This window comes from Podarcis raffonei, chromosome 8 (assembly GCF_027172205.1).
Source record: "Podarcis raffonei isolate rPodRaf1 chromosome 8, rPodRaf1.pri, whole genome shotgun sequence".
NCBI classification, from domain to species: Eukaryota; Metazoa; Chordata; class Lepidosauria; order Squamata; family Lacertidae; genus Podarcis; species Podarcis raffonei.
Genome location: NC_070609.1, coordinates 20,394,204 through 20,633,278, shown reverse-complemented (window position 1 = coordinate 20,633,278; position 239,075 = coordinate 20,394,204). Strand labels below are relative to the sequence as shown.

At 44.5% G+C, this 239,075-nt stretch overlaps 4 protein-coding genes across 8 annotated transcripts; 2 read left to right on the top strand and 2 right to left on the bottom strand.

The window, feature by feature from the left end:
* The first annotated feature begins 83,301 nt into the window (after positions 1 to 83,301).
* HTR1D (5-hydroxytryptamine receptor 1D) lies at positions 83,302 to 96,875 on the top strand. Of its 2 annotated transcripts, XM_053398430.1 has the most exons (4): positions 83,302 to 83,916; positions 92,159 to 92,200; positions 92,707 to 92,832; positions 95,308 to 96,875. In XM_053398430.1, the coding sequence occupies exon 4, from the start codon at positions 95,485 to 95,487 to the stop codon at positions 96,574 to 96,576; it is 1,092 nt and encodes a 363-aa protein (XP_053254405.1). In that variant the 5' UTR covers positions 83,302 to 83,916; positions 92,159 to 92,200; positions 92,707 to 92,832; positions 95,308 to 95,484; the 3' UTR covers positions 96,577 to 96,875. The 2 variants fall into 2 exon arrangements, with proteins under 2 accessions (XP_053254405.1, XP_053254406.1); XM_053398431.1 differs by lacking the exon at positions 92,159 to 92,200.
* Positions 96,876 to 106,091: 9,216 nt separating this feature from the next.
* Positions 106,092 to 176,597, top strand: LUZP1 (leucine zipper protein 1). 4 transcript variants are annotated; one of them, XM_053398426.1, is made up of 4 exons: positions 106,092 to 106,205; positions 157,265 to 160,545; positions 173,176 to 173,374; positions 174,778 to 176,597. In XM_053398426.1, the coding sequence occupies exons 2-3, from the start codon at positions 157,384 to 157,386 to the stop codon at positions 173,356 to 173,358; spliced, it is 3,345 nt and encodes a 1,114-aa protein (XP_053254401.1). In that variant the 5' UTR covers positions 106,092 to 106,205; positions 157,265 to 157,383; the 3' UTR covers positions 173,359 to 173,374; positions 174,778 to 176,597. The 4 variants fall into 4 exon arrangements, with proteins under 4 accessions (XP_053254401.1, XP_053254399.1, XP_053254402.1 ...); XM_053398424.1 differs by lacking the exon at positions 106,092 to 106,205 and adding an exon at positions 111,176 to 111,503; XM_053398427.1 differs by lacking the exon at positions 106,092 to 106,205 and adding an exon at positions 127,807 to 127,912.
* Positions 176,598 to 181,090: 4,493 nt separating this feature from the next.
* KDM1A (lysine demethylase 1A) lies at positions 181,091 to 218,739 on the bottom strand. Its single transcript, XM_053398429.1, has 20 exons — positions 218,365 to 218,739; positions 214,290 to 214,455; positions 204,680 to 204,739; positions 197,640 to 197,773; positions 196,408 to 196,486; positions 195,582 to 195,674; positions 194,505 to 194,611; positions 192,435 to 192,516; positions 191,818 to 191,912; positions 191,398 to 191,540; positions 190,208 to 190,298; positions 189,609 to 189,743; positions 188,752 to 188,825; positions 187,355 to 187,466; positions 186,119 to 186,251; positions 185,035 to 185,222; positions 184,266 to 184,380; positions 183,416 to 183,543; positions 182,579 to 182,725; positions 181,091 to 181,665 (listed from the first exon to the last, which is right to left on the bottom strand). Exons 1-20 carry the CDS (start codon positions 218,722 to 218,724, stop codon positions 181,480 to 181,482), a joined length of 2,628 nt encoding a protein of 875 aa, XP_053254404.1. The 5' UTR covers positions 218,725 to 218,739; the 3' UTR covers positions 181,091 to 181,479.
* A 2,335-nt stretch (positions 218,740 to 221,074) lies between these two features.
* Positions 221,075 to 233,277, bottom strand: ZMPSTE24 (zinc metallopeptidase STE24). Its single transcript, XM_053398423.1, has 10 exons — positions 233,031 to 233,277; positions 230,703 to 230,849; positions 228,355 to 228,441; positions 227,453 to 227,569; positions 226,931 to 227,083; positions 226,111 to 226,252; positions 224,600 to 224,787; positions 223,390 to 223,494; positions 222,270 to 222,413; positions 221,075 to 221,931 (listed from the first exon to the last, which is right to left on the bottom strand). The coding sequence occupies exons 1-10, from the start codon at positions 233,151 to 233,153 to the stop codon at positions 221,707 to 221,709; spliced, it is 1,431 nt and encodes a 476-aa protein (XP_053254398.1). The 5' UTR covers positions 233,154 to 233,277; the 3' UTR covers positions 221,075 to 221,706.
* Between the last annotated feature and the right edge of the window lie 5,798 nt (positions 233,278 to 239,075).

Genomic DNA, 239,075 nt, shown 5'->3' with positions numbered 1-239,075 from the left:
GCCAGAGTTTTGGTACTTCGGAAACCTATATCAAAAGATTTCTACAAATTCCTAATTACATAGATCTAGCATTGCATTGCAAGCCAGATTATACTTCAGAGTTACCCACTTAACAGAACCATTCCCATTTATGAAGGAAAATGTCTAAAATTTCTAGAGGTATAGTAATTGTTCTAGGCTTACAGTTCCTTCAGTAAGGTTTGTTTTTTCTAGCTGAAGATAGCAATCTTCAATTGTTTAACTGTTTTAAAGAATTTTTTTCTGTTAAAATCCAAACGTATTAGAGGTATTAAGCTTAATAATCGGCTATATGAATGACCATCATTTATCAAAGCCTGATTATATTTTCACCTTGTCTGCATTTGTATGCCATTATTTGAACCTCATTTGCATTTTGAACATTAAATAACATGCTTGTAATAAGGCTATTATGAGCAAAGCAAAGAAATGTATGAAAATATTTTGATAAAAGGAGTCCAAGGGGATTCTTGGAGTCCTTAGCAAGCAAATCTTGGAACTTCAGTAGGGCTTTTTTTGCCTGGCCAAAGCATGAATTGGGTTCTTGCAACTCCTAAAATACGAGCCAGATTTTTCAAACCTTGCACATAATCCTTTGGTTTAGATTGAAATATTTGAGTGAACGAGTATTTCGTGAAATACTGAAAGTGGGCACAAATAGATTTTCTGTGGTTAAAAATGAAAGCTTGAAGCCACTAAAGTTCTGTGGGCATTATAAGATGAGAACTCTGGGCTGTATTTCCCATTTCTCTGAAAATGGGAGCTTCTGTTAACTTGGGGCTAAAATAAAAACTGCTTTGCTTGATGAATTTAATAACAAAATCCTATAAAGTACAAACTTGCTCACCATGGTGCACATGTTTAACTTTTGCAGCTGTTGGAATAGGGGGAAAACCCCCTCAGTAGAAATGGGCTATTAATGCCTCTGATCTTCATTACACAATGAAGTTATATCATGATAAGTATCTGGGTATTGGTTAGAAACTGCCAAAAAAACTTTTTTTTTCTTGTTTAATTTTCTTCTGGAGAAATATATTTTTAACACCTTGTAAGGCCGTTACCAGAAGCTCTGAATGACAGTTCGGAATGTATTGCATTACATTTTCTGATGTTATCCAGAAATCTGCAAACGTAACTTCTATTTTAACTCCTTCCTTTTATTACCTGACTATCAGGGAAGCGTGGTTGAGGCTGCCCTGACCTGACATGTCACGATGTCGACTTGCTAGGTGGGGTTCGCAGGGGACAGTAACCATTGGAGTTATCGGTAAGAGAACTTCCTTTCTCATTTTTCTCGAAATAACATGAAACGGCTGGCTTTCTTCTGGGTGGCGGGAGGATTGTGCTATTTGCCTTCTCTCTCTCTCTTACTAAACTATTAATTGTTTTGGGTTTCTTGTTCAAAAAAGCCCTTCATTCTAGTAGAGGAGTTGACTGTCTGTGGGAGGTGAGTATGTAGGTTTTCTGGAGTTCATAGGTTTGAATTATATGGGAAGAATATTGTTGAAGGTGTAAAAAAACATGGTTAGAAAAGCAGTTCATAAGAGTCATAGACCCAAAAGTGCTTTCTGCTTGTGGCAGGACAGTTCTGCATCTCACACTAGAACAGTTTAGTGAGGAAAATGAAACAATTTCCAGATACATTAGGATGTATCCAGTGCAAGTCTTGCTCAGAGTAGGCTCATTGAAATTAATGAACATCACTAAGTTAGGGCCATTAATTTCAGAACTGCTATTGGATCTACCTGCTGTAACACTGCATGAACTCCTGCAAGCACTATTGGGTATTTTCCTTCTGCTCACAGTTCTTTGGAGCCAAAGCATAGTTACTTGAACAAAAGAGGTTTGGAGCTTTGTTTATTGAATTCTGGTCCATCGTGCTACATGACAAATGCCCCCCCCAAAAAAGGGCACTTGTATAGTTACATTAAAAATTAAATAAGAAAATTAACTTCCAGAACCCAGACTTATCAGTCCAATAAAAACACTTTCAACAAACCCAGCAGTCTTATATTTGTTTCTTACGAAACGAGTTCCCCCCATTTAAGTGACTCAAGAGATGTTCAAACCACATGACTGTACTAGAATTTGATGGGCCTTTCTGGGTGGCTGTTCTTTCTGCTGCTAAAGAGTGCAAAATAGTCTCTGCACATGATACCTTGCTTATCTGATGGAAACATGTTCAAGGTTTTTGACACATTTCATTTTAACATTTTATTAATTTTGAGTAGGCAGTACCTCCCATAATTTCCTGTTTGGGAATGAAACTGGCAAACCACCTTTCTTTTCTTTTTTTGAAAAATGGGAAAATTTCAAAAGCAGTTTGTGATATGGCATGGTAGTGTGCTCTTAAAAATAAATAAATAACATCTGGGTACACACAAGTCCCTGGACACTCTCAACTAGCTCTTTCGATTGGTTTGATGAAAATATAATCTGATTTCAAGGTAACAAGAGTGACAAACTTTCTCAGTGCCTGCAGACCTATTGGAGCCAAGTTTTTGGTTAGGAAGAACGATCTCTCGGTTCCCTAAGAAGAATTTTGGTTTCATCACCAGACTTTAGTGGAAACTTGACCCTTCACAGCATTGCCGTAGTTCATTCTTCCCCAGTCTGGTACCCTCCAGTTGTTTTGTACTATAGCTGCCATCAGCTGTGGTCTGTATGGTTGTGCTTTGTGGGGATGATGGGAGTTGTAGTCCCAAAACATATGGAGGATGCTAGATGAGGGAAGGCTGCCACAGTTAAATCTAGAATGCTAATCCAGTTTGAGGCGGAAATGGCCAGATTTCTAGCAGCCAGAAATGGGGAACAGGATGTTTCCCAGAGGGTTGGATGCAAAGAGAGACGTTTTATACCGGAGTTCATATCAGTGCTCTTATCTCAATCACCACGTTCTCTTTTGGCAACTCATGCTTTCAAGGAGCTGTATTTTGAACATGACACAGGTCGGCTTAGAAAGAGAAGCAACCTCCACATTAACAAGCTGTTTTTGAATTCAGATAAACTGAAGCTTTGCTGTAGAGTGTTTAACAATCACATATTCTCTTGACTACTTCATTTTAGCTTACTTCATAAAACCTTAAATGAATTATCTAAACATGCCAATAAATTTTCTTTGCCTTCCTTTGTTTTGGCACAGTTAACCGTTTTCCCCCCTACCAGCTTGAACCTATTTCATCCTTGCCTTCCTAGGTTCCCCAATTTCTACTATATGTTTGTGATTTCTCAGTGTAAAGGGGATTTTACCTATATTTCTGCTTAATCCTGGAGTTCCTGGGTTCCTCTAGCTGTACTAAATTTTAGAGGAGTGTGTATAAACGAAATACCTTCTTTCTAGTCATTGGCAAAAAACTTCTAAATTGGACAGAAAGGATCCAGTCTTTCTGCTAAGAAAATTGCTTAGGATATAGCCAAACCAAGTTTTACTCTCCTTAAATGTCTTGTACCACATCCTTCCTGGGAATCTTCAAGGGCCCTTCAGAACTACTACAAATTCTCATTCAACAGTGGCATATATTCCAATGAGAGGTGGTGGACTCTCCTTCCTTGGAGGTTTTTAAGCAGAGGTTGGATGGCCACCTGTGTATATTATTTAGTTGAGATTTCTGCACTGCAGGGGGTTAGACTAGATGATCCTCGGGATCCCTTCCAGCTCTACAATTCTATGATTCTAAGAGTTCCCACAGACTTTAGACCAAGGCAGGATTTACCAAAGTGGCACTCTCCATTCTTGGACTACAATTCCCATCACCTGTGGCTGTTTGCCATGCTGGCTTAGGTTGGTGGGAATTTGAACCCAGCTGACTGAAGGGGATCTCATTGGAGAGGTCTGGACTAAGACTAGCTCTCATCCTGAACAAAAGTTGTTGTTTTTAATGGAAACAAATATGCAAGTACAGGTGACTTACACGGGGGTTATGTTCCAGGCCCCCTGCGTGCATAAGTGAAATCACGTAAAGTGGGGAGCGCCCTCTAAACTCCCTGTCTGCCACTCTCTCTTCAATCCATTCCAAAATACTGTATCCAAAAATATCTACAACTAGATATTGCCGGGGCCGGCAGGAGGCTGGAGGGCGTGCGGTAAAAGGGCTGCTGCGCTACCTTGTGTGTCAGCTGATAGTTGGGGGGGCTGAGCAGCCTAAACAAAGCCCTGCTGCACCTCCGGTCTCTTTGGGTCTTCCTCCACCTTCACTGACATCTTCTTTGGGCTTCGGAGTGGGTCTCCTTGCAAACCATGAGGACTCTTATCACTCCCGCCATTTCCAGGTATGAATTGAATTAATGAATTATTTCCTGGTGTTGTGCATATACATGGTTGTGCGTGAGAAAATCACTTGTGAGTGGGGGGGGGACGCCTATCAGTGAAATCCAAACGTTCTATACAAGTAATATCCAAATTTCTCATAAAATTGCAGGGTGACTTTGCTCTTTCGAATGCTTCAATCTTCTTATCCCCCCTCACTTTCTCTCAAATGTAACTACTTATCTTTGCCACTTCTGTAGTTTTACAATATCTTAGCTAACCAGTGCTTCAGAGCAGGTGGGTTCCGTACATTGTTGGCTTGACACCAGTATTTTTGCAGTAATTAAAACATCATGTTTTAATGATGATATTCCAGTACTAATCTTATAACCAAGCATAACAAACAGTAGATCATGAGGAGCTGCCAGAAAGATCTCCACCACATACTACAATTCCTCTCTCTTTCTGTCTCTCTCTCTCTGTATATATATATAATCCATTTAATCAGGTGGGGTAAGAAACCGTTGAATGGTATTTTGTAACATTTCTCCTTAAGCTTAACAAGGAAAAAAAGGGTTTTAACTGAAATCATAAACTCTTTCAGTGGAAATAAGTGTACTGATAAATGTGTGTATTTATGTATAAATTGCATATAGATAACTCCTCATTTCTAAACAGTTAATAAAACAACAAAATATGAATGAAATAAAAGGGGCAGGGGAGGGGAGTAAGATCTTCATAAAGACTCTGATGTGGGTAACTGCATTTAAAGGGGCGTGAGCTGTGTTAGGAAGTAGCGTGTTTGTGAGCTACACAGTCCTGAATACAGGAGCAGAGTGGAAGTTTGGTTAGCTGAGAGAAGAGGAACATCTCTGCAGTTGACTGCAGCAGATCTTTTTGGAATGGCCCTGCTTCCATAAAAACATGCAAAAGCTCTGGTTGGCTTGTATTCCTAATTGCACAGTATGTCAACTTTTAGTAGAATTATTTGAGCCAATTTTCTTGACAAAACCTTGCTAACTTTATAGGGTTGTTTAGAGCATTGCCTTCACATTTTATTTTTTAGTATCCAGTGACAAGTCACTTCCTCCTTGTTAAATCTAACCTTGCGGGAGCTGATCCATCCATCAAACGTTGAATTCCACTGGTATAGCTACATTACATGGCACGCTTTCTAGTAACAACTAGTTTTTGTCAATTGAGATGTGTTTGTAGAACAAGTTTCAGCTGCTGAAGAACTTGCAGAGAACATCGTAACTCCTGGTGTCCAGCTGGTCAAAGGTGCTGTCAGTTTTCAAGAGGAAGAGATCACAGAGCAAAGGCGTGTGTGTACTGGAAATCGAAAGGTAAAAAATTAAATAAAAAGCCACCATAAAGGCTTCGTACTGAATTGGAACGTGGGTTTAAATGGGGAGAATTGCTGTACATATAAAAGGTACCATTTTCCTTGGACTGAACCTTTTTGACTGAGGGTTTTATCCACACTTTTGCAGGCTCCCTGTGCCTAGAAACCATGAGTCCAAGCGGTTTTCTGTTTGTCCCACCACTTTCCCAAGGGAAGCCTACTCTCTAGTGCTAAATCGGAGCAAACATCAAATCAGTTCTAAAGAATGAGTATTCCTGGAGGGAAGTGGTGAGACAAGTGGATGAGCTCTGGGGACAAATATACTGTCAACAGAACCAGGGCAGATTTAACTTTGACTGGACTTTGAAGGAATCCATTTGGGAATGTTAGCCTAGTTCTGGCTAGATGGCAAACTTCTCTTCCTTGTAGTCTTTTCATAACTCAAGGCTGGCATGCAAAATAAGAGAGTATGAAGTTACTTTGTACAATCAGTCCTTTGGTCCATTTAGCCCAGTACTGTCTATTCCCTGGTTGATGTGCAGAAAGCCTCCTGGAACAACAAGGGGTTATACTTCCACTGCCCCAGGGTCATGTGTTCTGGATAGAGATAGCTTTTTTTACTGGATGTGGAAGCATTTAATGAATGCATATCATACACTTTGCCCAGCTGTCAAGAACTACACTGAGGCCTTCTGGATTCTAATGTTTTGAAAGACCAATGGGATACTTTTTGTTTGTGTAATAGTTTTTATTAACTTTCAATACAATAAAAGCTACATTATCACATTACCAAATTACAATCCAATTAGAAAGAAGAAGAGAAAAACCAATTATTCAGACACCAAATTAATCAATACTTTTTGCTAAATATATGCTAGCTGACAAGTATTCTCAATGACTTGCCTCTGTTGAACCTACTGCTAAGTGAAATCCACCCTCTAGCTAGCAGAACTAATCTTAAGTCATGATGCGGCCTGGAAAAAATTGCCCAATTTGTGCCACAAACTACTGGTGTCTTTGCGGTAGAGCACTTGTTTTCCACGAAGAAGTTCTCTAATCCCTTTCATCTGGAGGTCACAGGAGTAGTTGCTGGAAACCGCAGGAAGGGAGAGTGTTCTTGTGCTCAGGTCCTTGTGGGCTTCCCACAGACATCTGGTTGGCCACTATGAGAACAGGACACTGGACTAGATGTGCCAGTGGCTCTTCTTGTGTTCTTGTCCCTAGCCAAAAGGATCTGTGAGACTGAAAAGTGCACTCACGCATGCACACACCTGTGACTCAGCCAATCAGTTTAGACCTATAGTGGGAAAAGTTTGCCCTCCCTTCCCAGACACTCTTGGGATTACATCTCCCATCAGCCCAGCAAACTTAGCCAGGAGTCAGGGATGATGGGAGTTGTAGTCCACCAACAGCTGAGAGCCAAAGGTTCCCTGTAAACTACTGAGCGTGCTAGCTCAGTGGTCGTAACATTGTAGAAGGTGACTTCATGTGCTCTTCATATGTTCAAGCATCAGCCTGGAATTTATGAGCATTTTATGGTTAATGGTTAAAGTAAATAATCATTATTGCTTCCTGTTTCTCCATTAGGTATATTTCCCCCAAATATTTGACATCTGGAAGAGCTACATTTTACAGCAGGGCTGTTCTGTTAGTACCGTTAAAACTCTGACTGCAATTTAAAGAGTTTGGCTCATGCAGTGTGCTTGCAGTATTCTGGTGGAATTTTTTTATTTCTTCAGTAAGTTTCAAAAGCAGTTTGCCACAAGGCATGGAAAGCTGCTGTTTGAGGGAAATTGGAACCTTTTCAGCTTAGGCCACTGGCTTTACTGCTCATTGGATTCTGGCCAAAGTAATCCACTCTTAGCTCTTATTAGTAGTTACAGTGTTGTGGAAAATAAAAAACGGGCTAGTAATATTTTTTGCATGTGAGGTGCCCTGTGTTCAGGACTTAGATTATTAAAAAAAGAAATTAAGGACAAAGACCTCAACATACCAGCAAATGCTGGTGCATCTGCATTTAATTCCAGGTCCTGTCATTGATTTGAAGGTGCACCTAAGGTTTCCCCCCCCCCATGCAAAAGTAAGTACCTTCTCAGATTTCCCTTCCATTTAATCTAAACCAGCGTCCTAGAACGTCTGTCCTCCTGAGCCTCTAAGGTAAGAGCTGTTCTCCCTCCCTTAATAATAATATACTTATCCTGCCATCTGTATTACTGGAAGGGGGGAGAGAAGGGGTGAATGCAAAATCCCTATTTTTGTACTCTCCACAAAGACAGCTCAAGCCCACATATGAAGATGGTACAGGCAGCTTACATTATTAATGAAATTTATATATTCATCGCTAAGTATTAAGAACATAAAATTCAGCAAGCAGCTTAAGCTCTAAATAAAAAAAACTGCAATGAGCCGCTCAATCCTGGAAGAATAAGCACATGAGAATAGCACCAGGATAAGAAGAAATAAACAATCAGAATATAACAGGTACCCAAAGTAGGGTCCTGCAGATGTGGCTTTCAACTCTGTGCCAATTGGCTATGTTGACTGGAGCAAGATGGGAGTCCCAACAACATCTGGAGGGCACCGCAATGACTGATCCTGAACTAGTGCAGTGGACACTGGTTCAAGCGTACTTCAGATTCCCACATTCAGTAGCAAGTTTTCACTTAGCATGAATGAATCGTTCCTTTAAAGAGGCTCATGCCCTTCTCCCTGGAAGTATTTCAACTCAAGCAACCTGTAAAGCAGGGATAAGGAACATGTGGCCCTCCAGATATTGCTGAAATGCCCATCAGCCCCAGCCAGTGTAACCCAATGGTCAAGGATGATGGGAGTTGTAGTCCAGCAACAGCTGGAAGGCCACAGGTTTCCCATACATGCTGTAAATAGCTCTCTTCCAGTGGTTGAATGGGCAACAAAACCGCAGGTAAGTGCAAAGTGTTGCATATTCAGTTTTTAAAATCCTGAGTAGCTCTAAATATAAATGAAAGTTGCTGTGACTATCAAGAAGGAAGATCTTGAGGTTGCGATGGAGAACTCGCTTAGAACCATCCTCGTGTTTGGAAGGGGATTGGAAATAACATGACAAGTATAATGCTACTGTATAAATATATGGTGAGGCTATACTTGGAATAGAAAGCAAAACTGGCAGAGGTAACAGTAGGTGACTTGGGAGTAAGTCAAGCTAGTTCAGCAGGGATTGCTAACAGATAAATTGGCACAGAATTGCAGCCTAAGGATTCAGATCACTTTCTCTATGAGAAAAGGCAAACTTCATTTACAGCTTTTTTTGGTTGGGGGTGGGGAATGACAGGTACAATAAGAAGCTATACAATTATGAGATATAATATAAGAACTCAAGGCTCATTCAATGAAGTTGATTGGCAGTAGCCTCTGGACTGACAAAAGAAGGTATTCTTTCACATACTGCATAATTTCGTAACTTGCTACCATGAGATGTTAGTTACTTATAAAGGAAGGAAGAACGTGGAGACTTTGCCAGAGGCTGCTCTGTTGGAGCCAACAGACTTCTCTCACTTGCTCAAGGGCTGAATCTGACTCCCTAAGGCAGAAAATCAGGAGTCAGCTAACCAGTTTTCGGTGTGGCAGAAAGGTATGTAAAACCAAAGAACAAAAGGCAACAAGGGGTATGCTTGCAGGAGTGTCAACCTGGCCCTGGGGCCGTGGGTGCCATGCAGTGTGCATGGCCCTGGCACCAAAATTTGAGGGTACCCGGCCCCTTCATGGGGAATTTTGTGGGTGCTCAGGCACCCAGGGCTCCAGGACTTGGCACATATATATGCTTGTGAATGGGTTCTGAAATGGATGGATTTGGTGGCATCACAACCCATGTGCTTTAGAGCCAATCAGAAGAGCTGCTTTTGCTTATTTAAAAACATACATATGCCTTTATAATTCAGAAGATTCTCAAGGCAGCCTACAACATGACTAATGAGCCTATTCCATGCTTATTATAGACTGTTCTTTGTACTGAGCAAAAAAAACAAACAAACTGGTAGCAGGTCATATAAATAACTATTATTGAGCATTCTGCTTTATGCTGGCTGGCTGTCTATTTAAACTGGAGCAAGATGAAACTGTACAAAGCATCCATTATTTAGGGGGGGGAATAGTTGTACCAGAAGAAAGATGAATATTCTGGAGTCTGTTTCTAGTCCATCTAAATTATGAACGTTTGCTGCAGATTGAAAAACAATAATAGGCACAGCCTCATCTACAGTACTTTGTGCTTTCTGAAGGTTCTAATAAGCGATGCTCGATCAAAAGAGTTCTACTTTAAATAGTTGCATTTTCTTTTTGCCTATGGACATTTTCCCAGACGTGCCAGGTGCCTTTTGTATAACTGCTTTGTCCAATTGGGATTTAAGTGCTTCCTTAACTTTTAGTGATTGACCCAGTTTCTTAATCCACAGCATAGCTTACTGTGTCTTGTTTCATTTACCTTATGGACCAGTGCTGAACAGTGGCCAAAGAGTTCATCAGTAAAGTAAGAGCAAACCTAACACGGAAGCTTAACTAGTTGAAGGTTGTGATTTATTTATCTTTAAAGAAGCCAGAGGCTGCATTGTCTGCTATTGGTTCCTATTCCCCTACATGGTGTACCCACTTACCTCTTCCAACTAACTTTTTTAAACCTCAGCTGAGAGACTTGCTTGTGGTATCCATAGCAACTAATCTCTAATCAACTGACTCCATTACAGTGGTACCTCGAGTTACAAATGCCTCAGGTTACAAACACTTCAGGTTACAAACTCCACTAACCTGGAAGAGTTACCTCGAGTTGAGAACTTTGCCCCAGGATGAGAACGGAAATCATGTGCTGGAACAGTTTCAGGTTAAGAACAGACCTCTGGAATGAATTAACTTCGTAACTAGAGGTACCACTGTATAGGGGAAAGCAAGACCATCACATTTCTAAAATTAGTATCTATGTTCTTTTGTAATCAGATAGACATGATAGAGAGAACAAGAATTTATAGCTTTATATGATGTCTGATCAGACATGCGTGAAACACGGGCAGCTTGTATGGCTTGGAGAGAGGCTCCCCCCTCTAAAAAAAACAGTAATTGTGTTATATAGCACTTCATACTTAAGTAGAGGCTATATGGAAAACAAACCTTGTTAGACATTTCAGGTTTTCCTGAGCATCTGAAGGATCTTTGGAATTAAGTTCACTGACGCCATACTAATGTGAAAAGAAAGTGCAACATTCCATTGTTGTTTAAAATACTACTAATATTTTTTTAATGGCGAAGCATTAAAGATATTACTTGGAAAATCCCAGATTTTATACACTGAAGTTGGCCCACTATGAAGCTGGTTTAAATATTCTTTTCTTTTGGGATTCCTCCACCATTGCCACCATTTCTTATGTGGACACAAATTATGAACGTTCTGTTTTCTTCAACTTTCCTAACCTGTCTGGAAAACGGCTAGAATTTAATCAGTAAATAACTAGTAGAATTAAAGTAACAAATTAAAAGTAGTTAACTCTCTCGTTTCCTTAGAGTGGCATGTATAGTTGAATAAAGACCACAGATCAGGTTTGTTTGTATAATTGCAGCTATAATGAAAATTTCTTGCTTATGCTGTGAAACCCTGAAATTTCAGAAGTGTCAAATGAGGAAGACAGAAAGGTCCCTTTGGGGATACTATGCTGCTATGATTCCTGTGATTCTGGAATGATGACACCACCCAGACCCGGGAAGACAAAAGGGGTGAGTTAGTTACTGGGTTGACTTCTCGGTGGGTGGAAGACACCCATCCCAAATAGGCGAAGTAAGTGTTGGCAGGACCCCAAAGAACCAACGCAAAATGCATACCCGGGACAACCCTGATTCTTGGCTTTTGAGTACACATCTGATGTCAAGGGTTATAGGGTATTGGCCAAGGCTTGTCAGGGGCCCACTGCCAGCTCCCCCAAGTGAGTAATGACAAGAGCAAGGAGGAGGAGGAGCTGCCTCTGCTCACATGCACAAATTGTACAAATACAATTTACGCATCACATCATTTACCCACAACTGAAGGGTGCCTAGCATCATGGATGTGATCCTGGGAGTCCCTGGATGTGAATATTGGGGGCCCCTGCGTAGCTTAGGCTAGGATTCTCTCCCTGACTTGCTCATGTTTTATAGGCAGCGTTGTCATAATGAATTTCTACTCACCCTCAGTCTTAGGTGATGTGCTCCCAAAAGACAAATTATATGCTATTTTTCTGAAGGCGCACATCAGAAAAATGAGGTGTGCATCCTAGAACAGTTGGAGAAGGTTGTACATCATTAGCCCAGTTCAGGTGCTCTTAGTCTCCCAGTTACCGTCACATGGACCAAGTAGGTAGGTTAGTGCTCCCGGTTTCTGACAGTGCATTCCCTGCTCCCTCTTCCCCCCAATCCTGTGCTGTGGAGGGTGGTGTTACACCTAAGAGGTAGGTGGCTGGGTGAATGAAGGCCTGCTGTTCCTACTGCAATGGTAATTATGTTGGTAGCAATGCCTGAATAAGGCTTCTGTGAAAATAAGAATTGGTTGCAATAAAAGTATCCATTTCTGAATCACTTCAAAATTGGGCATTGCTGAGTATTAACCACCCTTTTAAACATAGGTCGTTAGGCTCACTTGTTTAAGAAGTGAAAGCAGGCATCTTGTTTTATTTTATTTTTTTGAAGAATACAGGGTATTTTAATACAAGGATGGGTGGTGCAAAAAACAAATTTACATAGGACAGATTGCCTTGAAAGATACGACAACTTCCAATTGGGTTGCGGAGTTACTTCAAAGTGCAAGATGGGTATAGTACCTCCAGCAAAGAAGTAAGAATTAACTGCGGGAAATAAATTTATATTTTGTGTTTCATTTGCCTGCCTAACTGTGTAATTGGCTTGTTTTCCTTAAATAAACACTTTTCCGAAGTGAGTGTGTTGTGGTCTTTTCCGAGAGTCTGCTTGTTCCTGCTCAGAGAACTTTACAAAGATACACGATGCAGTTCTGTTGCTGGAGATCAATAAGTTTGGTGTGGGAGACTGGGAAAAGGTGCACATAAAACACTCAGCCCTTGGAGGAAGAACGGGATAGAAGTGAAATGCATGTCATGCTTTCTGTTGTTGGCATTCCCTTATTAACCAATGGGAGGATAGAAAATTCTGCTTGCATTTTGGGGGCTGGCTGGTGGATGCAGGGACAGCTGCTCAGAGATATGCTCTGACGTGCAGAAGAGGGGGCAGGGGGTGCTCTGTTGTTAGTGCCATTGGAAGCCCCCCCACAAAGGAAAATAAAAGTGCTTCAGGCAGATGTTTGTGTGCTCAGGAAGTGGGTCTTAACATTTTGGGTTTCATTTCATCATTGGCTCAACTTGGCATCCCAGAAGTGGACAAAGGCTACTTAAGGCTCTGTATAAAAGCTGAGGCTCAAAAGTGATGCAAAGCAGCCTTGTGTGCTTAAAGTGTCTATTTAAACAGCATTTTTTAACAAGTTGATGCACATTGGTTTAATTAACACATCAATTACTTTGCATGTGTTTTATCATAACCGCTTGTCCACACGATACTGCATTAGTTGTGCAGCTAGTTTGATTCCCCTTTCCTTTTTCATTTTCATAGAGAGTACTTCAAGAGCTTTGAATGAATAAGCATAATAAATTCACACTTGTGTCAGAAGAAACTTGAGTGGGGCAGCTTTCTGTCTCTTTCCACATACAGGGAGAGGTATATGGAAATGGTAGCTCATTCATCTTAACGTAGTCTACTTGAGTGGCAGCCCTTATCCAAACAGTTTAATTTCCAATAAGGTAATGGAAACAGTACCATTTTGCTCAAGGTAGATTGGAATTAAATTTGATTTCCTCCGAGGAATATTTGTCAGCACTGCACTGCAGAGAAACAGGATGATTATTTCCAGTCTTCTGTTAAAGATATTTCTTTCTTTTTTACAATGCTGATGATTCTTTTTTAAAATTGGAGTCCCATTTAAAGAAAGGTTATCGAAATACTGTTTCTTATATGGCTGGCGTTTTTATAAAGCTATAACCAAACACTAAAAACCTCATAGGGGAATGAACTGATTTGTTTTCATTTAAAGTGGAAGTGCAAAATGGGAATGGATTTGGTTATTGTAAGAGTAGGGCAACAGAGTGTGTTTAAACAGTGTTTAAAGGCTGGTTAATGGTATAAAATACTGGAGAGGAAGAAGTTTGTTTATTTTTTAAAGGAGAGCTTGTTTGGAAGAAATGCCTTCAACAACACTTTTGGTAGAGGATTGAATACTAACTTGTTCACAAGGCTATGGGTAAGTGAAACAAATTTTCAGTTAACACAATTTACACCAAGCACAGGGCAAAATTACCTGTTGGGTCTCCTTTTAAGTTCCAAACTTAGATTTGCCTGAGATGTGGAGTGACAAAAAGTGCAGTAGAGAATAATAAGTTCTTAAAATTTATTGCAGGTTGTCCTGGAACTCTGCTGCAGGTTGTTTTCGTTTTAAATTTTTGATTATTCATAAATAAAGGATAAAAAGTATGGAATAAATAAACACAACAAACTACAATTGAACATTGCAGCTGCAGTCTTCTTGTATGCTTTGTGCAGGTTGCCAAAAGTGGCAACTGCTGTAGTTTTTAGTCAACAGGGGTGAATAATAGGAAGTCACAATGAGTGAAAAATTCAAACTGTCCCTATTTCTCCTCCATACTTGGAGCAGAGTAGTTCCACATACAGGCCAGGGAAGGTTATGTTGACGCTGCTTCAGCAGTAAGGCCTGCAAGTACACACTTAGAGTGCATATGAAGGATGTTGTAATAAGTTTATCATTGGTCTCTGGTTGTACAGCACATTTTTGTTACAAGTGTATATTTCTGGGGAATGTTTCCTTGGTACAATTGATGGCAGACTGGACTTCTTGCTTTACTCTGCTGTAACCAGCTACCCAACTTTACACACAAACAGATAACAAGGTGTATGTGGGAGTGCATCAAACGTAGTAACAGAAAAGAGAAAACCGAAGCTGGTTTAAAGTGCAAAGGGAATCGCTGGGCCAGCTGAATTGGTTAAAAGGGGGTGGGAATTTGCTTAGTAATTCAGTTGCATAATCCCTTTGACCCACTAGATGGCACCACAGTTCTAGTTAAATGCCGCTTAGTCTCCTGAAGGTAAGTTTGACTTTTCATAACATCGATTCACATTGTTGATTTGCTACCTTTTCAGCCATTCAGCTGCATTCCTGCAGTTCATGGATTGGAGCATTTGTTGAGGAAAAGCGAAAAGCCATTGGCTGTTTAAAGATGAGCATTCTACCATTGTTGATAAAGTTGTCCTTTGTACTTAAAAGACGGCAGCTAACACAGCTGTTAAGCTTCTACGCACTACTTGCCAAACTCTTCCCTAAATAATAGCTGCTCAGAAAGGGAATGGGGTAAAGGCAAAGGTGTACTTCATCATAGAATCTCCATCATGTAATTGTAGAGTTGGAAGGGACCCTGAGGATCATCTAGTCCAACCCCTTGTAATGCAGGAATATTGAACTGTCCCATAGGGGGATCAAACCTGCAACCTTGGCATTATCAGCACCAGTCTGACCAACTGAGCTATTTAGGTTTATCCTCATTTCCTACCCAGCAGACTCTTACAGAGAGTTAACCTACATGACTTGAGACCGCTGTACCCCAGATAGCAAATGGACTCAGCACATCTTTCAGTGTGTGGTGAAAACTGGCTTCGTGATATCTTCTTTCTAGAGAAGTACTTTGCCTGCTTAGACAAGGAAGTTCAAAGCCTTACGCTGCAAAAAAAAAAAAAAAGCCATTGACTTCCAAATCATTTCTTTGCCGCTTTGGTTCCCTTAAATTGTCTTGCACAAAACAGGCCTTGAACACATCATGCCGTCTGAAATGTTGGTGTAACTGCAAACAGGAAAAATCTTATGCCCTCTAATGCAGCGGTGGGGAAAACCTTCAGCTTCACAGTTTCTGGAATAGACCCACCATCTTTCCCGATTGTGGCCATGGTATCAGACGGGAGCTGTGGACTGCTGACCTCATCCCAAGAGCCACAGCTTCCCTATCTCTTAACCTTTCACAGATAAAAATGGGGACGTGATTATAACACCCTTACAGCCACCAAGGATTGTGGCTGAAGGGGACTCCTCCATTACTCATCAGAAATATGCCATGTAGAAAGCAGAGAAGATTCCCCCTGTTGCTCCAGGGGGCAGGACTAGAACAGGTGAAAATTGCATGGAGGCAGATTTTGGCTACAGGTTGGGAGATGCTTCCTATACAGTGAGAGCTGCTTGACAGTGGAATGGAGACTGTCTTGAGATGGTGAGATCTCCTTTGCTGGAGATGCTTCAGCAGAAGTTGGGTGGCTGCAGGATTCCTATGTTGTCGAAGGGCTGAACTATATAATATAATAATAATAATTTATTATTTGTACCCCGCCCATCTGGCTGGATTTCCCCAGCCACTCTGGGTGGCTTCCACAAAGACCAAAAATACACTAAGATGTCACACATTAAAAACTTCCCTGAACAGGGCTGCCTTCAGATGTCTTCTAAATGTCAGGAATTGTTTATCTCTTTAACATCTGATGGGAGGGCGTTCTAGAGGGTGGGCGCCACTACCAAGAAGGCCCTCTGCCTGGTTCCCTGTAGCTTTGTTTCTCGTAATGAGGGAACTGCCAGAAGGCCCTTGGCGCTGGACCTCAGCGTCCGGGCAGAACGATGGGGGTGGAGACGCTCCTTCAGGTATACTGGACCAAGGCTGTTTAGGGCTTTAAAGGTCAGCACCAACACTTTGAATTGTGCTTGGAAACATACTAAGTGACTGTCAAGAGTCTCTTCATTCTGTAGGGTTCTGTATTTCTTTTAGAATAACCTGCCCACCACTGTTTCAAAGGGTTGCATTTTTATGTTTCAAGATTTGGAAAAAGAATGGCCCCACGTAATTTATTATTGTCTACTGTTCAGAATCAGCCTTGCTTCCCTCTCAAATGGTAGACTGTAATATAGGGCACCTTAATGTGCAGGTATATGGTTTTTCATCAATGATGAGGAACCTCAGGCCTGGGGGTGGGGGCTACATGAAGTCCTCTAGATCTCTTTCTGACCCCCTGCACTCTTCCCCAGGCCACACACACACCTCGTTGACCCTGCTTTCTGCCCTTCTCAAATAGTTTTGCCAGGTTAGAATGTTTCCTTGACCCTGAAGGGTGACAATGCAAGCCTGGTTGGAGTGTGTGTGTTTAAAAACCTCTAACTCTTCCTGGCTGGAATACAGCCTACTGGACAAAGGTAAGGGTCGAATTAATTGCTCTGCCCGCCACTAGTGTGCAGCCCCCTGGAAATTTGCTACAAGGAAATACAGCCCTTGGATTGAAAAAGACTTGATCCTGGTCTACACAGATGTATATTAGCTGCAACACACATCCCTCTTCCCCTTTCTAGAGACCTAGAGGAAGGAGCTAGACTCAAGAAGAAGCACCTCAAGCAATCTGTATTGGTGAAAGTTGTATTGAGGCATTCCTTGAAAGGCAGAAATAGGGACTTGAAATGTACGGAGAATCAGAAAGTAAAAACTCCCTGATAAATGGAGGCAGTTTGAGCATGTGGACACAATGGGGCCAATGAAAGAAAAATACGACTGCGCTATGGCATCCTTTCAAGAAAGATGCTATCTTCTTTCCCTTATCTCCTCCCCCCCCCATCCCTTCTGCTCTACAAAAATAGACCAAAGTTCTGTAGCATCCATTAAGAAGGGAGCAAATGCAGAATTGGTAGAAAGCCAGCCTATTTAACAGGGTTTGCTTAACAGCATTCGCTGGTTTTTATGTGGGCACTGGATCTCTGGAGGTTCTGCGGCAGCGGACTTTGCAAAATTAGGAATATATATATATATGCCCTGTATAAGTGGGTAAGAGATTTGGCATGGTGCCAAACTTGCCTGATCCTGTCTTCTGCAGCATGTGTTGTGGGTCAAGTGATTTGCTGAGGCTGATTCCTGGTAGGCTTTCATTCAGACTGCATTTGAGGATTCTACAGCAGTTTGGGTCTCACCTTCCTTATTTTTAGCCTACTATGTTCATCTTAAAAGAAGAGCCCGTTCCAGCATAACGCTGTACGTGTGATTTCTTCCTTCTTTAGTATATTAATCTTCGTGCCCACAATGTACATGCTTTGCTCACTGTGAGCGTAAGCCATGCAGATGAATCCCCAAATTAAGCTGGTGATGTGTTCACAGGAACAAAGGCAAATTACAGAGAGTTCTCCTTTAAAAGGTTATTTGGAATGAAGTCTTCTAAAAGAACGCCTTATTACTATCCTATTTTTATAAAAAAAGTATTAATGCATTTGATTAATAATCCAACACAGGCAGACACCTTTTGAAACCTTTGTGTGTGTTTCTCCTTAAAATGCAACTGTTGAGCAGAACGTTTTATTCTGAAGTTCAGAGAACACTAACCACCAAAAACTTGTCAATCGGATCTATTGGTTTTTCAAAAGTGTCTGTCTGCATTCAGACTTTTACGTTGCAGCAATGCGAACTATAATCTTGAAGGATTCTAAGGATTTGATCTAGTTTTTGCTGCTATTAGAAAGATCAGGGATGAGACGCAGTTGGACTAAAACTCACATCGTTCCTGACCTTGATGGCTTGGGCTGATGGGAGTTGTAGTCCAACAACATCTGAAATGCCACAGGTCCCTACTCTTGGAACAGTCAAGATTATTGTGTTGGTAGTACCTGGATATTTCTCTTAATTTCAGGCACTGCTCGCTTATATCCCACTGTTTTCAAGTGGGAATCAAAATTCTGTATTACGGTGGATATTGTGTGCAGAATTTGGCAGGGCTGAGTATGTTGGCATATCTCTATACATACAATGTCTAGATCTTTTGGTTCCTTATAGGAAATGTTCATATAGTTGAAAAGTTGTATGAGACTGTAACATAGAACTCAATATCTGAACAGCAGAATGCTGGTTGCCCTTTTAAGTATCAAGAATCTGGAATTTGCTTGAATTGTAGTTTCTCTTTCAGCTTTGCGTAAGCAACCCCAAATGAAACAAATAAATGAATATATAAATAGCAAAGTAGGCTTTCAGTACACTAGATAGTGAATTGTCCTATGGTGATAGGTGCTGCACTTAAAGAGCGCTGCAGGATCAGGCCAGAAGTCTTCCTGTTCCAGCATCCTGTTTCACACTCTAGCTAGTCGGATGCTTTTAGAATGGCAAGAGGGAGATAACCTCTGCCACTGATAGCCAGAGCCCCTGAAAGCTGGTAAGGTAAAGTAAAGGGACACCTGACCTTTAGGTCCAGTCATGACCGACTCTGGGGTTGCGGTGCTCATCTCACTTTATTGGCCGAGGGAGCCAGCGTACAGCTTCCGAGTCATGTGGCCAGCATGACTAAGCCGCTTCTGGCGAACCAGAGCAGCGCACGGAAACGCCATTTACCTTCCCGCCGGAGCGGTACCTATTTATCTACTTGCACTTTGACGTGCTTTCGAACTGCTAGGTTGGCAGGAGCAGGGACTGAGCGATGGGAGCTCACCCTGTCGCGGGGATTTGAACCGCCGACCTTCTGATCAGCAAGTCCTAGGCTCTGTGGTTTAACCCACAGCACCACCCGCGTCCCTGAAAGCTGGTACATTTGGGCAAATGGGGCAGTGCTCCGCCAACCTCAAGCCTACCTCCAGTCTTAAAAATGTTTATTTATAAAAAGTATTTGTGTACTGCTATTCACACAGACTCACACACACAAACAAAAGCAGTTTACAACAAACATCCCAGAACTAGGATATTTCCTGGGAAAAATAAATGAATGATTCTGAGACACCTATACTTAAAAGAAATATTGTTTAACAGAAACTGGAGAAGATCATGCTGGGCACATGACCCGGAAGCTGTACGCTGGCTCCCTTGGCCAATAAAGCGAGAGGAGCGCCGCAACCCCAAAGTTGGTCATGACTGGACCTAATGGTCAGGGGTCCCTTTACCTTTAGGATATTTCCTAGAAGGATATTTTCTTAACTGATGGCTTACACTTGGTGGCATGAAGCATGAAACAGAAGGTGCTGGCTGAATATCTACAGGCAGAGCATTCTCCAGGACTGGGCTGATGATACGAAAGACTCATTTTCTTGTTGCTGTCAGATGAGCCTTGCCAACTTAGAGAATGACTACTGGTGGTCCTGCAGACGATATCGGTGACTTGAGATAGGAGATAAGGATTTAAGTGGTCCCACAAAGTACCCTGGACATACAACCACTCAGAGCACGTGTTGAGAGTCTAGGTGGTGCTGGACTCCAGCCCAGTAGGGCCAATTAGGGACAATGGGGGTTGTGGCCTGGCAACGTCTGAAGGAAGAAGAAGAAGAAGAAGAAGAGTTTGGATTTGATATCCCGCCTTTCACTCCCTTTAAGGAGTCTCAAAGCGGCTAACATTCTCCTTTCCCTTCCTCCCCCACAACAAACACTCTGTGAGGTGAGTGGGGTTGAGAGACTTCAGAGAAGTGTGACTGGCCCAAGGTCACCCAGCAGCTGCATGTGGAGGAGCGGGGAAGCAAACCCAGCTCACCAGATTACGAGTCTACCGCTCTTAACCACTACACCACACTGGCTCTCTGGTTCCCTACATCTGCGTCACGGGGTGGGGGGGCTCCCTGTAATTGGCTCTGGCTCCACCTATTGTTGATCTCTCTAACTTCCCGCCCACCAGCACTAATGACCACTAGCTGCTACTATTCAGAGCTGTGCTGCCTGATGAATAGTTTCCGAGCGAGACTTTTGGCGGCCTGCTCAAGGGTGAAGAGGCCATCTGGTGGTACCTAATCATCACGGTGATTAGAGGTTCCCTTCTTGGTATGCAAATAAATGTTTAGACAAGAGTACAAGTGACTCTTGAGATCACTGCCGGGGTATTCTAATGAGCCCATAGGAGCAGAAAGCTTTGAAAGCTCATTTGCACACTCAGTTCTAAACGCTCATCCTTGACATTCACCTCTGCGTGACTATTCTCTGCACCGGAGCATGTTGAAACAGGGCTGAATATTAATGTTGGAGTTTCAGGCAAATCCCAACTCCTGTCCTATTTTCAACGCTGTAACCTGCAAACTAAACCTGAAACAGGGCCAAGCAACCTAAATTTTGGTTTCATGCGGCGCGCTGACGGCGTACAATGTGAAGGTGCTTTCACGCATGGTAAATATAAGAGCCCCTAGGTAATCCAATTAAGGCTCCAACTAGTTGGAATCTTGTTTGCAGCACTGGCTTGGCAGTGGAAGTCCTCTGTTTGACATCAGTATGGAGTATTCAGATATACTGACTTTGAATAGGGAGGTTCTATATAGCATTTTTTACTAATCCTCAGCATCGCCGAGTAGGGTTGGGAGAACACCTTTTCTAAAACCTTGGAGAGCTGCACCCAAGAGCCAGTGTGGTGTAGTGGTTAAGAGCGGTAGTCTCGTAATCTGGTGAACCGGGTTCGCTTCCCCGCTCCTCCACATGCAGCTGCTGGGTGACCTTGGGCCAGTCACACTTCTCTGAAGTCTCTCAGCCCCACTCACCTCACAGAGTGTTTGTTGTGGGGGAGGAAGGGAAAGGAGAATGTTAGCCGCTTTGAGACTCCTTCAGGTAGTGATAAAGCAAGATATCAAATCCAAATCCAAACCCACGTCAGTAGCGGTAGTACAGAGCTATATGAAACAAAGGCCTGCCTAAAGCATAAACTTAGAACTCCTCCCTTCCTGTTAGTTTCCTCCTTTTTCTTCCTAGCTTTCAGAAGTGGGCTTTTCCCTTCCTTTCTGTGTCGTTTCAGAATGACTAAAAGAGGCAATTCTTTATTTCATAAAAGTAGATTTACCGTATTTTTCGCACCATAGGACGCACTTTTTCCCTCCTAAAAAGCAAGGGAAAATGTGTGTGCGTCCTATGGAGCGAATGCAGGCTTTCGCTGAAGCCTGGAAAGTGAGAGGGGTCGGTGCGCACCGACCCCTCTCGCTCTCCAGGCTTCAGGAAGCTATCCGCTAGCCGTGGGAGACCCAGCTCTCCCACGGCTAGTGGAGCGCTGCATTAATCCCGAAGCTTGGGGCGTGCGGAGCTCAGTGCGCCCCAAGCTTCTGGGTGCCGGCAAGGTCTCCACTAGCCGTCTAAACCTTGCCGGCACCCAGAAGCTTGGGGCGCGCTGAGCTCCGCAGCCCCAAGCTTCGGGATTAGCGCTCCGCTAGCCGTGTCTAGGCTGCGGATAGCAGCCTGCTTCCCGGAGCGTCGGGCGCCCTGAAAGCAGAGCGCCCGGCGCTTCGGGAACACATCCACAGCCTAGGCAACCCTGCGGGAGATCCCGCAGGGATGTCTAGGCTGCGGATAGCAGCCTGCCACCCGGCGGGCGGGGCGCCCTGAAACAGAGCGCCCCTCACGCCGGGCATACATCCGCAGCGTGGGGAGCCCTGCAGGAGTTCCCCGCAAGGCTCCCCAAGCTGCGGATAGCAGCCTGCCGCCCTGTGGGCGGGGCGCCCTGAATCAGAGCGCCCCTCGCGCCGGGCAGACATCCGCAGCGTGGGGAGCCCTGCAGGAGTTCCCCGCAAGGCTCCCCAAGCTGCGGATAGCAGCCTGCCGCCCGGCGGGCGGGGCGCCCTGAAGCAGAGCGCCCCGCGCGCCAGGCAGACATCAGCCAGCCCCACAAGCTCGGGGGACAGCAGGGAGGCGCAGCGCCACTATCCCGCTGTTCCTCGACCTGGTTCGGTTTCCCTGACCTGCTTTTGGGGGGGAAATAAAGGGAAAATTTTTTCCCTTTATTTCCCCCCCAAAAAACTAGGTGCGCCCTACGGTCCGGTGCGTCCAATCGTGCGAAAAATACGGTACTCCCTGCTGCCCCCTACACCAGTTGTATGACGTGGGGAATAAATTCCTTTCATTTGTTTTCCAGACTAGTGGCTGGCTGTATTGGGCAGTTCTACTAATTTTTTATTTTAGCACATCTCTGCATGCTTATTTGATAGCAGCCCCATTAAGACCAGTGAGGCTTACTTCTGAGCAGACCTACAAAGGATTGGGAATTCTAATCTGTGGCAGCCACAGTGAAAAATTGATACAGGATGGCCTTTATGCTGTATTAGTTAATCCAGAATACAGTGGTACCTCAGGTTAAGTACTTAATTCGTTCTGGAGGTCCATTCTTCACCTGAAACTGTTCTTAACCTGAAGCACCACTTTAGCTAATGGGGCCTCCTGCTGTCGCCGCGCCGCTGGAGCACGATTTCTGTTCTCATCCTGAAGCAAAGTTCTTAAGCCGAGGTAATATTTCTGGGTTAGCGGAGTCTGTAACCTAAAGCGTATGTAACCTGAAGCGTATGTAACCTGAGGTACCACTGTACATTTGTCTCTGGCTCCACCCATCATCAACTCTGGCCCCGCCTACCCTTGGCATGCCCCTCCCCTGGTAGAATAATTCCGGGGAAATTCAGTCCTCAACAGGGAAAAGGGGGGTCTTCATACCTTTTATATTATTATTATTATTATTATTATTATTATTACACATTCCTGATGATTTTCACTCATGATTTTATTGTGGCAGTTACACATGATCTCATTTTCAATACTGTTTGCATCTGCAAGCACATGTCTGATGTGCCACATCATTTCCAATCAGTGCATTTCTTGTAACTTCCTGATGAAAGCCTGACAATTTTTACACCACCAGTATTCCAGTTCATTTCATTTTTACATGTTTTTGGTCTCGTTTTTGAGAGGAGCACTGCAGATCAACTGATAAAGTGGAGTCATATGTGAATGGCCCAGTATAACTCCACCACTCTTGTGCTATTATTGTGTCAAGGACATGTTGCAAGGTATACCTGCCCCCTCTCCAAAAATTAAACGATCCAAGGTTGCCCATTAATTGTCCTTTCCTTTCCTTTCTTTTTAGCAAGCATGCAACTCAACCAAAAAGATAACCACCTCTTAACTGGTCTCATTTTAAATAGCACTTTCATATTATGCTATACTTTGCCCTACAACCCTGCCAGATTGAGTGACTTCTTGTGCGTCCTCTGTGTCCTTCAGAGCAGGTTGCGATTGCTGCACGAGGCTGGATGTGTCTTTAATGTGAAATGTATGTGCCCCCCAACTCTGCTTTTCTCTGCCCTGAATTTGTCTCCGCTCGTCTCAGGGACTTGCAACAACATTTCCTACCCAAAAGGAGCCACCTCTGGACGGGCAATCTGTTGCCATAGGAATGTGACTGTCCACAGCTCTGCAAAAATGAATCAATAAAGCCTTTGACTGACAGCCCAAGAGATGCAGCTGACAGGCGGGAGTTGCGAATGAGCTCGCTGTTGTGCCCTTGAGAGAAAGTTTGAAGAGTTGGAGGGAGACCAAGCTTGGGACTCTGAAAAGAGGAGGCTGCAGCAAAATGTCCAGGGAAGGGCCATGGGCCAGTGGTACGGAGCATGCATTACGTGCAGGAAGGCCCCAGGTGTCATGGAGGATAAAGATCTCAGTGGCCACTAGTCATGATCAGGAATGGGTGAATATGTCAATTTCAGTTTCTCATTTTCCCAGCCTTAAGTGTGGTTCTCCACAATTCCACATAATGAAAATGCATGAAAATTCTCTTAATGTACACATTTTTGCAAGGAATTCCCCTTAATAGAATGCATTTTCACTCAAGCATGCACTTATATACACACTTTAACTTGGCATATGTATTTTTGTACACATTTCTTGGCTGGAGAACCACATTGCAAAATTCTGAGGCATGCAAATTCTTCAGGATGGCTGTGTTTCAGTTCACATATTTTGGAAAGTGCTAATTAGATAAGTTCACCCATAAATGCAAACCGGATTTCTCCCCCATCCCTAGCTGTGATGGCTTATGTGGCCTCCAGGATCAGAGGCTATAGGCACCAGAAGGTGGAGAATAAAATACTTATGGGTACAGTGCAGGGAGCAGGGGTGGTTATAATTAATCTAGGGCTCACCAATGTGCTGGGCGCACATGTGCCAGCAGAACAAAAACCTTCATATGAGTAGTCTAATATGTTAGTTAGTTAATTTTTACTGATTCATTCTAACTAGGTAAAGGTAAAGGGACCCCTGACCATTAGGTCCAGTCATGGCCGACTCTGGAGTTGCGGCGCGCGTCTCGCTTTATTGGCTGAGGGAGCCGGCATACAGCTTCCGGGTCATGTGGCCAGCATGACTAAGCCGCTTCTGGCGAACCAGAGCAGCACATGGAAACGCCGTTTACCTTCCTGTCGGAGCGGTACATATTTATTTACTTGTACTTTGACATGCTTTCGAACTGCTAGGTTGGCAGGAGCAGGGACCAAGCAATGGGAGCTCACCCCGTCTAACTAACTAACAAATACAGTGGTGCCTCGGGTTACAAACACCTCGGGTTACAAACACTTCGGGTTACAGACTCCGCTAACCCGGAAGTAGTACCTCAGGTTAAGAACTTTACCTCAGGATGAGAACAGAAATCAAATGCTCGCGGCAGCGGTAGGCCCCATTAGCTAAAGTGATACCTCAGGTTAAGAACGGTTTCAGGTTAAGAACGGACCTCCGGAACAAATTAAGTTCGTAATCAGAGGTACTACTGTAAACAAATGGGTTGCCAGGTCCAGACTGGGGGAATTTTGTTCAGCTCTTGAGCCCTTCTAGGCAATCTCCCAAGGGCTGCGTATCTGTGATAGGTGGGGCCAGAGGCAAAAGTGGGCAGAACAATGTGAATTTTACCTTTGTACAGTAGGCTACTTTCTATACACACTCACACACCCCTATTTGTCTTCTTTCTGTACAAGCAAAAGGCATGATCTTAGTTCAAGGACACATTCCAGCCAGGCATAAACACTCGGTCTGGGTGTGAAGCAGGGCCGGTGAGGGGTGTGGCCTGTGGATAAGGGGTGTGGCCTGTGGAATGTTCCAAGAGCCAGAAAGGGAAGGCTGGAAGGCTGTATTCAGCTCCTGGCCTTGATGTGGGAAAACCCACTGACTGCAATCATCAACATTTGCCACGGCAGATCTGTGGGGGGGGGGGAACCACATTGGTTTAGCACCCACAATATAACAGGACCTCTCTTTCGCTTGGTCATTTTCAAGTCCTCCTGAAGCAGAAGCATAAATACTCATAACACAGCATTTCTTGGGCTCTTTCATTCTGGTTTTGTTTTCTCCTTTCTCAAAAGAAAAAGAAGAAAAAGGATTCAAGTGCCCTTAATCTGTCCTTCCTTCTGAGTTGTAAGGACAGGATCCATATCATTAAAGGCTTTGCTTTCCTACTGAAGGAACACGGTTAGTTTATTGTCTGTTCCAGGCACTTCATTACTTGAAATGTCTCACCCCACAAATGCAATCTACCACTCCTTGAAAAAGCTGGTTCCACTGCATTAAATCCGACAACGAGGACAACGCTGCAGTCATAAATTTATCCCGGAGCCACTCGGTTCAAAGAAAGTTATTCAAATACCCATTTTCTCCAATTTGTACAAGAACAATGAGGTGTGGAATAGGCAGGGCACTTAGCTGCAAGGGTGTTTTGAGAAGGACACAGCTCGGCTGGTAGCGCATCTGCTTTGCATGCAGAAAGACCCAGGTTCAACTCCTGACACGTCAAGTGGGCCTGGGGAAGTCTCCGCCTGAAACCCTGAAGAAACGCTGCCAGTCAGAATGGACAATACTGAGCTAGACAGACCGGTGGCCTCATTTAATAATAATAATAATAATAGTAATAATTTTTATTTATACCCCCCCTCCCCAGCCAAGGCCGGGCTCAGGGCGGCTAACAAGCAATAATAAAAACAAATTGAATGAATACAACTTAAAAACAAAATTAAAATACAACATTATGTAGCCTTTTTAGCCTCGGGTGAGAAGAGCTTTGCGCCCGGGACGGGGAAATGGGACTCAACAGACACTCAAGGAATAGTTTCAGAGAAAATGCTTTATTTCTACCATCCGGGGTGGTAGAAGGAGCAAGTGTGATAGAGTCACAAACAAGCACGAGTTCACAGCCATTTGCACAGAGCATATATTCCCTTCCAGTTCCCTCCCCTTTCTCCTCCTCTTCAGGAGTCCTGCCCCATGATGAGTTTCCTGAGCATGAACAGAAAACTCCTGTCTTGGGACTCTTTTGGACTCTCGGCGCCCTTCCCAGGAAAGGGGGTTGAGAAGCCAAGGAGTTTCAGAGTGTCCAAGATGTGTTACAACCAAATGAGATAAGAGTCAGTTCCCAGGCTTGCTTTGACAGAGCCTATTCATTAGCCTTTTTTGAAGCTCTCTCGTACTGATAAAAGTAATGGTTTGCCTATGCAACAGCATCTAGTGAGAAAAGCAGAGGAAAACTTTAGCTGTGGATTTTTAGAATAGAGAAAAGGAATTTTGGACAGTTTTGAGGCCTCAATTAAAATATTGAAACCTCATCGCAGGAGGAGAAAGGAAAAGAAAAAAGAAAGAGAGGGAGGGAATCAAATTGACTCCAAGCTAAAGGCCAGATTCTGCAGATCCTGCAGGGCCCTGGTCTCATGAGGCAAAGCATTCCACCAGGCCGGAGCCAGAGTTGAAAAGGCCCTGGGCTCTGGTTGAAGCTAATCTAACTTCCTTAGGGCCCGGGACCACTAGGGTGTTGCTATCTGTTGAATAGTGGGTAGACATGGCAGACGACACAGCGATTTCTCCAAAGCAGCTCTTTATTTTGTAAGCTGGAACAGAACTGAACAGCAAACAGCTCAGCCGGCCTGCTTTTATAGGCAGCCGGCTGTCAACATTGTAGCAACAACAACCCAGGGTTTCCCGCCTAAAATAACTGACGTGGACCTGAGTGAAAACTATCTACAGTATCCCCCTGCTGGCCCAGGGTGAGAACTTCAGTACATAACACTATCTATGGACCTTGAGGCTCTCCGTGGGGCGTACTGGGAGAGGCCTCCCGTAGGTACGAGGGTCCTAGGCTGTGAAGGGCTTTAAAGGTCAAAACCGGCACCTTAAATCTGACCCTGTACTCCACCGGGAGCCAGTGCAGCTTAGTGCAAGGCAGCTTCTTTTGCTGTTGTGGCTGGATGGTTTACTAGTCAGAGCTGTTGTTTGCGGTGCTAGCCCAGGTAAAGAGATCATACCTAGAAAAAGAAAAATTAGGAGAAGGCGTGCCATAGCTCTGTGGTCAAATATAAGCTTTGCATGGGTGGAGGCAGCAATGATTCTGTTGAAAGCTGCAGGAAGGGCTATTGCTCTTCTGCTCAAATCCTGCTTACAGGTTTCCCACAGGCATCTTGCTTGGTCACTGTGGGATTTGGGTGCTGGACTTGATCCAGCAGCCAGGCACTCCTTTTGTTCTTATGGAGACACACTGACAGTAGGCAGTACAAAGTCAGGTAGATCAGTGGTCTGACTTGCTATAAGGCAGCTTCCTATGTTCCTTCTATGCCAGCTAGGGATTTGGGAGTAGTTTTTAAGCAGGTTGCTAACTCTCTGCTTCAGTTCTCCAGCTAGTTCAGTATTGTCAACAATGAGTGCCAGTGGCTTTCCAGGGTACCAATGGGAGGACATTCCCAGTCTCACCTGAAGACGTCAGGAATTGAACCCGGGACCTTCTGCATGCAAACCAGATGCTCTGCCACCTTTCCCTTTCTTTCTGGGTTTGAAGAAAAATAGATTTGGTTTTTCTGTCTCAATTCTGAGCCTAACCCAGGGAGGTGACGCCATTGCTTTGAATGGTCAAACAGTGAACCTCTCTCTCTCTCTCTCTCTCTCTCACACACACACACACACAAACAAACACACCACTTAATTAAGTCATACCTCGGGTTAAATATGCTTCAGGTTGAGCGTTTTCAGGTTATGCTCTGCGGCGACCCAGACATAACAGAGCACATTACTTCCGGGTTTCGCCGCTCGCGCATGTGCAGATGCTCAAAATGATGTCATGCGCATGCACGGAAGCAGCGAAACGTGACCCGCGCACACGCAGATGCGCATTTGCGTGTTATGTTCTACTCAGGATGCGAACGGGGCTCTGGAACGGATCCCATTCGCATCCAGAGGTACTACCGTATCTTAAATTGAAATAAATATATTGTTGCACACCAGCCCAATCTCTGAGCAGTGAAAGATTCCAAGGATTCCAGGCACTTACCCAGGGTTCAGTATCCTCGGAATGAGGAACAGCGGAGACTTGTGGTGTTTTTATGATATATGGCTTATTTACACGCATATATAACCTGAGCCTATGATGGAGGGGCTCACAGCATTAACACCCCATAAGGTCCTGCTTCTCCCATAGCCACAGCCTTGGATTCAAGCAGAAATCAAGCATATCTCTCCCTCTCAGGCTTCTGCCTACCTCTTCCTTCCGGCCCAATTCACACACACAACCTCCTGGTCCTTGTCCGCCTCACCAACAGCCCTCTGGCACAGAGCCACTTCCTTTGTTACTCTAAGACCCATACTTAGGGGGACATTAACACACCAAGAAGCTGGCCTGGCCATTCCAGAAATTGGATCTTTGCTGATTCCAGGAATTTGAAGGGACTCAGGCATATGGCCTAGCCTCCGCTCCCCGCCCAAAAAACCCTCACAACAATATGATCAATCAAACGGTAACCGGCTGGCTACCATGCCTGTTGGCTTGGGCTATTCCTTATCAACAGTCGTAACCAAGGCAGTGACGTTTCTAACTTATGAGAAACTGGAATAATCTTTGCTGTGGTTTGTGCCCCTTGTTCCCACACAGATCTGCCCACATCCTCCATAAAGCTGTTAGGATGTTTTTTCTTGATGCTGACTGATGATAGCCAGAAGTGTATTAATGCAGCTCTCTGACGCCCTCCACTAAAGGCAGTTTAAGCTTTCTGCAATTGGCATCTCAAAGAGAACTCAAAATAGGTTTCTTCAAATAATATAATTGTCTGAGTTACACAAGTGCTTCTGTGAGAACATTTCTTTTCCATGCTGAAAATTTCGACACCTTAATTGGTTGCCAGTCACCAGGACAGCCATTTGTGCCCAATGAACTGCGGATCGGCATTCAGCCGAAAGGATGGGCTCTGAGGGATCCCACAGCTGTAGGAGCAGACTAATCACACCTGCTGCTTTAGGGACCCCACTGAGATGACATTCCTTTTTTATTACAATAGCTAAACAAAATAGATACTGCCACCTGCTGGCAGATAAAGAAAGAGGAACAAAAACACTGCAATTCAGTTTGGTGCCACCCATTTTAATCTTACCTTGGTTGTTTAAGGGTGTCTCTAGACCATATTTGCAAACCTGGTGCCCTACGGCTCTTTTGGATCACAATTCCCATAAGACCTAGCCAGCATAGTATGTAGGAGGAATTCAAACAGGGAACTTTAGGTTTGTAACTGAAGTGCTCTGCTGCCCTAGCACAACAAATCCACTATATAAAAACCCCCTGACTTTTTGCTGTTAGGAAAGTGATGAGGAAATGCACAAAAAAGTGTGAAATAAACAAATGATTAACAGGAAGATGTGCAAATGATCCACAGACAAATCATGATGGCTGCAAAGGGAATGTTCACTGTCATACAATGACCCTGTAAATAAATCACAACAATATTTCTAACAAAGACCATACATACCTCTGCATAAGCTTTGTGTAAACGAATCAGGATGAATGCTGAATAAACAGGTCATCTTGAGGAACCCTAAAACAGGCATGGGAAGCCTGTGATCCTCCAGGTGATTCAAATCTTATCAGCCCTGGCCATTGTATAGCCAGTGCTCATGGATGATGGGAGTTGTAGTCCAGCAGTATCTGGAGGGCCACAGGTTCCTATAGTGTTGTATAATTAATATATATCCTGCCTTTTTCCCTGACAAGGACTCTCACACACAAATATGAGATCTATTAAAACATACACATTGTTGTTGTTTAGTTGTTTAGTCGTGTCCGACTCTTCGTGACCCCATGGACCAGAGCACACAAGGCACTCCTGTCTTCCACTGCCTCCCACAGTTTGGTCAAACTCATGCTGGTAGCTTCAAGAACACTGTCCAACCATCTCGTCCTCTCATCCCCTTCTCCTTGTGCCCTCCATCTTTCCCAACATCAGGGTCTTTTCCAGGGAGTCTTCTCTTCTCATGAGGTGGCCAAAGTATTGGAAAGGGCATATTTGCATATGCTAACACACACACACACACACACACACACACACACACACACACACTGTTTAGGACCAATGACTACCACTTAAATAGAAATACAGTACATCTTACCACAGTGGGCTAGCTTTGTGTCTGTCACCAGAGCTGCGGAACTGGTGTCCTATCAGATATTACTGGACTACAACTCCCATCAACCCTGACTGTTGGCTATGCTGGCTGGTAGGAGAGCTGGAGTCCATCAACGCGTGGAAGATGACTGGTCTCCACCCCTGCCACAAATGATGGCCTATTGTGATGCTCCAGTGCATATATTCATAAATCTTAGGGATCTTTTGATGGCTCGTGTCACCTGAAACCACTCAAATGCTGTTCATGCGTGTGGTTTTCTCTGCCTGCATACCAATGCTCTACTACGTGGACTAACTATATTCCAAAAGTTTGTTTTCCAAAAAACTCACAATTTGGGGCTTACAAAATTGCCACTACAGCCTGATTTAAATAAATCTGCAACCCAGAGTACCTTCTTCTCAGCCAACTCTACACCCAGATGTCTCTACCTCCAAGCCCTTCTCACAAGCCATTTCCCCATATAACACCACCTGTCTCTCTGCTACACAATTAGTTAAGGTTCAATAAGAAGCATGACTGATTCAGTGCATGAAAACAGTCGGATAGGATAATTTGAGGTGCTCTTCTTGACTGTCTTCCTCCTGAGCAATTAATGTTTCAATGAATAACATGACAGCTGTGACACCTGAATGCAACACATCCCACCTGACTGTGCATTTAAATACCTGGTAAGACTTTTTAAGCAGGGCAACCATATACATCTTCACGCTGGTGTAAATCTAAGCTCAGCGGCACTTCCTCCCTAGTAACTTGAGAGTAAACCCCACTGATCTCAGTGCAGTCTCAGCAGTGGCGGTTGGTGCCCACTGTGACTTGTGGGGTGGAAAGCAGGGGCCCAAACAGCAGGTGGACCCAATGATGCACCATACAAGGAGAAGATAGCAACCCTTACATGTGGCCTCCAACGATTATGCAAAATGGAGAAAACATTCTCCAGTGTCCTGGTGCTCAGTGACTGATTTTTGCTCTCTTTCCCCAGAGCTCATATCACCTTGGTAAGTGCCTCATTTTGCTCCTTTTTGCCAGGACTGAGCTCAGATCCTAAGTTAGAAGCAGAAGTGTTGTGGGGTGATTTTAGACTTCACTGGTCTTTTGGGGCTTCATCTTTAGAGTGTATAATCACCATCAAGAGGTGCTCAGTCAGCCCTTCTGTGTTGGCTTTTTTTGGGGAGGGGACCTCCTGCTCATTTTTCTGAATGGATCTTTGGGCTTTTCCCCTAAAGTCCTGCTCTGATGGCACCGGTGCTTAGAAGGAAACTCAGCCTGGCTTTTCATCATACTTTCCTAAGACTCTGTTTCATCTTTTTCATTTCCTTCTGAAGAAAGAGGAAGATGCACTCATCTCCACAGAGAGATTAGATATGACTTTATTAGATGCTGCCAGAGCATGATTTCTAAAGGAAGAGTGAACAATGCCCAGCTATCGGGGCCAAGACCACTGCTTCGATCACAGGGTTGCCAACTTTTCAACTAGCCCCTGCAGCTATGCCTTTTAACTGTGGCCATGATGGCAAGATGCAGTGTGCATAATAATAATAATAATAATAATAATAATAATAATAATAATAATTTATTTGTACCCCGCCCATGTGGCGGGGTTTCCCCAGCCACTCTGGGCACCTTCCAACAGAGATTAAAAATAAATTAAAACATTAGTCATTTAAAACTTCCCTAAACAGTGCAGGAATTATCAGGTAATCTTGCTTACTTAGCTCCATGCAGTAAAAAATCTCACCCACTCACATTTGAAGATAAAACCTCCCTATCTTGTCCTGTTAATGGTGCAGCTTTCAGGGGCCAATTAAAAAGTTGACAACCCTGCTTTATTTCTCCCCCCGCCCCACAAAAAAAATATGATTTTTTTGTATACAATCACTACATCAAGCTACAAAGAACAAGATCAGTGCAGAAGATTAAAGCTCAGGGACCCACAACCCTCTTGAAATATCACAGCTCTGAAGCTTTAAGATTGAATCTCCTGAAGACAGGCAAGGAGTCTTCTATCTGGTGGCATAGGAAGTGGGGTGCGGTGGGTGCAGAAATTGGCATTATCTGGAAATCAGCTTTTCAAGGCCCACGCTTCCAGGCTCTGTTCTGCAGCTTCAGCAGCACTGTGAGCAAGGTTTTTTATCAGCCAGAACTTACCGAAACTCAGTTTCAGCCCCTCTCAGGTGGGCGCCATTGCCATTAGAAGAGAACAAGGGAGGCGTTCATGATGAGTTCTGGCACCTCTTCTTCTAGAAAAATAGCCCTGACTGTGAGACATTTACTTGGCCCTCTGTCTCATCTTTCTCCTTTTGTGCTTCAGCCTGCGTATTCGCTTCTTTCGCCACTTACCTCTCATGCTGTGGTTGGTTGCCCGGCTGGTCTCAGTCCCTGAGAACAGACAGCGAGGCTGTGGTCAGATGGCGACGGATAGACTTGCCAGCCACCACACAGCAGCTGTGGCCCAAGATGGTGGTGGCTGCACTTGGGTATGTTTAGCTTGGAGAAGAGAAAACTGAGAAGTGATATGATAGCCACCTTCAAATATCTGAAGGGCTGTCAAACGGATGATGGAGCAAGCTTGTTTTCTGCTGCTCTAGTAGGCAAGGACCCAAAATAGTAGATTTGGATGACAAGAAAGGAGATTCTGAGTAAATAATTGGGAAGAACTTCCTGGTGGTAAGAGCTGTTTGACCATGGAAGGGACTACCTCATAAGGTGACGGATTCTCCTTCAATGGAGGGTTTTAAACAGAGGTTGGAGGACCATCTGCCAGGGATTATTTAGCTGTGATTCCTGCATTGCAGGTGGTTGGACGAGATGATCCTTAGGGGTATCTTCAAACCCAACACTCCCATGATTCTGTCCAATCCTATTTTATGGATCCCCAGTTGTCTCGACTGGATTGTAGCAACGCAAGGGGCAAAACTGTCTCTTGCTTGGAGAAGCAGGAAAGAGACTCACAGGTTGTGTCTGCTCCATCTCCCCCATACAAATCTTCTCTGATATCCCACAGGGTACCCATTTGCCTCTCAGCTGCCTCCTCTGCAAAAGAAACTTATCCACAAAGCAGATTCCCTGCTGCTGTTCCTTCCTTGAGAACAAACTATTCCCCTTTTGACTGACAAAAGCGCTTTGATTGTCTTCGCTGTCAGCCGTCTCCTCTTTGAGCTCGCACAGTGCCTCGTATGTAGGATGGAAGTGTTCCCTTCATCTTGTGCCGAATAGGGCCAAGGTTACCAGTTTTAATCATCTCTTCCTCTTCATCCACATGGCATAAAAGAGATCCCATTGAGTGAACCACGGGGCTTGGCAGATAGCTCCACTTCATCCTGGATGACTCTAGCTAGGTAGGTGGGGGAAAGCCACAAACAGGAACAGCTGGGACAAAAAAAGGCAAGGAGGAAATCAAGGCATGCAGGATCACACCGTTCTCCAGGAAGCGTTTTGTGTCTGTTATGTACTGAGTTGAATAGGATCCAAAATGCAGCAGTCTGATTGGTCCTAGAACAATAGGATCCAAAATGCAGCAGTCTGATTGGTCCTAGAACAATAGGATTCAGAACGCAGCAGTCTGATTGGTCCTAGAACAATGCAGCAGTATGACTGGTCTGCCAGAGCCACCCAATCCAGCTCCAGATGGAAGTGAATCCACAACTTGATTGGCCTACAGGAGAATTCCGGAAGTAGCCAATCACGTGGGGCCCATTTTGTAAATAATGTATATAAAGCAGACATTTCGTGGGAACTTCCATTCCTCCTCACTACTATGAGCTGAATAAAGAGCATGAAATCCACACTTGACTCCGAGTATATTTCAGTGTCACTTGAAAGTGGTTATGCATCACTTGAGGACTGGGCCTACCAATAGGCAGAGTGAGGTAGCAGATGTTGTGGGAGCAGGGAAGTGTGGTGAGATGAAGATAATAGAATCGTAATATCATAACCATAGAGTGACCCGATCTAGTTCAGCCCCCTGCAATGAAGGAATCTCAACACCCGGTCCTCCATCCAATTTGAAACCATACTGGACCCTGCTTAGCTTTGCAAATGTGCTAGCAATGAAGGCCCGAGCTGCGTAGGCCATTCAGCTTGCCCTGCACTGCCTTAGCTAGCCTGTTAGGTATGGTGGGGAATGCTACCCTGAAACAAGTGTTGAACTGACATTCACCTGCTGGTCTGGTCAGTTTCTGTCTGTGCAATGGAAGGGACGCCATTTTGTCCTTCATGGGAACCAGCAAAACACCTCGAGCTGACCTTGGCAACCAGCAAAATTGGCAAAGCCTTGGAGTAAAAGTTTCTGCCGCTTGGCATGTGGAACGTCTGGCCACCTTGTTAACAGCAATGGGAATATATCCATCCCAAAATGCCCAGCACAGAAACTGAGATGCTGGGTCAGACCAAAGGGTCATATACTGTCTCCTACAGTGACCTGTCAGAGACCACATGAGAATGCCACAAGCAGGCATGATAGTGATATAGCCATCTTTAGTTACCGTATCTGTTTGCAGCATCAGGTATACTGTCTTTGAATATGGAAGCTGCATCAATAATGGTCTCAATTTTTTAAGAGCCAGTCCTTCTAGAGCCAAACTGGCACTGACTGTATACAAGAGGAAGGTGTTAGCATGGTCAGGGAAACTCTGAAGTTTGCAAAAGTATGAAATATCTTTAGGGGAACCCCCTAAATAAGTAGGAAAGGCTAAGCAAATTAATAAAATAAATCTGCACTATTTGTGGGCAGCGAAATAGGGGTGGGGCTGTTTTGCCAAATATTTTTGCAGGGAGGTAGGAAATTTTCCCAACTGTTTTTCTCCAAAAACGCTCTTCTGATAAATTTCGTCTCACTCCGTGTTGAATGAATCTCTATTATTAGATCATACTGGTGGTTGAACGAAGCAAAGAACTAATAAGAGGGGACTGGAAGTGGCCAAGCAGCAATATTAAAATAATATTGAACAACAATATTAAAATTGGATCCTGATGGGGACTAAGCCCAATAGTTCCTGCAACAATATTAAAATAACAGTAAACGATATTGCAATTGGATCTTCAGTTGCTCCCAAAATTGATGGATGGGGAAATTGGGGAGACCATTTATCTGAGTGTCCTCCAGGAACACTCTGGGAAGAATTGAAATTCTCCAGCAGTTCAAGAAGTAATCTCTTGAATATTCTAAAAAAATAAAAAAAAATTGAAGATTTTTTTTTTATTTCAGGGGAGGACATTTGAAAAAAGGGCGTATTCAAAAAATTGTTAGAAAGTTGTTTTCTGTTAATTTTTTCCTCAGTCCTTGCTGGAGGTGAAGGAAGAGGAATCAAAATGGCCTGAGGACTACTGGACATATTCAGTGGGCATAGAATGAGGACTGAGTGCTGGGAGAAATAAACGGAAAACTGGGAGGAAGGGAGCGAATCAAGTATCCTGTGCTGGCTGGGAAGCTGGGAGCAGCAACCCAATACATCTAGAGGGCTTCAGGTTGGCAAAAGCCAGTTGAATCCTTCATCTAAGAGAGTGGGCCATCGCCAAATCTTGAGGCAATGGAAATCCATCAATTATGCATTGCAGGAAGAAACACTTCTGTCCCAGACCTGCTGCCAACCTATCAATTTCGCAGAGTGACCCCAGGTTCTGGTGTGCTTGAGAGAGAATTATTGCCCTCTCCATATTGTACACAATGTTTTTAATGCCAATCAAAGCCAAAGTACAACAGAACTGTGAAACTGGAGGAGACCGGGGAGGCCTTCAGGTTTTCCCTATCTTCTTATGCCAGGAAGTAAAATTTAATAATTCCCATAACTGCTACCCACAGATACACGGAATAATTTGTTTGGTTTTTTTTTAAAAAAAACCTTCCTTTCCTCTCAGAAATTGCTTATTGTGTCACCCACGCCTGCTAACATCACCTTGCATCCTTCTCTCCCGTGTATTCTTTTGTCGAGAGATCTGCTTTTAACTCTGAAAGCTTTGATGGCTTTGTTTTTGAGAAGCCAAATAATGCACAATGGTGGGGAGGGGGAAGAGTAGGCACAAACAACTGAGGGCCGGCCCTACTGTTAGGCAGGAAGGAAGCTTGAAGCCCTGACAATTGCCACCTGACATCGTTGCGACGTCAAGGGGGACGTGTGGTGGCGGGGAAGGACTGCACTGTAAGGAGATATAGGGAGTGCAGCCTATATAAGGCACAGGAGGGGCAGAGCAATCCACCCACTCCCCACACACTGGGATGTGGGGTGTGTGAATTGAGTGGATGTGCCCCTCTACTCAGTGTGATACAAGAGGTCTGGTAGAAACCTGTTCTGGGGTGGAGGCTGAGCCAGCCCAGGATTCTCTAGATCAGGGGCAGGCCCCGGGGGCCTTATGCAGCCCAATCGCCTTCTCAATCTGGCCCGTGGACGGTCTGGGAATCATTGTGTTTTTACATGAGTAGAATGTGTCCTCTTATTTAAAATGAATCTCTGGGTTATTTGTGGGGCATAGGAATTTGTTCATTTCCCCCCCTCCAAAATATAGTCCGGCCCACCACATGGTCTGAGGGATGGTGGACCAGCCCACAGCTGAAAAAGGTTGGTGATCCCTGCTCTAGATCCCAAGCCAGTCTCACAAATATTGCTGGCTGGCATCGGGCCCGTTTCTGGACCACACTGGAGCAAGTGCAGAGATCAGGCTAAATCATCCTCCACACACACACAAGCCTTCTGTGGCAGCCACCATGAGTGGCCAGGCTGTGGATGTGACAATGGCTCTGAAAATCCTCATGTTGGGTACGTGGCAGGTTAGGATTGCTACATAACCCTGGAACTCAGTGGAACTGGGGACCCAGGGGAGTTGTGAACCGCCTTGAGAGCTCCAGGTATAGGGCGGTGTATAAGTTGAATAAATAATAGAATAAAAATAATAATTTACTTTTGAGTAGAGGATCCCACTGCTAATGGATCCCTCACCACCACCTAATGTATTTTATTTTGTTTTTGTAAACCAGGTTGCATAATAGACCGACAGGCAGGCAGGTAGGCAGATGTTTCATTTTACTATATGGTCAATTTGGCTTGTAGAAACAGTTTATACTACAGAAGTGTTTCCATTGCTGTTTTGTTTCATTGCTGTCCGCTGTGGGGTGGGGGTTTGTTTTGTTTTTTTGGGGTTTTTTTGTGGTGATGTTGATGGTTTTAATGAAACTTTACTAAGCTCCCTTGAATGCTGTGTATTGTGGCAGAAAGGTGGGTGGCATACGAAGCTTTCAAGCAACTGAAATACATGTGTGCGCATTAGACGAGATGCACCCACCCACATAACACTTGCAGCTTCAACTTCTTGGGACCCAGGGGAAGGGGGGAGAGAGAGACATGGCTGGTTATAGGTCAGCCTTACCAGACACCCAAAGAAGTCCATGCTCAAGCTGGGAAGGGGGCACTGCCAGCCCTCTGGCCTGGTTCATTTTTATTTACCTTTACAGTGCTACCTCGGGTTAAGAACTTAATTCGTTCTGGAGGTCCGTTCTTAACCTGAAACCGTTCTTAACCTGAGGTACCACTTTAGCTAATGGGGCCTCCTGCTGCCGCCGCGCGATTTCTGTTCTCATCCTGAAGCAAAGTTCTTAACCCGAGGTACTATTTCTGGGTTAGCAGAGTCTGTAACCTGAAGCGTCTGTAACCCGTGGTACCACTGTATTTCTTTATCAGAAGGTTTCAAGGCAAGTGCTCTTGCAAGGTGGTTGCTCAAGACCATACCGTAAAGCATTTATAAAACCAACAATTTCAATCCTAGATTCACCCTTTTAAACAGGGGCGAGCAACCTTTTTTTTTTCCTGCCAAGAGCTGCATTTTCTCCAGGAGGGTGTAATTTTCAGTGCAGGGAGGGAGCATGCAGGCGAGTGGAGCTGAAGTTTAGCAGTGGGCAGGACCAGAGCAAAGAGTGAATGGGGCCACCCCTTATCTCCCTCTGCCACCCACTTTTCTTTCTCTCCCTTTGTTGTTGTTGTTTTTTTACACCCCTTCTGTCTCCTTCCCTGCTCTACTTCCTCACCCAGCAAACCTCCTGAGGATGATAAGCTTTAAGGTAAGTTTTGCCAGAGGTCTGATAACTTTTAAAATTAAGCAGTGGGCCCACCCCACTAAAAATGAGACAGTAAGACACAGCAAGTTCAGAAAGTGACTGAAATAAAAACTTCTTTTGGAACGTTTCTTAGAGTCACAAACGAAGGGGCTATGCACAGTTCATGGCGTAAAAATGGGGCCAACACTGGAAAGACCCAAACCTTGCTAGCCAGGGGCTTAATCTCTCTTACTGACTGGGTTTGTTTGTTTTTCTGCTGGGGAGTTTGTTTCTCAACCTGTGGGTCCCCAGATGTTGTTGGACTACAACTCCCATCATCCCTGAGCTCTGGCCTTGCTCACTAGGGGTGATGGGAGTTGTAGCTCAACAACATATGGGGACCCGCAGGTTGAGAAAGGCTGTTAGAGAGTGATGCATGATATCTGGATTGCAGCTCTACTGACACCTGTTGATGCTGCCGCAAACGGTCTCCCCCCCCATAGCAGCGCTGCAGGAGCAGGTTGATAGACACCCCCATTGTTCAAGCATTTGTCGCTCCGATTCTTTCCCCATCTATTCAAGGTTATGCTTTTCTAATGGCTGTCATTGTCACAGCATTTGAACACCTTCCAACAAGTAATCTGACATCTGCATGTGTTCCTCATTCTTTCTCACTCTTTCATAAATCTCTGGCAAAAAAACCAAACCCGAACCCTGAGTGCAGTGTGTGTTTTCTTTAGAGTTACCTTTGGAGCAGGAGTGGGAGCGGGGTTGGTGGAAATTCTTAGCAAAGTCAGGATATATCTATATAAAGTATGTTTTGCTTATAGCTGAAGACAGCAATACATCTTGGGCTTTTTTCTATACCTTGCAATGTCAGCCTCAGCGAATGAGTGATGCCATTCCATATTTTGCAGGGGTGTTTGAAAACTGTAAGCCAGGGCTCTTACTTGTTTGTTTAAAAACACAGGTTCCTAGTCCTCATGTTGGGGAAAGACTTTAGGATCCAGAGAGTTGGGGTTCCATTTTTGCCTGACTTCTAGTCGTATTTTCCTAGAGATCATATTCTCCAGCTCCAACTCACTCCTTTTTTTTTTTTTTTGTACTTTCCTAGCCACACAATTCTTTGCTAAAAAAAATTATAGGTGCAGGTGAAGAGGCAGCAACAGCAAGGAGGAGAAAAAAAAACACAGGTCCAGGGTTGGGCAGTGGGCATCCTCCTTTGGTGTGGCCTTTGGCAGTTGCCCAACAATGTCAACCTTTGTTGCTGGGCACAATGCATGATCTCTGAACGGCATCTGGGTGACTTTGAGCTAGAACACAGGAAGCAGCTCTTTACTGAGTGAGATCATTGGTCCATCTAAATCAATATTGTTTGTGGCTCTCCAGGAATATAGGCAAGGTTCTCTCCCAGCCACACCAGGAGGATCAAATTTCGGATCTTTGTGCTCCTATCTTGGACCAGCCATGACAGTCGCACACAAACCACTAACATGTTCCTCAAGCAACTGTAAAGGGTTAAACAAAGTTTAGGGGGTAGAATGGAGAAGACCACACTTTGCATTGCCTAGTTACCATGGCAAACACCCACTGTGAGCACAGTTTTAAAAGCTTTTCTGCTCTTTTAGTAATGTAGAGAACAAGGGGGAAAGTAGGAGAGCACTGAGACTCTTTAAGAATTCACTAAGGCTTTCAGTTAATAACATTATCATTCCCTCTAGAAATGAAATAACCTGAAATTCAGAGCGTCAAGGTAATACTCGCCATCCTTGGGGGATGTCTGAAAACTAAAGGCAGGATGGACAGAGAAGCAGCAGCAAATGTGGGCCATTTTAACAAGCGATTACCTCTCTGCATTTCCCACATTAGTGATTCAGAGGTAAAATCATGATTGGTTTGGAATGCATATCCGTGTTTATAATGAGTCTCTCTGTTACAGTTGTTCTCGCATGAACAGGACAAGCGATGTGTTCATTAGACTGAGGCCACAATCCTATTCATGCTTTCTTTGGTGTAAACCCCACTGTCCTCTGTTGGAATGTTCATGAAAGTAAAAAACCACTGTATGCTTAGCCTGCAGAGCTGCAACCCTGAACCTAAGGACCTAGTGGGTGACTTCCAGTGGATCAGGGTACTCAATATATGCTACTTAGAATTTAGTCATTCATTTTTGTGTTTGAAATACTTATATTCCACCTTGCACACCTGTAGAAAATCTAAGTGGGCTAAACAATCATCGTTTAGAATAGGGGTTGGCAAGGTCTACCTCGCCTGGGCCGGTTCACTCCAGCGGAGATCCCTCTGTGGGCCGGATCGTGCGCACACCCACAATTTCCAGCTTCTGTGTTTGCGCAGACGCAATTTCTGGCCTCTGCATAGGCGTGATTTCCAGTGTCTGCACATGTGCAGACGCGATTTCTGGCACCACAGAAGCAAGTCACTGCGCCGCACCGGTTTAGCGCAGCGGGCGGGGACTCACTAAGCGGGCGGCTCAGTTTGGGGGCGGTTAAACAATCCCTGTGGGCTGCTTGTGGCCCATGGGTCTTAGGTTGCCGACTCCTGGCTTAGAATAAGTAGTTTCTTTTATGGTCTTTAAATAAACCAACAGCAGAAACAGATTGGCAACAACAGAAGGCCTTTGCTGGGCATTAAGCTATGCAGTCACCAAAATGCCCTCCTAAAGAGCCATATCTTCTCTTTAAAGGTAAAGGGACCCTTGACCATTAGGTCCAGTCGTGACTGTCTCTGGGGTTGCGGCGCTCATCTCGCTTTTTTGGCCGAGGGAGCCAGTGTTTGTCCGCAGACAGCTTCCGGGTCATGTGGCCAGCATGACTAAGCTGCTTCTGGCGAACCAGAGCAGCACACGCAAACGCTGTTTACCTTCCCGCCGGAGCAGTACCTATTTATCTACTTGCACTTTGACGTGCTTTTGAACTGCTAGGTTAGCAGGAGCAGGGACCGAGCGATGGGAGCTCACTCCATCACGGGGATTCGAACCACCGACCTTCTGATTGGCAAGTCCTAGGCTCTGTGGTTTAACCCACAGTGCCACCCATCTGGGGAGAGGCCAGGACCAAGCTTTGCATATTGGTCCTGAGTTCAGACCCTGGCATCTCTCATTAAAAGGATTGTGTGAGAGGTGATGGGTCACATTCTCAAACCAGGGTAGCTAATCTGGGCCAACTAAAATTTATTCCAGGGGCCATGTTCACCCTTTTATAGTCTAGCAGAAACTGAATGCTGGTAATAGGTGCTCATTTTCTCCTGGGTGGTTTTAGCCTATTATCCTCCTTTGTGTGGCAAATGACCTTTAAGCTCTTTAAGTATTTTCAGAAGCATGTGAGATGATTTGAAGGGTGATGTGTTTGAGAGAATGAGCTGCGTAAGTGAAATAAGGGATGAGCCAGTGTGGAGGAGGTGTGATAGGAATGAGGACCGATGAGGAGAGATTGGGACTGAGCGATGGAAACACAAACTGTGCCAAACTGTCACTCACGCAATGCCCCCTTGAATCCACTGAGCCCCCTTTGCAACTTTAATGGATGAGACCATTGCATATCGCTCGCTGAGCCTTTAATTAATGTTCTTGCAAGATCGAACGAATTTATCACTAGTTCCATCTTCAAGCGCAGGACAGCCCTTCTAAAGACTCACATAACAAGAGGAACTGAAATATTTTTAACCCTGATTTGTGCGTGGGAGTGTTTCCTCAAAGAGGATTGCAAAATAAAACCATAAAGATAGTCACAGTGTGATGTAGCTGGGACTAGAACCTGGCAGACCAGAATTCAAATCCCCACTTGGGTCATGAAGCTCACTGGATGACCTTGGACCAATCACGGCCTCTCAGCCTAACCTACCTCACAGGGTTGTTGTGAGGGTAAAATGGGGAGAAGGAGAACTCTGTACACCACCTTGAGCTCCTTGGAGCACAGATTAAAATAAACCAAGTAAAAGAAGTGCAAAACAGAGTTGTACTTAAAACAGTGCAAAACAGTGTGACACCAATGGAAAACAAAGATAAAATGACTGATGGGTGGGGAGGAGAATTGAGCATCCTTTTAAAAACAGAAAAGGGGGGTGCTTTTTGAACCTCTCCAAAGAGAGAGAATTTCACATTTGTGATGCCACCACCAAAAAGGCCCTCTCTGAAGATCTTTCCAAATGATGGGCAAGAGAGAAGGGATTCTGACACTGATCTCAAGGCCTTAGGGCAGATATGGGTGAAGGTGGTCCTTGAGATAACCTGGTCCAAAGCCAGGCCAGCAAGTAAAATCCTCCATGGCCAATGTAGATTCCTATCAGCATTGCAATATTTTAATGCCATCCTATGCTTCTGGGGAAAATGTGCGGTCCCTGGAACCAGATGCTACAAAGAAGGTGGTTGGAGTTGATTGGGTGATCCTTTCCCTTGCACTTGACACTCTGCTAGGGATGGTGTATCTGTCAGTGTTAAATTCAGTTCTCCACATTTCTACGCCATTTTGTGATACTTTTTATAAAGTCCTCGTGAAAATTCATCAGCAGATTTCTTGTAACATACAAGTGTTTGTATGCAATTCTGTCTTAGGTACAGATTTTTGCAAAGCAAAAAATTGCCCTAATATAATACATTTTAAATGTTTTTTTTTCCGTGCATAATTTTTATTAATTTGTAAAAATCAAAATACAAATCAAATTATATCAATACTCTTGTTTTTTACAGAGAAAATAAAAAGGACTTCCTTCTGCCATTCCACGAATCGTCCATAATAACAAAAAAATAAATAAATCCGCATTCCTTTGTATGTAGTGCCATAAGTCACTCTCATTCTTCCTTTTTCCATAGGCATTACCCTTTGCTTCTACAGAGCACCTTTGAAACCCACTAGTGTTATCTGTTCATCAGTTAAGCTTTTCAGATATTCCGTAAAACTTTCCCAATCTTTGACAAACCTCTGATCTTTTTTATATCTAACTTTTCCTGACATCCTGTCCATCTCCACATAATCTAGTAGTTTGGCTCTCCATTCCTCTATAGTCGGCAAACTCTCTTGTTTCCAGTTTTTGGCTATCAACACCCTTGCTGCCGTTATAGCATATTGGAACAGTTTGCAGTCCTTCTTTTTTATCTCCTTTCCTACCAAACCTAGTAAGAACGCCTCTGGTCTTTTAGCAAAAGTATATCTTAACATTTTCTTTATTTCATTGTGTATGCTTTCCCAGAACTCTTTGACCTTTTGGCATTCCCACCACATGTGGTAGAAAGTCCCTTCCCTTTCTTTGCACTTCCAACATTTGTTGCAAGATCCGTACATTCTGGCTAATTTTACCGGGGTCAGATACCAGCGGTAGAACATTTTCATTAAGTTCTCTTTTAGTGACACACAGGCCGTGAAATTGAGGTGATGTTTCCAAAGTTTTTCCCACTCTTCAAAATAAATGTTACGGCCAAAATCTTTAGCCCAGTGTGTCATTACCGCCTTAACCTCCTCGTCACCTAAATTCCAATCTAATAGTTGTTTATACATTTTGGATAGAGTTTTTATGTTATTCTCCAAAATCTCAGATTGGAATCTGGACTTTTTGTCAGCATATCCTTTGCCTTTAACGTCTTTCTTAAACATATCGTTTATCTGATGATAATGTAGCCAGTCATATACTTGGGATTTGACCTGCTCAAACGGCCTCATTTTCCACTTTCCTTCCGCCTTCATTAGGAGTTGTTCGTAAGTTGCCCAATTGGCTCTCATGTTGGTCTTTTTAACCGACATAACCTCTAATGGAGACAGCCATTGGGGTGTTTTGGGTTCTAACACATCCTTATATCTTTCCCAAACCTCTATCAGGGGACCTCTAAATATATGATTCCCGAATCCCTTATGTCCTTTCTTCCTCCCATGCCACAGATAGGCATGCCACCCTGATCTATTGTCATGGCCCTCTAGGTCTAACACTTCCGTATCTTCCAGTTTTATCCATGTTTTGACCCAGCATAAGCAGGATGCCTCGTAATATAATTTTAGGTCTGGGAGAGCGAAGCCTCCCCTCTCTTTTATATCCGTTAATAATTTAAATTTTACTCTCGGCTTCCTCCCCTGCCAGATGTATCTAGAAATTTCTTTGTGCCAGGTTTTAAATATCTTTATATCTTTAATGATCGGGATATTTTGAAAAAGAATATCCCGATTTCAAAATATCCCGATCATTAAAGAATACATTTTAAATGTTATTTTCACTGATATATGCAATTTTATGCCCAATTTACCCTAGCATGTACATTTTTGTTGCTTTGCGTGGCTGGAGAATTGCACTGCACCATTTGGCAACCTGTAAATTTAAAAGGTTGGCTGTGCTTCGGATCGTGTACTGTTTCAGAAAAGGCAAATTTGGTAGGTTTGCCTTTGAATGCATACTGATTCAACCCGCCGCCCCCCGCATCCCTACACTCTATTAAGAAAGGGTTTTTTGAGTGGGAAAGGCCTACGTGACTGGACCTTGCCCATGTGCTTAGAAAATGGATACACACACACTCTAGAAGCCCTGGTATCACTCCGCAGAGAAGTGTCTCTCAAACTACTGGATAATTCTGTGGAAGAGCCTTGGTAAACAAGCCATTTGTACTAACCCACTGATTGAAGCTCATTGGCTTTTAAGCATGCCCACAAGAGCTTGACAATAATAACTTGATGCTTTTACTGATGTACTCATTATAGTCAGTCTATAACACACATTCAAAAGGAGACGGCATAAAGTTTTTAAAAGATCTCTTCATCTTGTGTAAGTGTCAGGAACAGCTCACAGTGTGCTCAAGGATATTGGAGTGCTTTGTGCTGCAGAAGGCTGCCAGTTTGTTGTAGGGGGGCAGGGAGAGCTGTTTAATTAACTTCTTTCTTTCTTTTTTTCACTCTTTAATGTGCTTTTCCATGCCAAAGGTGAAAAGAGAAAAGTGGTTAAGCAGCTCCTCCCCCCAGCAGTGGAGGAAGCCGGTCGGGTGCCTGGGCAGGGCACACCGTGGGGTCTCTGGAGTCTGCCTGCCTCCTCCCACTAGGCCGCCCTACAACTGGGGGAAAGGCAGTGGGCGGGCCATTTGGGCAGCAAGGAGCCTGCACACGCCAAAGCCACCACATCTCTCCCAGGAGAAATGCATGGCTCGGGCGTGCTGCAGGCCCCGCGGTGAGTGCCTCCCGGCATTTTGTCACCCCCCTCAGTGGTGGCACCTGGGGCAGCCTGCACCTACAGCACTCCCCTTCCTCCACCCCTGCCTACCCCTTCCATTTTTTCCTTCCTAGAAGCAGCCTCGCATGGCTGCATTTCATTGAAAAGAACAGAACGCATTGGGAGACAGTTATACGCATCTCCCTTGTAGAGACTAAGGGCACTCCCAGACAACATGTTTACGGAGCATTCCTCCTGCTTTGCTTTCAGGGAATTTAAACCATTTTGGCTATTTAATGAGTATCTATTCTGATTTATTTGTAGGGAGGTGAGATGACGTTGCATCAAAGCAAATGTAATCCCACACTTCCCCATGCGTTTCCCTGTTACTTTCCTTACTGCAAAAAGTCTGAAATGTATGTTAGTGGGGGGGCTTTGTTTGAACACACTTTACGATGTCAGGATACATGTCATTCATTGGCTCAGTACGGTGGTACCTCTGGCTGAGAACTTAATTCGTTCTGGAGGTCCGTTCTTAACCTGAAACTGTTCTTAACCTGAAGCACCACTTTAGCTAATGGGGCCTCCCGCTGCCGCCACTGCGCAATTTTTGTTCTCATCCTGAAGCAAAGTTCTTAACCCGAGGTACTATTTCCGGGTTAGCAGAGTCTGTAACCTGAAGCGTCTGTAACCTGAAGCATCTGTAACCCGATGTACCACTGTATTACATTTATAGCCTAACTTTCCTTCCATGAACTCAAGGTGGCATGCATGGTTCTCCCCGTCCCCATTTTTTCCTCACAACAACCCTGTGGTGTAGGTTAGGCCAAGAGGCAGTGTCTGGTCCAAGGTCACCTCATGATCTTTATGGCTGAGTGGAGATTTGAACCTTGGTCTCTCAAGTCCAACACTCTAACCACCACACCAAACTGGTTACCTGTCTATTTCTATTTCCCATATTCTGTTATTTCTCCAAGTAGTAATACAGTGGTACCTCGGGTTACATACGCTTCAGGTTACATATGCTTCAGGTTACACACTCCGCTAACCCAGAAACAGTGCTTCAGGTTAAGAACTTTTCTTCAGGATGAGAACAGAAATTGTGCTCCGGCGGCACGGCAGCAGCAGGAGGCCCCATTAGCTAAAGTGGTGCTTCAGGTTAAGAACAGTTTCAGGTTAAGTACGGACCTCCAGAACGAATTAAGTACTTAACCCGAGGTACCACTGTAATTAGAGCTGGTTCATTAGTATCCGTCTGTCAGAGGTGACAGTGGAGGAGTGTGCCTTTGCTGGTGAGGTCAAGCTGCTGGAGGGTTGCAGCACCTGCTGTGGCTGCAGAAACCAATATAGGAGAGACATGTTTGGCTGCAGCTGGGGCAGATGAACTTTCAAAAACTGGTTTTAAAGGTATTGGGGGCATTTGAACAGCAGCCACCCAAGTAAAATACTTGGTTGTAGCCAACTAAATTATACACACAGTAGACCCATTGAAATTAATGGACCAAAGTCATGCCCATTCATTTAAATAAGTCCACTTTCAGTAGGATTAACGTTGAATACATAGTGTGGCTCTTCCTACCTCCTGCCTCCCCCCCCCCACCTAATATTTTGGATCTCTCTGGCACCAGAGCTGGAAATATATTCCAATTTCAAAGCTAGCACCAAAACTCTGCTTCAGAGCCAGACCAGTGTTCTTATAAGAAAGTACTTGACACAATGCATCATTAATTTATGGAATCTGCCTGCCCCAAGATCCGGTGATGAGCACTGTCTTAGATGGTTTTAAAAGCGGATTAGACAAAGCTGTGAAGAATAGATCCAGCTGCAGTTATTAGGCATGAGAGCAGAAAAAGAACTTCAACATTCAGAAAAAGAGCTGTAGCCAATGCTGGTCCTACTCAGAGTAGACCCACTAACATTAATGGGCCTAAGATAGTCATGTCCCTGAATTTCAATGGATCTACTCTGAGTAGGGCTAACATTGAATGCAACACAGTGTACACCTGAATAGCAGATGATTTGGGGGACATCCAGCAGGGAAGAGCTGTTGTTTTCATGCTCTGCTGATGGGCTTTTTGGAAGGGCATAGCTAATCATTGTAGGGAACAGAGTTTTGGATGGGATGGACCATTGTGTCTGATCCAACTCTTCTCTTCAAATTGTATTGACTTTGGTTTTTTGTTTACATCAAACACAACAACTGTGTAATTATGCAATCGTTCTATGTAAGCACAATGAGGACAATAAGAAGATCTGAAATAAAACAAATGGGCTGGTGGTAGAAGGAGGCAAGGTGGGCACTGACACATTGCCAGAAAAGGTACAAATAACTTCTCTCTGTGTTTGAGGTCAGTGGTGCCTGATATAGGTGCGTCTCCTCCCCACCGACCAATCGATGGGTGCGGTTGACGGGGGAGATGCCTGCACCATTTTGTGTCCCTGTCTCTTTTAGTGCCTTTTTAGATGTGGTAGCCATTTTGAGTTACGCCACACTCACACAGCAGCCATTTTGTGTTATTACACACACACACACCCATGGCAGCCTTTATGTGACTGGTGCATAAGAGCCAACTCCTAGGGGGAGAGGTCGCTTCAGCACCCGCTATAAAATATTTGAGGGGGCCGCCTCCCCCGAAGTTGATGGGCATTAACATTCAAATGGTGTGTGTGTGTGTGCGCGCGCGCCACATCATGTGATTGATTATGCAGAGTGGAGCTTACCTCACCCCCCAATATTGTATTCAAAATTCCAAGTGCCCTCACACAAGATTGGCAACATCTGATTTATACATTACACGGCGGTCTTCTGTACCTCTGGTTCAGCCTTTCCCAAACTAGTGCCATCCATGGGTTTTGGATTAAAACTTCCATCAGGCTGCATAAAAACTGCCATCAGCCCGTGATGGTGATGGCTGGAGCTGATGGCAGTTGTAGTCCTGAAGCCTTAGATTAGCAGTACCCGGAGGTCCAGCGGTCCGCCAACCCCGTGGCCAGAGGGGAAAAACAATTCCAGAGACTTCTTGGTCAGAGAAAAGAGATTTATTGAGATCTGCGCAGAGGCAGCCAGTGGAGTCCTCTCCAAAGACTGGCTACGCCCAATTTCACATTTGCAAACTTTCTTATACCTTGAAAACACCCTTCCCTCCCCCAAGCTTCCCCAAAACCTTCTCCAATCAGCTGGCAAGTTTTAGCTTACTTCCTTATATGGCATATGGCTATCTAAACGCCCCTCCTTCCCTTGTTCGTGTGTTCTTCTCTTGCATTACTGCATCAGAGAGCATGTGCAGAGAGTACTGCAGTTTCTACTTAGCTGAGAGAAAAAAACAGGAAATGAGCTTCCCTGCTAGCCAGCAGAAAGAGGAAGTAGCTCCCAGCTTGCAAAGCCACTGCTCGCTGTCTGTTAGCCGGCAGAAAGAGGAAGTGGGCCTCTTCCAAATTCAGCAAAGCAGGATAATATGCAATTTTAACAGAGCAATTTAGAAAAGAATTTATCAGAGCAGAACAATTTACTTAAATATAAAATACAGGGAATACCTTCCCTGTCCCTTCATTCCCTCCTCTTCTTTTGGGACAACCTATCTCCTAGGTTCGTCCTGGTCTCTCGGGTTTATAATCCTGGGGAAGAGCAATAAGGGCCATGATTCTTTTTGCATCACACCTTGTAAGCATTGCACGAAGCAGGATATACAGAAGCAAAAAAAAAAAAAAAAAAAAAGCAGAAGGATTAACAGCGGCCCTGCTAATAATACCACAATATGCCTGAGCCAACTGCCATGAGGCAGCCAGGAATATAACCAACCCCATAGATCACCTCCTGTAGTTTTCAGCGGGTTCCTGGCTATCATTGTTTCCATGTGATCAATGGTGGCTGAAATATTATCTGGGACATATCTATTTTATTGCTGAAGGGCCCACTGATACTCGTGCTCTATCAGCTGCCTTGCTTTTTGGGAGGTTGTGTCCCACCTCTCTGAGGAGGAGCCTATTATCTTAACCAATTTTCCCACCTGTCCTTGTGGATGCTTAATACTCTCATGATTTCCTCCCAACATACTGTATCCGAAAGGGGCTTCTCCCTCTACATATATTAACATATACCCACAGGAATATATCCACCCTTGCAGAGGCCTGACATACGGAGTGACTATATCAAAGAGTTCTGGCCCCAATATCAAAAGTCCTGGCGGTGCCTTAAAATTTTGCTGGGGAAAAAAAGTCTCTACGTTGGGGACGCTGCCCGCGGGCGTCCCTCCCATCCACTTGTCCAGTCGTCTGGCGCTCTTCTGGAGATGGTTAGCTTCAGAGGATCATCAGGATTTGGTGTAACTGTCCAATCTAAAATAGCCTTCTTCACTTAAGTGTGGTGGACCCAAGGGGTGAGGTAACAGCAGTGGGCCTGGGTCCACCTGTTAAGAAAGAGACAAAAATCTCGGGAGAATTACTGCACATAATTATTAAACTGCACATTTTGACTAGCATGGGGGGGTTATTGCAAAACTGAGTGGACAAAGGCTGGTCCATTGTCAGATCCTATTGACCTAGGTAGTCCATAGCGGGGAATGATCTCCCTAAGCAGGCACCTGGTTACTTCAAATGCCTTTTCAGTTCTGGTGGGCCAGGCTTCAACCCATTCTGTATACGTGCAGATCACCACAAGCAGGTAACGGTATAGTCCACAGCGGGGCAATTCAGTGAAATCCACAACAAGGTCTTCCATGGGTGCAGTTCCACTATGCTGAATCCCCGGGGGAGCCAAGGGTCCGGTTCTAGGATTATTCTTTTGACACAGCAGGCATTTCCTGGAGATCTGGGCTGCCAGTTGATAAAGGTGGGCTATATAGAAGCACTGCTTCAGCTGTCTGGTTGTGGCATCTGGTCCCATGTAGGTGGACTCATGGTATCTCTGAGTAATCTGCTGAGAAAGGGACTCTGGAATCCATATTCTGTCATCATGAGTAAGGTACCATCCTTCTTTGGACATAGTCAGCCCCTGGGCATCTGCAGTGTCCCTCTCCTTTTGGTGTATATTGGCTTATCAGCGGTGTTCAAGATCCTTCCAGGGACCAGTGCTCCAATAACTGACGCGGGAGCTGGTTCTCGGGCTGCTTCCTTGGCCACCCTGTCTGCTAGTCGGTTTCCTCTGGCCACTTCTCCTAGTCCAGTTTTGTGTCCATAACAATGGATAACTGCCACTGCCTTGGGCTCCCATACAGCATCCAGAAGGTTCAATAAGGCTTGTGGGTGGGCCACCTGGTTTCCTCTGGAGGTAAGCAAACCTCTTTCCTTCCATAAGGCTCCATGGGCATGTAAAGTCAGAAAGGCATACTTAGAGTATAAATGTTTATCTTCTGTCCCTTTGCTAGGGTCAGGGCTCTGGTGAGCGCTGTTATTTATGCCAGCCGGGCCGACGTTCCAGGCGGGAGTGGCTGCGCTTCAATCACTTGGTCTTCCAAGGCTACTACTGCATAGCCTGCCTTCCGCTGTCCAGCCTTAACAAAGCTGCTTCCATCCACAAACCATGAAGGCCAATAGGGGTTTGCCTCCTCTTTGAGGTCAGGCCTGCTAAAATATTCTTCATCCATTACTTCAATGCAATCGTGCATCTGCTCCTCATCTTCTCCTACCGGGGACAGGGTAGCTGGGTTGAGGGCGGTGGTGACCTGAAACTTCAAACGCGGATGCAGCAGTAACATCTGGCACTTTCTCATCTTCGCTTGGGAGAAAAAATAGGTACCCTTCATGTCAAGCAGAGCTGGGGCTGCATGCGGGGTCACACAAATGGTGTCTTGGCCAAAAGTAAATTTGTCTGCTTTGTTCAGTAGGGTGGCTACTGCCACAACTGCTCTCATGCACGGCAGTAAGCCTTGTTCTGTAGGCGTCAGGCGCTCAGATAGGTATGCCACTGGCTGTTGCCAGCTTCCCAATTTTGGCACAAAACCCCTTTCGCTGTCCCTTGGTCCTCATCCACGAATAGAGTAAAGGGTTTCTCAGGGTTTGGGATGCCAAGCGCTGGGGCTTGCTGTAGTGCCCTCTTCAAATCCACGAAGGCTTGCTGTTGTTCTGTGCCTCAAACAAAGGGGTCTCTCTCAGTTCCTCTGGTTGACTCATGTAGAGGCTTGGCAATGATGCTGTAATTAAATATCCATATCCTACAAAATCCTGCAGACCCCAGAAAGCCACAGAGTTCTCTGCAGTTCTTTGCCTCTGGTATCAGGATAATAGCCTGCTTCCTTTCTTCACTGGTAACAAAAGGGTGTTCCACTGTGATTGGCATTGCCTCAAGATCCTATGTTGGAGCAGTCGCTCTAGATGCACCTACACTCCTTCAGTCGCCCTTCGTGGGATGGGATACTTATTTACTGCAACAGGATTGACAAATGGCTTGGGCTTCACGATTATTGGTGGGATATTCTTTGCCATTCCTGGGGGGTTCACTTGTTCCAGAATACTGGCGGGGATGGGTCCCTCCTCTTCTTTTATTATCATGAGGCGCCAGTACTCCCTCAGGGGTGCCTCCACAACCAGTTCCCCAAGTGACATATTGGACAATGTGGCTTCTCCCGATGGCTTAAAAGTAATTTGGGCTTGCAACTTTACCAACAAATCTCTTCCTAATAATAGAATAGGGCATTCTCTCTTCCAGTGCCCTTCCTGTCGGCAGATGGCGCACTGATTCCTCCCCAGGCGGCTTCGCCCTCCTCCCCGGGCACTTCCTCTTTCCTGAGGGGTGGGTGTGGTAGCCTGTAATGCCATCAACTTCCTTGTTTGATACTTCTCCTTTTTTCTCTGGGCCTCCTCATCTCTCTGATTGTAAGTGGTTTGAGCTATTTCTAACATCCATTGCAGCCCATGGTCGATGCACCCCTCATGCTTTTGGATTTTTTCTTTTGGCGAATATCGGACGCTGCCTGAGCTACAAAGGCAGCCTTTATAATGGGGCGTTGGCAATATCATCTGGGTTCTCCTCAAAGGTAGGGTTCTAATTTCTCCAATTGCACACATCAGCACTTGAAAAAGGCACATGTTGGACTGTATAAGTGCATGGTGGTGCTTCCCCACCCTGTCCTGGGGGGCTGGTGGGTCATACACTCTGCGTAGAGGCATCATTGCAGTCCCACCCTTTTTCTGTGCCTTATGGGACTTATAGAGGGACACCCTGGTTGCTGCTAACAAATGGGAACTAACATCCACTTCTTTCGCATAGGGTTGTACATACTGTTGCAATCTCAATGTCTGATACTGTGTCCACATTTTTTCCTTTCTTTGCTAACTCAATTAGTCCCTTCATAAACTCCTCATCATCCTCTTCCTCTTTGCTCTCTAATTCATCAACCTTGGAGGGTTCAGGCTGAGGGCCGGCTCCTCCCTGGTCCTGGGGCCCTGGGCCTGGGGGATTCGCTAGAGGGGCAGTTGGTGGAGCATAGGGTGGCGGCGGTTTAATGACTTCCCCCTCTTCTCCTTCCTCTCCTTCCTCTCCTTCCGGCTCTGATATCACCGGGGGCTTTTCTGACTTCCCTGCCGGTCAGACTGCACAAATTGTATTTTGTGGGGCGTCGCCTCGGCAGGCTTTCAGCCATGGTGGATTCTTTTCCACATTGATTTTCCAGGTAGAAATATAAGGGATCTGTTCTGGGTGGACGTTCAAGATATTTTGATATAGTGGGTTGATTAATTGCAAATTAAATCTGCCCTCCAAGGGCCAATTAGTTCCTTGGGTGGGCCAATCAACCTCACATCCTCTCTCTTCTCAATTTGAACCCAATCATCATGCTTCGTAGCTGCTTTCCAGTTGGTTAAAAAGCATTTCAGAGGACTACGTTGGCTTGCCCCAGACCCCAATTTTTTTCAGATACTCCGCTCCTAACCGGGCTTAAGATCCTTTCACACACCAACCACTACAGACTGTGACTTGGCGAACTCTCGTTGCCAAGAAATGCACAGCCCTGCAATCGCTCGGCCAAGGGGACGCTAAGCCCCGGCCCACACTTGACAATTCAACCACTGGAGTATCTGACATGCAACATACAAAACACACCCCAATATAATTCCAACATGCAACACACAAAACACACCAAAATAATTTTCCCTCTGTTTCCCCTTTCCCCAACCTTACTGGCGGCACTCTACTGCTCACAGCCAGACCCTTTATCCCTTTTCTGGCGGCACTCTACTGCTCACGGCCAGGGGAAGCTGATCAGGCTTCCTACCACGCCCTTTCCCTTGGGCTTACCTGTTCCGCTGCGGACCCCTCCTTCGGCCGTCCTCTTTTCTCTCTCGACTGGGTGTCTCGGCTCAGGCACAGCGTGGCGATCTCCCCCTACGAACTGGCAGGGTGCGCGCTGGAGATTGCGAGCGCTGGTCCCGGTTGCTCACCCGGTCGAGTCTGGCCCCTCGGTCCACCTTTCGTGGGGTGGGGACCCATCCCGGACGAGCCCCCAAAATGAAGCCTTAGATTAGCAGTACCCGGAGGTCCAGCGGTCCGCCAACCCCGTGGCCAGAGGGGAAAAACAATTCCAGAGACTTCTTGGTCAGAGAAAAGAGATTTATTGAGATCTGCGCAGAGGCAGCCAGTGGAGTCCTCTCCAAAGACTGGCTACGCCCAATTTCACATTTGCAAACTTTCTTATACCTTGAAAACACCCTTCCCTCCCCCAAGCTTCCCCAAAACCTTCTCCAATCAGCTGGCAAGTTTTAGCTTACTTCCTTATATGGCATATGGCTATCTAAACGCCCCTCCTTCCCTTGTTCGTGTGTTCTTCTCTTGCATTACTGCATCAGAGAGCATGTGCAGAGAGTACTGCAGTTTCTACTTAGCTGAGAGAAAAAAACAGGAAATGAGCTTCCCTGCTAGCCAGCAGAAAGAGGAAGTAGCTCCCAGCTTGCAAAGCCACTGCTCGCTGTCTGTTAGCCGGCAGAAAGAGGAAGTGGGCCTCTTCCAAATTCAGCAAAGCAGGATAATATGCAATTTTAACAGAGCAATTTAGAAAAGAATTTATCAGAGCAGAACAATTTACTTAAATATAAAATACAGGGAATACCTTCCCTGTCCCTTCAGTCCAAAATATCTGGGGCACACTGGGTTGGGGAAAGCTGGCTTTGTTAAATATATAACACGACGACGACAATGTTTTGCTGGCTCCTTAACAGATTTATCATGTAAATACCAGGGAAGCCCCCTGTTTCTTTCTTACTTCAGCTGTCATTTTTATAGCTGGAAGGTTTGACGCCTGTGATATGTGGCACTATTCCTAATGTGGCAGGTAACCGTGTTTTTAATGTCCCATTTCTCCCCAGGACTTCACTGCCCTTCATTAGGCCTTTTCTGTCTGTGTTACAGCTGCCATGACTGAAATGGTAAGAGACAGTAGTTTCCTCAAACAAAGTGCATCTCCCGGACACAACTTGTGGGCCCTCAAACATAGGTGTGGAGAACTAAGTTTTTATCTGGAGAAAGAAGCTTGAGGGCAAGAGAAAAAGGGGTTAAGAACTCTGAAGCGGAAGCCACAACCCATAAGAGTGAGTCCCAGTTGAATGCAGTAAACATGAACAAACATGCACAGGACTGCTCTGTTAATCTTCCCTCTCCAGTTTTCAGTGAGCGGAGACTTCCATATCAAATATAACTATCTTTTTAATGGCTACTGCCCAGCTGAACTTCACACATTACAGAGCTTCTGTGTGGCAGTTCCCCACACATCTGTCTCCCTCATTATTAATGTTTGGGAGGAATTTTAAATCAACCTTTTTTACCCAAGAATTTGATGGCTGAAAGATACTGTTACTGGTAACTTCGAAATGACTAGCTTGGAGGGTGATTTTAAAATGCTTGTCAATGTTTTTGATTGCTTTAATTGGTGTTTTTTTAAATCTAATTGTTTTTAAATGATTTTGTTTAAGGTATCGTTCTACCTTTTTTGTGTTTTTACCCTGGGCACACTTGGTGGGAAATAAATTTAATCATAATAATAACAATAGCAATAACAATAACAAAAAAGTATTGAGGTATTTGAAGAGAAAGTGGTAGGCTACAGTTACCCTTCAGCTGGTTCCACTTGCAAGCAGTAATAATTCATAAATACTAAATGAACTTGAAAAGCACAAGAAGAAGAGTCCTGCTAAATCAGATGAAAGGCTCAGAATTATGTTCTTTTAGTGGCCCACCAGATGCCTCTGGGAAGCCCAAAAAGTTTATCCCCACCTGATAGACTCCATTCAAGATTATTATGGGCACAGTAGTGGTAATTGACACCCACTGGGACTGATGGGTGGAAGGCAGAGAAACCAATGGTAGGTAGAGGCAGAGCCAATGACAGGCGGAGCTAACTAATTCTAGTTCTGCCCCCGTTCTTCTCGTTGCTGAGTTCTATAAAGATGTTGTTGTTGTTTAGTCGTGTCCAACTCTTCGTGACCCCATGGACCAGAGCACACCAGGCACACCTGTCTTCCACTGTCTCCCGCAGTTTGGTCAAACTCATGCTGGTAGCTTCAAGAACACTGTCCAACCATCTTGCCCTCTGTCGTCCCCTTCTCCTTGTGCCCTCCATCTTACCCAACATCAGGGTCTTTTCCAGGAAGTCTTCTCTTCTCACAAGGTGGCCAAAGTATTGGAGCCTCAGCTTCAGGGTCTGTCCTTCCAGTGAGCACTCAGGGCTGATTTCCTTCAGAATGGATAGGTTTGATCTTCTTGCAGTCCGTGGGACTCTCAAGAGTCTCCTCCAGCACCATAATTCAAAAGTATCAATTCTTCGGCAATCAGCATTCTTTATGGTCCAGCTCTCACCTGGAGCAGGAACCGGCAAGCCACTCCAGTATCCCTGCCAAGAAAACTCCAAAACACCAGATAGGGCTGCCATATTTCAAAAAGTAAAAACCAGGACACCCTGAAAGTTGTTGAGCTTTTTCTTACGAAAACTCAAAAAACCCCTGCTGTTTTGGGGTTTCCTTGGCGAAGATCCAAAACAATCCACGGCCTTCAGGAATTTCCCCCTGGACGGCACTTCCGCCATTGAAATCCCAGGAAAATCTGGACATATGGCAGCCCTAACAAAGACTAGTTCTTAGTTCTACTAAGACTAAAGGAAAGGAAACTGGCTTGGTTGCAAACATGGAGGCAGGCTGGCTGGCTGAAGGGAGACTGAGGTTGGTAGGGTAGTGCCCTCCTTGCCCAAATGGATCAGCCATCACTGGGCCACAAAAACACACACACACCAGTGGACAGATTGTAAAAGGAAGGGGGGATTCTCTACGTTTCCAGTTCCCTTCTGCAATTTACTTATCACAAAATGAAACTCTAGCACCCTACCACCCCTAATAATTCTTCACACATGCAGTTCTCTATAAGAAGGCGGAAACTTTTTACTAATAGGTAAAAAGGTGGGTAAGGTAAAGGACCCCTGGATGGTTAAGTCCAGTCAAAGGTGACTATGGGGTGCTGTGCTCATATCGCTTCAGGTCAAGGGAGCTGGCGTTTGTCCGCAGACAGCTTTCCGGGTCATGTGGCGAGCATGACTAAACCGCTACTGCTGCATGAAGGACCGTGACAAGTGCCAGAGTGCACGGAAACATCATTTACCTTCCTGCCGCAGCGGTACCTATTTATCTACTTGCACTGGTATGCTTAATACAGCTGCCCTGAAGCATGGCTGAAATTTCCCTTCTCATGTTATATTCTCGGCTTGTTTAAAAATCCATACAGCTAGCCTAGCAAGCTGGTGCCCTCCTCCCTGAAGAGAAAACCTCAATGATTAAATCCTCTTAAAAGCAAATTGTCACAATGAATGGAAGGAAGGATCTGCGCTCCCTCTCGCTCCTTCTCTCCAATTGATAGTTCCATTCATTTGGTAAAGGCCATTGTGCCCATCGCTCCCATGATGGAAAGGAACGCTTGGGCTACTTTTGTATGATTCCCTGCTGTGTTCAAAACTAAATTAGAAACATGCCCCCAAATCATGACATCTCTGTAAAGTGATTTCTGTGCCATTAGAGGAGTTTTTAATGAATAGCACCCAGCAGACAACCACCACTTCCTTCAGCAGCTAGGAACGACACACGCAACAATTTCAAACATATGAAATAATGCACACCCTGGGAGGAGAATCGTGATATGAAAGCAAATCTTGCTAAAAATGGACTTCTCCCTAGAAAGCTGTATTGCCCTATATTTTACATGTTTGTAACATACCAATTGTCATGCTAAGGAGCCCTCTTCCCCTACACGCCACTGATGACAATGGCAGCTGTTTTAATTCATTCATGTATATGTTGGCTCTGTTAATTCATTTATTCTGAAATAGCCTTGTCTTCCACTGATTTAAAATCCAAAGGGGAGTGATAGTTCTGTGGGTTAATTTTATATTTTAAAATTTAATTGTCCTACAATCAACCATTAAAAACAGGGATGGGGAAGTTGTGAACCTCCGCATAGAGCTGGATTTCAATGGCCAAACCCAGTACAAATGCAAGATCCTAGCACATATAAAATGGTGCTATATTTTGCTCACAAACAAGATATCTAGCACTAGTTCCACACTTGTAAGGAAATTATCTTCAAGTGTGGAAGAACCCACACTGTGGAACCCCTTGCCTGTTGAGATTAGGCAGGTGCATTTGCTGTACTGTTTTTGGCACCTGCTATAATCTCTTTGAGATGCATGTGGCGCTGTGGATTAAACCACAGAGCCTAGGACTTGCCGATCGGAAGGTCGGCAGTTGGAATCCCCACGACGGGGTGAGCTCCCGTTGCTCGGTCCCTGCTCCTGCCAACCTAGCAGTTTGAAAGCACATCAAAGTGCAAGTAGATAAATAAGGTAGGTATTGTTCCAGCAGGAAGGTAAACCACAGAGCCTAGGATCCAAAGGTCGGCGGTTCGAATCCCCGCGACGGTTCAAAACCCACCTAGCAGTTCGAAAGCACATCAAAGTGCAAGTAAATAAATAGGTACCGCTCCGGTGGGAAGGTAAACGGCGTTTCCGTGCGCTGCTCTGGTTTGCCAGAAGCAGCTTAGTCATGCTGGCCACATGACCTGGAAAAACTGTCTGAGGACAAAAGTCAGCTCCCTAGGCCAATAAAGCGAGATGAGCGCCGCAACTCCAGAGTTGTTCGCGACTGGACTTAACTGTGAGGGGTCCTTTACCTTTACCTTTATAATCTCTTTTGTCTAGGCAATCCAACAGAGATTTGTAAAGTTCACACACACAAACACACACACACATTTTCAACTGCTGATTTTATTTATGTTTAGAAAATAATCTAGGTCTACTTGTTTTTAAGCTTCTGGCTTTTTCTTGATAGTTTTAATTTATATTTTATGTAAAACGGGGGGGGGGGTGTTGTTTTTACAACTGAAGCCATATACAAATTCTGGTAATCAATTAATTACAGTCATACTGTAAGTCATCCAGAATTAGCCTGAAGAACATTCCCTTGTATAGTAATTACAACAAAGCATAAAATTATCCAGAACAACAGAGTAAAGGTAAAGGGACCCCTGACCATTAGGTCCAGTCGTAACCGACTCTAGGGTTGCGGCACTCATCTCGCCTTATTGGCCGAGGGAGCCGGTGTACAGCTTCCGGGTCATGTGGCCAGCATGACTAATGCCGTTTACCTTCCCACCAGAGCGGTACCTATTTATCTACTTGCACTTTGATGTGCTTTCGAACTGCTAGGTTGGCAGGAGCAGGGACCGAGCAACGGGAGCTCACCCCGTCGCAGGGATTCGAACCGCCAACCTTCTGATTGGCAAGTCCTAGGTTCTGTGGTTTAACCCACAGCGCCACCCGCGTCCCCTGAACAACAGAGTATTGATGATCAATTGCTTCAACACAATACATTTTTCAAAACTTTTTTTACTGTTGCTTTCTAATCCCTCGGGAGGAAACTGTTACGAAAAAGGAGCAATGCAGAAGCAAGCACCAGGTGGCAGGAATGGTAAACAGGAAACTGATGTTATTGGATTGTACCGTGGGAACCAGGGACAGTCTGTAAAGTGCTCTGAGAGCCGGATGTTACCTCAGAGTGACACATGACCCTGTACTGGAAGTACATGGGTGGAGTTTATTCTCTCTCTGCAGTTGGAATCAGAGTGTACAGACGTGTTTCTCTGTACTGCTGAAAGACAGGAATAAAGACATGTAAATATATTTCTGTCTGTCTCTTTCCCCCTCCCTGGGAGAGGAGGGGGAGGAATGGTGTGTTCTTCTTTCACGTTGGGAAGAATCGCCGAGGGAGACCTCCCTTGATCCTGCCGGGAGTCGCTGGCAGGGGAGGTCAATAAGGATTCAAGCCGGGCACCTGGAGGGTGGCCAAATTCCTCTGGACTAAGAGCAGGGACTGGCTCTGGTGGCTTGAAACCCAACATCTGGTAGCAGAGGATGGTTATCTGATCTATGAGAATCTGCATGAGAGGTGAGAGGTCGATGAATCGTTGCCATCCTCTGCACCTAAGGAGATAAAGAAAGCGTCTGCCTGCAGCCAAGAAGCTGAACAGAACAGATAGCTGGACACCGAGAGGAGTGTATGCTCAAAGGTAGGCTGCATTTTGGGCAAAAGAGAGTGAACACAGAAAGGATTATTCTCTGTTCACGAAAGAGCTGCATTTTAAGAAAAACAGCTCTGAAAGAGCAAGCTTGCATACCAGGAATTCCTGTGGTGAGATAAGGAATCCCGTCTTGAGCAGGTTGCTAGGCAACGTCTGCCAGCACTTGTAAAGTTAAAGAATGGCTAAAAAGAGCCTGGGAAATCGAAAGTGTTTTGATATCTGCGCAGCTGTGCAAGGGTTTTGAAAATAAGCCCAAAGGTTTGCCTGCCAGTGAAAGCAGTAAACAAGCCTAAAGACTTTTGGAGTTTACTGGCAAGAAAGTGAAAGCAGGCTTGAAAGAGAAAGCACAGACTTGAATTCAAAATGGATTCCAAGAAGGCGGGAGGGTTGCCCTATCCCCCTCCCCTGACAAATGACAATTATTCATCTTGGTCTATAAAGATGAAGGCCCTGCTGCAGAATCAGAGGGTCTTTGACGTGATTGAGAACCCCATCCCAGCAGCACCAACCCGAGGTTGGGAGTCACAGAATCTGAAAGCCAGAACGGCTATAATTCTGTGTGTGTCAGATGACCAATTGGTGCATATTCAGGGTTTGGAATATGCACGGGAAATTTGGGAAATGCTGCGAAGAACACATCAGAGGGATGCTGGTTCTTCAGCGTTGCTGTATTTTGAGAAGCTGACCAATCTGAGGCTTGCGCCTGATGGAGATGTTCAAGCGCACCTAACGGAGATGAAATATCTGCGCCAGCAGATGGTGGAACGCAATTTCCGTCTACAGGAGGAAGTGTTTTGCTTCATGATGATCAACAGCCTAAATCGGACTTACAAAACGGTTGCCAGTCAGCTTGGTTCCCTCCCGGCTCAGGATTTGACCGCGGAAAGGGTGTCTGCCGTCGTGTTGAATGAACATGACAGACTTGCTGCACTGGAAGAAAAGGACAGGGGGAGGGAGGAACGGAGTTCTAATTCCCCCGCAGATGAAGCTACTGGAGAGAAAGCTCTAGCTTTGAACGCTGTCCGATGTTACAATTGTGGACAGGCTGGGCATCTTCAGCGGAACTGCAAGAAGCCACGTCAGCCTAAAGGAGCGAAGGGCCGCTCAGCAAAGCCTGAGGCGTCAGGCAAAGGTCACACCAAGACTTCGGTGAAACCTGGAAAAGCTTTGATGGCGACAGGAACCACGCCAGACGTTGGGAACTCGTTTGTTATTGACACGGGAGCGACAGTTCATATGTCTCCACACAAAGAACTCTTTTCATCGTTTAAGAAGCAAAGCTTCGCTGTGAAACAGGCCAACGGTCAGGAGCTGGAAGCGGCCGGCGTGGGGACTGTCTATCTTAAGAGTCTGGACTTGACAATAAACAATGTTTACTTGGTTCCTGAATTGAAGTTCAATCTGCTAAGTGTTTCGCAGATTGCAAAGAGAGGACTGAGACTGTCCTACGATGCTGAGAGCTGCAAGATCTACAAAGATGGAGAGTTATTTCTTTCGGCCAGAGAGAAGGATGGACTATATTTGTTGACTTTTGCACAAAGTGATTACATGGAATGTAATTCATCTGTGTCTAACCTAGTTTCTCTTGCAGGTGTTACCAAGAAGAAGACCGGAGTCAACAGAGCATTTCAGCAGGTGTATGCTGATGTGATTGGTCCTCTAGAACCATCTAGAGGCAATGCAAGATATTATCTTGTGTGTGTGGATCATTTCTCTAACTATGTCTGGGTTTATGTGTTGAGAAAGCCACAGGAAGCTTTGGAGAGGTTTCAGGAGTTTTGTGACAAAGTTAAGAGTATGCATGATGCTAACATTGATTGTCTATTCACAGACGAGAAGCAGATTTTTCTTTTACAGGATTTCCAGAGGTTCCTGCAGAAGAAGGGGATCAGACACAAGATTGCTGTTTCAGCGGAAGCGTGGAACAGGGGTGTCTGTGTACGGGTGAACAGAGAATTGCAAAAGGGGATGGAAGCGCAATTGCTTAGTTCACATCTGCCACATGAGTACTGGGCCGAGTCTCTAATGTCGTTCTGTTATACGAAAGTGAGAAAGGTTTCAAAAGAGTTGGGAAGTTCTCCTTTTGAGAAACTGTTCCACAGAAAACCTTCTGTTGCCCATTTCAAGGTGTTTGGGTCTCATGTGAGGACAGTAGCTCCAGGTGGAGTAAAGAATGCCAGAGGCATTTTTGTGGGGTATGAAAAGGGTCTCTACAGAGTAATTTTGTCTGAATCTGGTCAGGTGATTCTCACAAAATTTCTAGAGAGTGCTCCTGAACAGGAGAGAGTGATAGTACACACATTTCCCACTGAGGACGATTCAGATGATGATGATTTTAATGATTACAGTGGTACTGAGAGTGATGACACTGATAGCTCGGAGAGCTCAGTTGTCACAGTCATTGAGAGGAAGTCTCACACAATGGATAGGCCTTCACAACTGAAGGATGAACCACTGTTTACCATTGGAACTGGTTCTCCAAAGAGTCCTGAGACTGGACCAGTGAGCAGAGAGGATCAGCACCTCATGCGTAGGTCTGAGAGAGTTACAAAGGGTCAACCACCCAAGAGGTACTCAAAAGAGTTTGCTAACTTAGCTGTTGCATGTGTTGCTGTTGTAAACAACCGAGGACAGGTTGGAGCTGTGTCTAAGTCAGAGACAAAGACACAACAGAGAGTTGCTAGCCAAGGTAATGCAGATGCACTCATTCCTTGGAAACCAGACAACCAGAGAGGTACACTGGGGAAACCAGTGGCGGGGAGTTCCAAGGGTGGAACTGAAACAACAGGGGAGTGTTATGTGTATAACAACTGTTTGTTTTCTTCTCTGGATCACGCTTTGCTTGCTGCAACACGCATTGATTCTTTTGGGGGAGGATGTTACGAAAAAGGAGCAATGCAGAAGCAAGCACCAGGTGGCAGGAATGGTAAACAGGAAACTGATGTTATTGGATTGTACCGTGGGAACCAGGGACAGTCTGTAAAGTGCTCTGAGAGCCGGATGTTACCTCAGAGTGACACATGACCCTGTACTGGAAGTACATGGGTGGAGTTTATTCTCTCTCTGCAGTTGGAATCAGAGTGTACAGACGTGTTTCTCTGTACTGCTGAAAGACAGGAATAAAGACATGTAAATATATTTCTGTCTGTCTCTTTCCCCCTCCCTGGGAGAGGAGGGGGAGGAATGGTGTGTTCTTCTTTCACGTTGGGAAGAATCGCCGAGGGAGACCTCCCTTGATCCTGCCGGGAGTCGCTGGCAGGGGAGGTCAATAAGGATTCAAGCCGGGCACCTGGAGGGTGGCCAAATTCCTCTGGACTAAGAGCAGGGACTGGCTCTGGTGGCTTGAAACCCGACAACTACACTCCCACATTGAGATACGTGTCATCTGTCAGGGCAGCCAAGACCGCTTTGATCCCGAACTCAGGCTGAAGTCAGAATGGAGTGGGTCAGCAGATGGCATGGTATGTGAGAGAAAGCCCCGTTGCTGTTTTATTTTAAATGTGTGGATTGATTTTTTTCAAAGAAAACAGCCTACAAGCAACATAAATTAGTGCACAAAACAAAGAACAACTGCGTGGAATATATAATATATTGCTTTTGGTACCCACTCAGAGGCTCTGCTTGGCTCCCAGTAAATCTCAGAGGTTTTGTTTTGGTTGTTAGCGCTAGTCAGAAACTCTGAGTGGTTACAACTTTCAGACAAGAAAGACCCATCTTTCTTACATTCATTCAAACTAGCCACAATTTGATTTCCATCACTCAGTGTATGGTCTTTTTGATGGGAACAGCCAATACATTCACCTTGATGTAAACACCATGACTCCTTGAGCCTATCAATGTTTGTATCATCATCATCATCATCATCACCACACCTTTTTGCTAAGGAGCTCAAGGTGGCATAAAGGTAAAGGGACCCCTGACCATTAGGTCCAGTCGTGGCTGACTCTGGGGTTGCGGCGCTCATCTCGCTTTATTGGCCGAGGGAGCCAGCGTACAGCTTCCAGGAGGTCATGTGGCCAGCATGACTAAGCCTCTTCTGGCGAACCAGAGCAGCACACGGAAATGCTGTTTACCTTCCCGCCGGAGCGGTACCTATTTATCTACTTGCACTTTGACGTGCTTTAGAACTGCTAGGTTGGCAGGAGCAGGGACCGAGCAACGGCAGCTCACCCTGTCGCAGGGATTTGAACCGCCGACCTTCTGATCAGCAAGTCCTAGGCTCTGTGGTTTAACCCACAGCGCATACTTTATATTTATTTCACCCATTTTATTCTCATAGCAACGCTGTGAGCTAGTAGGTCTGGCCGAGTCACAGCGACTGGTCCAAGGTCACCAAGTTAGCTTCATGGCAGAGTGGTCTCCTAGACCCACATGCTAACCACCACACTGCACTGGGTTTTAACCTGGAATTCCTTCTATCTCTCATGTGTGTAATCTGTGGCATAACCAACTTCATATAACCAACGTACTTAAGTCTAATTAATGCATGAAGAGGTTGAGACCATGACGTAAGCTGTCCTGCCAGGCTTAGTTTACCTTGGGAGGAACTACATAATCAAGCTTTTGTTCCCCTCAGTCTATATGAGAAGCTCCCTGTGTGAAGATGATTGAGCTGGTTGCTCTAGCTAAGATCACATGGCTCTCACAAGCCACTCTTTGAGTTCCTATATCAATAATTTAGGAACTTTCACCATTTTGAAACTAAGCCAAGTTTTACTGCCTGTGCAACGTTCTGAAGCACATGAATCTGACCTTTGAGGAGTTTGTAAGTAAACCATTTTACCAAACATGTGGTTTCCCCCCCTCTATGCTGGGGAAATAGGAAAGTTTTGGAAAGCACAAGGTATATTTTAAACGTCTAACAGCTTATATTTCCATGTTTTACTTTGCTGCATTTTAAATCTCTGTTGGAGTTCTCTCATCAAAGAGTACTTGCCTGAAACTTGGACCTTGGCATCTAAGAATTCGTCTTTTCATACCTATTTTTCCTTGAACCAACATAACCATCCAGTGTCATTACTTCACACAAAACTTTGTGATATCTGATGGATCTATGAAAGAGCTGGTGCTCTTAACCTTGTACACATTTTGCTGGTGTTTAAAAATGTAACAGTTCCATCATCACTATGGTGCAAAAAGAAGCATCTGTTGAATTTCTGCCTGCCATCTGCAAAAATCAAACGTCCTGAGCTGCTGCCAGGGAAAAAATAAAAATAAGAAGTGGTAACTCTTGACTGTGACTTGGCATACCACACAATCATGAAAATGATATTCAAATGGTTTTAATTGCCTGTCGCTAAAATCAGCTGTGGGCCCTCGTGCTGTGGATATGCATTGTGCAGTGGAAAACAGGTTGCTCACTCCTGTAAGGCAAGATAACTCAAGCTTACCCCCATCCGCTAGACAGAGCCACCTGGAATTTCCAGCATTTGCATATCTACCCAGTTTAATTTCCCGGTCTTATGCCGCTCAGTAGTGTTCAATAAAGCAAATTACTTTGGAATTGATTTACATGTAAATAGCAATTGAAGGATAAAGTTAATGTTCTTATTCACGGGTAGAGGGTAACAAAGGACAGCTGTGCCCTACATTACCACTCGGTTTCCTGCATGACAGATGTGGGTTCTTCTTCCTCCATGAGGTCCACTTGCAGTGGGGTATTCCTGCTTCTTCAGCCTGCAGCGCAACCCACAAAATATCGGAAAGATCACTGATCATAATGTGTTAAAATCAGCCAAGGGGGCTTTCTTGGTAGTCCCACTGTTGGCTGTTTGCAGTATGGTAACGCTGCAGAGAGCTTGCTGGGGAGACCATGCATTAAAAAATAAAGGACTCAAAAATAACTTAAACTAGGTTTTAATAAGAAAAACAAAAACTCCTTTTACACTAAATACATTAACAACCAAACCAGACCCAACCACCAACCCATCCCCCAGGGTAATGGGAGAGCTAGGTGCTGCTCCTTATATACTACACCCAAATGCTGACACACCTTAATCAAATACAACTCAGCAGCACCTGCTATGCTTCACAGCTGTAAAGCTGGGTCTCGTTATCTTGCTCTGGCCCTTGCTCTGGCCCCTTAAAGACATACACATCGAGTGGAACAATGATGAACCTTTACATTTAAAGAAACCATTCAACATTTCCCCTGCGGTTCATCATTGTGGAACAAAAACATAAAGCATACTTTGTACATGTTTTTCATGTGTAACCTTTGGAAGTGCTTTAGTAAAAATGTCCGCAATTTGATTGTCACCTGGAACATATTCAAATACAATCATTTCGTCAGCAATTAGTTTCTTTACAAACTGTAAACGTAACCTTAAGACTCTAGTGCGCTGCGTATTGGTCTCTGAACACAGGATAGCAAGTCCGCTCTGGGAATCAAGGTAAACTTTTACTGGTAGTGTTACTTGCATCTGTAGGTCTGCAAATACTTGCAGATACCATTCTACATCACGGGTAGCCTGAACGCATGCACATAATTCACTCTCTGTTGTGGAGAGACAAATAATGGTTTGTGTCTGGGACTTCCATTCAAATGGACAACCGTTATAACAAAACACCATACCAGACACACCCCTGCAATTATTTTGTTCCACTGCATGAGATGCATCGCAGAAAATTTCAAAACCTTTGTCAATACATGTTGTAAACTGCAACTTATAATGTTTGGTGTGTTTAAGGTAATTTCTGAACATCATTGTAGCTTTTTGGCTCAAAAACTGCCTTATTGGCATACACAGTATTAAAATGTTCATCTGCAAAACGTTGTGGCTTCTGTCTCTTTCTATCTGAACGTCTCAGTCCGGAAGGAGAGTCAGACTCCTCAGACTTAATGGGACTAAGTGAACCACTAGTTTCAGGTTGTAAATCATTGTCAGATTGAAGAGATGCCTGTAGGCTAAGCTCACGATCAGAAAACTCAAGAGAATCTAACCTCCCCTCAGGTGCCTGTGACTTTAAATCATCAAACAAATCAGATTCAACAGACTTTTTGTCTTTTTCCATTAATTCAGAAGCACCATTTCCTGCTGCTGCTGCTGCTGCTTCCTCTTCTTCCTCAGTATTATCTATACCATCAGTATCTTGGAAGACAGCAACTCCATTCCAATTTACAGTTTGTATCATGCTTCTGGTAATATGAAATTTGCCAGTTGCTGGTATGTAAATTCTGTACGCCCCCTGCTGGTAGCCCATTAATTTTCCCTGGACACTACGTTCACCCAATTTCTGCTTAGCGGGATAATGCATAATTACATCTGAACCCCAAATGCGTAGGTATTTTAGATTAGGGCGTTTTTTAAACAGCTTCTCATAGGGGGTGACATCTAAACCAGAATGATAACTGCGATTTCTAACATAACAAAAGGCATTAAGCGCTTCAGCCCAAAAGTCTTTGGGCAGATTAGCATCGTGCAGATACGTTTTAACCCCTGCCTGTAGGTCACGCTGCACAACTTCAACAAGCCCATTTTGCCAAGGACTTCGGGGGCAAGATAACTCATGAGTAGTCCCCTGCGCTTCCAGGAATTTCTCAAAATCCTCAGAAACAAATTCCCCGCCCCGGTCAGAAAACAGGTTCTTAATTGGTTTGTTAAAGTGCGTTTTTACCCAGTTGCAAAAAACTTTGTACTTCTCAAATGCTTGGGACTTCTCAGCTATTGCATAAGTCCAACAATATCTACTATACTGGTCTATCAGAGTAAGCCAGTACCTAGAACCTCCTAATGATGGTGGGAGTGGCCCAACTAAATCACAATGTACACGCTCAAATGGCTCAGTTACTTTCCTATCTGAGCATCTACCCTTGCGTGCAACCTTAATCTTATTCTTGCAACAGGATAGACATTGCATAAAGAATTTACATGGTTTTAAGTTGAGGCCATTAACAATATTCTTTGTCTTAATTACATCAGCAAAATTCAGGTGTCCCAGAATTCTGTGCGCCTCATGGACACACCCGGAATGTGGCCTTACATTCCTCAACCCCTGGCTTGACTGTGCTGCTCTGCAATTTATAGGCGATTGGGAGTAGGTGCGAAAATACAGTCTATATAAACCATCAGATTCCCGGGCATATAATAGACGTTTGTTCCCATCAAAAAACTCACACATTGACTTTAAGAAACGCACAGTTATGCCTTGACGAGCAAAACACCTTACTGATAATAAATTGTCCACTGACGGGCAGTAAATGCAGTTCGCTATTGTAATGTTTAAAGAGTCAAGTTTAACAGTACCCCTGCCAAGCGACTGCAAGACTTGTGAATTGGCTAAATGTACATTACCAATTTCCTCTTCGAAAGAAATAAACAAGCTCCGATCATTGCAAACGTGCTGAGATGCTCCTGAGTCAATAATAAAAGACTTCCACTTGGCATCTTTAATTCTTTTACGATCTGTTGTCCGAGCATGAAAAGCTCGGGGCTCGTTTCTGTCTCTACTATACGATGTCGGCTGCTGGGCTGACAACTGTGACTGACAAACAGAAACAGGCTTGGGAATACTTTGCTTTCTTTTGGCTCTGCAGTCCTTTGCAAAATGTCCTTGCTTTTTGCAGAACCAACAACGCTTGGCAGCTTTAAATGCAGTCGTATCACCACAAGTTTGCATATGGCGTTCCTCATTACTTCTGGAAATAGGAGTGCTTATGGCACAAGCCTCCCTTCTGTCCAACTCGCCCATTAATCTTGCCGTCACCCCTTCCACAGTTAATTGTGCTGGTGGAACGGCAGATATCTGGCTAGCTATACCATCGAAGTCCTCATTAAGGGAACAAAGAATGATAAAAACACACTGAATATCAGGTATGTCCATGTCCCTTCGAATTAATTCGCCGCGTATTGCCTCCAGACGTCTCAAGTGTGCTGCCAAATCACCACCAGGCTGCAACTTCGTCTGGTACAACTGCTTGAAAAACGTCAATGCAGATGCTGACTCTTTTCTAACATGCACTGCTGCAAGACTGTCCCACATTTCTTTGGCAGTTTTCTTATTTCTTATATAGACTACTTGCTGGTCGCTGACTGCCAAATTAATTATCGCCCTGGCTTTTGCATCTCCTTTCGACCAAGCATTAGTCACAGGGTCAGGAGGGTCATCAGTTACATAGGTCCATACTTCTCTAGAGGTCAAAAGCGCCTCCACCCGAAAAGACCATAAACTATAGTTCTCATCTGTTAGCTGTGGGAAGACCAGAGCCTTCTCAGCTTCAGGAACCCGGTCAACCATTCTGGAACTCTTCCAGACCCACAGAACTACGCTAACAGGAGAAGGAGTTTTCAAACCTTTCTCAGAGTCCAAAAATATGCAGTCATCCACTCAGCAGCTGGGCCCATAACCAAAGATGTTGGCTGTTTGCAGTATGGTAACGCTGCAGAGAGCTTGCTGGGGAGACCATGCATTAAAAAATAAAGGACTCAAAAATAACTTAAACTAGGTTTTAATAAGAAAAACAAAAACTCCTTTTACACTAAATACATTAACAACCAAACCAGACCCAACCACCAACCCATCCCCCAGGGTAATGGGAGAGCTAGGTGCTGCTCCTTATATACTACACCCAAATGCTGACACACCTTAATCAAATACAACTCAGCAGCACCTGCTATGCTTCACAGCTGTAAAGCTGGGTCTCGTTATCTTGCTCTGGCCCTTGCTCTGGCCCCTTAAAGACATACACATCGAGTGGAACAATGATGAACCTTTACATTTAAAGAAACCATTCAACACCCACTACCCTCAGAAGTGTGGGGAATGGCACTCAAGGATGGAGCTTTCTCTGTAAGGTAAAGGTAAAGGAACCCCTGACCATTAGGTCCAGTCGTGACCGACTCTGGGGTTGCGGCGCTCATCTCGCTTTATTGGCCGAGGGAGCTGGCGTACAGCTTCCAGGAGGTCGTGTGGCCAGCATGACTAAGCTGCTTCTGGCGAACCAAAGCAGTGCACGGAAACGCCATTTACCTTCCCGCTGGAGCGGTACCTATTTATCTACTTGCACTTTGATGTGCTTTCGAACTGCTAGGTTGGCAGGAGCAGGGACCAAGCAACGGGAGCTCACCTCGTCGTGGGGATTCGAACCACCGACCTTCTGATCAGCAAGTCCTAGGCTCTGTGGTTTAATCCACAGCGCCACCCACGTCCCGAGGCTTTCTTTGTAGCAGCCCCTAAACTGTAGAACTCCCTCCCTGCAGAGGTGCATCTTAGCACCTTAGTTTTATAGCTACCATCATATTCTGAAGATGCACCTCTTTAACCTTGGCATTGGATAGTTATTTCACTTTGTGGCAGCAGCATTCTTGGTGGACTGATACTGTCCTGTTCTGGTTGGAACAGCTTTATTTGTTTTCATAATTGTGACTGTTATTCTAATTGTATATTATGTTGTTGTAACCCACCCTCGCATCTTATGGTGAAGGGTGGGTAAGAAAGAACTCGTACAAACAAATAGATGAATATGCTTTCATGCCCATGTTCTTACTAACACAGAGAGACTGCCAAGAAAATGTCTGCCATCGTAACTCTATCACTCCTGTGACATTTCTATGATCAATTATCGTACGATTGCTTGCCTACTGTTCTCCTGAGCAGAATGTGCTTTCTTTTCGATGAAGGATCAAAACATATGGCTTCATTTGGTAATACTTGCTAACTAAGGAATAAGTTGCCTTGAGCTTGGCAGAACTTATTTCTAGGGTGGCTGCATGGCAGACGGACATTCCTCTACTTAGGTCCAAGTCCTATGTAAAGAAAGGGATGCGGGTGGCGCTGTGGGTTAAACCACAGAGCCTAGGACTTGCCGATCAGAAGGTCGGTGGTTCAAATCCCCGTGATGGGGTGAGCTCCCGTTGCTCGGTCCTTGCTCCTGCCAACCTAGCAGTTCGAAAGCATGCCAGTGCAAGTAGATAAATAGGTACCACTCCGGCAGGAAGGTAAACGGCATTTCCATGAGTTGCTCTGGTTCGACAGAAGTGGTTTAGTCATGCTGGCCACATGACCCGGAAGCTGTATGCCAGCTCCCTCGGCTAATAAAGCGAGATGAGCGCCGCAATCCCAGAGTCGGTCACGACTGGACCTAATGGTCAGGGGTCCCTTTAACTTTTACCTATGTAAAGATAAAGATTCATTGGCACAATGGGTCAGTGCGTCTGGCTGTCAACCAGAAGGTTCGTGGTTCAAGCCTACCCAGGGATGCCAGTGGGCAGGATTCCTGCATTGCCAGGGGTTGGACTAGATGACCCTCAGGGTCCCTTCCAACTGTACAATTCTAGGATTCTAAGTAACGGGAGCTGTGCACACACCATACATTCAAAGCCCATTTAAAACACATGACTTCCCTACAAAGAATCCTGGGAACTGAAGTTTGTCCCCCACAGAGTCACAACTCCCAGCATCCTTAACAAAGTAGATTTCGCAGGATCCTTTGGGGTAAGGCATAAGCTTTAAACCCATGCCAAGAGCAAACCCCTTCAATTGCCCTTCTGTACTTAGCTGGACCATAAAGAAGGCTGATTGTCGAAGAATTGATGCTTTTGAATTATGGTGCTGGAGGAGACTCTTGAGAGTCCCATGGACTGCAAGAAGATCAAACCTATCCATTCTTAAGGAAATCAGCTCTGAGTGCTCACTGGAAGGACAGATCGTGAAGCTGAGGCTCCAATACTTGGGCCACCTCATGAGAAGAGAAGACTCCCTGGAAAAGACCCTGATGTTGGTAAAGATAGAGGGCACAAGGAGAAGGACGAGATGGTTGGACAGTGTTCTTGAAGCTACCAGCGCAAGTTTGACCAAACTGTGGGAGGCAGTGGAAGACAGGAGTGCCTGGCGCGCTCTGGTCCAAGGGGTTATGAAGAGTCGGACACGACTAAAGGACTAAACAACAACAACAACTTAGCACCTGGACAGCACACTGAGCAAGCACACAGCAAAGTCTTCCCTGCCATGGCGGTGAGATGCATTGCACTTCTATTTCAATCATAGGAATTATTCCTAAATCCGCATCGATAGTTATACATTAGCATGTGCATATTTTATGCAGATCTGTGCCATCTTTGCTGGTGATGTGTGAGCAATTTATTGCTGAGCAAATGTTTAAAAAATTATGCAGAGGCACTTCTTTTTTTATGTGTGTCACTGACCATCTCTGGGATGACTTAAACCTGTTCCTTGCTTTATTAGTATCGGTTTGTTTGTTCAATTGCACCCCATACCTTCAGCCCCCCAAGCTCCCAAGGCGGTGAAGGAGACATATAAAAAGCACCCTCTATTAATTAATAATAACAGCCAATAACATGACAAACAACAGCAAATAAAACCAAGCTAATAAATATGTAAGCAAGATGTGTCCATTAGTGCTAGATCTCTTTTACTTTATTATCCTGCCTTGTTAATTTACCCCACTTCCTCTAGTGGGAATCTGAAAGATGTTTAGGGTAATAGAACCTTGAATTAATCTCACTGCCCAGGCCTATTAATTGTAATGAATTGTGCACTGTAATATACAAGCCTTCTCTTATACAAGTAGAGAGAATGCTGAGGAAGAGTTGTTATTGCTAAAACCAAGATGCTTGTCTGTACCTTTTTTGTCCAGGGAGACATAACACGGTGTGAGAAGAAAGGCAGAATTTACAAGCTGAAAGTTAAAGCAAATTAGATTATCTCCAGCAGCAAGCATGAAGTACCTCCAGAGAACTGTTGCTGAAAATTGGGTTCAATTGAGTAAGCTCACGGAACCAGAATTGAGGAGTATCCAGAGCCAGTGGCATGGGGCAAAGCTGAAAACCGGGGCCAGAGTACCTGTGAACTCTGACAAATCAGAAGGCCGTACCCAAGAGCAAGCCAGAAGCATGAACAGAGAACAATCAAAGGTTACACTGCAGGTGCGACAAACCTTTGGCGCTCTAGAGGTTGATGAACTACAACTCCCATAAACCCTGGCCTTTGACCAAGCTTGTAGTTCAGCAACATCTGCAGGGCCAAGCAGTAAATCATTGTACAGTTCTTTTTGTCCAGGGGGATACAACAGCCCATTTGGCTAGGTACGGTCCCTCACTACCATTTGCCCAAGCAACAATCCTATGTTTATGTTATGTTATGGTTTATATGTTGTGTTCTGGCCCAAAGGCCCCCAAACAGGTTAACAGGATAGTAATACCAAAATAAATGCACTAGGTCACTCATTGAAATAATAAAAGATAGCCAAAGCAAAATATCCACCGTGAACCAGCCAAAAGAGGATGGTGATTGACTGACCTAGGACTTTCTCACTCAACCCACCTCAAACCTCAGCTCTGTATCCTCCTCTCGCTACATCAGTGCAAACAAGCAAACCCCCACTGCTTTGTTAATCCACCACCCCCCCGCTAGTCCCTGCTTCCCTGTTACAAGACCCTGACAATCCATTTTCCCAACGATAGACAACCAAAGATTAGGTAAAGATAAAGGGACCGCTGCTGGAGGAGACTCTTGAGAGTGCCATGGACTGCAAGAAGAACAAACCTATTCATTCTTAAGGAAATCAGCCCTGAGTGCTCACTGGAAGGACAGATCCTGAAGCTGAGGCTCCAATACTTTGGCCACCTCATGAGAAGAGAAGACTCCCTGGAAAAGACCCTGATGTTGGGAAAGATGGAGGGCACAAGGAGAAGGGAACGACAGAGGATGAGATGGTTGGATAGTGTTTTCGAAGCTACCAGCATGAGTTTGACCAAACTGCGGGAGGCAGTGGAAGACAGAAGTGCCTGGCGTGCTCTGGTCCATGGGGTCACGAAGAGACGGACACAAATAAACGACTAAACAACAACAACAAAAGGGACCCCTGACCATTAGGTCCAGTCGTGGCTGACTCTGGGGTTGCAGCACTCATCTCGCTTTATTGGCCAGGTTAATCTTTGGATTTTTCCATTCTTAGGATCGGTTCCTCACATGTACACTTTGGTTTGTGGTTTAAGTCCTTGTGACAATTCACCAACACTTTTGTGTGAATTTCTCCTATCTCTTCAAATTCATATGTAATTTCGCCTAGCACACATGTTTGCAAAGCACTTTCTGCTAGTAGGATGCATTTCTATGCACATTTCTTAGCTGGAGAATGGTATTGCAAAATTTGGAGAAGTGCAAATTACGAAGGACAGCTGTGTTTGGGGTAGTTTGGAAAGAGAAATTGGTTTGCCTTTAAATGCGAACTGGATTAAATTTATCCCACTTCCCATGCCTACACGTACTCAATGAGATACGGTTACATGATAACATCTGAAGCCAAACAGAGCGGGGGGAAAGCTCCCTGTTCTATCTTGAATATTTCTTCCTGGGAAAAATACTAAAGTGCAAGAAGATATGGAAGAGGAGATGCAAATGGCACTTTGGAACTTCTGAGCTACTGGAGGGAAACTGGAGGGAACAAGAGAACAAACTAGAAAAATAAGAAAAAATGCAAAAGTTGGTTAGGATGTTGAAAGAATGTTGGCCCAAAGCCAGTTCTCAATGCCATGGGAAATGAAGGACTTCTGAAACCCAGACAAAAGTTTAGCAAGAGAAAAGGGGATTTTACTCTGAAAAGAACAAATTGTCCTTCTAAAATCACTGAGACCAACTATGCTGGGAAAGATTCCTATAGGACGTTTTGTCACAGTTTCATGCAAACAAAGAGAGGCATGTGAAGTATATGATATTGGCCTGGCATGAGTGCTCAGATAGAACATAATGATATCCAGGTGTTCCATATGTTTGAAATATCAAGAAGAGCTAATAACAGTTGGAGCCATCCCTGCCAGGACATGGCTGCAAATTTAATCAGATCTGTTCACATGGGAACAGAAACATAACTTGTTGATAATGCCCAAACGCAAGGATTAGAAGTGAAACTAGTTTGGTGTGATGTCTGAATTGACAAACAATTATTTGCAATCAGCCAGAATCAGAAACCATGGTCTACAATGTATTTGCAAAGCATGGTTTGTACTAACTATGGTTTGGTGTGATAACTCAACTGACAGATCATACAGTCGTACCTTGGTTCTTGAACGCCTTGGTATTCATACATTTTGGCTCCCTGTGTTCCTGTTTTCGAATGTATTTTGGAAGCCGAACATCCAATGTGACTTCCACTTGAGTTCAGGAAGCTCCTGCAGCCAATTGGAAGCCATGCCTTGGTTTTCTAATGTTTTCGGAAGTCAAATGGTCTTTCAGAATGGATTACGTTCAAGAACCAAGGTACAACTATTTAGGTGTTTTTATCTTCGTTAGCTATCCTTCTATCACCACAGGCTTCTAAGCCATAGAGGAAGGTGTGAACCTATGAAGCTGAGAAGGGGGGAAACGAAAGCCGATGAGCCATTCTCAACCATGGTTTGCCCATTGTACCTTTGGAAACTGAAACTATGGAATGCATTCTCAACTACAGTTTGCACAGATCACGGTTTGGCATGGTCTGCAGCTGGACTAACTAAAAGACCATGGTTTATATAAGACAAAATTTACTTCATCAGATGTGTGAGTTACACTTCTATAAGACAGGTAATTCCTGTCTTTAATGTATAATAAGAGCTCTCCAGATCAGGCTACAGATTCATCTGGACCAGCAGTGGTCTGCTTCCCACAGAGGCCAAGCACATGCACCCACGAAACAACAAACATCTGTTGTTACAGGAAATATGCATGCTTCTAGGATACACAGAATTTTTCATTTGGCAGAATTCAGCCCAGTGTAACGCAAATGCTTGTATACTGTTACATCTATAGGATGCTGAATAAATAATCTCACCCAGTTAAATAAATAATCTCACCTAGTGGGAATCCCCTTGGAGTTGCATTGCATTTGTAGAAGTTAAGGAGAAGTTACTGCTATTCTCTGTTAATGTAAAAGATGAGATACAGAGAGAGGGAGGGAAGGAGAGAGTAAGGGTTTAAGGCTTACAGGCTTGATGTGTTGCAGCTGTTTATATTTTGAACCATCAAGCACATACTTCCTAAGAATCTTAATTCCACAATGCTTTGAATTTTGGTGTCACGCTTGTCAAAACAAATCATTATGGCCATAGCTATGGTTGACAGACGTCACCATTTTGTCAATAAAATCAAAGCGCATTGTTTCCCAGGATTTTGTATTTTTGGGTTGAGATTCCACTCACATATTTAATTGCAACCTAGGCTGCAAGGCACCAGAGTGCCAGAACGAGGGACACAAAACTATCACTTTTAATCAGGAACAAAAATATTGAGGCACGCACATTGAAATGAGCTGCTCCCGGGAGCCATGAAGAATAGTTCCTGTATAATGGAGGTCAATATCATGTCAATTCAGGAAATCAAATTCTGTTTAGGAGTGCTGTGAAGCAAAAGTTATTTGCTTAACAGTATTTGCTTAATTGTCTACAGGACACTCATAGAGTTTTTTGGGGGGTGGGAGGGGGGCTTTGTCAAGTGGTAGGAGACCTTAGGACCACCATACAGGGCCAGCCAGTGGGGTGCCTTCCAAATACTTATTGGACTACATTTCCCATCATCCCTGATGGCTGGGACTGATGAGAACTGGACTCCAGCAACACCTGGAGAGCACAAGGTATTGTCTACCCCCACATATTAGCAGGTAAATTTTCTCTCGAGAGGTATGATGATTTTGTAGTGATTTATTTAGGCATGTTTGGCTACGTCTATATCAATCAAGTAACATCAACATGAACTATGCCTTTTCAAAATCCATCTTTGTGCTACCTGTGCAAGGCAAAAATTGACCCACAAGAGAATTGTGTGTAACTGCAGAGGCCTCCAATACATCACATGAGTTGATGACCTGATCGACTGCAGAATGGGAGGCTTCATGCAAGAACAATGAGGATCTGGGAGATCCCATCTGATGCCCCACTGTCCATATAAGGACTGGCTGGGCTTAGCAAGAGCCCTTGGGCACATCATATGGTGATGCACCTTCCTCCTCCTGAGTCAGGTGGTGATGATGCTTGCATGTTGTTGGCATGTTGCCTCAACTGGTCACCTTCTCCCAACACATCACAACCATTTCCATTTGAACAGGCCCCTGACCAAGCAAGTAGGTAGGCAGAGGAACAGATGGGACCACATGGTCCAGTGCTTGCTCTGCTCACCTGCTGCATGCTGGCACCCATCAGCAGCACTGTGCTTTTGCAGCATTTATTTGGAAGGGCAATCAATGAGCAGGTGCCGGACAGAGCGAGGTGTTGGAGGAAATGCAGTATGTACTGTGCTCCCTAAGCTGTGTTCCCTCAGGTGTGATGAAGGTTCTACATAGGCAACAATGAGATGGAGGAGGCAGAGCAGCCAGAACCAACTATGGGATTGGTTGCAAGCAGGCAGATGAGGTCTGACTGAGGTTGATGGGTGTTATGTACTGAGTTGAATAGGATCCAAAAGGCAGCAGTCTGATTGGTCCTAGAACAATAGGATTCAGAATGCAGCAGTCTGATTGGTCCTAGAACAATAGGGTCCAGAATGCAGCAGTATGATTGGTCCGCAGGAGCCACCCAATCCAGCTCCAGGTGGAAGTGAATCCGCAACCTGATTGGCCTACAGGAGAATCCCAGAATTAGCCAATCACGTGCGGCCCATTGTGTAAACAATGTATATAAGGCAGATATTTTGGGGGAACTTTCATTCCTCATTACTATGAGCTGAATAAAGAGCATGAAATCCACACTTGACTCCGAGTATTTTTCAATGGAGCAGTGCCCCATTCACCCTAATGAACCTGCCTCCACGCTTGGCACATTTTGTACCAGCCTGATAGGTGTGGAATAGCATCTTCTTGTTACCTTATACAGGGTAGCATGAGGGACCCCAGGGGCCTGCAGGAAGGCTACTCAGCTCTCCCCAGCTGCTTCGGTGGTAGGAAATAAAAGGGAGTGAGGGTAGGAGACCCAAAGAGGAGTGAGAGGACAAGGGGGAGAGCAACAGGAAGCTACTCAGGATGGGCTTACCTGCAACTCCAAGCAGCCAGTCATGAGGTGATGAGTTACCCTTGCTTGAAGTCCCATCTGCAGAGCAAAGTGTGAACACAGGATATTTGGCTTGCAATGTCAGAGCTGTGTCCTTTGAAAAACATATGGGAGCAAGCCTCCAAGCAGCATGAGGTGGCGTGGGCCCTAACAGGGAACAATTTATTTTAGATCATTCCTGGTTGTACAGCCTCCCCTTCCCTCTTCTGCCAGCCTGAGGGTTATTCTCATTTTCTACATAGCACAGCAAGGGACAATTAGCGCTTTGTGATAACTACCGAATACTCTTTTCTTAGACACCTTCATCTTCAGACCAAGCTCCAGCCTTGTTAAGTTTTGTTTCCACCTGTTACATGTCTTTAGATGACCTCTGTCCCAAGTACATGGTTCCCCCCCACCCACTCCCATCCTGCTATTTTAGGACCTGCACCTATCCCAGGATCTGAAACATCAATGCAAACCACAACGGCCTTGTCAAAATCCCAGGTCAACTCCAGTCGGGAGTGTTGTTCAGGCCAGCTTCAAGCCATCAAAAGATTTCTGTCAGAAATCCATCCTGCATACTTCATCTGATCTATCTTTAGAAAGGCGCAGCAACAGAGCTGGCATTTGGAACAAAAGCCCAGCAAAAATATGCTAGGCCTATAAAAAGGGCTGATAATTTCTGAGCACTAGGCCCATGCAAACAGTAGCATTTGCCAGCAGGGTGTAGCGGGTAGAAAGTAAGCACAGCTCCAGGATTTTTGCTTTTAGACCAGGAATGATGATCTTGCAGGTGATAGTGAGGTTACCAAGGTTCTCGGCAGATTAGCACAGAAAAGGAGTGAGGGGTTTTTTTTCAGCTTGAAGGCCACATTTTCATCACAGCAACCTTCTAGGAGCCACATGGACAAAGGCACGCAGAACAATAAATATATATTTTAGACAGCAGGCAAGTTTCTGCACACAGTCACATATTCCTCTCTATCTTTCATTGGGGCAAGAAAGAGGCATTATCAGATTCCCAGGACTTACTCCAGCCAGACAAAAACACCTCAAGGGTCATCTAGTCCAACCCCCTGCAATGCAGGAATCTTCTGCGCAATGTGGGGCTTGAACCCACGTCCCTGAGATTAAGAGTCTCATGCTCCGCTGAAAAGTCCCAAAGGGCCTGATAGAGATGCCTAGAGCGACACATATGGCGTCTGGGTGTGAGGTTCCCTACCCTTGACATACAGGAAGTCAAGAGAATGGGGGGAAAGAGTCAAATGGAAACCGGGTCCTCCCTTTCCCCATGCTTTGACTGGTTCCTCCTATTTCACACATCCTCCAGATGTTTTGGGACTACAACTCCCATCATCCCTGACCACTGGTCCTGTTAGCTAGGGATGATGGGAGTTGTATTCCCAAAACAGCTGGAGGGGCAAGTTTGCCAATGCCTGGTTTAAAGGGTAACACTTCTTTGCAAGATTGTTTGCACTGCTATTTAAAAGCTAAAGGTTGCATTTCCGCTGGCTGGAGATCTTTTGCAAAAGCTCAATATGTTATTCAAGTTGAGTTTGTTCCGTAAAAATCCTGACATGTGATCCTAATAAACCAGGTTTTATTTTACTGCCGCTCTCCCCCCCCCTTTTTTTTTGTTTTTGGCAGGGAGTGCATGTATATATATGTGTGTGTGTATGGATCAACACATTTGCCTGCATTGATGAGTGGGGTACGTATTATGCCAGAATTATTCTGTGAGAGCTTCGTGTTCCTTAGGTGCAGATGTTCGGGCTTGCAATATTGATTTTGGTTTTTTACTAGAACCCTGAAAGCCACAAACCAGAGCAATATGCAAAAAAATTAGTGGCTGTTGTGCTCCGGGACTGATGAGAAGTGGAATCCAATGGCATCTAAGGGGCCAAACAGGTCTGTTCCTCACCTCTTGTTGGACGAGGTGGATCCTTGGCCCAATAGGGCTCTTCCCTTAGAACAGGGGTCAGCAAACTTTTTCAGCAGGGGGCCGGTCCACTGTCCCTCAGACCTTGTGGGGGGCTGGACTATATATATATATTTTTGGGGGGGTGAACAAATTCCTATACCCCACAAATAACCCAGAGATGCATTTTAAATAAAAGGACACATTCTACTCATGTAAAAACACACTGATTCCCAGACGTCCGCGGGCCGGATTTAGAAGGCGATTGGGCCGGATCCAGCGCCCGGGCCTTAGTTTGCCTACCCATGCCTTAGAACTTCCCTCAGGAGATCAGCAAACAGGAGTGTTAAGCAACATCTTCATGCTTTCATAAGGAAAGGTGCTATTCTTCTTTCCCAGGTGTTTTTTAATAACAAATCTGTCACTAAAAAACAATCTGCCGTTTGTGGGGTGGAGGGGACCCTCTAAGGTATTTGTCTCGTCTTCTGGAATCCTTGTATGCTATGACTCATCAGCTTTTCAAAAGACGGTGTCGGCTTCTCACATTCATAACTTCAACTCTTCCTATGAATTTCCTGCTGTGCGTCTTCCTTTCATCTAAACAATCTTTCTTTTATGGCCGCCCTCAGGAGCAAGGAAATTAAAACCAGCGAGGTTAACATCTCCTTCCGCATTCGCTGCATTCTATCAGTAATTTAATCTTTTGGCTTAAAACCTGTGTTTTGGAATGTGCTTGATGGCGCATTCATAAGGTAAGCAACATTTGGTCTCCTCTGCCTTGCGGAACACACGTTTTCATGGCCAGGCGTAAACAAAGGAGGAAATTAAAATTCACTTATGCTCCCATTTCTGTTTCTTTTCGGTGGGGAGGAATGTTGTGGCAGAATTACTAAATTACTGGGTCAGACTTGAGGTGTCTGTAACATGATACTGCATTGATCTTGCATTGTCTAGTAGGATTTAGCCTGGGGGTTCCACATGCCAGGCTGGGCCAACTGCACATTGTGTGGGCCCTTTGCTCTCTAATGTCCAACCTATTCCACTGGTCTGATAAATTGCCCCAGGTAGTAGATAGGAACAACCAGTGCTATTTTTCTTTTAAAAAAATATGTTTAGGGGTACTCTCATTTTGACTCAAGAAAATCACCATTTTATAATTCAAATTGGGGAAAATAAATACAGGAAATGGACAAAAGTACAGAGTCATCCTTAACTTTATACTTCTTTGCTGGCTGTGATGATGAAAAATAGTTAGTGATTTTCCTACTCATATTGAACTGTGCTGCCCCTCAATGAGGCCAAACTTTCATCAGTAAAACACCACACATCTACATTCCACACTGCTTCACACATTAAAGGCTCGCTTCCGTCTGAGACTCAGGAAACACCAAAAAAGGAAATGAAGCAGCCATCAGAGGTGGTAACAACGAAGCTGATCAATCACCGTGCTAGATTCCAACTCCTACTTCACACATTAAACGCTCACTTCTGTCTGAGACTCCAATTCACTGTGCTAGAGAAGAAACTTTTTTTTAAAAAAAAAGGTTTCTTCTCCCGTTAGATTCACAAAATGTTTATGGGTATGCGTTCCCCTGCGTCCCCCCCCCAGAAAAAAAGCACTGGGAACAACTAATACCTGTTCAAAGTACATCTAAAGCAGATCTAAAACATTTGGCTTCTCTTAAACTATCCTGGGAATTGCAGTTTATTAAGGGTGCTGGGAACTGTAGCTCTGTGCAGGGTTCCCAGGATTCTTTGGGGAAAGCCATGTGCTTTAAATACATGATGGGGAAACTAGCAAGACAGAACTTTTTCTAGCATAAAGATGCAAATGGTGGAGACAGCATCACCCATTGTATTTTTGCCTATCCTACCAGAAGAAGAAGTGGCCTTCCATTTGTGTTCAATAGTGAGTTCAGCTACTGGTCCATCTGGCTTAGAATTGTCTAAATCTGACTGGCAGAAGGTCTGTGGGGACTCATAGGGGAAGTCACCTTCCCATTGCTACAGTTGAGATCCTTCTAAGCGAAGATGCAAATGACGGGCAATGCAATTGTATAACATATCTACTCAGAAATAAGCTCCAGTTGAGTTCTGTGGTACTACTTCCGGTATGGTATTGTAGCCTGAATTTGGGCCCTTCTGCATGTTTGCTTGATCACTGAGCTCTGGGCCTTTCCCAGTTTTTTTTCTTGCTCATCCTCATTCAGAAGGGTGAGGAAATGAGGGAGAATTTAAATGCATCATCTTTCGTATTCTCCACTTCCAAGGAAGCGATTCCCCTGATAGCAAGTATGGTACAACAGCCAACAATCTTTTGCTCAGGAGGAATGTGCTTATCCGAAACCCATAAGTTATTTCTACAGTCCTCCCCTTGTGATGGTCTCCACAACTACTGCACAAATCCTTCTAGTCGTCCTTGAATTTGGCATAATAAAATGAATAATGCATCCTTATGTTGGGTGCTTCTAAAGGAAATCAACAAGTTATACTGTCGTATTAAGACTCCCTTTCTGGTCCTTCACCTTTTCCTTTTTACTCCATTATAATTTCCCCCCAAATTTCCCAGATACAAGAATGGGAAGCACACATACAAACGAACTTCCCTCCACAGTTGTGCAAAGGAAATTCATAGGTGGGTTTAAGCAGAAATTTCATTTGAAAAACAGTCAACACATCCCATTTCTTCTAAGATAGGTGGTTTTTTTAATCAACAAACAACAACAAGTGACAAATTATAGACGAAGGGCATTTTTTATTTCCCTTTAAACATGCATTGCAACGATTGCTGGATTTTTAACGGGCTGGATTCTGTAAACATGCCGGGAGGGGGGGTGCATGGAAGAAACCAGCTTGAACGGGTCTCGCCCTCCCGCCTCTCCTTCCCTCCCTCCCTTGCTCAGCGAATTACTCGGGGATGGGGGGAGTTCCATATGAAATCTAGGAGGTCTCAGAGGATCGGACAGCCGATCCCTCCATCTGCACACCCGCTGCCGCCGCCACCTGAATGAAACAAACCTCCCTCAGTTCAGGCAGCCGAGCCCTCGCCGGAGAGCTGCTGCTGCTGCTCAACATTTTCCTTCCGCCGTCGGGGAATTCGCAGCTGCCTGGGCAGAGGCGCCTTAAAAGAGTTTTTGAAAGGGCTCCCAGTCCTGCGCCGGGACCGAGGCGGTGACGCTTCCATTTCCCGACCGGAGTGAGAACTGTGCACTTCAGGCGTCAGCAGAGACCGGGGGGGGGGCGTACCGTTTGACCCGGCCGGACCGGAGTGAGAACCGCCGCGTTCGGAGGAGCCCGCCACGTGGAGGAGGAGCAGCGACGGAGGAGGAGGAGGAAAGGAAGGACGGGCCCTTTTGCGCTCCTAGCTCGCACTTAATCGCAACGTCTGATCCTCTTTCCCCGAAGAAGCAGCAGCCCCTCGCGGGGCTTGGCGTTGCTGGACCGACTGCGAAACTCAGGAGTAAACGTGGTTTTGTTTCCGCGTCTGCCGTAAGTCGTGGGAATGTGCGTGTACACGCGTGTGCCGGGGGGATCGGGGCGAAAGAGGAGGGCTCCGGAGGGACATATTCAGCAAAAGCCGCTTCAGCTGCCTGGTCCAACTTAAGATACTTGGAGCTCAGGTGTGAAGTCTGTTGGCAGTGGCGATCCACGCCACGGGCCACTTCGACGGGGCTACGCGGCTTGGCATTTCCCTCGGTGCTGCGAGAGATGCCACCACCGTGAAATCACCACTTTTGGAAATGAAAGGGGGTTTGTGCGTAAGGGCTACTCGCGCGCGCGCGAGGAAACGGCTACTCAGCAAAGATTAGGTGACAAAATGCTACTTAAAGAAGAGAGAAAGTGATTGGTAGCGTGGGGTAACGGTGCCATATGTAGATGGAGAACTTGCTTCGACTAAATGTAGTGTTTGATGGGCGATCGTCTGATTCAGTCCAAGCTACTCTGTATGAGATCTAGGAGCTGCGGCTTGCAGTTTTGCCTTTCCAAATCAAGGCAGAAATAGAGTTGGTGAGCTGACTCGACTTCTAGCTAAATCCAGCCTGATTGGAAAGAAATTTCCATGAGCTTTCACTTTGCAGACTGGGTCTGGACCTCAAATCTTGATGCTTTAAGACATCGCCGCCGCCCCCCCAACCCCACTATTTGCCCAAAGAGCAGATCCGCATAAAATCATTGATCTGGTTTGTACAGCTGTGTCCAAGCTAACCTCTTGCTTAAGGGCTAAGGAAGGGAAGCAAACGGAGAAGGAGTCCTGTGACACCTTGAAACTTACTTATTGTGGCATAATCTTCCATGGGCTACAGCCTGTACCTGAAAATGTGAGTTCCCTGACCCACAAAAGCTTCCATTGCAATCAACTTGTTAGTTTTTAAGTTGCCACAGGACTGTAGGTTTTGCTGCGATAGTTTATGCCACTATTGGTTGCAGTGGGAGAGAAGCAGGGACAATCTTCCAGTTGCCTAATGCAAAAAATTGCCACTTGCTCCATTACTATTATTAATAATAATCATTTGTCCTCCTGCTACGTACTCAAGGATTGCATTAGCCAATTCTGCCATGCACACGGAGCTAGGGTCAGGCTAGCCTCTTAAACTGCCTTGTGAAGCAAGGCCAGTTGAGCTCAGTGAGACTTACTGCCAAGTAACAGTGTATAAGATCACTGCCTTAAGCAAAAAATAATGTTCCAGCATTATGCCAGCAGATCTGGTTAGGGCTGGTTAATGTGGGGGATGAATTCCATTGAAATCAGTGGGGTTTTAGCCTTCGACTGTTGTTTGCCATTAGCTGTCTTGGTGACAGATTTTTATCTCTGCTATCAGAATGTCGCCCTTGGAGTCAGTTTTTAAGCCTGAGTTTCCCCCCTCTGTATGAGTCTGTATACCCCTTCATATGATGGCTGTGATTATTCTTCACTCATATCCTGCTCTAACTGTATCTAGGATTTCTAGCCCTCCCTCCCATGAAGCAAGGTGAGGTAACTGCCTCAGATAACAGGCAGGCTCTACCAAGGCAGCAGATCCCGATGTATATCTTTATGGTGTTGATCTTCACTCACCCCTGCTTTCCTGGTGGGGAGGAAGGCATCCTTTTGTGGTTCGCCTCAGGTTCCGAAATGTCTTGAGCCATTCCTCCCTTCCAGATTCACTATCCCGGGCTTCCTTAAATTACTCTGCCTCCCCCCCCCCCGCCGCCCATTTGCTGTCCACTATGTCAGGAACTCTTTCTCAGCACACCTACTGATCTCTATCTCTTCCAACAAATCCCCCATCAAAATCATAGGGAAGGGGTTGTTGCTCAGTGGTAGACAGAAAGAAAGCAACAGTAAGCTGGGAATCATCAGAGGCTCTGTACAAAGCCTCACTGATAAGTATGTACAGGATTTCAACCTGAATCTGTTAGTTTTAAAGACCCTAACAAGGGATCCCATAAATTTTGAGACCAATGGGAAATTTTGAGACCTTACCCAGTTTATTCATTTCTTAATCTTTTTTTCCAAAATTTAGAATAAGGTGAAGGGATATTAACTGGTCAAGGACTTGGGTGTTCAGGATTAAATTTGTTATGAAATTTACTGTGAAACCTTGGGCCAGTCACTGTCTCTCATCCTTACCTACCTCACAAGGATAAGATGGAGAAATGGAAAACTATGTGTGCCACCTTGGAAGAAAGGGGGATTTAATGTTATTGAGAAGAGCTTCAGGTTGTGTACCCCTGAGCCTTAAGGGGCGTCAGGCAAGGTTTGAAATAATACAAGAACAAACCTAAAAATCAAAGAAAAAAGACTCTGGGACACGATGCAGTTCAGACTTTACATGCAGGTTCATGGCAAATCCAATGTGCTGGGACAGGTTTGCCTGGATTTGAAAATGCAAGTGTCCAGTTCTTTTACCTATTGAAGTTTGCAGGCAATTTAATACATTAAAAGCATGCACTGGTTTAACACCCAGACAGTTCTCTGATCCTAAGAGAGATGGATGTGTGGTGCCATTGGCCAATGCAGGTACCATAAAACTAATGACTAAGGGCTGAACTAGATGTGATGTTAATTGTATAAAAGCAATTAACATTTAAAAATGTAATAGTAGCCACATAGGGGGCAGGCGGCTAAGCTGTATTGGGACCATATGGGAGGGACAGAGGGACCACCCTCCCACTCCCCGTTGTGGTACGTACTAAATAACTTGCCCCAGCTACTTTTACCCAGAAGAAAACAGTGGTGTGTGTGTGTATGTTAAACTCTCCCTCCTCCTGCAGTCTCGATGCTGCACAGTTAACATCATGTCCGCCTTAGCCCTTATATGAAGTAGATTATCTTAATGGACTAGTAACTTCTGAGGAATTGTATGCAAGACAGTGGCACAGAACTGACTGAATTCACAGCTGAAAGCAGGCAAGTTTGACATACCTGGCCCCTACAAGCTGTTACTGGTCTCGGCTGAGTATCTCCTTCAACAGGGCTCTAGTTCCAGAAATGTAAGAGGCAGGATTATTCTACAAGTCCTTTTCCATAGTCCTCCTCCATTACACTGCTTATTCCACAGATGCCCTCCAGATGGGCTGCAAAGTCCCATCATCCTCAACCATTTCTCATCCTGGCTGAGGCTGATGGGAATTGTAGTTCAAAACATCTGGAGTGCACCCTGCCAATTATTCCTGTTCCAGGTGCCTGGCGAGAGTTTTCCCTAACCTTGCTATAACCAAGATCCTTTGGGGCTGAGCATGGGACTTTTTGCACACAAATCATTTGCTCTGTCACTGAGCTATTGCTCTTCCCCTGATGTGCTATGGAAAATATCAGCAGGACTGTGCAATGAAATTTCAACCCCCCTCTAAAGAGAAACACATGAGAAAAGGTTGCAGTGGAATGCCAGATTTACAGGAAAGGCCCATGAACAGGAGCAAACAAGAGCAGGTGGGTCTTGCCAGCACCCCGTATCACCTAATGGATTTTACATTCCAGCATTGGTTTCTCATAGCTATTTCCCCATAGAGGCAAATCATTAAATGAGAAGCCATGCTTAACAGCTTGCCTAGGAGATCTGCTTTCTCCTTCATCTAGCTTTCGCTGCCAAAGCTGAAAGCGAAGGCTGCGGTGCCCCCTAACGTCAAATCCTAGCCAAACACAGAGAAACATGTGCACTTGGATTGTGGACACATTATAGACCAACAATCTTCAGCCTTCCTTTTTGGACTCTGCGCACACACCGTTAACCACAGTCTAGAACCTGCTTTCAGTTCTTCGTATGGGGATATACAAAATTAGAATAAAGCATTTAACAGGAAAATGCAGATAAAACTATCTACAAACACACAACTGAAACGTATAGCGCCTGGTAAGAGAAATAGCAGCAGTAACCGGGCAGTGATTTAAAAGGGCCATTCATTTTTAACTTGGGAAATTCATTGCCACCAGTCCATAGAATCGTAGAATTGTGGAGTTGGAAGGGACCCCAGGGGTCATCTAGTCTAACCCACTGCAATGCAGGAATCTCAACTAAAGCATCTATGACAGATGCTATCCAATCCTTGCTTTAAAACCTTCACCCATGAAGGAGAATTCGCCACCTTGCAAGGGAGTCTCTTCCACTGTTGAACAGCTCTTACAGTCAGAAAGTTCTTCCTGATGTTTAGTCAGAATTGCCTTTCTTGTAACTTGAAGCCATTGGTTTTCTCCGGAAGAGGAGAAAAGAAACTTGCTCTATCTTCCATGCAACAGTCCTTTAGATACTTGAAGATGGTTATCATATCTCCTCTCAGTCTCCTCTTTTCTAGGCTAAACATTCCCAACCCCCTCAACCATTCCTCATAAGGCTTGATTTCCAGACCCTTGATCATCTTGGTTGCCATCCTCTGCGAATGTTCCTGCTTGTCAATAGCCTTCTTAAACTGTAATGCCCAGAACTGGACACAGTACTCCAGGTGTGGTCTGACCAAGGCAGAATATAGCAGTCCTATTACTTCCCTTGGTCTAAAAACATTATTCTTCTGTTGATGCAGCCTAGAATAGCATTAGCTCTTTTTGCTGCTTCATCACACGGTTGACTCATGTTCAGCTTGTGATCTATTCAGACCCCTAGATCCTTTTCATACGTACTATTGGCAAGCCAGATGTTCCCCATCTGGTTCTTCCTGTCTAAGTGCAGAACCTTACATTTGTCATTTGTCCCTTACTGAAATTCATCTTGATAGCCTTGGCCCAGTTCTCCAATTTGTTAAGGCCATCTTGAATCCTGATTCGATCTTCTGTAGGCGTTAGCTACCCTTCCCAGTTTGATGTCATCTGCAATTTTGATGCGCATCCCCTCAACTCATTCATCCAAGTCGCCTCTAAGCTAGAGATGGTTGTAAGAGAGGATTAGACAAATTCTTGGGGGATTAGTTTACGAGCGGATTACTAGGTACCCATAGTTTTCCTTGTTTGACCTGAAAGAGCAGAGATAAGGAACATGTGGCCTTCCAGATGTTGCTTGACTACAACTCCTATAATCCCATACAATTTCATGCTAGCCGGGACTGATGGGCATTGAAGTCTAACAACATATGGAGGGCCACAGATTTCCCATCCCTGCTGAAATGAGACAGGACTTTTTGTAAGGTGGTACCCTATTTTGCAACACTCTCACTGGAGCTAACCAGCTGATTGGTTCCAGGTGTGTACAACGTGCTTTGTCCAGGCATTTAACCACCAGGTACTTTACTTGACTAATGCTGATGACTGCCTTTTAAAGTTATGTTGGCATTGATGCTGCTTCACTTATGGTTTGATTGGTTATTTTAGATTTATAATTAGTCTTTTTGCTTGTTTTTGTAAGCTGCCTTGGACAGATATGGGGAGGGGGAGGCTATAAAAATAAAGCTAACATGGAGTAGTGGTTCAGTGTGCTAAACTAGGACGTGGGGCGGGGGCTAGGTTCAAATTCACACACTTAAGCGCAGAAGCTTTCTGTGTGATTTTGGATCTGTAATTTTCTGTTAGTCTTAACCTTCCTACTAGGTGAGGGTAACATGGCAGCGGCAGGAGAGAGATTGAAACTTGTACATTACTCTGAACTCTGTGGAGAAAAGGTGGCTTGTAAATAAAATAGGCATTTTAAAATAAATCAGCATGGATAGATGAACAATTAGCTTTATATTATAGGGTTTATATTATATTGTGTTCATCTGGAACACAGGAAATTGTCTTGTAATATTTGTCCATGTAGCTATTCTGACTGGCGGCATCTCTTCTGGGTCTAAAACAGAGGTCTGTCCCCACCACTTGCTAACTAGAGATGGAAGGGATTAAACCTAGTACCGTCTACATATCATCTGTCCTGCCAAAGATAACCAGATAGGGCCACAGTGAGAAAATAAAATGGTTGCTAGACCCAGCTGCCTGTCACTATTTGGACAAGCAGTAAAGGTAAAAAGCTAAAAGACCCCTGGATGGTTATGTCCAGTCAAAGGCGACTATGGGGTTGCAGCACTCATCTCGCTTTCAGGCCGGCGTTTATCCACAGACAGGTTTCCTGGTCATGTGGCCAGCATGATTAAACCACTTCTGGCGCAACGGAACACTGTGATGGAAACCAGAGCACACGGAAATGCCATTTATCTTCCTGCTGCAGTGGTACCTATTTATCTACTTGCACACGCGTGCTTTCAAACTGCTAGGTTGGCAGGAGCTGGGAGAGAGCAACAGGAGCTCACCTTGTTGTGGGGATTCGAACCGCCAACCTTCTGATCGGCAAGCCCAAGAGGCTCAGTGGTTTCGACCACAGCACCACCCGCTATGACCCACCGACAGGGAAAGGACCCCACCAAAGGCTTTTTGCCCAGGGCCCCTTCAAACCCAGAACTAGACCTGAGGACTTATTCATAACACTATAATATATAGCATTTTAGCATTGGCCATTTATGGAAGTGAGAAGTCTAGTCACTTAACAAAAAAAGTATAGAAGAAGGGTTTTGTCAGGATACCGTATTAGATTTTGGCTGAACGATTTCCTTTTTTTATCATTGCCTTGGAATCCCAGTTGCAGTGACAGCAATTTTATAGACTCTTGAGTCCAGAATCTTACAAAATCCAGGACTGTTTTCTGCCAAATGTCAACAGAACAGGGAAGCATGACTCTGTTTTCCACTGCTGCTGAAATAACTAGCCCATGACTGTTCATACTGATAGCTGCCTCAGATGAGTTATTTCATCCCTCTTGCAGAACTCAATGGGAACTATTTAATCCAGACTACCAGAGGCCTGGGAAAAAGCAATTTAATTGGCAGCCTTTAACCTTGCAAAAATCAAGTTACTGCATTTTTCTCCATATACGTACACATGTAACATAAAAATATCCTTTTGACGTGAACTGTAAACAAAGCTGATTGTAAGCATGGCACTGATAAAATACCAAACGTAGTACAAAGCACTGTTTTCGGAAGTGAAACGATTTCGATGGCATGAGATCCAAAACAGCAATTTTCCAACAATGTTATAGTACACTCTATCATTTGGATTTGCTTGTCCTTTGTAGGACACACCATTATTTGTTAAAGTCACACTGGCTCACTGAAAACTTTCCAAATTCAGCTCCTTCTGTACTTTGTTGCAGCTATTATGTTTTTATATTCTGCTGAAAGCTGCCCAGAGTTTTTTATTCTTATTCTTATTATTATTATTATTATACTGAACAAATGAGAGGCAAGATAAGCTGATTTATATGTAAACCTAGCAATGCCTGCTTGATATCTAGGGAACACCTTCGTGATGTATCTGTAATCAAATTTTCCTATATGTTGAGCACATCTGCAACAGAGTGCAAAAGAAACTGTGATTGAATTTATTTTAATTGTTTATATCTTGCTTAAAAATATATATCCCTAAATGACTTACAAAAATAACAAATGAAAACAAAATATCCAGAACAAAGTAACTTTTTCAAATGCAAGGAGATAGCATTTCAGTGTAAAAAAGGGTTTCAGTGACCCTCTAAAAGCTGGAAAAGTGGGGTTTGGCAAAACTCCCAAGGGAGAAAATGCCACAACTGCAGTGCCAGCACTGAAAAGGCCCTGTTTTTCTAACATTTAAGAACATAAGAGAACCAGGCTGGATCAGACCAAAGGTTTCTGTTTCCACAGTGACCAACTAGATGACCAGAGCAGGACATGAGCACAATAGTGCACTTGCCAGTTTTCCCTCTAGAAAAGGATTGACGTTCTCCTCCATTACTTTTAGCACGGTCCTATAGAAAAACCACAAATAAAAAGTTATATGTTGCTTATTGCCACTCAAAATGGGTTCTTACGTGGGAAACTCTACCATAAGGCAGGAATTGGGTATTATTGATATATACCAACCAGAGCACCACCACCATCATCATCACAGTTATTATTACAGTTTATTAATATATATTGTGCTGCAGCTGAAAGGCCCACAGTGGACAGCATATTAAAACAACAAAATATACAATACGATAGAGTACAATAAAATGTCATATATTAATCAGCAAGCAAAAGTTTAAGGCTGCAAGATCACAACTTACAAAGGCCAGACAAAAACATTCTCAAGCTTGAGAAATAAAGTTCACTTTCACCAACTATATATATAACAGGCTAGAAACCCGAACAATGAGAACTACTAAAGATAAAAAATAAAAAGGAAAGCTTACCGCTAGAAGAATTAAGGGTGTTCCCATCCTTAGTATAGTGAAGCTTTTAAATTTATGTTTCCAATCTCTCCATTTCCCACCCTCAGACGGTTCACCTTGTTGATGCGGGTCTGCGTCTCTAAGGCCAGGTAAGAATGTGCTTCTGTCATTGCTCGCCTGTCGCCAGCTTAATGGGTGACTCACTGGGCAATGTTAAATTAACTACATGGCTCTATGTCTTAATAATAGAACCTTTTAGCAACAAAAGGTGTAGTGATGTGCCCAGAGTCGTTCAGAAACAAGGTCATTCTTGGTAATTGGAGAGCTGCCCTGACAGCGACACAATTTAAAAGCATTATGGTTGGGGATTCCAGTGGATTTGAGGTTTGGACTAGGCCTCGGAGTCTCAGGCTCATTCTGGCTAACTTTAACCTACTCCTCCATGAGAGACTAGCCCACAGCCTGGGCAATAATCCTCCAAATTACAGATGGGCCCCAATGCCATGGGATGGTTCGTGCCTTCCGAATAAAAGTAGAATAAATGAATAGCACAGGGGTTTTAGTCATGGACAGAGGAACTCTTGCTATCTGTGATTCTGTCACTGCTCCACTTACAATATATTCTTGGGCTAACATGCTCTGTTTCTTCCTTTAGATCCAGTCCCAGAATAATGAGCAGGGTCAGCTAGTCAAGGTCTTTCTCGGCTCCAGGATCCCTGTGTGGCTTTGCAGTTAAGAATAATAAAGCATCCACTGCCTGATCATGAACTATTTGCAGAAGGTAAGATCACAGAACCTGCAGAGACCTTCGTCCATGCATGGCAGTAGATGGCAGCTCAGCAAAATGACGTCGTTGCAGTGAACAGACAATGATGAAGGAGAGAGAAAGCCTTGCAGATTTAACGTGGTGTGGAGAAAGTGGATAGAGATAGAGGGGAAGGTACCTAAGGAAATACTTTCTGTTCTGAAGCAAGTTCTAGTGTTATGAGAGAGGGGTTGCCTCCCTGTACTGCCAGTGTGGCGTAGTGGTTAAGAGCGGGAGTCTCGTAATCTGGGGAACCGGGTTTGCGTCTCCGCTCCTCCACATGCAGCTGCTGGGTGACCTTGGGCCAGTCACACTTCTTTGAAGTCTCTCAGCCCCACTCACCTCACAGAGTGTTTGTTGTGGGGGAGGAAGGGAAAGGAGAATGTTAGCCGCTTTGAGACTCCTTAAAAGGGAGTGAAAGGCGGGATATCAAATCCAAACACCTCTTCTTCTTCTTCTTCTTCTTCTTCTTCTTCTTCTTCTTCTTCTTCTTCGACATCTCAGAGTCATCAGGAAAGTCACTATGTGCACCAGAACAGGACTGTAGACTAGACAGGCCCTTGCTCTGATCTAAAAGATCTCTTTTTGTTCTATTCAGGTATCACAAAGACTTGGTGTGTGTGCCTTGGCATTTAAAACTCAATTTATTTTTCTATGTATATAGTTCAGTATTTCTTCAGATCTATAGATTTCCTAAAGGGTTCAAGAAAGTTGCCCAAGTTTCTACACTTATATACTGAAAAGGAAAGGGGGGTAAAAAAAGTATCCATGCCCCTGAAGGCCTTACCATTTAATGGTGCTTAGCAGTGGAAAACAACATATTCGAAAACGATTTAACGCTTTAGCGAACAGCAATTCCTTTTGGACTTTCTGTCTTGACTCATTGCAAAATGCCAGTGCAAACTTTTCTGTGCTAAGGTAGCAATTGCTTTTGACAGCCAGAGCAGCAGCAGTTGCTGGATTGGCCTTTGTTACTGTCCTTCCCTCCTTCCTTGGGCAGCTCTGCTTGTTTAACTCTGGAACCTGTAATGCCTGAAGGAGGAGGAGCGATGGTTTGCTGAGAACAGTTGGGTAGGTAAATCACTACAGTGATGATGGGACACTTTCCTTTCTCATTCTTGGATGAGAATCTAAGCACAAAGTGGAGGCTTTTGCTAATTGAAAATACAACTCACAAACACCAGAATATCCAAAGTTTGGGTTTGTTTGCTTTCTTAAATCGGTTTAAGAGAAGCGTTCAGGAGCTTACGGAGAAACTCATGGAAATTGTATGTTGAAGTGTCTGCCTTAACTCCCATGCAGTAAATGCATTCCGGAACATTCTGCAGCATTATCTTTTGCAAACAGGAGCTACATGGGAGTTGCATTTGCTGAACTCTGGATCCAACCGCTTTCTAGGGCAGAGCTAGCTATTGTGCCCTCCAGTTCTTGATGGACTGCAGTTATAATCATCCCTGACATTGGCCATGCTGCCGTAGGTTGATGAGAGTTGAAGTCCGACAACAGCTTGAAGGTGCCATGTTAGCTACTCCAGATTTAGGGAGTATGTTCCTGTGAACCCAGTAAAGCCTTGGGGCCAAACTAGAAGGTACGTGACATGTGTGAATGTAAAGAATCAACTCTTCCCCACTCCCACCACTGCAGTCCTTACAAAAATCCCCTCTTCCCCAAAGCTGCTGTTTGGCCCAGGATGGAAACTGCTATTTGTACAAATAACAGCTTTCATCCTGGGTCAAATAAGAGCATTTTTTGGTTGGACTTCAGCACAGCATGGAAGTTTTAACACAGAGACATAGACATGCCATGGTCCTGGTCCTGATTCTGCCTCCAGCAGCTGATATGTGTGTGTGTGTGTGTGTGTGTGAGAGAGAGAGAGAGAGAGAGAGAGACAGACAGACAGACAGACAGATGCAATTACATATTTCACATACTGTCTAGTTTGGCTCTTACTTTTGAGTGAACACGGTTAGAATTGCAGTAGAAATTATATTATTACTGTTGATTGTATAGCCTGTGTTAATATGCCCCTGAGGATTAGCTGCTGGAGTCATAGCACAGGTATATAGGGCTGTGCGAGAGGTGCACACTCACTGGCCACAAGCAAAGGGGGCGCAATCTCAAAGCCAGGTAAGCAAGGCTCTGGGCTTTGGGAAGGAAGTGTGAGGTTCTGACAGGGTCCTAGAGTCCTCCCACCTCCTTGCCAAAGCCTAGTTAGCACTTTCCCAGTTTTGGGAAGGAGGGCTCTAGGACCCTGCCAGAGCCTCACGACTCTTTCCCAAAGCGGCCACCTCCTTACTCACCTTTGGGAAGGCAGCATGAGGGCTTGGGGGGGGGGTCCACCAGATTTTGGCCTTGCACTGGGCTCCATAGTACCAAAGTCTGCATCATCAAGTGGACTGTAGTTAATGCTTGGTTAATGCTTCTGTTATTGTCTTTGCTTCTGTTTCACAGTGGCGTGCTTTTTTTACCAACCTCGAAGATCTAGTTCAGAAAACCTGGTTTTGTTAAAGACCGAGACAGACGTTATCAAGTATATGTAAAGGATTAAGTTCAAAAGAGGAAGGGAGGAATCCAACACAGCCAAGAGTGACCCAGTACAACTGGTCTGCAAAGTCTATTCTCCTCAGCATGTCAAACAGGTCTCTCAACGCCAGTGAATTGCCGGAGGAGTGGAACGAGGGGACGCTGCTAGGCCTGAAGGTTTCGCTTGCCGCCATCTTGGCTGTGATCACTCTGGCGACGATGCTCTTCAATATGTTTGTGATCATCACCATCATTCTGACCAGGAAACTCCACACTCCTGCAAATTACCTCATTGGTTCTTTGGCCGCCACAGACCTTTTAGTGTCCATCCTGGTCATGCCAATCAGCATTGCTTACACCATTAGCCACGAATGGAACTTTGGCCAGATCATGTGCGACATCTGGTTGTCCTCAGACATCACCTGCTGTACGGCCTCCATCTTGCACCTTTGTGTGATTGCCTTGGACCGGTACTGGGCCATCACAGATGCTCTCGAATATACCAAGCGCCGGACTGCCAGCAGAGCTGCCTTGATGATCACTGTGGTTTGGGTCATTTCCATCTGCATCTCCATGCCGCCCCTTTTCTGGAGACAGGCCAAAGCTCAGGAAGAAATACGGCACTGCGTCGTGAATACGGATCAGATCTCCTACACTATTTACTCCACCTGCGGCGCCTTCTATATTCCAACGGTGCTGCTCATCATCCTCTACGGTAGGATTTACGTGGCCGCTCGATCCCGGATTCTTAAGCCGCCATCGCTGTACGGGAAGCGATTTACCACGGCCCACCTGATCACTGGCTCAGCAGGCTCCTCCCTCTGCTCCCTCAGCTCCAACCTTCAGGAAGGGCATTCTCATTCCAGCAGCTCCCCAGTATTAATCAACCACGTAAGGATCAAAGTCGCCGATAGCATCCTGGAGAGGAAACGGATTTCGGCGGCCCGGGAAAGAAAAGCCACAAAAACTCTGGGGATTATTTTAGGAGCGTTCATTTTCTGCTGGCTCCCGTTCTTTGTGGTGTCTTTAGTCCTGCCTATCTGTCACGAAGCTTGCTGGTCTCATCCCATTCTGCTTGACATTTTCACATGGCTAGGCTACCTGAACTCACTGATCAACCCCGTGATATATACTGCCTTTAACGAAGACTTCAAACAGGCTTTTCAGAAAATGATTCGGTTTAAGAAGTGCTCCTAGTCCCGAAACTCCTTCCGGGTTTGACATAGCTGCCAATGCATAAACTGTACCCCACCTGCACTCATACTTTCCTATGGGGTGGATGATGATGGTCTCATTGACTGTATTCAGCTGATTATAACTCGGCTTAATGACGCTTTTTGGCAACTTGCATGCAGCCCCTCTATTTTCCTCTCCGGCTGAACAAACTAGGAAGTATTACAGTAACGGAATGGAAGTCTTCCATTTCTTCCAAACCAGGAAACTATGGTTAATGACTTCAGAACAAACCAGTATGTATGAATTTGTGGTTTGACGATACCCTAAGGCACGCCAGCCTTATGCAGAAGTAATACCCCTTAATTTCAGTGGGGTTTATTACCACGTGAGCAGGTATAGGATTGCAGCCCTGATATCCTGGCTTGTTCTGAAGCCATTGGCCATAGTTTCCTGGTTCAGTTGAAACAGGAAACCATAGTTATTTTCAGGGTTCCTTGTCTGTTCACTCCTCTTGCAAAGGGAGGAGAAAAGGGGCTGCATGCATGCCCACAAGGCTTATTTAAATCTTAGTAAGCAAACATGTGGTGGAACAAACCAGTCTATTGTTGCGTGTGACTTTTCACTGTCTTTTCTTTTGTTCTCTGTGATAAAGATAACTTTTTAAGACTTACTAGTCTGTGCATTGAATACATGTATCTGCAAAACCAAAAGATTTCAAAACAAGCAGAATGAAATAAATAATGGAGCTGTTATGAACTGTGTCGCTCGACACAATCTTTTCATTCTTGCTTTACTACAAATTAACAAATCTGTATTATTTGTCTCAGATTTCTCACCTACCCACTTTTGTAATTTGGGAATGAAACGCTGAATTTTCAGAGTTTGTTTTCTAAGGGTTACGGAGCAAATTATATGAAGTGCTTTTGAGCATTTGGGCAAAGAACTATATATTATTATTGTTGTTGTTGCTGCTGCTGCTGCTGCTCTTGTTATTTCATTGTGCAAATTATGAGAAGAAACTGTACATTGTTGGTTGTAGGAAGATTACAGTGTGAGAAATGGGTATAAAGCTTTGCTCCTGGCTATCCCAATTTCTCTTTTCCTCCAACGCAGCTTTGAACAATTTTCATTCTTCATTCAGGATTTTGTGAGATATTCAGCAAAAGTGTTGGGTTCCCAGAGTCCGATGGGGAAATTTGCACAAAAGATCCATCAAAAATACTAATATTGTTGCACCCCACCCCAATCTCTGAGTGGTGCAAGATTCCAGAGCTTCCAGATGCTTACCCAGGCTTCATGTTTCCTTTGGAATGAGATACAGCAGAGTGATGTCTTTTAAGATAAATGGTTTTGTTGTTGTTTAGTCGTTTAGTTGTGTCCGACTCTTCATGACCCCATGGACCAGAGCATGCCTGGCACTCCTGTCTTCCACTGCCTCCCAGTTTGGTCAAACTCATGCTGGTAGCTTCAAGAACACTGTCCAAACATCTCGTCCTCTGTCGTCCCTTCTCCTTGTGCCCTCAATCTTTCCCAATATGAGGGTCTTTTCTAGGGAGTCTTCTCTTCTCACGAGGTGGCCAAAGTATTGGAGCCTCAGCTTCAGGATCTGTCCTTCCAGTGACCACTCAGGGCTGATTTCCTTAAGAATGGATAGGTTTGATCTTCTTGCAGTCCATGGGACTCTCAAGAGTCTCCTCCAGCACCATAATTCAAAAGCATCAATTCTTCAGCAATCAGACTTCTTTATGGTCCAGCTCTCACTTCCATACATCACTACTATACATGGTTTATTTACACATACTGTATATTCAACTTGAGCCTATGATGATGGGTTCACAACATTAACACTCCAAAAGGAACTTGCCTCTCTGACTCTCTGGCTTCTCAGCTTGCCACTTTGCCTCCTGGCTCAACTCTCAACTCAACTCTCACCTTTGTCTTTCTAACTACCAGCCAGAGCCATCCCTTTGTTTCCTTCATGGCCCATTAGCTCACCAGTAAACTAGCTTGGCTATTCCAGGAATTAGAAAGGGGGCCCAGGCATGCATCTTAATCGCCTCCAACTCATAAGAATATATTTATGTCACCAAGCCAGAATAGCCTGATGGATCAGGCCAATAACCAGCATCCTGTTCTCGTAGTGGCCAACCAGATGCCAGTGGGAAAGAAGGGAACAGAACATGAGCACAAGAGCTCTCTCCCCTCCTGCACTACTGGCATTTAGAAGCATTGCTGCCCCAAAAGCATTACAGGCACACCAGGCACACTGACTGGCATGAGCATTCCAGGGGGTCTCACAGACAGAGGTCTTTCCTCATACCAAGGATTAGAACCTGGAACCTTTTACAAACAAACCATGTGTTGTGCTCCTGAGCCATGGTCTGTTCCCTATGACCCACAGCTGCTGTATGTTGTACAGGTGTGTAGAAGGTGGAATCTTGGCAGGTGCAGCTTGCTGTCTCGAGGCCACAAAAGCCATCCTTTCCCTTTATCATAATATATGTCTCCTCCCCCCACAATTGTTGATTTAATTTTGTGAACGAACAACACTAGTCACAAGGCTGTTTGCATACATGTGGCAGACCTGATAAGGTCAGGTGCCCTATTTCAAAGTAGTATGCTGTCGTTATCAACCCCTCCAAATCAGATCATATTCAAATAGCCCCTCCAGAAGGTTACCTGGGTTGGCAGAGGTGGACGTGCCTCCCTGTTTTCATTCATAAAGCAGAGAAATGAATGCCATGCTCTTATCAGATTGGTCGCCTTTTATCACCCTCTCTGGTGAGGGGTGAGGTGTTCAGATAGGGCAGGGGTAGGCAACCTAAGGCCCATGAGCCACAAGCAGCCCACGGGGGTCGTTTAACCGGCCCACAAGCTGCCCCCAAATTGAGCCGCCCACTCGGTGAGTCCCCGCACGCTGCGTTAAACCGGGGCAGCATGGCGTGGGGACTTGCTTCCACAGCAACGGAAAACACATCTGCACATGTGCAGATGTCAAAAATTGGGTCTGCGCAGAAGCCGGAGATTGCGGGCGCACGCAGACACACATGCACAATCTGGCCGACAGTGGGATCTCCGCTGGAGTGAACCAACCCAGGCGACGTAAACCTTGCTGACCCGTGAGATACGGCTATAGCCCAAACACTGTTTAGCCACCCCTCCCCAGAGGGCTTTTTACCGAATTCCAGCATCCACCAACTTTTATTCTTACAGCAGCCAGGAATAGTGAAAGCAGCTCTTTACTCACATGAGATGATCAGAATCAGTAGCCGGTGACAGCAGTTTGAGCCCTGGAGTTGATGGCTGGCAAGTAAGATTGGCAATTTCCCAAATTCCAAATTCCCAAAATGTTGCCACTTTGGGGCACATGTTAAAAATGTCCTTGTAGCATTGCAGCCTCATCAGCAAAGGGGAAAGATGGGCATATTGATATGAGATAGACTCCAGGGAGTCCAATGCCATTGAAGAAGTGTCTTCAGATATGCTTCCTGGACCCTGGCAGATGTCGTTTTCAGCAGAGGTTTAGACAATACTGTATTCAACACAGTGTCATCTGTTTGTACTCCCAAATTCCCATACCTTTTAGAAACCTTTAGAATCTCCCATGGCGTTCCCGGTAAGCAGTTAATTTATTTCTGAGGCAACCACTTCCATCTGACTATGAGATCTAGTTCATAAACTTACAAATAGTACTCTGTGTCTGAAGTTTGGTTTCATTTCTGTATTTCTTGTGTAGCATAATAAAATGGCTTAAGAGAGGCATACCTGATAAAATTTGTTCTTCCAACTATTCATCAATATGGATGAGGGAGAAATTCTGTTCAGTTTGCATTTAGAGCTGGATTTACCTAATGCAAACTTTCAGAAACAATGTCCAAAAAGAAACACAGCTACCCTTTGAAATCCACACTTTTCCAAATCTTGCAATGCAGTTCTTCAGCCAACTAATGTGCACAAAAATGCACAATAGTGCATGTAAAATGCATATACAATTGGGGAAAAACACAAAAATTGATTATATTATGGAAAAGTGCTTTGCATAATCGTGTATATCAGGATAAATTTATGCTAAAGTGTGAATTAATTTTCATGAGGACTTTTTAAAAATCACAAACAGACATAGAAATGCAGAGAACTGAAGGCTGGAAAAATGAGAAACCAAGAGAAATGCATTGTATTAGGGGATAATTGCTTTGCAAAATTGTGCATTTTAGACAAAAATGGATGCACACACACACATATATATGCATGAGGAAATTTGAAGTAAAATGCTGACAATTTTTCATGAGGACTTTAAGCAAATAGATTCCCAAACTGATGTGTGAATACAGAAAACTGAACCTAAGATTGGAAAGTTAGAAACTGAGAAACCAGAACTGATAGGTTCAACCATCCCTCTTAAACAGGGGTCAGCAAACTTTTTCAGCAGGGGGCCGGTCTACTGCCCCTCAGACCTTGTGGGGGGCCAGACTATATTTTTTGGTGGGGAAATGAACAAATTCCTATGCCCCACAAATAACCCAGAGATGCATTTTAAATAAAAGGACACATTCTGCTCATTGAAAAACACACTGATTCCTCGACCGTCCGCAGGCCAGATTTAGAAGGCGACTGGGCTGGATCCGGCCCCCGGGCCTTAGGTTGCCTGCCTATGCTCTTAAACATACATGAGCCCTGTATTTGTATGCCTTTGATCCCATGTGAAATATGCTGATAAGACCATAGTTGCAGGTTTGATTTCAGTATGGGACAGCTGCATATTCCTGCATTGAGGGAGTTGGACTAGGTGATCCTTGGACTAGGTGATTCCATGATTCTCTGAGTCTGTGAAACAGAAAACAAAATACAGTGGTACCTTGGGTTACATATGCTTCAGGTTACATACGCTTCAGGTTACAGACTCCGCTAACCCAGAAATAGTACCTCAGGTTAAGAACTTTGCTTCAGGATAAGAAATCGTGCTCCAGTGGTGCGGTGGCAGTGGGAGGCCCCATTAACTAAAGTGGTGCTTCAGGTTAAGAACAGTTTCAGGTTAAGAACGGACCTCCAGAACGAATTAAGCACTTAGCCCGAGGTACCACTGTACATTGAGAAAAGAAGTTACTGTCAGTTAACGTAATAATAGTCGTGTGTCAGGAGAGGGCGGTATACGCATGCATTTTGAGTACTGGGCTTCCTTTGTTCAACAAGCTGTGGGAGAAGAATGTTACCAAGATTGAAAAGACAAAAAAGAAAGGAAAAATGAAACCAACCAAATTGCTCTTCCGCTGCATGAAGCCGGGGTGCCCCACTGAGAAACAGAGATAACAAAATTGAAGGCAGTTAATAGATCCTTTTTCTGCCATTTATCTTTCAGAGATACAGCGAGGCATGTCTGCCTTACAAAGCAAATCCAAGGTCAAACGGGGTATCATGCTTAACACAAGCTGTGTGCACGCTAATACGTCCGTAGCACAAAAATGCAGTTTTTCCTCCATCCGGAATTGTTCAAGCTCGTCCTCAGCATGCTGCTCTTAATCTAGATTGATTCTAGATACGGTACCTCTGTCCAAAGAAGAGTGGGTATGGTTTGTTTGGTACGTGTTTGAAAGCCCGCACCTTGATTCGATTATGCATGCCTTTTCTTCCCTGCACTTGCCCCAGGTGAGAGAAGGAGGAAGTGGCGGTTGCACTAATCATGGTTCGCGTTCGTGTCATTGGGCAGGCGTGGAAACACCTCTCATTTCTGGGACCGCCTTTGTGTGTGTTCATCTTTTTTCTTCTTCAAATGGACACACTGTGAGGAAATGCAGAATCAATCTGCAGTGAGCTTTTATTTTTTTGAATGAAACCAGTTTTTCAAGAAGTGCTTTTCAGGGGCAACAGATATATGCAATGGATCTAGATTGTGTGTGGACTACGTAGAAAATAGAAGTCTCCATTCTTTTCCAAAGATTTTCCAGCTTCCGGAGTGGTGCCTAGTTATCTACTTGCACTTTGACGTGCTTTCGAACTGCTAGGTTGGCAGGAGCAGGGACCAAGCAACGGGAGCTCACCCCATCGCGGGGATTCGAACCTTCTGATCGGCAAGTCCTAGGTGGTTTAACCCACAGTGCCACCCACATCCCTTTTTTAATTATATAATTATAGAGAGATAATAATAATAATAATAATAATAATAATAATAATAATAATAATAATAATGATGATGATGATAATAATAATAATATCTTTATACCCTGCCCATCTGGCTCGGTTTCCCGAGCCACTCTGTGCGGCTTCCAGCAAAATATTAAAATACAATAATTCATCAAATATTACCGTATTTTTCGTCCCATAGGACGCTCCGTCCCATAGGACGCACCTAGTTTTTTTCCTTTATTGCCCCCCCAAAACCAGGTCGGGGAAACCAAACCAGGTCGGAGAACAGTGGTATGGCGGCGCTCCACCTCCCCGCTGTCCCCCGAACTTGTGGGGCTGGCGCTGGGGAGAAGCGCGCTTCTCCCCAGCGCCAGCCTCCAAACCAGGTCGGTGAACAGCGGGATGGTGGTGCTGCACCTCCCCGCTGTCCCCTGAGCTTGTGGGGCTGGCCGATGTCTGCCCGAAGCGCGGGGCACTCTGCCGGACAGCAGGCTGCTATCCTCAGCCTAGGGAGCCCTGCGGGAACTCCCGCGGGCTCCCCAGGCTTGCTGACAGCTTCCTGAAGCCTGGAGAGCGAGAGGGGTCGGTGCGCACCGACCCCTCTCGATCTCCAAGCTTCAGTGAAAGCCTGTATTCGCCCCATAGGACGCACACACATTTCCCCTTCATTTTTGGAGGGGAAAAAGTGCGTCCTATAGGGCGAAAAATACGGTAAAAGCTGCCTTCAGATGTCTTCTAAAAGTAGGATAATTGTTTATTTCTTTGACATCTGGTAGGAGGGCGTTCCACAGGGTAGGCACTGCTGCTGAGAAGGCCCTCTGCCTGGTTCCCTGTAACTTCGCTTCTCACGGTGAGGGAACCGCCAGAAGGCTGAATAAATGTGAGCGAGGAGATTCCTTTATTGAGCAGCTTGTACTGGTGAAAGAATTAGCTTCACAGCATATCTATACAGTATTAATCTTGCCTTGGGAATTAGAGGTGGGACTGTGCAGAGTTTAAGGGTTCGGTGTGAACAGTATGATGATGACACCCGGCTCTATTTTTCCTTTCCTAAATCAAAGGAAGCTATCTTGGTTCTGAACCAGTGTTTGTCATCAGTACTTTCTTTCTTTATTATTTATTTAATTTCTATACTGCATCATATATTAAAAAACATATCTAAGTGGTGAACAAAATACTGAAGCAACAACCCGGATGGCCAGGTTTCTGCAGTGGTCAGGAGTGCATTTGCACACTTAAATCTAGTGCGCCAGCAGTGCCTGTTCCTTGAGATGTCTGATTTGGCCACAGTGACACACGCCTTAGTTACATCCTGTTTGGATTACAGTAACGTGCTCTATGTGGGGCTGCCTTTGAAAAATCCTCAGAAACTTCAGCTGGCTCAAAGAGCTACAGACAGATTGCTGACCAGGGCTGGCTATAGGGAGCAGGTTACTCCCTTGTCAGAAGAGCTCCATCAGTCTGTTTCTGGGCTGGTTATGAACTATAAAGCCCTATGGTCCAAGCTATCCTAAATATCATATTTCCTCATATGAACCCGCTGGAGTTTTGAGATCTTCAGAGGAGACACTTCTCTAAGTGCTGTCACCCACACAGGCCCACTTGGTGGGGAAGGGCCTTCTCAGTGGCTGCTCCCAGTCTCTGGAACTCCCTACCTGGAGAAGCTTGACTGGCTCCCTCCTTGTCCTTCCACTGGCAGGTGAGGACCTTCTTCTCCAACAGGCTTTGAAAATTGACTGCTTTTAATGAAAGGGCTGGTGCCATGCAGTTTTTATTGTAATTATCTGTACGTTTCAAACAGATACTATATATATAAATAGTTTTCATTCTATTAATGTTTGTTTGTTTTTAATGGTGGTTTTTTTCTATGTTTTTAGTGGTTCTTGTTTTTATCTGTTGTAAGCTGCCTTGAGTCCTGTCAAGGAAAAAGGCAGGGCAAACAACAACAACAACAACAACAACAACAACAACAACAACAACAATAACAACAACCAAGTAAGGAGAATGTAGAACTGCTGGAGGCCCGCAACTTTGCAAAACATCAGCAATCCAACATGAGTCATTTTCTGAGAGCTTTGCTAGATGTGAACGTCATTCGGCTATTTACATACTTTCACATCTCTGTACTTTTCTGTCTGCTTACCTTACCCGGTCCATGTCAACCATCATAAATGCCGCACAACCATTTTATCCAAGCAAAAATAAAATGCAAACTGATTTGAACCATCCAGCCCAATCCCATTACTCTTAAGGTGGGATTTACTAGTAGAGGTAGAATTGCAACTTCCATAGGTTTGGGTATATCTTTCCCAACTGCAATTGCTCACATGGTATCTTTTGCAGGTTGAGAACAATGTCTGCCAGTAGTTCTCTGTTAACATTCTGGGCTCTGCTATCCTGAGAAGGGGAGGTTATGTGTAGTCTGATGAAGCTGGGAAGGACTTCGATAAACAGTAAACATGCTTGGTTCCCCTATTTTCAAACCTCATTACTTAATTCCACACACCAGCATACATGTCTCCATGTACCAACTTGCATAGATGGCAAGCTGCCACAAACATGGATGAAGGTGCTTTATACTGGCATGTTATCTGTCCCAGAGATCATGCGACAATAGGTTTTCCTTAAACTGAGCCAGAGACAGGCATAGAATCCATAGGGCAGCGGGGACAGATACGGCTCTCTACACTTCTCTATCATGTCCTTGGAACGCCCTTCAGGCCACACCCCTCTCCCCAGGCCACACCCCTCTGCTTTGCACTCCCAAGTGTTTTTGCCTGGCTGGAATGTGTCCTTAAATCAGGATAATACCTCCTGCTTGATAATATCCCAGCCTACTGTACAAAGGTTGCGTTTGCATTCATTGTTCTGCTCATTTTCGCCTCTGGCTCTGCCTGCCAATAGCATGTGGCCCTTGGAATGCTGCCCAGAATTGTATGCGGCCCTCATGCTGATCATGCTTCCTCATAATTGCCATGGGATCATGGTTATTTTTCAAAACCAGGAATCCTCTAAAAAGCAGAGGTGCCAAAAGGAAGCCAAATTGCAACATCGCCACCATATATGTAATCAAGAAATGCTCCTTGTTTTTTCAAGTATTGGGAGCGTGTGATGATGCATTGCTTCTCAAATGGTGGAGAGCATCCTGTTTGCCAGAGCTAGCACATTTCCTCATTCCGGATGAAGCATGAATGCTTTGGGAAGAGTTCAGGGCAAGAAGAGCTGTCCTATCCCAGCTTTGTGAGTGCATTCCTAACCTGCCCATTCTGAAGATTATCCGGATTCCAAAAGCTGGCAAAGCAGTCAGAAGGGACTGTCTTTCCTTTCCTCAGAAAGTATGCTGAGCCTTTGGAATCAGCAAGCAGAGCAGAGATTTAACCAAGTAATTGCTGGCAGGATTTTGCACTGCAGCAGCGCACCCGTGCCTCCATGCTGGGATCCGTTGTGCAATGCCGCATTTCACAAAAGCAGCAGCAGCAGCAGCCTGCCCCAGCATGACTAGAAGCAAGACTTCTTCACCCTACTTCCAGGTATTATTGAGGCTTTTTTCCCCACCCCGCCCCCATTTATTTCCTATTGCCAAGTTGAAAACAGGCTTTTGTAAAATCCGGTGGTTTCTCTCTGTTGTGCTTTCTTGTACTGCATTATGCTATGAATATAAGACGGTAGCGAGTGTGTGTGTGTGTGTGTGCAATCTGAGCAGGATATTAGAGTACTGTATGAGCCATTTAGAACCCTGTGATTAAGCACACTTAGAGCTATATGTGACTGACATGCCAATGAGAATTGCTTCCAAGCGAATGGGTTTTAGGAGTCTAGGGCTGCAATCGAACTCAGTAGCAAGCCTCCCAAGGATTATGTGTTGCACCATAATATCCTGATTTACATGGGAGTAAATCCCACAGATTTCAATGGGATTTACTTTCAGGTAGGTTTGCACTCTTAGGAACAATTCTCCCTAGTGAAAAAGGCTGCAGTCCTCAGATCGTATATATCAAAGTAAGTTTCAGTGGGACTACTCTAAAGTCATTTGGATTTGACGGCTTAAGTTATCTGCACAGGTTTGCCAATGAGATTTTCAGAACTCAGAGGTTTCATAAAATAATACACTCCACCCACCCTGCAAGCATGCTTTAGTAGAAAACTACCTTGTGTTGCTTATCCACCCAGTGTAATATGGATGTAACTGAAATTATTGAAGCTTATGGAGTATATGCTGTGTTTTCCCCCCAGTTAATACTTAGGTTCATTTCAAGCATCTTTTCCTCTATCAGACTGAGAATGCAGTCTAAAACACCTAATGGGTTGCATGGCTTATACAAGAATGGGAAGTAGAGAAATAAATAATAATAATGCTGAATTAGCAAAGGATGGAACAATGCACCTCAACATAGCAAATCAAGACAGTTCATACAAAAAGATCTGGATTTGCTAATATTTAAATACATTTTTCTGTCCCACCTGTATTTCTGGATAGGTTCTTTTAAAAATAAAATAAAAATTGGGACATTTTATGGGACAATTGCATATAGGAGGACGTTGCTTTTACTGAATGCCTCCCTTTCTCTAGAAACATTATAGCTGCCTCTTTGACATGCCTTCTTAGTTCATGCAGTCAGTACTATGGGGGACACCGGGCTGGGAGGGGGACAAGTGTCAAATTAAGTCTCTATGTCATAATTTTAGTCCCCCTTTTTTGCTGTTAACTGTTATTAACCTTCTATTAACATGTAACTAAAGCTACTACAAAGCATCAAGACAAGTGCAACGTTCTTCTGTCAATGCTGAATAAAGCCATTGTTCTAATACTCTGCAAACCTAACGTATTATCTTCTGCATCCCACCCCTCCTCCTCTCATGTCTGCTATTACAGTACATGAGTGGAAGGGTGTGAGCTTTTATAATGAGATAAGGAAGGTAAATGAAAGGAATATATGTGTGTGTGATAGGGAAAGGGAACGGGGGGAAAGTTCTGGTAAGAAGTCTGCTTGGTGCTGTATCTCTCAATTTGGGAAATGATGGCATCGTGGTGTGCATAACAAATTCTGTACCAATTTAAGAAGGGTCTAATGTCAAACTGCATGCATCCAAGACTAAAATATAACTTGTATTTTGATAAAAGTTTCTAAACACTTTCAATAGGGTTCAGTCCTACAAGGCTTTTTTGGTGGGGTGGGGGAAGACAGACACTTTTTTTTTACGTTGTGATGCTGATATTAGGCCCCATCTTAGCTTGGGGCTTACTTGTGTCTATATAGTCACCTGGGCTGCTTTAGGTGTTGTCTCAGGTACTCACCTGTGTTTCCAATATATTGATGTGTGTCACTGTTTTTTTTAAAAATAAAATATCAACAAGTAAAGAAATACAAGCTAAGATACACTTTACATGTTTAGAAATTTGTCACTGATTTTTTTTCTATGATTCTTGGACGTCAGGAGTTGACCCGCATGTACTTATTTAACTAAATCAGGGAGTGGGGAACCTGCAGGTGCTGAAGGACTGCTCCTCAAATCACCCACAGGGCACTAGCTTTCCCACCCCAGAACTAAATGATTAGAAGATATTTGGCCAGCCAACTTAGGATCTGACCCTAGAGGCAGTGGAGAGACCTCAGGGCTGGATCCCTTGTCTAGGAAACTGCATGATGACAGCAGCAATCATTGCCACCCTAAGAAAAATCAACTTGCAACAGGACAGGAAGGATCCTGAGAACTGATTCTTACACCATTTGTGGTATAGCACGATAGCTGCTTGCGTGTGATTGAGATATGCAATAAACAGGTCATGCTTGAAAGTGGGAGATCACATGGGATAGATGAATGAAGTTGTAACTTTCTACGCCAGTGCCTCAACTCCCAGGCGACAGACAGCATTGGCATGGAAATAACCATAACATCTTTTCCTGTCCCGCACAGTCTCACCCTTCCAAACATTACTAGTGCAACATGGTGTGTAACATCTGTGTAAAAGTGGCAACCATTATGTCAAACAGGTTGATATAAGCATCTCCTTGAAATGTATTAAGAACCAATGTATACCTCTTGCCTTGTGTAATGCATTAATACATTCTTGAGATCCAGGGCTTACCTGCTTACCTGGGTGTAAGTCCCATTGGTCTCAGAAATGTCATATAGATGGTGCTTTACAAATTACAAGAGGGACAAGACCCTGTCTCAAGGAGCATACATTCTAAAAATCAGGATGTGGAGGGAAGAGTAGAATTATGCAAACTCACTTCTTGCACTGACTATCAATTTGCTGCTCCCTTCTGCAAATAATTACTCATTTGAGCAGCTGTACTCTCATGGGCAGTGTATATTGTCAGAGCAACAATCTTATGCAAGATTCCCACCCCTTTCCTTCTATGAACAGGAAAAGGAATAATAATCACAAGGTTGCAGGGTTTTTGTTTTTTTAAAGTGTCCCTTAAGAGCTGAATTTCAAAAACAATAGATGGAAGATGCTAACAATTGCTAATGTTGTTTTCAATTGCCAAAATGCTGCTGAATTTCTTATGTGTAAATTTTAGTCCCAAGGATTGAATAATCAAGTGATAGAAAATGTGAATCTGGCCCATATGTACACATTGCTCCTATTTGATGGGGGCAACATCTGCTTTCTGTTATCTGCCACTTGCAAAACAGTGTTTTCTCTTTTGGGGAGTTTTTTTTTTATCAGCCCCTTTTCTTGGGTCTTTAAGCAGTTAAATCTCCAAATAAGTAATGCATGCATCTTGCCTCTAGTCCACATGAAGTAACATGAATTAACTGATGAGACTGTTTGTCCCATCTATCTCAATGCTATGTACTATGACTCGCAGCAGCTCTTTAGCGTAGCAGGCAGAGGTCTGCTTGATCCTTCTAACTGGAAATGCCAGGGATAGACCCTCAAACTTCCTGCACATAAACCATGTGCTCTGATACTGAGCTATGGTACCTTCCCAAATACCCCTGCTCTATCTTGCCTCCCTTCCACCTCCCCATAATCACCTATCCAAACAGTGAATATTGTTGAGTATATTTTGACCTGCAGCCATCCTATAAAGGTTTTGCCCTAATATGGATTTCCTTTCCTTTCTGTGACTAAATGTTCTATCATTTTATTAAAGTTATTAAAAGAAAAGAAGTTATGGCCAGTTTCAGAAGCCAGTGCCAGGCAGGCTAGCACAAACCACAGCAGGATGGAGAAAGAGGGTTGGTGGTCTCAGGTATCAATTGATGTGAGGATAGGTGTGGCAAATGAATAATTTCCATATACTGTATAAAATTTTGGGAAGATGTAGGAGAATTCGACTTTGGGGTAAGACTGGCAACATTAGAAATAGGTTATAAGGTAGGCTCTTGTAGGCTCTGTCCCAAATTAAGTTGTGTGCCCCCCCCCCACAGAAAACAAATACAACAAAGGTCACTGTGCTTAGCTGGTATGTACTAACGCTTTGCATAGAACTGTCTGCCTCTGCCTCTTGTATCTCACAATTGCTCCTTTTCTCATTTATTTATTAAATCAAATTTAATACAGTCTCCACACAAAAATAAGCATAGCATTAAGATTATAATGTTATTTTACATAATCCTAGAGCATTAATGGGTCGATATAGGCTCTCCAGAGACAGGTTTGCAAAACCGGTGGGAGAAATTTGCTATCTGCTTTTCTGATGTATGAAAAGAAAGGGTGGGGGAGGTTTAATCAAAGGTGTCTCTCTTTATAAAAAAATACTTTTGGCTACTCTTGTAAGCTCAGTGGGTCGATCTGAAATAGCCACAGTCCCAGATATTGCAGCTGTGAGTGTAGCCAGCACGTGCCACCCACCTGCCACAGTGGTGATAGATAACGCCGTACCAATTTATTTTAGTGCCCACACTGCTGGTTGAAGAGCAGATGAGGAACCAGGTGTCCTTTGGACTCCAATTCCCATCAGCACCGGCCAATCCATGGTCAGGGATGATGGGAAAACCACCCACACCTGGAGATCCAGACGACCCGCGTCCCCGGAGTAAAGAGCCCTGAGCTGAACGTCCCCCCGCCCCCCGCTCGCTTGCGTGACTTTGCGGCTAAGTCTCGCTCACCCTAACCTACCTCACAGGGTTGCTCTGAGGACAAACGCGCGAGGAAGGGAAAGGAGCAAGAAAAAAGCAACGCCGAGGGAGTTGGGGGGGGAAGGCGGGCTTAGGAAAGGCAGCAAATGGAACGCGCGAAACCTTCCTCAGAGGAGGAGGAAAAGCGTTGCCTTTTAAGGAGCCGCGGTCCGCGCGTGGCGCTGACACGGGGAGGAGGGCAACCCTCCTCACGACCACGCTTCTGCGCGGGACCGTCCTGGCTCGAATGCGGCGCGCGAGGCGGCCCTTCGCCAGGCCCTACTTTGGCGGGCGAGGGAAGCAAGAGAAGGCGGCTGGGGGAAAGTCTGCGGAGGCGAGGCGAGCGGCCAGGCCCTCCTTTTCTCCTCCTCCTCCTCCTTCGCCACCCTTCTCCTTCCTCCTGACGTCAGGGCCGCCCGCCAGCAGGGGCTGCTGCTGCCGCTGCTCCCCGCCTCTCATTGTCAGGAGGAGCCCCAAGCACTGCAGCCCTGCGAGCGGGCCGGATCCAAGCGGGCCGCCGCCGCCGCCGCGCATCGCGGAGTGGGGAGCCCCGGGGGTCTCCGCTGCCGCAGCCTGAGGCGACGAAACCCCGGACTGCAGCTGCTGCGACTGCAATTGCTGCTGGTTGGTGGCGGGGCTGCCGCCTTCGCCGCTCCTCCAGAAAGTCCTTGGCGGACTTGGATCCTTCGATTCCCGGCTAAGTTCCTTAGGGGAAGGAAAAAGGTGGCGGATTCGGCGGGGAGAAGAAGGAGGTAGGCGAGGGGATTTATTTATTTATTTATTTTGGTGGGGGGTTGCTATGTGTGAGTTGGGTCAGGGTAGGATCGGGGTGCGCTTTGGGGGTGAGGGCAGGAGGGGAAGTTGCGGGGGGCTCTTCCTCCCTGCCTCCCGATCGCCCTTTTCCGCCGCCTCCTCCTCCTCCTCCTCCTGGGCTGATTTCTGGGCTCCAAGAGCGCTGCCAAAACCAAGCTGGGGCTGGGAAGGAATTCAAGGCATCCGCTTTGTTCAAGTTGCCAGTGTGTGTAGACAGACCCTTAAAAAAACTAATTAGCGACTGGAAACTGGGAGGGTTTCCTGTGGCTGGGTTCTTTTTCATCTTTTTTTTTTTAAAAAAAGGATGACTACTTATTTTCTTCTTTTTTTGTTATGTTTCGAGTTTTTGCCCCTGAAATCTTAGCTTGGGATAAAGAGAGAGAGAGAAGGCTGAGGATCTCTCTCTCGTTCGCTCGCTCTGGGAACTTCCCAAGCATCCAAGTTTCTGCCCGGGTGTCTCTAGGAGAGGCCGGGCCCTTTCCTGCAGAGGAAATGCTTCGTAGGAAAAACGGCTCGGCGGTAAGAGTCGGGGATGGTGCACCGTTCCCTAGGATGCAAGCGCAGGCGAAAGGGATCGGCTTCCGGCCCGATCCTAGCCATGCTTTACTCAGAAGTAAATGTCACGCAGTGGGAGTTGCGAGCAAGGAGGTGCGCATCGGATTTTTCCTTTTGGTAGCATAACCGTAAGCGGGTTTACTCGGAAGTAAACCCCACTGATTTCAGTGAAGCTTAACTCTAGAAGGATATTTAGGGTTACACAGCCTCAGGGATTGGCTTCAGTTGCATCTTCTTAAGACTTATTGTTGGATTAGATTTTTATCATTGTTATTATTCCCATTCTCTAAAGAAAAAAATATGTAATTGTTGAGTTGGAATGGACATGGCTCCTTCACTTTATCTACACAACAACCCTGTGAGGTAGGTTGGACTGAGACTGTGTGTGTGCGCGCATGTGATCACCCAGTAAACTGCGAGGCAGAGCAGGATATAAACCTGGATCTCCCCACCATCACAGCACACCATGATGTAGAAGTGAGCCCCATTGAATTCAATAAACATGCATAGGATTGGGCCGCAAGGCTGCAATCCTGAATGTACTAAGCTTAGAGCAGGTCCTCATTGCAGTCTGGTGAATATGGTTCAGAGGAAGTACCCTTTTGGGGTGTTGCTTCTCATTTGAACAAAGCTGCTGGAAAAAAACTTCTGCCTCATATTGTGATTCTGCTATCGACTTCCTGAGTACCCTTGGAAAAGTCCCTTTGTCTTGGACAAACTTTCCCAGGCCTGAAAAGGAGAGTAATTGTGTTTCATACCTCACAGGTTTGTTGAACATTTGTGCGGGTGGAATAACATTATGGTTGCCACCACCTTTTCTATTTTCTGTTGGTGCCTTTCACAGGGTTGCGATAGACATTCGGCAGATATGGCTTCCCTCATTGAATGCATATATGTGCCAGCAAAAGCTGCATCTGTAGAATTTCTGCCTGTTAGGCAGTTGTTAAAAGTACAGGGAAGCTGAGCTAGAAAAAAGGTTGCAATGTAGCATGGGTGCACGGCTACGAGGAGGATGCTAAATCTTCCTGTCTGAATTGTGTTTGGACTCTTGCAATCAGGCCTGTGTGCCTAAGAATTTGAGAGATGGATTTCCCTGTGGTAGGCTTGTCATTGCTAGCGCTAGTGTGGTTTAGAAACACTTTTTACACCTGGATTATATTTCTGTAGTGCTGCACTGCTGTCTTTATCGTGTTTCTATCCCACCTTTCTTCCAAGGAGCACATGGCTCTTCCCCACTCTTATCCTTGTGACAATCCTGCGAAGTAGGCTAGGGTGGAAGAAAGCAAATGTTGCATAGTCATGTCACAAGCTTTATCGTTGAGCAGGGATTCAAACTCAGAATCAGTCTGACACCATTAACAGCTAGAGTCTAACCACTATGCAACACTGCCCATGGTAGAAATGCCACTCAAGGTTTTTTGTCAATGGGTGGGGAGCCTGTGTTCCTCCAGATGTTGTTGTTTTACAGCTCCCATCATCCTCAACCACTGGCCATATTGGCTGGAGTTGATGGGAGCTGGAGCCTCACTATAACTGAAGGTCCAAGGTTCCCCACTCTTCTTTGCTACATCTTGCCAAACTCTGAGTGGGGGCTGCAAACTTTGTCTTCACCTACTTGAGTTTAACCTTTCCCTTCACCAATTTTGGAAAGGATTTGGGTGAAAATGGTGGAGAGACCTGTTGCTTCTTGCCCCAGCCTTGGTGACTGCAGCTTTTGCTCTAAGGTTTAAGATAAACAAACACAGAATAACATGTGAGGACTCCTGGTTTTCTTTGCTCCCAGATACAGTTCCAAACAACCTCCATTTAAACAAAAATAAATCAACACAGAAGCTGGACTACTCCAAAGAAGAGTACTTTGGAGTAAGGAAAAGCACTGGAAAATGTTGGTTAGGCAAGTCACTGTCAGTTGTAGGGAAATGTCTGCGTGTGTGTCTTTGCTTTGCTTGGTTGGCAGTGTTGTGTAGTGGTTACAGTGATGGACTAGAATCTAGGAGACAAGGGTTCAAAATCGCTACTCGAACATGAAGCTCACGGGGTAACCTTGGGCCAGTCCACTGTCTCTCAGCCTACCTTCCTGTGCAATGTTATTTTGAGGGGGAAATGGGGAGGGGGGTGTCTGAAGGCAGCCCTGTTTAGGGAAGCTTTTAATGTTTGACAGACTATTGTATTTTAATATTTTGTTGGAAGCCGCCCAGAGTGGCTGGGGAAACCCAGCCAGATGGGTGGGGTATAAATAATAAATTATTATTATTATATTTTTACTCACCACTTAGAGTCCCTTGGAGGAAAGGTGAAATATAAATGTAAAAAAATAGGTCTGGCGTGAAAGAGAGAGCAAATCTTCTTGTGGCCTGGCAGAGCAGGGAAACTTTAAATGTAGTAGAGAGCCGAGAATTGTTCTGCGTCAAAAAGACTTATTTTAATCAGACTTCACCCCGAGGGTAGAGATGCTTTTGCTCAATTTACTCCGAGGAATTTTTCTTCTTCTCCAGCTTCTTCTAAAATGAAACCATCTTTCCCTCGCACACAGGGGCAGATTCTGGGTGTGAAGCTAAGCAATGTTTATTGCCTTGTAAGTCCATTTTTGCTCATTCAGGGCTGACGAGCGAGCCGACTGACGACTCATTACTCCGAGAGGAAACATGGCATTTGTTTTCACTAAAGAGCAATGGAATTTAGCACTTTTGGCTGTGGCTGGGCTATTGTCTGCAAGCAAAAGCAGGCCAAGGGTTTCTGCTTTCCTTAATTATTAATTGCATCTGGTTTCTCATTCAGGGCCACAGGAGTAAACTACAGGTACTCAGCAAGCCGTAGGCAAGGCTGGGGGTGGCTGGGGTGGGGAGATGCCTCCCAGACTTGCACCCCCTCACTCTCATAGCTAGAACCCTGCACTTATTTGAAAGACAGGTACTTGTCACATAAGAGACCTTTTCTTTATTACCGTTGGTTAGTGTTGGAGTCAAAACAAATAAATGGGTGTTGCAAGGTGGGAATTTTGACCTTAAGGATATCTCTTGCAGTGGATGAAAGAGGCAGGCTTGTGGGGATGGGCTGTAGGTCGGTGGTCTTGGCATCTGCTTTGAATGCGGAAGGCCCCAGGTTCAACCTAGGTATCTACAGGTAGGAAACCTTGAAACCTTGAAGAGCTGCTGCCAGTCAGTGTAGACAGTACTGAGCTAGATGGATCAGAGGTCTGATGCAAGGTTCGAAATTAGCAGGGCGCCAGGCGCCGTTTGCACCTAAAGATTCTCTATTTGTGGGCACCTCAACAAGTCTGGGTGCCATTTTTTTTGCGCCCGGCTGACACTCAAGGATTACTGAAATATAAGTGCTTTGAAGCCTCAAAGAATATGTTAAAGATAGACACTATGTTAAGGAGTTTAACAATAAAGAGTACAGTCGTACCTTGGTTCTTGAACATCATGTGACTTGAATATTTTGGCTCCCGAATGCCGCAAACCCGGAAGTGAGTGTTCTGGTTTGTGAACATTTTTTGGAAGCCGGACATCCGACGGGGCTTCCGCAGCTTCCGATTGAGTGCAGGAGGCTCCTGCAGCCAATCGGAAGCTGCGCCTTGGGTTTTCAAATGTTTTCGGAAGTCGAACGGACTTCCGGAACGGATTCTGTTCGAGAACCAAGGTACGACTGTAGACTGTTTTGAAAACCGAAGTATGGTACCAATATCTTTATTGTAAACACCAAATTAAACATGCATTTATGATTTCTGATAAAAATGTGATATTAACAATGTGTCTCTTATGTGAATTGCATATTAGTTCATGCTTATCAAAATAATAAATAAAAAGTCTTGCCTACCCTGCTCTAAAAAATGGCGACAAGAGATTCTGTTTTGGCGCCCACAAGCTAGGTTGCAGGAGCCTTTGGCTCCTAGCTTTTCTATCCCAGTTTCTAACACTGGTTTCGGATATGATATAAGGCAGCTTCCTATGTTCCTATGGAACTGATGGCATAAAGCAGTGGTGGGTCACATCTGGCTCTCCATTTGTTGTTGGACTGCAACTGCTATCAGCCCTGTCCGCTATGGTCAGTGGCCAGGAGTGATGGGAGTTGCAGTCTGGTAACATCTAGGAGGCCACACATTCTTCACCACTGGTCTGAGGCTTTGGAGAGCTGCTGCCAGTTGAGCAGGCAACAGTAGATAAATGATCTGACATTGTATAAGGCAGCTTTATATGTTCTGTGTGTTCTCTGTGCCTGTTTTCTGGTAATACAAAATGAGGAACATGCACATATTAAGCAAGGAATGATTGTGGGTCTTCTCATTTTAAAGACCACATAAACTGGTTGCTTGTTTTATCATTTTCATGCATGCACATTTCAGTTGTGAGACTGAAAGTTCCTAGGTGTTTCCCCCATTCTCATGCAACACATTCTGCCTTCAGGCTGCAAGGGGTGATAGGGAAGGGTTGTAGGTCAGTAGTAGTACATGTAATTTGCATGTGAAAGGTCCCAGGTTCAAACCTCATATTTTCCAGGTAGGGTGGGAACAAATGTCCGCCTGAGACCCTAGAGAGCTGCTGCCAGTCCGTGCAGACAGCACTGAAGTAGATGATACCAATAGTTTGATTCGATATAAGGCAGCCTCTTTGAAAGCAGGAACTGGTATATGATAGATGTGGCAAGACTTCTAAAAAAGCAGTGTTGGTCCTAATCATAAGCGTGAGTGTACATGTGTACCGTTTGTGCTCTACTCTAGGCAACTAAATATTGGGGGCTGGTGCTTCCCCTGCAGCTAGTCTCTACAGGTATTGTTTGCCAATACATATGGGCACACTGGTTAAGGGTGGATTCCCAAAATGTGTGTATACCTTAACTGGCCCTCAACTGTTATCTTGAATTTATCTGTTCCATGTATCATATTTTTAGTTGAGCAAATACTGAAGGCCACTAGCATTGGCTGGTAGAAGATGAAACAAAGGAACATGTTTTTGGTTTTTGTTTGAATACTTCTGTACGGAGGCAGGAACATAAGGCAGGCTCCAGATTCCTGTAGTTCTTTTCACTTTTTTATTTGCATTGATTGCTGTATGCAAGCGGGTGGCCAACGTGGTGCATTCAAGCTGTTTTGGACTACAATTTCCATTGTTCCATGGTGGCTGGGGCTGATGGGAGGTGTAGTCTAAAACATTGGGGGGAGGGGAGCACCGTGTTGGCTACCCTAGCTCTGTACGCTCAACAGGGAACTGGCAGTCACTTCATTTTGAGTCCACAGCCCCTTTCAGTTGGCTTCACTTGCTGAATTGGGTCCTATACAAGCTGAGACATTGGCAAAGGGCTCTTTTAACCCCTTTGGTCCTGGTGTGGATAGTTTTGGGCAAAGGCCCCCCTTATCCGTTTAGCTGCTGCTTCCTGTGTGTGAGCAGAAGCAAATGAAAGCGAGCATCTCAGATGCATGGAAAATGTAAGGGCTCAGCATCAGATGCTTTGGCTATCAGCAATTGGGAGGAGGGGGTAAAGAATATTGGCCAGCTGAGGTCCATAATGACTAAAAGCCTTTGCCCCAAAGCTGGTATAGCTATTCATAGTGAGGATGAGGATGGGGTCTAGATGAAAAGCTTCCAAAGTGCTTGATTGAGCATCTATGTAGGGATCTTGACATTGGCTGAAAATCTGCTGAACTGTTCAGCATAAGAGAGGATGATTGAGTAACAAGATGTTTCCATAGCTATTCCGAATTTTTTCTTCTTTGAAGGTTGTAGGACAGCAACCAGTTATACCTGGGCTTTTCAAACTTTCTTGCAATAAGCCTTTCCTAAGTCAAGAAACAAAAGCTTGATCCCAACCCACCTGTGCTATGAAGATAAAGCCAACTGTTTTGCAAGGTGTGGAGGCAAGTAGATTGGTGGGAAATAGCGAAAGCAAGGACCAGAAGAGAACAAGGGTATGCTTTAGGATTAGAGAAAGGAATGGAAAAGTAATTCCTCAGTTGATCTCCACCAGACAACAGAAATATGTAGCTGCTGGTGATAGGATGATTGGAACTGGGTGTGTATGTGTGTCCATAAGTTAACAGGCCCATTCAAGAATAATAATCATAAAATCTTAACTGTAGGAATCAAGGAAAACAGAAACTGAAAACAACCGTTTTTGTTGGGATAGCTGTCACGTGTTTGGAAAACCTTTCCAAAGCACTTGAAGTGATCGCAGAAGAGCCACTTCTTATAGATACTGGACATGATCTTTATTGGGGGTAGGATAAGGGCAAAGCTGTACAATTTTGTAGGCAATGAAAATCCACTCATTTTGTTCTGAACTGGTAGTCGTCTTGAAATTATCTGTTCCATTCGTCCTATTTCCAATGGCCAGGTGTGAGTGCTGATGCTTATGTAGGGAAGCATGTTTATGTAGGGGGAAATGTCACCATCCGGGCACAAGAGGAAGGTACAGTGGTACCTCAGGTTACATACGCTTCAGGTTACAGACTCCGCTAACCCAGAAATAGTGCTTCAGGTTAAGAACTTTGCTTCAGGATGAGAACAGAAATTGTGCTCTGGCTGCACGGCAGCAGCAGGAGGCCCCATTAGCTAAAGTGGTTTTTCAGGTTAAGAACAGTTTCAGGTTAAATACGGAACTCCGGAACGAATTAAGTACGTAACCTGAGGTACCACTGTATATGGTTGTAGAAGTGGTTGTTTTTTTAAGCTCTTGGGGGGACATTGTGAGGAGGGGGGGGAAATCACCCCAAAAGCCCAGTGATGACTGAACATGCTCGGTAGCTATGAACCAATATCCTAGGACTGGATTGCTGGTGGTGGGGAAATGGAAATATCGTGGAGCATTTCAGGCTGACTAGACGAGTGAACAGGCCTTCACACTGCAACATTTTATTGCAGCTCCCTCTTTTGTTCGCTAAAGGATCATGCCTTATCACTATGGAAAATGAAGTCCACATTTTAAAAGCGAATTTGAAGAGAAGAGGAATCTATGCCGTAGTGTGGGCAACAATGACTAAATTAATCCACCCAGCAGTTCTGAAGTGGTAGTTATCTTGAAATTATCTAATCATAAAGGCTATATGAGTTACCCCATTATTCATTTTCTCTTCCATCTGCGATTAAATGTCAGTCATTGAATTTTTTGGTTTGCGACATGGACGCTTTGAGATGTAGTTCTGAAGAATTGCTTAAACTTCTTGGGTTTTTGGCAAGAAATCTAAGAAAATACGACTCTACTGTAATAATAGTAGGCATACATTACTTTTCTTTAATTATTTAATTAAAGCTGCAGTTTTATACTCACTTCCCTGGGACTAAGTCTCATTGATCCCAATATTTCTACAGGATTTATACCCTGCTTTGCCTAGAAAAACAATTCAAGGCGGCTAAATTAGTTGAACTTCATTCCTATTGAAATCAAACAAAACTTGAGTTAACTAATTTAAGCCCCATCTGGACTGCACATTCAAAGCAGTATCATACCATTTTAAACAGTTATGAATGCTTCAAAATAGTTCTGGGATCTGTAGTTTGTAAAGGGTGCTGACAGTTGTTAGTCCTTCACAGAACTACAATTCTCAGAGTGGTTTAACAGTCAATCCAACTTCCCAGGGAACTCTGGGAATTGTCACTCTGAGGTGAATGGGGGGGGGGTGTCTCCCCACAACTCTCAGCACCGTTGGCAACCTATTCTTCCCAGGATTCTTTGGGGGAGGAAAGCTTAGTTACAAAGGCTAAGCAACGTGAAACCGTGAGATAAAACACAACTGATAAAAGGATAACAGCAGCAGCAGAAAATAAAATAACTATATTAGCACCTCATCCCAACAACATAAAACCTTATCAGCTGGCTACGAAAACAAATGCCCTTCTAAAAAGACAGATCTTTATTGTTCAACAAAATACCCACAAGGGATAGGGCGGCTTTCTGCAAAAGAGGACAAGGCTCTTGCGCCTTTTAAATAGGAAAGTTCAGCAAATGTAGATGTCAGTGGCGGCTGGTCCCCATTGATCCTGGTGGAGAGGAAGGTAGGCAAAAAATGGTAGGGGGAACCTTTTTGGCATGAGAAAAAACCTTATGCTTTGACCCACTGTGTTCAAGAGGATTCACTCTTTAGACTAGGAGCATAGTTTCAGCAGCTTAGTTTTTGCATATCAGGCAGCTGCTGCTGCTAAACTCATAGGGCTGGTTTTTAAAAAGGTGGCAATCCCTTCTGCTCCCAGGTATTCCAGGAAAAAGCCTCAGGCCATTTGCAGGGGAAAGTAGAGTTACCAGCTTTTTTCCTCCTTCGGCTTGATGCCTTAAAGGACCACCAGTTACGAGATACTTTTGCTTCAATTCTGAGTCCCATGAACATGCCTGAACTTGGTCAGTAGCTTTCAGGGACGAACGACCACTTCATCAGATGTATGGAGTGTTATCCCAAGTTTCACTTAAGGCCCTGTACTCTGTGTTGCTCAGACTTCATCTGATGACATGATTGGACCATGAAAGCTTCTGCCATATGACATTTGTCAGTCGTCAAGTCTGCTTGTGCCAGTGCCACATAAGGATCTTGACTTCAGGGCTGAATAATGGTGCATACAAAAAAAAAAAAAAGGGCAAGGAAAGAGTGAAAACGTTTATTCTTTCTCCATACCACAAGTCTCTGCCCCCCCTCTCATCCCTCTAGCTTCTATCAGTTTTGAAAGAAAGGGTTATCCCACGTTTCACATAGCCTCAAACCTGGTGTTACTTAGGAATTCTACGAAGCCGAAGAAATCAGTGCAGTTTTGAAATCAATGGTTAAAAATCAGTGCCGTTTTGAAAGATTCAGTCCACTGTCTTGGTTTAGACCAGGGGTCAGCAACCTAAGGCCCATGGGCCACAAGCGGACCACGGGAGTCGTTTAACTGGCCCATGAGCCGCCCCCGAACCGAGCCGCCTGCTCAGCTAGTCCACAGAGGGATCTCTGCTGGAGTGAACCTGCCCAGGAAAGGTAAACCTTGCCAACCCCTGGTTTAGACAGCATCCCGTTGTTTCCAAACATAGGAAAACCTGCTCCTTGAAGCAGGTACCATCATACATAATTTGGTTACAATATCTTAAGAGGTACCAAAAGACAGTGGGCAAAGTTCCAAAATATATAGTACATACACACACACACACACACAGAGAGAGAGAGAGAGAGAGAGAGAGAGAGAGAGAGAGAGAGAGAGAGAGATTGGTAAACACCACTGAGGTTAAAGGAAAATGGACTGCAAGAGTTCTCCAGGGCATCTTTCCCAGCCATCCTTGGAGAGGTTGAACCTGAAACCTTCTACATTCAAAGCAAATGATCTACTATTGCACTATGATCCATTTCCCAGTGACTTTTCATCTGCCCACTCCAGGGACTGAAGATTCTTAAGCGAGGGATTGGATTTGCCTAAGTGGTTGCATTAATGAGATTTGAACTGGGAACTTCAAGCATGTAGTTCATGCATTGGGTAACAAGGGATATTTGAACTTCATTGGGGTTTTTTTGGAGGGGGTCTCTTCTAATTGGCTGGGCTTCTTGCTCTGCCGTGACCTAAGGGGTGAACAGTCATGCAACGTGGAAATCTGTCTATTTCATTAATCTTCACATCAGGGGCAAGCAGCTTGTTCAGCGTCTTGCAAACTCATCCTGAGATGACTTCACGTATTTAGCAATCTGCATGAATAAGAGTGGACAAGTCCAGTCTTGCTGGCTGAAGTAACAAAGGTTCCAGGTATTGTGCGTTCCAAATACTAAGAAAATAATCATCATGGTTTAACCCCACAAAATAAAATCAGCGTGGAAGAGAGGATAATGGAAAACAACATTGACATGGCACCCGTACAACTAGCTACTGTGCAATGTGGATTATAGGCATCTTCACCATGGAAGAACTCAATGAAGAGTCCTGCTTGTTCAGACTAAAAGATCCATCTAGCAGGAAATATTGCAAACACACAAATAAACGACAAAATTATTAGCGCTCTTTCTTTTATAGCCTGATTCCAAACATCTCTTTTTGGAAGTGTCCCATTGAGTTATTAGGAAACAATCCTAACTCTTTTCCACACCACTTCAGGCCAGCACAGCTTGATGGAGTCATCGCTGCATCTGCACATCTTCCATGCACAGTGGCTGGGGTAGAAGACAGTGGTGGGCAGGCCGATTATTGTGCCAGACTGAAGCTGTTGCACAATGCAGTCATATGATGGGAATGGGGCTAGCTCAGCCCACCCCTGAAAAGCCCCATTTTAGGGCTTTCCTGAGGCACTTCTGCTTGCATGCTTGGGTGGAATGGGGAGTTTGTGACAGTGGAGTTATGCTGGCATCACTTTTCAAGTGGTGGGCAGCAGGAGGCTGACGGTGGGATGAGAGCAATCCAAGCACCCAGCCAGAAGCAGGTCTGGAGTGCTCTGTTAGTAAATATAAGAATAGCCTTGCTGGATTGAACCAATGTCCTGTCCAGAAGCCCACACCCCAGAATGGCCAACCAGGTGCCTCCAGAAAGCCCACAACTGGGACACAAGGGCAATACCAATATCCCTTCTTTTGTATGTTGTTCGCCAGTATCCTGTTTCTGAACCTGAAGGAGCGTCTCCACCCCCATCTTTCTGCCTGGACACTGAGGTCCAGTGCCAAGGGCCTTCTGGCGGGTCCCTCACTGCAAGAAGCCAAGTTACAGGGAACCAGGCAGAGGGCCTTCTCGGTAGTGGCACCCTCCCTGTGGAATGCCCTCCCACCAGATGTCAAAAAGAAAACTACTAGACTTTTAGAAGACATCTGAAGGCAGCCCTGTTTAGGGAAGCTTTTAATGTTTAATAGACTATTGTATTTTAATATTTTGTTGGAAGCTGCCCAGAGTGGCTGGGGAAACCCAGCCAGATGGGTGGGGTATAAATAATATATTATTATTATTATTATTATTATTATTATTATTATTATTATTACCTGGATATTCACAAAAGTGTTTGTGATTATAATAAGGAACATGTTCAAATTTCATCCCTCTGCTTTTGGTAAGAATTTTTAGATGTTCTGCTAAAGGTAAAGGGACCCCTGACCATTAGGTCCAGTCGTGACCGACTCTGGGGTTGCGGCGCTCATCTCGCTTTACTGGCCGAGGGAGACGGCGTTTGTCCGCAGACAGCTTCCGGGTCATGTGGCCAGCATGACCAAGCTGCTTCTGGCGAACCAGAGCAGTGCATGGAAACGCCGTTTACCTTCCCGCCGGAGCGGTACCTATTTATCTACTTGCACTTTGATGTGCTTTCGAACTGCTAGGTTGGCAGGAGCAGGGACCGAGCAACGGGAGCTCACCCCGTCATGGGGATTCGAACCGCCAACCTTCTGATCGGCAGTTCCTAGGCTCTGTGGTTTAACCCACAGCGCCACCCATGTCCCTAGATGTTCTGCTAAAGGAGCTTTTAAATCAGATTGAAGAAACTTGGATGAGTGTGTAGTTCCTAGGCCGTTCAAGGATCAGATTTTCATCACTTCATTTCTCCATCCCTTTTCCCCAGCAAAGAGGTCACAATTGGGATAGGTGTAGATAGAAGTCTCTCTTTCATGTACACAAACACACATGGTTGAGTTGTGTTGGGAGATGGATTTACCTAAGGAAATGCACATAAAGAGTCTTGTGGCACCTTGAAGACTTAACACATTTGTTGCATTTAAAGTGCCAGAAGTCTCTCTTAATGTTTGCTGTAACAGACTCACCTGGCTAGACCTCTGGAATTAGTTCCTTAAGGATCTGTGGACAGATGGTGCTGGGGGTGGCAGCATTTTCTTTCCTTCAAGAAAGCATCTTCAGTGGCACATTCTGCATTGGTGTTTCTGCCAATGAACCCTTGCATAGCGCAGAAGAGTTTTAGGGCTCACTTTCAAGCTTGTTGGCTGTTTCTGATCTTGTCATTGAGGAACACCTGATAAAATTACCACGAACCTTGTGGTTTAATTTAACTATGGTTTGTGGAAACAAGCCAGTTGCACATTATGTTTTCGATTAAGCAGGTTTTTTTGTGCCTCTTAATTCCAAAAAACAGTTTTCAATCTTAACTATGGTTCGTCAAATGAAAGTCTCAGGCTCTAATGCATGGCTTTGTTGCACCACACAGCACTGAAAGGTCCTGTGCAGATGCCCCTTTCACCAGTTAAACCCAGCTGTATCTCGGATCCAGAGGCTGCGTGGCCTGGCTTCTTCTAGCAACACTTAGAAACATAAGCAGCTGCCTTATACCAGGTCAGATTATTTGTCCATATTGGGCAGTATTATCTGTCTGGCAGTGGCTCTCCCAAGTTCCGAGGCAAAAAGAGGTCTTCCACATCATCGATCCTTTTGACCATGGAAGCAACGGACCAAATCTAGGACCTTTTGTATGCAAAGCATGCTTTTTACCACTGAGTTGTGGCCTTGTGGCCAGGAAAGCAAAATTCCATGAGCTGCAGGCTTGCAGCACCCTATTCTTAGGCTGGGGGCTGTTGTGACTGGTTCAACCAGTTGCAAAACATCTCAGCCAGGAATGGGGAAGTGTTGGTGGTGGTTCTGTGACTCCACTCTCTCTAGCTCCCAGGCATGCTTGGGATTTTTCCAGGGCTTGGCTGCCTGCAGTGATGGGAAGGTGGAAGGGCAGATGTGTAAGAGAAAAGATCTGGTTGGTGCCTCACAGCTGGGATCTTAAGCACACTCACTTGGAAGTCAGTCTTACTGGAACAATTGTATGGGGCTGTCTTTGCCAACAGAATAATTGAGAGTTTAGAGAGTTATTAAATTACATACCTAGAGCTTCCATCTTGATTAATGGGGTATGTCCACAGGCTGTAGACACATTGCATTACTTGCATAATCTTATTCTGGAATATTTTTGAATGTCGAAAACATTGGGTTGCATTCAGCTAAGGCCTACTCAGCGTAGGCCCATAGAGATTAATGAACCTAAATTAGTCATGTCTATTAATTTCATTAGCGGGGACGCGGGTGGCACTGTGGTCTAAATCACTGAGCCTAGGGCTTGCCGATAGGAAGGTCGGTGGTTTGAATCCCGCGACAGGGTGAGCTCCCTTTGCTCATTCCCAGCTCCTGCCAACCTAGCAGTTTGAAAGCACGTCAAAGTGCAAGTAGATAAATAGGTACCACTCCGGCAGGAAGGTAAACGGTGTTTCCATGCGCTGCTCTGGTTTTGCCAGAAGTGGCTTAGTCATGCTGGCCACATGACCTGGAAAAACTGTCAGTGGACAAACGTCGGCTCCCTCGGCCAGTAAAGCGAGATGAGCACCGCAACCCCAGAGTCGTTTGCAAGTGGACTTAACTGTCAGGGGTCCTTTACCTTTATTAATTTAATTGGGTCTGTGCTGCGTAACACTGACATTGAATAGCACTCATTGATTTGGCCCTGAAGAATCTTGCCAGTAAATGGATCTAAAAATTTGTGAATTGAAGAAACAAAATGACTATGGTTCGTTTGAGATTCGTTTCATCACCTTGTTGGACCCGCTTGCTTTAATCATGAGGTCTGGTAATGATATTTTTTTTGTTGGAGACTGTGATTGAATTTTAGGGATGGGGCTGCAGGTTGATTTCATTATTCCATCTTGTGGCAGCTGGATCAGTTCATGGTGTTTATTAAAGGGGTTGCTGGATCTCATGAGTGACGCCTGTGACCTCACATGTGGCTCTAACACATATGTTCTGTGGGAGGGGAAGTTGGATATGAGCCCAAATTCATTTCTACACCTTACTGTATGTAGACAGAACATGGAGGGTGGGAAGGCTTTTGTGAATTGGGCCCAAACCGAAGTGTTATATGGTAGAACTTACGAAACCATAGAGTTGGAAGGGACCTCACAGATCATCTAGACCAGCTCCATTCTGATGCAGGAAATTGCTACTTCAACACCCTTGCCTCTGCTTAAAAACCTCTAATGAGGGAAAGCCCATCGCTTCCTGAGCCAGTCTGTTCCACTGTCAAACAGGTTGTACTTTCAGGAAGTTCTTCCTAAGGTTCTTTCTAAATTCATTTTTTTGACATATGAACCTGCTGGATCAGTTTTCCCTCTGGAGCAACAGAAAACAAACGTATTCCTTTGTCTGTGTGACAGGCCTTCAGAGATTTGAAAATGTCTATCATATCATCTCTTGATAATCTCTTCTCCAGGTTAACACACTCAGCTCCTTCAACCTTTCCTAATAGGACTTAGGGCCACAAGCATACCTGATGTTTAGAGATGTATTATACCACTTTAACTGTCATGGCTTCCCCTTCATGAATCCTGGGAACTGTAGTTTAAGGTTGTTGAGACGCGTCTGGAAACCCCAGTTTCCCTCACAGAGCTACAATTCCAAAGTTCACTGGGAAGAAGGATTGATTGTTAAACCGCTCTGAGCACTGTAGCTCCGTGAGGGAAATAGGGGTCTCCTAGCAATGCGGGTGGCTCTGTGGGTTAAACCACAGAGCCTAGGACTTGCCGATCAGAAGCTCGGCAGTTTGAATCCCCGTAACGCGGTGAGCTCCCGTTGGCTCGGTCCCTGCTCCTGCCAACGTAGCAGTTTGAAAGCATGTCAAAGTGCAAGTAGATAAATAGGTACCACTCTGGCGGGAAGGTAAACGGCGTTTCCGTGCGCTGCTCTGGTTCGCCAGAAGTGGCTTAGTCATGCTGGCCACATGACCCGGAAGCTGTACGTCGGCCGATAAAGAGAGATGAGCGCTACAACCCCAGAGTCAGCCACGACTGGACCTAATGGGACTTTACCTTTACCTGGACTTTACCTTTAACAACTTGCAGCATCCTGAAACTACAGTTCCCAGGATTCTCTGGGTGATGCCATGACTGTTAAGGTAGTATAATAATGCTTTAAATGGATGGTGGAAATGTGGCCCTGGTCTCTGTGACCCTCACCATCTTTGCTGCCTTCCATGATTCCCTCCTCCTCTGCAGTTTCTTGTTGAGTCCATTTGCCATTAGTCCTCAAAAGTGCATGACCTTATATTTTGCTTTTCGTTCTGTTCTTGCTCCATTCATGAGGTCACCTAACTTGTTGTGTAGGAAGCTTCCTGATCTCTTTCTGTGACAAGACCGCCTACAAACTTGGTGTCACCAGCAGATTTCAGCAAACTACTGTTTCCCATTAATAAAATGCAAGAGTAAAATAGGTCCCATCACTGAGAACTGAAGAACCTCCCCCAGTTTCCCCAAAACAGCTCTAGTTCTGCAATTCATCCAGGAACAGTTGGGCTGTGCTATTGCTAGCAGCATTTATTTTTCTCTGAGTGTAAAGCCATTGAAAGCCAGAAAAGCATTATTATTATTTTCGCTTCACAGAGATATTTTTCTACCTCAAATTCTGAGCCTGGAGGTCTCCAGCAAGACCCCAAATCTTGCCTCACCAGACCCAATCCTGTCATTTTTTATACATGGCCAGTATTGCTTTTCCACCTGGAGCTGTAGCTTTCCAGGATCTCAGGCAGACATGTATGAAACATGCTTTTTAAAAAAGCATTCAAAGAGCAAAAGCCACTCTGCCCCCCAAAAAAACCCCAGCCAAATGAGGACAAAGAATTCAAAGTGGCCTCCAGAAGGCAAAGGATGTTGTGTTTCAGGACTTAGCCCACACTTCCTCGTCCCCCTGCTTTCCACCAAGGAAAGGTGCTCAGGCTGAGCAAGCAGCAATTGGGGTTTTCTCTGCATTGACATTTACTGCAATTTAGCACTAAAGAGCTGATTTTCCCTAGGAAAGGAGCAGAGCAAGAGGGAAACCGCTTGGACCTGTGCTTTCCAGGCACCGGACAAGCGGAAGTGCGGACCAGTCCTCAGTTGAAAAAGACTACCTGGATGGAGGTGGGTGAACAGTGAGTTGAAAGCTTGAGCCCCTTTTGTATTCCAGAGGAAGGCATGGCTGACTGGCTGGCCCCCTGAACAGAAGCATTCCTGATATTGGGTGAGGACACCTTTATCTGCATAATCCTCCATGAATTCACATGATGTGGTCCATCCCCCACCCGGAGTTTGTCTTCTGCCTGGGCTCTAAATCCTTCAAGAGTCATTACAGTCCCTCCTTTTTTTAAAAAACTCTTTGAGATGTATTTTTTGCAGGTCTGTGTGGCCAGCAAAATCACAGCTAATGCTCTCTCTTGTGATGGCTCTTATGTCTCCAACATGCACTCTGTACAAATGGCACAGAGCCACGCTCTTACATGACTTTTCATTTGTTCCAGGGAGCCTGGCTTAGGAGACTTTGCGGGCTCCCTGTTTTCTAACGCATTTCATCTCTACAGCACCCTGGTTCTGCAACACTTGATCTCCCCCTTTTCGCTTTTATTTCTTTTCAATCCTGGCTGCAGTAATGTGGGTAATATAATACTTCTGGTATTTGTTGCATAAGAGCGAAGATTGTATATAACTGAACACGTCTCAGGGCAAATGCAAAGCAGAAACAACAGAGTAGTTACACTATAAATGTGCTTCACTGGCGCAAGGATTTTGCTTTAGTTGTGGGGAGATGGCCAGATGTGTTTAGAATAGTAATATTGGTATGTAATGCAGGGTTTCATGTTCTTACAACAACTCTGTAAAGTAGGCTGCTATTACTACCATCCACATACAGTGGTACCTCATGTTACGGACGGGATCCATTCTGGAGGCCTGTCCATAATGTGAAATGCCCGCAACTCGAAGCGCTGCGTCTGCGCATGCGCTCGGTGCGATTTGGCGCTTCTGCACATGTGCGAGTGGCGAAACCCGGATGCAACACAAGGGATGACTGTACTGCAGGCTAGGGTAGGGGCAGATTAGTTTGCTGAAGGCCACTCGGTCAGTGATTTGAGCAGACATTAGATCCTTCATAGTTTATACCTTGGCATCTCCTGGTAGGGTTGGTTGGGTGACATTCCTGTCTGAAATCCAGGAGAGCAACTGCCAGTCATTGTAGAAAATACTCAACTAGGTGGACCAATGGTCTGACTCAGTGTAAGGGAGCTTCCTGTGTTCCTATATCCTTTCTTGATTAATGTGGTAGAAAGCAGGCTAAAAATATACCGCATTTACTCGAATCGAATACTCACATTTTTTTGGCCAAATTAGGTTGCAAAAATTAAGGTGCACATTAGATTTGATGGCACATTTACATCTGCCAGCAAATGCTTCCTTTTTGTTTCGAGGTTCTGAAAATTGAGGTGCACATTAGGCTTGAGTAAATACGGTAGTAAATCACATAGTTTATTTTCTTAAAAGTGTATTTCACAAAACACATTTGGGCCTGGACTCATCCACTCAGAATCATCTACAAGCTGCCTTGGAATCTTCAGTCGAAAGAAATGTTTTAGAGAAAAACAGAATGCACACCAAGACATCAGTACTGGGGAGGAGCCATAATTTGGAAGAACACAAGATCAGACAGTGAACCATCCAGTTTAGTAACCTTTTCTTCACAGTGGTCAATTCAGTATTTCCCCCTAGAAACTGAAAATCAGGTGTTTTTGTGGCGAGGCGGATGTATTTGAAATTTCAGGAGATTGAGTGGTAAGACTTTTTGCCCTAGTAAATGTGAACTCAGGCCATATGGCACCATAGTATAATAATAATGTGTGTGGGTGCTGGGAGATTCTCAATCACGACTATTTAATTAGATTTACCTACACTTTCATTAAAGTGAGCTACGCTTATACCCTCCTTGTAATTCTTCAGAGCTCTGTTGGTGCAATCATTGACTCCTTTGTGTTTATTTCTGGTCACTTCTTGTGTTCAGTCCTCATTCGCATGATCAGGCAGAAGTCAGCTTCATTCAGAACAGCAAATTCAATTCAGTGGAGTGAAAGAGCACTTAACTGCTGTTGCATATGGAAGTCGCCAGAGCTGAATTCGTACTTTTGTTTATTCTAGGAAACTAAACTTGACACCACAATCGAATAAAAATTATTATTATTATTAACTTGGAAGTGAGAATGCTGCATCGGATGAATTTTATAGGGCTAGCATGCAGGTGTTCAGAGAATTTAGTGGAGGTTGTGGGACATTAAGCCAACCGACCTATCGCATTGTTGGTCCCCTAGTAACTCAAACCTAGCCACCACACTTTCCATCCTGAATGTCCCAGGCTCAGCCGCTGGCATCTCTAGCTATAAGAGGATCAGGTGAAAGAGTTTCTGCCTGTCAGAAAAGTGAATGCTGAGCCAGACAGGCCAGATAATCTGATTCAGAAGAATGCAGGGAGTGGAATGGGGTCCAACTGGTAGGCCACTCCCACAGGCCACGTTTGACCATTGGGTAGGGTTACGCACCTGTCAGTCACATGATGTCACAATGACATCAAGCAACCCATATTCCTTTGCAGTTGCTGATGATCAGCAGTGCCTGCCAATCTGTTCTTGGGGGAGCTGCATATTTCTCTGCCCCCCCAACTTGCCATTATAAATGTCATCAGTCATAGGAACTTGCAAGCCAAGTGGGGAGGCCAGTTGGGCCAGGGGTTCCTTATCGCTGGATATAGGCACCTGAATATGTCTACCTTTCACTTTCTTCATTCATGTGTGCAATAAAGGATGGCTGGACCAGTTATGTGGAAGGCGTGACATACCTTGTGTGCACCAGTTGTTAATCGCAGGGCAACACCAGGTAGCTTACATGTGATCTGAGCCTAGTCAGGAATTTCCACAAGCCGAGAAATCTCCATGCTAAATTAAATAAAGGGATACTCCGTTTTGTCTCCTGTGAGGGAAATGAGGCGGAGATAGTGACTGCCACAATATCAGCTGCTGAACTTTAAAAATAAATGAATCTTTAATTAAAGAGAACCATAAAACAAATATAAAGCAGATCAGAAACATCAGAAACAGAAGCAGTTATCGTAGCAACAGTAAAAATACAAAAAGCAGCAGGTATCAGTTAAAATCCTGGGAGATATATATATATATATATATATATATATATATATATATATATGAAAGAAAATGTCTAAAACATGGCTCTCCGGGCAACCCAGTCAGGTGGCGGCATATAAATAATAGTAATTATTATTTGGAAACCTACAGAGTGGCAGGGATATATATAGAAGTCTGTTGCCAGACTTAACAAATGGGTTCCTTTTAAAAAAATTAAAAGAAAAACAAGATAACATTTTCAGTGAATATATCCCCTCCACAGACACCTCTGTGATGATGATGGCATTAAAATATCCTGTTGTTCTTCAATAAAATTTTACAATTTACAATATCTTTATTGTCATTGTCCCATGCAGAACACTGAAATTAAAAAATCTACATAAGACATTCATAAACCCCTACAAACTCTGAAAGGGGAGACCAAATATGAACTTCATGGTTGAGTGGGAATTTGAATCTGGATCTCCCTGTTCCTAGTTCAAAACACTAAACCTTGTATCGCCTTGGTGGTTCATAAACCACTGTATGCTTGTGCCATCCATTATATAGAGTAGAAGTCTTTGTCTTCTTGTGCGCAAACATACGTGCACAAACATACCCCATCTTCTTTTTGCTGTTGACTGCAGTTTAGAAGAAAGCAACAGGGTGCCCTGGTTCTTCCACTAAGGTCCCACCATAGTCATTTGGCCTTTGTGTCATCCATGTTGCACTATGATGTCATTTCACCAGGTAAATTTGCTGCTGCTTAGAAGCTGGATGGAGGATTATGAGTCTGTGCGCTTTGTGGTGTAATATAGCTCAATGGATTTTAATAGGCTGTATCAGGTTTATGCTGTAATGTAATCTGATACAAAATAAATCTTTTAAAGTTGAGTTTAATTATCCGCTTGGAGCTTCACCCCAGGTTTCCCCCAGCAGAAAACAAAAATACATTTCTAACAGGCTTGCAAGCATGGTGGATCCATGTGAGCATTTGCTCTTAATTAGGCTTCTGCAACACAACAGCTGAAAAATTGAGACATTTGCTTGGCTGAATGGAGGTTCTTGCAAAAATCAAAGGAAGGATGCAAGCATGGATTGTCCCTGCGACTATGTCCAGTTTTAGGAGCATGTAACCCAAACGTTTCAGCTCAGCCCAAAATGTGAGCAGTGGTGCAGACACAGGTGGATCAGAGAGCATTCAGAGGTGGCAAGCTTCATGATTCAGTGGCTAAACTTGTTACTCGTGGTGCTGTTGTAGGTTTACCCCATTAGATGGGGACTTCCCGGGGTTCACAGTAGGAAGTATACAACAATATAACAAAATAGAAGTGCGTTGGCTACCCTTGTTTTACCCCAGTTCTCCACTTAGTGGCTCTCCAGGGTTTTCAGACAGTATTCCCAGACTGAGGATGCCAGAAGCTGGGACACTTTGCTGCCACTGAGCTGTGGCCATTCCTGAAGGCAAGGCAGTGGCACAGTTCACACGCCATAGGAAACCATAGCAAACCATTTTCCACCAGGCTGGAGTTCACACCTCCGTCAAACCCACAATCCCCAACTTAGCGTTAAGTCCGAATTGAAGTGTGTGGTTTGTTTAGCTCAAACCGCTGTTGGCAAGCCAAGAGTAAACCTTGGCTTAACATTGTGGTTTGTTTGGAGTGAAATAAACAATGATCCCCATTTTGGGCATAACTGAGTCAGGAATAGCTTGTTGCTTGTGCTGGGGGAAGAGTGACATATTTGTCCATCGAGCCATATGTTGTGTACTCTGGAAGGCAGAAAGCGTTTAGCGTCTCAGTGGTCTTCAGTGCATAATAAACTCCTTGCAAAGAGAAAACTAGGATATCAGGGAGGAAGGTTATTTCCCAGGCTTTTGCCTTCTGTGCTGGGTTTTTTTATTTGTGTGCCTGCCTCTGTGTGTGTGTGTGGTGTTAAAAAATGCTTTCTTCCACTTATAGCGGCCCATTGTGTAGGGATGGGAGAGACATTTGGTTCAGTTTGCATTTAAAGTTGAACCTACCTAATTTGCACTCTCTGAAAAAATATGCAAACCAAAATGCAGCCAAGCTTCAAAATTCACATTTCTCTGATTTTGCAGCATAGTTCTCCATCCAAGTAATGTAAACAAAAATTCACATTCTTGGGAGTGTGTATATGAATGAAGATAGCATACAAAAGCATTATTACATTACAGAAAATCACCTTGCAAAAGTGTGTATATTAGGCAAAGTAGCATTCTGAAAGTAGGAGAAGTTTTCATTAAAATGGAGGTGAATTTTCATGACGACTTTTTTTAAAATTAAAAAAAATACACCACTGCAAACTGATCTAGAAATGTGGAGATCTGAATCTAAGAATGGAGAAATGAGGAACTGAGAGAAGCCAAAATCATTAGATTTGTCCGTCCCTCCCTTTCTGTCGCCTTATCCTCACTTCACTCTTCTGCATTTGTGCGGCAGTCCTGAGTTTGAGCTCAGTGGGTCTTTCCCAGGAGGAACTGGAGAGAGCCAAGGCAACTTGTCTCCTGCAAAACTGCAGTGCCCTGTTTTTAATTCAGTGTATTCCTAGTGCAGTGCATGCAATATACAGTTCACGACATGCCCCCCATCCTCTAGGCCAGTGCATCATTTATGGGGCAAAGGGGGTGCCTAGTGAAATCTACAAGCCCCATTCTCTTGAACCCCTGTGGTCCCTCCATTTTTTAAAGCCAAATCTTAGCCTTCCTGTAACCTTCCAAGAACATCAGCTGCGGGGGGGGGGGGGAGTGTATTTCCCCTCTGGTTCTCCTCCTCCCCACCCAGTAATTTGGGTACCATTCTTGGCCCCTTGCTTTTGCTCTGCTGCCTGCCCGCTACCAGGTTGTTGTTATTGTTCAACTTGCTAGTTTGATTGGCATGAAAAATCGGGAGTGGGTTGAAACACACCCAGAATATGACGTGGGTGCATGCTTCAGCCCTAGTTAAGCACTTTGAAGTCATACTGAAGAAGCAGTGTGTGTCTTTTATAGCTTTCCCATTGAAATCAAGGATAATTCAAACTGGTTGGATCGTGACACCTCTACCCCCCCCCCTTTTCCTTTTCCTTTTTTGCATTATTCAGAGCAAGTTTAAAGTTCAGCACACACAGACAAGTGAGACTTTGGGTGGGGGAGAGAATGCACTAGCCTTTGCCATTCAGTTGGGGAAGGGGGCAGTTAATTTTTTTAAGCAGCATCAAGCCCTGCCTGCTTGACCTCTGCAGAGAACAGGATGTTCCCTGCGTTTGTCTCAAGGGAGTGACACAGGAATGTTATGACTCATTTAGACCTACAGATGGTCCTATCCCAGAGGTTTGGGGATGGAGTGATAATAATTCACTTTCAGAGTAACCCTGTGAGGTAGGCCACCTTCCACCCTCTTTTTTTGGCAGATTAGGAAAGCTGAGACATTCACATCTTCATCACTCGGTGGGAGAGTTCAGAGGGAGCTTTTTTTGCTGATCACACAGCCCCTTTGCACAAGCCAGCCAATAATCAGGGATGTCGCCCATTAACTATGGTTTCCTGTTTCATATGAGCTGGGAAACTATGGTTACTCCACTTCCAAACAAGGCGGAATAGTTAAGACCATGGTTTTTAAGTTGATTTAGTATATTGGTTTACAGTGGTACCTCGGGTTACATACGCTTCAGGTTACACACTCCGCTAACCCAGAAATAGTGCTTCAGGTTGAGAACTTTGCTTCACGATGAGAACAGAAATCGTGCTCTGGCAGCGCGGCAGCAGCGGGAGGCCCCATTAGCTAAAGTGGTCTTCAGGTTAAGAACAGTTTCAGGTTAAGAACGGACCTCCAGAACGAATTAAGTACTTAACCCGAGGTACCACTGTATTCCAATAATAAGCTGGGAAATTATAGTGAATGGAAGACACACATGAAAGGGAGGATGGGATGGATTGTGTGTGTTTGTGGCTAGAAAACTCATGTGTTTGTCTGAATGTGGTCAGTAACTGTCACATTGTGGGATGACTTGCATTTGCGAGATACAGATAAGACGCTGCAGACAGAGAGGCCTTCCTGTCCCCATCCTACATACATACGTACATACGCATGCAGTATTTTGTAAAAAAGGGAGTTTCATGTATTGAGCTGTGAGTCATCATTTGATCAGTTCATGGATGGCTCTTTTGCCCGAGAAATCCAAATTGCAGCAAACAGGATCTCAGCAGATGGGGGATACATAGGAACACAAGGAACATAGGAAACTTATCCATCTACCTCAGTATTGTCTGCCCTGACTGGCAGCAGCGCTCCAAGGTTTCAGGCAGGGGACATTCACAGTCCTACCTGGGGATAACTGGGGTTGAAGCTTGCACCCTTCTGCATGGGAAGCCACTGAACTGCATCCCTTGAACTGGTCTAATTTGGGAAGCAGCAAGCAAAGGCAAATGGGAAGGAGGGGTGAGGCTGTCAGTGCCTCTGCTTAGAGAGGGTGTGTGTGTTTGGGAGACAGGATTTAAAAAAAATATATTAAAAAAATCTCTCCATGGGGATGCTTTTTGGTATGATATGGATAAACATACCACCAGAATGGAAAATGCAGGGGAAAAGAAATCCATTCTGGTGCAAGGTTTATTCACATCATTCCAGGAAGCACCAGGAGAAAATTGTTATTTTGGAGCTGATGTGTTTTATCTTGAGGATGTGTCTATAGCCTACAATCTTAAACTGCTTTGAAACCCATCTCGCTACCTGTGGTTTCTTTGACCCTAGTAATTATAGCCTTGAATAGGTGCTAAGATTTATTTAAAAGATTTCACAGAACTTGACATTCCCAGGGTTCCAGGGTTGAGAATCTGAAACACTCTGCATCTGCACCTTACATTTAAAGTAGTGTTTCACCACTTTTAACAGTCATGGCTTCCCCCAAAATATCACAGGAACTGTGGTTTGTAAAGGGTTTTGAGACATATTAGGAGACCCCTATTCCCATCACAAAGCACTACAATTCCCGGAGTTCCCTGAGAAGAGGGATTGGTTGTTAAATGACTCTGAGAATTATAGCTCAGTGATGGGAATAGGGGAATTCCTGACAACTCTGAGCCACCTTAACAGTTCCCAGGATTTTTTGGGGTGCCATGACTGTTAAAGTGATGTTATACCTACTGCTTTAACGGTTAGGAGCAAATAGGGCCATAGTTAAACCAATTCAATACTGGATTAACGTGTCTAGGTAGTCTCTAAACCAGTCCTTTGCATCCAGAGTTTTATGCTTACTTTATTGTTCCACCTTTATAAATGACATTTTTTTTCTCCCAACCTACCTACCATGAACTTAAAACCACTTTTTTTCTCACAACAACCCTTTGAGGTAGATTAGGCTGCTAAAAGAAACTCAGCTAAGGCCATCCAGAGTGATCTTTATAGGAATTCAACCCAGAACTCCTTGGTCATAGACTAAAACTCTAGCAGGCCAACCGGGAAGGGGGGCGGGATCTATGACCCTCCAGATCTTGTTGGAATTCAGTTCCCATCAGCCCCAGCTGGCATGGCCAATGATCAGGGATGATGGGAGTTGGAGTCCAGCAACATCTGGAGAGTACTTCCCTGCTTTAGATGGCAGCACAGTTCACCAGTGGCAATTCTTTCACCTTAAATTAAAAGTGAGAACTATTTTTTTATTTCAGTTATTTGTGCACGGATAGCTTTAAAACACATTATTGTATTGTTTTTATCCCTCCACAATTAGGCTCAGTCAGTTAGGCTAAGAGGGTGGGACTGATCCAGAGTCACCCCAGCAAGCTTCACGGCTGAGTTGGAATTTGAACCCAAGACTCCCTCATCTGACACAGACACAGCCACTACACCTCACTGTAGAAGGCAAACTTTCGTATAAATGTCAGCAGATATAAAGGCAGAGTTCCTCCCAAGCCGGCTGTGCAAGTACAGCTGTCTCCTAGCAGGCTGTAGCTGTACTGCATTCAGCAACACAGTTTAGCATTCTGGGTAGCTGGTTTTGCTGCAGTGCCGCGAGTTTGTTGTGCCCTACACCAGGGTCTGCCCTTGTTGTTTTGTTGTTGTTTATTTCCCTTTTAGTCATCAGTTGTATTAAAAGCTTTTAATTCACTCCGTCTTCCAAAAGCCAAGGGATGCCTGCTGCGTATGTGTGATTTGCCGGGGTTGGGGGACGGGGAGAGAGGGAGGGAGAAAGACTTTCTCAGCAGAGGTGATTGCAGACACTGGGAATGCAAGCAAGTCACCTGATTCCATTGCAGTACTTTTCAGCTGCTGGCTGATGTCTTGCCAGCCCATCCCCTTTCTCATGGAAGTGTGCAAAGCAACCTGGAAGGTGTGTGTGTGGTGTGTGTTTGTGCACGCGCATAGCTGATGAATTTTCTTTGTGAACTTGTTGTTACATGTGGTAATCCTTAGCAAAACATACCAGAGGAGAAAGGAGAGCTGGAAAGTCAGTGATATTTCATTGTTGCCTTTCCTCCACCTCCTGGCAGGGAAAAATAAATCATTCTGCTTTGGTTTGTGAAAGTATTCTGTTCATTCACTTTCAAGGTATTCCTTGGTATGGGCCAAATAATTCCCACCCCCGTGCACACACTTCTCAACCACAGACGCCATTGAACATGCAAGCATTTTGTCTTAACTTTTAGCCGACTCTGGCAGCTCATGGGATGACAGCACAAAGAGATCCTGGCTGCTCTTTTTCATGCCCTGGTAACCTCAAGGCTAGGCTACTGCAGTGTATTGTGCATGGGGCCGGCCACCTTTGATGACTTCCCAGAAGGTAAAGGTAAAGGCACCCCTGACCATTAGGTCCAGTCGTAACCGACTCTGGGGTTGCAGCGCTCATCTCGCTTTACTGGCCGAGGGAGCCAGCATACAGCTTCCGGGTCATGTGGCCAGCATGACTAAGCCACTTCTGGTGAACCAGAGCAGCGCATGGAAACGCCATTTACCTTCCCGCCAGAGCGGTACCTATTTATCTACTTGCACTTGACGTGCTTTCGAACTGCTAGGTTGGCAGGAGCAGGGACCGAGCAACGGGAGCTCACCCTGTCGCGGGGATTCGAACCGCCAACTTTCTGAACAGCAAGTCCTAGGCTGTGTGGTTTAACCCACAGTGAAACCTGTTAGTAAAAAATGCAACTACCATGCTACTTACAGGGAGCAGTTTATCTTACCAGGTCTTAAGCAACTATACGGGCTACTTACTGTTCTGAGCATAATTCAAAATACTGGTGCTTACTTAAAAAGCCTTAAGTGGCTTGCCGACCCTGGGTGTCTAAGGGGTTGCCTTCTATTGCTAGACAGTTCTGCCCAAGCACTACCTTTTATCATCTGAGGTTCTTTTCCAGAACCCACCACCTCCTAAAGTTAGATGAGTTGCGGCCAGAGATGACCTTCTGTGACATGGCACCCGTTTTATGTAATGCCTTCTGTTGGGAGGTTTGCCTTCGTGGTTCCAATCATGGTGTCTTTCTACCACCAGGCAAAGACGCATTTTATTTCCCCAGGCATTGCAGCACTTAGTGTGAGCTGCTGGCTGGTAGTCTAATCTGCTTTGCTGAATTTTAGTTGCTATTCTGTTTTGTATTTGGCACTAACTATTCGTTGGAGGTGTCCTTAACATCTTTTGAGCAAAGCAAAGCTTAAATTTTGGACAAATTCTGGCCAAAGTAAGTTTTCTTGAAATGCGCAAATAGCCCATACAAATGACGAAGATATGGCAACCCACCATTTAGGATTACAGGCATTGTCCTGATCTATTGGTTGCCTGGCTTTCCTGTCTTGTTCAGCCAGACCTGACTTTTGGGTAGCATCACTTGTGCATGAAACCAGGAACAGGAGAGTGGCTTCCGCCCACCCGTATATTGGCGTAATAACCACAGCTTGAGTTGTTGGTAATTAAGGACTGATTCATACATAAGTGTACATCAGTTAATGTCTCATCCACTTGATGACTCGCAGCCACGGATGTGAACCGCCCCCGTTGAAAAGCATTGTGCTCGGAGTGAAGTTGTGCTTAATCTAGGATGGCTATTGCGCACATATACATCATCACTTGACCTTGTGCACAAGTGAATTGCCCCTCCCCCCCCCCACTAAATAAATTGCCGATTTTTGTTAGAAAATTGGTGGATTTGAGAAAAAGGCTTCAGCTTTATCTTACAAGACCATCATCGACATACTGGATGTGACTGGTTAGGATTAAGTCATGTGTATAAATAAATCTAATCATGCTAGTAGACTTGCTTAAAATTTATGTAGTAAGGCTCCACTGATTGGAATACGTGTGACTGCCAGATAGTGTTTATTTACTTTCTAGACTGATGTTCTGACTTAATTCTTAGCTTGCTCTGTATTTTGTTTCAATATTTTGATTCTGGATTTTTACTGACATCATGTATTTTCATTTTATTTGTATTCTAGTCTTGATTTTCCGTTTTTGTTACTTTGTGAGCCACTCAGAGACTTTAAAAAATATTGTGCAATCTGTAAATTGGATGGCTGGATGAATGAATGAATGAATGAATGAATAAATAATATGCTGTCTTTCTGCCACAGAAATCAAGGCATTGTACAATATAAAATGATGTCTTTACAATCCAAGGAACATGACATGAAAGGGGAAAGGACTTGGAAGGGAAGAGGCAAAATAAGCAAATGTAGGTTCCTAAAACATTCATCCGGCTATCAGTTCTGGGAGGGGAGGAGACAAATGTCATGTGAACCCAGGAAGATTTGTGCTGAGGGCCCCAGTATCTCACTTCTCACTCAGATGGTAGAAGATGAAGGCAAGTTCTGGGAGGGGAGGAGCTACCTGGCAATTAGTCTTCACCAGGCTGAGGGAAGGGGCTGTACTGTCTCGTCTGTCCCCTGATGCCATCAGGTGGGCCTGAGAAGGAAATCAGAGATTAATCATTTCATCTGGAGGAGAATAGCAGGCATCTGACAGATATGAAATAAAGCTGAAGCCAAGCTCTTCCGTCCCACTGAAGACCGAACGCTCCTCATTTCAGGAAGAGCAATTTGCTTTGCAGACGTATTTTGCCTCCAGCCAGAAACCATAGAGTGCCTGTCCCTGCTGAAAACAAGAGGACTTCTTTTCTGATGAGTCAGCAGGGGGCATGATCTGGTTGCAGGTAGCTTGCTTGAACTTGACTTCTGCTACTAGGGGCAGGGGATTTTGTTGTTTGTTTTCTGGACCCTTGGCAAGTCGTCTGAAGCCTATATCTGATGCTTGTTGGGCGAAAGACTGCTTTTGTTGCGTATTGTACAACAGGGGCAATAATGATTCATTTTCTCTCCCTCTTGCCCCTTAAAAAAAATAATCACAGTCTTGCCTTCCTGGAGATTGTTCTTGGCCAAGATGTGAAATGGCAGGTGTTTAGCTCAGTCGCAAGTATCTTTGACAATACAGCACAAGCTGTGGGGTAGGGTTGGGGCACCTCAGACCCTGGAGTGCAAAAGTGGCCCTTCAGGCTTCATTACCTGGCCCTCTGAACCCTTCACAGGCCATGCCACACTCTGGCCCTGCTTCACACCCCAGTTGTTTATGCCTGGTGTTTGAATGCTTCAGGCTTGTCTGGATGGAGGCCAGAGAGTGTGTGTAGAAACTGGTTTCCTGTAGAAAGGTAAAATTTGCATGCATGGCTCTGCCCAATTCTGCCTCTGGCCCCACCCAGCACTGGCATGTGGCCCACGGAAGCTTGCCCAGGAGGGAATGAGGGCTGGAAAAGTTTCCCCACTCCTGCTCTAGGGTGATCTGAAGATGGAAACACGGAGCAGAATTAATTCTGATTTTGATGGCTAGTAGGTATAAGCCTTTTTGTTGTTGTTGCCCTTGTATTTTTAACAGCTTTCATTTTCCCCCCAAGCTCGCAAAGGTCAAGACTAATGTAACAGGATGGATGTAATTAGATTTTTGCAGGTGGTAGACTCCAAGGACAAAGCTAAAGGGCTTTGATCAAATATTATTTTTAGCAAAATAGGTCCCCTTCTTTGATTCGGCCCAGAGCAATGTGAGCTGCATAATTGGTGTAAATAAATTTTGGGGTGTGTACCTAGATAACTTGAGCAGTAATAGGACTTCTGTGGAGGGACAAAACTCCTTATGGGCTTTTCCTCATGGGAACCAACTCTTGGGGATGCTCGAGCACTAGGTTTTCTGCATTGAGAGGGGTGGGAGAGTTTGGATCAGATGGCCCATGAGTCTTTCTCCAATGCTGTGATTCTATTATCTCGAGGACTGAGCTCAAGAGAAACAAACTACAGTGGTACCTCAGGTTAAGAACTTCTTAACTCAGGTTAAGAACGTTCTGGAGGTCCGTTCTTAACCTGAAACTGTTCTTAACCTGAAGCACCACTTTAGCTAATGGGGCCTCCCGCTGCTGCCACACCGGCGCCACACAATTTCTGTTCTCATCCTAAAGCAAAGTTCTTAACCTGAGGTACTATTTCTGGGTTAGGAGAGTCTGTAACCTGAAGCGTCTGTAACCCGAGGTACCACTGTAGTTGTATCAGTTTGGAGAAAGAAGTTGTCTCTGAGCAGCTGGGGTCATCACGTCCAAACCCTCCACATGCAGTTTTTCTACTTAGAAAAAAATGTTGGTATTTTTTAGATATAAAAAAATCAAAACAAGGTGCATGATTGCAAAAACATAAAAACAAAATCTAAACTGCATTTTTAGCTGGCTTTGGTGGCAAGTATGTTTCACGTTTGCAGTAATAAGGTAAATTAATATGAGACTGCTTTTCAGGAGAACCCCACTTCCCAAAACAAAACACAACCCTGGACTAACCTCTGTTTCTATGGATTGCAAATATTGCATTCCCCGTGATTTTCAGCTTCCATTAGCAAAGACATGATGACTTTGGAAATCATCAGAAAACTTCTGAATATCTGTCTCTGCAGGCAGTTTCACTGGTTCTGCTGGATGATGGGTGATGATAGGCTTCCAATTCACTTGTAGTTATTTATTATATTTATAGTCATCCCAGATGCTCAGGGCTGTAGACATTGTTCTTCCTTAGTTTATCCTTGCAACAACCTGTGAAGCAGATGAGGCTGAGAGATGGGTGACTTTCTCAAGTGTATTTCTGAGTTTTGCGGCTGCGAGGAGATTTGTATTTGGGCTACTCCAACATGCTAACCCAGGAATGGAGAATTTGTGGCTCTCCAGGTGTTCCTGGACTCCGGTTCCCATCAGCCCCAGCTAGCATAGCCAGTGGTCAGGGATGCTGGATGCTGTAGTCAAACATCATTTGGAGGTTCAGGTAGGTAGCCGTGTTGGTCTGACGCAGTCGAAATAAATAAAAAAATTGTCCAGTAGCACCTTAGAGACCAACTAAGTTTGTTCTGGGTATAAGCTTTTATGTGCATGTATCCGAAGAAGTGTGCATGCACACAAAAGGTTATACCCAGAACAAACTTAGTTGGTCTCTAAGGTGCTACTGGAAAAAATTTTTATTTATCATTTGGAAGGCCATAGTTTCCCTGTCCCCGCTCTGCCCTCAATGCCAAGTTGAGGATTCAAGTGCTTGCTTCTCTTACCTTGATTTCTGCTCTCTCACCTTGAAGCCCCTACAGTAGGCATGTCCAAAGTCCATTTTGGGGGCCTAATCCAGCCCACTGGTCGGTTTATTCTGGCCCCGGTGGCAGTTTATTTCTTGGGGTAAAATCCGAAAAGAAGGTCAACAACTTCAATCCTAAAAAGAAGCTCAACAACTTCAGGGTTAAATCCTTTAAAAAGCTCATACCCCTGGCCTACAGCTTGTGCTGAGAAGGGCCACAGAGAGGGAGACAAGAATGCACTTCTTGTGATGTTCTGCCAGTTCTGGATATTTCAGTGATGGTTACTGGGTACAGACCTATACCAAGCTATGGGAATCTGTCACTCTCCAGATGGTTTCTGCAGCACCCTTCAACCCTCACTGTTGGCCATGCTGGCAGCTGGGGCTGAGGGAAGTTGGAGTCCAACAACAATCTAGAAGGTTACAGACTCATCATTTCTGGCCTAGGGCAGTAGCAACGTCAACAACAATGACATGTTAGACAGAGTGAATGGTAAGACAGGAACAACAGGCCAGGCCCACGCTCCTGCTCTCAACAACTGCCTTCCATTCCGATTAGTCAGAGTTTTATAAACCTAGATAAAGTAGGCCGTGGATTTCTAAACTAGTAGGTGTCACGGGGTTATTAGAGCCATTCCTATCTCTCACTCTCCACCTGATTTTGGGAGTTATGTTCTTACCCTACCCTTCCTCCCACGGACTGAAGGCAGTGGACGTGGGTGATCTCATTCTGTTTTTCCCTCTCACAGCAGCCCTCTGGACTGAAGGATGATTATGTGGTCAAGGGCCATGCAGTGAGCTTCATGTGAGGATTTGCAGGGCTGGCCCAAGTCATTTTGTTGCCTGGGGAAGACAAGATGGAGCTCCTCCCTCTCCCAGAAACCAATTGGCCTGGCCGTTGAATCTTAATTCAACACTGGTGCACTGCAGCACCAGCCACCCACATATAAGGGCAGTTGACTATCACAGGCTCAGGGCAGGCTAAAGGACACACAGAGTCTGTTCTCCCAGGACCTTGTCACTGCTTTTTCACCACAAATGCAGATCTAGGCCCTAGATGCAGAGCTTCTGGGGTGCTACAGCAGGAACCACAGCTACGGCATCCAATAGAAGGTGGGTCGCGGGTGGGATTTTGACGTTGCACAGGGCGGAATTTGAGATGCCCTGGCCCACCACTGTTCATGGCTCTGCTTGGTGCCGATTCAAATAAAAGCAGTGGTGTTGCTGGCATGTGGCACATAAGCAAAGCAACACATTCTTCTATTGAAATAATGAATGGAGAAACTTTGGGAGTTCGTTGCGTTGGCTAAATTGGCTCATTCTCTTAGTTATAGAGAACAAAAACAAAGGTACGAAAGCTTTGTGGTAAGATGGATTTTAAAAAGCAAAGTACAGCAAATAAAGTACTGTTGTGGACAAATGTAAAGTATCAGTTTATAATGCATTAAGAACTGAAATTCATAGCTTTGTTAGGAGTTGGCAGTTAACCTGTCTTCACCAGGGCAACACTTTCCCTCTGTATTTTGTAGTATGGCTTATAATATTTGCAATTAATTATAGTTATTGATAAAACTGTAATGTGCTAAGGACATTTACCAGTTAAAAAATAATTTTAACACATAACATTCAATTATGTAATGTTTCCTTTTCAGTGGAATGATTACCGTATTTTTCGCCCTATAGGATGCACTTTTCCCCCTCCAAAAATGAAGGGGAAATGTGTGTGCGTCCTATGGGGCAAATGCAGGCTTTCGCTGAAGCCTGGAGAGCGAGAGGGGTCGGTGCACACTGACCCCTCTCGCTCTCCAGGCTTCAGGAGAGCCCCAGCACCAGCCCCACAAGGTCGGGGGACAGAGGGAGGCGGAACGCCGCCATCCCGCTGTCTCCCGAAGTGGTTTGGAGGCTGACGGCGGGGAGACCCCGCTGCCAGCCCCGCAAGCTCCGGGGACAGCTGGGAGGTGCAGCGCGTCTTCCCGCTGTCCCCGGACCTGGTCTGAAGGCAGGCGGCGGGGAGAAGAGCGCTTCTCCCCACTGCCTGCCCCACAAGCTCCGGGGACAGCTGGGAGGCGCAGCGCGTCTTCCCGCTATCCCCGGACCTGATCTGAAGGCGGGCAGCGGGGAGAAGAGCGCTTCTCCCCGCTGCCTGCCCCGCAAGCTCCGGGGACAGCTGGGAGGCGCAGCGCGTCTTCCCGTTGTCCCCGGACCTGGTCTGAAGGCAGGCGGCGGGGAGAAGAGCGCTTCTCTCCGCTGCCTGCCCCGCAAGCTCCGGGGACAGTGGGAGGCGCAGCGCGTCTTCCCGCTGTCCCCGTACCTGATCTGAAGGCGGGCGGCGGGGAGAAGAGTGCTTCTCCTCGCTGCCTGCCCCACAAGCTCCGGGGACAGCTGGGAGGCGCAGCGCATCTTCCCGCTATCCCCGGACCTGATCTGAAGGCGGGTGGCAGGGAGAAGAGCGCTTCTCCCCGCTGCCTGCCCCGCAAGCTCCGGGGACAGCTGGGAGGCGCAGCGCGTCTTCCCGCTGTCCCCGGACCTGGTCTGAGGGCGGGTGGCGGGGAGAAGAGTGCTTCTCCCCGCTGCCGGCCCCACAAGCGCCTGGGGGGGAAATAATTTTTCCCCCTTTATTTCCCCCCCAAAAAACTTGGTGCGTCCTATGGGCCGGTGCGTCCTATGGGGTGAAAAATACGGTAAATGTGTTTTCAGTATGGTAGATAAAAAAAAGCTACATATTGGGTACTTAGTGAGGGTGCCATTACAACCTTCTGATGTGTCTGTGAATAAAGCACATTCAGCCACTGCCTGCTGCCTGCAAGGAAGGCTAAAAGTGGAGCTGTGATACCTTAGGTTTCTCTTTTCTGTTTTGTATAACAGGTCCCTGGCTGGGGTCTTGAGTTGTGAGCACTTTGAATGTTCTGAATCCCAGCAGGTCTTAAAGAAACAAAACCTAAGAGCTGTGTGTTTCGAGGTTGTTGACGTTTCCTCCGGATACTAAATTCCATGCATCTGTTGGGTTAATTCACAAAGGCAACCCAAAAGTAGGCAGAAGCGAACGAAAGACCCCGTTGTTCCACTGGCAGCGTTGCTCGTGATTTGCATTTCTGCCCGTGTGGAACCTTGTGGGTCTGTGTCCCCTGCAGCTGTCCAGCCCTGATCAACATGTAGACAGGAATTCTGCATCTTCTAAAGCTGTGTCGCAAGGGCCTGGCATTGTTTTCGCAGTAGGAATTCGAATGCCACAAGGAAGTACAAGAACAATAAGCAGAGTGTGTGAGGCTGGGAGCCAAGCGACCAAGTTCCGGAGCATAGCAGTAAAGTGTCAAGGATCCAGCAGTTTACTCACCCTGCCATAGCACATAATTTTAGGTCCTCCGCCTAACGAAAACACAGTCCCAGTGAAATTGCGCGGGGGCATTTAGCTAGCGAGGTGCCTAGCTGTGACTCAGTTTCTGGCTGAAATGGGTGGGGTATCTGTCATTTCTGATTAACTCGACAACAGGGCTTCCTGACGTGCAAATCAAAACTTGACTTGCCTGTCCCCTTGGCCTGTCCTTCACTCCCAGAGGCAACCGGTTGCTGAATGGAACAAGGAGAAGGGTTCAAGTTGGGATAAGAAGAGAAGAGAGAGGCCTGCAATCTTGTTGCTCGTCAACGGCTGCATGTGAGAAGGCCGTAAGACAGGAATGGGGAACCAGTGGCTCCAGATGTTGCTGGATTTCAGCTCTCATCAGCCCCAGCCAATGATCACAGAGTGATGGGAGTTATAGTCCAACTACATCCTGAGGACCATAGGTTCCCCATCCCTGTCCTAAAAGAATTTCAAGACTTGCAGCAGGCTCTTGGTCAAAGTCAAACACATAAACTGCATTTTGATATTATAACTGCTTTAGAATGTGTGTCCCCCCCCCCCAAAAAAATGTGGATCTGTTTGCCTCCCTTGGCTCATTCGGGAGGAAGGGTAGGATATATATTGATGATGATGATGAATATATAGGGTGCTTTGATGCAGGTGATGGGAGCTGTGACCTTGATTCAATGTACAGCTAAAGAGTGGCTTTTGCAAACAACAAACAAGTGAGCTGGCCTTTGCAGTTACGGCACTCAGACCTTGGATCGGCTTGTTTTGAGAAGTTCATCTGGGGCCAGGATTTCTACCCACTCTTTCTGCAGCGAAACACAATTGAGGCAGCTGGTGCAGATATTAAAAGAACAAAAAATGCAAGCAGTCACATATAAATAGCAGCAGTTGAAGTAGACATAAAAGAGGCCGAATTAGTAAAATGCATGTGCTGGCTTTTAAAATCTTTGAATTGACTTAGTGGTTGTTGTGAACCGCATTGGGTGCATTTCATTGCAGAAAGGTGGATTAGACATTCTTGCAATAAATAATAAGAATAGGCACTGTAAGCAGCAGTATCCGAGAAATTCTAATGGTCACCCCGTATACCAGGAGCAGAAAACCTGAGTCGCCTGCAATCCCGGTGTTGTTGTATTACAACTCCCATCATTTCTTGCCGTTGGTCACTCCGGTTAGGGCTGATGGGAAGGCCACAGCTTCCCCATCCCAGCAATGTGCTAATAGTGACTTCTTTCCCCAAGTGTGGATCCTTATGTAGCCAAAACAGCACTATCTTGCAGAAGAAAGTAGGCATTAGCATGCTGTGGGGGGAACTCCAAGCTTTGCGGAAGCACAACAAACTTTAGAGGGGAGAAAGATAAGGGGCCAAAGGGCCCTCTCAAACAGCCTGCAGAGGGGCTGAGCATGCAAATTGGGCCTGGAGGACAGGAAAGACTCATGCTTAATGTTGTGAGATCACTACAGTTACAAACGGGGGCATTTCCCTTTTCTGAAAGTATATTTTGGGTTTAGGGGAAATGTAAGGTTACAATAGGACTTTAGGCTGCAGCCAATGAACGAAGGTTGCCAATGGAGCCCAGTCCAAAGTGACGATAATATGTGAACAAATCAAAGTTCAGGTTTGAGAAACCTCAAATGGCCAGTGTCTTCCTTCCTCGTCTTTCAAAGCTGGTGCATTAACTACTTAGGATCTATCACAGAGACAAACATTATTTGTCAAATGTCCTGCTTTCTCTGAAGACAAAAAACCCTGACACCTCTTCTTGCTAACAGCCCATATTTCTGTCAAAAGGCTGCAATCCTTTGCATCCTTACTTAGGAATGAGCCCCAATAGATGCAGTATAATCTCCTTTTCAGTCAGCAAGCCTAGAATCCTGCTGTAAGTGTTTCTTCTGTGCAGTTGGTATCACGCAGAGCAAAAACTGAAGTTGAATTAGACCAGAAATAGGGAACCTCAGGCCTAGGGGCCAAATGTGGTCCCCAAGCTTCTCTATCTGGCCCCCAGGACCTTCCTCAGACCACACCCCTTCTCCTCAGGCCAGGTCCCTCACAAGCCCTGCTTCACAACCTCCTTGAGTGCTTTTGCCTGGCTGGAATATGTCCTTGAACTCTGATCGTACCTCTTGCTTGCCTTAATGGTGGATAGAGAGGGCTGCGGGAATGTGTGTAGAAACAGGCCTACAATGCAAGAGTAAAATGCACATTTGCTGCTGCGTTCAACTTTAAGCATTGGCATCTGGTCCCCGGAAAGTTTCCCAGAAGGAAATGTGGCCCTCGAGCTGAGGCAGGTTCCCCACCCCCACCTGTTTCAGGGGCGGACTAGGAGTGGGGAGACCTGACCTCAAATCTCAGCTCTGCCATAAAGCACACACTGCTATGAAGGTGGAACACTTCTTCAACCCAGTCGCTGTGCAAACACAAAAAGTACAGAACAACATTCTTCAAGGCCAGACCATAGTACACAGGCCTGCTCCTGACTCGGCTTCTAGGCTAACTCAGGGCTGTCTCTGGTTCCAGGCTGGATGGGTGACGGAATAATTTATTGCTTGCTGAAGTGCCCCGAGATGTGAAGATGGACCCTGATTTATTTGATGGCTTTACTTAGGGATTAGTGACCAGGGGTCAGCAAACTTTTTCAGCAGGGGGCCGGTCCACTGTCCCTCAGACCTTGTGGGGGGCCGGACTATACTTTGAAGGGGAAAAAAGTGAACGAATTCCTATGCCCCACAAATAACCCAGAGATGCATTTTAAATAAAAGGACACATTCTACTCATGTAAAAATACACTGATTCCCGGGCCGTCTGCGGGCCGGATTTAGAAGGCGATTGGGCCAGATCCAGCCCCCGGGCCTTAGTTTGCCTACCCATGGATTAGTCCGATTCGTGGAGTAGAATTGGTCTGTCAACAGATGTTAGATCGCTTAATGGAACTTCCATGTTGAATTGCTGTCAACATCTGAATACTAGGGCGCAGGGAGGACAGCATGGGAGAGTTTTTGAAAAAGATTAAAGGTAAAGGGACCCCTGACCATTAGGTCCAGTCATGGCCGACTCTGGGGTTGCGGCGCTCATTTCGCTTTACTGGCTGAGGGAGCCGGCGTACAGCTTCGGGGTCATGTGGCCAGCATGACTAAGCCGCTTCTGGCGAACCAAAGCAGCACACAGAAACACCGTTTACCTTCCTGCCAGAGCGGTACCTATTTATCTACTTGCACTTTGATGTGCTTTCGAACTGCTAGGTTGGCAAGAGCAGGGACCGAGCAACGGGAGCTCACCCCATCGCGGGGATTCGAACCGCCGACCTTCTGATCGGCAAGTCCTAGGCTCTGTGATTTAACCCACAGCGCCACTCTGAAGCAAACATAAATGTTTTGTCTCTGTGCCCTGCTTGTGGTTGGCCGTGTTGGGAATGCATGGTTAGATGAGCCCTGATCCAGCAGGTGCTCTTTTTGCCCCAGCACCTTTCTAAAGCCGCTTGGGCTCATCTTTTTAAGTCTGCTCTGTCGCTTCTGCTGCTACGAGCTCCCAAAGCTTGCACTTGGCACACAAAGAGGAGCTGGCTCTGTGTTTAGAGGTCATCTTGGGTTATCTCCCTCACTCTTCTTCAACCATTGCCAGCCATTCTGAGCACTGTGCGCGCTCACAGTTTTTGGCCGCTCAGATTGTTTTGGTCTTGGTAAAGCCCCTTCTCCTTCGTTATATTGTAGTTCAGTGGTAGAGAGTCTGCTTTGCATTAGAAGGTCCCCGGTTCAAGCCCAGGGAGAGCAGGGGAAAAGCTGCTGCCTCAAACTGGGCAGTTGCTGCCAGTTAGTGTAGACAGTACTGAGCTACAAGGACCAATGAGTCAGTACAAGGCAGTTCATGGCTTTGGAAACTGGTTTGGCTCACTTGGTTTTAATGTGTATGGAGCCGTTAACCTCTCTTTGCTGGTGTACTTGCTCTCTGCTCGTGTTAGATATACTCTAGCCTGCACTGCATGGGCGGTTTTATGGGGCGTGAGACAAGACAATAGCTGTGCTTGCGACACAGGTTGGACTAAATAGCCCTTAAAGTCCTTTGAACTCTTTTGCCTTCTAATGAAGATTGAAGAGGTTATCGCAGGGAAGCTGGTTTTGTAAACAAGTTCCTAGTCCGTGTGTGTGTGTGTGTGTATGTGTGTGTGTGTGTGTGTGTTTACAAGAAATATATTTAGCAATGGGAGGAATGTGCTAAGAGGAGATGACATTGTGAAACATCCCAGTCAATTTCGTTTGATTGGATGCATATCTCTTGGCTATTTCAATTGACGGGAAAGTACCTTCTCTTTTTAAACATCCGGCTTACCTTGACATGCCCAACCAAAATTCTTCCTGCAGCTATGTGCATATAGCTGAAAAAAACTTGTGTTCGTGATTATTCCCCCTTCACCCCTTAGAAGGGCATCAGATTAGCAGAAAAACTTAGCATTTCGTGGAACATCTGTAAACGGCTGCAATTAAGCCTATGTTTGCAGGAGCTGCACCTAAGTGGCTAAATTTTCCTGGTGTTATCAGGATAAGAGAGAAAGGTAAAGGGACCCCTGACCATTAGGTCCAGTTGCGGACGACTCTGGGGTTGTGGCGCTCATCTCGCTTTATTGGCCGAGGGAGCCGGCGTGCAGCTTCCGGGTCATATGGCCAGCATGACTAAGCCACTTCTAGCGAACCAGAGCATTGGATGGAAACGCCGTTTACCTTCCTGCTGGAGCGGTACCTATTTATCTACTTGCACTTTGACTGTGCTTTTGAACTGCTAGGTTGGCAGGAGCTGGGACCAAGCAACGGGAGCTCACCCTGTTGCGGGGATTTGAACCGCCGACCTGATTGGCAAGCCCTAGGCTCTGTGGTTTAACCCACAGTGCCACCTGTGTCCCTTGATTGGTGGTGCAGGCAAGACTCCTTATGCCAGTGTTGGCCAAACTTGGCTCTCCAGCTGTTTTGGGACTACAATTCCCATCATGCCTGACCATTGGTCCTGTTAGCTAGGGGTGATGGGAGTTGTAGTCCAAAAACAGCTGGAGGGCCAAGTTTGGCCAACACTGCCTTAGGCATAAGCTGACAGTCAGAACTTGGGAAGCACTGTAAGGTTTCTCATGCACTGACAATCAGCTGATCTTCGACATTTGAGAAGACCTGCTGTGCAAAGGGCTTTGCACACACCGCCAGCTAGTTGATGGTTGGTGTTTTGCTCACTGTTCGGCCAACACAGTTTGATTTCAAGCTGCACACTCACCTGGCATTATTATGTTGCTAGGTGATTGACAGGGGAGCAGCCCAGACCCATTTCCCTACCTCTGTTCTACCTTCTTTAACACAACAGTTTTCTATAGTAATTGGGGCTCTGTGTGTATTCCACAGTTCTGGGACCACACCGTGCTAGTGAAGAATTCAGCATTATTGTCTATTTTCTGTCCTTTAAGGCTGCATAGGTAACTTTGAAAGGTGTGCCTGATCAAATCAAAAGGAGCCAGAAGAGTAATTAAACCGAAATTTGCAGAGATGCATATTGCACAATCGCGCAGAGTGTGCAGATCAATATTGGTAGAATGCTGTTTGGGTGAAAGGAACTACAAACAAAAAAAAGTGGCTGCAAAGCCTATATATATGCTTATTCCCTGGATATTCCAAGTGAAATTGAGTGTGTGGCTAATGGAAGATGGTTCTGCTGCCGCCACTGATTTCCTAGTGCAGGGGGCCTTTCCAGACTCTGTCCTTTTCCCTGGAGAACTGTGACTTATAGTGACTGGAGCAGCCCAATGTTGATGATCCTGGGAACACGCCTCCTATTGAGAGGGAATATTAGGGTTGTATTTAATGCTAGTCCTTGTCTGCACAGACCTACTGAAATTAATGAACAATGAGTAAGTTAGGCATATTAATTTCAATGGAACTACTTTGAGTAAAACTTAGTTGGAAATAATTCTTGCCGTTAAATAGCATTCATGCTTCATAGAGTGTAAACATCAGTCTTGCTGCCTTCAACTAATGTGGAGTTGGTATGCAGATGGTTATTTTTAGAGGGCTTCTCAAGACGACCTGTTTATTTAGTATTCATCCTAATTTGCTTGCACAAGGCTTACATGGTGGTTAGATTATGTCTGGTCTTTATTGAGCATTTGTTCTGATTTGTTTACAGGGCACTTACATAACAATAAGCATTCAAAAACTGCTAGCACATTTGCAATTTTAAGCAGGGTCCGATATGGTTTCAAATTGGATGCAGGACCTCTTGCTGAAATTCCTGCTTTGTGGGGGGTTGGACTAGATGACCCTTGGGGTCTCTATTCCAACTCTACAATCTTTCATTCATTCTGATTTGCTTGTGGGGCGTTTATACACCATCCTGTTAATCATTAGTTCAATGCATTTCCCTGTCACTTTCCAAACAACACTTTTTACTTTTAAAAAGTGGGTTTGTCGTGCTTCAATCCACTTTAAATGCACAAACCTAAAGTACCAGCGTGCACTTGAATTCCTCCTGTAAAAGAACTGACAGCCAGGAGGCGGTGATGTCTGTGGGGGCATGTCACAAGTCCATCACCTGCCCCCTCTCCCTCTGTTCTTCTTCCCTTCATTGTCTGTGAATTTTCCCTGTCTAGCACTTGAAGAGATCAAAGGTCCTAAGGAAACAACAGCCCAGACAGCAATGGACTTGTGACAGGCTCCTACTTAAATCACAGGTGCCAGCCATCATTGCCCATGTTTCTTAAGATAAACACCATAATTGCTCTCAGTGACTTTCAGTAGTCATAAGGTTTGCAGACAAGGAACCCTGTGAATAACATCAAATAGCCATTTGCACCACAAGATTGCTCATTGGGATAGCATCACATAGCTCTTTGGCAACTGAAGGCAAAATGTCGCAAGGCTATCGCAGCAGGGCTAATCAGACCACAAGGCTAGCGTGGCTCCTTTTATTATGTAGGAATGAATGGGGATTTGCTGCAGAGGACTAGTCCTGGTAGATCCCTCTGGGATAGCTGTGCGAAGGAGCCTTCAGTCAAGAAGCACATTAGGAGTAAAGGTCCTTGCAGTTACACTTCCCATGGTGTCTGTTAAGTGCTGGGTCCTTCTAAGTCACATTAGAAAGTCATCCTTTCCCATCTGGTTTCTGCACCGTCTGTGAGACGGAGAAGACGTTAGTTGACCCGGTGTATGATCTTTGTATTGAGCTTCGTATTGAACCAATGGCTTCAAGTTCCAAGAAAGGAGATTCAGAAAAAAACTTTCTGACAGTAAGAGCTGTTTGGCAGTGGAACAGACTCTCATGAGAGGCAGTGGACTCTCCTTCCTTGGAGGTTTTCAAGCAGAGGTTGGGTGGCCATCTGTCATGGGTGCTTTAGCTGAGTTTCAGGGGGTTGGACTAGATGATCCTCGGAGTCCCTTCCAACTCTACAGTTTCATGATTCTATGAACTTGTTAAGGGAAATTCCTCATTTCTGGTCTTGCTGGATCTGCCTGTAGCTTTTGGTACAGTAGACCATGATCTTCTGTTGCGTTGCCTGCTACATTTGACAAGTGTTTAGGGGAACGCTTTCCAAATGATTTGCTTTAGCAGTTCCACCGAACGATCCAATTGATTTCATCTGTCAATGTAAATTGATAGGAATTGATAGGAGGGTGATCAATATATATTGTTACACTGGTGAGACCTCACTCTAAATATATTTTGAGTTGCTTTGGGACTGTTCATGTGTACAGTGACCCATAAATGAAACAATTAAAAATAACAGAGCATTCAGGATCAAGTTACAGGGTTGTTTACAGCTGATAGTGAGTGCACAATCTGTGTTCAGTGGTACCTCTGGTTACGAACTTAATTAGTTCCGGAGGTCCGTTTGTAACCAGAAAACGCTCGTAACATGAGGTGCGCTTTCGCTAATGCTGCCTGCCGCACTGCCAGAGCACGACTTCCGCTCGCATCCCGGGGCAAACTTTGCAACAAGGGGCATCTACTTCCGGGTTAGTGGAGGGCGTAACCCAAAGCATTTGTAAGGAGTATGGTACATAACACGAGGTACCACTGTACACAAATAGTTGAACTGCACAAATGAACAAGCTGCACTCTTTCACACAACGACTTGAACATGTACAGAGACAGCCTGTACCTGGGTTCAGTGTAATGTGTGAACAAGCTTTATCTTTGTCCTGAAACAGGGTCTGAGTGTCATGTTCAGATGGCTGAGGGTGAATAAGTTAAAATTGAACCTAGACAAGCTGGAGGTGGGGGTGGTTGAGAAATAGCCTTAGTCTGGAGGGGATCAGCCTACCGGTGACCAATAGTTTTTTTGTGATCCTTGGTTTTCACATTAAAAGCCTAGGATCCAGTAATACTGGATCCTAGTGCTGTTGCCAGGAGGTGTCCCCCCCCCCCATCTTGGGCTAATTAGGATGCCATTTTATGGCAAGGCGAGACCTCGCTACATGCCAATCCGTGCTTCGAAACTTTGAGCCTTGATTACTGCAGTTGGTTTCACATGGGGCTACTACCATCCAAGATGACTTGGAAGCTTCAGCTGTCACAGAACACCTTCTAACATACGGACATAGGGAGTTGTCTTCTGCCAAGTTGGACTATTAAAGACCACTGTTATTTCTATAATAACCGGCAGTGGTTCTCCATGGGTTCAGATCAGACATGAGGTGGTAGTACACAGCCGTCATGATTGGTAGCCATTGGTAGACGTATGCTCCATGAATTGTCTGTTTTCCCTTTTAAAGCCATCTGTGCTGGTGGACCATCGCACCTTGCGGCACTGAATCCCATAGTTTAGCTATAAGCTGTGTGATATCCACCCAACATGCAACTTGGGTTTTCCTGGGATCTAGGATTACGTGAGAGGCCTGTGTCCCATTTTCTCCATGCCACGTAAAACAATATGCACCTCTAGCACATACCCCATGTTCCTAAAACTAAAAAGCAACCTTCCCCAATAGGCGAATTGCTCCAACCCCTTTCTCATTTCCTCCAGGCCCCCTTTCTGCATCTTCCTCAGCCCCCAGGTACTGAGTGACGGGCAGGGAAGAGGAAATTCCTGACCCTTTTGGGAGAAGAACAGCGGCTCCCCTTTGCGAAACTGTAGAACTGCATTATAACCTTGTGACTCACACCTGAGGTGGGAATTGGGACAGAGACTTCTGCCCTTGCAAACAGATGGCATCAGGATACCATTGGAAAGGAAGGTCGCTGCCAAATAAAAGGAATCATAGAATCATAGAATCATAGAATCATAGAATCATAGAGTTGGAAGAGACCACAAGGGCCATCGAGTCCAACCCCCTGCCAAGCAGGAAACACCATCAGAGCACTCCTGACATATGGTTGTCAAGCCTCTGCTTAAAGACCTCCAAAGAAGGAGACTCCACCACACTCCTTGGCAGCAAATTCCACTGTCGAACAGCTCTTACTGTCAGGAAGTTCTTCCTAATGTTTAGGTGGAATCTTCTTTCTTGTAGTTTGTATCCATTGCTCCGTGTCCGCTTCTCTGGAGCAGCAGAAAACAACCTTTCTCCCTCCTCTATGTGACATCCTTTTATATATTTGAACATGGCTATCATATCACCCCTTAACCTCCTCTTCTCCAGGCTAAACATGCCCAGCTCCCTTAGCCGTTCCTCATAAGGCATCGTTTCCAGGCCTTTGACCATTTTGGTTGCCCTCCTCTGGACACGTTCCAGTTTGTCAATGTCCTTCTTGAACTGTGGTGCCCAGAACTGGACACAGTACTCCAGGTGAGGTCTGACCAGAGCAGAATACAGTGGCACTATTACTTCCCTTGATCTAGATGCTATACTCCTATTGATGCAGCCCAGAATTGCATTGGCTTTTTTAGCTGCCGCGTCACACTGTTGGCTCATGTCAAGTTTGTGGTCAACCAAGACTCCTAGATCCTTTTCACATGTAGTGCTCTCAAGCCAGGTGTCACCCATCTTGTATTTGTGCCTCTCATTTTTTTGGCCCAAGTGCAATACTTTACATTTCTCCCTGTTAAAATTCATCTTGTTTGTTTTGGCCCAGTTCTCTAATCTGTCAAGGTCGTTTTGAAGTGTGTTCCTGTCCTCTGGGGTGTTAGCCACCCCTCCCAGTTTGGTGTCATCTGCAAATTTGATCAGGATGCCCTTGAGTCCATCATCCAAGTCGTTGATAAAGATGTTGAATAAGACCGGGCCCAAGACAGAACCCTGTGGCACCCCACTAGTCACTCTTCTCCAGGATGAAGAGGAACCATTGATGAGCACCCTTTGGGTTCGGTCAGTCAGCCAGTTACAAATCCACTGAGTGGTAGCATAGTCAAGACCGCATTTTACCAGCTTCTTTACAAGAATATCATGGGGCACCTTGTCAAATGCCTTGCTGAAATCAAGGTAGGCTACATCCACTGCGTTCCCTTCATCTACCAGGCTTGTAATTCTGTCAAAAAACGAGATCAGGTTAGTCTGACATGGAGGATACAGGAGTATATTTTTGGCTTGCTCGTATATGTTGTGTCATCATAAAATTGGGCATTCCCTTCTCTTCCCTCCCCCTTTGTCACTTTTGTGGGGACTTTCTCTGTTGTTTTCCTCCTTCCCCTTGGCATAATGGGACTCATTATGATCAGAGCTGAGAATGTTGCATACCTTTGCAAATACATAGCCCACCCCCACCCCTTCAAGGCTGAGTTGGGGAGGCGAGGGGCTGCATTATCTTGAAATTCTGGACATGGAACACTGCCTATGCCTTCTGCTCAAAGTGGCAACTTCAGGAAAAGAGTGTGGCCTGCTTTCGCAGAGGCCACAGGTGGCCGAGTTGCTGCTAAATGACCTTCTGCCTGCGGGATGTGAGTCATTTCTAAACAGGCTTCGCAGAAAGGCGCCGCAATGGCCTTTAATGCGCCTCATGACAGTCTTGTGAGGATAAACACATAAGGGCTGGCTGCTTCTGCATCGCCCTTGTCCAGCATCCTTGGTGGCAATATAACAATCCTTGAATCATAGAATTGCAGGTTTAGAAGGGACCCTGGGGATCTTGTCCAACCCCCTGCAATGCAGGAATATGCAGCTTACAGGGATCAAACCTGTGACCTTGGCATTATCAGCACCACGCTCTAACCAGCTGAGCTATCCAGGCTTGCAGGGACCTGTTCTGCATGTGTGACAGAAAACTGTTATTTAGCTTGGCATTGTCTACACACTGACTGGCAGCAGTTTTCAGGGAGAGGGGTTTACATTAGTCTTTCCCAGTCCTACTTTGAAATGGTAGGGACTGGACCTGGGACCTTTTGCATGCAAAGCCTATGTTCTGCCACTGTGCAGTAGCCCTTCCTCTACCCATCAGATCAGTTTGAATCACAGCTCTTGAAAAGGAAAGCAGTTAGAAATACCCTTTCCATTATACTTACCACCTGCTTTCTCTTTCCAGGTGCTGGTCATCTTCCCAAGGAACTTAATGAAACAAGTAGAAGAATAAAGAGTTATAAAAATCCATTTCCTCGCTCCCATCTGGGGAAAAAAAACTGAAAGCAGAGGGGTAGAAGAAACATGGCGGACTATTCAGCTTACAAAGAGACGTCGAATCGTCACTTACGTTTCAAGCTCCAGAGTCTCGGCCGCCGTCTCGATGAATTAGAGGAAGCGACGAAAAACCTCCAGAAAGCTGAGGATGAGTTGCTGGACTTGCAGGACAAAGTTATCCAGGCAGAAGGCAGCAACTCGAGCATGCTGGCCGATGTGGAAGTTTTGCGCAAAAGAGTCTTGAAAATTGAAGGGAAGGATGAGGAGATCAGGAAAGCAGAAGAGCTTTGCCAGCTGATGAAGGAGAAACTGGAGGAGGAGGAAAGTCTCACTCGGGAGCTGAAATCCGAAATCGAGCGGCTTCAGAAGCGAATGGCAGAGCTGGAGAAGCTGGAGGAAGCTTTTGGCAGAAGCAAGAATGACTGTACTCAGCTCTGCCTCAGCCTCAACGAGGAGAAAAACTTGACGAAGAAAATCTCGACGGAACTGGAAGTTCTTAGGGCTAAAGTAAAAGAACTTGAGCAATCTGAAGACAGGCTGGATAAAACTGAGCAGAGCTTAGTGAGTGAACTGGAAAAACTTAAGTCGCTAGCTCTCACGTTCGTTAACGAAAAGAAACACTTCACTGAGAAGGAGAAGCAGAATGAGAAAATAATACAAGAGCTGACACAAAAGCTTGAGCAAAATAATAAACTGAACCGGGCAGATCAAACGCGAAACACATCTAACCTGCTGGAAAGATCATCCAATAGTATTCTGGACAGAAATGACCTGAGGATTGAAGTTGACTTGACAACTTCGGCGCTGTCCTCGAAGGAAACGAGGAGAAAAGGGAGTTTGGAATACCTAAAGCTTGTGGAAAACGAAACTCGGAACAAATCAGAAAATCAGAAGAATAAGAATCAAGAAGACAACAAAGTGAAGGACCTCAACCAAGAAATTGAGAAGCTAAAGACTCAGATCAAACACTTTGAGTCTTTAGAAGAGGAGCTCAAAACCCTGAGAGCAAAGAATAATGACCTGCACGACAGCTACTTGAGCGAGCAAAACAAAAACAAGCTCCTCATAGGCCAGCTTGAAGAAATAAAAACGCAGATGGAGAAGCAGAAAGAGCTGGAGAACGGTGAGGCAGAAACAGAGGAAATTAACTTACCCAGCCGAGTGAAGCACGACAGGCCCAAACACAGAGCTGTCACAGCGGAGTCAGCTGTTTCTAAGCATAAGTCTCGGGAACTTTCTCCTCAGCACAGGCGGGAGAGAATACGCAACCGAGAATTCTCGTTTAATAGTGAGAGCCAAGGCGGCAAGAGGGTCACAAGCCCTAACCTGAATAGCAGGAGAGCAGCCAAAGCATCGAGCACATCAGCATTATTGGACACCTTAGCAACTGATGCTAAACGGACAGAAGACAAATCCACACTGGGCACGCACTTTTCCTCGCAGAAAGACAGTGGAAACCCACCAGCTGAAGTGAAGAAATCTAGAGAGCAGCCATCTGTGCTTAGTCGTTACCCGCCTGCAGCACAGGAGCACAAGTCTTGGAAAGCCTCTTCGAAACCCAAGAACGAGAGTGCGTTGAGGAGCAAAGGGGAAAAAACCTCCCAATCACCAAACGACGCTCATCACTGTAAGTCTGACGAACTTGAAGAGAAGCCCAGCAAAACGGAAACCTCCATATCGCCTTCTGAAAAGGGAATTAAGACGCAGGTTGCAGAACAACCTGCTCTTTCGACAGAGACTCGCATCTCAAAAACTAACCGTGGGGCCTCCAATGGAACTGCTTTGTCCTATAGGAATTATGTCTCTACGGAGACGTTAGCTGCTGAACCTACCACCTCAAAGATGGAAACCACTTTGGTCTCATCTCGTAGGCAGCACTTGGAAGAAAGCTCTCCAAAGGCAGTAAACTCCCAGGAAAGAGAACCTCCGCACGAAATGGTAAAGCCCTCACCTTTAGCAAAGTCTTGGCTCATTTCAAGAAGTCAGGAAGATCTCTTGCAGAGTCCCTCAGATCCTCAGAAGGAAGAAATGGATCAGACCGCTGCCTCAGCCGCAAACTCTAACAACGGGGGCCTAAAACCCACTTCTGCAAGGGCCAGAGCTATCAACACCAACAGCCATGAAAAATTCAGCACCAATGAAGAGACAAGTAAAATGGCAACTGCTTCTGCTGCTGCTGACGTAGGGCTGAAAAGGGAACCTGCATCTAGAGAGTTCGCAAGCTCCAAGAGGGGTATTCGAACATCTCCTTTTGAAAACGATAAAAGTACTAGCAGCGAGGAAGAACTCAGCAGGTCCTCCAGGGCTTCTTCAGCCACTGCCCTTACAGGGACGAAATCGAGAAGGCAGTTCAGTCCCAGAGAAGCACTGAGGTCTAAAGCCGTCATCAAGCCTGCGATTGTGGAAAAGGACGTGAAGGAGATCATGGGTGGCACAGGGCCAGAAGCCAGCTCTGAAAAGCAGCAGCCTGTCTTCAAAACGGTGTCACACAAAATGACGAGCAGCATCACCATTTACCCATCTGAGCCTGTGACTCAAAGGACCAGCGCAAGCGATGCCGCAAAAGAGCAGCAGCACATATCCGCCAGCAACATCCGAGTGCTTCCGAACGAGCTTTCGCTGGGGACAAACGCGACCAGCACACCTTACGAGATACCGATTAACAAGAGCAATATAACCCTGAAGTTACCCGAGACTGAGAAGAACGGGGACCCTGCTCCTAGGAGCAGGGTGGAAACGGTCGTCTCAAAAAGCAGCATCACGATAAAACCGTCTGAATTTGGCGAGAAGAACAGCGAACCGCCCATGGAGACAATCAACTGGAAGAGCCACGGTGCTTCAGAGGCCAACTCGCCCGACACCAAACACGTCACGGTGAGAAGCGCGTGGCGAACGCGGCGGGGCTTGCAATCGTCGGAGGACTCTGCGACGAAGGCGGTTGAAAATGCAACCCCTCGAAATCCATATAGGTCATCTACGGACCCCCACAAACCAGAAGGGACTAGTGCACGCATATATGCAATTGAGCAGAATTCCAGAAGGGCCAGCGCTGGTATAAACTCTTGGAATGCTCTGGAATTAGACTCTAGAAGGACCAAAAGTAGCTTAACTGCATCCGAGATGCTCGGCCAGCGGAGCTGCATTAGTGATCCTGCGACTGCTTCCCCTTGGAGCTGCACAGTATTACCGGTAAGTGTGCTCCAAACTTTTACTGTAAAACTTTTGCATTCCTAAATCAAGACAGGTGGGGAAATATCTTTTAAAAAAAAATTCAAGGGGAAGATGAAACTTTTTTGAGGGCATGGGCTACACTTGCTAGGAAAGTCGGAATCTGTCTCAGTCTTGGCCTCCCCACCCCTCTCATTATGTAATAATACAATAATAACATTGGCATATTTTATGTATGTTTATTCGTATAATATATTTGCCTTTTGCAGCTTCATAGAAGGCCGCTTGCAGAGTTCTTTTTAAATTATAAAAACGATCAAATAGTAAAATATAAAATACAGTGGTACCTCGGGTTAAGTACTTAATTCGTTCCGGAGGTCTGTACTTAACCTGAAACTGTTCTTAACCTGAAGCACCACTTTAGCTAATGGGGCCTCTTGCTGCCGCCATGCTGCCGGAGCACGATTTCTGTTCTATCCTGAAGCAAAGTTCTTAACCTGAAGCACTATTTCTGGGTTAGCGGAGTCTGTAACCTGAAGCGTATGTAACCCGAGGTACCACTGTACATGACCTTGGGCAGGGCTCCACAAATGTTGACTTGGCTTATGAGCCAGCTGTCATTTGTGCTCGTCATCACTTCACTTCCCTGCATTATTTGGCATTGGGGAGAGACGGGGGCTTTTCTCATTTCCGTGGGATATGGGAGATGAAAGAAACAGAGGGAGTTGCTCCCGCTGCTCGGAAGAGAGCCCTGTTGTTCCTTTCTTGCTCAAAAAAAATCCAGTGGAAAGGAAACTTCTTGGGTTTGCCTGGTTCTCAAAAGACAACAAAGTGAGTGTAAGGCAAACCTGTTTGGCTACAGAATTCTGTAAATGGGTTGCCATGTCTGAAAAAGGCCCCCTGCCCTGTCACTACCCACCTTAAAGTAAAGGTAAAGGGACCCCTGACCACTGGCCGACTCTGGGGTTGCGGCGCTCATCTTGCTTTACTGGCTGAGGGAGCCGGCGTACAGCTTCCGGGTCATGTGGCCAGCATGACTAAGCCGCTTCTGGCGAACCAGAGCAGCGCATGGAAACGCCGTTTACCTTCCCGCCGGGGCGGTACCTATTTATCTACTTTGTGCTTTCGAACTGCTAGTTTGGCAGGAGCAGGGACCGAGCAATGGGAGCTCACCCCGTCGCGGGGATTTGAACCGCCGACCTTCTGATCGGCAAGTCCTAGGCTCTGTTGTTTAACCCACAGCGCCCAAATAGCAGAGTCACCCAGATTCTAATAAACACCAAATATGTATTTAAATACCAACAACCCATACCTCTTCATTGGATCAGGTGCTATACTGACTTGTCCCCATCCCTTAGCTAAGCACAGGCTTCCTCAATCTTGGTCCTCCAGATGTTTTTGGCCTACAACGCCCATGATCCCTAGCTAGCAGGACCAGTGGTCAGGGATGATGGGAATTGCAGTCTCAAAACATCTGGAGGGCAGAGTTTGAGGAAGCCTGGCTAAGCACAAACCCAAGATGTCACCATCAATGGCTAAGTGAGAGAGATTGTGGCTACAGTTTTGTACCAATTTACCTGGGACTAAGCTTCAGTGAATTCTTGTGAGATTTTCTTCTGCATAGACATTTATAGAATGTACTCTTAACATGTCTGACCTGTTGAGGCACGGTCCTTGGGGAGCTTTCCAGCATAATCCATGCTAATTAGAGAGAGGGGGGGAGAGATGGGTGCACTTTTAAATAATTCTTACTATTTCACAGAGTTGTCATAAATTTCATATTTATTTCATGAACTGAAATGAGTTGTTTTCTTCATCTTACAGTGATTGTGCTCTGTGGAGGAGGTGGGGAAGGAGTTCTACTTAGATTGTTTATCTCAGGCACCAAAATATCCCAAGCCCTCCCTATCCAGTCAGTTGCTTTATATTCTCTGTGTGCAGTTGATTGGGGATGGGGTGTCAGTGTAGCACCTAATCTAGTGGAGAGATTCTTGTCGATATTTAGATAACTAATTGGCGCTTGAGTTCTAGTGTTAGGAGGGAGCAAAGTAAACTCTTCTCTGCCCACCTTCTCCACTGTATGCATAATTTTATAAAATTCTATCGTGTCACCTCTTGCTCGACTTTCCTCTATATCAGCCTTTCTCAACCTGTGGGTCCCCAGATGTTGTTGAACTACAACTCCCATCACCCCTAGCTAGCAAGGTCAGAGCTCAGGGATGATGGGAGTTGTAGTCCAACAACATCTGGGGACCCACAGGTTGAGAACCACTGCTAAATGAAAAAAAACCCACCCAAATGCATAGGAGCATAGAATCTTAGACCCAATGGTCATCTAGTCCAACCCCCTGCAATGCAGGAATCTCAGCTAAAGCATCCGTGACAGATGGCCATCCAACCTCTGCTTAAAAACCCCCAAGGAAGGAGAGTCCACAACCTTTCCTGGGAGTCAATTCCACTGCCAAACAGCTCTTACCACCAGAAAGTTTTTTCTGAATGTTTAGTCAGAATCTCCTTTCTTGCAACCTGAAGCCATTGGTTCGAGTCTTACCCTCCATAGCAGGAGAAAACAAGCATGCTCCCTCCTCCATATGACAGCCCTTAATATATTTGAATATGGCTATCATATCTCCTCCTAGTCTCCTCTTCTCCGGGCTAAACATACCCAGCTCCTTCAACCGTTCCTCATAAGGCATGGTTTCCAGACCCTTGATCATCTTGGTTGCCCTTCTCTGCACACATTCCAGTTTGTCAACATCTTTCTTAAATTGTGGTGCCCAGAACTGGACACAGTCTTCCAGGTGTGGTCTTACCAAGGCAGAATAGAGTGGTACTCCTACTTCTTTTCATCTGGACACTATACTTCTGTTGATGCAGCCCAGAAGTGTTGTTCCATCCCTTGATAATTCTGGTTGCTCTTTCCTGAACCTTTTCCAACTCTAAATATATCCTTTTTGAGGCGAGGCGATCAGAATGGTATTCAAAATGTAGACTTTTATGCATATAGGCTTTCTTGCTTCAGCCAGGTAGAGCCAAGGGGAGCCTTGCTTCAGCAGTGGTGGCAGTGCAGTCCCAAGGCCCTGTAATCACGTGATCTCCCATCATGTGACTAATGTGTGAAGGGGGGCTTGTCTTAACCAGCCCAAAGTGTGCCTAGGTTTCACTGAAATCAATGGGCCTTGGGGTTATAAGTTTAATTGAAGAAGAAAAGAATGAAAAAAACCACCCCACCACTGGGCACAGAATAACGACCGGCTGTTTTTTGGGTGTTCACACAAAACTATGGGTGTGTGTTTGTGTGTGGAATGGAGTTTCCTGGAAGAGGGCGTAACTGAACAGAAGCATTCCAGACTGCAGCACTTCCCATCCCATCTGTTAAAAATAAATTATGTAGGCAGTATTTACAGTGCTAATAGGAACCATGTCAGTGAGAAATGAAATTTTAAACCCTTCTTACACTTTTGGCACCTTAAATTTAGAATGCAGCAAGGCAGGAAGCACTTATTCCACCCAAATCAGCTCTGCTGCCTCTCTGTGCTCTTTTACACCTGCGCTATAAATATCCTGTGACTCTCCTAGGCAGTTCCTTCCATTGCCCCAATACTGTCACAGGTAGGAGATATATATCGTTTCTCAGACTTAAACACCTGCTGACAGTGGAAATGAAAAACAACCACAGCGACACCTCATATATACATAATGCATGGACCAAAAAAAAAAAAAAAAGTACACACAAATATAAATGCATTAAGGATACACTGATACAAAAGTAAACGTATTTCAAAATCATTAGCAAATACAGTGTAACAAGAGTCTTAATCGCCCGGCTTACAAGGGCGTTATCTGCGGATTAATCAACGATAGGAAAATGGGTCTAACGACAGTGCATTATATAGCTCAACAGGAAACTGATCAATCTCAGAACAACTTGAATCATGAGCATAAAGCGCAATCATAGAATCATAGAATCATAGAATCATAGAGTTGGAAGAGACCACAAGGGCCATCGAGTCCAACCCCCTGCCAAGCAGGAAACACCATCAGAGCACTCCTGACATATGGTTGTCAAGCCTCTGCTTAAAGACCTCCAAAGAAGGAGACTCCACCACACTCCTTGGCAGCAAATTCCACTGTCGAACAGCTCTTACTGTCAGGAAGTTCTTCCTAATGTTTAGGTGGAATCTTCTTTCTTGTAGTTTGTATCCATTGCTCCGTGTCCGCTTCTCTGGAGCAGCAGAAAACAACCTTTCTCCCTCCTCTATGTGACATCCTTTTATATATTTGAACATGGCTATCATATCACCCCTTAACCTCCTCTTCTCCAGGCTAAACATGCCCAGCTCCCTTAGCCGTTCCTCATAAGGCATCGTTTCCAGGCCTTTGACCATTTTGGTTGCCCTCCTCTGGACACGTTCCAGTTTGTCAATGTCCTTCTTGAACTGTGGTGCCCAGAACTGGACACAGTACTCCAGGTGAGGTCTGACCAGAGCAGAATACAGTGGCACTATTACTTCCCTTGATCTAGATGCTATACTCCTATTGATGCAGCCCAGAATTGCATTGGCTTTTTTAGCTGCCGCGTCACACTGTTGGCTCATGTCAAGTTTGTGGTCAACCAAGACTCCTAGATCCTTTTCACATGTAGTGCTCTCAAGCCAGGTGTCACCCATCTTGTATTTGTGCCTCTCATTTTTTTGGCCCAAGTGCAATACTTTACATTTCTCCCTGTTAAAATTCATCTTGTTTGTTTTGGCCCAGTTCTCTAATCTGTCAAGGTCGTTTTGAAGTGTGTTCCTGTCCTCTGGGGTGTTAGCCACCCCTCCCAGTTTGGTGTCATCTGCAAATTTGATCAGGATGCCCTTGAGTCCATCATCCAAGTCGTTGATAAAGATGTTGAATAAGACCGGGCCCAAGACAGAACCCTGTGGCACCCCACTAGTCACTCTTCTCCAGGATGAAGAGGAACCATTGATGAGCACCCTTTGGGTTCGGTCAGTCAGCCAGTTACAAATCCACTGAGTGGTAGCATAGTCAAGACCGCATTTTACCAGCTTCTTTACAAGAATATCATGGGGCACCTTGTCAAATGCCTTGCTGAAATCAAGGTAGGCTACATCCACTGCGTTCCCTTCATCTACCAGGCTTGTAATTCTGTCAAAAAACGAGATCAGGTTAGTCTGACATGACTTATTTTTCAGAAATCCATGCTGACTATTGGTGATCACAGCATTCCTTTCCAGGTGCTCACAGACTGTTTGCTTAATGATCTGCTCCAGAATCTTCCCTGGTATTGATGTCAGACTGACTGGGCGGTAATTATTTGGGTCCTCTCTTTTCCCCTTTTTGAAAATAGGGACAACATTTGCCCTCCTCCAGTCTGCCGGGACTTCGCCTGTTCTCCAGGAATTCTCAAAGATGACTGCCAGTGGTTCTGAAATCACATCTGCCAGTTCTTTTAATACTCTTGGATGCAGTTCATCTGGCCCTGGAGACTTGAATACATCTAGACTAGCCAAGTATTCTTGTACTATCTCCTTAGTTATTCTGGGCTGTGTTTCCTCTGCTGAATCATTTGCTCCAAATTCTTCAGGTCGGGCATTGTTTTCTTTATCGGAGAAGACTGAGGCAAAGAAGGCATTGAGGAGTTCAGCCCTTTCTGTGTCCCCTGTTTGCATTTCACCATCTTCTCCTCTGAGTGACCCCACTGTTTCTTTGTTCTTCCTTTTGCTACGAACATACCCATAAAAGCCTTTTTTGTTGCTTTTAACCTCTCTAGCAAGCCTGAGTTCGTTCTGTGCTTTAGCTTTTCTGACTTTGTGTCTACACGTGCTGGCTATTTGTTTGAATTCCTCTTTGGTGGTTTCCCCCCTTTTCCATTTTTTGTACACATCCTTTTTTAATCTTAACTCAGTTAAAAGTTCTTTAGATAGCCACCCTGGCTTCTTTAGGCACCTTCCATGCATTGGCTACTGAAGGATTTCATTTACCGTATTGGCCTGAATATAAGCCTCACTTTCCCCCCAAATTCTGACACTGAAAAGTTAAAGTGCGGCTTCTTTCACAACCTTATGGGTATTTTTTCTTTTTTTCTCCCTCCCCCCCCCCAATTTTAAAGGTGCGGCTTACATTCGGGTGCGGCTTATATTCGGGCCAAAACGGTATTTCATTTATAGCTTTCCTTTCTTTCTGCCACGGATGCTTTCGTTGAGATTCCTGCATTGCAGGGAGCTGAACTAGATGACCCTTAGGGTCCCTTCCAACGCCACGATTCTCTGATCCACGGGGGTCTTTCATCCAGACCCAGCCCTGCTTAGCATCAGTGAAGTTGCTGCATCGTATCCCTTCAAGGTCATGCCCTGGGATTTATTTGTTGAGTTTTATTTTTTTTTTAATGAATATTTATTAGATTTTCCAATTTTATATAAACACATAAAGAAAAAAAGAAGAAAAATATTAAAAACAATTCAGTTTCAGTAACATTTTTTCAATCACATGTTTCTTTGACTTCCTCATACCTCCCCTTCTTGTTCTCTAATTCAATTTGTTTATTCAGCAAATCCTATTCTCTTAACATTCCTTTTAAAATATCACCTTATTTTCCACTCACCTTTTTCTTTTTTTAAATTTCATAACAAAAACAATTATAATCCCCATTATCTTTATCATAACAGCTAGAGACCATCAAAGTTCAATCCAACATCTTTTCAAAATTCATTAATTTTATAATATTTCTGTAGATATTCCTTAAATTTCTTCCAATCTTCTTCTGCTGACTTTTCTCCCTGGTCGCGGATTCTGCCGGTCATTTCTGCCAGTCCCATATAGTCAATCAGCTTCATCTGCCATTCTTCCAGAGTGGGTAAATCTTGAGTCTTCCAGTACTTTGCTATGAGTATTCTTGCTGCCGTTGTAGCATACATAAAAAACGTTCTGTCCTTCTTTGGCACCAAATGGCCGACTATGCCCAAGAGAAAAGCCTCTGGTTTTTTCAGGAAAGTATACTTAAATATCTTTTTCATTTCATTATAAATCATTTCCCAGAAGGCCTTAATCTTTGGGCATGTCCACCAAAGGTGAAAGAATGTACCTTCAACCTCCTTACACTTCCAGCATTTATTATCGGGCAAGTGATATATTTTTGCAAGCTTGACTGGGGTCATGTACCACCTGTATATCATTTTCATAATATTTTCTCTTAAGGCATTACATGCCGTGAATTTCATACCTGTGGTCCATAACTGTTCCCAATCAGCAAACATAATGTTATGTCCAAGATCTTGTGCCCATTTAATCATAGCTGACTTAACCGTTTCATCCTGTGTATTCCATTTCAGCAGCAGGTTATACATTTTTGACATGATTTTAGTTTTAGGTTCTAACACTTCTGTTTCTAGTTTAGATTTTTCCACCTGGAAGCCAATTTTCCTGTCCAAATTGTATGCCTCCCTTATCTGAAAATAATGTAGCCAGTCTCGGACTTTATTTTTTAATTTCTCAAAACTCTGCAATTTCAGTCTATCTCCTTCTTGCTCCAAAATTTCCCAATATTTTGGCCAACTGGCCTCCATATTGAGTTTTTTCTGAGCTTTCGCTTCCATTGGTGACAACCACCTTGGGGTTTTATTTTCCAATAAATCCTTGTATCTAATCCAAACGTTAAACAAAGATCTCCTAACGATATGATTTTTAAACGCTTTGTGAGCTTTAACCTTGTCATACCACAAATATGCATGCCATCCAAAGACATTGTTAAAACCTTCTAAATCCAAAATGTCTGTGTTTTCAAGAAGCAGCCAGTCTTTCAACCAGCAGAATGCTGCTGACTCATAATACAGTCTAAAGTCTGGCAGGGCGAAGCCACCCCTTTCCTTTACATCAGTTAAAATCTTATATTTTATCCTAGGCTTCTTGCCCTGCCAGACAAATTTGGAAATATCTTTCTGCCACTTCTTAAAACATTCCATCTTGTCCACAATTTGTAATGTTTGAAACAAAAACAACATTTTAGGCAATACATTCATCTTTATAGCTGCTATTCGACCCATCAAGGAAAGCTTCAAGTTTGACCATATTTCAAGATCTTTTCTCACTTCTGACCAGCATTTCTCATAATTGTTTTTAAATAGGTTCCCATTTTTAGATGTCATGTTAATCCCCAGATATTTCACCTTCCTCACCACAGACAGACCTGTTTCATTCTGGAATTTCTCTTTTTCAAACAATGTCATATTTTTCTCTAAAACCTTGGTTTTGGTCTTATTCAATTTAAATCCTGCCACCTGACCAAATTCTTGGATTAATTCTAAAACTCTTTTTGTACTAGATTCTGGCTCCTGTAATGTCAAAACTAGATCATCTGCAAATGCTCTCAATTTATATTGTTTGGCTCCGACCTGTATACCTTTAACCAACCGGTCCCTTCTGATCATGTTCAGCAAAACCTCCAGGACCGATATGAAAAGTAAAGGGGAAATTGGGCATCCTTGTCGTGTCCCTTTTTCAATCTTAAATTGTTCCGTAACCACATTATTTACAATTAATTTGGCCTTTTGTTCAGAATATATTGCACCTATACCATTTTCAAACCCTTGGCCTACCCCCATACCCTGTAGGTTCTTTTTCATAAAACTCCAAGAAATGTTTTATCACTTTTTAATAAATTTGCATCTTACGAGCTGCAAAAGACACTGAGATATGCCAAAAGTTTTTTTGGAAGATCTTAAGAAGCGGGGGAATCTCTTGCTGACTCTCTTGTTAGGATATATCCATTTTCCCTTCACAGAGCTACAATTTTCAGTGTGGTTTAACAGTCCCTCTTCCCAGGAAACTCTGGGAATTGTAGTTCTATGAGGGAGGGGAATAGAGGTCTCCTAAGAACACGTGTGGACACGGGTGGCGCTGTGGGTTAAAGCCTCAGCGCCTAGGACTTGCCGATCGAAAGGTCGGCGGTTCGAATCCCCGCGGCGGGGTGCGCTCCCGTCGTTCGGTCCCAGCGCCTGCCAACCTAGCAGTTTGAAAGCACCTTCAGGTGCAAGTAGATAAATAGGGACCGCTTACCAGCGGGAAGGTAAACGGCGTTCCGTGTGCTGCGCTGGCTCGCCAGATGCAGCTTTGTCACACTGACCACGTGACCCGGAAGTGTCTGCGGACAGCGCTGGCTCCCGGCCTATAGAGTGAGATGAGCGCACAACCCCAGAGTCTGGCAAGACTGGCCCGTACGGGCAGGGGTCCCTTTACCTTTACCCTTTAAGAACACGTGTGGCGCTGTGGGTTAAACCACAGAGCCTAGGGCTTGCCGATCGGAAGGTCGGCGGTTCGAATCCCTGTGATGGGGTGAGCTCCCATTGCTCGGGCCTGCTCCTGCCAACCTAGCAGTTTGAAAGCACGTCAAAGTGCAAGTAGATAAATATGTACCACTCCGGCGGGAAGGTAAACGTCGTTTCCATGCACTGCTCTGGTTTGCCAGAAGCAGCTTAGTCATGCTGGACACATGACCCGGAAGCTGTACGCCGGCTCCCTCGGCCAGTAAAGCGAGATGAGTGCCACAACCCCAGAGTCGTCCGCGACTGGACCTAATGGTGAGGGCTCCCTTTACCTTTTAAGAACTCCTGCCGTCCTAAACAAACTACAGCTCTCAAGATGCTTTGGCGGAAATCATGACCGTTTAAAGTACTGTCACAGTAGTGCAGAGTACTAAGACCAGGCAGCTTGACAAATCACATTCCAGTGAAATAGTTTGATTGTTACCAAAATGCCGCGTAGTTCCACTCACTTCTGTGCCATTTTCCTGAACAAAAGCTTTTAACAGCGGAGCCATAGCTCAGTGGTAGAACACGTGCTTTGCATGCAGAAGGTCCCGGGTTCAGTCCCCAGCGTCTCCAGGTACTGCTGAGATTGTCCGCTTCCCCTAAAAACCTGGGGATACTGGCCTGACTCAGTATCAAGTAGCTTCCTATGTTCCTAAGTGACGACCTCTTGTTTCGCAGCTGTCTCTTGAACACATGGAAGATGAGAATCAAATCCTGTTGCTTTTGTCCACCTGTGTGCGTGTGTACAGGAAAAATTGGAAATGGGAAAGCCCTGACGTTAGGGAGGGTCTTCCCTTTCTGGTGATAGCCATTTGTTTGAATAATATAATCAGCGAAACATTCATAACACGGAGATGATTTTGGGTAGAGCGAAGACTTAGCAGACCTCAAGCGCACAGCCTTCCGAATGCTCAAGGAACCAGAAGGCAACAATTAAAAGTGCGTGCGTGCATGCACTTTTTGTTTTAAAGGACATGTGATTCTGAGGGACGCATACGGAATGATTTTTGAACGTTTCTGGGTTTGGCTACTGCCCCTACTTGAATAATACCAGCTTGAAATTAAAGCTCGGCCTTGTGCTGTAGTTCCCTCTGCTGGTGGTAGCCTGCAAGTGCAGTATTATTATTATTATTATTATTATTATTATTATTATTATTATTATTATTATTAACGCACACCCCAACAAAGTCCCATCTGGACTACTGCAGTGCGCTCTACATGAGGCTGCCTTTGAAGGTGATTTGGAAACTACAGCCAGTCCAGAATGTGGCTACTAGACTGGCAACTGGGAGTGGCTGTTGGAACCACATAACACCGGTCCTAAAAGATCTACATTGGCTCCCAGTATGTTTCTGAGCACAATTCAAAGTGTTGATGTTGACCTTTAAAGCCCTAAATGGCTTTGGCCCAGTATACCTGAAGGTGCATCTCTACCTCCATCATTCAGCCTGGACACCAAGGTCTAGCTCTGAGGGCCTTCTGGCAGTTCCGTCTTTTGTAAGAAGTGAAATTGCAGGGAAATTTTGGTTATTGTTATCCACCCTGCAGAATGCCCTCCTGAGAAAAAGATTGCTGCCCCTTTTGAATTTATGGAGGCAGCCACCTTTCCCCCTCAATACAAGGCCCCTAAAAGGTACTGTACATCTTTTTCTCCTTTCAGTACCCCAGGAGGGGGCCTGCCCAATATGATGTGTGGTTGCTTGGTAAAGGTAAAGGGACCCCTGACCATTAGGTCCAGTCATGGCCGACTCTGGGGTTGCGGTGCTCATCTGGCCTTATTGGCTGAGGGAGCCGGCGTACAGCTTCCAGGTCATGTGGCCAGCATGACTAAGCCGCTTCTGGCGAACCAGAGCAGCGCACAGAAACGCCGTTTACCTTCCCGCCGGAGCGGTACCTATTTATCTACTTGCACTTTGACGTGCTTTCGAACTGCTAGGTTGGCAGGAGCAGGGACCGAGCAACGGGAGCTCACCCCGTCACGGGGATTCAAACCGCTGACCTTCTGACTGGCAAGTCCTAGGCTCTGTGGTTTAACCCACAGTGCCACCCGCGTCCCTAGGTTGTTTTCTAGAGCATTTAAAAAGACATTTTCTGCACGTGGCGCTGTGCTTCACTTACTAGGTGCTCCAAAGAAGTTGAAGATGATTTAAAAAAAAAGAAAGGGAGGGAGGGAAATATTGGACCACTTCATAAATTGTAAATTGTCAGACTGTTATGCCCAGAGCGGTTCATTGGTACGCTGGTTGGACTGGCACCTGAGAGACTAGGGTTCAAATCCCCATGCGGCCATGAAACTGGCTGGGTGATTTGGGGCCAGTCACTGCCTCCCAACCCAACCTACCTCACAGGGTTGTTGTTGATTAAATGAGGTGAGGGGATAAACAAGTTTGCCACCTTGAGCTCCTTGGAGAAAAAGGTGGGATATACATGCAACAACAACAACCATTATTATTATGTTTTGATCTTCCTATTTCTCTCCTATTTGCTGGCCCAGGAAGTGCACCTTGACTCTGTGAGTGCTGCAGCAGTTCTTGACTTCCGTGTCTCAACATTGTGTTTGTGTAGATAGGCATTTCTAAATCCACTGGAAGGCAATGAGAGGAGGCTCCTTGCTGGCCGCTGCTACCCTTCTTTGTTTCTTTTGCTTTTTAAGGCATTGTAGTAATTTTTCATCCAAGATCAAGAAAAGATCAGTAAAGTACACTTGAACAAATGCAGATCTCATATCATTCCAGAGTATTAAGATATATGGCAGGTGGGGCTACAAAGCCAGTGTGCCAAATACAGAACAAGAAAAACGGTGAACCAGTCATGCAAATGCGCAGAGTCTCTCGCAAAGCCAGCATACAGAGCAGAGGGCTTCAGACCTTTGGAGGTGGAATTAATAAAAGTCAGAAATGGAAACCGCACATTTTCCAACGTGTCTGGTTTAGCTTGGCCTTTGGCCAGTCTCAAATTATGAGTAAGTTTCTCCATCAAAGCCAGACATCAAATACGCCTGGTACCAGTTTTCGGAGGAGGGGGCTGAGGATGTTTCTCACTTTCCCACTATTGATATCCTAGCTGCAACGAGAAGAAAGGAAATGAGAGAGCCCTGTGGCTGCTGACCAAAAGGGAAAGCAGGGCTGGAGAGGGAGACTTGGGGACTGTGTGGCTTATGTTTTTAGAAAGCTCACAGCCTTCCTACCAAGCCACGGAGTCGGGCTTTGGGGAGGGAAAACTCACCCTGGGGGAAGTGAGAGGGCAGGGCTCGATGGCTTTACCCAGACTCTGTGTCTGGAAGCAACTCCTGCGAGGCTCCATCATATTAAAGCACCCAACCTTTTTCCCGGTTCTGGTACAGGAGGAAAACAAAGATTTTGTTCCCAGTTCCAGAAGAAAACCGTTTGGCTCCTCTGAGCAGCTTGCCCGGGCTGAGACACCGAGGAAGAGGCCAGACGCCAGGCTGGAGGCGACACGCCAGCTGTCGGACAGCAAGGCTGAGGAGCGGAGGCGTTGGACCAAAGGCTGCTCAGAAGACAACTGAGCCTCTTGATGTTGAGGTATGTTTGTGTTGTTTTAAACAAGAGGTCCTTGTTCCCACTTTGTCCTCTTATGGGTAGTGCCTGACTGTGTCATCTCAGCCATGTGCTTAAGTTAGACGGGGCAGCATGCAAACCACTTGCTTGAAAGCATCTGATCGAAGTCTCCCTGCATATGCAAAAATGTCTCAGGCTTTCCATGAATGGTGATGATAATGAATGATCATGTATTGCTCCATGTATGGCTTCATGCCGTGCGATCTCAAGGTGGTTTGTGTAGGACAGAAGTCGTATAAAAATGGATTCCATTTCAGGAAACCATGAACAAACTGACCACAACTTCAAATAACTGAAAACCTCCAACCACTCGCACAAACATTAGCATAATCACCATCAAAACAGCTAGTAACAAAAACTAGCAAACCACCTAGAGGTAAATCTTAACCTACCACTGAAAAGAATTGAAAGGTTGATGCCAGGCAGGCCTCCTGGGGAGAGCAATCCACAGTCGGAGGGGCCACTCCTGGCAAGTCCCTCTTTCTTGGCAGCCTTCTGTACTTCTCCTGGAGTAGACATGAAGAGGAAGGCTCAGATAATTACATAAGGGTCCAAGAGATCAATGCATACTGGGAGAAATGTTCCCTGAGATACTGGGATCCCAATCTGTAAAAAGGCTTTGTAGTTTAGAGCTGGAACTTTGAATTCGGCCTGCAAATGTATGCAGTCTGTTTAAGCATAACATTTACTGGGAGTAAAAAACGGGGAGGAGGTAAAGGACCCCTGGACGGTTAAGTCCAGTCAAAGGCAACTATGGGGTTGCTGTGCTCATCTTGCTTTCAGGCCAAGGGAGCCAGTGTTTGTCCACAGACAGCTTTCCGGGTCATGTGGCCAGCATGCCTAAACCGCTTCTGGCGCAACGGAACACCATGATGGAAACCAGAGTGCACAGAAACACCGTTTACCTTCCCGGCTATTTATCTACTGGTATGCTTTCAAACTGCTAGGTTGGCAGAAGCGGGGACAGAGCAATGGGAGCTCACCCCATCATGGGGATTCGAACTGCTGACCTTCTGATCGGCAAGCCCAAGAGGCTCAGTGGTTTAGACCACAGCGCCACCCACGACCCATATTTACTGGGAGTCACAAGTGTGGAGAGTGCGCTGTTGTGTTCAGGTCCTTCTTCCAGGCTTCCCTTCTGGTTGGCCATTGTGAAAACGACGCTAGATGGACTAGATTGGGATTTGATCTGACCCTGCAGTACTCTCCTTCCCACCCCCATAGGTGTGACTGTGCAGACCAAGAAGAGCAAAGCAGTAGTGATCTGTGAAAAAGAATTATTGCCTGTGATCCTGCAACTTAATGTAGTGACTTTCTCTCTCTCTCTCTCTCTCTCTCTCTCTCTCTCTCTCTCTCTCTCTCCCTAGGGTCTTTCCCCCTCCAGTTGCATGACCTCCAGAAGCTGAGCTTCATTCTTCATCCCTACACTGGTCTCTTCCCTGCAGCCAGTCCAACACAGGGACATGTACAGTGCCTGACTTTTAACCCCTTCAGTGCTCAAGGTCCTTTCTGCCCACTAGCCTTGGGTGGATTTTATTTTTTTATTTTTTAAAAGGTGGCTTTGTGTTTTCCTTCTCCTCCCTGGAGGAGGCCGCAGACACTTCGCTCAGGGGAATCCCACTCTGAAATCTTATTGAGCTTGAATCAATGGTAACCCATGGCTGGTGAACGGCTCTGCATCTCTCTAGGAGGTACCCAATAACTTTGGATCAGGTTGGACAAACCTTTGAGGCGAACAGCCTTGACCTCTGCCATCTGCCGCGCTTTTTCCTGGAGAAGCAAGAGGTGTGGTTTTGTGTGTGCGGGTGGGTGTTGGTAACCACTGCAAGAAGCGAGAACTGCCCCAGACACATCTGCTTGCTGGATCTCAAGAGCCCAGAATGGCACGTTGAGAATTTCCGTTCCTCGCCGGATTTTTGCTGTTCCATCTTCTGAAAGAAGTTTACATTGAAGCTGGTTTCCGTGTGCCGCAAGTACTCTCTGAGATGCTGCTCCGGAAAGGATGGTGCGGGGAGGGGAATGACACAGTTCCAGGAACCCCACTCCAAGGCCATTGCTTCCCACCAGCCATAGCTCTCTCGCAGCATACCTGCACTGCAATGGCTTGGCCATTTGCAAGTACTTCTGGCTGAGCCTGACACATAAGCAATAAGCATGACATCCAAGATTTTCGCCCATCTCCCGCTCTGCAGGCTGCGTGCTGAGGAAGCAGCCCCTTCCCTCCCCAAGCGCTTGAGTTCTTGCCTTCGCTTCCTTCCTTGCCCGCAAGCCTCGCAGGATCCAAACTCTGGCTGGACTCAAATCAGGCGGAGCAAGAAACCTCGCCGACACCCTGAGCCCATGGTCATCCCAGCCAAAGGAGGCGGAGTGCTCCATGGGGCCTTGCTTGCTTGGAAGAGCCTGTGGCGCATTACTTGAACTAACAGCCTGAGGCCTCAGTGTGGGCTGCACCACACCTCAGGACTGGGGCAGCCACGGGGCATTTGGCACAACCTGCTCAGAGAAGTGGGGAAGAAGAGGCTCCTTTGTTCAGCACCTCAACATATCTGGGGGGTGTTATTCCTTTATTTCTGCTACCTCACTCTTCACTTGCATGGGCAAAGGGACCAGCGGAGACTCATCCAGAGACACAGCGATTGCCCTCTTCTGCACCCGAGTCAGCAGACAGAACGTTGGACCCCTCACCAGTGCCACGGCAGCTGTTCACCTTGGCCTAGTCTTCTCAGTCTTCCCCCATGCATTTGGCACATAAGGCTTAGATGCTGCTGTAAACGTAAGTGTTTTGTACCCACCTCCCCTGCCAGGCCTTTCTAGGTATCCATTTGGTGGCAGATTGGACAGCACTGTTCCCTCGCGGAACAGTGCCCCCGCCACTCTCCCTCCAAGCAGAGATAATCCAGTCAGACTTAAGGAGGAGGCAGCTCAGTTTCACTCCCCATGAAAAGGAATTGGGAACATAACAATGTTTTAAAAGTTAGGTAGAGAGTTTAATGTGCATTAGCAATGCATCGCCACATGGGTTTGGTGCATAAAGCGCATTCATTCTGCCCAGAGTTCACACATGCACAGTTAGGTGAGGCCTACGACTCTGTTGAAAAGCCAAGAGCTTCCAGGCTAGGCTTCCAGGGTTTCAGATGGAAAACCTGGCTTAGGAAAAAAACACCCTGAATTCACTACTTTGCCTTTTTTTAAAAAAAACACACACATTGTGAACCTTTAGAAATAACTGAGGTTTGCTGTGGTTCCTACTCTATCCTTTACCCAACAGTTTTTAATTCAGCCAAAGGTTTTAAAAAACGTATTTTAACTGATTCAGATGTGAGAGGCACAGAAGGCGGACAATGGTGCCATTTATCGGACCAAGTGGTTAAAAGTGTTCACAAGCTTCAGGAGGACCTTGAAGCATGAGTGTTCTAAGAATAAGTTTACATGCCCCTGAGTTTGGCTAGCAATGCTATAAAAGCCACCATTGTTACGTGCTGATTTCTCACAGAGGTGGGCAGAAGGGTGTGCACCATCTTTTAAAAATAATTATTACCCGAACTGTGCTAACAAAAGTTAACTTCTGCAACTTGTATGTATGCATCATTCACATTTTCACATGCTCTCCCGCTTGTCAGTGGACTGGGGAAGGCACAGAAGCCAAACAATGAGATCATCTCAAGTATTGCCCACGCTCTTTCACGCATATTTTCAGTGTTGAGGTCTAGAACCTTGTGTTTCATGCTCCCGTCTCTTTGTGATATAATCACAGCATATCTGTGATCCCACTTTCATTCACTAATTACAGGCCTCTCACTGGGGGGGCCAATTCACAGATTTTAGCTTGCTTCCATTGATGGGTAGTCTGTTTACATAAAGGTCTCAGCAATAACTGATCTGTAAGCAGCCATTTTGAACTGACGCACCCCGTTATGCTCAGATGGTGCCCGTCTAGCGTTCAACGGCTGGCTGTGATTTAATCCAAAGTAGGATGGTGATTGTTTTTGCTAAAAAAAATTTTTTAAAGCCATGTCGTAGTTGATTCAAGAAAGCACTTTAGCACCTGAAAAGTTCGATTCAACGCTGATGTTGGATCTCAGCCTACTTGAAAATTAAAGCAAGCCACCAACCAACGGGGAGGGGGGTGTTGCTATCTGAGCCGTTTGTTTGGCTGGGTCATAAATGCCTAGAATTTCCTGTGACGTGCACCAGCTCCAAGACCACTAGCTCATTAAGTGATAAAATAGCCCCTTACTGAAACGTATTTATATGAAAATAAGTTCCTCTTGGACTTGTTTATCTGTAATTATACTTAGGAATGCAGCCTTAATGGACATTGCCCCTCCTCTGCATGATGAAATTGGAGCCATTTTCATTGTGCCTGTTCAAAGCAGTGACACTTTGGGTGCCCTTAGAACGCCCTGCCTGATTTTCTGGTGCAAAAGAAGCCCCAACAACCCAGGTAATTTTTTTCCCCCTGTTGGAAAGCTGGCTTGTCCACATTCAACACTGCAAACTTCTCACAGGATCTGGAAAATGCTCCACCCCTTCTGAGCACTCCATTTACCATAAGAGCTAGAGATTATTCACTTGAATTTGAAACTATTTTCTGCATGACTAATGCGTTCACAAGTTTAACCCTACACGCAGATCGTTCTGAACGACACTTTCTCCAGGACTGAGTGCTCAGGGTCAGAAAGCTAGGTATCTGGGTCCAAGTAAAAGTCGCCCAAGAATAAAGGGTTTGGCATTTGAGCCAGACACAGAAGGATGAGGGCAAGTGTCCCTTGTTCCTAGGCTGATAGCACCTCTGAAAGCTGCACTGATACAGCTGATTTTTACAAAAAGGGAAAACTTAAAGGAACCAGTTATCTGTGTCTTAGGCCTTTGTTCCCTAGATGGGGAGCGTTGTGAGCCCTCCAGCTAGAGTTTGACCACCATCCTGGGTGGGGCTGATGGGAGTTGTGAGTCAACTTGCTGGAAGGCCACAGGTTCCACATTCCTAGAACATACTCGGAGCAGCTGGGAAGAGGAAGAATACAAGCCCCCAACCCCTTCAGATTAGATAGGAAGCTTTTATAACAGTAACACCTGGCCTTGCTTAACCAAGGAATCTGCCTCAGCTTCGGCAATAGGGCTTGATGGATGAGGTTGCTGCCTCCTTTCTGAAGGCACATTATGGATCCCCCACCTCCCCGTAAAAGAGAAATGAATTTGCCCAGAGTTATTTTAGCTAGTTTATTGCTTCAGGGCAGAGGACACCCCCCCCTTTTTATGTTTTTCAGGCCTGGGGTCTGTTGATAGTCTTACATTTCACTAAGCATAACGAATGAATGTAAATATCCGTTACAGTATCGGTTGGGGGTTATTTTATTGATGGCCCCATAAAAAAGGATGACAGAAGCCTAAGGAGACCTTAACCCTGAGTGCAATAGGAGCTGATTGTATTATTGAACTAGCAGTGGTGAGTTCAGGAAACAAGAGACTGTTTGGCTCAAGTTGCACACTTTAAAAATAAACAGCTGTAAAGTGTATTTGTAAATATTTGCCAGCATTTTGGCAAGTTAATTTTTGTTTTAACTGTAGCATATAAATACAGTAGGAATCCCCCAGGGACTTTCTAATGCTGAAAATTTGTGTGTATAAAACAAAACAAAAAACAATTCCAGTGTTGTAATTATATGTGCTGCATGTGATTATTCCTTTTTATGTCGAGAAACAAAAAAGAAAGCAACTTCTTCCAACTGGAGGTCAGAATTGCCCTCATGTACAGCCCGCACAATGTTGCATAGCCTAGTAAGATCTGCTCCTTCACCTCCCTTCATTGCAAAAAGCAGAACCGCTTCTCCGATGAAAAGTCAGAGAGAGACCATAGTGGTAGAACAGATGATTTGCATGCAGACAGTCCTGGATTCACAAGGCCTTGCAAGAGAGCCAGTCCATTGACAATACTTGGGTAGGCCAAGCCCAGTGTAAGGTAACGCCATACCTCCTCAGGCCATTCGTGCATCTCTGGTTTTACGACAAGATGTCAAGAGTGCCAAGAACCTAGAGTTTTAGCCATAGATTTGTCAGAAGGGACCCATATGTATGCAAGCAGCCAGGACATTTATTGTCTCACAGGCTTTTTGGAATTGACATTTTCCCTTCTCAAAATGCGTATATGAGATGAGAGAGGCTTACATGATGCCACCCCTCTACCCTGGGCATCAGTGGAAGACAACCCCACAAAAGATCTTGCTGCTTCAGTTGAAACCCCAACTTTATATCCAAAGAGGGATAAAGTGGTGAAGGTACTGCAGTGCAGGGCCCACATCCTTCCTCCCCTTTCTCTTTCCTCTTGGCTAGAGACCAAAGGATTTGCTCAACCTTTCTGTGGCTGTTGGGAGTACAGTCTACTCCTTCCACGTCTGCACAAGGGGGAAGGCACACCGGTCTTCCTGCCATTTATAAACACTTGAGAATCCTTCAGATTGTGTGGAATGTATTTTTAAGAGATGAAAATATATTTTTTCTACTTGCTAATGTTAAGACTGGGTGGAAAGGGATTGTCGAATCCTGACATGGTGTGCTTGCAGGCAGATGAGCATCTCCTGCCTTAACATTCCCTCGCTTTCAGGTTAAGAGAAAGCAAGTGCAATTTTTAGCAAAATGTGTTCAGAGATCCTCATTTGCCAGCCCTCCAGAACCCAGGAAGCTACCAGCACTGTCCCAATCACTCCACTCCTGACTCAAAAGGAAGCACTGTGGTGCTAGTATGTTCAGCTGGGGAAAGGCCCTGCTCTTTCACCTCCCAAACCTGCCTGCACATGGGACAGCAGGTGGTGCTAGCCTGCTAGTCACAGAGCAACAAGTCTGCATGCTATGTTTAAATGCAAACATTTGTCCGCATGTTATCTTCTGACTAATGCTGTCTGTTCTACAGTACTTAATCAATAAAACTATTTGTATGTTACTCAAATGTGTGAATTGCTTTGAGATGGAAAAAACCTTTTGCTTTTTGTGAAGAAGAAAAAAGCCCAGCCAATTTTGCATACCCCACCCACAGTGTTTTGGCAACAGCTTGTAAGTACAGAGAACTGCATTGACTTGTTCAAGATCCACATGGTTGCTAAATAGTTAGCACTTTTTCAGGCATTTTTTGGACCTGCACAATACAATTTTTGTCCCTGAAACTAAGCCCAATAATAGAATAGGATTTAGAAGAAAACCTGCCTTTGTGCGTATCAGGTACCTCTGGCAACCCTGTCAAATGAAGACAGGACTGGATGAGACACTGGGCCATGAAACACAGGATTCAGAGCCTGGCCAGGGGAGTGGAATCTCACTACAAAACAAGTATAAATATAGTTTCTTGGTCCTTGGTGTCCTCCAATTTTGTTCTTCCTTGTCCTGGCCTTTGAATATCCCCTTACTTAGCACCAAATCCCAGCACATACTTTGCCTGCACCAAAACTGATTCCACCCCTTTAGCTTCCTAGCAAGAACCATCATTTATCTGTAACTGTCCCAGATTCAATGTGCCTCCTCCAAGTACCCATTCTAAGCGCCTTGAGTTACTCAGCCATTTCCCCTCACATCTCTGAGGATCCTTAACTGGCATCTAATCTGTAACTTTTTAGTTGCATATAGCAGAGAGTAGGGCATTGCATCCTGCAACATACTCAAAATGAAAAGAAACTGTGTTTCTGTTGTCCGTGTTTTTATAAAAAAGGAAGTTTTATTTTTGCTTCCCAAAACAAAACCCACATAAGACAATCTTACCTTAGTGACTAACAGCAGCTAACTTACAAGAGTTCTAAACCCTGGAAAGAAAGAAACAAAAACGCATCTGTACCAAAAGAGATCTCTGTCAAGAGAGACCAGAAGTCTGGATTTGGGGGAGAAGGTGCACCGCTCCAGAGAATCGAGGCTGCTGTGGCAGTCAGGAACTGCGTTCTTGGACGACTGAAGTCTAGGAAGGCCGCTCAACAGGGGCGATGCTTTTGACTCCTGGTTACGCCTTATAATTGGTAGTGCTACAGACCAGGAAGGCCACTTGCTTCTAATCACGAGTCCATGCAAGGCATTCATAACCCACTGCATTGTTACATGGCGGGAGCCTGCTGTGCAGCTGCAACAGGGGTAGCTTGGCGAGGCAGTGTGTACATTGCACCGAGAAACTGGTCTGCAATGCGTCCAGCTTCTCTCAGTCCACTCAGCAGAGCTCCGTGAACAGTCGCTGGGTAGTTGCGAATTGTATGTTCTCCTGCAAAGAACAGGCGGGGAATTGGCTGGAAAAGAAATAAGAGATTGGCAATGTTACAAGAGCCCCAGTTTACTTGCTGAATATAGCATACCTGCAAAACAAGGAAGGTTTCCTAAAAAGCTGTCACTCCAAGTGACGCCTGGGAATAATTTTATCATTTGTTTGTTTTTCCCAGAATCAAGTATCCCGTATGGATTGCCCACAGAGAGAGTAGAAGAAATGTGTTCGGCATTTCAATGTGGCAGAGGACCAGTTTTCCTCCCTGTGGTCTAAAGAGAAGCAGAGTGCAAATTTAGCCACAGGTTGTCGTGAACTTGAAAAACATATTCAGCATCTCAAGCTGGTTTAAACTTACTTCTGTGTGTGTGCTTGAATTGAATGACCCAAGTGCACTGGGGTAAGGCCGCTTGCTTGGTTTCAGAAGCAGATAGCAGGACCAATTCCCAAGTTGCACCTTAAATTTAGTCTCACGTCCCCCTTTCTAGAGTTTGCAAACAAGCACATTTGGTGGGTGGGGAGTGGCAAGAGGGAACTGTTACTTCATTTCCATTATTCATAATTCCTTACACCTACTGCAGAGTGAGCCCAAAGGGCAGGCATCAGATCCTTCTATGGCCTGAATAGCACCCAGCTACGGGTTGCTCCTAGTCAATGTTAACAACCAGCAAAGTTGCCAGGTTTTTTTGATCTTCCCTTTTGATTCCCCCCCCCCCAAATGCTGAAGAAAAGTAAAAAGGTTGCTTTCATGAGGAGTTGTACTGATACTTGTAATTAAGAAAAAAAGCAGTTCCCTCCCATGCTAGACAAGGAAGCCAAGTGGGATGAGATTAACAATAAAAATAAATTTATAAATATAAAGAAATGTTCCAGGAAAAAATTGTGGTACAAAGTCAAAGGTTCCTGCTGCTTCTTGGTGCTAATCTGAATGCAGTTCTCACCTGGGGAGCTCCTGGAATGGCTGGTCCCGGAGTAATTGGCTGAGCCATCAAGTCATAATCATTTCCTGAAGATCCAGCTGCTACATAGGAATAGGATCCTCTGGCCCAGGGGTCTGCCCTCCAACGAGATACTACTGTTTCCTTAGGCTGAGGACAAAGAAAGGGGGGGGGGAGGTTGCTCAAGTGTGTAACGTTTCGTGAAGTCCCTGATACTAGGAGGATGTGTGCAGGCACACATACATGTTTTTTCCTAGGCTGAGGAAAACTGCAAGTAACAGAAAGCCCTGAAAAGCCTGGAAGCAATGCCCAAATATTCTCCTGTCAGCTGTGCTTTCAAGGTTGGCCCATGTCTGCAGAATGGAAAGCAGGAGCATCTAGAGTGAGGGAAGGGAGTCCAAGCAGTTCTAGCTGAGGGCAGCAGGTGGTGAAAACAAAGCCTACGGAAGTGATTCTCTTTGCAGCCAATAGCCAGCCTAAAGTACGCAATCCTAACCTACAGGGTTTAGGCTTTTTCCTCATTTTAGAAATGGCCCTTCTCTGTTGGAAGGCTTTTTCTAATCATAAATCCCTTTAAGGAAGCTGGAAAATTTGATCATGCTATAGGTGGTATCTAGAGGCTCATATTGTGCCACACACTGATAAAGGTAAGGTTGGCTAGGATCCTGAACAAATGGAACTGAAGAAGTGTGCATGCACATGAAAGCTTATACCAAGAACAAACTTTGTTGGTCTCTAAGGTGCTACTGGACAATTATATATATATAGACTGCATCAGACCAACATGGCTACCTACCTGAATAACCTGAATATGGAACTATAAAGAGTTCAACGTGATACCTGAGGGACAGCACTGCTGCCAAAAATGCCCTTGAGAATTGCAAGACAGCGCCCGACAATGACATCATCACTGATGTTCTCCATTATTCCGGCTGCTTCACCTGCCACCAAGGCCAGAAGAATTGGTGCTGTGGAAAAGATTATTGGGACATCAGCAGAACGCAAGCGCTAGCCAAATAGCTTTAGTTTCATCCTGCACAGGAATGTGCTTTATTAAGGTTCTCTGGCAAACAGCCTAAATAACAAGATTTCTCACTGAGATAAAGACCCAAACAAAAACTGATGGCTTTTGTTTCTTAAGGAGACAGAGTTTATCATCTTAAGAGGGCACAGAAGGCAAAGATGGTGCCAAGCAGGAGTCATTTCTAACCACTTAGGAATTTCTTAAGTTATGTGTATTGCTTCTGACAATAAACGCAGTGTCTCCAACTGAGAAGTGAGAAAAGGGAGGTCACTTCAACCAAAATTGCCTAGGCAAAGACTTCTCACTACCCAGCTGAGCTGCTGCCGGTGACATTGAGCAAAACTGAGCGAGGTGGACTGATAGTTTTTATGGTGAGACATGCAACCAGAAGCTGGCATAGCAAGGGGGCAGGGGGCTGGATCAGATCAAATGCAGTCAGCTAACAGCAACAGGACTGGGTCAGTGGGCGCCAGGCAAGCTCAGCCCTATCCCAGAACGGGGGATTCCTGTACTTCAGGACACAATTTTGAGGGCAGAACACTGGTGTCCCCCTGAGGGCTGGCAGAGCCCCACTCCATCCAACTCCACGACCACAGAGGTGGACCAGAGTTTGGATTTCAGCCAAAGGCGCCCATGAAAATATTTACATGCTTTGGTGCCAACTACCTTTGTAAAGATTCCAAAACAGGAAAAGCTCTCCTCGGCTGGCTGTTGTGCTGCCAACGTGACCAAACAAATTTACACTGGGGTCCCAGAACACACGGTCAAAACACAGCACAACCTAGAAAGGAAGGAAACGTTAGGAATCAGGAAAGACTCTGGTCTGGTTCAGCGTTTTAAGATTTGCTGCCGCTCGTCTTTTTCACATGGATCGCAAGGGAAGGGGGGCAGTTTACATTTCTCACCAGTTCCAAGCTGTGCTTTAAATAATTTCCCCTTCTTCTTTCATGTCACAGGAAATCTATGTACAGGTTTTGTGTTTTCACAAAATAAACTCAGAAAATACTTCAGACCCTGACATACACGTACGTTTTAATATATATGAATCAGACTATAAGAGTAAGATACATTTGCTTCAGGAAGTGTTTCTCCGATTTCCAGCCAACGTTCATTGACACCCCCAGTACGCTATCAAGTGTAAGTGGAAAGCAAGCTAAGCTTTCTGATTAAATGCTGCTAGAATTGATTCATCTCTTCTAGGGCATGATTTTCTTCAGCATGTGGTATACATTGCACTACTCTGGCCCCGCCTGAAGCAAAAAAGGCAAAGCTATATATGAATGGTTTTGTGCTCTATTCTCAGCTATGGAACACCGAAATGAATTGAGGAAGAAAGCTTCCACCTATCCACAGCAGGTAAGGGTATAGCTACTGTAATTGCTCTTTGCTGCCTACCCCACCCCCCACTGCTCCACTTTTGTACATTTCAAGCTACCTTGTTAAGGTTTCCAAATCCCATTCTCTGCACAGCAGATGTCTTCCACTCCGGAAGAGGAGGAACAAACTGTACAGCAGGAGGCTGCTGCTTCAGCACTCCCAAGGGAAGGGTACAGAGAACAGCATCACACTTATAAATAAATGTCTGGCTAGTGGACCGGGTGTTGACAGCTATCACTTCACATCCTGGTAAAATGAAAAAGGAAGGGAGGGGGGAAAGAGAAGAGAATGCCATGAAAGAAAATCACTAGTATTGTTGGGTAGTTTTATAGGGGTGAAAGAATGGCTGCTCAAACATCTTAAAGTACTAATAACAATTTTTTGAATTGAATTCCTGAATATTGAATTGAATTCCTGAATATTAGGTAGATTGAGATTCTGCCGGCTCACAATCCTAGCATCATGTCTATTGGTCTTTCCAGTATACAACCTGCTTCACAATCCTCATCTCCAAGAGCCTCAAAAATCACTGCAAATTGCTTGCTCAATGCCACCTTAGGACATTAGAGCTAACTTGGGATTCAAATCTGCCTCTCCCTTCTCCAAATCAAACTCTCCTACTGGCACTGTATTGACTTTGCACTGAAGCCACTGAATGACAGCCAGTTATAGTTTTTTTGCACATCTCCCCTTATTCCCAATTTTGGCTGTCCTCATTCCATGCAAGCTCATCCACAGCAGCCCCTATTTATCTTCACATCTTTGGACGTGACTCCTCATACCTGAATTGTCACCCTTTCTCAGTTTCAACTGCCTCTCTTCTCCTCTATATACTCCCCCCAAACCACAATATTTGTGGTCTCATTGTGTCTTTGTCCACCACAAACTCATATTCTTGGCTCTGATTAATCTCACCCACCCTTGTCACACCCACTTTCAAGCTCTGGCTTTCCCTTTCATTGTCTACGTACGTACATCACATCCTGAGACCTTGTCAGCATTCCAATATCCTTCATCACCAAACAGTGACGGAAGGCACATGACTAGTGGGTGCAACACCATTCACTGGCTTTCCCTGGAGGTAGTGAGCAAATAGCCTTAAAATTACGGGACCATCAGAGATGACTGCAAGTTTTGCTCACCTGAGGCTGTGTAGCGCACCTGCCGAACGGCTGTGTTAAGTTTAATGTCCAATCCTTCAGCCAAAGCCACGGGCACACAGGAATAACCATTTCTCACAGTCAGATGACTGCCTGTGAACTCAAAATCATCATCCTGAAATGGAGAGGGGGAGATTCAGAAGTCCCATCAGTGAATTTGTAGGGCAATTAATTGGTCCTGGTGAATTCCCCTCACGTTGCCCATGGACGAAAAGTGGTGACAAATTCCCACGGATGGAAATGACGAAAGGCTGCTGCTTATGTGAAACAGAACATTTGGCTACTTGCAGTGAACGGGGGGAAGCAGGGAGCATTCTGAAAAGAGTGGAAATTGCCTAAGCTGAGCCAGATCAGGGAGGAATATCCTAGGAAGGCGGAAGCAGCTGCAGCAGCAGGAGCACGTCTTTCCTTCCTGCCCACCCAGCGTGCTTGTCTCACCTGTGAGCGTCTACACAAGGGAACAACGTTCTTAAAAGGCATGCTAAGTATAAATTCCTGTACCCAGATTGTATAGTCGGTTCATATAATTTATTTGGAATATCATTTGCATGATTAGGCCTGTGTGCGTTAGATTTTATTGGATATATCCCTTTTAAGAATGTTATACCATGGACATCCAGTAGTGTTGAAGGTGCACCAGATAAGTGGGGAGGAAGGTGCTCTCTCATTCCCCACCATGTGTGCATAGGGAGGCTGATCCAGGCAACATTCCATCCAGCCCAGAGGAAACCAGAATGCTGAAGTAAAAAATCCAAGTAGCATCTAATCTGCTATGGTTGGCAACGTTGCAAAAGAAACCAATAAAGTGCAGGTGGAGTTTTCAGTCTGTATTTGAGTGTGTACTGTGTCTCAAAGCTGCATTTTAGAAACGGTGCCAGGGCTGTGTATATTCTGCAATCATACTGCTAAGCCATAGAAAGTGTGTGTGCCTGTGAGGAAACATTTGGAAAGAGCACTTTCGGTGATCAAAGGTTGGGACTTCAGTGCTTTACATAATTATTTGCAAAATAACTTTAAAAAAAGAATTTTGCAAAATCAACATTCAGGCTCTTTGGAGGTACAGAATTTGTGTTACCCTGGAGCAGATTTGTGTTCAGGGCAGAATATACACAATCCTGGTCATGAGTTGCTCCACAATTCCATCTTTCCATACGGATAAATTCAAACTTCTTTTGAAACACTCACTTAAATGTCAGTATGGAGAAAACATGGAGTTACCTGGTCCCAATGTTTCAATGACAGAGTAGAGAGTGGTGTGGCGTTGGCAAATTCAAGATTTGCAAAATGCCAGTCCAGGATCTGTCTGTCCCTTGATGATAAATAAACATCACTGCAAATAAATTTGACAAAGAGAAAAACAAAACATGCTGTTAGGGGGGTGCTACCAGTGCATGGTATTGTATCAGGTGGTTTGCAAACCTCTTGCCCTTCAACACAACTGAATATCCCTTGTGCTTCCAGCCACTTTTGACAGGAGCTCATTCACTACTTTTTCACCTTATGGCTGAAATGTTACTGGCCAGAGAAAGAAAGACTGCTGTAAGGTCACCTCTCAGTCAGATTTCATCTAATGTTGCTGATAACAGCACCCAGTTTTTTATTAATTTTATTGCATTGCATATTATCCTATCAGCTCAGAGTGGTTTTATAAAGAGGAAGAGACTGATCTCTGCCTTGAAGACTCATAAGAGCATTAAGCCACAGAAAAAACAGAAGGTGAAATATGGACTCATCCAGTCCCTTGAAGAGCAGCCAACACCCTCTCTCCCATATACAATTCACCGTTTCATATCCTTGTCCTCTTTCTGTTTTCACATCCAGTCCTATAGCTTCCACACCATCCTAATGGTCAGCCAACTGAAATTCTCCCTATCCTTCTTAAGGGTACCCTCCCCCTGACCTCCTTTCCCCATTGTTCCTTCTCCTCTTCTTTCAAGTTGTCAACATTTCAATATCGACTTCTAGCTTCCAGATTTTATGTGCCATGGCAGCTTGCTCCTACCGTGAAGGCTTTTTGCTTCACAATAAATTTACTGAGAGTTTTTCTTAAACACGGCTCTCCTTACTCCCCTTATAGCCACTTTGAGGTTTTGGGTGTGCTTTTTTTTTTTTTTTACAATCAAGTCGTGTACAAATTTTATGAAATAAATAAAACACGGCCAATTGTGAAAGGCAGTATGAATTAGAGCTCAAGTGCTGCATTTGCCTTCTGCTGCAACTGAACTAAGTGCTATGTGCACACAGGAGAGAACTGTGCACACGGCCAAAGCTTTCTTTGATGCTTCCACCACTGCAAACCACTTTTGGTTAAAACTAACATTAGGCTGAGAAGTGAATTTCCTCTTTGACATGCGGTGGGAGCCTCCAAGAAACCACCAACTCTTCAGAATGTTACTTTCACCATGAACCTGGGGACTAGTTGTGAATACAACAAAACCCTCTGGTCGGTTTTCAGACCACAGTTCAAGAAGCAGTGGCTTATCCTTCATCACCTGAACTATTCCACTTCATCTCTTTGACAAGCAGAACTCAAGGAAGACGTAATGAAAAGAAAAGAAAAAAAGCACCTTCACTAGCATCCAGCCACCCAGATGAGTGTGTCTACATTTTTTTACCTTGGAGGATTGGCTTCTAGTTCCTGCAGCTTCTCTTCCAGTTTTGCTTGTGTTTCAGCCAGCTCATCATACTCCTGATAAGTGCATAGATAAAGAGAACATTACTGAAGGGCAATGTTGAAGTAATCTCTTATTATTTAGTTTATAATAGTATTTACCCTCTGATAAAATATTGGGCTAGTATACAGCCATATGCATTCATGGAAATATAAAAACATTAAAGTAATTATTAAAATGATTGGTGAGTCAAGAGGTTTTAAATAGCTGTATAGGTGTTGTCTGTATAATAAAGTCTTTAAGAGACCTCTGAGAGTCAAAAGCAAGAGTGCTGCTGAATCTCTGCTGGAAGAGTGTTCCATAGCATGGGACTGGCAACACTAAATTGTCTGATTTCTGGTTGAAGCCAGTCAGGTCTCTGTAATTATTAAGCTCGAGGAGGATAGGAGATCATCTTCCTTCTCTACTATAACTTTTAGCACTGACCAGCCCACCATTTGCAGTTTCTGGAAACATTTTTTGTTTCAACAGGCTTCTTCAGCTGGATAAAAAAGAATTCTGCCTCAGTTGTTCATTTTGTATTGTTTTTAACACTACATTCAGTTATTTTTGATGTTTTTTGAAACAATGCTTAACTATCTTCTATGACATCTTTGTAACTTGCCTTGACACAAACACACGCACACACACACAGATTCATGAAATGTATTTTTTTTACGCACCAATCCAAAAATGAGATGCAAAATTCAGTCATATGTAGCAGTGAAAACAACCTGAGCTGTGATATAAAACAGCTGGAGGACTCTTTTTCAAAAAAAAATATATTCAGTAGGCAAAGCCATTTTCACATTGATCCTTACCTTACACAGAGCAGTAAGATCTCTATGCTTACTCTTCACAAGGAACTCTGCAGTGATGTCTCGAGGCGGTTTTACTTCAGATGCCTCCTTGTACTGCTGGTGGAGCTCCTTTATCTTCTCTTTCAAGTTCACCATCTATAAAGGTGGGTGGGGTAGAGAGAAAAAACACTTAGCAGGAAGAGAGGGGAAAAGCCCTTTTGTACCTTTCAGGACTCTGCAGAAGAGCTTACTGAACTGTGTGCCACAACATGTTAGTGTGTCGGCTGCAAGGTGTACTGTAGGTTTGTTGGGCAAATGCTCCCCACGCACTGCCCAGGGCTGGAAGGAGGTCAGTTTAACCTCCGGTTTGCTAGTAAAACTGAATTACTGTGTCACGAAATGATGCATGTATAAAAAGTGTGTCACCAACCTGAAAAGTTTGGAAAGCTCTGTTCTACAGCAATGGCGTATCATACTCTTATATGTAGGACTGCACAGATAAAGGACTCTTCCAAGCCACTGCACTGGCCCCAAAATGGGGCCAAAACCTTCCTTCACCAAGAAGTTGTACGTAAAGGGAACGGAGCTGTGCGTGTCTCAGGTTGGGATAAGCACCTGACCTTATTAAGAAGATCTTTAAGCTCTTCTTGAGTTTTCACTATCTTCTTCCAGTGTTCAATCTGTTCATCTTTCACATGTTTCTCCTGCAATCTACGTAAGGAAAAGAAAAAGAATGGCAGATGGCAAAACAAGAGGTAGAGTAAGGATTTCAGGCTGCAGCAGCATCTAGGGCCTAGACCAGGATTTAGGGAAACATTTTTCAGCCCAGGATCCACATTTCCTTCTGCAAACCTTCTACAAGTCACATGCCTCTTGTGGGCAGGTCCAAAGGCAAAAGTGGTTTGAGCGACAAATGCAAATACTACCTTTGTATCGGGCAGTTTCTACACACACTCACACACCCATTCCTATCCTCCATACAAACAAGCAAGAGGCATTCCCAGAGTTCAAGGATGTATTCTACCAACAAAAAAACATTCAAGGAGGGTGCAAAGCAGAGCCGGTGAGGGGGGTGGTCTGGGGAAGCCCCAAGGGCCAGAGAGAGAGACCCCCGAGAGCTGCATTTGGCCCTTGGGTATGAAGTTCTGCACGCATGGCTTAGGGCATATTGCAACACTTGCTAGACAGCAGTTCAAGCAGCTGCCTCAAAGTACTGTTCAGGTCACATGTGAAACTGCCTTCCGTCAGCAGCCAACTCCATCAAATTCCCAGATGAAGCAGTGGGAGATACAGAAACGTTTGACAAGCATTTCAAAAACACAAGAAACCCGTATTTAACACTCAAGGAAAGCTGTAAAGCCCACTGACTGGCAGTCTCCTCCTTGGTTCAAGGCAGAATCAAACATGAATACAAGTGGCAACCATTCTAGGTGCGTCAAATTGACATGTGATTGCAAATGCACAGGTCCTTTTGGACCCTTAAGGCAGCAGAAGGGGGGTGGGGTGTAAAGAAGCGGGGCATGCTTCTACCCACTTTGCCGACACGCATGGGGGCCTGGAACAGAACCCCCACGTGAAATGGTCACTGTCATTGCTTATACAGGGCTTCTCTGAAGGCATGCGGGCAAAAGTGAGATCTGAGAGTCAAACCTGAAGACACGTTCCAGCAAAATATACTTAACACACAGTGGTCAGATCCACTGAATTTAATCTAGACTTCTTTCTTCACACAGATAAATTTCATCAACAGCAGCAGCAACAACAGCTGAGGACATTTTCAGAGTTATCAATGAAATGTAACCTCACTTACTGTATGACGACTTCTAAAGCCTGACCCAGGGAGACAGGCTTGTTATTAAGGACATTGAAGTCCAGCTGGTGGCTGAGATATGAAGTAGCTTCCAGCAAACGATTGAACTCTTGCTCTACCATTTCATCTTTCTCCTTTGGAACCTGCAAGAAGGATCCTTCAAGTTAATCCAAAGTAAAACAGCAAAAAAAGCTCAAGAAGCACTTTCCGCTCACACACTATATACCACCCAGCCCTTTTAAAATGTGGACAGAACAGCTAAAGGCGTTAAATTGTAGGAGGAAGAATTTGATTAAACAGTAAGAAAATATTACCTAGTATAACAACAGCTTAGCAACAGACTTATATTTTCAAGCCAGTATGTAATTTTGCTCCAAACTATTCTCTCAAGTGAATGTTTCCAAGAAACATCAAACTTACCGCTTGTCCATTGGCTTCATAGAGTGGACACTTCTGCTTTATTTTGGCCAGTTCCATATTTACTTGCTTGCTCACCACAGCCATTGGGTTTCCTCCTAAAAGAGAGAGAGAGAGAGAGAGAGAGACAGAGAGAGAGAGATATTGTACAGAGAAGAATATAATTGTTTCGATTCCCATTTCCAGAGGGATTGTATCTAGCAAATGAAGGAACTGAAACCTGGAAAACTTGCAGAAGGAACACATCTCATTCTTAAAATACAGCTAGATAAAACTAATCACAAATATTGGATAGTTTACTCTGAGTCCCAGTAGTGAGATTGGGAAGGGCCCTCCTTCTCTCCTTCTAGTTTTGCTTTCTCTCACCTTTCCCTTTAGGGGAGAGAATGATCTAGGACTGATCAACTGTCTGATGAAAAAAACTAAAAATCTGAATCAGGCCACAGGCCCACCAAGTAAGGCCAGAGAGAGAAAAAGGGAGAAAAAATATTCATGTGGGGAAGCCATGGAGCACTGCTATTGCCAATCATAAAAATTGGGTGCCAAGGAATGTGCAAAACTACTCAGTAATAAGCCCATAGATGCAGAGTTTGAATTCAGACTTGTTTTTAAAGACTCACCAAGTCCTGTTACTACCATGGCTCCTAGGTCTGCAACGTAGTTTCCTTTGCGAAAAGTGGCAACTCTGCCCCCTACACGATCCTTTAAGAGAGAAAAATTCCGGGGGTTACATTTACAGGGCTTTCACTGAAACAATATGCTAATTTTAGTAAACCCTTTGAAACACTAGCAGTAATGCTTTATTTTTCAAAAAGTGTTGGACAGCGAATTTTAAATAAAACCCAACCCTCTTGTAAACAAAAAACAAAACAAACAGAATAGGAAACAAGAGTGTTGAAATTGGCAACAGGTTAGTAAATCCAAATATGTTTAAAACTAAACAGGAAGCGCCTTGAGAGGAAACACTGCAGCAGCTTGATGGAGAATTGTACCTGTAAAGTATTACCCTGACACCTGTCTTAATTTTCTCTTTATTAACTATGTCCCTGCAGCCACACTCTGAACTTCTCATCAATCCCAAGCATGATCTGAAGGCACGTAATACACCTAAGTCTCAGTCTGGTCAGTGCATGAATAGGAAAACTATTTGGGAGCTCCATTTCAGTATTAATTAAGAGTAAATATTTATCTAACTTCAAATACACTGCTGGAAGCCTGTATTTCAAACTATTGGTCTATCTAGTTCAGTATTGTCTACCCTAGACTGGCAATAGCGCTCTGGCACGGGAAGAATTAGGTAAGGTCAAGGATAAGAGGACACTGAAAAAGAGGGCTGAAGGCCACGTTATTGGTTAAAGCTTAACACTGATATTCTTCAGTCATAAAAATGAATGTTAATGTGGGCTGCTTCACAGTTTTTTCAGTGGCAAAGTCAAGTTCCAATGCCTAAAACCACTATTGGGAGCCACTGTCAATCCAAACTCCATGTTATACAAGCTGCACTTTTAGATATACAGAAAGTATTTTAGGTGTGTATCTTAAAAACATGAAGCAAAACGCCAGGGAATCAGAAAACTTTTGGGGTTGTTTTTTTGTTACACCACTATACCCTTGGTGACAAAATCATTCTACATTTCTCATCTCTTGCCTGAATTCATTGTAATTTGTGTCTAATCAAATCCATCTCTCAGGCCCTGTAGCATCCTGTGTGGGGAAATGAAGAGGCTTGTAAACAAGAAACAGGTCTGCATAAGAACAAACAAGTTTTTCATGTGCTTATTCAAATTATTATTGTGCCTCATTCTCTTCTTCACACAGCCCCCAAAGCAGCTTACAAAATAAAATATCAAAAAAATAAAAAATATATTACGATAAAAATGGTAAACCATCTACAGTAAAATAAAACAGGTAATATGACTTAGTAAAGTGATACACAGCCACTTAAGAATATAAGAAGAGGCTGCTGGGTGAGGCCAATGACCCATCTGGTCCAACATCCTGTTGCCATGGTGACCAACCAGATAGATGCTTGTGGGAAACCTGTAAGGACATGGGCACAATAGCACTCTCCCTTCCTGCTGTTTCCAGCAACTGGTATTCAGAAGCATAGTGCCTCAAATCATGGAGGCGGAGCACAGCCATCGTGACTAGTTGCTGCTTATAGCCTTATACCCCATGGATTTGTCTAATCAAAACCATCCAAGCTGGTGGCCATTACTGTTTTACAACAGCATAGATCAGCCTGCATGGGAGGCTTTTTCAAAAAGCCAGGTTTTTACGTAGTGATGGAAAATGATCAGCAAGGACCCCCTAGTGTACCTGAGAGGGCCACAGATTGCAAATGCCACTGCAGAGAAAGTCTGTCCTCATAACCCTTGCATCTTACACTTTTGCAAAAGACAGAACATAGATGTGCAGAAGAGGCCATGCTCAAAGATACATGTGACAGGGACTGAAATGCGATGTAAAGATGTTCAGGCAGTTTCCAGGGATATCTTAGCCTCCTCCTTCTCATTCAGCAGAGTTTTTCTACTGGTTTTGATGTGTGGTGCCATCATGTGAACTGTCAGTAGGCCACAAATGATCTGTACAGGTATGTGTGGGTAAGAAGGCTCCTAGTTAAAAATACTGTAGACCAGTAACTTCTGGACTTAATTGCAAGGCTGAGACATACTGCGCAAGACACTCACTCTTGCTTCTAGAAGTGTGACATCCATTCCGAAGCTCTGTAGCTGGCGAGCTGCTGCTAAGCCGGAGACCCCAGAACCAATAATGATCACCTTTCCAGTCTTCTTAGCTAAAAGCACAAATGCATGGATAAACAATGGTATGTTAGTGAACTGATTAGTCCAGGCTAGGTTCTGGCAAAATAAGCAAGGCTAGGACCAATACAAGCTATGATCACTGTTTCTGTTTCTTTCTCTTTCTCCCTCTGTCAGCTGGAGGGAGGTTTTAGGTTACAAGATTAAGAAATTTGCTTAACACTGCATGCTAGCACTAGGAAGGAAAGCAAACCAAGCCCCTGTCTGAACAAATCCCTGAACTAAGTTTTCAGATGCATCAGAAAATATTAGCAAATCAGCAACCAGGAAAAAACTCTTGGATCAAACCTAGAACCCTGACAGAAAAGTAATTGTTCCAAAGGGTCAGAATTCCATAAATAGTAACCCTCTGAACTTGACGGGCACACAGCACCACAAGGCCAGGCACTCAGATCTACAGAAGGACACAGTAAACAGATGATGCAGCTTATCAGAAAGTGCATTTGCCTGCTTGCCTTCCAACCCCTCCCCTCTCTTGCTTCGTCAGTGATTGACTATTTTGCAGGAGAAAAGAAAGGATGAGGCTCCTTCCACTGGACTGCTTTGAACCATTTTGATTTTATGGTTAACTGCCTTGAATTTCTCTAGTGAAAGAAAGGCAAGATGTAAACACAATAAATGAATGAGAAATATATTAGTGACGAGAACTAGCAGCTGAAGGGTTTGGTCTAGTCTGAAAACTGTATTCAAATAGCTTCAAATGAAGGACTGCAACATAGGAGGCAAACAGACATGCTGGGCTGCAGAAAGAGCACTGAGCTTCAAACTGAATTTATATATGGCATAAACCACAAAGGTGAGTCTGCACTCCAGACAGTGACGTATGACAGATCAAGCCTGAAAATGAACAATTAACCATCCCACCCACCGCCAAATCTTTATTGTAATGATGAAGTAAATGACACGTTCTGATTCAAAGCACAAGTGTTGACTTGAACTCCTTACTTGGTAGGGGCTTCACTCTTTTGTAGATGCCAAAATTGATCAAGCCATGCCGTTCCAGATAGCTGTGGACTCTGTGAACTAGTACAGTATCACCTACAAAATAGAAAACTCTCTTAATATACAAACTGTTGAAGAGCAGGCCTACAATGCTGCTAGTTTCACTGTAGTGGGGGGAAAGCTTCTTCTGAAATACCATGCTTTAGCTTGAATTCATATCCTTAGATATCTCCCTGCAGTAATAGCTCGCATATTGATCTACTGGATGGGGGAGTCACGGGCTCTGAATGGCATGTACATAAACAAGGCATTTTCAGAGCGAACTTCCCCAATGCACACACAAATTGGGAAACTCCTTTCCAAGAAATAACCACAAGCAAAATATGTTTTTAATAGTCACAAGAGGCTTTTGCTGCTCAGCACCTGAAGAAGAGACTTGACTGTACAAATGTCTATTTGTAACAGCAGTTTGGATTTACAGTTGTACCTTGGAAGTCAAATGGAATCAGTTCTGAAAGTCCGTTCGACTTCGAAAATGTTTGAAAACCAAAGCGCAGCTTCTGATTGGCTGCAGGAAGCTCCTGCAGCCAACTGGAAGCCACGGAAGCCCCGTCAGACGCTCATCTTCCAAAAATAGTTCGCGAACCGGAACAGTCACTTCCAAGTTTGCGGCGTTCGGGAGTCTAAATGTTAAAGAACTAAGCTGTTCGAAAACCAAGGTACGACTGTACATTAAAAGGGTTACTGTTATTATTTTCTTTATCCAGCTTTACTAGTCAAGCATCCCAAGGAGCTTACAATTATGCGCAAGGTAAGAATGGCAACTTACTATTATAGGGTGTTTCCAACTGTTGTAGTGTTGCTTCAAACGTCAACTGAATCTTTGGGTTATCCAACCAAAGCTGCAACTATTTGAATGACACAAACATACAAAACTGTTGTAAATTCTGTAACTGAGCTAGTAATTACTAGAAAACATTGAGGGGGAAAACCCTTCATATATATGCTTTGTGGCCACTTAAGAATTCTAATGTGCAGTGATTATGCTACCTATGGGTAACTTTCTTAATCATGGGTAGGCAAACTAAGGCTCGGGCGCTGGATCCGGCCCAATTGCCTTCTAAATCCGGCCCGTGGACATCCAGGAATCGGCATGTTTTTACATGAGTAGAATGTGCCCTTTTATTTAAAATGCATCTTCAGGTTATTTGTGGGGCATAGGAATTCGTTCATTTTAAAATATATATATAGTCCGGCCCCCCACAAGGTCTGACAGACAGTGGACCAGCCCCCAGCTGAAAAAGTGCCCTGACCCCTGTTCTTAATGAAGTGAAATGACTGGCATGCTTCCCCAGTGATGTTCAGAAAAGAATATGGCTAATGAAACACAAGTAAATTGGGCTGCATAGTTCATCTGAGTAGTCAATGCCCTAAAATGCAAATGCCATGGAAGGCTACAAATTCTGTTCTTAATAAAATGAATGTTTGTCAGGATGTGCCACAAGAATCAGTATTTGGACAGCTGGGTTTGGAGCAGAATGGGCTTCTTTAAAGAATCTGAAATATTTTCAACATTTTAATTCCTGGCAATGTTATAACTCGTCTCCATGCCTACCAGCTTTCTTTATCCAGACCTCCTGAGACTGGTTGGTTGTAGTTTTTTTAAGAAGCTGGTGCATCTGAATATTTGGCCCTGAGGACTGTGTGTGGCTTCCTCACTCTGGAGTCTTAGTCTGTGTAAACGCTATACCTTTAAAGCACATTAAAAAAACCAAACTTCTTTCCCTCAAAGAATTCTGGGCACTGTGGTTTAACCCCGCCCTGAATTACCATTCACAGTAACCCTTAACAAACTACAGTGCCCAGAATTCTTTGAGAGAAAGATTGTGCTTTGAAGAAATAGTGCATACACAACCTTTTCTGTGAATCGCCCTGAGACCTCTTGGTATAGGACAGTATATAAATTCAATTATTAACAACCACCACCACCACCTAAAACTAAAGACCCCAGTACCAAAGACCACTGAGAATATTCCATCAAACTTTTAGCAATCAACATACTGTCCGATTTCGGATGTAAAGGAACACCTTCTGAGTCTGCTGCGGCCCACTGATGATATCCGGAAAACAAGCAGCTTCTTGTGACGTCATCCGATCATGTGGAAGTCTGCTCTGGAAAGCTGCACCTTCCACACCTACAATGAAAGAACCCACATGTGACAAGTACTGCCGAAACACCTGGGAAGCCAGGATGCTGCAACTCAGGAGACACTTTCATCCCTGACTAAGAAGTGCAAGTGTGTCACCTCAAACTGTGTCTGCCTGCAAAATATTTGGACCTCCTTACTTTTTAAAACTTAGTTCTTTGAAATATTAATGCAAGACACAACTTAACAAGCTAGCACTCAAATGTGTATGAACACATTCACGGTGTCATAGTGCAGTTAGGCAGACCAACCGATTTATATACTGTAAAGTGCAGAATGCAATAATTGCCCATTTAAAAGTTAGCCACTGTGGACAACTGTGGAACAGGGTGCGGTGGGGGGTATTGGGCAAGCATTCATATAGCCAGCCTAACAGCAGGCAACTACCAAAATGCTTTGTACAGAAAGCAGAGCACTTTTGCTGTCAATAGTGGATAGGAGAAGTTATCTTCATTGTGAGTGCACAGCTGCCTCTCAGGAACAGCAAGGACACAGATGAACAAAGGAATCAGGTCAGGCATGACCAGGTATGGGGTGGCAGGAGGCAAGGAGCACAAAAGGACCTGGAGTGTAGGGCAGTTCGGTCAACAGCAGCAACCCACTGAGACCAGGAGGCAATCACAGACCTCAGGAGAGGCTAAGTTGTCTGGTACATCTGTAGGAATAGGGGGAAGACAGAATGGTGGAAGTAAAAAAAAGGCGTCAGACTCCAGGATCATGAAGACTGAGGAAGAGGGCTATCACGTCAAGGTACATCTTAATGGTTAACCTAGAAACCCAAGCGATTTGCAACCAGCATCAATGCAACAATCTAATCAAGAATGCCAAAATGTATTTGTTACACAGGATTACTTGCAGGGGGGAATCCAATTTACATTAGCAAAGTTCTTTTCCTCCCACCACCACCCAAGTCCCCCAAACAGGTTTTTGACTATTAATCTGAGGGCAACAATGCAACACTAATTCCATACCCAGGAATTTCATTTTTACACCCTTGCATTTTACAGGCATTTTGGATTGGAATGAAAGGAGGCAATGAAACTCATCTTCAATAAAATCTAGAAATGCAACCCTTCATTGATTAATCTATAAGATTAACCAATTTAAAACTTTTTCAATACATGCAATGGGCATCTGTAACTGGGCAATCATTTAAAAACAAAAAACCAACAACTATGGATTGTAGCCAACAAAGTTCTACTCAGAGTAGACCCAATGAAATTAATGTCCCTAACTAACTCATGTTCATTAATTTCAGTGGGATTATTCTAATTTAGCTGACAACCACCCAAAGTATACTTTTTCTATTAAAAATATTAATTTATCATAGAATCAGAGTTGGAAGAGACCCTGAGGATCATCTAGTCCAACCCTCTGCAAAACAGGAATCTCAAGTAAAGCATCTGTGACAGATGGTCATCCAACATCTGTTTAATCATATGCAAATGTTCACAAATGTTAATTTGATTTACTTACAATTTTTATCATTTAATTTTTTTCTAAATATCAGGAGACAGCCCTACCAAATCCCACCTTTTACAAGGCACTCCTAAGTAAGTTTACCCACATGTAAGTCACAGAAGGTTCAATGGGGCTCACCCACAGATAAGTGGGTTTAGGACTGAGGTCTTAATGTCTCTATGGCAGAAGCCCTTCTCTTCTACAACAACTTGTGCTGAGTGCACAAAATTGCTCATTTCCGATTTTACAATGTCAAAAACAGTTAAGCTATCGTTGACATTTCCAGATATTAGTAAGGCTGAGAAGGTGATTGATTGAAATAGCAAGTGGTTTTTGCCAGAAGTAAAAACAACTGCAGGTTTATGTTGAAATGTTTTTTGTTTTCAATGTCACCTACCCAAAAGTGGGTGGGCTAAAACTCTGCAACAACTTCATGTGCAATTAACAGACGGCTTCTCTGAATTCATAAAATGCCCTAAAAATAACACTCATTCCTATTGCAAGAATGAGCAACATTTAGATATTAAGTTCTTCAGAAATGAAAACAGCTAAATCCTGTAAAGTGCTAAAAGGTCACAAAATACAGATCTAGTAATTGGTTCTACACTGATGCTTCAACACAGACCTGAGTGCATAAGATTAAAATCCTACAAATAATTTACATGATTGCTCAAATGTTCATTGAGGCAGTTGCATGTAGATCATTATCCACTGCAATCAATGGGAATATAACTGAAAGCAGACTTCTATGCATGCTTATTCAGAAGTAAGGTCCACTGTATCCAAGTAAGGTTCACTGTATTCCCTATTAAGTATTTCTAGGAATTCAGGCTGAATATGCAAACTTATAATGACAGCCTAAGTATTTGCACTACACTGAAAATGGAAAAAACTTGGAATCTTAACAATGTTAGAAACACAGTATGGACTTAAAAGTTGTAATGTGATAAGCGAAATAAATTGCTTTTCTAATACATATTAGGCCATCAAAGCTAAATTTAACTTGTGCAAGTTTCTTAAAAACAAAATAGCTTCCAAGTTTAACTCAAATTTCAGTGGCTAAGTTACTGAATTCTGCCCAAATACTCTGTGCCTTTATACAATGAGTGATCTGGACAATAAGCAACACCTGCAGGACTAAGAACAAGCCTTGTGTAAAGGCTACTGGCTAGTATCTGTGAAGAACAATCCCAAGAGATGATGGCAGACATGTAGTGACAAATGCACTGATAAATGTCTCCTGCAAGAGCAATAACGACAGCTCTAAATGATGAGTTAGGGATAGACAGACCATGCTCTTCAGACGGACACAAGACAACTGAAAATGCATTTCAGTTTGGCATTGCTGAAAACGCATTCAAAGGACAAACTAAACCTGGGAGAAAATGAGTCAACTAAGGAAGAAACGTGACAGTCCAAAACAAGTGACGGGTGTCATACCCCACTGGTTAACTTAATCTTCTGTGGGGAACAACAGAATGGAAATCTAAAACAATAGGACTCAGTTAGCTCAGTTGGTTAGATAAAGTATGGCAGCCCTACCTTTCAGACAACTGAATACAGTTATTATAAATATTCTTAGCAAGATGTCCACCAATGGTAGGAATGTGCCTGCAAATATGGCCATAATGTTGGGTTGTAGTTGTGGCTGGGTAAGCAAACTTTCCTTTTCCTGCTCGCCACAAGCTTTGCTTCACCTTCCTTTCCCTTGGTAACTGTTTCTCCTAGGAGTACATTTTCTTCTTGCAAGTTTTCTGTACTTTTTAATGCTTGCTTCAGGTAACTACATTCCAACCTTGTACTTTCAAACATATATCCACACTGAAGCATTGACTTCTTAGTAGTCACTAGTCCCTTCCTCGCCACCCTGACAGCCCCCAATCCCAGTTGTCTTCGCTTATCTGCCCGTGCTGTATAGACTTGGTCAAGAAACAGGGTCTTATCTCACTTCCTGCACAGTTTGCCCTCAAAGCTTCTGCTTTCTGGAAAACCACAACATGGAGGGGAGGGGAACTCCCTTCCTCCTCATTTTCTCTCAAATATGCTGGAAAAGCAGGAAAGAACTTCGCAGTGGGCATCCTGAGGATGGAGCAATTGCCTTTGCCAACTAAATCTACAGAGCACATTTGGAATTTTGAGGAAGTGCCAAGGGCACCAGTCAGAAAATGGCTTCAGTAGGGCATGGCATAGTACAAAATTGTGGTAGTGGTAGCACAACACAAAATGGCTGCCACATCTAAAAGAACAGAGTAAAGACAGGACAACAAAATAGTACCGGAATGCCCCACATCAATGGGGAAATGAAATGTACATCAGCTTCACAGGAGAAGCACTTTGTACTTCTCTTCTGTTCAGAATGAAACAGAAGTGGGTGACTAACACTGCCATCCAAGAAATGGGAGCGTGTTTATGAGGTCAAGCTAGTGCCAAGAGGAACACAGTCTCCCATGCATTGTGGATTTTTGAGGGGATATTTATTTAGACCCTTCATGGGTGCCAGAGGAGGTACTGATGGGCATGCAGGCACATTGGCAACCACCTGCTGTAGCCACCTAAGCCACCGGCAGTTTTGTCATGAAGGGTGGTTTACACATTCACTACATAAATATTCATAACGTGGCAAGCTCCCAAGAGCACAGTTATATTTAAAAAATATATAAATCCAGCCAGCAGATTTGAGAAGTTGCAGTCTACTAGTTACACAAATTAAACAGAAAAGAGTTGCGCTAGATCTTCCCAGCATCGTGTTCTCCCCTATGAAAATCAGTCTCTTTCAGCTGCAAGTGCATTAAGGTTACATATTTTGGAAAGGTATTTGATACAATTCAATGTTCAATTATTTGCTGCCACAGAGTGCAATTGCTGGAATTTGGTTTCTGCCACATAATTCAGTACCTTGAGATGTTTGAATTTTATTTTAAGTAATCAGATCTCTAGGCCTTATACCTGCAGTTAAGCTTAAAATTGTACGGCAGAAACACACAAAATAAGGAAGAGTGTAAACTTGCAGAGTTTATTTAAGCATAGGTGTTTTAGCACAGAGCAGCCGTCAACACACAGTTCAGTGTAACATCAAAGAATTAGTTTCCAAGTCCACATATTAAAGGCTCGTCTGCTTTATCTTGCTCAGGAACTCATTGTACACTGAGGAAGTAACTTGTAAATCAAGTCAAGTGTGTAGAATATAATCAGCAGCACACAGTGCACATTTTTAATATAGATCAATATGATGAACAGCTTTCAGATTCCACTTAAGAAAGTCTTCCTGGTGTGGAGCCAGCTAAATAAATCCTGATACAGGTGAAACTATTTTCAAATGTTTTGTTTGGAATAGCAATTCATAAAGCAAGCTCCTCTATGTCAATGTGTGCAATTATGCCAAAGACAAAAATATACCCTAGCAGCATTCAACCAAAATGGAAGTACTGTATATGAAAAAGAAAATGCTAGCAGGGTAGCAGGGTCCCATGGGTCTGAAGTAGAGCTGGGGCACCCTTTCTGCCTGAGGGCAACACTCCATGTGTGATCTTCTGCGGGCTACACACAAGTGGTGGGTATGGTTGAAGTGTAGGTGTGGCTAGATGCACAATACTCTCCATCCAGGAAAGCAAGAGGTATTATCACAGATCAAGCACACATTCCAGCCAGGTAAAATCACTGGAGGGTGTAGAGCAGTGAGGGCTGTGGTCTGGGCAGAAACCCAAGGGCCTGGAGATCAGCATTTGGCTGGCCCTTGAGCTTGAGCTTTTCCATCTCTGGTTTAAAGTATACTGGCTGGTTCCTAAAGTTTGAGGATAGGAATCAGTCACACCAATCTCTGGCAATGACAGAAATCCACTTCTAATGCATGACTTGGAAATGATGCCATCATGTGGCCTGAATCAAGGTGCATATCTGGCTTATGTGTGTGTTAACTCCTGCCTTCCAAAAGATTGTCCAGAAAACAAAACAAACGTACTGACACAGTTCCATTTCTGAAGTCTGACGCTTAGTGGTGAGTCAGGCAAGCACTGAATAGCAGCCTGCCTGGGAAACCCAAATATGTTGGATCTCCCTCCTCTATGAAAGAAAAGCAGGATACAATTTAACAAATAAATGACCCACTCACCTCAAATTCAGAAAAAATGATTTAAGGCAGTCTCCACTTAAGGACTCAAAATAATCGCACATACAAATATAACACCTTGTTGAGACATTTTAAAAAAACAACCTGTTGAAATATTTGTACACAAACCTTAAATCTTTAAAGCTTCATCAAACTGAGTCAGAAATGCAGCCAAGCATTTTCCCTGCCCACTCTTTCAAAAGACAACACTGCAGACCTTTCAAGCAGTACTTATAATGCTTACAATACATTTCAAAGTAAGAACTGTCTGACTACTGACATATTGAAACTACCATGGAGATTTCAGGCTGAATTTCTAATCATTTACATCTTGCTCTCTTGCTCCACCACTCACACAAATAAGTGAAGCTGAAGAAGTCATATATCTAACACATGCATTGGTTTGCAAATAAATTGAAGAAAAAATTGAAAACTATGCACCCCTAAATCTACCGTATCTGGAAACCATGTCTTATCGGCACTGGTTTTACAATTTCAAATGTACCCAGAGCCAACCCCATATATCTCGTTTCATGAACCAAAAAGAGCTTTCAAAATTGTGGTTTCTCAGACATAAATTCTAGCCCATGTGCATCAACTGGAACTATCTGAGGTGTTCTTAAAGAAACCAAACTAAAACAGTCTGCATACCCTGAGGTTATTATATCACTTACAACACAATCCTATGCATAGAATCATAGAATCGGAAAGTTGAAAGGGACCCAAGGGTCATCTAGTCCAACCCCCGGCAATGCAGGAATCTCAGCTAAAGCATCCATGACAGATGGCCACCCAACCTCTGCTTGAAAACCCCCAAGGAAGGAGAGCCCACATGCCTTCCAGAACTATCCACTTGAGGTCCTCCTGCATGTTTACTGAGAATTAAGGCTCACAAAGTTCATTGGGGATTTTCTCCCTAATTCTATGTAAACATACAGCAACTAACTAGAAAAAAGATATTCCTCTCGATATCATTCCTTGGAATCCCCCACAGAGTCACACTGTGCAAAAGGTCCTACAGCTCTGAAAGGAGGGAGTCTAGCTGCCCCTTCAACTTGTAAAGTGACTCTGTTTTCTCTACTAAACACAGGGAATGGGGGAGGGGGGTTTGAAGCTACGAAATCTGTCCAATGAATTTCAGAGTTCTTTTAATTTCCCATCATGTTCTCCAGCTGCAATAGAAATCCCTCCTTTTCAGTGGGCAAATGCATTTCTCCTGCACCTCATGCTAAAACCTGACCACCACCCCACACATGCACTTGCAAGCATCAATCCCTGATTTTGGGGGCTCTTGCAACTAAGTGGCAAGCATCAAACGCCACCCTCACCTGATGCTTGGCAGTCTCCATACCCTCCAGAACTGTCGTCTTGAAGTCCTCCTGCTTGCCCTGTGGAAGGAAAGAGGAGATCTCAGGGACCTTGCTCCACAAGTTCAAGTCATTTGGGGACATGAAGGCCTGATAGCTGGCGATTCAGGTTTAGTAGTTCACCAACTAGTGGGGGGACATTTCCTGAGAATTCCATCTTCTGGAATGTGGGTCAAGGGCATCACACTCTGCAATCTTCTAATGCTTCATCCTTGTTGTTGGAACCCTTTGTCAGACTCCTGCGGGGCATGAGCAATAGATATACACCGTATTTGCAGGGCACCTAGATGTTAAAAATTTATGAAACAATTTTTTAAACAGATTAGTACAAAATAAAGATAATACTTCCTGTGACCAGTAGGAAGAATATGTAGATGGACAGTCTAGCCAAGGGTTTGAAACACCAAGGATCTGTTACGGCTTAGCCAAGTCTTGCTTGGAAACATGAACCAATCTGATGCTATCTTACTTCTCTTCCACAAGCTACAAACATATTAAGGCTAGAAACTCACTGACTCTATATGCAGGCTACAACTACACAAATACTAAATAACATTTACGCTGACTGTGCTAGCATTCACCCATAAGCGTACTGTTGACACGTATAAAGAACTGCACTAAAGGATTTAGAACTTTCAACTAAAGAACTAAAGGATTTAGAACTTTCAACAGATCCTGAGAAAGAAGCATGAAAAACATGCCCCTGAAATAAGTCTTTAAATTATCTCTCCCCTACATTGTGGGAATGAGCACGCCCAGTAAGCCCACCACACAACCAGGCACACAACCAGGATGAGTTGGTTTAAAGTGACAGCAGTTTGTCACTGTGGGTCATAAAGGCAAACTGTAATTACCGTCGTTTCAACTACCATTTATTTAAACAAGCCAGGGTGAGAAGCCATGGTTTGATCCGTGCTTGTTTCAATAAATCATAGTGAAGGCAATAAGAAGCTACAGTTCATTTAAACCAGAATTGAATGCTTCAAATCTCCTTAGCCGTGCCTGGGAGGAGGAATGGGAGATGGGATAACTTGAGTTGAAGCAGGATCATTCCTGTAATATCAAACTATAGTTTAGTATTATATGTATGTATACCACTAAACTATAGTGGCATATATCTATATATCTGGGGGGGTGGTGTATCTATATATCTATATATATATATATACACATACACACACCAGGCCTGAGCTTCATTCTACTGCTTCTAACTATGTAATTTATCTCTAAAAGGAAAAGGATTGGGAATACACTGCTGCTCCTCAGCTACACACTGCTAGGCTACGCCTACATCAACATGCCTCCAAAACAGTACCTTATGGGAAGCTCCAATTCTCTGAACGAGTATGATTAATAAAGGTCTCCTACATGCAAAATAACCTTTCAGGACTCAAGGGGAGCTAACAGGGGAGCATATTTGAACCATATACTAACATATCAGTAAGCAGCTCACCATACCATTCTGGCCTTCTCTGAACACAGTAAAACTTCAAGTGTTTTGGTAATCAGACCCAGTAGGAGCCATATCGTGGCTATCTATTCTCAATGAACTACTATACCCATCTTTTCTGTTTCATATGGTGAAAAGGGCACTTTGAACAGTGGTGACATGTTTTGGCTGGCTTACTATTACTGTGTTTGTACTGAACCCTCTTTTCCTCAACTCAGAGAAAAGAAGGGTATTGAGCAGCCCTAGTGCTGCCTGCTCCAAAAGCACAAAGGGAAAAGAGAAAAAAACACTCCTTTTCTTTGTACTGACTGGGGGTGGGGGTAGAGAAAGGAGAGGTTTTCATCTTGCAAGCTGTGGTCTTGCAGAAAACACCAGCAGAACGTCCTCTGGGCTGCTACCACCTCTAAAAGCTCAATAGGAAGCAAGAGAAACCCTCCCTTCTCCTTTGCCAAGACAAGATCTCACTTCTTTGCTTTCTGTTGAGAGTTTCCAGGAGGCAGAAGCAGCAAGACAATGCTTTGCATATTCTGCAAAAGCACAATCTGCAGGTGTGAAGCCACTTCTCACTTTCCCCCATTCTTTGTGAAGAAAATAAGGGAAAGAGAAAGCAACTACTGGCTCTTTTTGCAATGGAGGTCAGTTAATGAAAAAGGCAACTTTACTCTCTTCCCCTGAGGTTTTTACAAGAGGCAAAGCTGGGGCTTTCTGCAAAAGCCCCAACACAGAGTGAAACCACCTTTCCTTCCTGTGCTTGGGGCAGCAGAGAACCAGTGTAGATTTTCTCCCTGTGGGTTGGCATTTGGGAGAAAGCAGCAACTTCTCCCTGTCGCTTGCAAAAAGGTAAGAGGAATGGACTATGTCTTGTTTCTTTGACAGACATCTATCCATTCCCATCAGATTTTTGCAGAAAGCAGCAGCAACGTGCTGTTGACACTTTTTTATTTTAACGCACTTTTTTATTTTAAAGTACAAAAGCTCAACTTGCATGAGATAATGCACCTACAAGTGGGAAGGGAAAGGTAGTTTCTGAAAAGCAGGGCTTTGGGTTGAAGCATGGGTGCTCACCAGATGGAAAAAGACACTCTTGTATAATGAGAAGGTGAGAGGATTTACTGAATCCTAATGCTGAACTACTAAAAATTCAAGATTTAAACGGCCAGCAAATAGTAGTCCAGGGTACCACCTGTCTGTCATAGACTGACTGGATGCAGAGGAGTGATGAGAGACATCAGCTGGGGAAACCCCAAGGGAAGAAGGCTCAGAGCCAGGGGACTGGTGGTGGGACAATGCTGGGTAGTCAGAGGGAACAGACTAGGAGGAGGAGCTGTCAGAAGCTGAAGAGTTAACAGGGTTTAGTGAGAAGGAAGAGTCTGTGGCAGAGAGCAGTCCAGAACAAGAGGCAAAAAAGGAGGCTGAAGAGGAGGGAGGCATAGGGGCAGCAATGAGTCAGGCTGGTTAGGAAGCCAGGCTGAAGACAAAGGAGCCTCAGATTGCTTGGAAAGGAACTGGGGGAAGAGGAGACAAAAGGAGCTGTGTGAAGGAGACCTTCAGTGCTTGCAAATAGGGGCAAGTTCTATTAGGAAAGATAATCATAGAATCACAAGAGCTGGAAGGTACCCTGAGAATCAGCTAGTCCAACTCCCTGCAATGCAGGAATATGCAGCTGTCCCTTAAGGGAATCGAACATGCATCCTTGGCATTTTCAGCACCATGCTCTAACCAACTGAGCTACCCAGTGTTGCTGTGCTCTCTAGGCCTGACCTCCTAAGCTGCCTTGTTTCTATGACTAAAGAAGCCATGTGAATTATTTCTGACCTGCTCCTGGCACTGTTTCATTTTTGCTCTCAGTCTCCCTTTTTCAGAAGAGGGGATCACAATAAAATACAAGGGCCACATGGACATGTGTCTTTATTATGCTTGGAATTTTTAAAGAACAGATATTATCCCCCCCGCCCCATTTTGCCCTTTTTAGTTGCCAATGAAGTAATAGCGAGAAAAATTCCATATGGGCCATGAAGGGGCAGCACAGTGAAAGACACATGTACTAAGAAAGGAATGCAAGGGCAGAGAGGAAGCACAGAAGATAGGAGAGTCCTGGGATTTGGCTTCCTGTTTAACAGTGGTACTCAATCTGATTCCTCAGCCACAACAGTTACTGACTACTGACATAAAAAATGAAAACAGACCATAAAAAAATGAAAACAGAGGCACACCTTGTGCCTCCTGCAAACTCCAATTCTAACCAACACTCTCCTCTGCTACTCAATTAAAATGGGCTTTACAGAAATACAGAACACATTTAGTGCAAAGGTTTTCTTTTTAGCAAACTATACTATCACACACATATCTATGAAGCATTTGGAGTTGTAAAACAGGATTTTTAATTGCTTAGCCAAGCATATTTCTCCAATCATAATGGGGAAATTCATGAACATTTGTTTTACCCAAAAGGATTTTATTAAAAAAAACCACACACAGCAAATCTGTGTGTTTAAATTTATGTCCTTTAGGTAACCCATTATTTATCCTTACGGTCTTCCCCACATTTTACCCTCCCAATGTGTCACCTATGTGAATTACTTATTAATTAATGCTTATCAAAATAATAAAGTGTGTTGCCAACCACCCCATCCCCCAGTGGCGACTAGACATTCTGGCACCCACAACCCAGGTCCCAGAAGCCATTTGGCTCCAAGCTTTTCTATCCCAATTCCTAGCACTGGCTAAAGTCACTTGGGTTCCGTGCAGACATAATGCTAGTTCCTTGCAAGACGTTGTTTGCAAACTGGAAGCTGACCTCAGGATCACGTGTGTAACCAACCCCACTTCCAGTATGAAACATGATTTTGCATTATAAACGCACCAATACATATCACATTGGCTTGTAACCATGCGTATACTAAATTCAATCTCTGATTACAAAAGAATGAGTAGTGTGTTGTTCATTAGTGCCCACTTCCTCATTCCTGCCTTTGCTGTACCAAATTAGAGGCTAGCTTAGAATTACGTGCAAACTAGTATTCATGGTTTGCTTCTCTGCAAACAAACCACGAGCAAAAGGCAAGGTTTTTCTTGGTTTAACATCTATGATGTTTTGGAGGAAACAAACAAAGCAAGTGGATTCATACAAATGCAAAGCCAGCCTCTGTTTTGTTTTCCTCTCAGCGCAGCAAAGACAGGAACAGAGGAGCAAAGCAGGCATTAATAAGTAGCATGCACCATCATGATGTTCAGACTTCTTAAACCACAGTTTAACAATGGTTTGCTGTAATGTGCAAATTAGTTCAATAATGGGTTGTCTTATCTATAGTTTATGTTGGAGCATACGCAATGTGAAATGATGACTAAAGCTATGAAATTACAGGGGACATTACTGTGAAGAAAGAGCAGAGGAAGCAATGCTTAAACCACAGACTAGCCAACTGTGTTTTGCATGGAGCTAGCATAGAATTTGAACCCAGCTCTCCCAGCCCTAGACTGGCACTCTATCTATTACCACCACACTGGTTCTCAACCAAACTATCTCTGAACAAAAGTTTTCTGTACCATTAACTTCATAACGACCTTGTAAGAGTACTCTCACTTCAAAGTCAACATATTTCATTTGCGTTCCATTTTTGTGGGAAGGAAAATATAAAAGCATGTGCTTGAACTATAACTATAGAGTTTAACTTTTTGCTGGCAAAAAAATAAAAACGTTCTGTAACGTTTCTCTCTAAAACCATGTTCACACATAGGGAAATGACACAAAATATGTTGGGGTCTTAAAAAATAAAATAAAATATACATTTCAAAAAGTTTATTTAAATGAATATAAAGTTTTGATTTATTTCTGGCAAGCTCCAAAAACCACAAGAATGCAGGTGGAGAGTTTAAAATGTTTTATTCAGATATTTCGAAACAGCTTCTCTCAGTGAATCACGAAGCAAATTTATGTTCCATACAAAACAACTCACTTTTCTAATTCTGGCTCTCCTGCCTATCTGCAGAACACTGAAGTGCTCAATAATGTCAACATCTTTTTTTTTTTTTTTGAATGAATATTTATTGAATTTTCCAATTTTATATAAACACAAAAAGAAAAAGGAAAAGAAAAATATTAAAAACAATTCGGTTTCAATAACAGTTTTTCATTCACATGTTTCTTTGACTTCCTCATACCTCCCCTTCTTGTTCTCTAGTTCAATTTATTAATTCAGCAAATCCTAATCTCTTAACATTCCTTTTAAAATAAAACCTTATTTTCCATTCAACTTTTTTAAATTTAATAACATAAACAATTATAATCCCCATTATCTTTATCATAACAGCTAGAGACCACCAAAGTTCAAACCAACATCTTTTCAAAGTTCATTAATTTTATAATATTTCTGTAGATAATCCTTGAATTTCTTCCAATCTTCTTCTGCTGCCTTTTCTCCCTGGTCGCGGATCCTGCCGGTCATTTCTGCCAGTCCCATACAGTCAATCAACTTCATCTGCCATTCTTCCAGAGTGGGTAGATCTTGAGTCTTCCAGTGCTTTGCTATAAGTATTCTTGCTGCTGTTGTAGCATACATAAAAAAAGTTCTGTCCTTCTTTGGCACCAAATGGCCGACTATGCCCAAGAGAAAAGCCTCTGGTTTTTTCAGGAAGGTATACTTAAGTACCTTTTTCATTTCATTATAAATCATTTCCCAGAAGGCCTTAATCTTTGGGCACGTCCACCAAAGGTGAAAGAATGTACCTTCAACATCCTTACATTTCCAGCATTTATTATCGGGCAAGTGATATATTTTTGCGAGCTTGACTGGGGTTATGTACCACCTGTATATCATTTTCATAATATTCTCTCTTAAGGCATTACATGCCGTAAATTTCATACCTGTGGTCCATAACTGTTCCCAGTCAGCAAACATGATATTATGTCCAAGATCTTGTGCCCATTTAATCATAGCTGACTTAACCGTTTCATCCTGTGTATTCCATTTCAGCAGCAAGTTATACATTTTTGACATGATTTTAGTTTTAGGTTCTAGCACTTCTGTTTCTAATTTAGATTTTTCCACCTGGAAGCCAATTTTCCTGTCCAAATTGTATGCCTCCCTTATCTGAAAATAATGTAACCAGTCTCGGACTCTATTTTTTAATTTCTCAAAACTCTGCAGTTTCAGTCTATCTCCTTCTTGCTCCAAAATTTCCCAATATTTTGGCCAACTGGCCTCCATATTGAGTTTTTTCTGAGCTTTCGCTTCCATTGGTGACAACCACCTTGGGGTTTTATTTTCAAGTAAATCCTTGTATCTGATCCAGACATTAAACAAAGATCTCCTGACAATATGATTTTTAAATGCTTTGTGAGCTTTAACCTTGTCATACCACAAATATGCATGCCATCCAAAAACATTGTTAAAACCTTCTAAATCCAAAATGTCCGTGTTTTCAAGAAGCAGCCAATCTTTCAGCCAGCAGAATGCTGCTGACTCATAGTACAGTCTGAAGTCTGGCAGGGCAAAGCCACCCCTTTCTTTTGCATCAGTTAAAATCTTATATTTTATCCTGGGCTTCTTGCCCTGCCAGATAAATTTAGAGATATCTTTCTGCCACTTCTTAAAACAGTCCATCTTGTCCACAATTTGTAGTGTTTGGAACAGAAACAACATTTTAGGCAATACATTCATCTTAATAGCTGCTATTCGACCCATCAAGGAAAGCTTCAGATTTGACCATATAATGTCAACATCTTGCTGTCCTATTAGCATAAGAAGATGGTTGTTCTTGAGAAAGGAGCCAAAAAAGAAGTCCCTATCTCAATAGCCTGGTTTGCACAACACACTAAGCCTAGTTATGGCTTAATGCAAACCTGTTGGCTCCCAATCCTTTTGCTGCTATGAGCTAAGGCAAGGTTTGGTTTAGTGTGTTGTCCAGACCTAGGCTTGTAGTTAAGCACTCTCCAAACTAAACAACCACTTGTAGCCAAGGTCTGTTATTTCCTCATGGTTAGTTTAGAAGAGGGTTTCCCAAACCTGAGTCTGCAGGTGTTTTTGGACTACAATTCCCATCATCCCTGACCACTGGTCCTGCTAGCTAGGTATTATGGGAGTTGTAGTCCAAAAACAGTTGGAAACCCAAGTTTGGGAAACCCTGGTCCAGAGAATGCTTAACCACGAGTGCCTGTTCAAACAAAATGTGAAACCAGACCTTGGCTTAGCTCAGTGCAGCGTGTCAGCAAAAATAACTAGGGAGGCAGCTGTGAATTCCACTTTGGAAGCCTGCACACTCTCACTAGGACATGGTTTGGCTTAGGAGTGGCATGAATTCCAGGGCAGTATGAAAAGCAGTGAGGTTGAAGATTTTACCATTTTAGCCTGGCATGTGACTAGTTATCTGCTATAAAAGGAGGCAAAATAGGTCACTAAGAAGAAATGTACAGATATGTAGCACTATGGAGTAAAGCTAGCAAAATGTCTAAAATGAATAATGGGGAAAGAATGGAGCCTTAAAGTGGGGAGAAAATACTCATAAATTTGAGATAATGGGTTTGAGCCAAACTAAGTTATTTATTTACAATATTCATGCACTAAACCCCTCAAAGTCAATCTAAATTAAGTCAACTAATTTAGGTTGGACCAAACCCAAAATATTTATGTTCATAACTGACAGCAGAAAGGCATTGAACATAAATACAGTCGTACTTTGGTTAAGGAATGCCTTGTGACTTGAACATTATGGCTCCCGAACGCCGCAAACCCGGAAGTGAGTGTTCCGGTTTGTGAACGCTTTTTGGAAGCGAAATGTCCGACACGGCTTCCAATTGAGTGCAGGAAGCTCCTGCAGCCAATTGGAAGCTGCACCTTGTATGACTAGTCCATTCTTATAGCAAGAGGCACAAACATCCACTTCCCTCTTCACCAGAGGAAGAGGAAATGTCCTTAGCATCTACTCCATGAAGCTGAACTCTTAGCAGATGTGGGCTATGAAAAAACTTGTGGCAGAAAAAATTGACAAAAATATTTTGCATGAGATGGACATTTCTCCCCTTTTGCAACAGATGACAATGACATGTAACAAGGAAAGTAAGCACACGGATCTTTCAAGTATGAAGTCTACCTACACAAGTTCAATTAGAAAATATTTTGCCTGAAACCTACTTAAGTGGCCTAAAACAAGCTGTATTCACTTAGCTAATGCTTACTCCTCAACCCAAATAATAGAGCCGGGAGATCAATAGCTAAAGGGTTGCTACAACTCCACTTAGGCTTCTTGTCAGCCCCTGCCCAAACTGTGAGGAAGCGTGCTATGCAGAATGAATGCAATTTGCTCCCCCACAAAAGCACACGGTGGTATGTCAATTGCCATTTTGGATTCATACTACCATAACATCTGACAATTGAAGCTTGGCATAGGCAGCTTTAAACACAGAGGGCATACTCTGTCAGCCAGCTAGGAACTTCCCCAGGGTGCAGTTTTGGCTCACAACCACTAATTCTTACAAGTTGAGAGGCAGTATTTTAGCGATGGACATAAACGAGACTCTTTACTCTCCTAAAGCTATACTTCTGACATTTAATAGAGGGAGAAGAAAGCTACAACTAGATTCACACAAAAATAAAAGTGGCCCTTTTATTAAGAAATCAAGATTCACAGTAGTTTTAGACCAGGCAGAACCAGTTTTATTAACAGGATTAAAGGCAACTGAACGTGTTGCCAAGTAGCTAAAATGTATGGAGGGAAACCCAGAATACAAAAAAGAGTGAGATGAGAATGACTCAATTTAGCAAAGCAAAGCTAGAAAATTTCATCAGCCAATTTCTGGGATTCTCAGCAGACCACAGAAAGATGATTGCGAGCATAGTAAATCTAAGGCCAGGTAAGGAAGCAATGGAGTCAGTAAAGTCACTCTATTAAGGATGTTGATTAATAAATCTGAAGATACGTGTTCAAAGCAAATAATATTTTTCCAGGGTCACATTAATGCTGCTCATGTGTGGCCTATCACCCATACTTTCTGCATGGCATTCAGTCCTTCATGCCATAGCTAATCTAAGCTAAACTCAGTGGAGGGGGAGTGTCTGTGCAACCATATTGCCCTCAAATGTGCAAGACCATTGCTGTCCTGCTGGATGGGGGCCCTTTACTCACCAGATGGCTCTTCTGGCTCACTTTCATTCTCTTCCTCAGGAGGTGGTGGGGGAGGGGGAGGAGGCAGCTTTTTCTCTTTTTCTGCTTTAGCATTCCTTTCTTCTTCAGAGTAATACTCATCTTCAGAAAGGTTAGCAAGGCTTTCATCCATTTCTCTATATTCTACCTGTAAGCAGAATGTAAGCAGAATCAATACAGAACAAGCAAATTGGCACAGTAGAGTGATTAACATAACAAACTTTTAAAATGAATTCTCATGGGTAAATTGAAGGGTTCACTTTAATGCAAAAGTGAGGAACCTGTGGACCTCATGTCGTTGAACCCCAAAGATGATGGGGGTTGTGGTTCAGCAGAATCTTGGGTCTGTACCTTGGTCAACCTTTTCATTTCCAAGACTTTTAATACAAACATACATTTGGGGACCCATTTTTTTTAAACTATATATTTGCATGGTGGTAGCGCTCCTGTTGCAACTACCTTAGATCAGGCTGCAACCTACTAGTGGGTCCTGACACACAAGCTGAAGACAGTGCCATAACGCATTATTGCACTCTACAAATTTGCAATTCTCTTTTTCTATGACTAACCCACTATCCACTGAATACCTCATTTCATCCACTTAAATTAAAAATAAATCAATGCAAAGTACACTATATTTCACTCTAACATTGTCCACATTAGTCTGTAACTTAGTTTTTGTGTAAAGTGCAATTAGTAAGTGTTTCCTGGCAGTTGTTAATATATTTAGAAAATACTGAAGAATCTTTCTCAGTTATACTTCTCAGCCTAGATGGTAGCAGCACAACAAATAACCAATACACACCATAAATATCACTGTTCCAGGAAATTAACAAACATTTCAAAAAATAAAAATCTAAGCGCTTTCTCTCAACTACCACTAAGTTCTCCCCCTAATCAGCTAATTTAGAACGATCTTTTTTATAACCTACTCTAGTGAAAATACAGTCTGCTTCAAAAGCCACAGGTACAGAAAGCTCCCTCTAATACGGCACTACTATACTGCAATACTTAGAGGAGCACTTCAGCCAATGAGAGCAGTGGATGGAAGAGTAAAACATATGGTGCTGCATGGTGTACAGCAGGCATAGGCAAACTCTGCCCTCCAGATGTTTTAGGACTACAACTCCCATTATCCCTGACCACTGGTCCTGTTAGCTAGGGATGATGGGAGTTGTAGTCCCAAAACATCTGGAGGGCAGAGTTTGCCTATGCCTGGTATACAGCATTTTTACATACAATATGAACTGTGTCCTGCATCACACACACATCCCACCCTAGAAAAGAATCTAGCCTGCCTTCAGTTTCCCCTTAAGCTGCTACACTTATCAGGTTTCACATGTGAAAATTGACACAAATAGCAGACATCTGTATAGGTGATAAAGCATAATTCATTTTTAAATTGTGTATAATAGTAGCATACATATACTGGGAAGTGACAGCAGTGGGATAGAAAAGCTAGCAGTCAAATGGTTCCTGGGATCTGGATTGTGGGCACCAAAACAGAATGTCTAGTCACCATTTGGGGGGAAGGGGTCAGCAACACTTTTTATTTATTATTTTGATAATCATGAAAATAATTCACATAAGTGGCAAATTGTTAATATCACATTTTAACAGAAATTGTTAATATATGTTTAATTTGGTGTTTACAATAAAAATATCGGTACCATACTTTAGTCTTCAAAACACTCTACTCTTTTTTGTTAAACTTCTTAACATATTGTCTATCCTTAACATATACTTCAAGGCTTCAAAGTACATACATTTCAGTAATCCTTGAGTGTCAGCCAGGCACAAAAAATGCCACCCAGACTTTTTTAGGTACTCGCAAATGGAAAATCTTCAGGTGCAAAATGCACCTAGCACCCAGCTAATTTTTGAACCCTGAGTGACAGTTAATTTTTACCATTTCCTATCTCACATACATGAGCAAATTTTAAACCAAAACTGTCTACATAAATGTTGTGTGGTTGTCCCTCCCACCAGAGGTCAAGGAAATAAACAACTATCTGACTTTTAGAAGATATCTGAAGGCAGCCCTGTTTAGGGAAATTTTTAATCTCTGATGTTTTATTGCATTTTTAATATTTTGTTGGAAGCCGCCCAGAGTGGCTGAGGAAACCCAGCCAGATGGGCAGGGTATAAATAATACTAAATTATTATTATCATTATCCATATTTAACTGAATTTCCTGTGTCTGGAAATTGTTTTAATTTATTTGGTATATTTATTCTGTTTAGCATCCCCCCCACACACACCTGAGAATAGCACTTCACAAAATTGGATGAATTTGATTCTAATCCACAAAAGCTTTATGCCATAAAAATGAGTTAGCCTTTGATTTCACGTTATATAAAGTCTATGTACATTATAATGTGTTTTGAAGCTTTTTCTTATATGGATCTGTACAGGTCCTGTAGCAACCTAAGTCACATAAACTCAAACTAAAGTAGGCTACACATTATATATGAAATCCTACAAAGGCATAGGATTCCAGCAAGGGATGGAAAGCATCGTTGAGCCTCACAAGTGCAGCTCCAACTCCTATGCATCATCAATAAGGAAACATTTGGAGAAAGACAGCATAATTTATGTTTTCAAAGCCCTCCCAAAATTCAAGTCCTGTACCCACTATACTGTACAAACTGATTCAAGTAAATTAAATAATAATTCTTTATAAGTTTTACAACTAAGAAGGACCAACAGATCTAAGCCCTCATTTCAAAAAAGCATCCCTATTTGTAAGCCATGCAGAGAACTCAGAATGGAACAGGACCCAAATTAATCAATGCTAAAAACTAGTCAAGCCATGTGTTATATACTTCCTTGTATTACAAGCAATTTCCCTGTACTGTATTAAATAAAGTAGAATCCTCAAGTTTTGATGATCACATAATGAAATCAATGTCTAATTGTTAAATATATAATGCTCTCCAAAGCTATATTCAACATCTTCCCTGTGCATCTACATAATACAAATATACACATATACACATATCAAAACGTATTTCAAAGCTTTATTTGATCACAAAGGATCCTTTGTGTTAGAAAAGCAAGAGCCAAAAGAAAAAAAACCCTTGATTTTGTTAGGATCTGTTTCCCTTCCTTATTAAGATGGCTTTGGGGCATTTACTGCATTGCACACTATTAAATCTGCTTCTGTAAAACAAAGGTAGCAGTCTAGCCTACACCTTAAGAAGCAAACAATAAATGACATTCATTAGTGCCTTGCAACATAGGCTCTAGCTAGTCTCTGACGTCACATCAACCTTGTGTACCGTTTTGGAATAAAAAGTCTAATTAACAATAACAGATAACCAATATACGGTACATACAGCAGAAGGTAGTATATGCCCAAGAGATACCAGAGGCGTGGCAATCCAGAACACACAAGCCCCACAAGCAAGCCCTGTAGACTGTTTGTGGCCTGTTTCCCCAACCAGATCCCAGCTGCATCTGATGATATGAGCTTTAATCTATACAAACCTGTGCCACAAGAACTGCCATTCTTCACGGTGTGCCACAATACCATCGCCCGCCCCCTTAAATCCTTAAGAGTGGGCTGTACCACTTTAGGTGTTGAGATCTCACTTTGGAATTTTTTTGTTTGGACTCCGCCAATAAGGAGGAATCCAACACTTACCGGGGAAAGACTGCAATGCCAACCTACTTATTGCGATTATTCTCGTTGTTGTTTCACTCCCCGCTTTCCCCCCAAATGACCCGTGTGGATAAAAGGCGCGCTCCCCGTGGCTGAAGGCCACCCAGCGAACTGGAATTTACAGGCCTGCTCGGCCTTTACGTTTCTCCTTGCAGGAAGCAACCGCTCGGTTTCTGCAATAACGTGCAGCGAAAATAATAAAAATAAAAACCACTAACCGGCTCCGGGAGCCCGAAGCCGCTTTTTTGAACCTCCACCGTTTTAAAGTAATCGATTTCCTCACAAACCGGTTCGTGTGAGACGACGCCCGGCCCACCCAAGCCAGCCATTCCGCCGCCCCGGGTAGGCAAGGCCCCGGTGGTCGGGAGCAGCGGCCGGGGCAAGAGCACCCACCTTGGGCCGCTTCCGGCGGCTGGTCCTGCGGCCCTCGGGGGTCTCGGCGATGCTGGTGGTCTCGGAGCCCCCGACGGGCCCCCCCGGCCCCGCGGGGGGAGACGGCTCGGACAAGCCCCCCGGCGGCGAGGCGCGCGGAGGCTCCTTCTTGCGGGGCGTGCGCTCCGAGGGCCCCGAGCCGCCGCCCTCCGAGGAGCCCAGGGAGCCCGACAGGGCCGGCGGAGGGGGGGGCGGAGGCGGCGGGGGTGGGGGCGGCGGAGGGGGCGCCGGGGCTTCGGCAGAGCCATCGCCCGCCGGGCCTCCTGCGCCGCCGCCTACCGGAGCCTCCGCCGCGGCCGCTTTCTTCCCCGCAGACAGCATCCCCTCAGATGAGCCGAGTCAGGCCGTGGGACAAAGGCGGCCCCCACGCGCGCGAGGGAGCGAACGCGCAGAGAAGCTCCGCCCCTGGCGGCGGCGGCGCGACGTCACCGCCCCCGACGCCCCACCCCCTTCCTGCGAACGCGCGATTCCCAGGAGGAGGAAGGGGGCGGGGCTCTTGACCAGCGAACCATTTTTAGACCTGTAGCGGCCGCCGTAGCACGTGCCGGTGGGACAGCCGCCCTCACCTGGAATGGGGCTCTCCGTCTCTCCATTAATATGTGATTGATTAATAGTATTGGCATGATTTTAATAGGTTTTATATATGAATGTAGTTTTAATCCTGGCTACGTTCCCCCCCCCCAATGTTATTAGCGGTTCTTATTTTTACCTTCTCTTCTTTGGCGGTCATTCGTAGCCGAGGAAGATTGTCTTCCATAAACACGGTTTTAACAATGAGTCCGTAAGTGACTGTGGAGGCCAATTCTGGACCCACAGGTGCTTCCACAGTGGGGACATTGGTTTCCTTCCTATTTTTACCTGTAAGCCGCCTGGAGCCCCCTTTGGGGAAAAGCCCAGGTGTAATAATAATGATAATACCCCGCTCGTAATTTATTACATGTAGTAATAAATTAAAACGGAAGATTTCTCTCCCTCCCCCTTAAAGAACACAAAAACAACACACATTTGGAAAATGTTAAAATCAGGAAGGCTTAGAACCAATTTAAATTACCGTAATTGAATTGTTTGCTGCAGGAGTGTTTATCCTTGCTTTCATCAGTGCTCTGTATTGCAATCACTGGAATAATCACTGGATGAATCCAAGTGTTGGATAGAATGAGACTATTAGGCCCCCTTCCTGAAAGTCAGTAGCAGCACACTTTTTGGGGTGCTGCAAATCTTGGGGTTTGTGTTACAAAATGCTGCAAAACACTTGGCAACAGTTTTGAGTCAACTGGAGAAAGTTGGATTTTGAGTGGCATTAACTAGGAATCCAGGTTTGATGTATCAGCAGTGTGTGATCTGCTGTTGGCTATGCCCTTGCTGCATAGGCCAATGAGAAAGGCCAGACTAGTAACTGCAGAATAGGAAGAAAAATATATGTCTAATGTTTAATGCAATTAAATTAAGCATATAATTAAAACCTAAATATACATGTTTAGTACATGGCTATTATCACAGCACCATTGCACACAACCAGAATGCAGCTTTGCATTTTATCCAGCAGTATGCAGGGATGTTTTTTTTCTGAAGCAGATTTGTTTCCTAGCAACTATACTTAAAGTGGGATACTTCAAGCAGTTTTGGTGAGAATAGAGAAGGTACGCTAAAAATCCAAGAGTTACGAGTCATAATTATTAAATGGCTCTTGAAACTCTTGACCTACATAACACGAAACACATAGCCTTCCTAGAGCAGGTGACACAACTCGGCTTTTTCAAATGTTGCATCATTTGCAATTATAGATGTCACGCAATGTCACCTTTTTCTGGCAGTACTTGTGTGCACTGAACAGCTAAATGAACAGGCAAGGCTCCCCCTCCCCACTTTCTATAGTGCCATAGTAGAGAAAGGAGATGTTGAATTGCTGCCTGTATGATACAGACTTGAGAAACAAAGGAGACAGAAGATAATGGCGAGCCGCCACATCTAGTAAATGGCTGCACAGCACCCACTTTAGGGATTGAATATACAGTGGTACCTCGGCTTAAGTACTTAATTTGTTCTGGAGGTCCGTACTTAACCTGAAACTGTTCTTAACCTGAAACACCACTTTAGCTAATGGGGCCTCCTGCTTCTGCCGCGCTGCAGGAGCACGATTTCTGTTCTCATCCTGAAGCAAAGTTCTTAACCCGAGGTATTATTTCTGGGTTAGCGGAGTCTGTAACCTGAAGCATATGTAACCTGAAGCGTATTTAACCTGAGGTACCACTGTACAGTGGATGCCTGGGTTGCAAATATGATCCGTGCGGAAGGCACGTTCGCAACCCGCAGCGTTCACAACCCGCAGCACCGCGTCTGCGCACATGTGGGTTGCCATTTGGCACTTCTGCGCATCCACCGAAACCCGGAAGTAACCTGTTCCGGTATTTCCGGGTTTCGGCACGCCTGTAACCTGAAAAAAACGCAACCTGAAGTGTCTGTAACCCAAGTTATGACTATATGACTATTCAGTGATGCAAGTCAACCACGTCAGTTTCTTTTTTCTTGACAAAGAGTATAGCTTTTGTTACATAGTTATTCCTTCCAAACCCCTGCTATCCAGAAAATCAGTGGGTAGGGGGAGATGAGACCAGATTAGTTCCAAACCATCATCATACACACAACATATGGGACACACATAAGCAGGATGTTTCATGAGCTGCAATTTATTCTCCATTCCCCATACAGGGAGAGAGGCGACTTTATTTTCTCTGTAAAAAGTAGCCTTTTCATTCATTGCAGGTATGAACTTGGACCTAAAGGGGAAAGTTCACACTTTCAGTCCAGACAGCGTTTGGTTTAAATGCTTGAAATCCAACGGTCAGAAGGGGAGGGGGGAAGGATAGTTATCCAGGATCAGACCCCCTCATTGGATGAGGTAGGAAAGCTAGAAGTTTATCGTACTGTAAGAACACCCAGACAAACTGCTTAAAAGGTACAAAAGTCACATTCAAAGCTTTCACAAATTCAAGCATGGATACTTCAGGTTGTGACAAGTTAAACTTTCCCCTCAAGTACTGCTTTGTTAAGATTTTCAGATAAAACTTTACAGGTTACGTTCCTTTCCAATTCAGTCCCCGCAAGGTATTTCTCTTTAAAATTCAGTTCCGTAAATTGGATACAGGATTTTTGGGCGCTACTTTCAAATAAGGTGAACAGCGCATGTTGCTATGCAGAATGGTGTGCTCAGGAATGGAATGAATATATATATGTATAGATGGTTTTTAAAAACTGGAAATTTGTTTTGGGATGGAAGCTCCTTTGAGCCAGTAGTTATTTCATTCAGTCTTGCTTAGATTGTTTCAGTGCTTGAAGTCTTTCTAACAGCGGAGGATGAGAATAATGCCACATTGAAAACAACCAGTCTGAAACAGGAAATCCCAGATTATCTTTGTTTAACTTGATCAGAGCGGAATACAAGTCTGTAGCCTTTCCAAGATCCTTGGCAAATGCATCCGCTTGAAATTCAAATCGCCTACTTAATACAGTTAAGCAGAAGGAGAGAACCTGTAAGGGAAACAATATAGGGAAGTTACATTAAGAACTCAGAACATGTTGCAGAATCCTCCAAACCCCAGCCTCGTACCCACTAGCCTTCTGCATGGTAAAGACAATTCTTTAAATTGTATACTACTTCAACAGCTTCTGGGTGTGAAGCAGTTTATAAATCTGCAAAATAAAAACAAAGAAATGCTACACAACTGGTACCACTGAGGAAACTTTTAAAAAATGAATCAGAATTCTGACAGCATTATTGTGGGATAGGAGGGTTTAAGTCCGCAAAGAAACTACTATAGCATTTCAGCAAAAATGGCTTGAGTGTGCAACCAAAAGCAGAACTTTACCTCATTATAAGGAGAGAAAATAAACTGAAAGATGATCAACAGGCCTATCAGGGTTGGCTGAGTATCATAAAATCCAAAAGCTGCAAAGAGCTCCTTTCGACCAATCAACACGGCAAATAAAAAGAAACACAAGAAGGAGTTCATCTAGGAAAGAAAAAGAAAAAAAGAGCAACATGCGTTGCCTTAATGATTTGTTAGCAACCATTTTTTATTTGTAAAAGTATCTATATACCCCTATCTCATAAAATATCAGAGCGGTGTACAACAATATAAAAATAAATTACTAAACCTATTAAAGTGGTATGGGAGCAATCATTAAAATTAGAAAATGTGGAACTGCAGAGTTGGCATAAAAAAGCCTTGAATAGGCACCTGAAATTCAGAAGCGAAGATGCCTGCTGAATCTGTTGGAAGAGTGTACCGCACCATGGGGCCTGTGACACTCAGTACCCAACTTCTAGTGGAGGGCAGCCGGGGCTCTGTAACATGCGGGGCAACTAACAGTGCTCCTCCAAATGATCTCAGTGATCGGGTTGGGATATAAGGGCTCAGGCGGGCCTTAAGATGTCCCGGACCCAAGTTATTCATGGCTCTGCAGATCAGCACAAGAGTCTTGAACCTGGTCCTGTAGCTCAGTGTAGATGTTTTAAGAAAGGTATCACATGCTGTTAGCCATCTGCCTGCATCAGCAGTCTTGGCACTGCATCCAGCCGGAGCTGGAGCTTCCACACCTGGGACCAAAATACAGGTAAATACATCCCCAGCCACTGTGGCTTATAGCAGCTTCCAAGGAACACAGTGCAGGGGAGAAATAAGAGAAAAGCTAACCTCCACCCCAATGACACCTAAGCACTGATGCAATCCATTTCTATCCCCCCCGCCCCCGTCTCCTGGACTGCTTTTAAAGTCTTAAGAGGGGGGAAGTAGGAGGTCAATCAGATTTCTGTGTAATGGGCTGTTCAGCTCTAAGTCACCTCTCTGTTAACACACCTCCCCATTTACACTCTTGCTTGCCCACGTTCCTTTTCACAGCTTCCATAACTAAAGGAATGATGCTGCATGCCAATATAAGCACACTCAAACAAAACCCATTGGAATTTCCTCGGTGCTTTCTGCTCACCTGGCTGATGACAATGTTTTTAATCGTGTGGCCCAGTTTCCAGTGCCCCAGCTCATGACCCAGCACAGCCAAGACTTCTTCATTTTTGCAACCTTGCTTCTTATTCTAGAGTAAAGGGGAGGGGGGTGAGGAGGAGAGAGAAGGAACATGTTATCCAAGCATGAGCAAGACCATCTTCCAAGCTCACGAATGCAGGACAGGAAGCAGAAATTCTTCACATGATACTTTGTGAATGGCTTTCCTACTCCTGGGTGATTTTTGACACTCTATTGACTCTCTCAGTCCTTAGTCACCCCCGCTGCACAATCTAATCAATCCCAGAGGGTCAATACTGGACACTTTAGGAAAGCCCCTTTTAAATTTTGATAGTTTACGTAACCAACCCTCGGCCCATAATACTGTATCTGCAGGCCTCCTGTCAGGGTTATCCCTTCCAAGATGGCTCATAATATAAGTATTTTCAAGTGTATTATCCTAATGCAGGGCAAAACACATCTAGCCATACAATAACAGCAACAGCTCAAAGTAGCATCAGAAAAATAAGGTCGTTCAAAAGTTGATTTTAAAATAGGGTTTCCCTAAAAATAAATAGGAAGCCATGGCTTAACTCCTTGGGAAGAGATCTGCGAAGGAATGGAGCTACTGAAGCAAAGCTCTGGATGCTCAGAGCTTTGTCCTCAAAGGAAATGTGCAGAATAGCAGGTAACAAAAGTCCATAGCTACAACAAATTATGAGCCACATTCTGGATTTGGGGTTATTGCAAAAATGGGAAACCATTCTCTGGTAAGCAACCTCCCAGGGGCTGCATAGCAGAGGTAAAAGTGAGTGGGGAACATAGGTGACCTCTCTTTGCACAGAAGGCTACATTCCACCCGTGCAAATGTCATCCTGGCAAGCCAGAAGGTTTATAACAGTACACATTCCACCGATGCAAAGGAACGTGATGAGGGCACGGAACAGGGTCATTGAAGGGTGTGGCCTGGGGATAGCCCTGAGGGCCAGAATAGAGAGGCCTGGATTTGGCCTCTGGACCTCAGGTTCCCCAGCCCTGGGTAAAAGCCACCTACAACCACTTTAGCATTTATTGCCAAGGATCTGATGTGCACACTTGCACTCCATCAACAATTGCCCTTGCCATCTAGGAAATCTTAGATCAGAACGGCTGCACCTTAGTGATATAACCTTCCCCCGCCCAATCCAGATACTTACTTTGGCTTTAGCCTTTGCCTCGGCATCTTCCCCGTCTCCTCCAGCCACCTGGTTCTCTGAGCCAGGCTCCTCAGGGCGCTCTTTGTTAAGGGCAGAATAATCCTCCAAGAGTGTGTCAAACAGCACGATACGCTTGTTCTTGAAGAAGCCGTAGAAATAGGCATTGCTGTGGGAAGACCGTTTGGAACCTGGGGCAGGTGGGAGAAGGGTGGGAACGAAGTCACATTACAGAAGCAAGCAAGTGAACGTGTCCCCTTTATCTTGGGGACAGATTTTAAGTGGGGAGGTAAGTCCACATGAATCTGTCCTTCAGCCGAGATCGGCAGCTGGCCCAGCCCTTGGAGGTTAGGTGGGTGACTATTGTTGGCCACTGTGAGAACAGACTGGAGGACTAGATGGACCTTTGGCCCAACCCAGCAGGGCCCTTCTTATAAAAGACACTTCCTTTGATGGTACCCTATAATGGTGATCCTTCTGTCCCTCCCCAGGAAAGCATGACTGGTGACATTGCATGTTGTCTACCCTGTTAGTCCAAGGGCGATAGTCAACTAAGTAATACAGTGGTATCTCGGGTTGAGTACTTTATTCGTTCCGGAGGTCCGTACTTAACCTGAAACTGTTCTTAACCTGAAGCACCACTTTAGCTAATGGGGCCTCCTGCTACCGCCACGCCGTCGGAGCACGATTTCTGTTCTCATCCTGAATAATAATAATAATAATAATTTATTATTTATACCCCGCCCATCTGGCTGAGTTTCCCCAGCCACTCTGGGCGGCTCCCAATCAGTGTTAAAAACAGTACAGCGTTGCATATTAAAAACTTCCCTGAACAGGGCTGCCTTAAGATGTCTTCTGAATGTCAGGTAATTATTTATCTCTTTGACATCTGATGGGAGGGCGTTCCACAGGGCGGGTGCCACTACCGAGAAGGCCCTCTGTCTGGTTCCCTGTAGCCTCACTTCTCGCAATGAGGGAACCGCCAGAAGGCCCTCGGCGCTGGATCTCAGTGTCCAGGCTGAACGATGGGGGTGGAGACGCTCCTTCAGGTATACAGGACCGAGGCCGTTTAGGGCTTTAAAGGTCAGCACCAACACTTTGAATCGTGCTCGGAAACGTACTGGGAGCCAATGCAGATCTCTCAGAACCGGTGTTATGTGGTCCCGGCGAAGCAAAGTTCTTAACCTGAAGCACTATTTCTGGGTTAGCGGAGTCTGTAACCTGAAGCGTATGTAACCCGAGGTACCACTGTACTTGCATCCACAGGCTTCAGTGGGTCTACTCTACAAAGAAGATTGGCTATCACCCCAAATTTTTACAATCTAAAATGGATTGTGGTAAATATGGTAAAAAATATAGTAAAATGATAAATATGTAAGGGTGTAACGTATTGTAAGGGTGTAATGCATTTTAAGTTGCATTGGGGTTGGATCCTGATAATATATTCTGCTGTTTTCCTATCATCACGAGCTGCCTTGTGACATGTGCTGTCCCAGAGATGTACGGACTCTCACCTTCCACCACATACACTTTGGTCAGAGGAAAGTCTATATTCTTTGCCATCTCCTCAATCTGCTGCTTCAGCTCTCCTTCAGGGAGTGGGATGAATTTATCGAACAAGGGAGCAATGTAGTCTGCATAGATTGTGACAAGGACCTATAGTGGAGCACAACTGTTAAAACAGAGACACCTTAGGCCAGTTTATTCATCATTAACATTTATCTCCAGGAATGCGCAATACAATGTCAAAGGCACTTCTACATAAGCGAGAATTGCAGTAATCCAGCCTAGAGTTACTAATGCAGTGGTGGTGCACCTCAGGTCCGGATATTAACGTCAACATACTGATGACACCCGACTCAAAATCTCCTAATGACTGCCTTCAACAGCTTCTTTTTTGGGGGGGGATCCATATACACTGCAGTGGACCCTGGAAATCCTGTTGGCACCCCTTCTGTCACACACAGAAGAAACAGCCTCCTCTAAAATGCTGCTTGGTATATTTTAAAATGTGTATCAAACTTAAACATCAACTGCCTGATTAATCAAGACACATTTTCATTTGATTCTTTAATTAAATGTTGTAGCCAGAGATTGAATAGTGCTTAACCTGGACTAGATTCTGCCCTCTGCCACAGCTGCCAGGTTAACTAAATAAGAATAATTTAGTTAAACTGACCTGTTAGCAAAGTTACAGTTTTACGGGGCAAGATGGAAAGGAAACCATGATAAGCAGGCAAGCCGTTTTAGTGACTTGAGACAACCAACTCCCCAATTTAATAAGAGTTACAAATGAAGGAATTCTGGACACAGCAGACTGCATCACATACTCACCAAAGAAACTACTAAGGTGAAAAGCCATGCATAAATGAAGAAATAGTCTCCACCTATTTTAATGATGTAAAGTAGAAGTGATGTTACTGGCAACAGGATACACTGGGTCACTATAAACTTCTTGATTGCATCTTTAAAAAAGAATCCCAGAGTCTGCAGAAGAAGAGATAATTAAGATGAAATGTTTAGAAGCCAGCTGTGTGAATATATAAGAGGTTCAAAAATCACATGCTGTTTAGCCCCGCTCAAAACTTGTCCAGGCCATTGGATAACAGTTAGTTGAAGCAGGAGAATCGGTACAGCAGGCATAGGGAACTGATGGCCTTCCAGATGGTGCTGAACTACAACTCCCATCAACCCTAGCAAGTGTGCCAATGACGGTGGTTGTAATTCAGCAACATTTGGAGGGCCAAAGGCTTCCCACAGCTCCTTTACAGATTTAAAAGCCAAATAAGCACAAATCATACAGGCAATGAAAGAAAACTGCTATCAATTTGGTGGCCAACAAATACTATAAGATACCTGCTGGTTGAAGCCATGTTTTTCCTCGATGACAAAAGTATTATAGAGGCTCCACGGAAGACCGGTAACAGCACTGAAGAGTGTAGCAAGCAGCAGGAACACCAAGGACTGAACAATCTATGTGCAAGGAGGGGGGAAATACAAGTCAGTACTTCCCTAACTTCAGACATATTGGGAGGAATTCAATGCCATGCTATTACAATTGTTCCATCAGTGCAAGCATCTCTGCTTTCCAGATGGAACAATCCCCATTATGCTAGTGGGAGCCAGATGGAATGAGTGCCTCTCTCCTCCCCCCACATACTGTTCTGGGGATTATCCCAATGTTGCCTCCATGCCCTGCTTAAGGTAAAGGTAAAGGGACCCCTGACCATTAGGTCCAGTTGTGGCCGACTCTGGGGTTGCGGCGCTCATCTCGCTTTACTGGCCGAGGGAGCCGGCGTACAGCTTCCGGGTCATGTGGCCAGCATGACTAAGCCGCTTCTGGTGAACCAGAGCAGCACACGGAAACGCCGTTTACCTTCCCGCCGGAGCAGTACCTATTTATCTACTTGCACTTTGACGTGCTTTTGAACTGCTAGGTTGGCAGGAGCAGGGACCGAGCGACGGGAGCTCACCCCGTCGCGGGGATTCGAACCGCCAACCTTCTGATCGGCAAGCCCTAGGCTCTGTGGTTTAACCCACAGCGCCACCCGCACTGCTTAGGGGCTTCCTATAAAGGCATCTGGCCTGCCACTGCAGGAAAACATAGTCTTGAACAAGATCAGCCTTTGGTCTCATTCGGTAGGGCTTTTTCCATGTTCTCATTGCTCATATTTAAAAATGCAAAGGGAATAGCAGCTGGAATTTTATTAAAAATGGATAGTTTAGTTACAGGTGGGGTGGGGGACATCGGGACCTACCTCATATTCAGGCCCAAAACCGGCACGAGCTGAAATGTCTCCAGATACAGACCAGAGGAAAGGGATTCCTCCACACAGAAGGATCACCTGTAAAAAGCCAAACCACAGCTTTATGGAACAGGCTAGCCCCGAAGTTTAGGAATCTCATGAACAACAAAATCAAGCCTCTCTCATCCTCCGCCTTTGCACTACTGTAAGAGCACCTTAACAAGGGAAGAGGAGATGCAAATAAGAGAACGGAGCGTCTTTCCTGTTAATAGCCGTGAAGAGGGAATTTCAGCCGGCGCCGCTTCACACCTCACCCAGCAAGCTGCCCTTATCAGAATCCCCTCTTTGGTACAGCTATTACGGAGTAATAACCGTGGCTGCTAGTTCTTAAACTAGTGACATATTTGTGGTGTTTTTGTTTTTTTAAAGCAAACGAGGGTCCCTTATTGCAGGCTAGGTCCAGGATCAGCAAAACTGCTGAAGACTACTGCACTAACCCATTGCCCTCTAGTTACAACAGCTTGAATCCAAAGTGGTGCTAAGTTACTCATTTTGGCTCCCTCCTCCTCTATACATCCACTAAATCTGTTCTGGGGGTTCCCCATACCTTTCAGAGAAGATTTGGAGGGAGCGTGGGGCACAAGCATGTGGAGGAAGTTGTGCTGCGCAAGCACAAATCCTTGTGTTAATAGAACGAGGGAGCTGGATAGCACCCACAGAGCCAGAAAGTCAGTGTTGTGCAGGGGCTAGTGTGTGCTGAGCTAGGATATGAAAAATCTAGCTGCCAATGCCCACTCAGCTGAAGCTCCATCTGCTCAGTTAAAAGTTCCACCCTGCTTACAGCTATCCTTGGGAAAGCCTTTCGGTTTGCCTTCCTTAACTAATCTCGTGGGATTTTGTGAAGCCGAAACACCACTCTGAGCTGCTTGGGGAAAGGCTGAAACACAAGTATAAGAGTCCCCTACTTCAAGAGATAGTTCAGTTAAAACTATCCAGAGAACTGAAATGATTGAGCCAAGCTACAGTGGAAAGCACCCAGAAAAGAAATCCTAGTAGCTTAGTGTCTATTTTATTTGTATTTATTGAATGCACCTGTTATCCTTGCCTTCAGGTCAAGATGTACTCGTAGGGTAGCAGGCAATTAGAAAACAAAACCATCAAGATTATAAGACTAAAATCAACAAAATGGAAACCGGGGGGGTGGAGGGGGAGAGAGAGAGAGACAGACAGACAACAGCAGCAATTCACACTGAAAGGAGAAGGCAACTGCAATCTTATATATTTACTCAGAAGTCCCACTGGATTCATTGTAGCTTACTTCCAGGTAAGTTGGTATAGGATCACAGCCTAAGAGGCCTTGGTAAATGGGTAAAGGTATTTAGGAAATTTGGGCAATTTCCTCCCTTTCATGGCAAGCCATCATTTGCCATTATATGCAAATCAGTAAGCTATGGTTTGTGCTTGCCTTCCAAGTCAGATTGTGTACATATATATATGAGAGACAGCATTCGATTTTGGTATGTGACTCTTTTCTGAAAGCAAAGCACAAACCAACGCTTGTCGATCTGAATATAAATGGCAAACAATTGTTTGCTGCAAAAGAGGAAGTGCAGTAGGAGAAGAAATCAGGGCTTACTCGTGTGATGTTAAATCATGGTCCACGTAGCAGCAAACCATGGTTTGGTGTCACATCTAAACCAGCTGAGTGTCACAAAGTCTAACAGTTTCAGTCTGACCCCAACATTAAATAAGCAGCAAAATCATTACAGACAGCATGCATCATCTCCTGACAGAAGCATCTCCGGAAAAAGCATTGCACCCCCTAAATTCTATGTCACTGGCCGGACAGTGTTCTAGCACAAGGGAGGGTAGAAGGTAGATTTCTGGGTGATTTTCAGTGGATTCGTAAGGATCTATGACTCCCATTTGTTTAATAGCAACAAAATGACTGTCTCTGTCCTAATTGTGCTGCTGAAATGAAGGAAGCTTGTGGGGTGGGTGTGGCAGAGAGGTAACCATAAATTAAATTTTATGTAAAAAGACTGTGGGTTTCATTCAGCTCAAAACAAATTCCCAGGCTCATAATTCTTTAAATCTATCAGTATACCATTTACATGAGGCTCCAGTGATAGATGGTGGGGGTTCTAGTAAAAAAAGGAGGAACCCCACAAGTATGAAGACTGTCCTAAGAAATTGAAATACCAGAAGATTCTTACATCCTGTCATAGGATTAGGCTTGATATTGTGCATTTTCTGATGCTTAAATGAAAATCTCATTCCCAATACATTTTGAAATACTATTTTACATTCTAACTAATAAAGAAAAACCACAGAACTTAAGAGGAAAAACAGATACTTACTGTGCCCTCTATCTCTGAGTACAGCCCTGACCAAAAACTGAAAGCACTTTTATCCAATTGATAAAGGCGAGATTTCTCAAATGTTTCCGAGTCCATGATTGGTCCTAATTCCAGTGGAACATGGGTGGTTGTCCTGTACACAGTCCTCTGAAATATTTTAAACATAGCAGTAAATACAAGTTACCATCTACCTTCTAAAGCTCTGTTCTCAGGTGTCACAGGAAGCCCCTCTTCTTTCTAGCCAAGGATTGTTAGTGACAAAGTATTCCAGGACTACAAAATGACACAGGTGATATTGGGATCTCCTCCAAAGCCTGGGCATACAATAACAAATCAATGGGCCTAAAGAATTAACCTTGTGGGCACTCTTAGCGATGTACGCAGGCAGGGTAGAAATTTTCATACAAGTAAATAAACAAACGCCTACAAAAATAGAAGGCAGAAGCTATGCCTAACAGCAAAATGTGACTTTTGCCAAGAGTAATAGAACATTGAGACATTTTAAAGTAGCTGGCAGAACTTCCTAGTTCTACTTGACTGCTTGATGCCTCTTCAATGTTCTCCACATTTTCCTCTTCCCTATTCTTTGATTCAAGAGTGGGGGAGTGAGAAAGGAAACATGATATGAGAAATGTGTGGGTGTGGCTAAAGTCTCGTTGGTCTCTGTAGCTTCAGAATTACTGTATTTTTTGCACCATAACACTCACTTTTTTCCTCCTAAAAAGTAAGGGGAAATGTCTGTGCGTGTTATGGAGGGAATGCCTACGGGTGGCATGCCTACGGATTTTCCTCCTCTAAAAACTACATGCGTGTTATGGTCGGGTGCGTGTTATAGTGCGAAAAATACGGTAATACCATTAATAAAATTAAAATGGGGGAAATCCCATACACTACAACTTGCCCTAATTTCCACCACAGATTCACTGTGGATTCTACAAATCTACATAGCCTTAAGCTACAATGGTGGGAATTTGCACAATTCAGTTATTTGAGGCAAACCTTACATCCCATATTTTGAGAAAAGTAAAAGCGTCCTTGGGTCTGATTTTACTGTAGTCTCTCAATGATCCTGTTGTTATAAACCAAGTTTCAGCAATGTACTGAGAAAATTTCTTAAAAATTTTGATACCAGCAGCAGCAATGAGCGAAGTCCCAGAAACTTTTGCATACACACACCAATAAGGTCTACACACATAACAACCCCATACATGTTTGCTTGGAAATCAATAGCACTATATCCAATGAGGCTTACTTCCTTGTAAGCATGCTCAGAACGGTTGCCTGAATGAATTAGGTCTAACAGCAGCATGGTTGCTCTTATCAACCGCTTGCTATGGGTATTTTGGAAGATGCAAGTTTGTAGTTTTTGGTCTACTAATTTATTTTAACACTAACACACAATTGCTGTACTAAATCAATCCAAGAACCCTGCTATTAGACAGCTTTTCAAAGTGGGGCACCTTTCTGAGGAGGACACAGAGGGGACAAGGGAGTAATAGCAAATAATCACATCCTCTTCAGCACCATATACGGAGAAAAGAAACAAAGGGCACAATAGGGGACCAACAGACAGGGGAGGACTACTATGGCTCCAGCTGATAAGAGTCCAACAGCATGCAGAGGGCCACAGGTTCTCCACCACTGCTACAAAGAGAGGAGCTAGCAAACCAAAAGCTATCCTATACAGAAAAGACTACAGAAGAGTTAATAAAATCATTTATCGGCTTAGGAAGTGTGCGCAGTATTAAAAGCCTTAAATCAGCAGCAATGGATGGCCACCCCCTTCCCAGCTGCCAAAGCAAGGGTGGGGTTGACAGCTGTGAAGAAAAGGAGGAACAAAATTCTCAAGTCAGGAGGCTGTTATTTCACGCCCACAAATTTAACACCCAGCTTCCCCCCCCCCCATGGAACTTAAGGTAGTGTCAACGTGGCTGCCTCCCCACCCAGACCTGCTTAACTTCAGCAAGGGGGGTGGTGGCCTCAGGCAACGGGAGAGGCAGCCCTGCAACATCTGACCCAGCCTTTCTCAACCTTGGGTGGCCCAGATGCTCCCGGACCACGACCACCACCATCCCTAAGCAAGCGGGACCAGAAGTCAGGGATGATGGGGGGGTTGGTAGTCCAACATCTGGGGATCTAAGGCTGAGAAAGGCGGGCCAGGAGATTCCCCCACCCTTGGCTTGACAGCAACCTCGGGTGCTGGAATCACCGGGAGGGGGGATTTCTGTTCTTCCTCCTCCTCATCCAACGCGGCCAGCTACCAATTGCTGCAACTCAACGGGGCGGGGGGGGGGGGACATGAAAAGGAAGGGAAAGGTTGCCTCCGACCTGCCGCCAGGCGAGCAGCGCCTCCCACAGGTAGACGGCCCACGAGAAGAGCAGCACCGAGCAGAAGATCCGGCTCTCCAGGGGGGTCTCGGCCCACAGATCGCCCAGCCGCTGCGCCGCCATGCTGGGCCCCCAAGTCCGCCGCTCGACAGCACGCCTGTTCCCTCCGCCAGCTTCCTCCTCGGATGACACTGGCACTCACTTCCGCCTGGGGCGCTTCCGGCAGCAGCAGCAGCAGGAGGAGGGAAGGAACATCTTTTCTCTTCCCCTCCGCCCCCCTCGCCTCTCTCCATTCAGACAGCCGACCAATCGGAACTGCCGCCTCAGTTCCCGCTGAAACAATCTTGCGGTTCGCGACGGTTGTAGGCGGAATGTTCCGTGGGCGGCCGGGCGAAGGAGGATTAATGGAAATGGGTTAATAGTAAAAGCCTGAAAAGGATGCGGGTCTGAACGGAGCTCCGCTACGTTGCGTCGCAGGGGAATGATGCCATGCGTGCCGCCATCCCCTCACATCCTCCAACCCCCGCTCCGCCCCCCCCCAAAATTAGTCAATCCCAAATTGTTCCCCTTTCCCTGTTCTGGTGGGATTCCTAAACTTTTGTTTTTGCTGATGCTTTTTAATATGCTTTATTGCTTTTAAAAACTGTGTAACATAAATAATCAACAGAAAATGAAAATAAAAATAAGCAAACATTCATTCCATAGTTGGTGCTTGTTGTATGTAACAATTTGTAGTTGGATTCAACATGACCGCCGGTCCCCCCATTGTGGTTCCTCGATTACATTCTTTATCTGCACACTAAACTTTGTCATAGAATCATAGAATCGGAAGAGACCACAAGGGCCATCGAGTCCAACCCCCTGCCAAGCAGGAAACACCATCAGACATATGGTTGTCAAGCCTCTGCTTAAAGACCTCCAAAGGAGGAGACTCCACCACACTCCTTGGCAGCAAATTCCACTGTCCAACAGCTCTTACTGTCAGGAAGTTCTTCCTAATGTTTAGGTGGAATCTTCTTGCTTGTAGTTTGGAACCATTGCTCCGTGTCCGCTTCTCTGGAGCAGCAGAAAACAACCTTTCTCCCTCCTCTATGTGACATCCTTTTATATATTTGAACATGGCTATCATATCACCCCTTAACCTCCTCTTCTCCAGGCTAAACATGCCCAGCTCCCTTGTCTCCTCTAGGCTGTTTCAATTACATTAATTTTATAAGATTCTCCTATTCTATGCAGAAAGTAAATCCAGACCTTCCAACGGATTTATATTTTTGCAATGTTCTTTTAAATAAACTCTGTATACATCCCACACGCTATTGAATTTCTCATCGGTAACATCTCGGAACCTTGCTGATAATCTGGCTAGTTCTGCATATTCTTGCAATTTGTTTTGCCAGTCTAATTTGGATTGGATAGTGTCTCCTTTCCAACCTTTTGCAGTTGAAATTCTGGCTGCTACTGTAACATATATGAAAATTCTCCTGAATTTCTTTGAGATTTCATTACTCATTATTCCTAGCAGAAAGGCTTTGGGCTTCTTGGGGAAAGAGCATTTAAACATTTTTAAAATTTTTGTTATGGATCATCTCCCAAAATTCTCTGATCTTTTAGACGATAGGCTAAAACTCAAAATTTTTGAAGGAATCTGAAATCACCTGACATACTGGATGCAATATTTCCAGTTGAGTGAGACCTTCCAAAAAGATTTTTTAAAAACCAGTTTTTCCACAGTACCTTTGAGACTTGAAAAAGATTTGATTCAAATTAAATATAAACCACTCTCTAAAATGTATAGGCTACTCCTTGACTGGGAGGTCAAGGAGGAAGAAGTCAAATCTGTAATGGTGCAGTGGGTCAGGGACTTTGGCTACAACATCCAAATGGAATCATGGGAGAGGCTTTGGAGGGAAGATATAAAATTCACAGAATGCTATGATGTAAAGAGAACTGCATGAAAATGCCCTACAGGTGGTATTTAACACCTGTCAAACTGGCCAAAATGTTCAGATTTAGGCCATACACCTGTTGGAAATGCAGGGAGGCGGAAGGCACATTGATGCACATGTGGTGGGATTCCTAAGCTTTTAACAAGATATAAAGAGCAGGATAATGGGAAGACCTACCCCAGACTCAGTTCTGCCTGTTCTCCAAAGACATATAACTCTGGAGAAAAGCCTGGAGCACTGAATTTACCCAAAAAGGCTGTTTTTTAAGGAAACGGTATGGGCCCCCCCCAAAAAAAACCCCTCACGCAACATTTAACCTGTTTTGGCTCCTGCAGCACAACATCTCATTAGGATCTTAGAACTGTAGTGCTGGAAAGGAAGGAAGCGTAGTCCCTAGTCCAGGGGTCAGCAAACTTTTTCAGCAGGGGGCCAGTCCACTGTCCCTAAGACCTTGTGGGGGGCTGGACTATACTTTGAAAAAAAATGAATTCCTATGCCCCACAAATATCCCAAAGATGCATTTTAAATAAAAGCACACATTCTACTCATGTAAAAACATGCTGATTCCCGGACCATCCGCGGACTGGATTTAGAAGGCGATTGGGTGGAATCCGGCCCCCGGGCCTTAGTTTGCCTACCCATGATCTAGTCCAACCCCCTGCAGTTGCAGGGGTATGCAGTTGTCCCAATACGGGGATTGAACCTGCATTCTTGGCATTTTCAACACCACACTCTGACTAACTGAGCTGTGCAGGCTATATCAGTAACAGTAATAACACACTAGCATTGTGGTGAAATGCTTTTGTGGACTAGAGGCAATCAGGTCTGGCTGGCAGGTGCGCAAGAGGGGCACATACCTGAGGGGGAATCTTCATCCGATGCACTGTAGTCCACAGCAGATAGGAATATAACTTATACCGAGCCACACCAAGGCTTCATCCAGCTCAGTATTCTCGGCACCAGCTGGCAGTGGCTCTTCAGGAGTGCAGGCAGGGATCTCTACCCGCCCAACTGGAGATGCTGCGGACTAAGCCTGGGACCTTCCACATGCGCGGGTCATAACAATGCAATTCTGCAACATCAGCTCAAAAATAAATCTCAGCAGTGAGTACCCCTTGGAAACCGGCCCGAGTAGAGACATGCATTGTAAATGTACTTGTCTTAAAAGACCTCTTGTTTTTGCCGAACAGACACCTGTCTGGAACAAAGGTGCTGAGACAGAGGAAACCAACCATTGCCTTCCAGATATTGCTGGACTACATCCTTAACTATTGGCATGCTTGCTGTGGCTAATGGGAGCCATAGTCCAAGAACAACTGGATGGCACCACATTGACTAGCCCTGGTCTGAGGTTTCAAGGCATTTGTTCTAGAATTTGTCTTCTTCCCTCCTGGCCTTGCTAAAAGCCCAAAGACAACTCCCATCGGTCCCAGCCAGCTACAGGTTGGCACAAGCCGACCTACAAAGACCACTAATGGATGCTGGGAAGAAAAAGGGGAAAGACACTCTGTACAACCATGGCTTTGTTAGGTTCTGATGGCAGAAGACATGGAAAAGACACATCCATCGCGCAGACAGAACTTACCAGAGCCTGTTTTTAAGACGCCTTGCATATAACATATAACAATGAAATAACTTTTAAGGAAGTACAATAAAATTCATTTTAGATGTATAAATTTCAGAGCTGGTTTCCTCAAAAAATCACAAACAAGTCACAATACTATGCTTGCTCCGTATAATGTGTACAAAAGAGGCTCAGGTGCTCCCCCAGGCAAAGCTATTGCAGCTCAAAGTTTGCATCAGTGAGCATCGGAGCCTGTTCCTTTTATTTTTGGTGTTTCTTGGTGTTGCTGTACAGAGTGTACATTAGCAAACTGCAGGTGTTCCCAGGGAGGAAACTCCCTGCCCATAAATAAACAAGAAGTCCCCAATATGCTGCTTCATAGATGATGGGAGTGTAACATCAACTGGCGCCTTCACAGCACATCATAAAGTTTATGGGTATACTGAATTACAAAATATTAGGCAGAAAATAATATGAGAGCAGGCATGAGGAAGCTTTGAACTTCAGATGTTGTTGGATTATCATCAGCACCAGCCAGCCTGGGCAATGGACAAAGATGACCAGAGATGGGAGTTCAACATCGCAGGAACCACAGGGTCTCCACTCCTGTCTTGTTGTTTAGTTGTTTAGTCGTGTCCGACTCTTTGTGACCCCATGGACCAGAGCACACCAGGCACTCCTGTCTTCCACTGCCTCCTGCAGTTTGGTCAAACTCATGTTGGTACATAGCTGTCAACCTTCCCTTTTTTTGTGGGAAATTCCCTTATTCCAGAGCCATTTCCCGCTGCTTCCCGCTGCTATCCTGGATTGTTAGATATCCCGTAGACTGTCCCCAGGATAGGTGAGGCTGTTGATCCCTTATTTTCAAATCTGAAAGTTGACAGCTGTGTTGGTAGCTTTGAGAACACTGCCCAACCATCTCGTTCTCTGTCACCCCCTTCTCCTTGTGCCCTCAATCTTTCCCAACATCAGGGTCTTTTCCAGGGAGTCTTCTCTTCTCATGAGGTGGCCAAAGTATTGGAGCCTCATCTTCAGGATCTGTCCTTCCAGTGAGCACTCAGGGCTGATTTGCTTAAGAATGGATAGGTTGGATCTTCTTGCAGTCCATGGGACTCTCAAGAGTCTCCTCCAGCACCATAATTCAAAAGCGTCAATTCTTTGGCGATCAGCCTTCTTTATGGTCCAGCTCTCACTTCCATACATCACTACTGGGAAAACCATAGCTTGAACTCCTGTCTTAGAGGAATCCAATTTGGATACAGGCAGAAAGTTATTTGGCAGACCAGGTAACACTTCTACACAAAAAACCCAAGTTTTAGTCTTGTTACCTTCTGATATAGGCAATAGACCTTGGGGAAGCCCACTGTTACAGCCATTTCAAACCTTGAATTATGTGTTAGGACACATTTCGGCAATAAACTTTGATCATATTAACAAAAGAGTGAGAGAAGAGACAATGCATTCTTAGTCCATGCATACACTTACAAGCAAAATGTTTTAATCGTGAAAAGCAGAGCTTTCCAAACTTTTCATGCTAGTGAAACAAAATGACATGCGTCATTTTGGGACACAGTAATTCAGTTTTACTAGCAAACCGGAGAGTAAACCAACCCCTTTCTAGCCCTGAGAGGAGCACAGGGAGTGTTCATGTGATACACCTACACACTGAAGCAGACAAACTAATGTGTCACGACACAGTCTGGAAAGCTCTGGGGTACAGCATTAAATTCTTTAATTGGGCTTTGCTTTTTTTATGTGATAGTGCTGGTTCTTGCTCAGCAGCTGTCTAATTTTTAGTGTTGTTTTATTCTTCAGAGCAAAGAATTGTTAATTCGTTTGAAAGGAAGTTCAACAATGCTCTTGGCGTCTTTATCTTTACAGGCTTTAAACTTTATTCTAAGGAGTTTTTAAGGTTTTTACAGTTTTACCACTGCTTTAAAAAATTGCTTATCACCAGAAAAGAGATAGCAGCATTAGTCTTCAGAAGGTTCCTGCCATCATAGACACTTTAAATAAGATATTTTGGACTGGTGGTTACCTGAGCTCAGTCACTGCACTACACAAGTTGCTAATAGAGGCTACTGTGATTAGATTTCTGTACCCAGACAGAAGCAAACCATTCACAATTTAACCTCAACTCCATTATGGGCTGCCAAACTTTTGACTACAGCTCAGGAAAATTCAATTATTACACATGCCATAGGTTTTGGTAAGTGTTGAGATACAAGAATTCTGCCATGAAAATCTTCCCTGCAACTGCCCCCCAGACCCAGAGTATTGCATAAACGAAAGGTAACCTGGATGTTCCAACAGTCTGAACCCACTAGCAGTATTGATATGGAGATACTTAAAAACGTAAAGGCCCTGCTATATCAGCCCATAGGCTTGTAGAGGCCACAAGCAGAACTGCCTTCTGTTCATAGAATTGTAGAGTTGGAAGGGATCCTGAAGATCATTTAACCCAACCCCCTGTAATGCAGGAAAATGCAGCTGTCCAGTTACAGGGATTGAACCTGAAACCTTGGTGTTATCAGC

Bases quoted from the DNA above. Each gene is read 5' to 3' on its own strand.
- HTR1D (XM_053398431.1), top strand. From the start codon at position 95,485: ATGTCAAACAGGTCTCTCAACGCCAGTGAATTGCCGGAGGAGTGGAAC.
- LUZP1 (XM_053398426.1), top strand. From the start codon at position 157,384: ATGGCGGACTATTCAGCTTACAAAGAGACGTCGAATCGTCACTTACGT. The intron at 160,546-173,175 runs GTAAGTGTGCTC...GTTCTGGTACAG, and splicing joins GGAGCTGCACAGTATTACCG to GAGGAAAACAAAGATTTTGT.
- KDM1A (XM_053398429.1), bottom strand. From the start codon at position 218,724: ATGCTGTCTGCGGGGAAGAAAGCGGCCGCGGCGGAGGCTCCGGTAGGC. The intron at 191,541-191,817 runs GTAAGTTTGATG...TCCTTCTTGCAG, and splicing joins ATGAAGCCAATGGACAAGCG to GTTCCAAAGGAGAAAGATGA. The intron at 184,381-185,034 runs GTAGCTTGAAAT...CTTCCTTTCTAG, and splicing joins GATTTGGAAACCTTAACAAG to GTTGTGCTGTGTTTTGACCG.
- ZMPSTE24 (XM_053398423.1), bottom strand. From the start codon at position 233,153: ATGGCGGCGCAGCGGCTGGGCGATCTGTGGGCCGAGACCCCCCTGGAG. The intron at 228,442-230,702 runs GTAAGTATCTGT...GGCTTTTTACAG, and splicing joins ACTCAGAGATAGAGGGCACA to GTGATCCTTCTGTGTGGAGG. The intron at 224,788-226,110 runs GTGAGAGTCCGT...CACCTGCCCCAG, and splicing joins CAAAGTGTATGTGGTGGAAG to GTTCCAAACGGTCTTCCCAC.